This window comes from Opisthocomus hoazin, chromosome 3, assembly GCF_030867145.1.
Source record: "Opisthocomus hoazin isolate bOpiHoa1 chromosome 3, bOpiHoa1.hap1, whole genome shotgun sequence".
NCBI classification, from domain to species: Eukaryota; Metazoa; Chordata; class Aves; order Opisthocomiformes; family Opisthocomidae; genus Opisthocomus; species Opisthocomus hoazin.
Genome location: NC_134416.1, coordinates 9,809,770 through 10,019,814, shown reverse-complemented (window position 1 = coordinate 10,019,814; position 210,045 = coordinate 9,809,770). Strand labels below are relative to the sequence as shown.

Here is a 210,045-nt window from a genome sequence, read left to right as displayed (position 1 = left end):
ATTTCAGTGTTTCATCACGCTTGACATTTTTGTTTCCCCCAACAATTATAGTCTGGATTGAGTAGGTTTTTGCCAGTGCATACAACAAAAGAAATCCTCATTTCCAGCACTAGAGCAATGATTTTGGAGACATCCTAGTTTTAAGGCCATATTGGCCGCAGGGACCTTTCCACTTACTGCTTTTCTGCCCTTCATTGGTGAACTAATTAAAGATATTTTTCCATCTCTTCTCAGGCGCTAAAAATAGAGGTCAATTCAGTTTTCCCTTCTCTGAAGGTTATGCAGTGAGGCTTTTCTTAACTTGAGTTTGACCAGCCATAGATGACAAGTGCCTTTTTTTTTTCTCTGAAGAATGTAGATTGTGCATATTGCTCTGCAGACTATTTTTTTTTTTAATCCACGGACTATTAGATCCCATTGAACTTGCATGTACCGAGATGCCCATCTTGGTTTGACGCACATCTGGAAGTGGTTTAAGTGATGCCAATTGCCAAAAGTCACTTTCTCACTTTGTTTTTAAAGAGACTTTTAAGACTTGGCTGTTCTTCCCAACTTGCAGGGTTTGGAGGTGGTTTTCTGAAGGAAATAAAAGTAGTCTTGGGAGTCAACACTATGATTTGTGCGTTTTTTTCTGTTAGTAATAGCCCTCTGATGCCACTTTAGTTTCCTGTCTGCCTTACTCTGTTATCAGCTATCACCTTTGGTAGCAGAGTAAAGGAGGAAAGTGAATAGCTAAGCTACCTTAATGGGCTTGCTCCTCTCCCAGTTTGCTGTGCAAGGAACCTGAATGACAAGTTTTGCCTAACTTTAGAAAACTGGACTAAATACCACCCAGACCCCCCAGCACGAACGCTCTGGATATGTATTTCAGTGACTTGGAAACATCATTGTGCCTGCGAGCACCAACCCTGCTGCCCCGGGAGAGCCCCTGACGCTGGGCTGTTTCTTGTTGGTCTCCTGTAACCGGCCCACTGCACTGGGGGTCAGGCACCAACCCGCGGCTCTTCAAGCATACTTGAGTCAAAATTGTATTTCATCGTCAGACTTTTCATCTTTCATGGTTCAGCCACCCGAGTGCTAGTGCTGGCTGTTCTCTCTTTAGTCTGATTGCTTTGCTCCTCCATGTGCATTTCCCTACAAATGCTTCGCTAATCCAGAAGTTCGTTTTATTACGGTGTGTGCTTAATCGGGGCAATTAGAGGATTTTTCTCTTTTATGCCTCTGAAGGTTGCCTTTTTGGTCTGTCATCTACGCTGGACCTGTTCTTCCTCTTTTCCTGGTTTGATCTTTCTGCTCACTATTGACTTTCCTCAAGTCCAGTGTAGGTTGCTCAAAAGCCAAATCCAAATACAGTCTCACTCATTTTAAAAAGCCTAGTCAGGCTCAAACAAGCTTTTACTGCTGTTTGAGATCATATTTACCATGTATATCAAATGCTGTAGCATTGCAGTGGTTTACAGCCCAGACAGAAGGATGCTTGAATCGTTGTTAGCACAGTCTTGGTCTGTAGGAGAGTATCAGTAGAGTTGCTTCTAGACTGTCTAGTACCTGTGAATCACAACTAAGAGTGCTGCTGTCACTTTTTCTTGAAATCAGCCTAAGCCCAGCCTCCAAAATATGTGTCTGTTATTATTTAGCTAATTATTCCAGGCCCATTTGTCCAACCACCTTTGCACAAGTGAGGGTGAGTTCTCATAATTCCCAGTGCTAGTAAATGCTAACGGATAATCAGAAGAGGTGGACAAGTAAGAAGTGATACTCTGGAACCAAGGAAATAAAACATAGCAGAAATATGAAGTTGAGGATCTTGCTTGTAATTAGTACCAAAAACCTTGGCTTAGCACGCTGAATGGTTTTACCGATCTTACACCTGGAGGATGAAGCCCAGGAAGCCAGTCTGGGTGCACCGCAGTGCAGGTGAGAGCCAGAGCTCTGGCCAAGGTCATGTCAATATACTCGATTTGCATGTTGATTTAACCAAGTCCCCCCTGCCACCCCCCGTGCCTGCTACTGCTTGCTCTCCTCTCCCGTGACCGGGCTCGGTGGTGCTCCGTAGAGCGAGGAGAAGAACTGGCTGAGGAGAGCCACGAGGGCTGTTCCAGCTGAACGGGCCTCTTGCGGTTTTCTCAGAAGCATCGTATGCGTCACTCGCCCGATTTCGTGGCCAGTCTACCAGCACATAAGTGAACCCATCCACGCGATGGTTGCTATAAAAAGGCAGGTGAAGGCTACGCGGGGTGTGCAGGGCTGCCTCACTGACAAATGGGGATGGACCTCTCCCATCGCAAGATGGGCTCCATCCCAGTTCGCGCTCTTCTTTGCTGCTTTATTAGTGTAACAGCAGCCAATATATTTGGTAAGTACGTTTGTTCTTTTCCTTTGCTTGTGTACGGTGGCGACTGTGCTCCTGGGATCTTCGTACTGCTCTGTGTATTATTGCAACTAAATGTATAACAATGATGAATCTTGCACATTGCAAACGTAGCTTGTTATTGTGTGCTGTGCAGAGTGAGTTTGGGCTCTAGGTTAAATCCTAAACTATGAGGATCTTTAAATGATGAGGGTTATCTCAGTTCAGTACGCCTAAATTTTGGGTAGTAAAAAAATGTTTTCTGGGTGAACAAGACCAGAGAAGGAGCTCTTCTGGATGAGAGCTCAGGGTGAGAAAAGGTGGTGCTGCAGAGATGTGAAGGTCCCAAGATTGTATCTTCTACTTGTGTGTGCCATCATCTAGTTTAGGCTTGATCCTTAACTTAGACACTCTGTAGTCTGAATGGTGTATCCACTTCTTTGACCTGAGTTTGGCACTCCTGTACAACAAGCAATTTGAATCACGCATTAATCTCTAAATTCAGATGTCTTGTTAGAGCCCTCACTAGCACTGTACAAAGGGATCTCCAGACATCCCAGAGCAACCGGCTCAGTGTCACATTTGAGATTAAAACTGAGATTTGCCTACATGTGGATGTCTATAGGTGAGCTAAGATAAAATCCCTTTACAGTCTTGTGAAAATTTTCACATGAGCTTAAGGGGACACAGTAAAAACTCACAGAAACAGAAGAGATTGAGAGATTTTAGATGCACAGAAACCATCCATGGTGAAAGAAGTCTCTGAGCTGCAAATTATCAGAGGCTGAAAAGTATTCAGAATTCTTACTATGTATTTGCACTACTATGTGTGGTCACACTCAGACCGAGTACTGGATTATGTGAACCTTTGGTCTAGATCACTGTAGCTATGTTTTGTTTGCTTGCTGTATTTTTATAGAACTAGTCAATGGAATTAAGAGCATAACATTGATTGGATTTTGAGGATGGAGAAAGTGTCAGATCAACTAATCTGTTCTGTAAAAAAGAACCTACTGAATTTCATCATTCTAAAACACCATCCAAATGTGGTCTTGAATTCGTTAAGAACTGAAGAGTCTACAGTTTTCTTGCTAGGTGGCATCAGTAGTTAATCACTTACCCTTGTGAGAAATTGAAAAGTGCTCTGACATGAATTAGCCTGAGGCTAACTGCGAGATACTGATTCTTTTTAGGTCTTTTATGAGATTACAAACTACATTTCCTTTTGGTGGAATAGTGAGTGACAGCTTCAGTAAAGAATAAATGCTCAGAGACATCAATAGTGGTGTGTGTGGTTATGGCAAAGGGCTGTTTTGTGGTGATAGCCACAACTAACTCCAAGTACGTAGACTACCTCAGCTAGCAGAAAATGATAGCTATACCAGTGCAGAACAGAGCTGAAGCTAATTAAATACAGGCCTGGGAAAGGTGTTCAGGAGCATCTTGGTCATGTGCGTATCCTGCAGCTGTCAGGCCAATGAGTTTGTTCAGCATTTCCCTGTGCTGTCCTGTGCAGAAATACATACAAGGAGCAATGGGGAAACAACCAGGAAGGACCCAGGAACCTGGGGCTTTTACCACGCAGCAGTTGCGCTAACAGGGTTTTGATAAGAACAGGCTTGTGGTGAAATCACCCTTATGTGTTTACCTTCTTGCTGCTTTCAGAGTACCAGACAGATTCCCAACCGTTACGTCCATGTGAACTTCAGAGGAAAAAGGCTTTTTCAGGAGGAGAAACCTACATTCCTCAGTGCTCAGAAGATGGCCAGTTCAGGTAATTTATCGCTGCTATTATTCTGTTGTTACGTGATGTGACCTTTCATCCCTAATGAAAGCTTTAGCTTCAGTTTTGAAGAGCGTCCTTATCGGTGGACTGGAGGTTGAGGGGTGCAGGAGACTGAAGTGACTTTAAGCCGCATTCAGATCCAGCATCTCCTGAATGAATTCCATGTTGCTGGAAATAATCCCTGGGTTAAGAGGTCAATCTATTATTAATAGGCTATTCTTGGCAACATTATTTGCACGTTAAATACCTTTTTCAGGTGGCTGTGTAATGCAACTGCTGTTTTCCTATGCATGCTCGTGTGCGCAGGGTCTGTGATCGATGTGCCAGCTGGCACAGCTGTGCCAGGATGACTTGGAGAAATTATCCACCCTGCTGCAAGTGGCACAGTTGGGTTTACTTCTGAAGGCAGTAAAGGAGCTAAAGGACATGGAGAACAGTGGTTTAGAGAGCACCATGTTGCTTGAACACACAAGAAGTTAAAAAGTTAAAGCTGAGGGGGAGTGCAAATTGTAATGTTCTCTACTATTATCTTACTGTTGTTGCCTGGGGTGGGGGACCTAGACCACACTGGATTTGATTTTTTAAAAAGTCTCAAAATGTACAGTAATTCTCAAATACTGGGCATCAGGATTCTTTCCAACCTGCTTGCTTCCTGAATGACTTCAAGTCACTTATCTGAAATTCCTGAAGACTTCAGAGAATTACTAGAATTAAGAGCTCCCATCAGGTAGACTTAAAGTCACCAGAAACACACCCCTTTCTGATTCCATTATTTGCAGCGTTAAAGTACTTCAACCTGTTTGGCTTCTTTGTCTTGGTTTATGTCCCATACTGACTGAGGATTCTGTCACTAACAAAATCAAATATGTTACTTGTGGTCTCCTTCAGGACAGTTCAGTGCAGTAGGAACGGTCTTTCCTGTTGGTGCGTGGATGAGAATGGCATTGAGGTACCTGGCAGCAAACAGAATGGATATCCCATATCTTGTAAGTCAGAAGTTTTGGGGTTTGTTCAGATTGGATAAAGAACCATTTAAATCTGCATTTGAACTGCTAAAAACAATAGGTTAGCCCTGGACTTTGATGGACTCTAATTTGCTATAATTTGCTGGGCGTTGCTAGTGGAAGTTCTGGAGTTTTTCAGAGCTGATCACAGAAACGTGATATACCTGGATGATCTGTTTTCATGAAGGCCACAGTAATGTAAACTGTGAATGAAAGATCAATTTAATGTATTGGCTTTTGAGTTGGAGGGCTTCAGCCCCATCTGTGGTTTCATGACCTCAAGTCTCAGTTTTCATGACCTCAAGTCCATCGATGTCCTCATGCCACCTGGGTGGCAGAATCAGAACTTGCAGCTCTGAGAGAACTCAGATGTTGCCTTAATAAATGATTCAGTGCCCAGCAAGTACCTTCCTCTAACAGTGCCCCTCTCTGATACTACAGGCTTATCCTTTTGCCAGCTGCAAAAGCAGAGGATCTTGGTCAGTCGCTACATCAACAGCAGCAGCATCTCCTACATCCCTCAGTGCCTGGATTCAGGAGCATTTGATGTGGTGCAGTGTGACATGGAGCTGGGTCAGTGCTGGTGTGTAGATCCAGAAGGAATGGAGATTTATGGCACCAGGCAGAGAGGAAAGCCAACACGGTGTAAGTAATATCCAACAAAACAGTGGGTTTGGTAGAGTGGGAAGGTTTGGTGTGAATGAAAGGTGGTAGATCAGGAGCTTGGACACCACAGACTATACTAATCCTGTAGAAATATAGGTGCTTAACTGAGGCGTTTAAGTCCGTGTTTTGTAGAGTCATAGAGTCATGGAATAGTTTGGGTTGGAAGTGACCTTTAAAGGTCATCTAGTCCAACCTCCCTGCAATGAGCAGGGACATCTTCAGCTAGATCAGGCTGCTCAGAGCCTGGTCCAACCTGACCTTGAGTGTTTCCAGGGAGAGAGCATCTACCACCTCTCTGGGCAAACTTGTTCCAGTGTTTCACCACCCATGTTGAAAATCGTTTCTTCCTTGTATCTAGTCTAAATCTACACTCCCTTACTTTAACGCCATTGCCCCTTGTCCTATTGCAACAGGTCCTGCTAAGAAGTTTGTTCCCATCTTTCTTCTAAGCCCCCTTTGAGAACTGAAACACCGCAATATGGTCTTCTCACAGCCTTCTCTTCTCCAGGCTGAAATCCCCAACTCTCTCAGCCTTTCCTCATAGGAGAAGTTTTCCAGCCCTCTGTTCATTTTTGTGGCCTCCTCTGGACCCACTCCAACAGGTCCATGTCTTTCCTGTGCTGAGGGCTCCAGAGCTGGACGCAGGAGTCCAGGTGGGATCTCACTAGAGTAGAGGGGCAGAATCACCATCATAGAATATCTCAAATAATTGAAAGGGATGTGTGAGGATCGTCGAATCCAACTCCCTGCTCCTCATAAAGACAATATGAGGCACCTAGGTGTCCAAGTTCCATCTAATGAATCTAAACTCCTTCCAAACCATGGGGCAGATATGCAGCTGTTTGTGGGAAGTTAAAACACCAATAAATACTACCTTTGTTGCCCATCAGGTCCAGGGAACTGTGAGATACGAGACCGTCGCATTCTGCACGGGTTTGGGGAGAAGAGCCCACCACAGTGCTCAGCAGATGGAGAGTTTCTGCCTGTCCAGTGCAAATTTGTCAACACTACAGACATGATGTTTTTTGATCTCGTTCATAGTTATAACAGGTAAAAGCACAGACTTCTGAAATAGGAAAGCAAACCTGCATACCTCTTCAAGTCACTGTCTTCATGCTTTTTTGTATCCTTTCCACATGAAGCCCTTCTGTGACCGCACATGATGTTATTTTCTATTATTGAATGGACCAAGTAAAAGATCTTTTTCTTGTGAACTAAATTTTCTCATTTAGAAAAAAATGCTCTTCCATCCATGCAGTCTAATCAGTGTGTCCTCACACAGCAGCGGGTACCACATTGCGATCTGTTTTTGGGAAAGTAGCCAGGGCTATTTTTCAGACAGACACATGACAGCAGATGAGATAAATACACAAGGAACAAAGGAATTCAGATGTGTATATGAGGTAGGAAAGATGATTCCATATGGGAGATGAAAACAGATGGACAAGTGGCAAAGAGCAAGTTCCATGTGATGATGGGAAACTCTCATCCATTTAAGCAGTGCCAGGGTTGCTCACAGAGGTGAACCAAGAAGTGACGAACAGGCGTGCTGACATACGACTGGCTTTGGGTGGTTGGAGAGGGCTGGGGAAAACTTCAAAATTCTGGAGCAAGTCCTTGTTCATGGGAGCAAGAAGTCGTCCTGTGGAGGAGCTGGGAATTAATGCTCAGGTGGAGAAAGAAGGGATGGGCAAGGGCAACCGCAGGGAGAGGGGTTTGTTTTGGTGCAGATGTTCAGACTCTCCAGAGCAACCTTTTGGTCTCCTGTGAAGTGCCGTTATCTTGGCATCTCAGTCAACACATTTCTCCAGTGGAGGGCAGTGGAGTAAATGTGATGTCTCATTCTGACGTGGCTCTGTAGTAGCAAAGGCATTTTATTGTAAATGTCAGTTTTGCTGTTTTGAGGGTTTGCTTTTTTAATATAAGCAAAACTGAAATGCAGGCCCAAATGCACAGTGCAAATTTGTCAGAGCTTTGGGAGAGGTTGTTTTGGCAACAGCAAAATAATCTGGCTGTTTCATTTGTTGGCCTGTGGAGTGTGGAAATTCTAAAAGAGCAATTACAGAGGAGAAATCAATGCTTTAAATTAACTTTTTTTCTTCCATTGGGAGATTTGTCTGCAAAGACCTGCGAGATTGGGCTTTTCTTGTGGCTGTGTCATGTAATTAATCACAGCAAGATCATTTCACTCCCAGCTGTCTACCTTTCCAGTTATGGCACTGACTTAACCCATTACCATCATGTCTGAGTATCTCAGGTCATTAATATATTTATTTTCACATTATTCCTGCCTGAAATGTCATTATCTCATCCCATAAAGAGGAGGCCAGAACATAGAGTTGAAGGCATGAGTTACACAGCAGCGGACAATAGCAGAACAGGGATTTAGACCCATATTTTATGTTCATAAGGAACCAGTGCAACTTTCTTTGGTTCCACAGACTGATTTTTGAAATCTAGACATGTCACACTAACTCCCTTCCCAAATTGTTTGCTTGCACTTTCATAAAGATTCGAGGATAAATCAGTATGTTAAAAAGAAATATGGCAAAATTCAGAAGCTTAGAGCTAAGGCTTTCCCAAGAGGAAGACTTTTGGAAAAAAAGATGAGCCCAAGTTTCCTGCCTCACCCTGGTGACTTGGCTCCGGTTGCTTATTTTATACAGACTGTGCCTGGGTCCTACTTGGATGGACAGCCACACAGAAAGCCATGCAGCAGATTGGCAAAGATCAAAAAAAATCAGAAGTCAAGGCGGATCTTTTAACTTTCTTGCTGTAGTTTTCATGAGGCTGAAGACCTTGTGTCAGTGTCTTTATCCCAGCTCGCTGGAGGTTTTGCCCTATAGTGTTATTTCGTTGGCAGTGGAAAAAATGTGATTTGGTTTTCTCCCTCTGTTTCTGAACAGTCAATGAGAAACGCAGCTACAACTTGATCTGCACATGTGAAACACAGAAGAGGTTACTTGCAAACCTGCTTCTGAAGATCGGTGATGAGTTGTCTTTGCTGCAAGCCAAAGGCAGAGACTCGTAGTTTGAAGAAAAGGTCAATAACCTCACATTTATTTACTTTCCCATATTTTTGAGTGTGAGCATTCTTGCTGAAACACACGGATACACTATAAATTCATGCGTGACTTAAATGTAGTTGTCTTTACTTTAGCTGTTGTTTTGGACTGGGTCTGATAGAGGAGGTACTCTGTTGTCGCTACTCATCTCGAGGGCTGTGATTAAAAAGAGGTGGAGAAAAGAAAAGCAGTGGTAGGAAGTGAGTGTTCCAGGTAAGGTGAAAAAAGTTCTGTCCTCTTGTTTTTGTGGGCCTAATTTATATCCGTTTGTGCTTTATTTAGCTGTATTCTCAGCTTGGAACAAAAATAACCAGAATGACAGGATATGACTACACGTCTGCCCCATATAAAAGTAGTATAATTATGCATGTGACGTCTTAACATTGAGGATGAAAGAAAGCAGCATGCAGATTTTTTCATTGCATCCTGTTTCACTTAGCTAGGTATTGAGGTACTGAGGTGATGAGCACCAAGGACATGAGCAGTACAGAATTCTGCCATTGAATATAACAGCATTGCTCTTCTAAGAAGAGAAAAGATCATATTCCTGACTGGGCAAGGGCCAGTGCATGATAATTTGGGGGAGAAGAAAGCTTTTGAAATGCCCCAAGCCATGTATATCCGTGCGTGCATAGAAGACCACAGAAAGATGGTATTTAGCTGTTTATATCTGAAATTATATTGGTTTAATGCTAACAGAAGTCCCTTTGTGCCCTGAAGTATGACACTTTGATTGCTTTTAGCATGTTAGCATCAGCAGCAGAGTGGGATTTGACGATTCAAAGTGGAGAGAGTCAGTAGGCTTTTAATTTGAAGACATGGGAGAGTGCCACACGGATGTGCAAGCTCTGAGACACGAGCACCGCTGGATAATGCTGGGGCAGCCCTGAGGTTACCAGCCCCTTCCTCTGCCGGGGGTTCCTGCTGCTTCGTGCATTCCTCAGCTTGCGCGCTGGCGTACTGAGGAAGCAGTAACCTCTGCAGCTCTCCTGGAAAGAGGTGGCAGAGCTCTCAGGCAGACTCCTGAAGGTAGCAAAGGCCGCTTACTCCACTCCTCTTACCTGACTGCTGGGGATGTCACTGGCTCTGAGCCGGACAAGCGTTTCACTGAGTTTCTCAGGGGCACTGCAGATCACACACTAGAGCAGCGCTGAGGCTGCAGGATGGTGGCACTGGACTTGAGACTGGTCATAGTCTTGACAGGCTGAGAGAGTTGGGGCTGTTCAGCCTGGAGAAGAGAAGGCTCCGGTGCGACCTTATAGCAGCCTGTCAGTACCTGAAGGGGGTCTACAGGAAGGATGGAGAGGGACTTTTCACAAGGGTGTGTAGTGATAGGACAAGGGGGAATGGCTGCAAACTAAAAGAGGGCAGATTTAGATTAGATATTAGGAAGAAATTCTTCACCATGAGGGTGGTGAAACACTGGCACAGGTTGCCCAGAGAAGCTGTGGCTGCCCCCTCCCTGGCAGTGTTCAAGGCCAGGTTGGATGGAGCTCTGAGCAGCCTGGTCTAGTGGAAGATGTCCCTGCTCATGGCAGGGGGGTTGGAACCAGATGATCTTTAAGGTCCCTTCCAACCTTTGCCATTCTATGATCCTATGATAGTCCCAATTTCACAGAGTTGCTGCAAAGTGCTTTGGCATGTTAACCTTTTTCCCAGTTGATCAGAGCCTAATCTACCATTACTCTCACTGATAAGTGTCATTCCTCAGTAAAAATCTACTTTGTGTAATTCTCTGAATGTCTTGAGCAGAAAATTCCTCTCCCTTGTTGTTAGATTTTTCCCAAATAAGCCACATGCAGCTGGGACACCAGACCTTTATTGTATTTCAGGGTAAGTGTATGTGTCCGTAAAATAATACGAGTGTTTTGGAATTTGGCAAAATTCTTCAGTTGGTCATATTGCCTTAATCTAGAAAAACTTATCTTCTGTTTGCTTGGAGAAACCCTAGAGTGTCTGTCAGTTAAGATCACATTTATTATGTTTTTTTCCAACTCTGAGCCTATTAAGTTTCCTTCCGAAATCATTGCTTTGCTGGAATCTGGCTGTTATCACTCCTGGAGTATCGTACTGGAAACTTGTGTCTCTTTGATCTCCAGAAGTAAGTGTCAGTCTTGTAGTATGTTAAAAACCCTTTCTGCTTAATCTGTTGAGCCATGCTTTCAAAATGAAAAAGATTAGTGAGGTTTTTATCAACTTTTGTGCTTAATTCAGTGCAGAAAGCATACGTAACATGTAGGGAAGAGGAAACAACCTGTATGTTTAGGCACTCTGCCATTCTGTGCAGATTTGTGTAAGGAGCTAATGAACGGATGTTGTAATAACAATAAGCCAACCTCCATCTATTTTACACTCTGACAGGCTCTCAAAGATGAGAATAGAATGGGAAATGAGCGTTAGATGCTGGGTACCTGCTTGGGAAGAGTCAGAAATCTGCCTGAAGGGAGTTCTTATTGTCCTGTGTTTGCTTAAAAAATTGTACTTAAAAAAATGGCATTTAGGAGACTTGTTAGCCTGCTAAAACACTGGTTTGGATCCTGTCAGAGCCCGGTTGCCACAAGGAGACCGAAGGCCTTTGTAATGGCTTTGTGCTGTGCAGACCTCCTCGCCGTCCAGATTCAGGAGGGAAACACAGATGATGCTTTGTTGCTGTCAGCATGCCTCCCTGGCTCTTCACAGGAGGCTGCTTTTCCTTCCAGGCTCCCAGAGGCTTTCCAAACGTTCAGCTCCCTGCGGGAGTCGTTCCCGGAGGTCTCTGGGTACTGTTACTGTGCGGACAGCCTGGGGAGAGAGTTAGCAGACACTGGTAAGTACCCTCCAGCATCTGATCCTTTAACTTGACGGGCTTTAAATTCCCAAGGCAAAGGACCAAATAACAACTATCAGTCATCAGCTTCATCTGGGACTTCAGTTTCATTCTTAAAAGGGGTAAAACCACTGTGACCAGTGTAGTGCCCATAGGAAAGACTGGAGCTCGCTGGTGAAATCCCACCCTTAGTAGAAGCAATTCAGTCAGCAGCAAGTGGAGTTGCTGCCTGGGAACAGATCCTGTCCATTTTGGCATGGTGGAATAGGGCTTCTGAATGTACAGTCTCTGCCCACACTAGAAAGCTGTGTCATATTCGATAAGTCCAATTAGCAAATGCAGGGGAATAGGAAGGGCCTGGAGATGGATCTATTTTCTTCTTGCTTAGGTAGAATCATGGAATGGTTTGGGTTGGAAGGGACCTTTAAAGATCATCTGGTCCAATGCTTCTGCTATGGATGGGGACATCGGATGGTCCTTCCTTTTCTATCATAGCCTCAGGATGCCTTTTAGGCATGTTAATAGTTGATGGGACACTTTGGAAGAAAGAATGTTTTTTTCCAAGAAGGAGGAATAAGGAGGTTGAGGACTACGAGCTCCTCTTCATTAAATATGGTGGTTTTAAAAAAAAAACAAACCACTCAGAAAAATGCAAAGCATGATAGCTTAAAATTTAGATGGTAAATGAGAATTTCAGCATTTAATTCCCATGTGGCTGAGAAGTTCTCCAAAATTTTGTGCACTCAGAGACGCTACTGTACATCTTTTCATTCACTCAAGGTATACAACCAAGATGATTAGGAATTGGTTTTTGGAAACGTCAGTTCCCCAAAGCATCAGTTGTTCTCCTGCAAACAAAAGCACAGGACAGTGCCAGGAACTGGATGATCCTCCTGCTCATTTTGGTAGATGTAAAGGTGTAAAGCTAATGACTGGGCACTCAGCAGTGGGTTGTACGGTGGGGTACCTTAGGGCTATGCGGTGTAAGTTCACATTTGGCCTGTTTAGAGGACTGGTTTTCTTTTTCCTGATAGGCTTCCAATTCTGCTACTCTGGTATAAAGCAAGTGACTTCAATCTTAAAAACAGGCTCTGTGCTAAAATTCTCTCTTTCCCAGGTTTGGAACTGCTGCTTGATGAAGTTTATGATACGGTTTTCTCTGTCGTGGAGCCTCCCCGTGTGTTCTCAGAGACCAGCATGTATCGGATCCTGCAGAGGCGGTTTCTGGGGGTGCAGCTAGCTACCTCTGGCAAGTTCAGATGTGAGTAGCACCCAGGTGATACCCTGTAAATGAAGTGACAGTTTTGGAGCTCATATGTGACAGCTGCCTTTGGGGAGAGTTGTTCTAGGTGTCTCTTGCACTAAAAGCATATAACATCACAGTTTCAGTGCAAGAATCAAGGTCCCTGAATTTAACTGGCTTTTAGCCTCTGGATTGTACTTCTTACCAGCAGGTTGTACCTGTCCTCCGATAAAGACTTTCCCACGCACTTGAAGTTCACTTTAGTTGAAATCCCATGAACGCTCTGATCTCTTGCTCTGAGATTATCCAGATGGATCTGATGATTTATTAGATTAAAAGCCTGAGAAAGTGCTCCCTGATTTATGATGGTACGCTTGGCAATTGGAAGGATCTTACATTGGGCACAAGCACACTCGATCCCCAGGAGGCTACACAAGAGTTTCTAGTGCCTTAGCCAGCAAGGCTGAGCTTCTGGAGCTGCCCTTGGGTCCATTCCCTCCCCGGCTGCAGCAGGCAAATGGGAAGAGAGTTTCTCTGCCTGCGGGCAGTGAACTCTGCGGAACAGGAAGTCAGGTACCTCCTTCTCTCTCCCACACCAAAGCCCAAGAGAATTGCCTTGGCTGGGGGAAGTTTGAACCCCTGGGTGTGATCTTTCATCCTCCTGTCCAAATTCCTCTGACATTGCTGTCTGACTCTCGCTAAGGAGTTGCATCACCAGAGATATTAAGCAGACACTGACGTAAGTCTTCCGGCCACATAGTCACAAGGTTTTTCAGTTTCTGGGACATGCTGATAATTCTGGGGAGTCTGGAAAGCATCTTCCCCCTCCTGCTGCACAGTGCTGTGCAGAAGCTCTGACTGTAGCTAGGGATGCAGCGGCTGCCAGCAAAGATGAAGCTGTAACAGCCACAAGATGGAGATGTGACCACGTTCCTCAGCCGCTGAGGAGGATCGCTTTGGTGACTTACCCAGCTCCGGCACCCCAGCCAGAAGCCATGCACGTTAGGAAAGTTGTCGGACTGCCCTGGTGGACAGGTTGTTCTGATGGGATGCTCGTCCTGAGGGTGGCTGCAAAGCTCTTGAAGGTGTCAAACGCTTAGGCTGTAGGATTGCGGGTTTGTATAAACAAGCAACATTTCTGTTGGGAGGGTAGAGTCTAGTATTGGAGAGATCATAACTCAGAAAATTCATTTTATGGAGTTTTTCTTTGCCGTTCAGGCTGGTTTGACAAGGATAGAGTCTTCAGATCCCTGTGGAGGGAAATGAAAGAAATTGGGTGCTCCCAGACCAAATCTCCACAGGCAGGTGCGGATCCTTTTGCTGCAGCAATGCCTCATTCTCTTCAGAAACATCGCTGTTTGCCTGCAGCTCAGTCTCCCAAGCTGCACAGCTGTCTCTGTTGACCAGCTTTGCATTTGCATTAAGGGCCAGAGCTCCCCTGGCCTCCAGCACGGCTTCCCGAGAGAGATGCCGCTGCTCTGCCTACCCACAACTACGGCTGAAAAATACGTTAAGGTTTTATTTTCTGGGGCTTTTTTTTCAGAAATAAATACCTACAGCAGAAAATGCTGGGGCCAGTTCTTCAGGGGAAAAGAGGATGGAGAATTTACATTCTGGGCTGTTACTTGAAGTTTCACTGAAAACAGTCAGGAAATTAAATTTTTTTTTCTTTTTTTTTTTTTTCTCCCAAGTAGGCAAACAATGGGATCAAACAGAGATGGCTCTGAAACTTTAAGCTTTAGCTCCTTAGTGCATACTGTTTTTCTTCCAGGCCCCTCAAAATGTGAGGTTGAGCGGTATGCAGCCCTGCGTTACCAGCACGCCTACGTGCCGGCTTGCGACACTGATGGGAGCTACACGCCGGTGCAGTGTCAGCAGGGAGGACAGTGCTGGTGCGTGGACACCAAAGGGCGAGAGGTCCAGGGCACAAAGCGACGAGGACAGCCCCCTGCCTGCGGTATGTGTGAGGTTTGGAAAAGGAAAAATGAGCACATCTCTCGGTGTCTTTAGAAAGAAACCCGAAGGACCAGTTCACTCCTCGGTGCTGACAGATTCTCGTGCTGACAAAATGAGGTCCAAAACCCTCTCTGGGGTTAAGAGCCACATTCTAATAAACTGTTAAGTATCATATTCCTTTTATTTTCCTTCATGATCTTTCTTTAACCTTTTAGTTTTGCATATAGGAAGGCTTTTCTTTGCAGCCTTGGTATCTGTCTCTTGACTCCAGGAGCTGGGGTTTAAGTCAGAATATCTTGGGACAATACAGGGAAGCCAGTATTAATAGTTTTTTATTTTACCTTCTTCCTTTGGTGAAATGCTGTGGAATTTCTAAGGCATGTCTCATCCTGAGCATTTTTTCCCCATCTCTCTCATTGCATCTTTGACCATGAAAATTGTCAAATTCCATTAAAAAAGCCCTAAACAATTCGGAAAAGGTTGTATGGGTTTGGGCGTTGAGACATTTCATGAAGAATACACCATCAAATCAGTGCTCCAAATGGAAATGACGGCAGAAATGTCAAAGGGCCAGAGGGGAAGAGGAAAGTTAAAAACCTTCACTCCAAAGTGCACTACCTAAATATTCAGGATTGCGCTGGAGGGCTGGGGGAGCACAAGGTCTTAAAGCAGGAGCCGCTTTGGGGGAAGGCAATTGCTCTGCCTGCGAGACGCAGCCTTACCAGCCAGGTAGGGGAAGGACCTACCCTTGGTGTCACGGCTCCAAGTCGCTCAGAGTGCTCTGGGCACAGACAGGCTTACTGTGAAATGAAATTTTAATGTGCCTCCGAGGCTGATCACCAAGGATTTTGCAAGGGAACCTCCGAGAGGCCTTGCCATATGTTGGGACTGGTTGTTCTCTCTTTCAGTGTGCTATGCTGAGCACTCCTGATGATTTTTTTTTTGGGGGGAGGGGAGGAGGCGGGTTGAATGACTTGGGGCTACTTGCAGCTTTTATTGGCAGGCTCAGGAAATTTAGAGAGGGAAAGATTTCTGCAGAGGTTTTGCAGACTAACTCCTGAGGAGGTATTTCATGAGGATATAGCTGCAGTCTGTGTTTAGACAGCTACACGCCATGTGCGTGTCTCCAGTTTTGCTCCGTTTTATTTCTCTTTAATACCTTTGACTCTCACACTCAGCAGTGCGAATGCTGGAGGAGGCAGAGACGTAGGTGTGGGTCGCGCATCGGGTACTCACGTGACCTGGGGCACCAGGCAGTCCTGATAGAGACATGCTGCTTTTCAGACCTTTACAGTAAATTCACCCCAGCACTGATCTTCTGTTGATTCCTTCTCACTCTGCTTTGATTTGATTCAACAGTGGGTAGGAGGGGAGAAAGTTTAAAGATCGTTATCCTACATTTGTTTCATATTAGCATACTTGTGGGATTGTGGCTTACATTAAGTTATTGGTCCCCAGAGAAATGTTCTTCATCCCTCTTACCAAGACTGAACACTGAAAACAGAAGGGGCCCATCCTACAGAAAATGCCTTTACAAAGGAACCACTGTGAGGGACCCTGAGCCTCTGCCAGGAACTGAGGAGCAGGACAAGGGTGCAAAAGGAGGAGTGAGAAAGCTGCTGGTCACAGAGCCTCAGATTACTTGCTAATCTATTTTAGCAGTGTTTAAGATTTCCAGCTTTTATCCTTACTGTTAATGAGATTTATGACTGCTTTATCATGTTGCCTGAATGTGGAATAAATGAGGGTGGAACGGGGAGCCCAAGGGAAGCCGTGCTGGAGCAGACCAAAGCTGTTCATCCACCATCCTGTCCCCTACAAAGACAGCAGTGGTGCCTAGGGAGAAAGTGTGAGAAACATGGGAAATACACATAGATTCCATATATCCTTCCTGTTGCCTGCTGGGAGTCCCTAGACTGGATGCTGAACCCAGGTCGTTGTGTTCAGCACTCCCCTGTGGAGTCAGCTTCCAGGGGTTTGCCTAATTGTCCTTTAAACTTTTTTCTTTCCTAGCATCTTCTGGCAATAAATTTCATAATGATCGTAATTATGTACTCTCCTTCTGGAGCATTCTAATTTCTGTATTGTGATAAATACTGAGTAATAATTGTCTATTGTGAGTGATGTGGAGAATCCTGGTTTTTAAAAACCTTTATCACATTTTTTTTTTCCAAGCTGAATATTCTTTCCTACTGGAAAAACTGTACTCAAAATGTTTTTGCATCCGTTCTCTATAATTCTGCTACTTTTCAAGGAAAGGTAGCCATGTGCCACATGATTCCAGCACGCATTTCAGAGATCCAGTCAGCGCCATAACCATCCTGTCTGTTTGGTTCTCAGTGTTTTCATATCTACCAAATGTTTTGGTTTTTTGATGTCTTTTGAGCCTCAAGCTGACATTTTCGGAGGTTCTTCTTCAGCACTGTGTTGCATCCTAACCTGGAGCCATTGCTGTCTGTGTATGAACATACAGATGGGGCTGGATACAGATGCACCTGTGATGTAGCTTGGCCCAGGATATGGGTGCCCAGGGCCGCTGTTGGTACCCTCAAGTACCCCGACATTTACTATTTTTGTTGAAATTTTTTATTTTTTTCCTTTTAGAGCTCATTTGTGAATTCTCTATTACTACTAATTTTAACAACTTGTTTTCAAACCTCTTGTAATGAGTGCTTCACTGTTAAACTGAAGATCTAGGTAGGAAGCCTCCATAAATTCCTCATTAGTGGGCATTGTTTAAAATAACTTTCTGTTTTTCTGCAGTCTATTTCTCTTTCTTAGGTTCACGTATTGTGTCTGGATCATTGGGGGTTTTCATTAGAAGCAGGCATCCTACCAGAGAGTTTAAGTATTTGGAAAAGACTTTATTCGTTCTTTCAGCCATAGGAACAGAAATGAGGATTTACGCTGGAAAACAATAAAGCCAGAGAAAGACAACAGAGATAACTCAGACATGGTGAAGAAATGTTTTCTTTCACTTTGTGTCTTGACTGAAGAATTTTATTTGTGGACCATATTCAACAACAGTTCAAATTTCCTTATCAATGTACGTGGTGCGTAGTTGAGGAACTAGAGACAGGTTAAACTACGCTTTTGTGTGATTTCTGCTGAGACTGCTTAAAAGGTAACCATAGAGTTACAGGTTTTGGAGGTTCTAAAATTTGCTTTTTTTTTTTTTTTTTTTAAATCTTTGTCTAGGTGCGGAACAAGTGTGCATCTCTGAGAGGCGACGGGCCTTGTCCAGGATCTTTTATGGCCCTGCTGGGTACTTCAGTCAGCCCAATTTGTTTTCCATGCCAGATATGCAGTCAGAAAAAATATCTGGCTTCTCAAGACCCTGCCCTCCCTCCTTGAAGGAACTGTTTCTGGATTCTGGATTGTCATCCCTAATTGCACAAAGACTGTATGTCAGCCAGATTCCTGGGCTAGAAACCACCCTTAGCGAAGCCATCACAGGGATGTTCCCGTCAAGGGAACTGGCTCAAGTGGCACTGCAATTTACTGCCAATCCAAAGCGTTTCCAAGAAAACCTCTTTGGAGGGAAGTTCTTGAAGAATTTGATCCAGTTTAACTTCACAGGAGCACTTGGCACTAGTGGGAAATATAGCATTGGTCAATTTTTCCCACAGGACGATGTGGCAGAGAGGGATAATGGCCAAGGACTTCTGGAATCAGTTGAGGCATTTTCATTGGAGGTATCAAAGGGGAGCTCCATTTTGAGTAAACCTCTTGTAGACAACTTTGGCCGCACAGTAACTCTACAGGACAATCAGAATATGATGAAATTCCTTTCCTCTGTCCTGGAACTACCAGAGTTCTTTACTTTTCTTCAGCAAGTGATTTCTGTCCCCAGAAGCGTTGCTGAAGATTTAGGCGAAGTGGTGAAACTAGCACTGGGATCTCAAGACTGTGGTGAGGAGCCAAGGGACCTGTTTGTTCCAATGTGCACCAAGGAGGGGAGGTATGAGGAAGTTCAGTGTTATGCAGGAGAGTGCTGGTGTTTGGACACTTCAGGTAAAGAAGTTCCGGGCTCAAGAGTTCAAGGCAAACGTCCAAGGTGTCCCACTGATTGTGAGAAGCAAAGGAGAAATCTGAAAATCTTGAAGCAAAGCCTGCCTGCAGGATCTGATATTTTTATTCCCTCTTGTACCAAGGATGGAGATTTTCTGCCACTCCAGTGTTATGGGACGAATTGCTTCTGTGTTGATTTGAGTGGCAAGACTATTCCAGGAATAAGGGGAAAAGCTGGAAAACCAATGCGATGTAAGTCCTAGGGACTGGGAATTTAAAGATGCTTCCTTCTTGTGTTGAAATTTCATGATTCTTTCTTCATATCTGATTATATCTGGAAAGGGATGGATGATGTATACAAACAATATTGTCCCCTAACAGGAAAGCGAGTCAGCCCTTCAGTTGCAGGGGAATGGTGGGAAATACAGTGTATGTAAGCTTTGATATCCTAAGTCTTAAAGATGGTCCCCTCTTCTTTCAGTGCGTAGGGTAGGCATGCTCAGAACAGAGGAGCCTGAGGTCTTGCCCTGTTAATGCGCACGCCATTGGTATATGTCTCTGTCTAAGCGTGTAGCTAGGATGTATAACATCCGTGACGCCCATGAGACCTGGAGCATCTGTGTAACTGAATGTGACCCATGCCAAGTGAAAAAGCTCTTTCACTTCCAGGGTCAAGCCACCTGGGTACAGTCACTGGCTCATCCTTGTCCTGAGAACTGAAGAGCTTCAGTGCCTTAGACCATGAACCTCTTTTAGTCTTTTAGCTCAAGAATATAGCCTCAACTTGGCAGGGTGTCACAGGAATCCAAACATAGGAGAGAGATTCAAAGGCTAATAGGTTTCTCCTAAAGGTCATGCTGTCAAGCTAGAAAAGGGAGTCCCAAATGACTTGTCAGATGTCAATTTGACATTGCAATTTGCTTATAGACTATGAACTGCATTGCCCTTCTATTAATATAATACAAAGGAAGAATGAAGCACATAGGCTGGGGATTCTTGTCTTTCAAGTTTCTGTGAACTGAAGATGACACATCCACAGGGGGATCGGACCAAGAGAAGAGCCTGCTTCTCATTTTGGAAGGAATAGCAGAGTATCCAGAAGACGATGATGGTACACAGTGAAGGAGCTCCTTTGAACAACAGTTTCCAGAAGTAGTGGGGATTTTATCACAGTGATATGGATTGGTAGGGGATTTATATCTAACAACTCATCTGTAGTGCAATCAAAAGCAAACAGGTTCGTAATTCTCTGGTGCTCAAAAGGAGATGAGCTCCTACATTTTGCTAGGTTTCTAGAGCTGCTTGGTGGCAAAATGAAATTTGGCTCTGGAGATGGAAGAAAAGGCTTCCAAAACAAACTCACTCCAGCATTTTGAAGGGTGGTATTTTTACATTCAACTGCAACATTCAGCAGGGAATAGGAAGAGAGGACAACAGAATCTGAAAATTCTGCTTAGGTCCAAAGGGAAATAAAAACAGCATTATCCTACTATTCAGATGGTTGCTTTTGAAGGGATTGGATGAATAAAAATTAACTGCCAGATTATCAAGTGTACCTGAAAATACCTAGTGGGTGTGAACAGATTGAGGAAGGCATTTAATAGCATCAAGCACCTATCCCGCCCCAGTTAGAATTACAGGCACCTAATGTGCTCAGATGTTTTTAAAAATTCATAGCTATGTGTGTCTTTCAGCACCTACATGCCTTTGGAAATCTTACCCTGGTTCAGCATAGGAGCTTAAGAGCATTGGACCTCTTAATAACAGGCCAGAAATGTTGTTGTTAGTATTGGGATGAGTGACCAAGTTTTAGTAATGGTGTTTATAGTACTAGAGGGGTAGGGAGTATTGTATATCTTCAGTGCATTCATAAGATGTGCTGTGCATGTTTTTCTGTTCCCCAGGCCCAAGTGCTTGCCAAGTAACAGCTGGTCAGGAGTTTCTGAAGGCTGTGAAACTCCTGTTGTCAGATCCAAGTGCTCTGTCTCAGCTCTCCAGCATTTACCTCCCGCAGTGTGATGCTGATGGCGCCTGGAGGCGGGTGCAGTGCAGTGGCCCTCCCGAGCAAGCCTTCGAGTGGTACGAAAGGTGGATTGAAGAGAACAATGAAGGCAAGACCCTACCCATTGCTAACCTACTGAATGTTATAAGTGGATATAAAGAGGCGTCTTCCAAAGGCTTTTCAGCTTTTATTAAAGCTTTGTATGATGCTGGGCATCAGAATATCTTCCCAGCATTCACCACGTATTCCTCCTTTGCTGATCTCCCACCTGAAGTGCTGGAAGGAAATGTGACCTATGCATCTGAGAACAGTTTACTGGATCCATATACATTCTGGCAGCTTCTCAATGGACAGCTGACCTATTACCCAGGATCCTATACTGATTTCAGCATTCCATTAAGCCACTTTGAACTTCGTGAGTGTTGGTGTGTTGATAGCAAAGGAGAAGAGCTGCAAGGAACAAAGGCAGAAGTGAACCAGGTCCCAGCATGTAAGTAACAGAATTTCTGGCACAGAAGTAATAGTATTTCTGATCTTTGCTTTTATGCTACAAGAGGAAAGTCCTTTCAGGTGCTGTGAGGGTAGGAGACAATGACTTGTTGGAAACATCATCAATGCTACCGTAGTTGTTGGCCACCAGATGTGGGGTAACTCATTTTTTGTAAAAAAAGTGATGTCTCAGCATTGGTAAAAAGATGACCTAGAGTTCTGTATCAAGTTAGTGACAGGACGAGGGGTAATGGTTTTAAACTAAAACAGGGTAGGTTTAGGCTGGATATAAGGAAGAAATTCTTTACAATGAGGGTTGTGAAACACTGGAACGGGTTGCCCAGAGAGGTAGTGGAGGCCCCATCCCTGGAAACATTCAAGACCAGGTTGGACAGGGCTCTGAGCAACCTGATCTAGTAGTGGTGTCCCTGCTCGCTGCGGGGGGGTTGGACTAGATGACCTCTAGGGTCATCACCCCTTCCAACCCAAAAACTTTCTATGATTCTATGATTCTAAGTTTGTGTAGATTTTGTTATTTGGACATATAATGCTTTACAGAAAGAACACTTTGAAGCTAGAAACAGTGTGTAAAGAGTTGTATAGAAAATTCACAATTACACAAATGACTTCCAAGGATGTGTTAAAATGAGGCAGGAGGAACTTTCTTTACTGTTTCTTACTACACAGTAAAGAGTAACAGATATCCCCTAGAAGTCGCTAGGAGAAGAGTGAGGACAGCATTGTTGGTAAACCCTCTGTCTAGACGTCTCCACCAAAGCTGTTAGGTCCTCTTTGGGGTTACTTCAGCAGATGACTTCTATTATAAATGTAGTCGCTAAAACCATTTTCTCATCACATGGTAATTTTCCAGCTGGGAGGAAGAGACAATGAATGGCAAACTTCCAAATGGGCAAGGAGTGCTGGAGATGCCAGTCCTGTGGGCAAATGGGGAATAGAGGGGACAAAGCAGAATAACAGAGAATCGTTTTAGCAGATAAGCTTTCACTGAGCTGGTTCGGTGTGTTGAACTGCCGTTACTGAGTCAGCAGATGTACAGCGAGGACAGGTGAAGTGCCAGCTACCACTCTGGGTCTGAGGGATATACCTTCAGTTTCCTTTCTTGCTCTCTTTTCTGATTATCCACTTTTTTTATGACAGTGACCGAGGGACAGTTCTGTAGAGACATAAAACTGCAGTTGTAACCAATGAGGAGGAGGTAACTTAAAATTATCAAGGCTTTGGCCCAAAACTTGGAGAATGTTTGGGTGATTCCTGGTACTCTTGGACTCTTGTGGTTGTTTAGCTAAGTGTTGATGCATCTCCTGTGCTTGCTTCAGTAAGCAACTGAAAACCAAGCAAGCGCAGGAGAAAACAGAAGATGCTAGTAAAAGGCCAGCTAGTTTTCACATGCAAATCTTCATTGAATTTACATGAAAGGCACTAAAATGCCTTCTGGTTCTGCAGGTCCTGGTATATGTGAAGGTGTTAAGCAGGAAGCCATGAAATTTATGGAGGAGGCAGAGCAGCTCATCCTGGCATCAAATAGTTCCCACTTCCCTTTTGGAGAAAGCTTCTTGATGGCAAAGGGAATACAGCTCACAGACAACGACCTCCTACGTTCTGCTCAGCCCTACGAGACAGAGGTGGTGATCTCTGAAAAGCTGTTATCGGGCAGTGACTATGCTCTCCAGCTGGCTGCACGGTCAGGTAGGTGAGAGAGAGAAGTGATCTGAGTTAAATGGATTAATGCTCAGGATCCGTGCAAGAGATATCCCACTCTATGTCAAATTCAACTTTGCCGAAAACCAGATGTGACTCAGCAGGTGTAATTAATCAGTGTAATTGACCTGCCAACTCAAGAGCTGATTTCAGTTGTCTTATATGTATGACACGATGCATATATAAGATCTGGACACTTACCAGCCTTTATGTACTTGCAGCATTTGTTCGTTTGACTGCTGACGCACAACGAACATTCAGATACTTGCAGACATGCATTTAAAATATCTTGGATTTGCCACTAATAGTTGGTTTTAATTTATCTTTCATAGTCTTGCATTTCTACTGGCGGAGTCACTTTACTTCAAAACGCTCTGCTGGGGAAGCAATACAGCTGGGATTTCTCCCTTACATCCCACAGTGTGATGGCCTGGGATACTGGGAGCCAACTCAGTGCTATGAGAGCACAGGTGAGCAATTGCTAACAAGCTACTCTGGGCTGTCTGAATAAAGAAAAGCTAAGCAGAATTCTAATAACAAATGGAAAACCTATATTCTTGTAGCCAAACTGGAGAGAGGTGAAGTGCTCTACAAGATGCGTGGAAAATTGACTGGAGTGAGGGACTCAGGTTTCAGCTCATTGTGGCTCAAAAATCAGTCGACGTTCAGTTGCTCGTTGCTAGTAGCATTTCTCAGGGGTCAGTTCAGAGGCTGGTATTGCTTAATGCCTTCATTAATGACCAGGACAATGAGATAGATTTCCATCTCAGCAAGTTTGTGGATGGTACCAAATTGCTGGGAATAGATGATACACTGCAGGATAGGGCTGCAATGGAAGAGTCTCACCAGCGCTGCTGCATTTCCATAATCACCTCTGCTCTCAAATGTGGTCTACTTATCTCTGGATAGCAGCGTTAACTCTGACTTAGGTTTACTGACCACTTTCTATGGTGCTTCTGAGGATGAAAATCTTCCCAGTACACAACAAAGCATACTGCAGTACAACATCTAAAATAAAGCTGCTTTTCTTCCCTGGCCAGGTCATTGCTGGTGTGTGGATGAGAGAGGACGTTATGTCATGGATTCCTTGGTCTCACGCTCAGCCGAACTTCCCAAATGTCAGTTGTTTTTTGTTCCTAAATATTTGTCTTTACTTGTTCTTACATATTTTAATATTTATTGAAGATTCTAGTATAGTATACATGAAGCAAGGCTTGTTTCTAACCTTTGTAAGAAAAGAAAAATGAATTTTGTTCTTGTTTTGCTAATTCATTTAATTTCACTATGTGTGATTTTGGCTTGCATCATTTGAGAATGGACCCTCTACTGTTGGTGGCCCTGCCTGAGCCAGGGACATCGGAGCAGATGTCCAACCAGATGTCTCCAGAGGTCCCTTCCAACATCAACCATCCCTTGATTCTGTGGTTATCAAACACCAATCGAGAAATCCCTGCCTGAGGCTGTAGCAGAGCCAAATGGAGATGTGCACAGGAGCTACCGCTTTCTCTAGCTTAAGTTTGAGAACTTGATTTTATTTTAACATGCATGTATGTTTTTCCCTCTTACAGGCCAGACATCATGTCAGCAATCTCAAACCAATGCCTTAATTTCCAGCTGGAGACGGAGCGGTTCAAAACTGGATGCTTCTACAGCTGATCTGTTTGTCCCCTACTGCCTTAAGGTGATTTAATGTGACTGAGGGAGGAAGAAACAAAATCTCCCTGGCTTTGCTTACACAGTGCCAAAGGCCTGTACAGTTTCGGTCTCTGCTCCTTGAGCATCCCTTGTGCATTGCTGTTAATCTAAAAGAAAAGGGGAAGACAAAACAAACAGCAGGGGTTGCCCTACATAAGGCAGAATTTAAATAGTTTTGAGATGAAGACCAGGAATAGGAAGCTCTGTCCCCGCCTAAGCTGCCCTCCTACAGGGTTGCTCTGCCTAGTCATTTTGCGGGACTGTGCTTTAAAGACACAAATTAATTCATGGATGTTTGGGGGGCTCTTTCCTCCTGAGGTCTGAGAGAATGTCAGGATGAGAGGGAGCTGGATGCAGATATCCCAAAATAGGGTCTGTGATGCTCTCCAAACATGGCCGTGAGCAGGACAGAGCCCTGAGAATGGCAAGGAACAGACATTTCAAATTGAGATTATACCAGAATTTCATCTCGATGCGCTTTCAGTCTGCATACTGCACCTCTCAGGACCTGGTCTATGTGTTAAATTAGGTAGACTGTATTTTAATATTATGTGTTTCTTTTCAATGTGTTGTATTAATGGACACATGTAAATATAATCAAATATTTTAACCAGCCTTTGGGATATGGATTGTGATGTGTCTGTATTGATATACCTTGCTCTGCAATGATATGTAGTTGATTCTTTTTAGACAGGAGAATACGCCGTGCTGCAGAGATCCGACACAGATATTTGGTGCGTAGATCCTGTGTCAGGAGAAGTATTTCAACGTGGCAGCAAGGATTTGGATGGCAATCCTGAGTGTGAGTAATGCTTTACCCACAGCCTGTGACGCTCGTGGCAATGCCTCATGCTTTGCAGCGTATGTACTTTCCTCTTCAGAATGATGCCCGTGAAACGCAGGGGGTCTTACAGTTTAATTCCTCATACAGATAAGCACATTATCGTTGAAAGGGTGTCTTGAAATAGTTATCCTTTACTTTCATAACACCAGTAATAAACCAGTCTATATAAACTGATGAATAGTCTTCTATGCATTTTTTTACCTCCCATTTCTTACCACCATAGAAAATTCTTTGGGCTCACGGAGGAGTTTTCTAAGGCAATGAATCCTGAACTATACACATCAGTGAGTCCATTTTACATGGGCCATGTGCAGTCAGTGAGTCCATTTTAAGTGTTCCACAACTGCTCCGTGGAATGCAATTTGGTCTATGATACTTTTGTACTGTCTTCGAATAAAGACAGAGAACTGCTGAGGTCTCATAGGACATGGTTGATCCAAAAAGTTGAAGAAGCCCTGCTCGTAGGGATTGGGATGCCCTGTTGGAGCCCCTGCCCTGGTTCTGCTCTTCTGAGCAGTACAGGCAGCCCAAGAGCCTACAGCTCTGCTGTGCTTGTTTGTTCAGTTTTTTTGCTAGTGATTTTCTACTTGCCATCTCCCACAGAAAATTTGGGAGAATATGCTGCTGGCTTCAGGCAAACCTTCTCCCAGAACATCTGTAACAGAGTAGATAATTACTCAGGAGAGGATAGTGAGTTAGATATAGTAGTTTCATCTGATGCAGCAAGTCTGCTTTCTTTTTCTTATATATGGGCTAAAGACAGAAGTCCATGAAGACGTGCAACAAGCCTGATGGGGGATAAATAACTGCGCATTCAGTAAGGAATTAGTTGTGTAATGGTTCATTAAACAGGTTTACAAGCAGATGAACAAAATTAGTAAGAAGCAACTTTCTCTCAAGTTTGAACTGAACCTTTTGCATCTTCTTGTCAGGGGGTGGCTCTGCATGCTCATGTCTTTTTTTTTGTTTGTTTGTTTGTGGGAGACCATTAATACTGCTGTTTTGTGGTTGTTTTTTTTTTCCAGTTTTGAAGTTATTAAACTGTGACGTTTTCACTGATTTAAAATGTAAATAATTTTATTGTTACACTTAAAATTTCTTGCTCAAAAATTCTCAGTAAATATTAATTTTATTTGTTAAAAATTAGAATATCAGCATCTAAATTATAAACTATCAAATTCATATCAAAAAAGACGTTAATACAAAATAAATATCAGTATTTTTTCCACTATTTTATTAATGCAAACCAATATAAACTGCACTTTAATCTCACAAAAAAAGAAGGTGTTTTTTTTTCTAGTGGAATTAAAATTTCGCATTTCTATAATGATATAATGATACGAAACCAGACCGAAAGCACTACTGTTTAGGACAATTCTGCACATTAGTATAGTTATTTTCTGCAGATGATTGTAGAATCATAGAATGATTTGAGTTGGAAGGGACCTTAAAGATCATCCAGTTGCAGCCCCCCCCCGCCATGGGCAGGGACACCTCCCACTAGACCAGGTTGGTTTGTTGTCTTCTGCTCTGTATCTTGAATTTCTCTGTTTAAAGGTCCTAGTTTCTGTAATATGATGAAATCTAAAACTGGTTTACGAGAAGATGGCAAAGGCTACATCCCAGAGTGTGAAGAGGACAATGGGGCTTTCTCACCCGTGCAGTGCAGCCAGGATCGAGAGAGCTGCTGGTGTGTTTTTGACAATGGAGAAGAGGTGCCGGGAACACGAGTAAGCGGAGGAAGACCTGCTTGTGCAAGTGAGTTCCTGCTCAAGGCGCATTGCTTCTGAACAAGTCCAGGTCTGGAACATGACCCGCATCATAAATTTTTCCAGTATTTAATTTTATTAAAGCTTCTTTGTTCATACCTTTACAGAGATTTTTGCTCAAAAGGCTATGGTTATCTCTGTGTTATAGCAGTTTTCAGACCTATCTGGGCATGATATCTGATTTTCTTCAAGTGTTTTGTCAGGATGAAAGGAGAAGGGAATGAATCTTTAACTTTTCTTTATTCATAAAACTGGTTGAATCAAAGCAAATGAGCTATTAAACTTCGCTAAAAAGTCAATCTGAACAGCTTGCTGCAAACTTGAACCTGTTCCAGTCTGAGCTGGCTCTGGGATTAAAAGCCATTCAACTGACTAAAATAAAATTTGAAAAATGTGTGCTTCTGCCATTCCTACTCTTGGCTTGTGACCAGAGTTGTGAAAAGGATGTGCCAAAACACTACATATTCACAGAGTATTTCCTGCAAGACCAGAGCTGCGAAGCACTGGAATTCACTTATGGTTTCCAGTGAGATGTCCAAATGGGCAACATTTGGATAAATTTAATTTGCAATGGTCTTTATACATCTCCCCATCACTGAAGTGAAGCAAAAGAAATCAAACTTTCTACAAGGCTGTGCTCCAAAGTGTAATGATTAGTGGAAACTAGAGATGTAAGAAGAAAACCTTCAACTGGTGCCTGCAGGGCACTACTGTTTCCATAGTTCTTTTGGGTTTTTTTAAATGAGAGCTGTTGGTAGATTTAGGAAAGTGAGACCACATGATGACAACTTGCTTCGGTTTCCTTTTGTGATTCTGCTATATAAAGAATAGCACTTGCTCACCAACCAAATGCCTGATTGTGTCAGCCCAACTAGCTGTAAGGCATTTTAGTCAATTAGATAACTCCTCAGCTGACTTGGAAACCACCACCAACTTCAGTTCATTTTCTATGAACTTCCTTATACCAATAGAGAGCTATGTGGATGGGGTTTTATGAGAAACTGCAAGGAGACCCCAAGTTTGTGTCTTGGCCCATGCAGTGTGATGTTATGTGGAGATGCCCAACTGAGCTCTGAAGAGAAGAGCTCCAGAGCTAGGGCGGCGAAGCAATGGCAGCATAGCAGTTCAGTACAGGTTTCTAGCTCTTCAAAGGAGCAGAAATGATCGGTCTAACAAGTACCGTGCTGCTGCTATCCTGCTTTCAGGTTACAGGCTAGTGTCTCTGTGGGATACAGGGCTGTGTGATATTTAATTTGTTTGGACTAGCTGGAGGAACTGAACATGATACCTGGCACTCAGCAGTACGGATTGACTTTCCCATAGACTCTGAAGGTGAACAGGGATAAGTGGAAGCGTTTCTAGTAGGCCAGAGATAAGACAGAACTAGTTATAAATGTTGTATTATTAAAAGTCCTTAATATCTCCTCCTCTCCATGAAAGCTCATTTTCTAGATTTCCCCATAAATTCCAAGGGAATTTATAGAATATGTTCTAAGGAGGGTGCAGGTATATCCCATGATCTACCTTTAAGATGATTTTAGATTTTGCATGCGCATCTGATGTTTCTCGGGATCCAGATTTTCCTAGAGGTAGTAGTGACTGAATGATTAATGACCTTTCTTTTTTAAAAGGCTGAGCTGAGAGAGAAAACTGCTTTGAAAATATAGTGGAAACCTGGCTTTACTGAAAGCTATTTGTTATTTTCTGCATAGAAATACTACTGAAATAATCTTTAATGATTTTCCTGGATTTTGAAATAGCGATGGAACTTTTTCATGCTAAACAACTTAGTTATTGTGTAAGAATAAAGAAGCAAAAGTTATTTTTCCCCTCAGTCTATCCAGCCTTATGCCTCTAGTCCTTGGAACTACTAATAATTGTTCAGGAAAAAAAAGAGGGGAGTACTATCTCACTATCTTGGAGATCTTGTCTATCAACAAAAGAAGCTGTTGTGGTGGGAAAATATGATAAAATTCTCCTCCAACATCAAAACAGACAGCTGTAAACAGCAAGTAATAACTTCACAGTGCCTAGTGCATGCAATGAGTTTTTCATTAGCTTAATAATTTCCATCAGAGGTAAAATCCAACTTTTGCTAGTTGACATGCACCAGAATGATGATGCTAAGTATTCCAGCAGTCCTTGCACGCATCTCCTGTCCTTATGCCCACTTTCCACAGCTCTGAGTGGAGATAGAGGACAGACAGCCTTCCAGAGAAGGTCCTGGAGACATTATTTCCTTGTGGAAATCTTTAGAAGCACCTATGAAGAAGTGTCAATATTGGACTGGATTCTGATTTACTCCTACAGGTCCAAGAAATCGGGGCAGAAATAGCAGAATGACAAGATGATGCCGGCTTGATGACAATAGTAAATGAGAAGGCATCTGTAGAGGGTTAAATAAACAAATTACTGATTGTCAGCTGAAACCTGAGAACCACACCAGGAAACCATCCATCACTTCTGTTTTGGGGACTGATTATTTTCCTAGTTGGCACACCAACTCTCATTGGAACAGCCAGTAAAACACTGTAGTAGCATACGACTGAGACTGGATTTGACTTGCTGGATTGTGTTAGAGCAATGAAGAGACCACAGACTGAATTTTACATACTTTGTATAAAGAGATGTTAATGTAATTTACACATAATGGTGGATGAAGTTTACATTGGTCAAGATAAGTATTTCTGTCTCATAAAGTAACATCTTTTGGTCCAAAAGTCTAGGGAGGTTTATTAAAAGTCTTTTAAGTAGGAATGCCAGGTTTCCACCTTTGCTGAAAAAGAGACTGGATACAGAGTCAATGAATGAAGAGGAGGAATGTAGTGGCCTCATTTACAGAGTTATTGCAGAAAAGATACTATAAAGGAGGCTTGGAAAAAATGCATCTGGCAATTCAGAGAGACAGATATGAAAGCATTTTATTTTGGCATTGTAATGATCAGGGTTGCAAAATAAATACATACTGTGCACAGTGGATCCCAGATTCATCCTGCAGTGACTGAAGTGGCTGCTAAGCTGAGGAATTAATCTCTGTATCTTCATATCTCTGTCATAAGGGGAGAGAGAGGCTGGTCAGACCTGAACCATCAGCAGTGTTTGCCTTTCTTCAGTGAGTAGGGAGACTGGGACTTACCTGAGCATTGCTGTTTGGAAAATGATCAATATATACCAAGCAAGTGAATTATATGATATGAGAACATCTTTTTCTTTATATTTATTTCTAAGTGAGGAAGTTTTTTTTTTTCTTCCTGTATTTTGTAGCTCTAGAACTCAGAGCTGTTTCATTATTACTAGATATATTCAGTAATTAGGTTGGGATTTGGCTAATATTGAGTGAAGCAATTGGTTTGTACTGATTAGTAGAAATTAATTGTCATTTTAGGTAGCATGCTATAACAGTCCGTTACAGTGAGCTAGCAGGGTTGAAATGACCATACTGATGCAGAGTGAGTCGACAGGGTAAACTTAGTGCTCCAGCTCCAAATCTCTATACTGCTTCTAAGGACCTGCTGGGTCACCAGAAACATCCTGGTGCCATTGAAGACACCATAGTCATGAGCTCCTCAAAGTGGAGCTTTCAAACTTCACTCAAACAGGAATTGAGTGTTGTTTTTGTTTTTTTTCCTGGCCCTGCCTATTTCCACTGGATATCTTTTGTAAAGGTTTGTTCTGCTGATGGGTAGAAACCTCTTTCTCATTTCCTGGTTAAATTTATTCATGACTGTTTTAAACTTATCTGTTCTTAGAAACCATGCACATAGCTTTCTGGACCCAATGCATTACCCATCAAAGTCAATATGTGTCTTGTCATCAACTTGAGGAAACTGAACTGTGCTGACATCAAACCAGATCCAAGCTGAGATGAGTGGGAAGTGCACAGAGTGCAGTCTAGGTTTTCTCTGTTGATACGAGGGTTATGCGGACGCTTTACTTGAAGTGTTTCGTAGTATGCCACTAATAAAACCCCTTTCTCATGTGCCTAAAGGTCCACAGTGTGCTCTGCCATTTGGTGCCTCATCTCTTCTCAACGGAGCTGTATTTTGTGAAAACATTTCTGAGCAAGCTCCAAGTGTTCAGCAGTGCCGGCTGGTGTGTCGCCAGGGCTTCCACAGCGCCTCTTCCAGCGCGGCGTTTCAGTGTGATGTGCAACAGCGGCGATGGGTCTCGGCTGCCCCGCTCCATCAGGCCTGCCAGAGTACGTCTGATCATGGGGTGGGAAGGCTGCAGAGCAGTGTCAATCGATGTGCAAAAATGAGCTTTCGTCACAAAGCTACTGTGTGAATGACAATAATAGGACACAACAGTTCTGTGGGAGCTGCTGCATGAAGGCACAGTAGATTAGCCCCGTCTTCTGCCATTTTCATCTCTGTCTCTTGGCTAGCTCCCATGCCAGAAACAGTCCCACTTTTCTGTAATAATATAGCTATAAATAGTTATTCAATCTATATGCAGATTTTTCTTTGCAAGTTAAAAGATGCTGATCATGAAGTGATTCTGATGGAACCACTTAGTCCTGGAAGAACAGATGCAGACCAGATGTTTGAATTTGGCAGAACTTGACTGTTTATTTGCATATTCAAGTCACTCTTACTTCTGCATCTTTTCGCAGCAGTCTGTTCTTTAGGATTATTGTTGTCTTTGTAATCTGACTTGTGGTTTTTTTCAAACCGTTTTTCTTTCAAGAAAAAAATGGCACTTTAAATCTTGGAAGAATGAGTTGTCTGTTCAGAGCTCATGCAATCAGATATTAATGTTGGCCTTTTCAATTGTTTCAAACAGAGATACATTCTGATCAAAACAGCAGTTTGCAGCAGTGCTGAATGTTGAGAAATGCAGATCTTGATGCCAAGTTTGCAGCTACTCCTCATCTCCAGAGTGGGTTAAACCCATTCCAGAAACCACTGTATTGACAAATTTCCAGTTCTACCCCAGGTCTTCTATTCCAAAAGTAAATGATTTTAAACTTTAAATTTCAGACTGAGACTTTTGTCTGTAATCATGTTTGCTAGGTTTTTGTAGCATGTGAAGAAGTAACTCTCATGGTTGCCTGATGGCAGCTGAACAACAGTTTGTAAGGCCAGAGGGGAGCGTGTGGCAATCTGGCACAAGCTGCAATTTAATGCAAACTAAGGACTTCCCACAGTAATTAGTGTTTGAAATAGAGCATCTGAAGGTAATTGAATAAATTTCACGATAATGGAGAATTAACGGCAACACTTAGTAGTTTGTTCCAATGGATAATTACCCCCACACTTACACATCTTGTTTCCTCTTCCTTACGTGTATGTTTAGAGACTGTGGTTAAGACAGCTCCTAACTACTCTCTGATAAGCTAAACAGATAGAGGACTTTGTGCCTTGCAGGAAGAAGTAAGCTTTTGTGTCCTCTGATCCCTCCCACCATTCTCGTTGGATGCTCTCCAGGCTTTCCCATGCTCACTCGTATTGGGAGCGAGGGACAGAACTGTGCTCCAACGGTGACAGTTGTGCAGGATGCAGTGAGGGTCTGTGGAGGAGGTGAATGAGGGAGAGCTTTGATGCTTCTCCAGGCTGGTGGAATAAGAGCCAGCTCCATTTGCATGTGACATGACAGCACCACGGCTGTGCTGAATCTGAGATAACAAACCTTACATGAAGCCTGGGATCATCGTAACTCCAGTGGAGACGAGAAATTTGCACCTTTTTTATTCTGCCTAAAACCGGGTGAAATAGATTTTAATTTTGTGACTGATGAGCTCATGGGTTTCTCATCGATTTGTGCCACTTTGGTTTGCAATCAAATAATTGAAGGTCCTTGTAGATGTCCATGTCAACACTGTTATTATGCATTCAAATTTATTCTCTGCTAAAACTTGATTCTAGCTAGTTTTGCAAACTAGGTTTCTGAAAGAGCATTTGAATTAGCATTAATTCTTTTGAACATAGAATTCCTTTTTAAATAGAAACTCTGTCATAATCGTGTCTGAGAGAAGCAAAGGTTGACAGATCAATAACTCCTGTCTTCCTCTTTCTTTTCTAAGTATTGGCATAATGTCCACTTTCATCTAGTTCTCTGGAAATTGCTATCTGCCAAGGCTTATAAAAGATCATCCTTAATGATCCAGATTGTTCCTTATCCTTCTATGAGTTAGTGCTCCAATGTAAAATGTTTCTTTATTATTATATAATTATATCACTTGTTTTTTTCTCTAATGCACAACATACATATTTATTAAACATGTCTCTTGCTGCTTATTATTTACTACAGACAGTTCTACTACTTTCATCTATAAATGGGGAGTTGCTATTGAAGAAAGGTAAAAATGCCAAATCAATGTTGTCTTTTCTCAAAGTAACTTTGAAAGTCAGTTTCCACATTAAATAGCGAGGCTGCAAAATGCCCTTTCTACTTATTTTTTAGAGCTCCAATTACTTCAGACAGTCCAAGCTCAAACACACTTTCAACTACTGCTGCCTCCTGAGAAGACCTGTAGTTCTGACTACTCTGGGTTACTCCAGGCATTCCAGATATTTATTTTAGATGAGTTAAAGGCTCGTGGCTTATGTCACCTCCAGGTAATCTAAATTCCTTATTCTCTGTTGTTGGTGGGGTTTTTTGTTTGATGGCTGTTTGTTTTTTGGTTTGTGTTTTGTTTTTTTTTTTAAATAAAAAGAAAAAGGCAGAAACCAAGTAGAACTTTGCCTGTTTGAGAGAGCTGGAAGAGCAGAAAATGCCGTGAAATCTGTCAAGATTGGCAGCAGTCTCGTGTGGATGGCTGGAAAAAATAGGATGTTTAGTCTCATTGACCCCACATTGGCAGAACAGCTTAATTGTAGCCATAGACATCACATATCACATCAACCCAATATTTATTAAATATGTATTTTGAAGGAAGATAATTCTTTGACTATTCTTACAGTGAGTAAACGACCTGCTAAAATTATCTTTTCCTACTTGTGTTTTACAGGCCTTTTTGGAAATGTTGCCTTTGAGCATAGCACAGTGCAGTTGAATAGGGAAAGGCAAGAACTAGATGGTTCTTGGGTTGACTAAATGTGGTTTCATTTAATTTTGAATTCGAGGTAAATGCTTTTGGAACTACCGGCTCGGTTTTTGTCTGTGATGATTCCACTGTCTATGTCGAATGCCTCAGCGTGGACCGCCTGGGGGTGAACGTCACGTGGAGGACTCAGCTGGAAAACATCCCAGCAGCTTCTCTCTCTGACTTACATGATATTGGTAAGTATTTTCCCTCTGATATTTCTGTGAATTAAGCCTGGTTTTCTTTTAATTGTTTTGCTTCCCTGTGTCTGTTCTTAGAGGAACTAACAAGGTAGTATAAAAGCTCATGGAAAGAGTCTTTATAATGCTGGAGTTGTGTCTTTGAGCTTTTGGTGTTGATATATTTACCTTTTCAGACTGTGACTGCACAGTGGAAAGGAGCTATAATTGAATGTTTCTTTCAGATAGGACTGCCTCTCCCAGCTGCTTTTAATGAGATGATTGAAAATTACTTTATTGGGCATGAGCTGAACTGTCCCAGATGTTAATTTCCAGTGGGCAGGCCCTCAGCGGTGGAAAAGATTGTGTTCCTTATTGGGTTGGCCTCAGAGAAACACAATTCACACATTGCCAAAAATATAACTAATGTCTTCCAAGGTTGTTTTTTTTTTCATTTCTTTCTTTTTTCTCCTTTTCTTTTTGTATTTATTATATTACCTTTGACACTAAAGAATGACCCTTACCTCAGAAGTCCTGGAGCCATTATGCAGAGACCATTGACTGGCAGATCTTTGCTGTGGTTTCCAAGCGAGTTAGGGATGGTGTAAGGAACTTCTTTCAAAGCAGTCAGTGTTTCCCTTTAAAATAAAAGATGTAAAAGACTTATCCCAAGTCCAAATGTCCTCTATTGCAGCCTTTCTCCAGTTGTACTGCTTTGCAATGATGTTCTCAGCACAAAATATAAATAACTGCCTGCATGTGTCCTTCCCTCTAACTTTGGGACTTGGAGATGTGTGCAGATTTTGCCTGATCAAAACCAAGTTCAGAAGCCTTCAGGATGCAGACAGTGCTTGTGTGGTTCCTGGCTTTACAGTCTGTTTATGTTTACATCTGTTCAGTTGCTCCAGAGTAGAAGGGAAACATGACTATTCAAGCAGTTTGCAGAAGGTGGATCAAAGTAGAAGTGTGTTTGGTTTTATATTAAACTTTACTTTTGAAAGTGTTTTTCTTCGAGGGCTTTATATTTTTGACCCTCTTCACACTAAAATTTCCCCGTAATATTAAAATTACTTTTCAGGGAACGACTGTATGGTTGCAGAAGAGACAGTAGGAGTCTAGTCTGGGGAGATCAGTCAACTGGGAACCAGGTCTCTGTATCCTCTTGGCACCATCAACTTCCATTACCTTCTAAGGCAGCTTTGGGTATTTCTGTTTGAGGTGTTTTCTTGTGTATTTATACAGAGTGAGCAAATTGGCTCTCTGATTTGAAAATCTACATTGCTAAAATAGCTTTATTCTTCTCCTAGCTTTTTTATAGGTAAATGAGAAGTCTTGCTATTGAAGTAGCTGAGAAAAAAAAATTGCAAAACAGAAGCGCAGCATGCATATGTTCCCAATGAAGAGCTTCAAACTCAAACCACTCATGAATGCCTCATTACTTTTTTTTTCTTGCAGATATTTTCATATATTAAATTTCGAGGCTGTGCAAATCCCTTCCTGAAGGATCTTATGCCACTCGGCTTTGTAGCTTAGGCCTCAGGTCTAAAATAGTGAGGAACCCTTGCAGCAAATTCTCTCTTTTTTGTTCAACGGGCAAAAATACTAAAGATTATAAAAGTGAGCTTTTGGTGGAAGAACATATACTTAACAGTTCCCATCAGTGAGACTGGACAAAATCAATCCCTGCTCTATGCAACTGGTATTTTAAGCTATGTCTTTGTGCTCTGCATTTTCCTTCAAGAAAAAAAAAAAAAAAGAATAAATTTACATTTTTTTCTTTCTCTTTTCTATCACTTTCTCGTTGGCCAATATAAACTTTGGGTACTGGTATGATCCCTCTCACATTCAAATTAGTGTTTCGTTCAACAGGAGCGAACCTAATCAGAATTCTTCCTGCTGCACAACATAGGATGTAACTATTTGCAGGCTATTTCTGTGTGTGAAAAGATATATTGGCCCCCCTAGAAGTCCAGGTCCTTAAAGGTATACCAGGCTCTGGAGAAATGCCTAGTAAGAATTTACAACAAGTCTAGCAAAGTGTGAGATGCGTAGTAGCTTGAATTGTGCAGCGAAGCAGGAGCAAAACCAGGGAAGCACTGTTGTATCTGCCATGCTTTAGAGTATACTGAAGGTCCTGGAAACTCATTTTGGACCAGAAGCTAGGTCCCATGTCAGCAGGACAGTGTGGCCCCAAGCTGACCAGGAAGTGCTGGAAGGGCTGAATCAAGGCAGGTCCTGTAAGACGTTATCAGCGGGTCTGGCTGGCTTGTCTGTCATGTTTGTTCTCTGTTGAGACATTCCAGGACATACCTCTCTAGGGTCCATCTATCCTGGGTGGACTGTTTGGTGGCTAAGGAATTGACTGGAAGGTTGCAGCCAGAGGGTAATGGTCAACGGCTCGATGTCCAGATGGACGCCAGTGATAAGTGGTGTTCCTCAGGGGTCCGTACTGGGGCTGGTGTTGTTTAACATTTTCATCAGTGGCTTAGACAGCGGCATCAAGTGCACCCTCAGCAAGTATGCAGATGACACCAAGCTGAGTGGTGCAGCTGACATACCAGAAGGACAGGATGCCATCAGGAGGGACCTGGACAAGCTCGAGAAATGGGAGTGTGCGAACCTCATGAGGTCCAGCAAGGCCAAGTGCAAGGTCTTGCATCCAGGTCGGGGAAACCCCTGCTATCAATAGAGGCTGGGGCATGAAGGGATTGAGAGCAGCCCTTCCAAGAAGGACTTGGGGGTACAAATGGATGAAAAGCTATACATAAACCACCAGTGTGCGCTTGCAGCCCAGAAGGCCAGCCGTATCCTGGGCTGCATGAAGAGAAGCATGGCCAGCAGGTTGAGGAAGGTGATTCTGGCCCTCTACTCCACTCTGGTGAGACCCCACCTTGAGTACTGCGTCCAGCTCTGGAGGCCCCAGCACAAGAAGGACATGGAGCTGTAGGAGCGGGTCCAGAGGAGGGCCACAAAAATGATCCGGGGGCTGGAGCACCTCTCCTATGAGGAAAGGCTGCAAGAGCTGGGGCTGTGCAGCCTGGAGAAGAGAAGGCTCCAGGGAGATCTTCTAGCAGCCTTTCAATAGCTGAAGGGGGCCTATAGAAAAGATGGGGAAAATATTTTGTGATAGGACAAGGAGTGATGGCTTTAAACTAAGGGAGAGTAGATTTAGGCTAGATATAAGGAAGAAGTTTTTTACGATGAGGATGGTGAAACACTGGAACAGGTTGCCCAGAGAGGTAGTGGAGGCCCAATCCCTGGAAACATTCCAGGCCAGGTTAGACGGCACACTGAGCAACCTAGTCCAGTTGAAGATGACCCTGCTCATTGCAGGGGGGTTGGGCTAGATGACCTCTAAAGGTCCCTTCCAACCCAAAGCATTCTATGATTCTATGATATGCATTTATACATAGTGTGGTCACAGGAGGGTCACATATAGCAGTAGCGTTGAGAACTCTTCAGCACAGGGGAACATTTTAGACTAATGGAAGTTCAACAGACCTCAGTGGATTCTTACTGGTTTGACAGTTTTCTGCTTCCCTACATGTGAATTTCCTCCAGCTGTCATTTCAAGTTTATTTTTAATTCTGCTACAGCTAGTCACTAGACAATTTGGAAGCATATTTGCTTGAATAAAAGGCTAATCTGCTTATTCCTGCTTTCAATTACGAGACTATTTCTGGCAAAACATTTACTAATTGTTGTTGGTTATGTGGTGATCCCCAATTACTTACTTGCAAGTGAAGTGTCATTTTGGCCTGGGGTTGAACAAAACTAAGTGATGTGTTGTAGATTGTAATATGTGTCAGTGCAGCAGAAGGATAGGTTGCTCAGTGCTGGAGGAAGCAGAGCACTGAGATGAGGATGGTGCTGTCAGATGTAATGTAAAGTCTGTTCACTTTAGCCCGTAAGTATAAAAACCTCATGCCCCTCCTCTGCAAAGGGGGGAACAGAGTCTTCATAACAGCAGTCAGCTATGGACCAACACTCAGGAAGAGAGGGCACCTATGCCTTCAGTATTAAAGGTCTAGGATGATCTTTCAGAAAAAACATTGTACGTCTGTGGCCTGTTCAGCACAGGGAGGAGTGCAGCGCTGCGTCGCCAGAGCCCTGTATCTGGCTGTGAAATTCTCTCCTCGCACAACTGTAAAGCCACCCCTGGGCTACAGTGCAAAGTCAGGAAACTCGCCACGCAAGAAGGCAGTGGTACCCTCAGCTATTTGCTTTGAGCACTGAAATTGTCCTTGCACAAGGCATTGAAAGGGAAGCTGTCTCGGCAACTAAGAATATAGGATAAGAGAGGCACTTGCGGTTTCCAGCTTTAAATACCTGCTTCAGCAATTGTGAAGAGCGTGTTGTATAAGTGGATATATCGAATATCAGTAATGTGATGGATAGTATGGAAAGTGATTAATATATCATTACAGACACTGGCCTTCAAAAACAAACCAACAAAATGCTGAAAAAGAAGTAAATGATACCCATTGAAAAAACAGGAATAAATTAAATCTGAATGTCAGATAAACCTGGTTTTCAGCTGCTGAATTTTTGTAACTCAGAAATCAAATTTTATTCTCTGCTTTAGCATTTGAATATATTATTTTTTGTTGTTTTTTTTTTCTGTTACTTTAGCACTCTCTACATATACTGAGATTAGGATTTTGATAGACAGTACAGATTCATGGTTGTGTGCTGTTTGCTCACATGCTTATATTTCTGTATCTGCCCATGGTTTTAACTTAAAGCTCATCAGTCTCTGTGTGGTTATCTGTTCCCATATTGGGAGTGTCTTTCATGCTGTTCTGTTGTATTTTTCCCTCCCTTTAGAAAATGCAATTGTTGGGGAAAATCTCATTGAAGAATTTATAAAAGAGATTAAGGAGGGTGACTTTCTGCTGCACTTGGACTCCAAGCAATTCCTAGCAGATTCTTTCGTTGATTTTCCCCGGGATGAAGAGTTTGACCTGTCTCCAAGTGTGTTGCTAGGATGTAGAAGCGGATTTCGAAGAATTTCATCTCCTCAGAAAGCAGTCCCAAATTCACAAGGGTGTGGTATGTCTCAGTTTAGCTTTACCTTCTTTGGTGTTAGGAATCAGTATAAACCTAAAGTTGGAAAATCATCAGTGATCTTGTGTTTATGGTTAATATATGAAAGGTGTTAAGCACCAGCGTGAAAGATGAATCTGAGGAGAGATGGGAATTAGTGCTTTGCTTACTGTTCAGTACTTGTGTTACAGACAAACTTGAACCAATGATTTGGAAACTGGCATCATGGCACTAACATTGTATAGAAGGTTTTGCAAACATATTGGTGGAGTTTTTAGAGCTGTCTGATATTAGAAGGTCTTTCTGTAATGTACATGATCCTTAATAAGAAGATTTCACAAAGACAATAGAGCCAGAGCTTCAGATGATGATACATTACCCAGAAGAGAAACCTAGACGCAGAAATGGCAAAGGTTCTGAGACTGTGACTTCCTGGGCCAAGTCCAGCCAGCTCAGATGGAAGCTTTCTCGGTGCTGGCCAGCGCCCAGACCTGATTGCACTTCTGCCCCCTTTTCATCTTCTTTCCTTCTGTTTAGTCTGCTTCCCTGGAGCAGGCTGCCTTTTGGCCAACATCCTGCTTAGGGCTGCCAAACTCACCTTTTCGACGGATCCCCGTCGCTGTGCCTGGCACCCTGTGTACCAGACCATGCTGCCAAAAAGCCTTTGCCTGAGCAGCCCCGGTCTTGTTTCTGTCAACCAACATCAGCCCTCCTACAGGGCACCCCTCATCATTCTCGTTGGCGCAGTGAGCCTCAGTGAGTCTGTGTCTGTCTTCTGTCAATTTGGGATGTATTCACTATGTCTAACTTTTCTGAGGGGTACAGAGGAGGGTTGTACCACTTCTAGGTATAAGACCAACAGTAGCAGGTGTTGGATAAGTTATCCAAAATGGGGAATATTTTCAGATGGGAGAACTTCAACACTATGCAGCTGAAGTTAGAGACCATAGGAGCAAATCAAAATACATGAAAACAACTTAGCTCCCTGCTTGGTGTGGTGTTTCTCTTCAAGTTAGGAAAGCTGCTTAATGCCTGGGTAAGGGCTTCAAAGTAATCAAGTGATGAATCGGTTCTGAGCTGCTCCAGTTTCCAGCTCGGACCTTTAAGGGTAAATTGACTGCAGCTTCAGTTCACCTCCATGGTCTGAAACTCTTCAGGTTTTGGTTGTTTAAACATACCATGCAGGCAAAAGATTAATTCCTATTGAGAATCTGGAGTCTGTAACAACTTGCAGTTACTTAACAAGATGTAATGTTGTGCTGATTAAAGGTATCATGGTTTGTTAAGCAGAGTCCATCACTTAGAGTAGAAGAACTTACAAAGAATGGGATCTTTCTACCAAGTATTTCCTGCCAGGGACAAAGGCCTCTAAGCAGCAGTGAGTTAATTTGCCTTGTGCTTTAGTTCATACATATTTGAACGAGCTAGCTGTAGGAAAAAGTCACTCAGTAAAACAGACTTATGATAGAGATGTGGAAAAGAGACAGTTTCCGCTCCAGCTTTTGGCAGAGATTTCATATTCTAGAGATGCCATGGTAGGCATGCTGCTAAACACTGGTTTGTGTAGTAGGACTGCATATTTTCTTCTAAACAGGGGATTTAGGAATTCTGTTTCCTCTTTTATATATATGTATATACACACACATATATATATGTTTATTTTGCATTATGGATATATTGTGGTCATTTATCCTCTCTGGGTCTGTTCCTCTACTAATAACAGTGACTAGTAGTAAGAAGTATCACCTTTGATTACAGAAATAAAAGTTGTGTGAGGGTGACAGGGATTGTTTCTTTATTCTCTCCCCTTTCCTGTTCCACCTTGTTGTTGAAATACAGATTGTCTTTTCAGATCTTGATCTTATTGATTTGCTTGTTTTTATTTCACTGTAAGTGACTTGCCCTTGCTTCAGGAAGCATAGACAGATCTTAGAAGCGGCAGCTTTCTCGTGTTTCCAATAAACTTAATACTTTCATTTGGGGACATTCAGCTTGCATAAACCTGCCTCTGCATCTCATATATTTTCCTTGCAGTCATCTGTTTTCTGAAGTTTGCATCTATTGTAGCTTTGTTTCATGTTTTCCCGTCTGCAAAATGGGTAACATTTGTCATGTGTTAGTTTTTCTTATGTGATGTTTTTTTGTCTCAGTCTTACATGGAGTTACTTTACCACACAGATATTTACGAATATAATTCCTGAAGAGTCTGAGGTAACAGTTTTGTTTTAGCTAGATTTTAAAGGGACAAAAGACACTTTCTTTGCTGAGGTGTGAGCTGAAAAGAAGAGAGTTGGAAACTGTCTGGGAGACAGCTTCATGGACTCAACCCTTTTTCCCCCTTTTATTTCAGGAGAAAGCCTGAAGCCTGCTTGTGAGTTATCTTTGGTTTATTGTATGTTTCTGTGCTGCTTCCTTTTATTATTTAGAATGCTTTGTGCTAGTCTATCAGAGTTGCTCTGAGCAGAGCATAACCCACATCAAATAAAGTGCTAGATTTGTAGCTGAGCTGGCAGCTCAAGACTTCATTTCTAATATTCTAGATCAAGAATCTGATATCCTGAAGTTTTCCAGTGTCCCTGGAGGGAGGTAAAAGCAATGCAAGCATTAGGTAATGATCAGCGGTGGCAGTCTTTGAGCATGCTCAGTGTAGTGGGAGCTGGTCTTAAGTAAAATGAGGCTACTGTGAGGAGCAGTATTCCTGTGCGGAGTTGCTTTGTGATTCCCCAGTGAGCTGCTCTTTAGCCTGAAATTGCTATTCAGCATGTTGTTCCCCTGGTGTACGCAGAAGCCCGAGTGTGGTTAGAAGTGAGGCCAGGTTACAAATCTGATGTGCAGGAGCAAGGGATTCAATTTGGGTGTTTAAATGTAAATTTAATTTTATTATTTTATTTTATTCTTTTTTTCCTATTATATGCATACAAATTTTGGGCCTAGTACTAATGCTTAGCTCTGAGATTTTGGCTCAAGGCTATTCTCTAGTTTCCTACATTGTTAAGAAAATATGAATGTTCAAGCTTGAAAGAAGTACAATATTATGGTTTGTCTGACTTCTAGAATCAAACTTAAACCTCTATGTGATTGTGTGGAGTGTAACCTAGAGGTGAAATGACACGTACCTTCAAGAGTTATAGAGTCTAGAAAATATTCATCTCAGCACCAGAGTTTTTTGCTGTTGTCTGTGCCTTTTTGTTAATCTAATGTGTGAGGCAAAAGGCAATTTTACTTGCTTAAAATGTGGTTGGAGACAGATGTTACTTTCACATCATGACTATAACTACAGAAAAAGTAGGATGATCTGAAAAGCTAGTTTGTTCCTTTTTAAACTTTACTTGCTTAATTAGTCTCCCTCACCCTAAGCATATTTTTCTTCAATTTAGGCGTGGATTACTAATTTCATTTTAATTTCTACTATTGTTCATTTGCAATGAGTATGATCCTTACTGCATGTGTTGGAAAATGTCTTGAAAATGTATCATACACTCTTGTGTATCAAATAATATGTAAGAGACAGGAGAATTCTGTCTGATTCAGGATGTTTTTTGGTCTGTAATTGATTTTAGATATGTGTTATACCTAGAGAAATTGCCTTGATACGTACATGGGAGGAAAATTTCAGTCTCACATTTGTCTCATCCTAGAATTTCCCATTGGACCATTTAGAGAAGATGCAGGAAGATATGGTCATTTTTATACTAGCTGTCATTTTAGTATATTCTAATTTAGGTGCTTCTGTAAGTTAAATTAATTTACATTCCAGTGTGTTGGCCAGAACAGCAATTCAGCATATGGCTTGTAGTGGGGGCGGCCAATTTTCCATTACTGTTTCTCTCTCGTACAAGCTTAAAATGCTGTCAAGGCGTAGGGCAAAAACAGAAATGAAGTTTTTCACATTGTCAAAGTCCCAAAATATACATGTGATAGTGTTTTGAAGGAAATCTACATCTGGAAAGCAACTGTGAAATAAGAAGTAAAGGTATTGTCCTGTAAATGTGTCTGTGACTCTTCTGCTTTAATGTTCATTTGAATGATCTGGAGAGCAAGACAGTTTTTGCATGATCTCCCAGAAGACAAAGAGTTTTCTTTGTAATACGCAACAGGTCAGCTGGAAATATTACTCCTAAATTGTACTGAAAATGATATATATACAGACTAAGAATATCTTTTTGGTTTGTTATTGGGTTGTCATGTGCACAACTAGTGACTTTTAATCCAGCCATTACTGTTTAGTTTGGAAGTGCTGACCAAATATTTCGTTACCAGGAAATCTGAAGGAAAGTGTTACCATATGGTGGGTTTCTGCATGATGTTTCAGGAGTTTCTACTCCTAGGAGTCGCTCTGTTTCTGTCTGTAGTGTTCGTAGAAGTTACTCTGTAGCTTGTGTTCCCTTGTTTTCTTTCACAACCTATCCACAAAGTGCATTATCTTATTACAAATGGATTTGACAAATGGAAATCAGGCCTGGACTTGGCATTTCCAAAGACCTTGACGTGCACTAATTCAAGAACATTTTTAGGGTGATCTGAGGAAAAAAAGGCCATGGTTTATATTCCTGTCATTGATGAGTTTAATGAACATTTAAGGAGTGTTTACCTGTGTTATACCGCTTAGAAATACATGTATCAAGAGCTTGAAGCCTATGGTAAGTCTGCCAGTATGATACATATGTACACCCACACATATGTGGGTGAATGCCTGAGGTGGTTAGATTCCAAAAGAGTAACAAATGTTTTTTCTCTTTGCAGTTGTTTGTCCTCCGGGCAGTCATTTCCAGAACGATGAATGCATTCCCTGTCCTCTTGGCTACTATCAGCATCAGACAGGACGTTCCTCATGTATAAAGTGTCCCGTGGACAAAACTACCGAGTCCTATGGGGCATTCAGCGCAGATCACTGTGAGTTGAACTCATTTCTTCCCTTATCCTTTGTATTCTCTCTTTGAACAAGTCATGGGTTTTTTTTTTTCATCTGTAAGTTTAAAAAAAAAAAAAATAACCTCCCTCTGAGTTTTTTTGGATGGACATAATCTCTTCTGGATACATTCAAATAGATTTTTCCAGGACAGAAAAAACTGTCTGGTGTCTTGACCAAATATGCATGAGAAATGAGTGGTCAGTCTCATCCAGGACGTTGTGGTTCCTTGAGACGTGTTCATTGGCCTCAGGAATGATATCTGGGTATTCAGTATCAGTGGGAAATAGCTTAAGTAGTTCACTCATTGTCACTTTCATGAACACTAAAGTAGTCTTGTCTCTGTGCAGCTCTTTCACTTGCAAATACAAATTCTTCTCACAAAACAATTATCAATATATTCACAAAAGTTGGCGTATTCAGTTTAAATGACTTATTTTTGCACGCAGTTTCATAAAGAAAATCACTTAAGTCCAAATTCCATTTCATCTGCAGCATTAGCTCATGCATACAAAGAAAAATGGGTAGTAAGAGTGGGTTTTTTGGGAGTATCGGTGGGTATAGCGATGCTTTGTTCTGTTTCAACCTGTTTCTTTTCTTAGGTGGGATAAAATAAACAGGTTCATTTTAATGCACCCTGATATCAATTAGCTTTTGCTTAAAGAAGAGGTTAGATTGAGATGTCAGTCTTCATTTCCACCTGTGTTCCTGGTGTAGGTTTTGGACTCCTGTGCTTGAGAGTTTGCTCCTTAGGTTTTCTTTACTGCACTTCTTGTTTTCTTTATTGCAAGTGCCTGCAACTAAACCTGCTCCCTGCCTGGTCTCTGCCTCACCTGAGTCTGAGTGTCAGCTCTTTCCAAAGGGCCATGTTGTACCCATTTAGCTTGCTTCTTCCTCTCTTCTTCTGTCTCTCTCCCTCTCTTTTTCAGCTGTCTCCTTACAAAATCTGAAGAGTTTGCTGAATTAACTGCCAGATAAAAAAAGGAAAATATTGACTTCTAAGCACAGCACAAGAAAATTGGAAGGTTGAAGCCTTCTCTGTGCTGCTTACCCTGTTTTCCTCCCAGCGGTTGTGCCTCTGTGGCAAGGATGACTGCGGCACGAGAAGCGTTTCCTACACTACCTTAGCTCCTGGCTCGGTGCATTGAATTGAAACAATGCTGAGGCTGCCACATTTTGATATGTCAGACTAAACTCTGGTCGTTTCTTTGTACATAAACAAGCCTCGCTTGCTTCAGCAGCATCTCAGAAGGAGGGCATCAAGGTGGTTAACCTGTCAGGCTTAGTCCACTTGGGATTCTCTGCTGCTGCCTTTAATGTTCGTAAATTTTCCAGATTTCTTTCTCTGTGGAGCCCAAACACCTGTTTTCTACAGACTTCTAAATCATTAAAAATATTAAGCAGTTGGGAAAAATGCTGCTAATTAAAATCAAAGCTTTTCATTCTTTGAGAACAGAGTGCAAATATCTTTTCTTTCCCACTGAAAGGGAGAATTTAAAAAAGGTGGAAGTGTAACAAATAACAAATTCATGTGATGACTCTTGTACCTTGGTTCATAACATTTCATGGATCCGTTGCAGTAGGCAGTGAACAAGCCTGTAGGAAAATACAGTTACTCCTCTGCACTTCTCTGCTTTACAGTTTTTGGCATAAATGAGAGCTGATCCATGGCAGAGAATCCTAAATATGTTTGGAATATGAATTGCAGTAAAAACAAAGCAGTGAGACTACCATGTTTCAGAGCATGAAACACAGTGCAAATTATAGATTAATATTCAGTTAATATTTTCCTACCCCATTGACAGGACTGGAGGCAATGGACACAAATTGAAACACAGGAGATTACCTCTGAACATCACAGAATCACAGAATGGTAGGGGTTGGAAGGGACCTCTGGGGATCATCTAGTCCAAACCCACTGCCAAAGCAGGGTCACCTACAGCAGGCTGCACAGGACCTTGTCCAGGCGGGTCTTAAATATTTCCAGAGAGGGAAAATCCAGAACCTCCCTGGGCAGCCTGTTCCAGTGCTCTGTCACCCTGAGAGTGAAGAAGTTCTTCCTCATGTTCAGATGGAACTTCCTATGCTTCAGTTTGTGCCCGTTGCCCCTTGTCCTGTCACTGGGCACCACTGAAAAGAGCTTGGCCCCATCCTCTTGACACCCACCCTTCAGATATTTATTAGGTCCCTTGTCAGCCTTCTCTTCTTCAGGCTAAACAAGCCCAGCTCCCTCAGCCTTTCCTCGTAGGAAAGATGCTCCAGTCCCCTCACCACCCTTGTAGCCCTCCACTGAACTCTCTCCAGTAGCTCCTCATCTTTCTTGAAGTGGGGAGCCCAGAACTGGATGCAGTACTCCAGATGGGACCTCACTAGGACAGAGTAGAGGGGAAGGAGAACCTCCCTCGACCTGCTGGCTACACTCTTCTTCATGCACCCCAGGATCCCGTTAGCCTTCTTGGCAGCCAGGGCACACTGCTGGCTCATGGTTAACCTGTCATCCACCAAGACACCCAGGTCCCTCTCCACAGAGCTGCTCTCCAGCAGGTCAGCCTCAAGCCTGTACTGGTGCATGGAGTTGTTCCTCCCCAGGTGCAGGACCCTGCACTTGCCTTTGTTGAACTTCATCAGGTTGCTCTGCGCCCAACTCTCCAGCCTATCCAGGTCACGCTGAATGGCAGCACAGCCTTTGGGTGTAACCACCACTCCTCCCAGTTTTGTGTCATCAGCAAACTTGCTGAGGGTACATTCTAACTCTTCATCCAGGTCATTGATGAAGAAGTTGAACAAGACTGGGTCAAGTTCTGACCCCTGGGGGACACCACTAGTTACAAGCCTCCAACTAGACTCAGCACCACTGATGATAACCCTCTGAGTTCTGCCATTCAGCCAGTTCTCAATCCACCTCACTGACCACTCATCTAGCCCATACTTCCTGAACTTCCCTAGGAGGATGTTATGGGAGATAGCATCAAAAGTCTTTCTGAAGTCAAGGTAGACCACATCCACTGCTCTCCCTTCATCTACCCAGCCAGTCATGCTATTGTAGAAAGCTATCAGATTGGTCAATCATGATTTCTGCTTGGTGAATCCATGTTGACTACTCCTGATAACCTTTTCTTCCACTTGCTTAATGATGACCTCCAGAATGAGCTACTCCATCACCTTTCCCAGGATGGAGGTGAGGCTGACCGGCCTGTAGTTCCCTGGGCCCTCCTTCTTGCTCTTTTTGAAGACTGGAGTGACATTTGCTTTTCTCCAGTCCCCGGGCACCTCTCCTGTCCCCCAGGACCTTTCAAAGATGATAGAGAGTGGCTCAGCAATGACATCTGCCAGCTCCCTCAGCACTCGTGGGTGCATTCCATCGGGCCCCATGGACTTGTGGGTGTCCAGATTGTTTAAATGATCTCTGACACCATCCTCCTCGACCAAGGGAAAGTATTCCTTTCTCCAGGCTTCCTTTCTCACCTGCAGGGCCTGGGATTCCTGAGGGCCGGTCTTAGCACTAAAGACTGAAGCAATGAAGGCATTCAGTAACTCTGCCTTCTCTGCATCGTCCATCACCAGGACACCCACCTTGTTTAGCAGCCGCCCCACATTTTTTCCCTAGTCTTCCATTTGCTGCTGATGTAGTTGAAGAAGCCCTTCTTGTTGTCCTTGACAACCCTTGCCAGCTTCAATTCCAGGTGGACCTTGGCCTTCCTCGTTGCATCCCTGCAAAACACTTTTTTACTGTGTGGGTGACTGAGCACTGGCGCAGGTTCCCCAGGGACGTTTTGGAGTCTCCAACCTTGGAGATGTTCAAAAGTTGTCTGGATATGGTCCTGGACAACCAGCTGTAGGTGGCGCTGCTTGAGCAGGGGGGTAGGACCAGATGACCTCCAAAGGTCCCTTGCAACCAGAACCACTCTGTGAAACCCAGTGACAGCATTATCAAAGTACCTTTTTTTTGTTTCTTGTTTATTTGTAACAGGTGTCACATACTGTCAAAGCAATGAGCAGCGTCTGCAGTGTGATGAAGATGGCCAGTATAGACCTTCCCAGCAAGACCCTGACACTAAGAAATACTTCTGCATCAGTAGCTTTGGAGCAGCACTGGACTGGACTGAAACAGATGATCTCCTTACAGATTACCAGTGCCTAGGTAAATTTCAGAAGAATATTTTGGATATGTTGTGACCCTGAATAAGTGAAACTTCCCTATGAAAAGACTTACCACTCCACAGCTGGCTTGCCAGCTTATCGAGATTCACTTTCCCATAGTCGTGGCTTCTGACTTAAGCTGCGTTCCTCCTTAACTCTGTGTTTCTTAACTACATTTGGGAAGTCATTTGCTCTAAGGGAAGAGAGAGAAGAAAGTTTCTTGCAGTCTTTGATAGCTGACAGCTTTTTGATGTACACTGATCCTGCTCTCTGCTTGGAAACCCAAAAGAATAACAAGAGGGCTAAGGGGAAAGAAACAGAAATTATTAATTTCCTTGTAAAATTATCACTCATTGGTGTATTCATGTGAAATAGACTGTGTTTGACAATGACCTCACAGCCATGTCGTAACGTCACCCTCTGGGCTCCTACTGTACTGTATCTAAGTTGGTGAGCATACCTTTGCAAGATGGGGGAACTTACGTCTGCTGGAATACAGTTGTGAAATAGCAGTTCTCAAGGATGAATAATTTGAAAAAGTAATTAACCATGATATTTCTAGAAATTATTTAAATGCATTGACGGAATTAGTACTTCAGTGCTCATCTTCTGGGTGTGCCCTTGGAACCGTGGGATTGGGCTTCAGACAAACTGAAGTTAAATAGATGACACAAAGCCAAAAGCCAAAGGTACAAGGTCATCTTTTAAAAGCCCAAAGAAAGAGCAGTACAAAATAAGAACAATACAAAATAAAAGCTTCAGCAAGCTGGGTCTATTACACGTAAGCATAAGTTACTATGCTTCAGAGATGCTACTGAAGCATCACAGAAGTCATTCATCTGTCGCCAAACTGCCTGCAGTAAAGCCTAATTACATTTCTCAGCCCCAAAGCTCTTGCCTTGCCCAGAAATAGTTCTCCAGAAGTTTTTATTACTCATCATATGATTGGTATCGAATTTAATGGAATATTCAGTTTAGAAACTGATGTCATGGTGTGCTCTGAATTAGACAATGTCTTATGACAAGTGTGATCAGTGGAAGGAGTGTGAAATGAAAGCCCTGAGTTGTGAAGAGGTTGCAAAACTGTCTTCAGTCAAAATAGCTATTTTTTGCTCTGACTGTACTCAGAGATGGTAGTTATGAACACGAGGTTTTAGCCTCTGTTGCTCTCAGTCGCGGGGTAATTGGGATGCTTCTCTGGGCAGAGGACTCACGGAAGCTTAATTCTCCTGTTACTTACTTACCTTGAGCCCTGCTGCACAGGCACTTCTGACTTTGTCCAGGACAGAGCAGTTGTAGATACCTGTGCATATTTCTGCGGATCGTGCCAGAAGATTTCACTGCAAATAAATAGCTATAAGTGTTGACAATTTAAGCTTTAAAAAAAAACAACAACAAGAAATACCCAAGAAGTCTGGTTGCTTTTTTTTTTTCAATAATTTCTAGGCTAGTTTAATTTAATTTAATTTTTTTTATAGATCATAGTGCATTTCCAGAAAGTGTTATAGAATGTGAAACTGATTATCTCTATTTTTACTTCTTACCCTGCCCCTCTACTTCCTTTAACTAAATTCAGCAACAAGACAGCAGGGCCTGAAGACTGATCTTGCTTTAACAGGAGGCTGGCAAACGGGCAGGGTCAATAAATAACCCAACTGTTCTTTATTTTTTGGGGCTGCAGTAGGAGGAAGAATTTCCTTTTACGAATGCACGGTAATAACTGCAGTAATCTGTACTTGTTCTTATTGTTCTTCTCTCTCATTATATCTTAAGCCACATTTAACATTTATTACAATAACAGGGATGGGATCTAGAACTTTACACTCTAGTAAAGTGAGATGGAGGAGAGCTTGTGCTATGGACTAAGCCTGTGAAATGGTTGAGTAGTTACATTACTATTGAGAAGAGGGCAATATGTACTAACAAGTGCTTGAAAATGTGACCTGGTAATATTTTTCATTGTACTTTTTTTTTTTTTTTAACAAAGTAGCTTCAGTAACGCAATTTTTTTTCCTTAATATTACAAAAGAAAATTCAAGAATTAAAAAGAGGCAGCTTTTCTATTAAGTTTACAATGTTTTCAGTTTAATGTTTTGTTACACTTTCTGTCTCTTCTCTACTTTCCTCCCATATTATTGCAGAGAAAATGGAGAGGTGGGAAGAAGCCAGAATTAACAAAAAAAAAAAATCAGAAGAAAACAATTTAAAAATGTCATTTTTTACTTTGAATTTTGCTTTACAAATGAGGTCAGAAAGCAATTACAAACAAAGTAAGAACACTGCTGCTTTTCAGTTTTATGAAAATAAGTGAATTCTGTTTTTAACCAGGCATCCCTGCAAGTTGCAGGTGTAGCAGGAATTCAGTTTAGTGCAGTATTAAGCTAATGCTTATATTTTTGTGTTCTGTATTTCTAGGAAGGAAAAATCTTCCACCTCTGTTTACACCATCATTCATCCCTCTCCCCAGCCAAGCCAGAGTGCAAGGATTTTTTTTGTGTTAAGTGTTTGGCTGGCCATCATGTTTTTTCTGGGCAGAAATAACAGTTTTATCAAAAGCATCTGCTGACTCAGGCCTGACAACAGTGGACATTTGCTTCTGATTTAATCCTGTCTGTTTTGCTGTAAGAGTACAAATGATTGTTTTAAGAACTTATCCCTGACTTTTATTTTGTGGTTTATCCAGACTTTCCAGGGTGAGGGGACTGGGATGCTCCTGCTGGATCTCCGCGCCCATGTGTACAAGGGAGGGGAGGTTTGAGCCTCCAGCTTTTCCACACGCAGACATCTCCCATGGGCTGAGAACAGACCAGGGCTCCTGCTTCTTAGCTCTTTTGGGTCTCGGCCAGGCGTTGGCTGCAATGATCCAGAGTTTTGCACTCATCGGGGGCATTTAGAGGACAAGTCTGGTCAACACAAGGGTGATGTTAAGTCTCCTTGTTCTTCCCTTCTCCTTAATATACTGTGCTCCCTGAAATATATTGGTATATCAACTGATGGACATGCTGTACCAAAATACCTTTGTAATACAGCTAGTAGGAACCTGAGCAGGGTAGTGATGGTTCCACCAGACTATAATCTTCAGGGCACAGCCAGGCCCAAACCTTCTGGAACTTAAATCGGATTCCTTTCCCCACTTAGCGACCTTTGGGTTTTGCATCTCTAGACCCCATGAGCTTTTCCCAGTTTGTCACCAGTGCTGCTTGTCACACTTCCTCACGTTCAAGTGCAGTGGGTCAAAATCAGAGAGAGTAGATAAAAGGGTTTGGGAAGAAAAGTGACAGTCTGGTGTTAAAGGTTGAATAAAGGAGTAAAAAAGGAGCATGCAGGACATACTATCTTGGATAGATCCCGGAGCCTGAAGTCAGTGGAGATCAGACTGTTGTGCTCCTGTAAACAAATGACAAGGCTCCTAGATTTCCTTTCTAGCCAAGTTCTGTTGGAGATGGCATTTGTTCCAGTGGCTGTTTTGCAGAAAGTTGGTTCCCCCGCTGACTCAATAGTTGGTTCTGTGCCATGAACAAGTAATGGGAGATGGCCAGTCTGCTGCTGGAAGAGAAGTCTCACTTGAATATAAACTCCCAGCCCGTTCCTGGCTAAATGTTTTTGAAAAGATCTTGTGACACATTTTTTTTTTTTTTACAAAACAGAAATTATATCCTCAGTCCATCTGTCTCCTGTGTTATCTGTGGAGTTATGGTACATCATTTAATGAGCAAACCTCTTTCCCTACAGAATTCTTGAATTTTTATTTCTGCCTAAAGTCTGTCTCTCTGCAGCATAGGAACTAATAATAGTACCTGGTTCGTTGTTTTGTTTGTTTGTTTTAGTGCTCAGAAAATTTGAGAGAGTTCCTGCCTCCAGACTGATTTATGGATCAGAAGAAGCTCAGATTCTGGAGTCTCAGTCATTTGGGGGAGACCTGGAAAGTCCATCTTTTCAGTGCATTTCAGGTGAGGAAAATTCTCAGACAATCTGTAAAGACAACACTTACCCATCACAGAAAATTATGTGATGAGCTTATAGTTAAGTTCCTAGATGAACTGCAAGATATTTACAACTTTCAATGACCTTGTTTCAGGGAAGAGATTGGTCTTTCTTCCAGAAAGAAGTCTTCTGACTTTGCATACCACTTCAGACAAGTCATCAGACTTTAAAGCCAGTTGGTATACTTTGCCATATGGATGGGAGCTGAGATTCAGACCAGGGAATTCAGACTTTTCAGATGTGCAGACAAAAGAAGGATTAGGTGTTCAGGACATGTGAAAATCAAGTTTTCACCTCTGCCCAAATTACCTGACTGGCACGTAAAAGAGGAATAATCATCCTTGCTTAGGTCAGAAGGATATTGTAAGGAGTGCAGAGATATTCCTGTGCTGATCCTTACAGTGTATATGCTATAATTACATCTGGATACCTCATGTTTGCTGGTTTATATTGATTCAAAGTCATCTAAAACCAAGGGGGATTACTGCACTGCTTGCAGGGTGCTTTGAATCAGTGCCTTGCCTTGTGTCTCCTAATGCCTGGATTTGTGAAGGGAGGTAGTGTGGGCTACGTTCAAAATGAAAACACCCTGGCAGCAGTAACACAGCTGGCCTGTTTTTAGAGTAGACATCACCGAAGTCTGACAAAGTCAGTGGCTTTGTCTGACATAACCTGGTCTAGCTGGAACAGTCATCTTATGCTAAGAGGTGAATCCATGAAGCCTTATGCGTGTCACTGGAATTGTGATTTTCCTGCACCACTAGCTGTACACTGCAAGGTTTGTTGCACCTTTCTCTGAAACTGGAGACTCTCAGAATAAAGCGTTGAGCCAAAAGGACCATGGGAATGAGGTTAGGGAAGAGAAGATGCCCCTTTGACAAGCAATCTGATTCAGTGTGCGTAGCCTGTGTTCTCCCTAGAAGTTACATCCACTGTCAAATGGCAGCGCTACTGCAAAATATTACTGCTGAGGTGCTCACTGAAAATTAAGGGTTAACCCTTCACTCTGCTTCCCAACAAAGTCAGACAGCTTAGCTTACATTGATGATGATGTTTTGTTCTAAGCTGATTGATTGATTTTATACTAAAGACATTTGGAAACTTTGAACCACTTTGCCAGCACATCACATCTGCATGATACAGTAACTCCATGGCAAACAGGCTGTGACAAATATTGGAGTGATAGGAAGGAGGGAAATATCAAATTTTTTCAGTCATACCATCTGCCTCTGCAGCAATCACCTGGCCAGTGCAAAGGAGCAAACACCTATCCCCCTCCAGATTTAGGAATGGCTGAAGATGCTTCTGCCCTTGCACACGCAGCACTAACTTGCTCTCACAGCTCTGCCCCAGAACAGGAGGTGAAGTTTTGCCTCAGGCAAAGTTATGCAGCAGACATTAAATATTTGGGTGGGTGGTTAGACCTAATTCAACTGTTTTTATCATCAGGTGGTGAATGTCCAAACACCTTTTTGCATTACTTTAAGTTAATTTAAATACCTATCCCCCTACTAAAATAGTGGAATACTAAAGTTCATCTAGCTAATGAAATTCATGTGTTTTCAGTCTGACAGAGATATGAAAAACTAGGTAAATAGCAGTAAACAGTGGAATTTCTAGCAGAAATTTTGCACGTGAAATGCTAGGAAACCTAAGGTTTCTTTTTTGTTTTTCAGGCTGTGAGAGCGAAGAAGCATGCGGTTTTGCCACTGTAACTCCTGTTGGTGCTGAAATGGTGTGTGAATTGTACAGTGCTGCTGAGGTCAACTTCAACTGCACCACCTCTGGTTTGGTAAAAATGATCATGTTTAAATATATGTGTTTATCATAATACTGTAACTTCAATGTAAGTAGAAGGCTTCAGAGAAGAAAGGCAGGCTGTTGCCTGACTCCTTGAACATTGCTCTTCACTATGGCAGTAAAAAATTCATGCAGGTTGCTAAAAAAGCTACACACAAGTGTTCCCAGAACTGACTTCAGAATACCTCAGTCTTTGGATGAAATATTACACAGCGCTTTTGTTCTTAAAACACACTGAGCTCCCACAGACTGGGTATCGGGTTAGCCTGAAAGGGGAATTCAGCTGGATAGTCCAAACTGGAAGTATCCACGTGGGTCATCACGTCACCTGAAACAGCTGTCATTTCTCAGTCCCTTCCTCTGGTCCAGGGTTTGAATCATGTACTCTTTAGCAGTGTAACAGCTCCCTATTCCCTACTTTTAAACATAGAAAAGTGGCACTGAGGAGTCGAGATCTCAGTTTGATGGAATAAAATAATAACTGCACGGAGCTGTGGCGATTATAAATCGTGCGTGCTAATTTCTCCACGTGACTTTCTGAATAAGGAAAATGTGTTTTAGGAGATGAAATCAGTTAGGTTGTATTTATTGTGCATGCCTGTTTTCTGTCTCAGGTGCAAGGTGTTTTGGGGAACCCGGCAGCCACTGGCATTGGTCGTCTCACCTGCCTGCTTCATGTCAGGAATCCAGAGGCAGATTCAGTGATGGTCTATTTGAAGACAGGTACCAGAAGCAAATCACTCATGTTAGACTGCTGGGCCCAGACTTGTACTTCTATGTAGGATCATGACTAAATGCAGGGGAGCATCTTTGTTCAAGAAGGTGTAATACATTTTGGAGCTGATAGCCAAGGAACCTCAGCAAATCATCCCTTCATGTCTTGTTCCCTAGAAATTAGGAATATATCTCTTGTAAGCCGTTGTGATGGCTGATAGTCTCACAAAAGCTCAAATTTTATCTAATATGTTATTCTGTATTCTATTCTGTTCTGTTATATTGTGATTTCTCTTTATTAAACAGTTTGTTGTTTGACTATGTAAGGCATTATTAATAACCATCTTGTACATAACTTCACAGTTTATGTTAATTTTGACTGTAAATTGTCCTACCAATATACCAGCTGAGGAATACCCTGCTCTCCAGTGAATCCTAAAGTAGTTCAACTGATCTAATGAATGTATAAGACACATGTTTTTGGCCAAAGTGTGATTGATACCCCTGCACGTCCCATCCAATGTGTGTCCAACTTTAAGCCTCATGCCAAATTTGAAACAAGGCAACCAGATGTAGAACGCTGCAGGGTTTGAGTCAAAACTCTCTGCTGTCACTTCTTTCTTTTTACTTCTATCCAAACGTTTGAGTCACCATTTAATAATAATAATAAAAGAGCTTAGTCTCACCTGAATAAAGACCCCTGAGGTTGTTGCAAAGTACTCTTGTTGATACCAGATCTACTCTGGATTGCTGTTGATATTGCTGATTAGATCCAGGATTATGTGAGTCATGTCCTCTTACATATGTGTGTAGTCAGCAGAAGCCTTAGTTGCAGATGCAGTTACGCTGGCCAAATTACACATTTTACTTTTTTAACGAGAAATTTGTTTCATTTATACCTGGTAGTTATTAATGTAGCAGAATGTTACCAACCATACTGTGTACTTCGATTTAGCAGCCTTTAGCTGGTACACCGGGCTGTTTCCTACCCTGGCAGTACATTCTGACCAACTGCCTAGGTGTAATTGCACCAAACCCTCTGGCGATCTCATCTTGCATTTGAACCTGAAAGTCCGGTAAAAGACTTTTAAATCTGAGTTTTTATCATGAAAGTTTCAACCACCTCCAGTCTGCAGGCAATCCAAAAGCATCCCATCTCTTTCTGAGCTCTTTTGAACATTTCTTTCCTGTTCTGTCTACCTAGGACAAGAATTTAACTCATCTGGACTCAAGACCTTTGAAAGGACCAGTTTTCAGAATGTGCTTTCTGGCGTGTATCACTCCATGGTGCTCTCTGCAGCCAGCGCATCTCTGACTGACGCTCAGCTCTTCTGTCGGCAGACTTGCAGCAGGGACTCTTGCTGTGACGGCTTCATCTTGAGTCAGATTGCTCTTGATGGAGGTATTGTCTAACTGCAAAATAAAAAAAATCTGCAGTAGAATACCAACATTGACTGGGTAGAACCCATTTTTGGACAGAGTACACCTGCCTCTACATCATATCAGGGTTTCAGCAGCCTACCTCTACACCACTGACATTTTTGGGTGTAGGTAGAATTTGAGTAATGCCCAAGACTTGGCCTGGAGAAATAGAGACCTGAGATGGAAAGCTGATCTTGGAGACAAACAGTCATTTGGAAAGGATAATTCTTTTGACTTGCTTTAGACATCTGTATCCGATGGGATAAATCATTCTGAAACAGCCTCTCTCCTTGCATAATGCAGCTCGGTTGCCAGAAGTTGGTGCCTTTCAGCTGATGGGGGAATTAAGACCATGCCTCTAGAGTGCTTGTAGTGCGAGCGTAAAGCAACTCCCTTTCTGGAGGAGGGAGAGAGGATGCTAAACAGGGCATTATGTTATGTTATTGCATGCAGGAATGGTATAATCTCCTAAATCAGAGTGTCTAGCTAGGAGAACAGGTGGGATTGGGATGGACGGAGTCTGGCAGAGGTGGGACCTAGGCAGAGCCCAGATTTCTGCCAACAAATTTAAGCACTTTATGTCAGTGCCTGCTTTTTGCAGTTTTCACGCTCACATGGGATCAACTTTCCCACTGGAGGTGCATTTCCTGTGGGAAATGTGAAGTTTTAACTGAAAATATCTCAAGTTTTTACAGACAGGGTCTTAGAAATCCAGGTATGTGCAACTGGCTGCTACGTGGCAAGCACTTCTCCAGTTTTGAGTGGAAATGGATCCTGGATTTGAGAAAACTTTCTCTGTGGGAGTTCTTAAGCAGATGTTTCCAGGAAATTATTTTCTGTTTTGGCATCTCCAGTGTTTTTACATCAAAGTATTCTAGGTGACCTTGTAAAGTCCATTTCTCTGAATGTTTACCATCAAATTTTTTTATTCTCCATACTTGTGAGTGTAGAAGCAGCTGTGGAGAAGATTAATGTTGTAAAGTCCTCTGTTTATTTTAGGTGGCCTATTTGGATCAATAATAGCAGCAAATATATTATTTTGACTAGCATTTTGTTTAAAAAAAAAAAAGAAAAAAGAAAACTAGCACATTCAATTTCTCATGTACACGGTCCATAAAAAAAAAAATAAAATCAATCAGAGTGGTCATTATAAGACCATAGAAATGCCTGAGCCATGACAACAAGTACAAAGCAAAAGCTGAGTATTGTGTAGGTGTTGTGGCAAGAGACTGACACCAGAAAACCTGGTCTTAAGTGTGCTGGTTCCCCAGCTCACAGCATGATGGTAGGGGAGACTCAGGCCTGGGCTGACTAAAATCAGGCACCAATCCAGGAAACCATCCCAGTAAAAATATAAGTGCTTTCTTGGTTCAGAGCCTCAGATTGTGAGATTGCCAAAGGATTGAATATGTCTCCATGATGCTATAAAGTGCTGAGAACACGGTTGGGTATTATCAGATAATAGTAATATTTTATTAGGTGGTAATAACATGTGCTTGAAATCTCTGAAAAGCAGGCTACAAATGTTTGTTTTAGGTATGAATAGCTGACCTTAGTACTCCACTTTGGACGTATGGCTCTGATTTTTTTTTTTTTTTTTTTGTTTAGCCCTAGTAAAGTGTATCTATCCCAGTGACACAGGTTCAAGCGGCATTTAGAGAAAGTACTGGGATGCTTCGGTGAAAAGCCCTGTGTAGGTGTATAGCAGCTCTCTCTTTGCCTGAACCTAGGTACCATTTTGTGTGGTTTGATGAGCTACCCAGACGTGCTGATCTGCAATGCAAATGACTGGAGTCCAACACCAACCTCTGTCATAGATGGGATATGTAAAGGTGTGAGCTATGATGAGAAAGAGACGTTTTCCTTCACCCTGGGAGAACAAGTGTTCGGTGGAAGTATGTCAACGAATTATCTCAATTTACATTACTTTTTTCTAATTATTCTATAGAATCTGCCTTTTCACCAGCCTGATGTGGTACTTCAGTGCTTTTTCTCAAGTAAATCCATTTCTGTACAATCAAAAGAGAATAAGAACTCCCTAACTGGATGCATTGTTAAATAGACGGACATCTCACACTTTACTTTGTGAACATTAATTAAAGTCAAGAATATGCTGGTTTTAGTATGTTACCCTGTAATACTTCTAATATTTAATTTGGGCAGATTCAAGCCAATAATCTGAAATAAAGGTAAATTCTGAAGCAAATGCAAAAAGATATATGCCCAGAGCTGCACAGATAAAATAGTGATGAAAAATAAAGTAAATCCTTGACACCCTGGATCCAGACTGGCACCAGGACACCAGGGTTCTTTTTCCTTAGGGTCTTCTCTTGTAAATAAGTTGATGCATAGTCTAGTGATGTGTTTTTAAGGCATTTCAATATATTGAGCATTTCAAAACTACCTGTTTAATTTGAGCAGCTATACTAACAAAATTTTTTCTTTATTAGCTTCTGAGTTGGCAGAAGAGGCAGAAAGAAATTTTACTACCTTTCAGCAAGTTTATTTGTGGAGAGGTGAGTTATGCCACAGAAGTTGTTATAAAAGCTTGGGATGAACTGTAGGCAGTGACTGATGTTTGTTCTACAACAGAAGTGTCATTCTCACTTTATTTTGTACCGTCCAAATTGAGACACTGCTCAGAAGTCTTTTCTGGCAGGGGAGGATGTAATTTAGAGTAATTCTACTACTGTCAGTTTCGTGAAATTTGGGTAAATTCTTGTCTCTTAGAATATGCTTTATAACTTTTAACACCTGGTATCATGGAGACACTTGGCTTTGTCCCATCAGTGTCCAGATACCATAATAATTTGTCACAGGTTATTTTTATTAGCATGATAACCATGTATGTGTTGTTTTTGCAATTTTACTTTCTGAATGCCTCAACTTACTGAGCAGGACCTGCACAAACGATTTGTGATACGGCTTTGAACAGGACACAGCGTCCAGAGCACTGATGCTGAATGCATAGTGACAGTGGATAGGACATGTGCTTTTGTCCTCAAAACAGCACGTTTTGGTTGGGTTTTTTCCTATAGAGTTATACGTAGATGGTCTTAGTCCTTTGTGATTCATCAGTTGGTGGAACTACCTCAGGAGTTTCCTGAATGCTGAACTTTATAATGTTTGCTAAATTTAGGGAACTAAATGATGACCCTGTCTTGTGGATGAACGGTAAATGGAATTTCTGTACTCTTTCATTCCAGGCTCTGATATGATCACCCGGACTAAAACCTCTGCATGCGATGCTACTGCTTTGAAGGCAGAGAATGATCTAACGTTATCAGGTATTATAGTACGGGTGGACAGAGGGGGCAGCAGAAGGGGGTGCAGATTTTAACCAGAAAGTATCATACATTGCCATATATATATTGTAATGACGTAGGTACTGTGAAGTCCACAGGAGTTCTTTTAGGTAGAGAATACGATACAGGTTTTGAGAGAGGTGTTAAAAATGTGAGATTCCTGGAAGGCCCTCCTGTCTTTCTTTTTTTTTACATTCCCAGGCCAGGCTGGAAATGATAGTGTTAAAATGTTCTGTGAAAACTTGTTCTTTCATATTTACTGAACTGTAAAGACCTCAGAAATATTATGTGGCTGAGATAAAATTTTGCTTAAATCCAGGAATCAAATCCTTAGCCTGGGTGCCTGGGCATATTTGCTGTTACTGACAACATGACTGTAAATATGAAGCTCAGAGGAACTCAGGATGAAACTACAGTCACAAGTGTTTCTTCCATGTGTGATCAAAGTGAGGGACCTCTGAAGTTCTCTAGCTCCTTTGTTATTCCAGGGTCTGCTCTTCAGACTAACTCATTTATATGTCCACAATAATTTGTATTAAATTACTAGATTTCCTTTGGGCCTTCAGCACTATAATCCTAAGAGAAAGAGAGCAGTGGAGCCTGTTAAGAGCACTTTGGTTCATCTCTAATGAACTGTAATCTTTGATGAGGAGCCTTGATGAATACCTGAGCATGTGTTTTCATAGGTGTCAGATCCTAACACAAACGGAGTTGCTGCTTTTGTTTATCTAATATGAGTGGAAGGTAAACTAAAATGCCCATTTTTCTAGTGGCACTCCTATATAATTAGTCATATCAAAGTCTAGACTTAAAAATAAGAAAAAAACCTACATTTAATACATGGGTGAAATTCTCTTGTATTTACCTGCCAAGGTGTGAGTGCAGCCCTCAGGGTTCTCTATTTACCTTGCTGCAGCTGATGATATCATTAAAACCTCAAGTTATGCAAGGAATGCAGCTTCTTCCTCCATCCCTTAGTCTTAGCCATGACACAAACTGTTTTAAGAGAAATGGAAGGTTGAAGTTAGGACGTGAGATATAATGAGACTTATGAGTCACCTTTTTAAAAAAGTTATGGGTACATCTGTGAAAATGTCTGCAGAGCTTTTATTACTTGATGATCATCCTTAAAGAACATGGTAACATATTTTTTCTATTTTCTGATAGAAAATTCAAAGCTATTGTGCACTCCCAGCATATTAGTAGGTCCTTCAGCATTTCATCTGCAATCATTAGCATGTCTTTACTTTCCTGTTTTCATTTTTGTCTGGCTGTTTCAGTGCATATAAAAATTAAGTAACAGAATCTCTCACAATGTTGGGGATGAGACCTGCTGATGGCATTTGATAAATAAAATGGTGTTTGGGAAGAAATTTGTAAGAGATCAGTGAAGAGTATCCACTTCTTTCAATATTTTACTTGGACCCTTATTTAAAGGCATTAATTTGGAAACAGCTTGAAAAAGCTGTGATTGGTTCAGAGCGAGCTCAGGAGATATAAAGTGTTGTATACATGTCTAAAGATCACAGGCAGGTGGCAGATAGGAATTATTTAATGTGGTCTGTGGGAGCAACTAAAAGAAATAAGGTTAAGTGACTGAAATAAATATTAAGCTGTTGAATTTTAACACTGAGAGGTGTAAAAGCATCCTAAGAGTATACAAGGAAGTTGCTGTACTTTGGAGTAAGCAAACTAGATTTGTCAGGGTATTATGAACATCCTCTGAGGGATCATACTGCACTGTTAGGCAGATGTGTTGCGTGACAGAGTAGAGAGAAACTGCTTATTTCTAGGAGCTGTGATTTTCATCTGGGTTTTGGGTGGTTGAAATAGTCTGGCAATGCAGTGTTGTGCAGTACGGCTCAGCGAGGAGGCATTGCCTACACAGGCATCAAGAACGGTGGATGGACAGTTCTGTTATTACAAGGAGTCTTTGGTGTGTGCTAGCCCTACAAAACAGTTGCAGCTGTTTTACTGTGAGAGGCAGAATTTTATATATAAATAAACTGATTTTATTCCAGCTCATAATTAAGTTTTTGTGTGTTTGAGCAGTTTGTTTGTTTGTTCGAATGTCAGATTCCACGAAGGATCTTTTCTACCTAATGGACAACAGCCGGATACAAAGTGACCAGGACTATTCTCTCCCATACCAGCAGTACTGGATCTTTAGGCAAAAGTACTCAGCAGAGGAAGCTGTGCTTTGGTGTCTCACACGTAAGACATCTAGGAGACTGTTATTCTGTAGGGAATAACAATTATTCTGTATCTTTTAATAGGTATTATAATAATGATTAGTAAAACCTGTGGACTTAGAGATTTTTCAGGGTAAAAACAAAAAAATTTCTTTGAAGTTGCTAATGGGGCCACCAGTTTCTTCCTTACAATCTTTGTCTACTGTGGCAGAAAGGGTACCCATCATTCTCCATCAGGGCATCCCTGTTATGGGCAAGAGAAGTAGAAGATACAGCTTAGGCAATACTCTGCTGTTATTGAAATGTAACCCTCCAAATACATAGATGACGTAGTGGCCAAAGGAGAAAGTAAAATTCAGATATTTAGGGTTAATGATAAAGTATATTTTGATGTGATAAATAGAGAAGAGTTTCTAGCTCGGACTACCAGGAAGGCAGAAGCAAGAGTACTGAACAGTGCACAACATCACTGTCAGAAACTGGTTGAGCTATGCCTGTTTAAAATTGACATTAAGCATTGACATATATATTTACTGAAGCCATTCTCACAGTAATTATAAGAAATGCATTTGACAGCTTTGTTTTCTCAATGTATATTGTTACCCTGGGGCAAGTTTTGGTGCAAATCGCCACAAGCAAATGCCTGAAGGGTTGATTCTGGAAAAGCTATTTATATTTTTGTGTAACACATGAACACTTCAGAAATATTTTTTGCAAAAACTTTCTAAGACATTGTAGAAAATACTTGATTTTATTGTCCTTTTTATTTTTTAAAGTAAGAGACCTACAACTAATGCAGAGTTATTTTATACACATTTTGTTTGTGAAGTTTGCTAAAAAGCAAGAGAGAGATCTTTATGAATCACAGTGTTAGAGTGACGCCAGTACACTAGGCTAATGCTTGTCACAGCTGGGGAACATATCTTTCCAATTAGCTGTGGTGTAGCTCCTTTTCTGTGCTCTCCAGGTAAACCTGCTCTTCTGTCTCCCTAGAAACAGAATCTGTCCCTGTTTCCCTTGAACCATAATAGCATAATCTCGACGTTGTCACTTTGAGCTGTTTGCTGATGGGAGCTTTAAGTGTGCTGAAGTCATAAAGAGGAATAGAGAGAGGAAGAAGCCCTTGTGTGTATGTAACTGTGGGTGGTTTTGCTTCCCAGGTTGTGCACAAGAAGATGAGTTTTGTCGAATGGCAGATCTTCAAAACGCCACAGACATATACTTTGTGTGCACCCTCTATCCAGAGGCACAGATTTGTGATGGCAGCATCAATCAAATACCGGAAAACTGTCGAACCGTGCTACCCCGACAAACACAGACATTGTATCATAAAATAGGCAAGTTTTGGGATTTGGATGTATAATGTGTGCTCTAACCCTGATAATGCAAGCTAGTGTTTTGGCCCTTGATTCTGAGATAAAATGTCTGAGTGTATGAATGAATCCTGGGATGTGATGGGGCAAGAGGTTAGGCTGTTCTGAATATGTTTTTTCATTTTTAGTTCAGAATCGAAAGATGTTAACCAGGATTTCCACTCTCCACCTCAGTTATTCCCAATTCAGAGAGGCCAGGGGTAGCTCAGATAACTTGTATATGAGGTCTTAGATCTTTTTATAATGTGAGTGAAGTGGGAATGTCATTGGGACGTTGTCGATCTCATTTTCAACATAAAAATTTTTATGGTAGTTAAGCAATGCAAAAATCGAAAGTCGTTGATTGTAATTTTTTTTTTTTTTAACAAATCCAGAGTTATAGACATGTGGATTTTAACCTCTGCTCTTTGAATGCTTGGGAAGTCCAATGATATTCTTATAGGGCTCGTGTGGATGCTGGACAAACGAGCCTGTCATCACTGTACAGGAACCTATGCTTTTCCTGTGAAAAATGTAGTGGTCCACTGAACTAAACTATTAATTTGTGTCTTTTGGGGGAGCTGGAAGTGCAGCACAAGTTGACTAATACATGAGTACGCTGGAGTCTTCCAGTCTGGAGTTGTTCTCCGGTTTTTGGACCTTGAGGAAGAAGTAATGTCAGTACAGGTCTCAGAAACAGAAGCCCTGTGTTGGAAGTGTTTCCCCAGTGATGTACTTTACTAAGTTTTTAGAGCTTTGCTGTTGGATTTCTCTTCATTTTCAGGCTTAACCATCAAAAGTTTACAGTGATGGTGTAAAAATTACCTTTTGATGGATCAAGACCGTAGTAGCACAGAAACATAAACTTTACCCTTTCTGTGTGATTACTTGTTCGGTGTATGTAAATTGCAATGTTAAGCTGATTTTTCCAATTATATTTTTCTTTTTGCTTCCAGTCACTCTAAAAAGCTCTGTGAAGAGCTTCTACACACGTGTACCATTCAAGAAAGTAACTGGGATCTCAGTGAGGAATAAGACTGACATGAGCCAAAAAGCTGTTTCAGATGGGTAGGGCATAACTATTCCTTTTCTTTTTTTTACTGCAAGTATAATCATGCCTGGAATACCAAGGCCCTGTTATGCACATGAAGGGGGTCAGATGTGTTGATCCAAAAAAAGCATTATTTGAGAATACTTAACAAGGGAAAAAAAGCATAAGATTTAAAGGAAAAGTATAATTGTGTTGATAATAATATATATAAATAGTAATTATATATATGTGAATTATTACTGATACTGCTATTAAATTGCTGGTTGGCCAGTTAAATCTCTTGGCAATAATACACCAAATTAGTGTAAGCTGATATTTTTAGGGCAGATATCAAAATTCTAATCAAAATTATTAGATGTAGTTTGGTAGATGTACACTGGTAGAACATAATTTCATCTACAAATGGAAAATGTATGGAAGTGTCTATACAGTATGAAGAACAATGAGATGTTCTTATCACAAAAGGCATCTCTGCAGGTTCTCAGTGTCTATCCCCTGTGCAGTATCTGCTCTTTCCTTCTCCATGGCGGAGACAGATTACTACTGGCAATAAAAGTAATGATGTTTTTCCTTTCCTAGCTTTTTTGAGTGTGAGCGTCGGTGTGATGCTGACCCCTGTTGCATGGGATTTAGCTTTTTTAATGACTCCCAACTACCAGGTATTTTTACACTATTTTTGTTTTTAAAACCATTTCAATCTTCCTTCATTATTACAAATGTTACCATTCTTTTGCTGTGAAGGGCACTTCAAAAGCCCTTGCAGAGCTTATGTGACTCTGTTTAGCACCTTTTTGAGTAATCATAGCCATTTCTAGGAGTGTAGCCCAATGACATGCTTCATATCTCAGAAATTATTGAGAAAACTTCATGAGAATGAGTCATTAAGAGGGTCCAGTCACAACAGCATGAAATTAAAAACTGATAAAACTCCAGGGAACTGTTACTTCTCATTTGTCAACCTCTCTTCCAAAATGCGGGTTGACTTCTTTTTGTGATTTTTTTTTTGGTTTTTGTTTGTTTGTTTCATGTTTTAAAGCCTAAGGGACTTAGATGCCTAAATATTACTGAAATTAAATGCACGTTAAGCGCTCAATGTCAGTGGATACTTCGGGGCAGCTTAGCCTTTTGGCTTTCTTGGATGTCTGAACTTCTCTGCTCCAAAATTTTAGTCTTCTGCTTGAGAAGATTGGTTGGGAGTAGAGGTTGCCTATCTTCTCCTCTTTAGCATTTTAGCTACATAAGACATCTTAAGTAGCATTTTCTGTTAGTCAGAGGAAATCAGATCTTTAAAAGTATGCATGACTTGAAAGCCATTAGAGTTAAACAGAGATATTTTACTCACCTGACGTGGCTAAGTTAAAGGGTGTTGTCACCCTGTGTTCCCTCTATAGCCAGCAGATGTAGAGATGCAACTTAGGGTCATTAAGAGCTTTGGTTGACTGAATCCTGTTCTGGAGAAACTTCTCTTTCTCTCCACTGGCTCTAAAGGAAGTGCTCTGTCTAAAAGAAAGTCTTTAGCAGGTGTTTAAAATTGAATGCCATCCAGGTCAATGAAATAATTTTTAATATTTTATTGCAAATTCAGATTTAGGCCACTAAAATGGCCAGCCTTGTTTTCAGAAGTGTCATCTGCTAATCAACTCTCCCTGAGGTCATTAGGATGTGCTGGTTTTATAATTCATTTGAGAATTTGGAATTCTTCATAAATATATAGTTTTAATTCCCTGTTTTTGTTGAGCAGACATAATTTTCACTCAGTCAAAAATTAGTAGCTTGGAAAATGAATCCAATGTAGTTTAGATTGGAATTAACTGCGCAAATCAAAAATAGTTGACAGTTTTCATACCTCCATGTGACTATGTGAAATCTGAAGTCTTAACTGAATATGTCTTTAACTTTCTTTAAACAGTTCTAAAATAAATTAAGGATTTTAAAGCATGGAACATGCAAAACTGACAGCTCTTATTTTATCTGATTTATATTTATTATCTGTGGCATTTCAGACATCCTGTCCTGGCATTCACATAGTCAAGAGAACTTTCAGTAGTGATTTTTACATGAGCTAGGAAAAATCTTCAATGAAATTGCTAGCTGTGTTTTAAACCCTCTGTCTTTTTCAGGTACAAAATTATTCAAGTCTTTGAAAGGCAGGATTTTTATCTTGATGCAAGTAGGGTCTGTGTTTCAATGTACATGCAGATTTTTAATTTCCAGGATTGCATTAACCAGAAAGGGCTGCTTGCTCAAAGAAGAGGTCCTGAGCTTTGCTCAGTGGAAATAGTCCTGGTGACCTTAATGGTATATAATGGTTATAATCCACGTTCCTTCACATTGAATTCATTGTGATTTTTCAACACTGTTTTCAATAAAAGTGTTGACTTGTCCCATTTTAGGTATTTCCCTCCTTTGATTTCTAAGCCAGTGAAGTTCCTTTTAACACTCAGTGGAACTGCTTTCCTCAAAGTACTATCTAGAAGAGGAAAGTTTTCCTCATTGTTTCTATAGCCATGTATTTCCCTGGCAGGTGGAAAGATTTTGTGCCTGACTCTGAACAGCCTAGGAATCCAGACATGTGCTGAGGAAGCAAGAAGTTCTTGGCAAGTTTCAAATTGTAGTTCACCAGACACTGAAGTCAGAATCCACCCGTTTGGCTGGTATGAAAAGCCTGGTAAGTGATGCAGGGCACGTGGCTTTTCTGACTGGTTTCTGCACATTGAAGCTTATTATTCAGCTTCAGTGTGTAGAAGCTTCAGCTTTCAGATGGAGGACCCATTTGCAAGGATTACAAATAGACAAGGCAGACAAGTATGTGCAAGGGAAAGAAAGGTGCAATTCAATCTCCATTTTAATAGAAAATGAATAGAAATACCTCAAAAAGAGATAATTTAATTTCTTAGATTTTATGGGAGACTGGTGGCCAATGTTGGAATCCAAATGTGTTTTGTCCCACTGCACAGTTGTGGTCAGGACATCATTGTTTGTTTCTCACTGCTTGGATTATGGTTTAACAGTGTGCGTTGTTGCATAACTTCAAAAGGTTTGGTTTTGTTATGGAATTTAAAATTCACTTTTGGCTGTTTTGATAAAGAAAGGGCCAAGACCAAATTCCAAGGTAGCACTGTGTTCTTCAAGCACTAAGAAGCCATCATGTGTTTAAACAGAAGTTCCGAGAGGTTAGGTTGTTCCCTCCAGAGAAATCAAAACCAGATCTAGTCAAAGTGAATTTTCTTCTCCATTGCAAAACAAAAGACTTCGTTACATTTCAGTGGATTTGGCATTTGTCACATTCCTCAAGAGTGGCTCTAGTTCTACTTTGTTAAGCTTTGATTTAATGTAACTGAAAAAATAATGCCAATAAACACCTGTCTGACTGCATCCCCCTGGCTGGGAGGATAGCCTGTTATTGAGTTTAAATGAGCACGACCTTGTTGAACTCCACTGAAAGCAGTGAGGTCCCAAGTCTGGCAATGTTGACAGAATAAGGGGAAAAAAGTTGAATAAGGAGTAATTTTTCCTGCTTTTAAACTCCCTCAGATCTTACAGAGTAGAGAAGGACTGTTACTGGAGTGGAAAGGGGTGGCATGAACTGTAGATATAGGGAGGGACTTCTCACAAAGTGTGTAGTGATAGGACAAAGGGAAACAGCTCTAAACTAAAAGAGGGCAAATTTAGATTAGATATTAGGAAGAAATTCTTTGCTCTGAAGATGGTGAGGCAATGGAACAGGTTGCCCAGAGAAGCTGTGGCTGCCCCCTCCCTGGCAGTGTTCAAAGCCAGGCTGGATGGAGCTCTGAGCAACCTGGTCTAGTGGAAGGTGTCCCTGGTCATGGCAGGGGCTTGGAACCACATGATCTTTAAGGTCCCTTCCAACCCTTACCATTCTGTGATTCTATGATATATACTGTTCAGTGCATGTGATATAAATCAAGTATCCTGGCAATACACTGCATTTTACAGTGTTGGTAAACTTAAAGAAAACCCTCATTCACACCAGAGTGTCTGAAATACAAACTTGATCCTGAGCTTTTCCAAGTCCCATGCTGGCACTGTGTCCACTAGACCATTCATTTCCTCCCCCACTGGGGTAACCCTTGTTAAAGATGAGGCACAACATGGGGTTGAGGAGGCACCACGGAAGCTTGTAGGGTTTCCCAGATCCTCAGTGTGGGCTTGGAGAGAGATAAACTGGGGGTGAGATGACAGTGTCATTTCCTTATGTAGTTCGGAAGCTTCAGATATGTTTCCACCATAACACACAGCAAGGCGCAGATGTTTATGCAAATGGAGATATTTGCAGACAAAAATTTGTATCAGTTGTGCTGGTGTGTTGGGGGTCTGGCAACCAGGAAGAGGAACAAGAAAGCTCTGAGGCTAAAAGGGAAAATGAGTGAAATCTGACGGAGGAATTTACCGTCGGCAGTGGGATGTAAGCACAAAGCAGGGTCTTTGGTTTTAGTCCACAGTCTTGCTGTAGCAAGGTACTTGTGTCTCCGCGTGTTAGAATACGTTGATGTGTGAGCTGTTTGCCCGCATGGCTCCACCCATTAGCAATTTGACTTTGTATGTGTAGTCTTGGTTGCAGCTCAAGTCAATGAGGAACATACAGTAGCATTTTAAAGAGAGCTCTGGATAACCCCAATTATTCACTCCTGTCAAGGTGAATGGTAAAACTTCTGAGTTTTTAGAAATATCTATTGATTACATGCATGAGCAGTACAAAGTGGAAAAAGCAAACAGAAAATGTCATCCATCTTCAGCTTCTGTAGTGATGGTAATTTATTTTGCCTTAGAAGAGAATTTATAACCGATTAGATTAGCTGAAGTGTTTGACAAAATATGAATGCACAGGGGAAACTTCTTGTTTATTGTTTAAAATGACAAAAAGTTTAACAGAAATATTAGCAAATTAGAAGTTTCATGTGTGGAAAATATGAATGATTATTTTAATTTTAATTTTGAAAGTTTCCTGCTGAAACTGATTTTTTCCTAATTCTTGTTCTAAGAAATTCCAGTTTGCTAATCAGGAAGCCAAGAAAATCTCGTGTCTCTTGTGATGTAGAAAATCAAATACAGAGAGGGGCGTGGAAAAAATCACAGAACTACTGAAAGGAGTTGTTCATAACTAACTGCACTTTGAAAAGAGTTTGTGGGACTGTTTATAAATACAGAAATTCAGGGTTTCATGTATGAGCTCAAAAGGGTTAGATAATGAAGCAGCGTCGCATCCTTACTCTTGGTGTTTGTGGTGAGAAGTTGCAACACTTATTTCTCAGAAGTAATACTGAAAATATGGAGGTGTTGATTATATTTTAACCTTCAAGTGTAACTGTTTTAAAATGTTTTGGTTTTTTCTGCTTTTAGCTGACTTGAAGAACACTGTGCCTAACCTGTGTCCACCTCTTAGTTTACCTCTCAGCCCAGAAAGTGGTAAGTGTATTCATGTATTAAGCGAAAAAAAAAAGAAACATCCTCTGTTTTGTGTGTATTGCTAAAAGATCACACTATAATGAAATGGTTGTGTTCCTTGTGAGTTTAGTCATTCAGGTGTTTATTCGTTTTTATTAAGTATGTATCATTTAAACGGAACAATTGTTATCATCCACAATGCTGGCCTAATATCTCTCAAACTCACTTTCACAAGACGTCACTGACGCAAAATACTTGGCAGGATAGATGATGAAATTTATTGCTGATAATTGTGGATGTCACATCACGTTCGATGGATATAACTTCATATTTTAGTGCAGTGACCAATGAAGGAAAGCTCTGGCAAAGGTAGCCTCATGAAAAGCTGTTTGTTAATTTACTGCTCACTGTTGTGGGGTTTCTAGCACCTTGCTTGTAGCATCTGGTGCCTGCCAGGATGGCAAGGGATGTCAGATTAGACAAATCACCAGCAGTTTCTGCCAGTACTGCTGAATGCAAGGAATGACAGTGAGTTTTCAAATAGATACAAGCGATTGCAACAGAGATGCAAAATGAAATTCAGCAAACCTAGTTTTCCCCAGAAAACAGGATGATGAAAGGGAGAAATCCTCCAGAAATTAATGGATATTTATGTTGCTTTGTAATGGGTGGTACAGAAGAATGATAAACTGTACTGCCTTTAGTCCTTGTTAGTGGTTTCTTGCAAGGGTGGGAATACAATCTCAAAGATTATTCAGAACCGGATAACAAGAAATGTAGTATCTGAGGTGTGTGTTGGCCCCACTTCTGAAGAGATGTTGTGACTTGCTATGGCACCTTCTTTGTATCAGGAAATTTTTTGAGCCTTGCAGTAGGTTAATCTTATGGTACTCATGTTATTTTAAAAGTGGGTGCATCCTCTTAATAAATGAAACTTAACTGCTGTCTTTCAGGGTTTTGTGTTTATTGCCCCCTAAAAATATATGCAAGTTGTCAACAGCTACAGGCTTCCCTGATGTGTCCTTTCCAGAAATACACAGCATATCTGCTAAATGCTGCGTGTAACGGAAAGGAAGCAGGTTGACTAGTCATTAGATAACTCAATTTAACCCTCAGGTTAGACTGAAATTGAGAAGTCTTGTCCGTCTCTGCCCTTGATTATCAGTTTGACCTCAGCAAATTTGTTAATCTGTTTGTGTCTGTCTTTTCTTAAACCACATGCAGCTGGGCTTGCAGAAGATGGTTAATATTCAGTAAGGAGTTCAGAATTTATTACTAACCATTTCATCGTCATACGTATGAGTAGTAGTCATGATCACGTTCAGACAAATTGTATTACTAGTAGAATCTGTGCTTTTATGATGGTCGTTTTAATGTAATAGAAGGAAAACACCTAACTTTAAAGGTAAGCAGAAAAAATTTTTGTGCGAAATGCTGGAAGGAGCTAGTGGGGTCACATGTAGACCGGGCAATTCAACTCCTTTGCAAAGTTTTTTTCCCATGGCATGAAGAAAACTCCTTTACTAAAGCTTTCTTCCTCCCAGTGTGCAGCTTTGTGGTAATTTTGTCATTTTCCTTTTATATTTTCTTGCTTTCTTAAATCTAGGAAAATAGTAACCTAAGCAGCACTATAAGGAAATTAGGCCTTTCTATCTGTCTTTTGGTTTTTACTCTAAAGACTGCCCAAAACTCAGCCACGGCAAGTGAGGTGCTCACCTTACCCTCAGTGACAATCTTGATCTGTCACACCTATTTCCAGGTCATCTTTCCAAATGCAGAGCAACTACGTATGTCTCTGGTTTGCCAAGGTCTGGTTAACCATCTGGGTGAGCAGAGCCTCCCATGAAAGGGCAGGATTCTGCACTGGAGTTGTTGTCCTGAGTACAGCAGTCAGGAGAAGTCACTGAATTACAAAGAGCACAACTCATCTGGACATCAAATTAGTACTAGCGTCCTGTATTCTTTGGGTCTTTCACTCCAGCGTGTGTAGCAATGCATTCAAAATGCAACTGGGCACAATCTGTCCTTCTTATATTCTGCCTAATTTTGATACTAAAAGTACCAGCCTGGTTATTTAGGTCAGGTTGTTATCTCTGTCACGTTGTCAGAGCTTCTGGAAAAATTTCAAAAACGTTGTTTCCAAATTCTTTATGATTGTATTTTTTATATTAATATAAGCTATGGAAAATTAATGGATTTAGATTCGGGCATCATAGAAAAGCTAGCAGTGACTGAATTTGCTACATTGTGGCATTGCTTGTACGTGGGAAAAAAAAGTAATACTGTGACTCCTGTGTGGTAACCAGACGATGAGTGTGAGAAAATGTCACTATTTAAAGGGCACTGTTGCGTGTGTATATATGGGTGTGTGTGCATGTAAGCACATATATATTAAAAAAAAAATATAAAACTTTCCATCGGAAGATCAGAAAGATTGACTTGAATACTTTGCCAGAAGGCTCTGTGAAACAGTAAAGTTAACGTCATGTCCAGTCTCGAGTCTGAGTTTACTGAAGCACAATTAAGGCCTAAATTTTAATAGACAGTTAATGAATATGACTGTCTCCTTTTCTAGGTAGCCAGTTAGCAATGCTCAGAACAGAGTGCCCAGCACTTCACTTCCCTTCCTTTGCAGTTAGGGTGCTGACTCCCTTCCAAGTCCGCGGTGTTTCCAGTCCCAACACGTTGTGAAGAAACCCAGATCAGCAAACCTATTTTCAGCCTTGTGGGAAGTAGGTGCTTTTCTTGTTCTACTCCTCTTTCTTCTTGATAGAGAGGGTAAAGACACATAGGACCATAGAACAATGGAAAAAGCCTCCAAAGGAAGGGTTTCACAAGTACGTGGACAGCAAAAGAAAGAGTAGGGAAGATGTGGGTCTGCTGCTGAATGGGGCAGGATACTTGGTGGTAATGGATATGGAACAGGCTGAGGTTCTTAGTGCTTTCTTCACCTCAGTCTTTACTGGTAAGTCCAGCTGTCAGACCCTTGAGACCAGGGGGAAAGACTGCAGCAAGGAAGACTTATCCTCAGTGGAGGAGGATGAGGTTAGGGAGCAAGCTGGACATACAAATCCATGGGGCCTGATGGGATGCACCCACAAGTGCAGAGGGAGCTGGTTAATGTCATTCTGAGGCCACTCTCAATTACCTTTGAAAGGCCATGGTGATGGTGGATTTTCTTGAGTCTGGAAGGAAAGAAAATGTCACCTCCGTCTTCAAGAAGGAAGATCCAGGGATCTATAGGCTAGTCAGCTTCATCTTGATCCTTGGAAAGGTAATAGAGCAACTGATTCTGGAAATCGTTTCCAGACATGTTAAGAGCAAGAAGGTGACTGGGAGTAATCAGCATGGATTTATGAAGAGGAAAAACATGCCTTACCAAGCAGATAGTCTTCTACAAACAGGTGACTAAGTGGATGAGGGGAGAGCCGTGGATGTTGTTTATTTTGACTTTAGAAAGGCTGCTGGTGCTGTTTCACATAACATCCTCACAGAAACAGTTGAAGGAAGGTCTAGATAAATCAACAGTGAGGTGGACTAAATGCTGGCTGAACTGCTGGGCACGGGCTTGCAATCCAACTGGGTGCCAGTCACTGGTGTACTCCCAGGACTGATACTGGAAATAATACTCTTTAACATCTCGAGTAGCAACCTGGGTGATGCAACAGAGTGCACTTACAGCGAGTTTGCAGATGACAGAAGGTTGGGAGGAGTGGTTGACAGGCCAGATGGGTGTGCTGCCATTCAGTGGGACCTCAACAGGCTGGAGAAATGGGCAGACTTACATCTTGGATCAAGCTGTCTTCCATCAAGTTGTTTTTTAGTTCTGCCTGAAAACTGGCTAGGACCTTCATCTAGCAATAGCATGGAGAGGCTGTTTTAACATTTAGCCTTCTGAGAAATGTCTTCTCTCTTGTGCTCACACATACTTCAGCTTTTCTTGTTCAAACTAATAAAACTATTGGCTCCTTTACTGTCTTTCCTTCGGTGGTCTGGAGAGCAAGATTTGCAAGCTGAGGGAACATCTTACATTAGCTAGTTTATGTAGTTGTAAGAAGGTGCATTTTGAGGAATCTGGGACATCCCACAGGAGCCCAGGTTGTTAAATACCAGCTTCTCGATCTTTACACTTATAGAAGGATGTCACTTCAGATTTGAGCATCTCTGAAGAATCAGTGGAATTCTTCTGCCATGGAGATGTCAAAGTGCTATTCTTTAATTAAAAAAATAACACAAAACCACAACACAAACAAACCTGTCAAGATTCTCCATTTTCTCCCTGAGTAAGCTGGAGAACACTCTTTAAAAAATTTTATTTTGTATCCCTGTGATTCCTCCTGACATCCTGAGCCTCCTGTTTGCTTTCTCCAGGTTACTCTCCCTACAAGCAGCACTGCTAGGCATTTCTAACACTCATTATATGTCCCCTTAATCTGAAAAAAAGGGGAATTAAGTGCTCCACTGCTGTCTGGCAGAATAGAGGTGAGCTGCACACTGTCCTCGGTGACTTTTACCTGAATTCTTGTTGCTTTGCTGTTGCTTCAACATCTTTTGTCTAATTTGTATTCTTGCATTACCCTTTCTGATACAAGGTTAAACTCTCCAAATCCTTTTCATCACTAATCTGTAGTCCATTTACCTGAATGGGTGGGTTTCGTCATTAACTAAATGAATACTTTTGTTTGTACTTCTATCACATGGAGCAGAGCACACTCCTAGTCTGTTTTGATTTCCACATAGTTTCTGTTATCTGAGAAATAATGCTTGAAAATAAATAACCTAAACAGATCTGGAAAGTCCGACTTGTTAGATTTGGAGCATTTTTTTCCCCTGAAGAAGTTAGTATGCTGTGATGACACTAAATTATGGAACCATCTGTGGCGAGTTTCAGGTATGATCTGTGACCTTTAACGATGGGAGGACAGCTGTTATTTAAAGCATGTTCATGCTGAAAATGCTAATATGGCATGCAGCAGTCTGGGTTTACTTACACTAGTATTTAAATGACAACTCCACTGAGCTATATGAATAGGGAGGAATGTTATGTAAAAGAGAACATAGTCATGTCTCGTAATTAGGTTTGAGATGGAACTTTCTGCAGCCAGCTGTAAGATACAGGCAGATAAGTTTTTTAAATGAGAAATTATGTATTGATACTTTACGGTTGTAAAATACTGTTATTCAAATGGTTTATGCACAGGGGTTTGAGCTGTGGAGGTTTTAATGTCTTTCCAGTTAAGACTGAAAGAAGTAAAACAATCTATGAAGTGTATTACCTGGCTTTTTAGAAGGAATACTTGTGCTGAAAGCAAACTGGAGAACCTGCAAATATTCCTGTGCATGTGGAAGGGAGGAGTGACACTGGTGTTTAACTTCTGCTTTTGTACTTTTTTATGCAACTTATGAATTCTATACAGTAATTATCCAAACTTTAATGAGCATTTGTGTCTTCAGGTTTCCTAGTTTTAAATAGGATAGGGCTATCTGTCTTAGATTTGTCAGCTGCTAGTAGACAATGGTCCTTAAATGGTGATCTCTGCATGGGACTGCAGATTGTATACAGATCATGTGGGCTCCATTCCCACTCCATCCGTACCAAGTAATTCATTGAGAAACCACCGAGGCGTATGGATGTAATGATCTGTTAGACCCTTCCTGGTTCTGCCTCCTGTGATCCTCTAGTGATTTATAGGCATTCCCTCAATGAAGGACTGAGCAGTGGCTATGGGATTTTCCAACGTGAGAATAAATTTCCCATCGGGCTATCTCAGCACATGGTGTGTTTCCATTCTCAACAGACATGCCAATGGTAGTACAGGTGCTGGTGTAGCTGACACAGAGGATTAATAGTATCATTTGCCTTCCTGCTTTCCCACAGTGCTGAGGACACGCCAGAGAGATCTTTGGTGTGAAACAAAGATAGCCTTTTTTTATCCATCCTTGGGAAATGATCTGCCATGCCCCCATACAGCATATTGGACCTCTGGTGTAGAATTACTCTATCTTTGGTCTTAAATCCAGTTTTTATTCTGTTTGTAAACACGAGGATTTTAGTCTTTTGAAAACAGCTTATTTTAAACCTGGATAAATATCTGGTACAATTTTTTATATCCTGCTACTGTGCCATTTACTATAATTGGCACTACTGGAGGAGGCAGAAAGTTTGCATTTAACACCAGCACAGCAAGATTGCTCACTGCTAAAGGCCATAAATAACAATTTGTTAGTTTGTGACCTGTTTGTCTGAGGTGTGATTATAGCCATTATGCACCTGTTTTAAGAAAATGACTCATTTTGAATTATTCAGATCTCAGTCAACAGACAAAAATGAGAAACAGCTATATTTTCAAAAGACTATATTCTTCGCAGGTCCACTCAGAGTTGATTTGCTGGTTTTGGAGATTGTTGGTGTACAGACACATTAGCAGTCTTCGCTGGGAAAAAAACTCTGAGTGCTAGGAGTATTAAGCACCGAGTTCAGTCTGTGATGAGTCAGGGCTATAAAATATGGTTCACAAATTTCAGAATTAAGAGCAGAATTTGTCTTTCAAACATGAATTAGGCATACTGGACCCTGATTTAGGCATCTCCTTAACCTCATGTTAACCTCATCTGATTTGTGTACCTCTTCAGTTTTCTCACAAATTTAAATTGTTGTTTTATTGCACTTCTGGATCTCTGTTTCCATATATCAAATGTCAAATTTTCCATCAAACTCAGAATTGACCCCTCTTTGCTTCCACTGAAGTCAGTGATGAAACTTTTGTTGACTTTATGAAAAGGATTTTATAATGCCATTGCCTATAAAAGTGGGAGGCTGAACTTTGTGCCCCCAGGAAATCTAATCCAGTCTTGTGATCCTACGACTTAAGCTGGAACAGAGAAATGCCAGTGTGAGTCCTTTTGCAAATCCAGTCTTAAACCTTGCCTACCCAAACAAGAACATCTGGAAGAGAGAGACTCTCTATATGGGACATCTATAATTTCGCAATAAAAGTTACAGGGCTGGCTGGATTCAGAGTGCTGTAATTATCCAATCAAAGCATTTGCCAAAATGTGGTTTGGTAGGTCAGAGCCTAACCTATATATAAACCAGGAATGTCTTCCAGCCCATCAGGTGCACTATGAAATTTCAGTAAAGCAGTTCCAGTTTGTAGCTGTGTGCCTTGTGAGTGCAGTTTCTAGACGGGGTATGTTTAGATCAGCCGTGGAAAGTTCTGTTTTGCCCACATAATCAAGTGGGTGTGCATGGCTGCAGGCATTGCTGGATCCGCTGCCAGGAGAAGAGAAGAAGGAAACAACTGATAGCCAAAATCTCATTCTTTCTCAGCTAACTGCTGGCTGGCAATGTTCACAGTGGTGCCATAGGCAGCTCTCAGTTAAAAGGTTTTGCTCTGCCACTAAAATAAACATTAGAGTTTTCACATTTATGTGCATCTGGGGTCAGCTAGGCAGAAGATTGGAAAGGGAGAACATTGCAAGTCTCAATACATGAATCTGATCTGTAATTATGAATGTGTCATCCAGGACTGAGAATGACAAGAAAGAAAAAATAAAAAGACCCACAAACCAACCCAAAAAAACCCCTTGTGGATAGTGGGAGGTTGCAAGGGTCACTTCTGTGAGATTTGGGGCAAAGAATAAGCAAAATAAAATGTGTTTTAGGTATATATGTATGATCTGTGGATGTTTGCATCTTGAATAGTTACTCTCCTGTGCCTAGAATGGACTGCGAAGTGCCCGTTGTGTTTATGTGTATTTAAAATGGATGCTATTAACTTCACTCTGTCCCACATAAAGGGATAAAATAAAAATCTTTTAATATAGAAGTAGGAAGCTAAGCTTGAGATTAAATAAAGAACACATTACATGTACCCAATAATGGCAGTGTGCATTCACAAGCTTAATTTGAGTACCTTCAAAAGATTTTAATTACGGTAAGCTAGTAAACCTCAGGCAAAGAGGTACAGGAGGCCAAATTCAAGTGTCAGGGGTGTAAATCCAAGGAATTTCTTTTGCTTTTGTGGAAGTGTTTTGAATTTATTTCCTAAGAGAGTAAAATTTAGCTTAGTAAGAATGCTTCTGAATGTTTGACCTGTGGGCAAATGGAGGCATATGAGGATTGTGAGACTTGCCCTAGGTCACTTGATAGTCAGGGAAGCTATGGGAAAAGAGTCAGTCTGGTGAAATTATTTTCCAAAACCACTGATGCACCCAGACTTGTTGACTTACAATGGAATCCAGACAAGTCTCTTTTTTGAAAGAACCGCAGCTAGTAATTTGAAGCTTTGTGTCTGAACCTGGAGAGACTACTTGTTCCAGTAGCAGGACCTCAGTTGTTAGTACTATAGACAGTGCAAGATGGCAACATTACTCTTCTGTAAAAACATAGTTTAAGTCGTATTGATAACAAAAAATCTTTCTTGTTCATGTTTTCAGAAAAAAAAATTAAGAAGTAATTGAAAGCACAAACCAACAAGATACAATCTGGAAAAGTAAGACTTGGAGAGAATGCAGTGGTTAATTCCTCATCACTTACAGCGTTGCTTTCTATTTTTAAGTATCTTTCTAAATAAATGCCACAAACTGTCACCCTAGATGTAGAAGCTGAAATTTTCTAACACAGGTCATATTAGATGGCTTTAAAATAGAGAAACTATTGATAATATGAAAAGTAATAATTTCCATATGACTAAAATCACTGGTTCCTGTAAAACAATTGAATAGTCAGGGCTTAAGGGGAAGAAAAAAGTTAAGTGCAATAGGTCTGTTGCACAAGTCGAGCTGTGACTGCAAGGTCATTGCTCCCTTACTAGTTCAGATTCCCTCTGAATGTAGCGCTGATGATGACTTCACTACTCCATGATGTCAAGTGGTCTTTAACATATGACACAAAATTTACCTTTATTTCTACTTATCTGGAGACTTTCAACCTCCATTTCTTGGAAAACTTACCCCCAAATATATCAGGAATAGAATCATCTTGAAGTGGTTGAAAAGGACCCATGGAACCCAGTGCTGCTTTCTTGCCTTGGGTTCACGGGCGTGACTAAGGCTGGGCCTCTTTGGGAACATATACGGACTACAGTAGGTAAGTTCATCGCTCCGTCAGACGATTTCTTCAGCAAGGGTGAGAGCAAAGGAGCTAGCACTAAGCTAACAGCCTCGACAATGATGGTAACACATCAGATTTCTGCAGTTTTTCCTCTGGGACATAATGGTCATAGCTTTTGCATCTGTGTGGTAAACGAACTCCAGCAACAGGGCAAGATCTGCTCACCAGGAATAGCAAGGCAACAGCTGACTCAGCTCTGTCCTTACCCTACAATTACATGGAGAGTGTAATGCCAACCTCCTGTTTAGGATTCGGTGCCCAGAGCAGTGCCCTTTTGCTTTTAAGACATATTTAACTGTTGAAAAGAATTAAAATAATTAAAGGCACATTCTTTCCCAAGCCTTCTTTTTTGATTTCTGTGTCCAAAATTGACAGCCTGCAGATATTTTTATCTGTTTATATATGAGAAAAGAATGTTTGTGGCATGTTTTTAAATCCACTGTAAGACAGAAGAATAATTCTTGCTGAATTCTAGAGTCAGTGGGTGTATGTGTATATATGTGCTCAGAAATGTACATGCGTGTGTGCATGTATGTGTGTGGCTATACAAATTTGTATATAATACACAGGTGTATATATACATATGTACAGATTTGTGTATAAGTGTGTATATACATATGAAATAGAATTAAATCTTAATTATGTAGCAGTTACATAACATTAGAACAGTTCATAGAATTTCATTGAATTCTATCTACGAAATCATATTAAAATGACCAAAATAATCCTTGTAACCTTTAAAAAAAAAGTCTGTTCTTTAGTGAAAATTGCATGTGCTTCTGTGGGAGTTATCAGAAGGTTATCAGGAGTAGTCAGCATGGATTCACCAAGGGGAAATCATGCCTGACCAATCTGATAGCTTTCTACGATGACATGACTGGCTGGGTAGACGAAGGGAGAGCTGTGGATGTTATCTACCTTGACTTCAGCAAGGCTTTCGACACAGTCTCCCATGATATCCTCCTGGGGAAGCTGAGGAAGTGTGGGCTGGATGAGTGGTCGGTGAAGTGGATAGAGAACTGGCTGAATGGCAGAACTCAGAGGGTTGTCATCAGCAGCGCTGAGTCTAGTTGGAGGCTGGTGACAAGTGGTGTCCCTCAGGGGTCAGTACTGGGCCCAGTCTTGTTTAACTTCTTCATCAACGACCTGGATGAAGAGTTAGAATGTACCCTCAGCAAGTTTGCTGACGACACCAAACTGGGAGGTGTGGTAGATACACCAGAAGGCTGTGCTGCCATTCAGCGTGACCTGGATAGGCTGGAGAGCTGGGCAGAGAGGAACCTGATGAGGTTCAACAAGGGCAAGTGCAGGGTCCTGCACTTGGGGAGGAACAACCCCATGCACCAGTACAGGCTTGGGGTGGACCTGCTGGAGAGCAGCTCTGCGGAGAGGGACCTGGGTGTCCTGGTGGACGACAGGTTAACTATGAGCCAGCAGTGTGCCCTGGCTGCCAAGAAGGCCAATGGGATCCTGGGGTGCATCAAGAAGAGTGTGGCCAGCAGGACAAGGGAGGTTCTCCTTCCCCTCTACACTACCCTGGTGAGGCCTCATCTGGAGTACTGTGTCCAGTTCTGGGCTCCCCAGTTCAAGAAGGATGAGGAGCTACTGGAGAGAGTCCAGCGGAGGGCTACAAGGATGGTGAGGGGACTGGAGCATCTCCACTACGAGGAGAGGTTGAGGGAACTGGGCTTGTTCAGCCTGAAGAAGAGAAGGCTGCGAGGGGACCTTATAAATGCCTACAAATATCTGAAGGGTGGGTGTCAGGAGGATGGGGCCAAGCTCTTTTCAGTGGTGCCCAGTGACAGGACAAGGGGCAATGGGCACAAACTGAAGCGCAGGAAGTTCCGTCTGAACATGAGGAGGAACTTCTTCTCTCTGAGGGTGACGGAGCACTGGAACAGGCTGCCCAGGGAGGTTGTGGAGTCTCCTTCTCTGGAGATATTCAAGACCCGCCTGGACAAGATCCTGTGCAGCCTACTGTAAGTGACCCTGCTTCGGCAGGGGGGTTGGACTAGATGACCCACAGAGGTCCCTTCCAACCCCTACTATTCTGTGATTCTGTGATTCTGAGTTTGGTCAATTGCTTGTAAGAGAAATGAAGACTAAATATAACATTTGTGAAAACTGTTGTCTCATTTTCACTTAGTCTCTAAGGTCGGGACTTGGTCTCTGTATGTATCATAGAATGGTTTGGGTTGGAAGGAATTTTATAGATCAGGTAGTTCCAACCCCCCTGCCATGAGCAGGGACACCTTCCACCAGACCAGGTTGCTCAAAACCCCACCCAACCTGGCCTTGGATGTAGATGTGTGCAGGCAACAGAAACATCTCCATTTCAGCTACTTGCGTGAGGGTCTCCGTACACACAACATGGACATCTGGCTCATGTAATTAGTGGATTCCTGAGAGTGATTTGTCTCATTCTAAAGCAGACATCTAAACCAGGATGGAGATACTGTATAGTAAAACTGTTTGTTCCTCCTGATAGTACAGGGAGCCTAGTGTAATTAACTCAGATGCAGATGTCTATCTTCCAGGTGACTGAGGTGAAGCCTACCTTAGGGAACCAGCTTCTGTTTTAGTTACAGAAGTGGATGTCTGCTGACGGTTCCGGGAGTGCTCAGTCACATGCAGGAATCCCCACTTGCTTTCCAAGGTGTTAGTGGCTGCGTGTCCTCAGGAACTTGTGTGCAAGCATTATGACCCATGACCTTTAATGTAATTAGGCCTGTTCAGAAACCTTTTAGTTCAATCAGTTTGATTTACTTGCAAACCTGATTGGAACTGCTCCAGATTTATCTCTTTATTAACTGAATACCTGTGTAACCCTAGTTGTACATGACTTCTGAAAGTGGGACTGGACCATCTAGTCAATCAGAGGCCTCTGAATGTTCTATTTCATTTATTCCCCGTTGATGCAAAGGAAGATGAAAGTCTTTCACTGGGGAAATCTCCAATGCTTTTACCTCTATTATTTTTCCCTGAATTTTTTACTGATTCCTCTAGTTATATTATTTTTTATGATTCATTTTACAGAGTATTCGGATGTATGGCAACGCTTAAATGTGTCCTCTGTTCTCATGGATTCATCCATATTAAACTTCGAAGTTGTGCACGTTAGTAGAGATATATCCAATGACTTCTCCACTGCCAGAGACTTTTGTCTGTTTGGTAAGAAATGATTATTCATAGCTTTACAGAAACTACTGGCTTGTGAGCCTGAAAAAACAAAAGCAGGTTTCCCCCCCATCCCCAGACATACACTGATTTTGCATATTTTTAAAGACTACCCCAGTGTTTCTGAATTTAGGAGAAGGCACCTGAAATAGTTTATCTAATGAAAGACATAACAGACATAAAATGCCATACAGTGATTGCATGCTTTTGACACCTCTTGGGTGCAGAGTTCTCTTGGATCTCCAGGCATTGTACAACTTGGAGAATATTGTAGTGGATAATTAGAGGGATGATGTAATTATTTTCTAAAGAACAGTGAAGGGAAGCTCATTGAATGAGATGGTAGAGCCACCTACCATCATCTAACATAATGTGCAGGTGTGGTGTGTGAGGGCAGGTTAACTGAGAGCTGGGATGAAGCAGGGGTTGGGCTGTAGTAACGATAAAAGGAACTCTTTAATCAGTAGCCTGACTAGACAGCAAAGAGTCATTTAACTTCAGGACTGGCAAATCCTTAATGCTGCAGAGTGGTAGAAATCAGGAAAAGTTCCCACCTGCTGCAGAAGATGGTCCTTGGAATGATCCCAATTTTTGCAGTAGATGGTCCTCACCTTATGAGGGCGAGCAGTGTAACGTACTGGGTTTTGCTTTTCGTGTTACTGTTTGAAGGAGCCTTTCTGAAGCAAAAGTTGCTATCTGCCTCTGAGTACAAACTGGGATGAGTGAGAAGGGTCGCTTTTCTTACTCTGAAACCTTTCCCTGGGGCTCCCTGGAGACTGTTTGAATTCAGCTGAGGTCCTCAGTACTTTATTAGAAGACGTTTTCTTCTCCTAAAATCTATGATACCAGGTTTCTTTTGCTGTATTGCTCCATTTTAAAGCCTATATAACCTTTTGTCCTTTGGCTGTTTTGGAGAATGTTCTGGAATTCTGGGGACATTTATGCCCCTTTCTTCTGCTTTAAAGCTACTTTATATCCTTGTTGCTTGACCTGTTGTAAAACCTTTCTTTTAAGCATCTTGTAACAATGTCGTACAAAATACTTTGAGAATACATTTTTACCTGCTCTTTTTCTTCATGTTTCACCTCACAGCTTGTTCAAAGAACCAGTCATGTATGGTGGTTACATTGGAAATCCAGCCTTCGGCAACAAGATGCCTTTTCTACCCCGATACACAGATATGTACACATGGCCTACAAGGGCACAGCTGCCGGGTTTTACTCAGAGAGCCAGCTACGTATGTCTATAGAAGACAAGGTAAGAACAGGTTAAGGTGGCGGAGGAACGAACGCAACTGTGGTGGCCTGTGCGCAATTCTTGTGGATGGAAGAGTGAGGAAATCCTCACCAGACGTAAAGCAATATGCATGTCTTCTAGAAAACTGTCCATTGTTGTTTCAGCGGAATTACAGCCAAGCGGGATGGAACAATGTTCCCAAATACTTTTTATAAAAATGCATGAAATCATAGTGTTACCATCTAGTGTTGAAGCAGATATAATCAAGGAATTCTAATCTATGAAAGTTGTTTTGGGAAGTGCAGAATGGTAAAACCAAACAAAAACCCAGTGATAAAGTCCAGCACCTTCCTTTTCATCTACAAAAGATATTCCTATATGTTCTTCCCTTTAAACTCTAAGAATGATGCAAGGAGTGTTGAAAACCCACTGTCTGTTGAAAATCTTAAGGACCATCTCTGGAGAAAAGAAGCAAACAAAATGAAACAAATAAAAACCCCTAAACCAAAATGAACTAATATTTTAAAGAAGTGAAACTGATTTAAGGAAGAAATAGAAGTTGTGTAGACAGGTAAAAATTCTATTGTTTGGCTATATACTTATTTGTAACTGTAAGTTTTGTTGTTTTTTTCCCTTGACTTTAAAAGAGACTGCTTTCTTTTCATGTATTACTGATTATTTCTTTTATTAGAAGTAATTAGAAACCAGGTAACAATAAGGGGAAAGGGAATGAATATTTCCTTTTCTCTTAACTGAAATTTCTGTGAAGAATTAACAAATTAATGAGAAGGTCTTGGGTTCAAAATCAATGAGAGAAAAAGGGGTTTGCTATTGTCAAGAGCAGCAAAATCAAAGACTGAGACATAAAAGCCAGACTTGTGTGTTTGTATATTTATGTACGGTTTTGGTTTTAGTCATGTGACTTAGAATTTCATTCCTACCTATCAAATACATTGTTTTAGGAGAGAAATAGTATGAGGTATCACTTAGCTCTGTTTTAAACTAAGTCATAGTTGGAAAACTTCTTCTCTGTGTAGATAGCCAATGATGCAGAGAATCCTTAGATAAAAAAGAAAAAAACTTTGGATCAAACTATAACCCTCTAATATTTAATAATTTTCTGCAAGCAAAAAATAAATTCATATAGCAATTATGTTTGATCTAAAATGTAGATACTGGCATAAGTTCTGTGGAAGAATATAGCAATATCCACAATAGAGTGTAAGGCAAGAGATGGTGATGAAGGCCCTCTGGCACCCTACGCTCTTGCGTTCCCTTCTCTGGCATGTAGAAGGCACACATGTGCCTGGCAAAGTTAACACTTGCACTGGTAACGCCCACTTCAAGAACAGCAGCCCCTATACAGGACTGTAGGGGATTTGGACACGAGTTGTGCTTGTTGACTTCTGTTGAAGCTCTTCTGTCTCGCATGGCCTAACAGGTGCTGGAAAGGGGACTGAAGTGCAAGTCTTTCCTCGTGAGAGCCCAAAGCAATGCGCTGTGTGATTATCGTTCCTCTCTCTGACTTGCTATAAACTTTTAAATGTTTAATATTGTGCTTTTTACAGTTGGGGGAGAGGAGGGAGTCTGAAAATCTCTTTTCCTTTTTGTAGAAATGTTCAGATTTATATTCTAATATGATGTTTGATATGGAAGAAGTGTTTGAGTGAGGGTTCGGAAAGTTAAATGTCCGTATCCAGTAGCTAATGTCAAGCATAACATGAAGTATTTTATAGGGAGACAGTAACAGAAATTTATTTATGTTTCATATAAAGAAGTGAATTAGACACTTAACAGTTTCAAATGAAGGTAAATGGGATTAATTTTCATTTCTGAATTGGTATGGACCTGAAAAAGCAAATTATTTTTCCTTTGTTCCCCCTCCCCACAACAGATTTATTTCAGCCCGTTTCTGAATCGGGTTTAACTCCATCTGTGTACACCCCATCCCATGGAGAACTGATTGGTACATCCCAGGTGATCCACATTGGCTCGGAGTGGAGAAATATCAGCCAGTTTCTGGGGATCCCGTATGCTGCGCCTCCCCTTGCAGAGAGACGCTTCAGTCCTCCGGAGCCGTTTGCTTGGGTGGCAACCTGGAATGCTACTGCAGCTCGGTAAGAAACCCCTTTGATCATCTGCAGAAGTGCTTGTTCCATCCAGGGATATGAAAGCAGCTGGAGTGAGGACCACCATATGCATGTCCTTTCTTGCAAAAGAGCCTATAGGATACAGATAAATACAAGTTTGTGACTTTGTTTAGCAAAAAGAATAATTTCTCCATTTATATGTTAATACATGTAAGCACCTCAAGAAAAAAGGCAGATTTGAGTACATTGCTTGAATCTATGCATAACTCTCTGCTGTCAATCTATTTTCACTCTGAGTATTTATACAGGTATTTATAATACTTATACAAATACATTTTGCTCCTGCTGCACCATAAAATTGTAGGGTATTTAAACAAACCGTGGTGCTTTAATGCTGATATAACCAGAAGCTGTGGGCCTCATATAGAAATTCTCTGCCTAGTAGTGTCCAGGAGATCAGGCTGAAGGACCCAGATAGGCTTCTCTGTCCAAAAATGTGAAAAGGCAAATACTTGCTAAATGACTTGGACAAAAGTACAGCAGTTATAAACATTTTAGGTAATTCCTTAAGAGGAAACAAACCCTAGGAACTGTATTAGCAGATCATAGAATCATAGAATGCTTTGGGTTGGAAGGGACCTTTAGAGGTCATCTAGCCCAACCCCTCTGCAGTGAGCAGGGACATCTTCAGCTCGATCAGGCTGCTCAGAGCCTTGAATATTTCCAGGTATGAGGCCTCCACTTCCTCTCTGGGCAACCCATTCCAGTGTTTCACCACCCTCATTGTAAAAAATTTCTTCCACCTATCCAGTCCCAATCTACCCTCCCTTGGTTTAAAACCATTACTCCTTGTGCTGTCACAATAGGCCTTTCTAAAAAGATAGACTAAATTTCTCTTAAGTCCCAGTGTCTAATGATTCCCATTGGCTGGCCCTGGCTCTCCAGGGCTATACAGACATCACCGTCGGTGAATTTTAATTGGAGGCACTCTGTGGACATAGCCTTTGTGTGCATGTGTGTGTTTCACTCAGTCTTACAATGCAAGTCTTAATTTTTTTGCATTGGGGAACCAAAATGACAAACTGTGAATGCGTATTTCTTTACCAAAAAAAAGAGGGTTTGGGTGACACTGCTTAGTGTATCTGTGCTGTGCAACACTTCAGGACAGTGGATTTCTTCTAAAAAAAAAAAATCAAAGCAAATAGAAATGCAACAACAAGAAGAAACAAGATATGAAAGTGGAGTGGTTTTTAATAGGGTCTTTCTCACAGTACGTCCACATAATAGAAAGTAAAGTCCAGAGCACATGACACCCATGTGAGTGAGCCATACTGCACACATACAGAGGAAACTGATAACAAGAGAGCTGGTACCCGATCACTTCCTATCAATAAAAAGCAGACTGTTTCCTGGCACACGTAAGGAGCTGCAAGGAAAAAAATAATGATAGAAACAAGAAACAGGAGACTGAAGATGTGGAACATTCAAAAGGAGAGAGTCTGTTGGAAGGACTCAGTGAACTTTCTGTAGAGGGACTTGCAGAAATCAGGGCTGAGAGCTGAGGTTGAGTGACTTGAGAACTTTCAAGGCAGCTACTATGGAGCTGACGTCTACTGAGATTGTCTGTTGTCCTTCCAGCCACAGCTGTGACGAATTGAGTGAAAAGACGTGCAGCATTGTCTTAGGAAGTTGAAAGAGCATCTGGTCTTTGGTGGTCTCGTCCTTCAGATTGCACCTGAGTTGTGGAGGTGTTAACAGCATAACCACAGTAGCTACTCAGCCTCGTGTACGTTGGAGGGATGTGGTGAAATAGTGGCTTTTTGTTTCCTCGGGTGCACAGTGACGTTAGGTTAGCACACATCCTATCAGCTCTTTGTGTCTGCAGCCACAGCATGGTGTCTGCTAGGACTTTGGTAAGACCCATCTGCCTCTGTGGTCTCTCTTTGAAGACCTGGTGTTGTAATAAGCAACTTGGCTGAGATTTTCAGAGCAATTTAGGGACTTCAGTTAATCTGCTCCTTTGTGCTGAATTCTCAGTAATTCCTTAGGCCAATGAAGAACTTGGTAATTATTTTTTATTATTCATTTAAGGTTAAAAAATGAATTATTTGAGCTTAGCACCATGGAGGTGCACTTGGAGAATCAGAGAGATCTCAGTCTCTGTGTATATAAAAAGTATTGGCAACTATTATTTTTAGTACTCTATACTGATGTTGTGCAATATTTGTACATAAAAAATTCATGTTAGCACAGTGCCATTGCTGGCAGAACACAAATACTTGTTTATCAGCCTAGACCTGATAAAAGACTCAAGGAAAAAATCCCTAACCAAAATAGCCCAAAAAACCTCCTCCAGCTGTTGGTTTCCAGATGCTGGAGGAGCTGTGGACTTGCCTCAGCAGGTGGCAGCCTTTTCCTGGAGTCAGTGCCAGCAGGAGGAGATCCTGGGAGCTGGAGGTGCTGGAAATCTTGATGAGTTCGTAGGAAAAAAAAAAAGGGGTGAAGAAAAAAATAAAAAAATAGCCATGAGCACAGAAGATGATTCCTGCTGCCCCACTGAAGACTGCACGATTAATAGCATTAGACCTGTTGTTCTGGCTGGGTTCCTACCTGGGAATTTGTATTTTTTCTGCCTAAAATGGCTTTAGCAGTTTTAGTTGGAGATGATGTCCTTCTCTACACCAGCGTTGAGAGCTATTGAGTCATATCACCACCCTAGGATCCTTCCTTATGGAAAGATTTTGTAGAATTGCATCAAAGCTGATCCTTTTACCTGTGGTTTTCTATGAATCTCTTCATACCTTCAGTGTAAAATTTTACAAGGGCATTAAAAATGATAATATAGAAATATTTCTCTGAGATATTACCGTCTTTTCCAGAACCTCTTTTGGCTTCTTCCCTAATAAATTGTGATGCTTTTCCATAACTCATTACGTGATATAAATACGGCTGTGAAGTAGAAGGAACTGGATTCAAAATATTTGAACTGCAAAAATCATCCACTTGCTTCTTGTTGTGGAGAGAGCTTCAGCATATGAATCTTATTCAGAAGATGGCCAAAAAAATTATTTTCTGCATGTGGCTGGTTGGCTGAATTCCTATTGAAAGGTTATTTTCAACGTTGCTGGGCACTGTTAATGGTCTGCTGTGACACTTAGAGCAAACAGATTTTAAAAATGTGTTAAACATTTAAACTTAACATATTTTCTCACAGACTGTTAGAAATTAAAATTAGTGTAAATAAATGAAGACCACAGACCAGTAGGAATTAAAATAAATAACTGGAATTTCAGCAAAATTTTGGATTACATAAGTGTGCAGGTAAGTGTGCAAGGGGACACCTGTGCCTGAGACTTCTAGCCCTGCTCCCCTTACCTCTGGTGCTGGTTTTGTGCAGTTTATGTAAAGCATGAGTTTTCTGAAGGCTTGTTTTCAAGCTCTAATCTTTTTAAAATGAGGCTGGTTTTCTGAGGGAAGGGTGCTAGACATGAAAATACAATGTGGTTTTTGCATTTGTATATGTATGTACAGACCCAAGTATATGTTGCTAAGGTATAGGTGGGCATAATTTTAAATGTGATTGAGATCTACAGATCTGAAGATCTTGTAAACTTGATGCATCAAAATATAAGGAAATAGCAACATTGGAAGAAAGAGTGCAAGCCTTTTTATTGTAATTTTCTCAATGTGTGTCTCTAGGGCAGCTTGTTGGCAGCCAGGAGATGGAGAGGCCCCATCATACTCTGTCAGTGAAGACTGCCTGTATCTGAACATCTTTGTTCCTGCCACCACTGTAAGCAGGAGATGAGTTGAATTTTTTTTTGTAACTGAGCACTCTCTCTTTTCAAAGTACTTTTAATTTGCATGAATTATGATTTTTCATGTGGTGTTCACAAAGCCTTGAAGGTTAAATTAGGAACTCTGTTGTTTTTACTGGTGCAAGAGTATTCCTTATAGGCTTTCAGTGAGCTATGTTTGGGTAACTAGGAGAGTAGCAAATTAAAAAGCTAGAAATAAGAGAGAGACGAAGAGGTAAACAAATCATGAGAGGAAGGTGACAGCAAAGGAGGAGAAATTAAGAACAGAAATGGCAATGTCCCTGAAATGAGACCATTTGTCCAGGAGACGAGAACGCAATACAACACATTACATTGACACTTATCCCCAGTCGAGCAGCAGCAGATGGGTTTTATTCTCCCCCATCTTTACAGTTCCCCTGTTGATATCCGTGGGAAATCTGCTGAGGAATGCAGGTAGCAAGCAATGATAGATTTGTGCCCAGCCTGCAGAGCATAGAAATAGATGTTGTGAAGATGACTGGGCCAATGGTACAATCTGAGAAACTGTCATTTGAAAGCTCTTGAATTTCTCATTCTAAATAGATATAAAATAAAGCTTCAAGTTAAAGCCAAGCTTAGGTGATTGGGCAAGCCCGTGGGGGGCCTGGGGATAAATATGCTGAATAACGCATGAATCCCACTGAAGAGTAGGCCCAGAGCACAAGAACAGAGTTTTTCCTTCCACTGTGCTGGTAATTTTCAGAAAGTGATGGTGGTTATGATAGAAATTTATGAGCCTGTCATACTGCGTGTCTGGAAAGAGCTGGTCTAGCTATCTGACAGCAACACACAGAGTCCCTTGTAGGTCCTTTTAATCACCAGAAAGACCAGCAGTCTGTTTTCTCTTTGCAGCACCAGGCTGTCATTTTGCCTTGAGTGCAGTCGTTGCTTATTGAAAACATCAGGTCACAGTCCCAGGCAGTTTGCCATCTCCACCTAAGTGCTGATTTCAAGACAGCTTATTCGCAAGCATTGTATTTGCTGCCCTCTGGCAGATAAACTGTCTTGTCTTTTCTTTGTAGTGGTACTGAGAACTCAATCCGTCGTGTCTTTTGTAGAGGTGCAAGGTAGAAGTAGGTCTGGTCAAGTCAATCATTTTCACAAGCATAGGTCTAGCCCAAGAGAGAACCAAAACTTCTGGTTTTGCAGAAGTAGCTGGGAGCAGAAGGCATGGCATTTTCCTGTTTCTTTTTGTGGCGAGCTCTGTTTTTTACTCACATACGGAGAGCTATAGTTACATATTTTCAGATGATGGAAAGTTAAATTAGCTAGTAAACACAGAATATAAACCCTCCTGGAGAGCAGTGCATGCAGAGGTCATTCGGGAGCATTTTGAGCCTGAACAAGAGCATGGTGCAGGAGCTCCTGCCTGCCACCGAAGGACTCTTTAAGTGTCAAGCAGTGAAGAAGGTGAATGATGTCACCTCAGTTTGCTTCCATAGCTACATGTACCACATAACCCTCCAAATAAAACTGGCACTTCTGAGAGACTTTTTTCCACCTATAACTATCACTACCTGTCACACTGGCAAAGCAAAGCTGTGCTTCGGCTTCATTTGCAAAGGGTTCAAATGTAAGATCAAGAGTTGAAACTCTCTACTAAATAAGAATAGCAAGTGTATCCTCTATCCTCTTCCACCCCTCCATGTGTTATTTCCATCCTTATCACATCATCCTTGTGCCACTCAGTTCTTTAGAGAGCAGTACTATACAGTACTAAAAGCACTTGAGGTTGCCTGGCTTGGTAGAGTTTAAGTCTATCCCTGCCACGTAGCTCATGAAGTGTTTTACAGAAGGATAGAGAAGATGGTTCTGAATGTTATAAAGCCTTTCAGACTTCCAGCTGACTTGTAGCTTCCTGGTGGATGCTGAACTTTGCCCCTTGAGGGTTTGCACATGGGACCTAAGTGCCTGCAGGCATGAGACCAAGGTGGAGCTGCTGGGCTGCCCAGAGCACAACCCTCTGCTAGCTAAGCCAGGGAGCCATCTGACCATGTCTCAGCTGGAAGGCTTTGTGTAGATTTTATGCGTCACAGTGTGACTGTTTGCATTTTGTTGCTAAATATGGAGCAAACCCCTGCACTGAGCAGTAGCCACGTGGCAGCTGTGGCCTGTCTGTGGGGAACGTGATGGCCCTTCTCTGCCCAGTGTTGCCGCACGTGTACCCTGCTGCAGCCTGGTGACGACACTGGCGGTGCTGCTTCTCAGCCTGGTACCAAGTGCTGGTGGGTGAAGAGACTGGCTCCAGCAGGCTTTAGCTAAGGTCTTGCATTTCTTCTGCCTCACAGATTTAATTGCAGAGGTTGGCTGAATTTGGCTGAGAACAAGGCTTGAGAGAAATTCACTTTTATCCAAAATAAATTATCCAGCAGCTAATGTACAGTAAAAAATTAATTTGCTGCCAAATATATACAAATACACACAGGTAGGCGGCATGAAATATCTCGTATTATGAGGCATAGTTCAATTACAGCATAAAAATAATTGTGCTATGCTGTTAAAATGGCTAACAAGAAATGGCAAGGCAGTTATGTTTAACAGCCCTCATCTAAAATGCCCAAATCCGTGAGCTCCGAGACTGAAATCTCTTGGGATTAAACCCCAAATTATTTTTCATGATAGTTTACCTCTACCTAGGAGAGGGATCTGTCGTTGTAAGGTGCAGACTAGAAATGGGAATGCTACCTCCAGGAACTTGGCCCTAGGCACAGCCCTGGTGCTAAATCTTCCCCCGAGTTGCTTGCAAAACAAGCAGGTTTTGTTTTGCCATTTTTAGCTTTCATCTCCCATCTTTGCCTTCCGTAGGCTTTTCATCACTAGAGTATTGGGTAAAGTAGCTCGGCACAGTGTAATACACAGCTTAGAGGGCAGCTGGACGTCACGGTGCTGTGCAGCCTGTGGACACGTGGGAAAGGCCTAGTTTGAACCTCAGGCTTAGCGCTGCTGAGTTGAGGGGATGGAGCAGGCTCAGCATCATCTTTAATACCCTTTTAGCTGACATGGCTCAAAGTGGTTGCATTTTAGAATGAACTTCCGTGTGAAAACAGATTATTTAATTTTTTTTTTATTACCCCCCCCCTCTCTCTGTGCTGCGTGCGGTGCAGAAATGGGAACCAGGGACAAGGCACTGTGAATTAGGACTCAACTGTGAATTAGGCAATTTCTATTCAGGAGCAGAAGTTCCTGAGAGCGAGCAGCATGCTTCAATGCTTGCAGATTCTGGGGTTTTCTTGGTAACGTTGTGTTCGCGAGAAGCCTCTGAAGTGATTCTCCAGATAGATAAGTGAGGAGTGCACATAACCATGGCAAATTAAGGACAGCTGAGGGGATTTTGCCTCCTATCCTGTAATTTTGGAGGAAGCTGCAACAATTGCTTCTCTGCTGCTTCTCCTCTACTGCCAGTCGCATTTTTGCTGGAGACATCCTTTGCCAGAGCAGATGGAACTGCTGTGTTTAGTTCAGCTCCATCCAGAAAATAACAGCAGCAGAGCCCAATGCCCTCTAGCTGCAGGGAAAAACAAACCTGAGATGCACTTTGATGCTGCTGCAGGGGCCACCAGCTCTTCTTCAAAAAACACTAGCAACTGCCAAAGCAGAAAGCGGGATGGGTGGGTGTGCGTTGACCCACTGCTGAGCAGAGGGGAGAGGAGCCTCCTTCAGCACAGTACCAAAGTGGGTGATAGGGGATGAAAGTGCTGAGTGGAAAATTGAGGCTATGCTTTGAAAAAATCTTTTTGGCATTGCAGCAGGTTATTCTGCTATTTGCGACGGGAAGAAAAAAAGAAGAAAAAACTAAACAAAACCCCTCCATGTGTTTCACTGGTATTTCTTCCAAGTGTTAGCTTGATCTACTGGTGATTGCTGAGGTCTCCTGGGCCAGTTCTGCTTTTGCGCTGCTCTTGCAGCAGCAGCCTGGCTGCAACCCTGCTCTGCATGCAGAGAGGGTCCACACAGATGTGGTGCTGCTTTGGGAAAAAGCCTTAGTTTCAGAGCAAAATCGTGTGGCTCTGCAAGGAGTGCTAACATGGGCAGCAGCCCATCACAGCTCCTTCCCATCCCAGGAGTCCTGCTGGGCTCTTTTGGGGCAGCCTCCTTCTGTGCTTCATGAGAAGTAAGTCTCTCCCATGCAGAGACAAAGTCCTCTCTGCAGAACACCCCTATATATCCTGCTGTATATCTAGCAGGGGAACACCTCCATGGAGATTAAACGAGCAAGGAGGAGCTCTTGTCAAGTGAGTTTTTTGAGATTAGGCAGTGTTTAAGTGCTCGAGACTGGAGAACAGGAAACAGCCCTGCACAGATATGAAGTTAGTCCTGCTCAAAATGAAGCAACCCAAAAGGGTTTTTTTTCCGCCTTCTTTTTCCTACTTGTTTGAACTTTTCCTGCATGTTTGTGTAAAGCAGTCATGTTACAGCAAAGAGGAGCCCACAACATGCTCAGTCGCCAAGTCAGCAGGATGGATCTGCCTTGAGCTAGCCTGGTAGGGTTGTTAGCTGGTGGAACACGGTGCCATTAAATCTTCTTTGTACTGAACATAGTGTGCTCTTTAATGATATATAGGGCATTGTGGACAATTTAGCCCTAGAATTTCAGACAGATGGCCAGATATCCTCTCATTATGGTCACTGTTAAAGAGCTATGAAAGGCTTAGATAATCTTAGTGGGGAGGATGCTTGTGTTCTCATCAGTGACCTACAAAAGCAGTTGTCTACAGGAATACTAACCTGGTTATTGTCACTGCAGGTCAAAAACATGTCAGTGTTGCTGTTCTTCCACAATGGAAGGAGTTATAACGCTGAAGCGGGAAAGACAACCATAGATGGATCATACCTAGCTGCCATCAGCAACATCATTGTCGTGACAGCAAACTACCGGGTCGGTGTTTTTGGTTTCCTTAGTACTGGTAAGTCATTTCTAGAACAAACACAGCTACGGGATAAATTGCTTTCTGTAACACTTCTGTTTCTAATTAAAAGAAAAAAAAGTTATTTTTACATTTGTGAAGCCTGTATCTTTCACTTTTTTGGGGGGAAAAATGACCATGATGGGGACTTCATCTGAAGTGAAAGGGGAGAGACTGGAGGCAAAAGAAGAACAAACAAAACCCAAGCATCTATATCAAAGCAGATCAAACTGTGGATATTGGGTTTTGCAGACACACACGACGATAGGTTAGGCATTAAAACTACTCAGTGGCCTGTCATTGTGAATACGGTTTTCAGTGTCTCCAACTTCCAGCTGTTCCATCCATGAAATTTTGCTAATGCTCGATTGTGCCCGCGTCAGAGTGGGGAAAAGGCAGAGAGGGATAACTGCGGGTTATTATTAGGTTTTATTAGATTTGCCTGTTTAAGTGAGTAGAGAACACTTTTCTTTCTACCATCCATCAATTCTGACTGGGGCAGGGGAACGTAAGGTAGAGATCCATTGAAAGAAAATGCAACAACTGCAAGTGGAGTTCTGACTCCATTGGTTCGGTGGCGATCCTTGGTCTTGCTAGTGGACGTTTTAGTACATTTATAACTTTTAGGAGGTTATATTTGCCATGTTTGCAAATACCAGATCTACTTACTTTGCCTCATTGATTCTTTTGAGCATTTACTGTGATGCTGTGTGGATTTTGCCTTGTTTGGGGTTATAGCTGCAGCTATTGGTTGTTGTTTCCCTTCTTCATTTTACTGTTTTGTTCAAAGCTCACTCCCAGCAAAGCCTGTTTTTCAGTCAGTAACTAGAGAGCTGGCACTACAAACTCCTTACTCATTTAGATATGAAGCTGGTGATAGGTATATCTGAGGAAAGAATCACGGTTGTCATCACTGCAAGCCAGATGTTTATGAAAGTGATACCGTGGCTTCATTTTCGCTAGAGCCAAATGTGGTGTGGATACATGCTGTGCAAGCTTCCATTACGCAGCACTGCCCACGCATCACCCACTAACCTCCTTCAGCCCTGTGAATCTCACCTAGGTTTCTTCCTAAGTGGAAAATGATAACTGGGCTGAATATTAAATAGAGTAGTGTTATGGGATGGCCGTAATTTAGGGATCAGGAAAATTCTCCAGCTTCTTTTTCATAGAGATCTGCATGCGTGTCCCAAAAAGTCAGTGCATGAGCATAATGTAATACATTTGCATTCCTGCAGACCTTCAGATGGGGGTGCTCCATTCCAGATGGGGAGTTTTCAGGGACCTGCTGCTTCTCTGTACTGCGAAGCTGTGGCCAGGAAATATTGCAGTCTTTTCTGGCCTCTTCCCCTGAGGGAAATCCATGGTGTACATTTGGGAAAATCCCATCACTCCAGAGGGCACTGGAGCAAGTAGGAAAAGCTCTTTGCAAGAGTCAATGGAGCAAGCTAAGTACCACATTCATGGGAAGCCCTAAAAATTCCTGCAGTGCCGCACTCCTGTCTCCCCTTTAGTCTATGTGGGGGTGATGAGCTGTGGTGTGTCAGTGCCAGGCTCCCTGTCAGCATGTGTTTTCAGTCATACCCATCCTGGTGAGCAATGCTCCCACTGCAGGGTCTGTTCTTTGGTCCACCACAGGGTGGTGGAGTACCTCTGACTCCTTCTGTACATGACCTGTTGCCACTGGGGTTTTTTAGCGAAGATTATCAAGCTGGGTCAAATACTGTAAGGGTTTTTCTCAACACTCAGATGATATTCCAAGAATGTTTCCATTTTTACTGAAGACTTGGACAAACCCTGGTCCTTTGGAAGTTTTGCCATCAGTTTCAAAGGGGACAGGAGCTCACCCTTAGGACAGTGGGGACATTAGCAGCAGGACTGTTAGAGGGCCCTGAAGTTACAAACAGAAGTTATGATCTTGTAAGCAATATCAGTTTCATTGTCCAACTAAGCGAAGTACTGAATCCTCTCACGTTGACTTGTTATAAATTTCAAAACTAGAAATGAAGATGTTAAATGGAGATTTTTGTGGAGGACGGGTAGCGAAAACAACAGATTTCCTTTTTTCTGTTCATTTTTTTTCTTAGTTCTGCAGTTGTTTTGGTCTCTCAATGACAGGGATTTTGCAAGCAGTCAGAGTTCTTATTTTTCTAAGTATACAGGATGTTTAGTTTAGTTTGCTGTCACCCATTGATGTTGCAAAAAGTGATGCACATTCTTACTAGTGCCTTCACCTCTCACTTTGCATCCAGAAAAGTTAAGGTGAATTGCCAGTGATATGGGTGGCAAGAGTATGGAGAAGACAGTCATGTTTTTAAGCCTGAGTCTATGAAGAGTCTATGAAGTCATATAAAACAGGATGGTTTGCATGCTTAAATTTAGCGCTATTGTTCTTATCCAGTTTAGTAATAACAGAAATTCATATGCTTGTCACTGCTTCCTTCTGGACACCATTTTCTTTTCATCCTCCTTTGGTTCCCACGAATGTGAACTTTTCTTGCAAAAAGGCCGCTTACAAGATTTATATCCAGGCCTGTCCCTCAAGCAGTGGAAAAGATTCCCAGCAGACACATTTCTTTTGGTCTATGGTGAATGTCCGTGCATGCATCTGTTCCCCAGTGTGGTACGTTTCACAACCTGGCTGTAGTTTTTGCCAGGGCAGAAGCAACTGGTTATATTTCCCTCCTCGGTCTTGTTGTTTAGTGTACTGGTAGCAAGGCACATTGTGTGGCTAAAACACTTACCCAGATTTCAGTTCCTCTGGGGAGGCCTCATGAGGCATGCAGCAAGCCCTTGAAATAAGGGTTCCCTTGTAACAGCATAGAGTGGGTTTATTGCTGAATTCAGAACCCTGGGAATTGGTCATGTTTGTGCAGAACAAACTAAAAAAACCCTAAAAACTAAAACAGGGAAAGTTTTGATGGTTTGGTGTGTTGTTTTTTTTTCCTCCATTGCTTCGCTGATGTGGCTTGGCCTGAACCTCTGAAATGATGGCCGTAGGTGGAAGGTTGTAGTTTCTGGGGGCGTTTAGTTCTTGGCTGTCCTACTGAAAGGGCACTTACAGTGATGGCTATTGTGATCCGGGTATCTGTAACACGTGCAAGGCTGTCAGTAATCTGGTCTCCTCTGTATTCTGTGGCGCTGCTTACATTGGTCTCTATATCTCAGTAATTCATTATGGTAGGCATGTGGATATCTGCTACAGGATGGATACTTTCCATTGCTCCTTGCCCGAGACAGGGCTACCTATCCACAAAGTGGCAGCTTTTTATTCCACTGTCTATTCCTTTTAATTCTCTAGTTTCTGAGTCTACTCCTTAAAACTGTATGATTTGGTCTTGGCAATGGAAGAAACAAATAGTTTTAGTTGTGTTTCTATTCCTAGCTTTTCTGTCTTTTATTTTTTTTCCCTCAAGTTTTGAATGTGGAGGATTTAAAATCATTAAGAATGAATGGCTCATTGTGAATTAAAAAGAAGCAGACAGTGAGTAATCATTTTCTGTTCCTTTCTTAGGGACTGTGTAGAAATTACTTATTTCTGCTTTTGTAGATATAAAACTAAGCTTACCTAGGCATTTGCATGATTAGATGCTTTCAGCATTATTTTCCTATTAATCAAAATATCAGGTTACCAGTGGTTGGTTTTGAAAAGAAAGTAGTCTTTTCAGTGGTGATAGCTAAGCTTTGGAGTAGGTGATTAATTATTTTTCTTCTGTTTTCATGGAAACAAAAAAATGAATACATATAATCCATATCTCTATCAGTTAGACGTATGTCAAAGGTATATCTCAAAGAATATATACTGAGATATTACAAATTGTAAAACAATACCTGTATGTGTGTAAAGAAATGCAAGATAATGTGACTTGTAAATGTTTGGTCAGACAGGTAAGTGTAAAAAGGATGTAGAAAGCAGAAAGATGCAATTAGGTGTACTCCAGGGAAACAGGATTGTTTCAATTGAATTTGGCAAACACGCTGATTTTTTTGTTTGTTTTTAATTTGTTTTAAGATCAAGCTACTTATTTAGAAAAAGAACCTCATGGCCTCAATTTAAGGATACTTGAGCCTGAATTCATGTCTCCTGCCATGAGATGTCCAAATCAAGCTTAGAAATTGCAGTGTTATTTTTGTATAATCAAGACAGACAGTTAGGCACCTCCAGGGATGCAGCTGGAAGAACCGCTAATTATGTTAACTTTCTATGTACAGTCGTTTCTAGTATTTTTATTAACTTGCTGTGGTCTTGTAGTGAAATACACTAACACTATGTTATGCGGCTTGGTTTAAAAGCTCCTGCAGAGTGGTGGCTAGAGAAAGAGATGATCAGATGTTTTTGAAAGTGCTGCAAATTGAACAGAATAATGTTTCATTGCTCTTAGTTGCGTCTTAGTCCAAGTATGGGTGCAGAATGGCCTCAAGTTGCATCAGGAGAGGTTTAGATTGGATGTCAGGAAAAATTTCTTTAATGAAAGAGTGTCAGGCATTGGAACAGGATGCCCAGTGAGATGGTTGAGTCACTATCCCTGGAGGTGTTCAAAAAACAAGTAGATGTGGCACTTCGGGACGTGGTTTAGTAGGCATGGTGGTGTTGGGTTGATGGTTGGACTTATCTTAAAGGTCTTTTCCAGCCTGTGATTCTATGATTCTATGAATATTTTTTTTTCAGACAGAGACCACAAAGTCCTTTACTCTGGCTTGCATCACTCTTGAATATGAAAGTGAAAATTTTAGTTGTTGGGGTAGGGAAGTCTTACAAAATAACTGGTTATTTCAGGGGCTTAATGAATAAGCACACATGGTGACCGTAGCACTGAATACTAGCTCTCGTAAATTCTTGGAGTAGTCAAAACTGAAATGGAGTCTGTTAATATAGTGATGGCATTGGAAGAGATCGCTTCAGGCTTTTAAGATCCGGTGTCGATTTTGTCAAGGGTCAGCTGCAAGAGCTGCTGAAAATGTAACATTTAATCAAAACTTCAAATGTTTATAGTTTTATTTCTTTTCACACCTATTTATTTTCACAATAGGCTCTCCTGAGGTGAGTGGAAACGCTGGCCTTTTGGATCAATTGGCTGCTTTGAAGTGGGTGCAGCAGAACATCGCTAGCTTTGGAGGAGATCCAAGCCAGGTTTCTTTAGGAGCTGACCGCGGTGGGGCAGATGTTATCAGCATTCACCTGCTCACAGAGGCAGTGGATATGGACCTCTTCAGGAGGATGCTGTTGATGGTAAGTCCCATTCCTGCCACTTCGGCTTCTTTGTGAAACGATGTTTTACAGATGTGAGAATGTTGCAGTGTGTGGTGGGTGCTGGTTTTGTCTCATCCGTACCTTGGCAGCACTAATAGGGCTGTTATTGCTGTAGTTATTTTTCATCTCACCTGTGACTGCTGTCTCCAGGAGCTCAGTGCTTCACAAGGATGTACTAGAGATGCACTTTAGTGATTGATTTAGTCATAGTAAGAATCTGGTTTTCGTCACTGTGGTTTTTTGTCTGTTATATAAATAAGTCTTTTTTCATAACATAGGTACAACAGGTTAGTTTCCATTCCATAAATATGGTTGTTGATCAGCAGTTTTTAGACTGTAAAACTGATGAGCCAAACATCCGCATGTTTAAATTATCCAATCTTTTTATCTGATCTCATGATAGATTTCATTTAAAAGAAAAAGCAAGTTTCAGAGACAGAGTAAAAATCCGTTTACCCACGGGCTTGTTTGCTGTCAGCTTGGACCATTTTCGCAGTCGCTCCAAGTGATCTGTGTTTTTACAGCCCTTTCTGTGTTGAATCTCGGGACTTTGAGATCAGCTTTGTCAATGTCGATACTACCATTCATCTTCCCAGTCTCAGATGACAGTAGTGTACTCTGAAACATGGCTTTATCTTCAGTGGAGGTTTACATGTCGAGCAAAAAAGATACTTGGACAAAATGATCTCTTTGCTAGCAGAATCGACTTGGAACAGTGAGCAGAGGAACAGAATTCTTGGTCTAGGAAACTTATCACCCAGTTAAATAAAATCGTGCCTTGAAAATAATGACTTCTCTATTGACTACTTGATTTTTCTTCAGGAAACATTGCTCCAGGAAACACAACTTGCCTTTTGCATCCCCACATCTCAATAAGATTATTTTAATTGCATCACTCTAGTGGGGAAGGCAAAGGAAGCTGTTGAAAATTGCTGTTCAGTAGTTGGGGCTTTTGTGTAATTCTCATATAATTCCTCACACAGTTCCTAGATTTGTACTCAGCTTTTGGCATAGCAGTTAATTTTCTAGTAGACCCAGAGTCCTTTTCTCTCAGGCTACAGTTTCATCCTCCTCTTTCTCTGAAGTCAAAAACCCTTTACTGACATGGCTCGGGATGGGGCCCTGTAAAAGCTGTAACAGGATACAGTGCGATTTACCAGTTGAGCAATTGCTGAAAGCGAAATGCAAGGACCTCTTTGCTTTTCATTATTTCTAGAGTGTAGTTCCACATTACATCTTTTCTTTTATAAATTAAAATTTGAACTCCTTCTTTCTCTAACAACAGGACACTGAATAATGGAAAACAGTGGCAAGTGCAACGAGCAGGCAGGTGAATCAATTTTTCCCACTAATCTAGTGTTTCTAACAACAGTTTTCTTCCTGGGACTGTGCAGACCACTGTCTTGGCAAAAGCAGAATCTCCACTTACTTCAAAGTAACATCAAGTATTTATCCTTACAGTGTCAATGTGGATTTAGTTTTCTTGTGAAATACACCGATAAAATAAAAAGCAAGCAGTAACAGCAGTGGCTTAAATATATAATTTATCCTTTTTTGTTTTTTTTCTCATAATGCAGAATGCAACCATTGGTTTAATCAGATTTCTCACCTAGACCTCCTGCAAGGGGATGAGTCTTGTTTTTGTTCCAAGACACCAAAATGATTGTGTACTTTTAATTTTACTGTAAAAAAAGGAAGTGCACACAGACTAAGATTCACAAAAATGAGACTATACACCAGATATAGTTTTCCCGAGGGAAAATCCCATGAAGCAATACAGCTTTTCTGCAAAAGTTAGCTGTGCGCTCCTTGATTAGGTCTTTGTCATGCATAAAAAAAATGGTACTGTTTCTTAGCATGCAGAGAGGTGTGACGGGCGAAGCTTTCTGTACAAGATGTGCATCTGAAATAGAGAAATGCTTTTGAGTTTCCTGTGTTTGCCCTATAATAGATGTTTTTTGGAACGGATCTGAAAGAAGATTGTACAAAATCAATGAAGAGCTGTCATGGGGACTTTTTATAACTTATTTCATCTTTCCGTAATATGATTTGAAAAAAATAGTCTCAGTGATTATGGTCTCATTTTAAATCATTGAAGAGCATGAACATGGCATATGACTTCATCTTTTGATTAACTGATTTATTTACCACCGCAATTTTGATGTAAATGAGTGGATCAATGATATGGATTTCCTCCATCTCTTGCAGGAGACTGTGAAGGGCAGATATGTTAGGTGTCCCCTCCTCCAGGTGTTCCCTGGCAGGAGTCAGAAGGAGAGGTCCCAGGCTTCCCCCACCCATGACAAGGGAAGATAACAGTTCCTTCCTGGCCATGGAAGCAGGTCAGCCAATGGTAGAAAGAGCAGATACATTGCTCCACCGAAAACTACTGCAATCAGGTGTAGGGCTGTCTGATATGGACCCGAAATACCCCTAATCCTATGATTATCTACCATTCATATCCCCTAGCCCAGACAAAAGAAGGCTCAGGGGGATCTTATCAACGTATATAAATACCTGAAGGGAGGGTGCAAAGATGACGGAGCCAGGCTCTCTTCAGTGGTGCCCAGTGACAGGACCACAGACAGTGGGCACAAGCTGAACACAGGAGGTTCCCTCTGAACATCAGGAAACGCTTTTTTCCTGTGAGGGTGACTGAGCGCTGGCACAAGTTGCCCAGGGAAGTTGTGGAATCTCCACCCCTGGAGATATTCAAAAGCTGTCTGGACATGGTCCTGGACAAGCAGCTCTAGGTGGCCCTGCTTGAGCAGGGGGCTTGGACCAGGTGTCCTCCAGAGGTCCCTTCCAATCTGAAACAGTCTGTGATTGTGTGAACGTGCTGTCATGAGAACCTGTCATCATGAGAACATGTCTTATTCCCTTCCTACACAGCATATTGCAAGTGCTGCCCAGTTACATGGGCTCTTGGAGTCTTTTGTCGCATTCTGTCAAAGATATATTCTGGCAGTGTCATTACAAGACCGGGTGTTTGTATTAGTTGCACGCTAGGTTTTCTATTTTGTAAAAGCAATATAAAGTAGTTATTGGATATTATTTTAATGAATAAATATAAGTCATGACTTAGAAATCTGTAATGCTCCCCATATACATTTCACTGGATAAAATGCAGTCACCATAATGTATTAATGAGCAGTAACAGTAATGAGTTTATACAAATGTCTAGAGTTTCTTGAGTTCATTTTGCTTTGTGGTATTCAGTGTTTACCAGCCAAATTACATTCATCCTTTAAGTTCTGAAATATGTTTAAATAGGCTGTGAACTATTTTGATCTCTGAATCTCTCTTGCTAGTGCAAATGATCTGTTATAAGATCTACAGAACACAGAGATATGCGCTAAGAGGTTTTTACAGAGAAAACATATATATGTTTTATATATATATATCTATCTATAAAACCCCAGTTCCACATCTCTCCAAATCTTTATTACTCAAATCTGTGCAAAAAATTATGACAGAATATTAGATTGAAATGGTCTTAGCTCAAGAACGTAGATTGCAGTATTTTACACCCCCAGATATGAATGACTACTGGATTCAGAAAGCAACCACAAGTCAGATTCAAAGGACCATGCTAGCTGCTCATTTATAACTTAGCAAAGGGTACATATGCATAGAATAATTCCCTAATTCATGAAATTTCAGATAACCCAGTTACAAATCTCTAAGCAATTTGATGAAATGTGTCATTACTGTTTGACATAACTCTGTTCAGACAAGAAATTCAGAAAACTCTTTAACATCCACTGTTGCTGATTTGCTCTTTTAGTTTTATTATATATAGAAAGCTGATGTTTATATAAATATTACACATAAATATAGGGATGCCTTCACAAGATGAGGTTAAAATCTGGTCCTCTACACGTAAAAGGTCACACCTTTGCAAGCCTACTTTCGCAGATAAGCATGATGATGCCAGATTTTACTTTTCACTTTAAAACCCCTCTTTCTTTGTTGTATATCTGGTAGACTTTTAGCAGCTGAGTTATACTTTTAGATATGCCTGTACTCCCAGCTCAGGGCTAAGCAAGAACTGCTTTTCCCTGTGAGTCAAGCCTGTTCTTAATTATGTGACCTCTTTGTGATACTGCAGGCCATTACCAGTAGTTGAATTGCATGCCACATGGAAAGTCAGTGATTGTAATTTTTTCCCTAAAAGGTGAAAATGACAGAAGTATGGAGTCAATATAATAGATGTTTCTTGGATGCCAGGTGTTAGATACTTTCTTGGGGTTTTTGATGACTTTCTGACCTTCTGTCAATGACAATGGGTGAGTCTATATGGAGAAGATAAAAAGGCTTCTTTTCTCCGTGTAGGTAGATTCTTTAAAGATGTTTTTCAGCCTTATGAGCAATGCCAGAGCAAGACTTAAATTAAGTTCTTGAGCTGTAGTTACTCCTTCCCTATGCAATCACCTTTGTACAATGGTGGGCATCACCCATGCTGAGGAGTCATCTGCCCCCCTTGGCTCTTGACTGAGAGTCTGTCTCGGTTCATCCTGCTTGTGAGCAGATTCTAATTTCAAGTGTACAGGGCACATTCCCAGCATGTACCATGGCTGAGATAGCACCCTTGAGAAGGTCTCTGGTTAACATTCAGAAGAAGTAATGCAGAAGCAGTGCCAGCATTTGATCATCAGCTGTTGTGCTTGTATCTCTCAGCTGTCAAAGGACTGCAGGACCACAGAATGCTCTGGGTTTCTCTTCTAACCCCTCAGTTTTTTTCCCCCATGGTTGTCTTACGTTTAATCTTCATAGTATGTAGGTGGCAAGTGAAGGGTACTCTTATGTTTGCTCCCTGTATATATAAGAGATTGGGCTTTCTTCTTTCTGGTTCTTGCAAAAGAAGCGTTGTCATCCCCTGTTAAGGAGAGGTAGGAGGCGATACTTTCCCTCAGGCCATAGCTGAGACAAGAATCATCCATTGCTGCCAGGGTGGTTTCAGTATCTTCAGTCGCCTCCAGCCTTCAAAAGAACAAAATTATGTTACCGTTTCAGCGACTTGAACTGAGCATATTAGTATAATTTTAAAAGTTGTTAAACCAAATAATGTTAATTTTGTTGTATAAAAAATTTCCTGTGTCATAAATCACCAAACATTTCTGTCACTTAGAGATTTTCCAAAACAATCAGTACAACAGTAGTATCTAAATATTTTTTGGCATCTGAAAAGGAAATAACATCCATATGCTTTCTCTCTTTCTTCTTCATCTGTAGGAAAAATGGCCTTGATGATAGTGCACAAAATTTTCGTGCATTTGTAAGCAAATGAATATGCTTTGTGAAAGAAGGGTAGTGGAGGAAAATTTACACTTCAAAAATTAGAGGTCCTTGTGTTTCTGAAGGTGGTTGTTTCACCAGCTTCTGAAACCTGACCTACTTTCTCTAGTTGCAGTCATGATATTAGAAATCTCATGAACCTCGAGCTGGGCTGTGTGTTGAGAGAGACACAGCAGGAAGGATTTATGCTGGTATAATGCCTTCACTGCACTTGTGCTGCTTTGTGCATGGCCACCGTGTCAACAAGGGGGAGGCATTTCTGACTATCGAGGCTCACCTGTAAGCCATTGCACATGCATGTGCCACTGGTGGTGGATCTGACTAGGCTTTATGGCCTGGCTCTTACTCCTGCCCCCTTGGTGGAGAGGGCTTATGAGTCCCAAAGGGACTGCATGTGTGGCCACACTCTTAGCTGCATAGGAGAAATGGTCGAATGTTAACTCGACTTTCTTTCAAAGTTAGACCAAGATTATCAGTTAGAGAGCTGGACATCCAGTTTTCATGGGTTAACTTGCTGTCAGCAGCTTTGAAGATTTTCTAATCTTTAAAACTCATCTCAGGAGAAGAAAATGACTGTCTCTTCTCTGTTGTAAGTATGATTACATACAAGGCTGGAAAAAACCCTTGTTGTTTCTGGCAGCTTGTGTTGTAGTGGTACCTGTGAAAACTTCTCCAGTTGAAGTTTTTATTGCGCATCACCACAGGAGGAACTTGATTCATCACGCTGTTGTTGTTAGTGCACTGGGTAAGACAAGGTGTTGTAAGGACACAGCAGAGACCATCAGCAACTTCTGAACAGAGAAATGAATACACAGACAGTTAATCTTTGCTCACTGTTATCTCCACTGTTTTCCTTCCCTGACGAATGCTCAAAGAAACAGTTTCGGACATGGTAGTAGTAATCAGTAAATAGTGGGTTCTCAGCAAAGACACTGTAACACAGGCTTAACTTTTTCCTTTTCTCATATATTTGCCTTGTGCTTTATCATGGTATGTATTTCCCACAGTACAAGTGAGGAACTGAGACACAGAAAAACAAAGTGTCTTGCCCAAAGTTTCAAAGGAAGTTTGTGACAGAGCAGGGACTTAAACCCAGGTTTCGTGAATCCTCGGTGAGTTCTGCCTTTGCCTTCCATTGTCTCAGCCATGCAAACAGAGTGTAAAATAGATGCAAGATACAGCCACTCAAACGGGATTGTATGTGCCCCCATTCTTCTGTGAAGTATGGCTATGGAATGAATCAAGGTTCACATGTTACTTTTGTCTATGTTTCATCTGTCTCCTCCTCCTTGCTCCACGAGGAACATTGCATGTGTTCTTCTGCTCAAGTAGAGAACATAGTAGCTGAACGCTAGTGTTTTCAGCGTGAGGTTCTGTATCATATCTTAGTGGGGGAAGGAGAGCTAAATCTCGCTATATCTCCTCTTACACCTATAAATCAAGTAAAAATATTAATTGTTGTAAGTTTTGGGTCTCCCCTACCTCGAATTTTAGACTTCGATTGTTTCCCTATTTCTAAATGGGGAAAGGTGTCAGCTAACTACAATGTAAAAACAAAAAACAAAAGTCTCCAAATTCTCACTCCTCTGTTTATACCATTGGACTTGAAAGTTTCGTTTGCATGTTTTGAATGTGAATGTAGCTTTTCTCCCCAGTTTATCAGAGTACTCTTTGGCCAACACACTTTTTCTTTTACATATGAAATATGCAAATACGGTAACTTTACACTTTTGAAATAATATAGTACCCATTGCTAGTTAAAGCACAGAACCTATTGTTCTCTCGCAGCTTTTATGCAATAAACTTATTGCAATCTTCCTTCCTTATTTTAAAATGTTCTCATTTTAATGCATGGTAACTGCAGGCACTTAGTTGTGTCGTTTGTCAAGTTGTCTCTCTGACACAGGTTAAATTGCCACAAGTCTGGAAAACTACCATTGAAACAGGTGTTATCCAGTGGACTGATACCAGTAAAAATGACAGCTGAATCTAGATTTGAGCTAACAGCTTGAGCCGCCTGAGATAACTTCTGCTGATAAAATCCACCCATACTCTTCTAAAGTAATAGGGAATAAACTAATAACATTTCTGAGAATTTTCTGCTGTGGGTAAGGTTGTGTGATGTAGTGATTCCCAAGAGAAAGGTGATTACAGAACCTGGTCTTGCATGTTCTGATGCTATCTGTCTGTCTGTATGGTAAATAAATAAATGTCAGACATGTCCATGCTGGTAAAAGTGAGCTGGGAGTTGAACCCTGGTCCTGGGACTGAGAAACACGACTTGTATCTGTACAGCCTAACCTTTTTTGTACACCCAAACTTAGACTTTAGCTGTGCTTTGAGAGGGGCTGGGCATCCCTGACCTGCACTAACCTCCAAACTGTATTGGAAAGTTGTCTAGGGAAGTGCTAGACGCCAGAGTTTGGGCCAAGTAGTGTTAGGGACAGCTCTATTGACATGGTTATACAGTATCACACACCACTGCAGGCAGACCCTATCTGTCTTTATTTAGCTGAGTTCTTGGGTTGATTTCAGTTGTACTGTTAAGGGTAGCATAATTTGTATTTAGGATCAAAAATAAAGTAAATGATATAAACCAAAAGTTTTTCTGTTACTTGTTCCGTGACAGATGTTGCAAGTCTCCAATATAGGCAAAACTTCTTGTTCTGGACCTTTGATAGACAGTTTTACAGCTGCCAGTGGAAAATGTGTTTATTCTGCAGTTCTTTTTACCTGAGTAGTGATTCACAAGGTCTTCAAGGCACTGAAAGGTTTGCCGTGGAGAGATGTAATACCAGTTGTTTGGAAGGCGGAAGATCCTGTAATGTTTCACTTGCCTGTGCCGCACCGACAAAGAATATAACCCTGGAGAAAGAGGAGAACTAATTACACCAAAGCAGGGCCCTAATTCTGGATGGGCAGCAGTGACTGTAGCCAGAGTATCTGTAAGATGTGGTACCACGATCCAAAAGTTCCCAGAAAGATCTGAAACAACATGAGTGGCCATCCTAATTTCTACTTACGTAGTGTACTTTATACACGTACTGAAGTAAAACAAAGGGAATAAAGGGCCCAACATCAGGGCCTGAGATTTTGGTTGAATTTAAATTTTTGGTGTGTTTTTCCTGTATTTTTGCTGGTATGGGATTTTTTGAAATCGTGTAAAGGACATAGAGCTTTACGAAGTTGTTTCTTTTCCTCTAAAGGGGGGGACCAGACTCATTGAGGTATGCTGATTTAGTCAGCTCCCAATAATGCAGTAGCTGATACCGAAATAATGCACTCCTGGCAGGAGATGACAACTTTGATTTCCCTGCTTCTTTGTTTAAAACTATTGTGCGGGGCTTAGTTGGTAAGGACTGATTGCAGATCCTAAATTGTTCTGAATTTACTATGGGTATTATGAAACTAATTGCCTTGTGGTATGCAAGAGGCCAGAGTATATGATTTATTATTCACTTCTAACTGTCTATCATGATATTAGGATGTGTTCTGGTGCTTCAGAACAAGGGAAGGTATCACATTGCACAATGGGACATGTATTCCCATTGAAGAGAATAAAAGTATAAAGTGTGTACAGTACAATTCCCACGTAGTAACAGAATTGCTATGAAAGAAAATAGATTTGAAGACATATAATTTTTAAAAAATAAATAAAGGAACCACCAGTTTATATAGCAAATACACTTCTCAGCCACCCCCGCTGCTTGATGTGTATTTTACAGCTTCTTCAGGCAATCGTTTGGGGACCAAGGCAAAGCTGTGACTTTTCTTCCATTTGAAAAGTCCCACTGCCTAATAAGCTTTGCATGAGACCAAAGTAAATAGTAGTGTTTAAACAACTGTGTCTTGTTTGTGCTGGTGCCTGTGGAACTTTCCATGGCCATCGCTAGCCCTATTTCCGGCACCGCACATAACGTAGGTGACTGGTGAAGACTGGCATGTTGCACTGAGTGCCTTTGCCTTCCCAGTACATACATTTTCTGGTTTCGGATTGATCCATATGAAGCAGGACAGAAAGTGATTTAAAGAGCTGTAAAACTGTTAATGCCTGAGATCAATGGGGAAAAAAAAAATCATGTTTTCTCACCTTTCCTAGTCTCACTCTCTCTGATCATGAAGGAGCCGACCTTGGTGTTGGGTAGCTGTAGAAGTTCTTCTGCTTTTTCTCTTCCCAGCCCTTCAAATAACCAGCTGTGAAGCAGGAAAAAACAAATTCTGAAATTTGGACACCAGTGAAACAGGCAGCAGCATGTGGCCGAGCAAGTGCAGCATTAGCCAGGAAAAGTGACTGCAAAGCAGCACTGTGGCTTTCTGTAGTTACTCTCTCAACTGTGTCCAGGCATATTTCCCCAGTTTGTGGAGAAAATCTTGCTCTCTTTGAGTTCCAGTAACTTTTGTGAGACTAAGAGAAGAGTGCAGAAGGTTTGGACTTACTAGGGAAAACAAAACTTTTCAAGCTGCCTTGATCTGAATGGTTGGGGACATATCCATGTGGTATATTGATGGCATATCTGGGGCATTACTTAAATCCCTCCTTCATTTGAACCACTTTTGTTAACTCCAAATTACATTTTATTGTATAATAAATAAAACCAAAAGAAAATACAAGTATTCTGTTTATACTAGGGAACAGTCCAGCTATTTAAGTCAATTTGCTTTGTGGAGAAGGGGAACTGGAATTAGTCCTGCTGATGTTCACCATAGCTTGGTGCGCTGCTGTATTTTGCCACAGTTGCTGCCTAACCATGTGACTGAGCTTGCTTGGCTGGTGTAGGAGTTACTGGCATTTTATTTTAAAGTTGTTCTTCTGGGTTTGATCCAGTCTGCCATCAGCAAAATAGTCTTGGGGAAGCTTCAGACAGTAGCTTCCATTACGGTAGCTGTGCTCTGTCTTTGGGAAAGCATCTCTATTTCAGGAGGATTTAAAAGCATACTGAACTTTAAGCATTTGCATAAATTGCAGTGAAGCTCACAGTTCATATGCTTAACACCAAACAGGTGTTAAAACTTTTGTCAGAAAAGTTTTAAGTGTGTGCTTTAATGCTTTTTCCTGACGGGTGTCTAGGGCAACAAGAAACCTCTGAACCTTCCTTAGCTCTTCCAGTGTGGGAGTTTACATTCTTGAATGACTTATTAGTCTTTCTATTTGTTCTTTGTGGTCTGTTTTTCATGAGCAACTTTAGCTTAAATTTTACTCTTTGTAAATATTAAAAAATCTTTCTAAGTAGGGTCTCTTTCTCAATGTCTTAAAATTAGAGATCAGTTCATGCAACAGAAGTATTTAAAATATCTTACATGACATTTTTTAGCCTTTTCAACATGTAAAACTAGGATTTCCCTTTTATTTTATAATCTAAACTTGGATGTGGATTTGATGTTGTCAGATTTCAAAGGAAGTACTTTAGACTGTCAATAAATAAAATTTCTGTCTGTCTAGTCACTATTGGCATTGACACTGAATAACTAATCAGGGCAGTATGTGTAGAAATGTAGTGTTGGAAGGCTATAGGAAATACATTTACTTACCCGTGGTAAACCTTGGCTACATATTTTCCTGGAATGTAGTTTTCTCGACCTGTTGTAAGGGAATGGACTCTCCACCAGCCTCCTTCACTGTGTGAAAGGAAGAGAAGGGATATTTTCAGATGTAGTTTCAGAGCTTGTCCTCACTTTAGAAATTAGTTAAGACATGCAAATTAGCCTGTAACCTTCTGTCTGTGTTCCTGAATGTATGTATTCAGAAAGGGACTCAAGTTTGTTTCATTTAGAATAGTTCCATTTCTAAACCTACATCAGGATTAAATTTGGACACAGAAATAAGCTACATTCGTTCCATTTAAATTATGTAAGTAATAGAATATTTTACTGTAGTTAAAAGAAGAAAGGGTAAATACTCAGTGGTTAAACCATGCTGTGCTCTGCCTTCCCACAGCTAGACTTGTGCTGGTATCCAGGATATTCAGTTTATGGCTGAGTACACTGTGTCTGGACAGCCCTGTGGTTAGTCCCATAACATCAGAGCAGAGATTCTCAGCAAATGGACCTTGTCTGCCTGGGAGCAGGTTTCCAGTCTAACAGAGCCTAGTTTGCTCTTTTTGCTTTCTTCAATGAGTTGCTGACCAGACTCCAATAAAAAACATGTCATAGCTGAAACTAGGTGACTAGGCATATATTTCTTCGTTGATGTATCTTAGATTCTTGCTGTGATACTGAATGCTGGCTTTGGCTTTTGAATCCCTTAGGAAGGGCAGGGTAACAAGAATTGTTGTAGGGATGCGGAGATTTAGTGATTAGTACAAGGATGGTGATGATTGATGGGTTCTCTCCACCGTTTCCTCTAAGAGTTTGAATCCAAATAATAGTGTGTCTTGTGTTTGAATGCTGTTTTTGTGGTCGTTCATGTAAATGCTCCCAAATAATGCCTGGACTGAAAACCAGAGTCTCAGGAGAATGTCAAAACAGCGGAGCTGAAAACTCTGAGTTTAAACTGTGGTCCGGAATGTACATTCTGAGGGAAAAAAGGAAGTGTCTACTGCTCAGAGCTGGAAAATTCAGGACCCCACAAGTTTTGTTTGTGGATTTCCAGCTGACATTAAATTATCTGTGAGAAGTTTAGGTTATTTGGGGTTTTTTCCCCACAACTCTCCCAGACAGAAACAAGAATTGCAGTAACAAAAAAACCTGAGAGACTCGGCATCTCCCTCCCTCCCAGCTGTAATGTTACTAACCCTGGACAATCCCTGTGATGATAAAAAGTCCCAAAGCAGCATATCTGTCCTGGGGCAGGAGCCACAGAAATTATGTAGATTGGGGGGAGCATTGGAGGGCATCTGGTTTGACTACTGCCAGCTAAATGCAGTTGTTCATTTGGTAAAGAAAGGTGCCTGACAAGTGTGGAGAGTGAGAAACTGTGCCACTGGTGCTTATCTAATCCTGCCAACCCAGAGAAGTCACAAATATCTGTGAGGAGTTGTATTTTCTATGGGGGTTCCAGATATTCTGTTCCTGGCAGGATTCGTGGGGCAGATTGCCGCTGCGCATAATTGCTTTGCTAGAAGGAAAAGCTGTCATTGTAAAGGCAGTATGCGCTGCCTGCTCATGATGGCTTCGTCATAGTGGCTCCTTGTCACTCATGCTCTGGTCATGCCTGCCATGCTGCTCTTCACTTCCACTGCATTTTGCTTCTTTGGATGGCTTGAGAAAAAGATTACACCTACAGCTTATGTGCAGCAAGAGTCTGTAGGCAAACAGTTCCTATCAAGACCAGCAGATACCCCAGCAGGGCAGAACAGGTCCTTCATTAGGCCACTGTGCATAGAGCGTTTCAGTGTCTGGTCTGCTGTGAGCAAGCCGACTCAAAACAGGAAGAGGATGGTTCCCATCAAGGCTTGCTTTGGCTCCTATTTGCTGTTAGGAGACGCTATTGATCACTGCACAACAGACAAATATGATAAAAACAGCTGCTGCAGAAGCCTAATTCTTTTAGAGTTGATCATCCAGTAGATCATACTATGCAGCACAAGGATGCATATGATGCCACATATATAATTCCCATCGGTACAAGCATATGTAGTTACATGGTGTTGTCAGGGCTCGTAGCTGATAAAAGCTGGAAGTGAGGCTTTAAGATGGAATTTCCAGGCTAAAACAATTGTTGTACCATGTCGTGTATGTTATGCAAACTGCAGCAAGGTTTAAACAGCTAGAAGTTACCAGAGAAGAATTCCCCCGGTTTGGGGAAGATCTCCATCAGCAGAAAATTCATCTAGTGGTATTGCCTGAGCCTTGTGACCTCCAGGTTCAGTGAGGCAGGGAAAGCACGTTGTCAGCAGAAGATAACTGCGGCCATTCTGGGTCAGACCAAAGGTACACGTAGCCCCATATCTTGTTTCTGACAAAGGCCATTGTAGGTCACAGTGGCCTGAAGAAGAGTCTGAGAATTCATCAATCATCTGTGATACTTCTCTTTAGTACTTCTGTCTTCCAGCCATTTGATGTTCTGACTTCCTGAGGCAGAGAATTTTTTTTTTATGAATATAGAAATGCTCAGAGGATTTCTCTCCTGTGAATGCATCGGGTCTCCTCTTGAATCCATCTGCTCCACCAGCTGCAAAAATGAAAGCTTTCATTTTTGTTTAAGTAATTAGTGCAAACAGTGGTTGTGGGGCAGAGTAACTTCTAGGAGGTCACTGTGTGCTGATACAAGTTATGTGTAAAAGAATATCAGGGCTGCTAGCTTCCTTTTTCAAGAAGTGTGCTCTCTCTTGTGTGTGGCAATATTTGCACTATGCTCAAGGTCAGTCTGAACTAGATCTCTTAAGCCTATTTCCTTCTGGGGCTCATAAAATTTTGAATGGAACTGGCTGAGAAATCTTTTACTTTTTTTTTCTTCACTAGGAAAATTCAGAATCTAAAAAAATTGAGAAGGCAAAACCCACTATTTTTGGTATTATTTTTATTAGAGATGCCTTAAATCTAGGGGGAAATTCTAAGATGTAGTCATAAAGCAGTTGTTAGATAAAAAGGATGAGAGAGAAAATGAGATACACATTTGACCTATGAGATTCAATACATTTTTTCTCTTACTCTGTTTTCCGCTAACATGGGGGGGCATATTTTCTCAAAATCACTTTTCAAAGCTGAATTCTGGTTTGAGTCCTACTTTAGAACACGGTCTGAGTCCAGCTTCAGAAACCATGTCAGAGGAATCCAAGGATCAAAGAGCAATCTGAAATCCCAAATCCTTTAACTACAGGGAAATCTACACCATGGCTAAGCATCCTTCCTTGCAAATTCTGAGCTCAGTTCATTTGCCTGAACTGCATCCATTTTGAGTCGCGTACATAAAACAGAGCTTTGCATCGATGGTAACAAAAGCTAATTTTAAAAAAATAGATCAACTTACTCAGATAGCACACGTAGTTTTTCCCCTACATGAAATATAGGTTGGCTGATGTCTGCTGAAGGATAGTCATAGAGGACAGCAAGGAAATCGCTCTCCTGACCTGTTAAAGAAGAAAGAAAATGTCACTTAAAAACAGTATAGAGTTCTGAAACAGAAATGGATTTTTCGTTATGTATGTTGTATTTTACATAGTAGGTCAAATGGGAAAAAATCTCACTCTGAAATGTCACTTGGTAAACATAAAGACCTAAAGGTGAGCCTACAACTTTATAAAAGGATGTGAAGAAATGAAAAAGTCATTTGGTTAATGGTAAGCAACCAAATTTAGACCACTTTTTCTAGTAATTACCATATTTAAAGCACATAGTGAGTTTGAAACTAACAAAATAATTATTTTTTAGTATTAGGAAGTAACCTAGTCTGATTAATGCCACTGTCTCTAAATGCCTCCGGCTGCAATTTTGAGCCAAGTTGATGCATTACTTTGAAGGAAAGGAAGATGCATGTTGAATTGTTCCACCATTTAACATCACTGATACCTTTCAAAGGTATGAAATCAGTTTAGATCAAGAGCAATGAGAGTGTAGCCATTATTGCCCATTTCCCATCACTTTTTAAAAATGACTTGGTGAACAGACAGAGTGCTTTGTTCTCTCTCCTTGTGTGGAAACTGTGCTGGAGGTAGCACATGATGCTTTTATCTTCAATTAAAGAAGAGAGGCAACACAGGTGTTTACAATTAAATCATTGTACAACTGCAATTTGCAGAACCAAGGTCAGTAAAGAGACAAGACCACCTTTTACATCACATGGGATGACTCTGGGCCTTGCAGCACTGTGTAGAACATATGCTGAGGCTCCTGGGTTTCTGAAGGATGGAGGAGGCACTTTGCACAAGACTGGGACTATCAAACATTCAGGAGCTCCGCAGCCAGCAGGAATCTGTGGTGCCCAGTAAATGCTGACAGGTGGGAGATCAGAAATGTGTCATGCTCGGTGTTCTGAGCTCTTTGGCAGAAGCCCTGGCAAGAAGGATAGTGCAATACACTGCCTGCGTTTGTCCTAGCAGTAGGTCCCTTCCCTCTGCACGTCGCAGTACCCTCCACTGGCACATGGGGAGACAAAGCTTTCCCTCTGCCTCCAGCAGGATCAGAGTCCCGTTTCTTAGTAAATCCATCTAGCAGTATGTTTGCAGAGGTGGTTTGATCTCCATACTTGCCCACTCTGTGCAGCTCAACATGTGCAAAAATGGGAGTGAATTCAAGGGAGGAGAGAATGAAATCACCCAGAGAGATAGACACACTTCTGTATCTTGTTAGGTTTTCTTGTTTAATATACATTCCTTGTCAACCTGCCTTTAAGGAAGACATTTTTTTAGGGAAACCTACAAACAGCATGCTGAATGAATGCTGTCCTGGTTTTGGTTAGAAGAGAACCAATTCTCTGTTAGTGAATTTTTCCTTTCAGCTATGTTCTTCTAAGTGACAATGCTGAGATTGGCTCTGTGTTTTCAGCCTCTGTGTCCCAGGGCCTGACAAGTAACTCACAGCAGTAACGATGATAAGCTGAAGGAAACATGCAAGCCTGCAGCAAAGAAATATTTTCAACAGAAGAGGTTTTACACTTGTTACCCTTACAGCAGTGATGACGAGAAAGTAAGTGTTAAGGAAAAGATTCCACACCTGTGGTTTGAGGGAAATAAAAAGCAGTGTTCTCTCAGTTGATTCTGAGTAGCTGTTTGTGGTTATGTTACAGGGACTTGTGTTATGCAAAGTAGTGGGTCATTTTACCTTGGTATTCAAACTGACTGTAAACATTTTTAGTCTTGCTAGCCTTTGCCCATTGAAGTAGTCCCATGATATAGTTAGTGAGCACCCTTATAGATGCGTAGATGTGTAGAGTCTGGAATAGACATTGGTTAGTTTGATGGTGTGTTTAGTATTAGTATTGCCATGGTTTTCTTGGTTGATTAGTGCCACAGAATTAAACAGGAGTAGTCCAGCACCTTTGTATGAACAAGTCAACTGCCCTGATTAGTCTACTGTAACTTATTATACAATTAGTTCAACTATTCTGATGAAATTCTGTGCTAAGCGTGTCTTTGATTGCTTCCCTGTTCTGCACTAAAATTTAAGAGAGACCTTTTCTGTCTAAAAAACTGCTTAGTACCTGAGGCTAACAAGACCTAAGTATCGGTGCTGAGTCTTTTGCAACAAAGCAAAATCTTTACCCAGGACAACGAGAAATATATGCCAGGAGGTACGTTGTAAGAACTGCAGGATGAGGATAAAATTCAGTCACCTAGTTTCTCATTGCAGATTGTTAGACAGCAGTTCTACACAGAATGGCATACTTTCTTTTTAGCTTAATGACAATGCCTTTAGCAGTGCTTTTTTTAAACTTATGCCGTTTATTTATAAATGTTTCTTTCATACTGAAAGTGTGGAAAACAAGTGCTTTTCTGGTCTCCTTCCTTGCGTACTGGTGGTTTGCATTTCGTTATGCACTGCAGGGTACGTGACTTTTTCTCTACTTTAGTGAGATCTATGTTACTTTGCTTACACTTTCATCTTTATATTCGTTTTTGTTTCAATTTTGCACATTAATTTCTAGTTCTGAAAAAGGAAGAAATTAATCATAATGTTGGCTGCCACATCCATGCAAAAGTTACCTCTTAAACGACATGTACTTATATTAGAGTGAAAGTAAAGGGGTTTAGTATGACCCAAACCCTTTCAACCCTCCTACTCCACAAACAAGATCTCATTTTAATTGGTATTTAAATCAAACCTCACTGGGTTTTTTGGTCGTGTAAGATGCTCCACCGCACTCCACAGCATTTCACAGAACCCATACTAACTCCTTTCAAACACAAAAGCCTCGAACCAGGGACTAAACAAATTACACTGTTTCTCCACACCTAAATTTCACAGTGATCTAATAGACTGGATCTAATGAGCTCCCCACACTTTAAAGTTGTAAAAGAAAAAAGAAGATTTGCCTGAATTTTTCTGAGACCACCTCTCCTCCACAGTTTGAGTGTAGGTTACATCTGAAATGGAACAACTCAAAAGTTAGAGTGGAAAGATCGAAGCACAGTCATTTCCACTGAAACAGGTGTTAATTCTGGTTTTGGTTTTTTTTTTCGTAGGAGTAGGAAATGAACATGAAATATGTGCTAGTTTTAGATGTCTGCATCCCTGGATAGCTTACAAAGTGTGAGACTGAATATTGCATGCTTCAAATTATTCATTGTGAATGGACTATGAAGCACTGTTACAGAGAAGGGAGAGCATAGGCAGAGCATCCAGATCCAGCTCATCGCCCTCAGAAAGCGCTGTGCTGTGCACCAGTGTGGTCCCTGTCTGGAGCGGGAATGAGCTGGTCAGAGCTCGGCTCCCTACATCATCCCAACTTTACCGTCCAGCAGAAATACTGTGATTTATGGCGTGGTGTAGACCAGAGAGGGTAAAGGGCAGCACTCGTGTGTGTCTGGGAGGCTGTCTGTGCAGCAACCATAAGGTGTGGCTGCAGAGTCACACTGGCGTACCCAAATTAGGTCTAAACCAACCAGCTAGTGAACTGAGAGTTATGCAGGTGCAGCTCAGTAAGGATTAACCCTTGATTCAGGGTCCCAAGGGAGGAAAGAGGAGGGGGTGGGCACACAACCCACGCCGACCCCTTGCTGCTGTAGCTACTTTGTTATCAGTACTTAGATTATGCCAGGGATGCCCATAGAGTGTGCTTAAATGGAGCACAGTCATACATGGAGTCCAAATGCCTCCCTGGGAAAGGCAGCTAATGCACTGTTCCTTTTCTCAGGACCAAGACTGATGCACTGGAGGTGAGGAAGGCACAAGGTTTTGCTCCCAATGCAGCTCTCAGGCAGCACAAGGGGCTTATAGGGGTCTGATAAACACATTCATATTGCAGATCAAGTCTGCAGACTCCAAATATCAGTTTTCTTCCCCCTTCTTGTTGGATATCCTGAGAGGCTAGGGTAGGCTGAGAGAGTTGGGGATGTTCAGCTTGAAGAAGAGAAGGCTCTGGGAAGACCTCAGAGCAGCCTTCCAGTACCTGAATGGGCCTACAAGAAATCTGGAGAGGTACTTTTTACAAGGGCATGGAGTGATAGGACAAGGCGTAATGTCTTCAAACTGAAAGAGGATAAATCTAGATTAGATAGAAGGAGGAAATTATTTGTTGTGAGGGTGGTGAGGCACTGGACCATGTTTCCCAAAGAAGCTGTGGCTGCCCCCTCCCTGGCAGTGTTCAAGGCCAGGTTGGATGGGGCTTTGATCAACCTGGTCTGGTGGGTTGGAACCAGATGATTAGGGTCCCTTCCAACTCAAACCATTCTGTGATTGTTATATTCTTGTCTTTCTGTCTGTCTGTCTTTCCCTCCTGTTTCAGTCCTTCATTTGCTTTAGTCTTACAGAAATGAGCCAGTGTAAAACTTGCTTTTCCCAATAGCTGTTTGGACTGTTTTAAGTTTGTGGACTGGACACTCCACCTCACTTAAATCAAAGGTGGCTGTTCTTGGCCAAGAGGAGATCTTCCATGCTTGTTGATGCAATTGGGAGTTTGATCTGCTGAGGATGACAAAAAGATACAAACTCGTTGGATTAACCCAATATATGCTTTTAGTACCGAGTTCCTTTTCAATAGTCTGTCTTCACTGGATTTGGATGACGGTACTAATGCTTGTATTCCTGACTTTAATTATTAACATTTAAGCTATTATTAATGATGTTGGTCTGATTGAGACTAAGAGTTAGATCCAAAGAGCTATGGTGGCTTTTAAAGCTGCATTTGGATGCTGGAACATAGCTGTTCTGTGCAATATTAGCTGTGTGAGTGTCTGAGACATCCCTGTGGCCTTGTCAGATGCCACTGCAGCTATGGGAGACTTGTTCCCTCCCAGGGTGGCAGCTAAAAGTCAAGCAGGATTTGACAAAGCACCTCTCTAGATGTGTTAGACAAATAGGAAAGTGAAAGCAGATTGAGCCCTGAATTCCTAAATGGGTAACTTCTCCATGCCGTAGCTGTGCTATCAATGTTTGCTGAGTTATCTTTTAGGGGTATGTTCTATATACATCACTGGAAGGGATGAAGTTGGCTTTAACCTTGGTAAACCTTGGCTTTTAGCATGCGCAGGAACAATACAAACTTGGTCATAGCCATGGCAGTGACCCTTCACTCCCCTGCTCATCAGCGAAGTCCTGCTTATCAGCGAGGTCCTGCTCTGAGTACGTGCATGTCTTTGTTTTGATGCTTACTGTGCTCGTGACAGCAGTTGTTGGGAAGATCCGTGTAAGGCACTCTTCTTCACAGACAAAAAAATTGTCAGTTCACGTTACAGGCCTCTGAGTAGCCATTAACGGTATTTGGCCTCTACTTCATTAAGACCTAGGGCTACACAACTGCCTGTTCAATCAGTTCTTGGCCATGCTAAAAGCAAGGCTGGGTTTCCTTTCAGCACTAATGAAATCAGACTGATTCCCTATCCATGGAATTATAAGCAGCACAGCTGGACCATTTTTCGTGGAAAACCCACAAATTTTGATTAATGCCTTCCCCCTCTAAAACAAACAAACAAACAAATAAACCCAAAACAAAAAAAAACTGTTTTCTCTTCCTCACCTTTGGGGACTGATTTGTTGCAGCTCTTGTACCAGCTGTCTGCCACATTGCGGCATGAGAGCTGAGGCTGTACTGACTCTCCACCCACTCGCTTGCAGTCTGGGAGTCGCAGGTCACTGAATCCCTCTTGCTTTCCCCCTTAGATGCATGACCTCTACCAGCCTACAATGGAGGGGCTTTGAAACCTGATTTTTTTCACATGTGGATGCATGGGGAAGATGTGTTATATCGACCTTTGGCAGTTTGGCCTGTGAAATGTGTATTTCTGTATAATCTTTATTGATAAACCTGGGGACAAGTTGGCTGCATGCTACTTTTAATGCAACTGTCTAACAGTGGGCTTCAGGTTCAGTGCAAGCATAACATCATTAAGGTTTTTAACCTTAAATGCAGCAAAACCAAATTTCACAAACAAATTTGTATAAAACAGCACATGCAAGTATGTCAAAATACAGTATTTCTGGTTTCTGAAGTAGTGCTTCAGTGCTTTCTGAATAGAAAGGAACATATTTCAAGGAGCACCAGCAAATACCAGTTTTAGCATTTGGGTTTTTCAATTAAAGCATTTCTTGGAAAATGAGCTAGAATGTACCTAAAAATAAGCACTGTCTACAGGATGCCCTCCTTCTCTCATAGCAGTCACGCATTTGCTTGCTTTTACTACATCAGGCAGATGAAGGAAGACACATGGATGAATGTACCATATATTTTGAACATCTTTTTCTCTTGAAAGAAATTAAATGCCTACTTACCCATTTGGCTCGGCAAATTTGTTTCGTTGGAGGCTCTTGGCGTTTTCACAGTATTTCCCATTGTGCTCTCTAATTCCGTCAAAGCTCTTCAGAACTAAACCAAAGGAGACATTGAAATTGAACATCAGAATAACACCTGCTGTGCCAACAGAAGAGAAGTGACCTGGTTTGGGTGTCTCCAATATTATACAGTTTTGCTTTTGAGCACTCTTGTGTCAAATTCATGTGAGTGTTTTACAAACTTGCTAAACTCTCACCACTTTCATGCTTTTATCAGGGGAATAGCAGAAAACCACAGCTAGGGAAGTTGCTTAGAAGAACGCAGTGCAGTAAAAGTTTCCATTACCAGTACCTCAGCACAATAGGAAGTCACAGCAAAGCCATGCCCGTGCAGTCATTTCATATACAAAATGTTCTGTTCAGCATTTGGAGTTCTGAAGCTACAAAGAAATTAATTAGATTGACGTATCTGGTTTTCTACGCGGTGTGTATATTATGCTGCTCCATTGCTGAATGCTGAGAACGTTGTTCGGTGGGTTTTTTCTGATGCAATTGTGCTCTCAGCAAATGTGGCAATGTTGTTTTTCCTCTTTCTTCTTTCTTTTTTCTTTTTTTGAAGTAACACCCTGCCTCAACATATTTGATCTCGAAACACTCCTGCACGAAGCCAATGGTGCAAAATCTTCAGATACTTCTCTTAAAAAGTCTTTGAGTATGTACAAGAAACAGTATCAGACAATCGTGGAGCTAAATATTGTGAGATGGGGAGTTCCTTCTTGTGGCTTTACTGCACCCATTTTAATTCTCCTTGATAAAGGGCAGAGAGAAAAACCCTTTGGATGTGGAAGGTGTCTCATGCTATGGTACATTTTCAGAGGCAGAGCATGATAAGGTACATCTGTTTGAAATCATACATTAAAGCAAAATAACCCAACACCACTAGCTGATAGCTAATTATTTTTTAAAAATATTTTTCTGTCCATTGTCCCGTAAAAATGAACATAGGAGCTGTAGCAGCATCACGTGGGTGTTTACTAAACTCAGGCGCAATCTGAGTCTTTCAGTCTCTTCTACTTTAAATATTTGAAAGGTGATGACTGCCTTTGGTACGCTGCTCTTTACTTACAACAGGCTAGAGCCTGATGGTGTTAGCTGGTGAGGGGTCTAACTTGAGAAGCAGTACTGGTGAAATCAGAAAGACTATTACTAATTGTCTTTTGGAATAAGAATGACAGAATTGAGTATATTGTTTCATACCGTAATTTTTTAATAGCTTACAAGGAGTTTAGGGAGACGCCCTACAGAAAAAAATACCATTCAAAAGAAAGACAATTTGTCTCTTATCCAATGCAAGTAGACCAGTGCTAAAACACAGTTTGACTTGACCTCATCTGATCTTCAAGCTTCTTAGTGCTCGTTCCCAAAGGCTTTTTGCTAGAAGTCTCTGTTTCATTGGCCAAATGGCACATTACCCCTTCGCTGTCAGCATGCAGGAACTAGCTTGTGGCACATCTGTAGGATGCAGCTGTGCCAGTGTCTTTCTGACAAGTGTCTGAAATCTGCTTTCACAAGAACAAAAAACTGTTTCATCGCCTGATATAAGAAGTCTAGAAGCTGAATAAAAGAGTAACCTTAAATTTAAGTAAACTATTTGGGTGTCCAGATTTGAATAAAAAGGTTGCTCTTGAAACAAACACACAACCATTCTCCATTTAAATGCACCGAAGCTTCCAAAACTGAAATCAGAATTCATTTTGGCAGGCACTGTCTACTTGCAAGATTATAATTTCCTGAACTGAAGATGAATATTGTTTCAGAAGACCCAGCTTTAATTTCTTCAGCATTTTTGTCAGTTCTGTCCCATCAAGAATAAGAGGTATACGCATAGGAATAGTGCAGCCAGTACTTTGGCTACAAATATTATAGATGTTCCTGGCTCAGCTTCAAATTAGCCAGCGAAATTTCCTGGGCATGCCAACAGAGAGCTCAACAGGGCTCAAAAACTCAGCCAGAGAAGTGGGAAAAATACCTGGACAGATAACCTCTGCTCAGCTCTGTGCTGTAGTAGCTGCATTTTTGCAGTACTTCAGAAGGATAGTTCAAATCTGGCGAAGTGTATAGTAAGGTGCAGTTAACAAGAATTTTGTGCAATTCTAGATAGGTGCCAAGCATGCCAGCATAAATATCTTATGCCCATCTATAATTTTAACACACGCAATTGTTATTTAGATAAGAATAGTACTTGAAATTTTGTGTCAAAAATGTATGGAAAATAAAAATAAGAGAGTCTTACCTCTATGTACCCCTTTATTTGAGGGCCAGGAGAGCAAGTCATCCTGCTAGCGATCAGACTTGTGACAGAGTGCTTTCAAGGGCGTTTTTCCTGCTCTTAAGATGCAGTAGATAGAATTTTCAGGTGTGCTTGAGTCACTTTGGAAAGTGATATGTAGCATTTGTACATGATGGAAAGACTTCTGAAAACTTTACCTCACACTTACAAACCTTCTAAAATCATGGCATGTTTGAGCAAGGCACCTTTGTTTTCCTAGATGGTATTTAGGGATCTAAACTCTAAACATTGCTTTAAAAATACGTGACGTGGTTTTGAAGGTTTGCTTGTACATAGTTTGTAATTAAACCACTTGCTGTCTAGACCAGGGGGATTAACTGCCGGACAATTGGCATGCGCTTATTTCGTATTTTTGCAGAGCACATCCAAAATTGTCCTGGCTCACTTCTGCCATACAAATCACCACTTGATATGACCTTGTTCTTCATGAAGCACCTCTGAAGTCAACAGGATAGAGCGTGCAACTCAGTGCTGCTACTTTAGAGGCGTAAGAATCCGACTTACGGAAAATACAAATGTTATAAAGTACTTACGGTAACAGTGAAGAGCAATGGCTGTTTTGACTTTGATGTCACTAGTGTGACAGTTTGCTGTGTCTCATTACATCTTCCATGCTGTTTTACTGTCACTAATTACCACTGGTGGCAGCATAAAGTCTTGAAAAGGACAGAGAGTTCAAGATGTTCTCCAGACTCATGACAGAAGTGTTCAATAAAAACAAGCAAATGAAAAGCTGTGGCCACTGCTGTTGATTCACTTATCCAAAGTGATTAAAAGGAAAATGACATCTCAGACTAGGCTTTCTCACCAAGGACACTTGCCATTATGCATTTGGGCAGAGGAAAGGTGCCTGTAGTCCACTCAAAGGTGGTGGAATGAATGCCATGAGGTATGGCTCAACTCTCAGACATTCGAAAATGTGATGGAAGTAGAAGAAATCAGAAATTTTAATTGAAATAGAGGGGGAAGAAGATTGTTTCTAGCTACTCGCTGGCAATGGCATATCACTGTTTTTAGAATAACAGCATATGAATTAGTAACCTGAGTATTTCTAAAACAACAGCGCACATGACACTCAAGTGAGTGATAGAACTGAATGGCTTAAGTAGCTTGTGCTTGCATCGAGTATTAACAGCACAATACAAATGCATTGTATCGCTATATGATAAACTGTATGGTGGTTTTCTGAAATTTTTAGATACTTGGCAGAAATAGACTTACAGGAAACAGTGGAGCATCTTGTGGCTGAGCTGATTTTTTTATCATTTAAGTCAATAGCGGAACAATAACAGTTTTATAGATCTTCTTTTGAAATGGCGAATCTGCCCTGGGCACTGCATCTCACTTCAACTTGATGACAGAGTTTGGGATATGAGTAGAGGCAGCATCCCTCTCTCATAGAAGCAGATAATTATGCCAGATCCAAAGAAAATGATTCACTGAGCGTGATTTGGGAAGAGTTAATGAGAGGTGATAGACTCTAAGCTCAACTTGTCTTATCAACCCAAAGCCCTGCATGGAGGAGTGCAGCTGCTGTTCAGCTCGGAGGAACCGCTGTGCTGCTGGGCTGCAAACCAAACTCTACCTGCTGCTTTCCCTGCTCGCAGGCCACCTCCTCAGGCTTGTGTGGAAATTTGATTTTAACCATGAAGATCACATTTGCAGTGTTCCGAGCTTTGGCCATTCCTCCCCTCCTCTTTCTACTTGTGCGTGTGCTGTTGAAGGAAGGCCAGTCACTGCAGCCATAGCTGTGTGCAAACACACAACTGATGAGGTTTAGTGATCTTTACCACTTTATTTTTGCTGCCAAAAGGAAGGTGAAGAAACATCTACAGCCCTAGTCCTGCTTTGTGTCCTAATTATCAGTGGCAGAGCTCTCAGCAAATACGAACTCTTGACCTTGAGACTGGAATCTCAATGACCTACATTGTGGGTCCTGAGAACCTGTGGTACAGTTTACACCTTCCGTGCCTGTGTGCAGCACATGTAGCAGTGTTTTCCTCTCAAAGAATCTGTTCTCTGAGAAAATGTGCTTCAGGAACAGTTAAATAGCACAGAACATAGGAAAATCCATTGATTTGTAAGAACTTTTTCAAAGTTATATTTAAAATGATTTCAAATTAGTAAATACGAAGAAACTCAAGTAATAAGAGAAATAAAATGGCAAAATAAGCACCTCAGTAAAGCCTCTCTGCAAGAAATACTGCATACTAGTGAAATTAGGACATTCATCATTCTTGAGATGCTCTACCCTGTTTTACTTTTGTTACCTGATATTCACATTTTTACTGCCAAGTTCTTAAAATTTTATTCTCAAGAAGGTTCACAGGTAATGTCTGAATCCCATTTAGCTTGAAAATGAAAGCACCAGCATCCTGTTATTTTTCATGTGGGGAAAAAAAGCAGCTTAGATTTCAGAAGCTGGATATGTTTTTGTGAAATTCCCTTGGTTTGTCATTAATCAAATTGAGCATCCTTTCAGCTTTTAGGCACTTGTACCTTTGCACTTAGAAAGAACAATGTAATGCTGTAGTCAAGGTAGCTCACAGACACATGCAACTATGAAACAACACAGAAATACCACACTATGCAAACTTCTAAAGCTTTGAATAAAAAGCCCACTAATCTGTCTGTGACATTTCTCATATTTTGGGTTATACCGAGCTGCAGTTTGCTTCAGCATAAGGTCCTACGCATCTGTCTTACTGTGAGCTTTAAGTAGAAATACTCCTTGCTCCTTCTATCTTTAGTACAGCTCCTTATGAAAAGGCAAGCTTTTCTGTTTCTACCTTTGGTGGTTCTTGAAATCCATGGTCTGAATACTGTCATTGTTAATGAAATAGAGCTCCCTTTTATATAAATAAAATTGAAACATTTGGTCCCTTATGCAGAGAATCTAAAATGTATCAGAGTAATGATTACCTTTAAATGCTAGGCATGATATTCCAGGTTGCAGTATTTCTCAAAAAAGCCGTAGTCATAACTCTGCTCTCGTGCTGCCAGCAAGGTTTAGCTGATCAAGTCGAGGAGCAGCCGGTCGAATGAGTGTGTTGTGAAGTTCACGCTGTCATGTAGAGCAGCATTTGCCAAACAGGCCACATACTTCCTCTCTGAGAAATAAGGAAGGCTCAAAGTGTTTGCAACAGATGAGGTTCCTGTTGCAAGCCACTACTCAAGACACTTTTTATCTATGGGCTGAGGAAAACAGGGAGGTTTGCAACATATTGCATCAGGGCTGGTTTGAGCAGATATAAAAAATGAGCAGAATAGCTTGGTTTACATTACTTCTACGGAAAGGGTTTTTCTTTCTCCTTTTTTTATTTTCTTCCAAATTCATTTATCCAGTGATGTTCAGTCCCCAACTGTTTTGTTTTATGTAGTTCCACTAGTTTTTTCAGACAGAAGGGAAGAAGCACAAAACCTTTTCTTCCACTCTTATTGAGCCTCAGTGGGAATGCAAGATTTTCTTTATTCTTTACCCCAAAACACCTTTGTCTGTAAATAACTGAAACTCGATATCAGCAATGAAAGGACGTGGAGTGAAAGCCGGCCTGTGAAGCACATTTTCACATCAGTTCTACAAAATGCAAAAGCAGGAGCCCCAGGACTTCTCTCATCTCAGTGTCTGAGATAGGGAAAACAAGATACTAGCCTGTTAAATAACCTAACTAAAGTCACTCAGCAATATAGTACTACAGAGATGAATATACGAGTCAAAAGATTTTATTACCATTTGCTCTTTGCTTTTATGCTTTTATGATCAAGATGTCATCTGAAAAGCTCATATACCAAATTTTGTATAGTAAAATTGAAAAAAAACCAATCTCCCCCCAACCTAACAAAACAAAGCAAAGCAAAAAAAAAAACCCACTCACCAGAAAACCCAGCAAACCCAAGCAGAGTTCCTACATCACACCAGAGTAGCTCTGAGTAGTTGTTCATTGTAATGCCCATCTGTTTGATGAAAACTGAAAGTTGACCAGTTGGGAGCTGCTGTGTGAGTGTTATTGGAACCAGAAGACACTGATCAAATTCCCAAATCTGTGCTAAAATTTGGAGCTATGGTAATTTCAGGAGAATATCGTTTCTCTTTGATGGGCTGTGCTAGCAGTCCTCACTTTGAAGGGGCAGGAGAGCATTAGGGAGCTTGATAAGCAAATCAGTCTACAACACAGAGATGTGACAGTGTTACAGCCAGGACTCTGGGGAACTGGTTTTACTATAATGCCCCACCATTATCCCCACCAGTTATATTTCAATTGTTTCGGCCCTTATTGCTTTCTTCCTATAACAGAGATGTGGCATGCTGCTTCCTTCATGGCATTCACTGAATGGATGTAGAATGTCTCTGGCATTACTAAAAGATGACGGGTTGGAGGATGTCTGCACCACACGTGGGAGCAGGCAGGGGCAGAGCTCTGCCTTTTCCTGATCCTTCTCACCATTATGTGCCTTAGGCTGGCTCAGACACTCTTTGTGCCTTTGCACGAAGTCAGGTTATGTCCCAAGATGCTCTCACGAATGGGGCAGGTCTCACACTGAGCAGGAAAGATTCGTCACACTAAATAAGAGGTTGGACGTGCTTTATAGAGCATGGTCCACTGGAAACACGATAAATCTCAGCCATGGTTTGTACCATGCTTGTAGAGGAACAGATGAGTTTGCAGTGGAAGGAGATAAATAAAATTCTCCATTTCCATGTGATTTCTGCCTGTGTCTGCTGGCTGTTTACTCTTATACAGTGAAGAGAGCCAGTTTAGCCTTTCAGTAAGTTCAGCTGATAACTTGTTTTAAATGATAAGATAATTGATAAGGTAATGTTTACATCTAAATGGAAGAAAGTTTTGATATGAATTAAGTGGCGCTTTATATGTCATCTTAAAGGCATTCATATCCTGTTATTCAAGTCACTAACCTGACACAGGCACTCCGTGAGTCGCTAGAGGGAGGAACATTGCCCTTGCAGGACTGCCTCTGATAACAGCAAAAAGGGATTTGCCAAGAGTCACGTATAAAGAAAGAAATCTTCCTGCTTCAAAACATTATTTAATAGAATAGAGAGGACCATCCCCTTTCCCTCATTTTATCTGGAAATCACTGTTCTAGTGGATGGTTATGGAGAGAAGAACGTCTGTATCTCACTCTGCCTTTCCATTGCCGGATGACCTGCCAATTCCCTGTTCCACTTTGTGTGCTAGTGTTTGCCACGTGTCTGCCACCTAGCTCCCTAGCAGTGACAGAGAATCCCTGACTTGGTCCCAAAGATTTCCTACTCCTTCAGATTCTTGAAGACAGACTTTGTCTAAAAGCCTGGGAAAATGCCATTAATGTCTTCACATAGAGCCCTGAAACCTTGGTGTGTTGTAAGCACTTGCCACTAAGCAAAACTAGATGTGTATGGAAAAGCAATGCAGGATACTGAAAAACAACCCTGCAAGAAAAACAAAGGGCTCCAAATTGAAAACAACTTCTGAAAATACTTCAAATCCAGCCTTTTAGAGAATAATCTGTTAAGCTAATTGGAAAGAAGAGTTAGTGGTCACTTAGTTGCAGATTGCTTATTTTTGCAGGGAGGAAAAACAGGATATAAACAGTCTCTTTGATCTGACACTAACTGAAACTAAAGCTATCCTCAGACAGAAGTAAGGTGCAGCTTTCTGTCAGTGGACCAATTATCTTCAGGCAGAAACTGCAAAGCAGAAGACTGTGGTATCCATTTCTCTGTCTCTGAGCTGAGCTTGAATGCTTCATGCAGGATCGGGCTTTAGTCAAGCACAAGCCATGTTTTAAGTGATAGGAAGCACTTGAGCTCAGCAGCTGGGAAATGGAAGAGCCTTGGCTATCCCGGAGGTCAAAACAGATGGTCTTACAGATACTTCTGGCTGGGAACTGTATGCATCTGAGCCTGGAGAGTGCCTATCTTTAACAAATAAAATATTGCTGTACAGCTAGCTCTTCTGGGAAAGTGGAATTACAAGGACATTTCATTGGTTTGAGTGTTTTCACTATAAATTTTTTTATCTCGGTTTTTGGGTGGCGTTGCTTTTATTGCTGTTTGTATTTCTATAGCATGCTTCTGGGCAGACAGAAAGCCTGCTTCGAAAGGAGTCTGCAACCTTACAGCCACCAGAAAAACTTCATTAATTTGAAGGGAGTGCATGTGTTGAAGAGATAAACGTGGCTCAAGCAGGGTTTTCAGTTTCAAGTCAGGTTGGCAAAACAAGAGGTCATGATATGAGGAGAGGAAGAAGGGTTTGGGTTTACACACTGCGTGATAAGAACTAGTTGCAGTGAAGTTTCTAATGGTTAGATCTGTTGTGAATCAGTTTTGCAAAACTTTACAGAAGCATTTCCAGAGTAAATGAGGAATTAAAAGACATTCAGCACTGCAGCTTATATTACAATTGTATTTTCCAGGAGAGGTACAGCTTACAGTGATAATTCATATATTCTTTTTTTATTATCTCATCAGAATAGCGACAACAGTTTCTATTTAACTAAAAGCTCCTGAACTGTGAGACATCTGAAGCAGAAAGTTAGCTAGACGAGAATGGTTAGATGTGCCCAACAAGTGGAGGGAGAATTGGGATGGACGGTGATAGCACCAGTGCTGGTCTGTGAGCTATGGTCTCCTAAGAGAGAACTCAGATGATCATGGCCTGACATCAAAGCAAGAATTCACCTTCACGTAATACCGATTTGCATTCATCAGCTTCTCACCATTGTGAGCTGCAACATTTCCTAATATCTGAATTTCTACAGTCTAGCTTAACCTTTAAGTTTGAAAAGAGAAGTGCTTGTAAAGCTGCTGGTCCATGAACTAAATAGTACTGAAGGCTTTGCCTTCCATTTTTGATGCCATCACTTGTTACAGTAGGTACTATTGCCCAACGTTGTAATTTTCCCACTATTCCTATGAATTTAGGAGGACAGTGTAATATTGCTGTTGTGGATTGTGCAACACATCTGCAACTGCTTCTGCTCCGCTGTTCAGTACTGAATGTTTTCATCCTGATTGCAGTCAACAATGTCATCAGAACTTCTTCTGATGACAGCGGGTCAATCCGTAAGGACAGCTGACACAAGAACTGCGTATGGCTTCAGTTCCTGGTCAAGCCCTTCTAAGTGATGATGAGATAGGAAATACCCCGTGATGGCAAGATGGCTAATATTCACAATTTTATTGTACATTTCATATTGTTTAGAGGTTTGGTTTCAAAAAACTACTCTGCAGGATTATCTGAAGATCTCAGCTGTTAGTTTTAAAAGTGAATTATTTAGCTCTTCTGTTTATAGGTACAGGAGAAATCCTGGAGAATTACAAAAGAGAGGACTAACAAAAAGAACACAGTGTCTGTTATTTTTGAGCTGATCTCATGATTTTTGGTTTCCTGATTCATGATTCTGTCACGTTGATGGTAATATGGCTGTCATGTAATGGAAATGAACAGTCCCTCCACTATTTCTGCTTCTACCTAAATAGCACTATTTTTTAGAGCACACAACTCCTTCATTACTGAGTGCTGGGACTAATCACACAAATAAGTTGTAGTTCTATAGGGAAGGAGGGGAATGCTGAGTGTAGCTATGTTATCCTCTGTGTCCTGAGCCTGCCTCTAATGTGGCTACAGTGTTTAGGGAAGATTTCTTTTTCATGTGAAAACTTCAGGCTCAAAAAGAAATTTAATTCTGGGCGGTCTCCAGCTTCTGCTCTCACTTATTTGTTCCTGAGGTTTTTTGGTGAGAGTGAGGAAACAATGAGCCTAAATTGTGATGTGAATTTGAAAAACAGAGAACTGGTACAGTTTTGCTTGCCTAACTTCTGTGGCAAGAGGAGCCTGTTTGCAGAGCCTGGAACATATTCCAGATGCGCTAGGGGAGGTAACATAATCGTACAGCTTCCAAATACTGCTTGGATGATGTCCCAAGTTCCTCTATCACCCACTTCCAGTCCCAATAAAAATTAAACATGAAAAACGGTAGTAAATACCATGTCTTTCAAACCCTGAATGCAAGACATGCTTCCTGAATGCGGATGTTGTCAAAAAAAGCACACTGGGGAAGTGACCATTACCATGGAAAACAGAAGGAAAAAACAGAGCAAAGAAGAGCGTGTAGATGTGTTCTAACCGCTCGCACAAAGCAGAGAAAATATCCACAGCTAGAGTAAGGCTGCAGACAAGAACTCTCTTCACCTTTCAAATATATTTGCAGAAGTTTTGGGTTTTTCTTTTACTCATTGAGCTCAGACTGTATCTAGTGATATCCCATACACGTCCAGTGCTATGACATGAAGATTAGTCTGTCCAGCCTTTTAGCTGTCCTGCTGCAGAGAGGACTTGTGGGACACTTCAATCCTTTTGCAGTCGTTGAATGACCTAGTACTTGACCCAAGGGCAGTCTTTCAGTTTGTAGAGATCTCAGAGACAGGGGAACTTTGCACAGGTTTTAAAAATCAAGCACATGCTAGGATGTTTTGCTTGGTCCCAGTGAATTTTTGCATTCTATATGTCATCTGATCTCAGTACTGTCTTTCCCTACCAAACTTACCCTTTTAATAAGGCAACTTCAGAATTTTCACAGAAACTGCCACTTTCAAAAAATTATGAAACTTTCAGAATTTGGAAAACTGAAGCCCTTCATTTTTTTATGGTTTTGTTTTGTTTTGTTTTAAATGAATGCCATTTAGAGGTACTGCGTACTTGATAAGATGAGCACATTCAGATCTGACATTGAAGAATATGTTTGCCAGATCAGTGGATAAATATTGTGCAATCTTAGATCTAATTTCTTGCTATACCAAGGAGGCACATAATTCCTTGCTCCAAATGAAAAGCAAGGAAGCTACTCTTCTTAGGAAAGCTGGCATGCTGTGTTATCCCTTTTCTAGTCTCACTTATCTTTGTTCTGGTGAACATGCTCTTCTGAAGGCTAGGCAAAAAAGTGTTGTTCTCATTCTGCATCCTGGGGACACACACAGAGATGCTCTCATCAAGGATATTTTTCTTTCTCTCTCATGACCAGCTGAGTCAGTGCACCTAGTCAGCAGCCGGCAGATATCATGCCTTACAAACGCAAAATAGGCCACCGCAAATCCCACATGAGGATAAAGCCCATTGCTCACTTGAGTTCTCATCTAAATCGAGGGCAGAAGCGAGGAATAAGACCAAGCAGTGTTTATTTCTCCTTCTTTAGTTCTTCTGCCCTCTTAAAACCAGAGATGGCTCTTCTAGTGCCCCAGGATTGGCAATCTTAGCTTTTTCCTTTGCTCGTCTGCAACCATCTGCATCTCAGTCATTAAGCTAGTAACAGTGCTTACTTTCCAGATCCCTTGAAAAGTAAGAGAAACCTTTCAGGAAGGTAGTAGCACTAGAAATTCTACATACAGTGAACTAAAAAGACTGTTGCTATGTCCAAATAATAATGTCATTCTAATTATTTTTGAAAGCAATTCCTCCAGTTGAGAGCAATGGTATCCTATTGATATCAATTGATCTGCTTGCTTGAAATACAAAAAATGTCCTGGGTGCTGGCCAGGGCTGCACAGAGTTCTTTGGGCTCAAAGGATTGAGACAATTTCACATTAAGGATTTGCTATTTGTTTTCTGTTTATTTTTAACTTCCTCCTGTTTTAAGCTTTTTCAGACTTGTAGTTATGCTTTGAGCAAATTCATTAAGAAGTAAGTTAATCAGTTGAATAGATCGGGGTCTTTCATATCATGCATCTAGGGCTTGTTATTTTTTTAGAAGAAGGAAGCTAATCTTAGCAGTTATTATAGTAAACTGATGTGAATGTTTGGAAATTAGTCATTTGAACCATGTCAGAGCAATTCCAGCCTTTATGTTCTAGGTCAGATCTTATCAGATTTGTGTTAATTTATCTGCATTTTCAATAAGTAGTTTTCGTGGTTACTCAATAATGTTGTACCATCTTTTCTTGGTGTGAAACTTTTTCAATCTGGCACAGCTGTAGGAAAGAAACAAAGAGTCTGGAATAGAGACTGGACTGTAGCCTGCGCTCTGATTTTGATGTGCTCTGGCTCTGACTGAGCTTCTACAGCTTAGTTTAGCCTTTTGTTCCTACTACCTCTGCTCATAGCTCTTCTAAAATCTCATTGCTCCTTGGGTTAGCTATCTTAGTGTTTCTAGCCTAAATTTATTTACACTCAATGTGAATAGTTAATGCCCATTTGGCCTTGTACCAGCGTTGTCCTAAGGTATAAATAGCATTCTTCATGGATTCATTTATAAAGATCATGCCTGCTCTCAGTCCCTGTTTATCACAGTTAAGGAAGTAAAACTCTATTTAGTCTCGTCTTGTAAGAAGGGCTCTCCATTCCCTGGTGTGCCTCATAGCACCTTCTTTGTATCCGCTTCTGTCTGAATGTTACGTCTCCCAGCAAAGTTTTCACAAAGATGTGTGACTCGACTGTAGACATACTATGAACACTTTTCAGAGGTCTTCCAAAATAACCATAGCAGAGCTGGGAACCACCAAACCTATCCTTCTCCCCTTTGCTTTGATCATTCAAACTTACTGCTTATGATTTGAATACCAGTGTTTTACATTCTTCAAGTGGTCAGATTTTGCTTCTTATCTTTTTTACCTAAACCAGAGGACCAGGTGTTTTAACAGCATGTGTTGACTGATATTGTCTTTCTTTTCCAGGGAGGTTCAGCTTTTTCTCCAGCATCCATTATTACTAAGAGGAGAGCACAAACCCAAGCAGCAGTCCTGGCTGAAGATGTGGGATGCCTTTCATCCACCAGTGAGGAAGTTGTAGCCTGCCTCCGCCAGTTGCCTGCTCGTGTCCTCAATGATGCACAGACTAAGGTACACCATGGCAAAATACATGCAATTGGCAAGGAATCAAAAACTTGCCACTGACATGAAGCTGTGATGAACCTTAAAAAATAAATTGGGCTGAATCCTTGTGAAAGAGAAACTGGACTAGCTTTGGTGGAGTGATGCTGATATCCATGACACCCACCTCTTCCCTGTGAATACTCACAGCTTGATTCTCCTTTAGACTAAATTCTTTTTACACTACTTTGACCACATCTTCCAAAATTAATCTAAATATAGTTTTTACCTGCTTACAGTCTGCTCTCATCTGCCCCTGGGTGTTACTCTAGAGGAGAATCAAGTGTCTGTAGCTTCAGTGACTGCATTTCTGCAGAAAAGGAAGTGGGGAGGGATATCAGTGCTTGGTCTCTTAAGTGGGAGACTTGTGAGAGCTGCAGTATAAATGATTCTAGAGATGGATCCTTTACCCACAGATTAAAATACTCACTAGCAATACCTTTTCTGACCAGGAACAGCATAAAGCCAATCGCTAATTTAAAACAGTATTTTTACAACTATAAGTCCATCAGTTCTCTTGGCCTATTCAGCTAGTCTCACCTACTGACTGTCAGCAAAAGCATTGCTACTTGCCAGTGATGAGTTTGCACTTACATTAGCTGATCACTTGTTCACCTGAAAGCTATTAGCTCAGTTTTCTGAAACATAAGTAAAATGGAAATGACCAGGGTAATCTAATTTAACTGGACTATTATTGCTTTTTTGCTGATATAGCTCCTAGCTATAAGTGGCCCATTCCAGTACTGGGGTCCAGTGATGGATGGAATTTACCTTCGGGAACCTTTAGCTAAAGCCCTGCAACGCCCTCAAATTCGGAAAGTAGATCTGCTCATTGGAAGTGCTCAGCAAGATGGATTGATCAGCAGGGCTAAGGCAATTAAGGTAGGAAGAGACTCGCTGTTAATGAACTGCTGGTATTAATGTTATTATAGTGATGATAATAGTCATATGCAGCAAAGACAGTATGATTTTTGATTTCTACAATTTGTTAATTATACTCCATGCAAATATGCAAAGGCATTGTCCATCTCCAGCCGGTCCTGTTTAGGCTGATTAACAGCATTATTATGTTTGTTGATTAACATTACTGGAGGAGATATGAAAAGTTAAGAGATCAGCAATGATTTAGCATGTATTAATATGCAGCAGTATGTTTTACTGTCTCTAAAATTCTGTTTGTATCACAAGCTCAGCTGTATCTCACAAAGAAGAAAGCAAACTCATAACTTGCCTATGAGGCTCTTCATAGTGCAGCAGGCATAAGTCAGTCTTTTCCATGCCAATAGTTTTTTTTTTTGCGGCACCCTTTTTTCTCTGTTGCCTTTAAAAAGCACGTATTCCTGTAAAGATTCTGAATACGGACTAGCTGTGACTAAGAATAGCACTGGCCTGATGTGTGGGCTAAGGTTTCAGGGCATAAACTAGTGAAATGAAGAAGAATTGCATCCGTACTGTACTTTTTGGACATAAAATTCCGTGAAAGCATGAAGGTCTACCCAGAGGGATTTTGTGTCTTGTGAACCCTCTGGCACTGTCTGTTGCTCAGGAAGCATATCAACCTCTTCCAGTTCATTTGTCCTTCTTACGATGAGAACAAGAGCACTTCCCTGTTTAACAATGCCAAATTAAATTAAATGTTCCAGTGTGCTCACATATATGATAAGAAATCAACAGGAGAATGTAACATGGCAGGGCTTATTTTGAGGGTTATCTAAGAAAACTGCAGGTCTGTTGCTATCTTTCTGTAACTGTGTGGATTTAATTTCTTAGGAGGCAGTGAAAGGTTCATCCCAGCTTCTCTTTGCTGGTAACCAATAGCACATAGACCAATTTAATTCACAGTTAATGACAAAATTACCTCTTTGAAAGAAGGATTTTTGACCTACCTGGATAAAGTTCATAGCACTTGATTAGTGTCCACTGGGTATTTCTTGCTTGTATCTGTCTCTTTTGGAATCAATGAAAAGAGGAAGTCAGGCATAGGAAATGGACTGTGGTGCTGGAGGTCTGCAGATGATTGTCCAGACACTGTGAGAGGTGAATAAACTTCAGTAACCTCATTAAAAGTCATATGATGAAGACTAGGAAGTGAAATTCTTTCCTTTACCACTATTTCCACATGTGACAGTTGTCTGCAAAATCAAAATGAAATTCCGCGATGTGTTAGAAATCATACAACAAATCATGGTGTTAGTGAAAGCCACAGGTGCTAAAAGCTGGTGCTGTCAGGTTGAAATGAAAAGGAAAAATGTTTGTAACTGAGAGCTCAGCAGTAAAATGTTGGCCTTCCAAAAAGAAAATCTGGAATATCTCTTTATTTAAAGGCTTGCAGAAAATAAGATTGGAAGGGGACTCAAGAAGCTGGTGCAACTCAACCCTAAGAAATGGTCGTATCAACTTCAACCTGAGACCTGTTTTAAAAATCACTCACTGTTGGAGATCTTCTGATCTCCTTTGGCAAAGATTTAACTATCCTTACTTAGAAGGGGAGTTAACTTCTTTACTAGCTATTATAATAGTACCTACCTTACTTGGTGCTACTGCTGTAAGTCAGATTCCATCTCTGTTTCAGAAAATTCATGATGTTCATGGGAGGTGGTTATATTTTGTTTTCTCCCTTTTCACTTCCTTAAGCTGTTTTCACGTTCTCAGTAGGAACTGATCATTTAACGCACATTTTCCTCAGTTTCTCTTTTCCTGTGACTTCAGGTTTTTAGGGCTTGAGGGAATATAACCGTTTTGACCAGTCTGTATTCCTGTCTGCAGATTGTTTGCTTAAAGACCTGCTACAGGGTTAAAGTTTCCTGATTTCTTCCTCGTCCACACAGTTAGTGTATTAATTTCTGGGAAACTGTAACGCTTCCTCCGTCATTGAGCTATTTAAGAACGTGCATTTTCCAGGTCCTTGAGCATTTCAACGTCATAGCCATGACCATGCATGGTTGCAGTCAAAGTCAGATGATAAAGGCCACAGACATATTTAGTCTACAGTGGCAGAAACTGTTGCGGGTGGTGGTTGTGACTGAGAAGTCTGTGCCCTGTTTCCTCCGTCATAATGTCATAAGGGATCTTAGATCTGTGGTAACTGTCCTCTCCCCACAATAGACCTAGAAGAAGGATTTGAGACAACGCACACTGTATCCCACTCTTATACTTTATCCTTTTTAAGGTTTTAAGATCTGACTTGCATCTTTCTGGGAAAACCCAAAGCTTGTTTTACTGATCTATCAAGGAAGGTGAGAGGGTTTAGGTGGTGGCTAGAGCACTGAGCTCAAATTGGGCAACAAAGGCATAGTTCCTAGTTTGCCTCTGACTGCAACGGTTATTTAATCTGTTCTGCAAAGAGGGGACCAAACCTCCCTCGGGTGATAATCCATCTGTGGATGTGCTCCAGCTCTGTAGAGAGAACAACTGTGCATGTATTTAGGTAGATAAATGGCACAGCTAAAAGGTCCTGTGGCAACTGTAAGGAATTGTCCTTTATTTCCATCTCCTTTAGAATGACAGATTTCAGTGTAGTAAGATGCAAAGAGTGGGGGACAGAAAAATTTAACCCCTGCTGACCTGTTGCACCAGTTCCTGGGAATAGCTGTGCTGGCAAATTCAGGCAAGGGCTTGCTCTGTTAGTCCTGGTCTTGCTCTGTTAATACTGAGCCTGTAAATGGTGAAGAGACACTTTTAGCCATTTGGATGCAAGCAAGCTTGAGACGTCATGCAAATCTTATTACCTTGAACTGAAGCTGCATGCAAGTTTTATAACCTCCTAGCAGTCAAGTCTTAGGAGCGAGGGTAAAACCTCTAGAGAGCAACCAGACCTGAAAGTGGTAAACTGGGTGACACTATGTTGTTCTGTGGGGGCTTACTGGCATTGGACTGTGCTGGGTGTATCTGTAATCCCACTGCAACATTGTGCTTATGCCCATTAAGACCTTTACTCTTAAAACTGAAATAGAAAGACAGAAGGCACCACTTGTGTGCTAGCAAAACATTAAAAGTTTCAATGTTCGATTTATTCATAATTAAAGGCTGAGGTCTCTCAGTGCTGCTTGCAGCAGAGAGTACGCTGAACATTCGTGCTTAATGTCTTGCCCATGGAAGTGACCATTTTATGGCATTCACTTGAGTGCTTATTCATGTGAACTGAGACAGATTTGCCACTTCCTGGACCACTTTGTACTCATCCCCAGTGCAGCCATCAGATGGTTGAAACTAAGTGAGAAACAAAGCCAAGTTTGTTAAGGGACTGGCAAGTGGTACCATAATGCACTATTACGTGACATATGGAGCAGTTAAGCCTGAACCCGTTAGCTGCAATTCCCATGGCAGACCTCAGAGATATTAGCTTTGACCAGTCATGGATTAGGGCAGCTGAGCAGAAATCTCTAAAAATGTTGATTTCAATTCCCAACTGGGCAAAATTTTATCCCTGTCCTGTATGGGATGCTCAGTGGAAGGATCTAATGGTTCCTACTGGCATTAAATATACGGAGTCACTCATCTGCTCTATATCCGTGTTTGTCTGTATATGCATATAAACCAGCGTGACCCTGTTTATATACTCCATATGTTCTGTGCCTACTATGTGATCACCACATTGCAAGGATTGTTAACTTTCTATTTAGTTGGAAGACTAAGGTTGTAGTTCATGTGTTTTCTCTGTTTTTCTTTCTCTCCTTAGTACAAATCTATCTGACTACAGAAACAAGAACCAGGACATAGGGGAGTGGATAGGTAGAAATATAGTTTATTTACCTCATGTAAGCAACCAGATCTGTGCAGACCAGAACTTCCATCCTGCACTATATTACAGTTAATAATTTCTTATCAAATTTTTTATGGATAAAAGTATTCAGCAACATACAACAGATGGCAGATATTTGTGTGTTAATTGTAATGACCAGGGGAGCAGTGTCCTGATAAATGCCATCAGTGAGAATGGGCTGATATCAGTTCTTTACTTCATTTTGCAATTAGCTGAAATCCTTGAAAGACTCTGCTGAATGGCTGGCAGTTCTTTCACCATCTTTTGTGACAACGTTTTATCAAATGCCATTTAAGGCAGAAGGTCTGTGCGTACTCTGTAAGTGTTACCACTATTCCAGTTTGTCAGAAAAGTACATTTTGCCCCTTGGAAAATGTGAACGTTTGGTCCATCTACTGCTAGAATTTCTTTTTAAATGAAGTACTGGACCAGATTCATTCGTATGCTCCAGGAGCTATGTTGCAGCAACAAGAACAGCGAGCACGATTTAACTAATTATTTAGGCAATGTTTATAACAGCTTTGCATCACCAGAACAGCAGAAGGCGGTGCACCTGCTGTCTTTAATTATTTTCTTACTTACTTTCTAACAAATGTTGAAAACCCCACTACAACTCTGAGGTCAGTTGCTAATACCTCTTTAAAGGTTAGCAGTATGTAAATTATTTTACATAATGTGCAGCTGTTTCTATTAATCTGGTAGCAGCTGTTGTATCTACTGCTACTTGAAAATTGTTCCTTGGTCGTATATTTTCTAATGGGAAACATTTGTTGGACATGGAAAATTGGTCAAATTGAATCAATTTCTGAAAAGGTGAAATGCTTTTCCTTTGTAATGTTTCATGCATTTTAATTTTAAGGTTTTGCTTAGTTTTGTCCTATCATGTTAAAATCAGATGTTTAAATTTTAGTATATTGTAGCCAAAGTGGCACTTAAGACATCATGTTTCAGGCTGTGCTATTTTAGTGCTGATTGGGATGAAAAATCTCAAAATGTCTTACAAATGCCAGTTGTGTTTCTCACCCATCTCTGCATGACGAGTTCTTTCTCATCTGACTTAACACATCTGAAGAACCCCACTCTATTATCAATGATTGGTGAGAAAGGTCACCACATTTTTTGGGGCATTTTGAAGATCACAGAAACTAGTACATACGCACAGTAGAAACTTAAGACCAACCGCACTGAGTCAGATCAAAGGCCTGTTTAGCACAGAAAATGTTTTCAGCAGAGGTGGAGAGTGGATGTTTGTAATAATAGGGTAAGCAAATCTGGTACTTCTGCTAAACCCTCTCCAAACCTCTAGCACTTTGCAGGTCAGGGACTTTCTATCTTGAATTGTTCTTCCCGTGTTTAATAACCATCAACTGCTTATTTTTATTTACATTCAAAAGCTTGTTAATGAAACTTCATCTTCACCAGTTTTGGCATGCGCAAAACCAAGTGGCAAGGAGTTCCTCGGTTTAACTATGCATTGTATGTATGATCATCCATCTCCTTCTCTGTGTTTTTCAACCATAATAATAATTTGATGCTTGGTAGTTGATGAGGCAGTGGAGGATCAGTTCCTAGGGTACATAATCAATATGCTAAACGTTTTGTCTCTTTCTTTTTTTCTCTGTTTTAAGTATCAAGGACAGCTGTAGAATAAGGTAAAAATGCCATTTAGAAAACAAAAAAAAATGAAAACATTGCATGAAAGTTGCTTTGTACAGAATGTTCTACACATAAGAACTTGGCCGCTGCACTGACACAGAAAAACGTCTATTCTTATTGACACCGGTGCTGTTTAACATCTTTGTTGGTGACATGAACAGTGGGATTGAGTGCACCCTCGGCAAGTTTGCAAGTGACACCAAGCTGTGTGGTGGAGCCAACACACTGGAGGGAAGGGATGCCATCCAGAGGGACCTTGACAGATTTGAGAGGTGGGCCTGTGTGAACCTCATGAAGTTCAACAAGGCCAAGCACAAGGTCCTGCACATGGGTCAGGGCAATTGCAAGCAGAAATACAGGCTGGGTGGAGAATGGACTGAGAGCAGCTGGGCAGAAAAAAACTTGGAGGTGCTGGTTGACGAGAAGCTCAACATGATAAGGCCATGTGTGTTTGCAGCCCAGAAGGCCAACCGTATCCTGGGCTGCATCAAAAGAAGCATGGCCAGCAAGTCAAGGGAGGTGATTCTGCCCCTCTACTCTGCCCTGGTGAGTCCCCACCTGGAGTCCTGCATCCAGCTCTGGAGCCCTCAGCACAGGAAAGATATGGACCTGTTGGAATGGGTCCAGAGGAGGCCCACAAAAATGATCAGATGGCTGGAACACCTCTCCTGTGAGAAAAGGCTGAGAGAGTTGGGGTTGTTCAGCCTGGAGAAGAGAAGGCTTCGGGGAGACTTTAGAGCAGCCTTTCAGTACCTGAAGGGAGCCTATAGGAAAGCTGGAGAGGGACTTTTTACAAGGGCATGGAGTGGCAGGACAAGGGGTAATAGCTTTAAACTGAAAGAGGGAACAGGCCGGAATAGGTTGCCCAGGGCTGCCCAGGGAGGCTGTGGAGTCTCCTTCTCTGGAGATATTCAAGACCCACCTGGACGCGGTCCTGTGCAGCCTGCTGTAGGCGACCCTGCTTCGGCAGGAGGGTTGGACTAGATTACCCACAGAGGTCCCTTCCAACCCCTACCATTCTGTGATTCTGTGAGGGTAGATTTAGGTTAGACATAAGAAAGAAATTCCTTACTGTGAGGCGGGTGATGCACTGGACCAGGTTGCTCAGAGAAGTTGTGGCTGCCCTCTCCCTGGAAGTGTTCAAGGCCGGGCTGGATGGAGCTATGAGCAACCTGGTCTAGTGGAAAGTGTCCCTGCCCCTGGAAAAGAGGTTGGAACTAGGTCACCTCTGAAGTTCCCTTCCAACCCAAGCCATTCTATGATTCTGTGATTCTTATCCATAACTGCTAGCCAAATCAACCAGCCCCAGTCAACAAATGAGAGATTCCTACTTAGGCAAAAGCAATGCTCCTACTGGTTAGTAGGGAGCTGAACTGATGTGTGCCGAAGCCAATGGGAAGATTGCTTTAGAATTCAATAAGGCTATGGTCAAGTCTTCAGCAATAATTTCTGTTTCTTGCAAAAAAATGTACGTGTCCTTGCTGTATTTAAACTGAGTGATATTGCGGACAAGTGTGCTACGCAGTTTCATATGTGGCACTTGTGCACATGAAGCGACCTGTCATGTGTGAGTTGAAGATCTTTTTTGAAGTACAGCTGTATTACTAAAACTGGCACTGTGTGACACTTTTCACATTGCATGGGCCAAAATCTATCAAAAGAAGAATTTTTTACAAATACAAGGAAAATAGTCAAGATATTTTGGACCTTTGGATAATTGTGAGTATTTTGAAATCCCTTGTAAAGTTGCTTAATCAAAATGCACAAAGCACTTAAATATGTGCATAAAAATGCAAATCAGTAAGGACAGGCCTCAGACTCAGCAGATGGAGACATATTTTCCATCTTTTGTTTCTTTGAATCTGTTGAAAAGTAATTATTGCCTCTGTACTTTCTGTATAGGATTGTGGAAAGACTTCCTAGCAGTGTGATGAAAACCATCTGTGGGCCATCAAAATAATATATTCAGTAAAGCATCTATGGTAACTGGGCTGGGCAGGCACCAGCCTATTTTGCATCAGACTGACTGCCCAAAATAATATAGGTGGTTTATTAGATCTTTCTGTCTGTAATTCTTATACCAAGCTTCAGCCAGCGTACATGTGCAAGGTGCCCTCTTTAGAAGGGTCTTCATACACAGGAAAGTTCAGGTTGCAGTTTTTTTCAGGAAGTTGCTGTGTTTCTGAACTTGAAATAAATTCTTTCAAAAAAAATAAAAGTGAAAAGTCTGAACTGATAAATCAAAAAAGTTCCCCAAAGAAAGATGCATTGAAAACTGCCAGCAGTCTTTACTTTCGGTAAAAATAAGATTGGGTACACAGTTTGGCATAGAAGATGGTCCCTCTGCTATCAGTAGTTCTGCAGTGACATGAGAACTCTGCTCTGGGGAAAATGCCTTTATGTCAGCAAAGGTTTCAGGCCACAGATCTCAGGAAAAGGGTATTTCACAGTAGGTCTCTCTGAAAGACCCTAGGGGTTACGAAGTTTGAAGATCATGGCTGCTACTTGCATTGGGATTTAGAGGAGGGGGATTTCTCTTCCAGGGCTAAGAAAGATATTATTCCAGAAGGGACCTAAATACAGGCCTTATGGCAGCCACATTTTTTTGTGGGTGTTTCTAGAAGAGGCAGAGTGATATAGCCATGAAATGGCTATATGACATGTTCGCTTTCTGGAATTTCCAAAGGAAAGGAGCTATAGCTCCCTCTCTCCCCTCTAGTTTTTCTTCATGGAGCTCATCAGAAGGGCAGCACTGGGCACACCTACAGTGGAGAACTATCCATGTGGACTACTTCTGTGAGAGCCAGTGGGGTTTCTGTAGTATTAGAGTTACATCTGTACAGTATGGTAACTATGAATTAGACTTAATAGATCCCTATTCAGTCCTATAGTATGTTCTGAGGAAGCCAATACTGCTGGCTGGTAACAGTCTTTGGAAAGCAAAAGTAGGACTGTTCTCTACGTTTTCCCCTGGGAATCAGAGAACACAGCAGAGAGGACTCGTTCCAGCAGAGGGAGATCTGAGCCTGTATTGTTCTACTAAAAATGTGTCTTTTGTTTTTGTTTGTAAATTCCATGTATGCATTTTGTTCTCAGAAATTTGAAGAAAGTCAAGGAAGAGCTAACAGCAAAACAGCCTTTTATCAGGCTCTGCAAAATTCGCTAGGAGGAGAAGACTCCAACTCAGTCGTTGAAGATGCAGCTACGTGGTATTACTCACTTGAACACTCAACCGATGATTATTCATCGTTTTCCAGGGCTTTGGAAAATGCCACCCGGTAAGAAATTCATCCTATTACAACTGTATTATCGGGGTTAAACAAGGTTTGGTTTGCTTATCTCAAGTGTGCATTTACATTCTGAAAAACTTGAGAAATTCTTATGAAGATGATCAGAAAATGGGCAATATGATTTAATTTTCCAATGTCATTAGTAAATAGAAATTGAGCTGACTTTTAAGCCCTGTGAAACATTTAAATTGTCTTTCCTGAACTGTATACTGGATTCAGACTACTAATGCTTCTTTATGTACTCTTTCATGTCAAAGATGTCTTCGTTGTTTGCATTATTCTGCATCAACTGTTCCTTGAGTCCTCTCATCCCTGTGAAAGTAGAAAAGCTAATAGACTGGCTTTTATTCAAAACCAGTCACCTAATTATACAGTTAGATACTTTTCCTAGTTTTTGGAAAGCTGGAGAGTGGTCAAGTTTGAAAACTTTTATTTCAACAATTACATTAACTTTAGTATTATGAAACCTGGAAAATATATGTCTTCACAATGTCAGGCTTTCTACAGGTGAGTATCCTGTGTAAAACGGTGAAGCATTTGTGAATGTTCAGAAAAGTGGCTTCCAACCCTGTTCTGCGCATTGCTGATCCCCATTTTACCTATGGCAGAAGAATCCCTTTAAGCTTATTCATGTATTTCCTTGACCCTTGTGTAATCATTTATTCCCATGTACAGTGATTGTATGTCACCCAATCCGCATTTTTCTCCCTTTGTGAATGGTTTCCCATGGTGAGATAAAGCAGAATCAGGCAGCAGGATGCTCCTGTAGGAAGTCTTGTGGAGGTGAAAGGAGAATACACAATATCTGACTCTTACCTTGTTTGATCCATCAGGACACACCCTAGATTCGCAGTGCCTCCCAGCCTGTTCTGAAGGAAATAGTGATGAAATGTCAGCAGGCATGTGAGCAACTTATCTCCAGTATATACAGTCTCATACTTCACATCGAAACATTTAAGGCAGGGACCATTGAGAAGTGGAAGATGAGCAGTGGGCCATGTTCACACCACTTAATATATATGCACAGCTTCGACACTTAATAGAGTATGGCATCAGGGTCCAGCAGTTCTTGGTAACAGTCAGTTGGAAAAGCTCATTGCCCTTTTGAACTAGGATGCCACAGCAGTCATGACCACCTGCATTAGGCCATAGACACTGGTGGATATCTTTAGCTTGGGTCCCATGGTGGCTTGGTCAGCAGAGAAGCCTAGATTTTTCTTTTTCCCCCATGGGCAGCCAGTTAGCCAGTTACAGATCTAGAGCTGTGGGAGAGTGGGCCCGTTTTTCTGCAAGGAGGCAAACTGAGGGGTTGTCTCCTTGCCTCCTTTTTCCCACCTCTGTGCAAACTCAGGGACTGAATGTTAAGTGGAACAGATTTTCAGAAAATTAATCAAAAATACTCTTTCCCTATTCTTGTCTCTTATTCATAAGCAGATTTATTATGAAAACCCTTCACATTTCTAAGGTGATGCATTTTATCAGCTGGTTGTTTGAGTCCTAGTGTGTCCCTCCAAGCTGTTTCACCTCTGTTCTGAACTAAGACTTCATAGCTATGAGCTGCTGGTATCTGCTTTCTCAGTGTTACAGCTTTCTGTCCCACTGTTAGCCTCTCCATGAGACCTTAGAGACAAGATTTTCCTTTTAGTCGTCCATCAGAGTTGAAGGGTATTGCTCTAGGGGAGCCTCAGGGAGCAGGAGATGAACAGGAGCCAAGATTCATTTCGAAACATCTGATCCAAGACAGCAGTGACCAAATCTGTTTGGGGATCGTTTCTGGGTGGTCCAGGTGTGCTCGTGCATTGAGGTCACAGAGTAAACAAGACAGAAGGCTGTGGGTTGAGCTTTGTGCCATTTATTGAGTCTCGCACTGTGCGAGGTTTGCCCTGCCTTGTAGCCTGTCCCAGGGACAGGCCACCCATCACTGTGGCATCGGGGGCCACTGCATGCAGCACATGTGGAAACGCTGTGGTTCATGGGCATTAAAGTCAGAACTCATCTTCAGTCTCTTTCCATCACCACCATTACCCACACGGCTATAACTCTTTAGTCAGATCAGTAAGATTTTAAACCATAATAAACCAAGTAAGGACTTAAATTTTAAACCCTTCTTCCCATTCAGAGGTACCTCCATAAGGAGCTGTTATAACACTGGACTGTCACATTTGATCATCCACGTTCTACCCAGGGCTCAGTGTGGTGCAGGCACCAACATTTGCAAAGCTACAATGGCTAGCACACAGCTTGCTTGCAGCAGGAATGCGACGCGCAAATAACTCCTCTGGGTCCCAGCCTGCGAGCGCCCCACGGCAGCCTTATGGGCATGGGGGTTACCGGCTTGTTTACGACAGGAGGCAAATGACTTGGCTAAGGAAAGAAGTGAATGGTTGAAAGAGTCACCACAAGCAAGCAGAAGGATGAGTAGTGAAACCAGACTATCTGATGATAATCCTTTGCTTTAAACACTTTGGAAATTATTCCAGCTACAGGAGAAAGGGAGGGAGACAGCAGTTACAGAATGACAGTCATCTACATCAGTATCTCATACGTGGCGGAGCAAAGAGGGGTTTGGTTCTGGTTTTTTGGTGGTTGGTTGTTTGGTTATTTTCTGGTTGTTTTTTTTTTTTTTTCAAAAAATTAACCTACTACCAGCGTAAATGTGTAACTCAAGAAATGTTCTATGTCAGGAAGTTACAGATAATTGCTACAGTTTTAACAGGACTATAATGTGTGAGAAAGCAACATAAGTGGTTGTTATAAACGATATAAATTGTGGATATTTTTTGGTTTTAAAATATTTCCACTTTTAGACTTGTTTAGCTGCAATTCTCTGGTATTTTTCCCAGGTATAAAATAAGTTTCATTTTCTTTTTCTTTCTGTTTTTTTTTTTTTTTGGTTTTTTTTTCCTAACTCTGGTATTCCACGCATGCAAGAAACAGCCATTTCACTTCTGTGGTTACTATTTTTTAATTTTTTTTTATTTCCCCAGAGTAGCTGACTTTTTTCCCCCTAGCACTGAGAATCAGTTTTAAGTGAAGTGTATCTCAAAGCATTTCTCAAGCGCTAATGCTCTCCATAGACTCCCTAGTTTTCAAAGACCATCTGGTCTTCTAAAACCCCATGCTGATAGGCGTGTGAAGAACAGTAATTTTTGTTTCATATGGGTGTTGTCAACCATAACTGTCAAAGAGTATTGTGGTCAGTCAGCCCATAGCTTGTGGTCTCACAGATGGGCTTAAAATAAACTCTGCTGAACCAAGATAGCTACCCAAACAGTGCCTTTCATAATCATACCAGTTAAATATAGCAACATGTTTTTATGCTTCTCTGACACTGTTCTTTCTTGCCATCATTCTTTTTTTATCTACCAAGTTTGAAGGAGCAGCTACTGTTTCAGATTCATTAGACTGAGAAATGAAACCTCCCACTTCCGCAGCAGATACGTTTGTGTGTGCTCGTGTAGTTATGGATATATAAACACCCAAAGAGTGTGCTGAGTCTTTGTGCACATGTAGAATGAGAAGTGGTGATATATGTATATATAATATCACCTTGAGGAATCATAACGAGGTGTCTTGCTGTATGGTGTCGTGTTTTCTGCCTACTCACCTTGAACTGCTTGTGATCCTTCCAGCTACTGCTCACCCCGCCTTCCAGCCCCACTTCTTGGGGAAATAGAAGCTAGGAATGTTTGGATACATTTGCTTCACTCGTACCTTTGCATTGCAATACCTGGTGATAAACTGACCATTTAACTGTCTCGTTGCATTCTTCTTGTTTAGCCTTTCTCTCCCAGACATACTGCACCAGCTATTCCATACCAATGAGCCCTGCCAGAGGCCCTGCAGGAGATCTCCAAAAGTGGTTTCTTACCTCTTCCAGCTCTGGAAGCTCTATCCAGAGAAATCACACAGATCTAAATGCGGAAACAATATTATTGATCCTTAACCCAGGAAATATAGAAGTCCTTTTACTAGATGTCATCGCAACCTTGTGGTGCCAGAAGAAAGAGCTTTATACTATTACAAGCATGAGCCCACATAAACTAGGCTAAAATGGGACTGGATTTTTGGCCAGGATACTTCTTATGTGTCAGATCTGATTTATTTAATATCATTAGCATAAACCAGCAATTTTAGTGAATTCTAAGCTGTACTGGGCTTAGAAATGTGGTTTCTCTCCATGCACTTGGAGGCAGAGATATGAACTGTTTTGAAAGATTTAAAGAAGGCTATCAATATAGAGAGAGATCTGTTGATTGTGGTGTTTTCTCTTTCCTTTTTTTTGTTATGTGACTATGTCTGTTCCCTGCTTCTTCTTTTTGGTCAGTGACCAGTTTATCACGTGTCCCATCATTAATATGGCCAGTCACTGGGCTGCTGCCTCCAGAGGAAATGTCTTCATGTACTACGTACCTGAGAGCTCCGCACAGAGCAGGTAAGGGAATGTATTTTATTATGTTTCTTGGATTTAGAATTTGTAAAACCTGAGCAGTCTGTTTGGGCACCCTGTGGAGTAAATGGTTAGGGGTAGGTACCTCAAATAAATAGTTTGGATTAGCAAAGGAGGGTTTGGGCTTTAATAGATTATTTCTCTCTGTTGACTGTTTCTGAATTTAGGCACTTCAAGCTAGATGTCTAAATTAAGGTTCCCTTTTCCAAATTACCTACCTTTTCCAGTTCCAGATAGCGTTTTAGGTTTTTGCTCTATATCTAATAAATCTCACACAAAGAATGAGAATGTGGTGTAAGTCATCGAGAGCCCACAGCTCTCAAGGTAAATGGGGTAAAATTTTCTAAGGACTCAACATTAATTTAACAGTGCCCCCTTTTGAAGTCAATGCAGTTGTACCACAGTTATACTGACTGGCCTTCAGTGTGGACAATGTCTGAGATTTATTCCTTCTTGCTCCAGCACTGTGACTTGTGATGAGCCGACAGACTGTTTCATGGGAAGATAAGTATTTCTGAATACAAGCATTTGCAGACTCAGGGTCTATGTCATCCTTCATGTCAGAAGCTTGCCTGAAAAATTTTCAGCAGGAGAAGCTGTATCATATTTTAGACCGAAAGTTCTAAATTCCTGTGGGAGATGCAAATGCCTTGTTCCCCTGGACATAGAACAAGCTGGTAGTCAGAAGCTATTAGGGCAACCTTCCCTGGTTTTATTTTAGACTCAGCCACTCCCAGAAGTCAGGATGAGACACTGAGGTTTGCAGACGATGGTCAGCACTTTGGGCTGCTGTATGACATACCATGGTAGCTCCTGGTCGCTTGCTCTCAAAGGCTGAGTGATGAGAAACAGCAGTGAGTAGCCCCTCCTGTCCCCTAGATCCACACATCAGGGCAGCAAAGCAGACAGGGGTGCTTATCTTTTAGCTGTTTCCTTTGGAGGGAGCAGTGCTTGTCCCTTGCTGCCTGTACTGCCCCACACCTCTCTCCAAGAATGAGTTTTGAGACCCTTTCCTTTTTCTCAGGCTTTCTCTGAAAGGGCTCGGGGCAGGGACAACAAGTTCCTACTGGCACCATTTGATACCTGAGAACTACACGGGTATTTTTCCTTTCCTGATAGTGTAGTGAAAAAGCATTTGAAAGAAACCAGCCAAGATCTGGGTTACAGATGAAGGCCATTATGCTGCGGTAACACAGGCTCACTTTCTTTTTAGACGAGAAGAAGTTAATCCTCGGGGAGCTGTTATGCTGGCAGCTCCAGCGGGAATGTTCGCAGTGCTCCGTTTGGCTACCGATAGGCTCCGATAAGTGACTTTTGCAAGGCTCCAAACAGGGCTGAGCTATGGTATGCCAAAAATCCAGCCACACAGAAAGAAAAGATGTGTTCTCAAACTAGCTAGCAAGTTTTCTCTCGCTCTGGAGAATGATAGTGAGCCAGTCATCTACTATAAGATCTTATTTGAAAGTAGATGAAATAGTACTTATACAACGTAAGGTCACTGGCTTTGAGGCAGTGATTTTGATTTGATGAGAATTTCCTGTTCTGTCTAGCCCTATGTAAGATTTCTCTTGTGCTCGTGTTACTTAGCTGTCCTCACATTCACCAGTGCATTAGTAGTTTATACAGCACTTAGCTACACGTTTTAATAATATCTATGTCGTCAGTGGTCTTCTAAGCTAATGACTTTACATTTTAGTGCAAAACTTACTATTTCACTTTTTCACAACCCTCTTTAAAACCAAACAAAAGTAGTATGCTGTCTGAAACTTGTGCGAACGTGAGGCAGAGGCTCAAATGCCTTAGGCTAAGCCACTTGGAATGAGAAATGGGCCCAAACTGGTATGCTGCATTTACGTTCTTACTCCTTTCACCTTTATTTATACTGAAATACCATTCAAATCAATGTTGTTTAGGTTGCAAAGGCAAGCACTTTTAGAAATTGCAGAATTCAGCTTGTAAGTGTACTGAAAGATCTCATCTGACACTACGTGACTGTTTGTGAAGTGGTGCCCTCGTTTTCCCAAGGGACCCCACGCTAGGTCCTTTGCTGGGTATACCACGAGTTTTTTGTTTAGACATTGTTGCCTTTCATTCCTAAATGAATCCTTCCTTATTCTCCATCCCAGTTTTGCCAAGTGACCTCTCTCCTTCACCCTCCCTACAGCGTTCCCCCTCCATATAGTACACATGCACTGCAGGCTGTCCAGCAGCCTCACTGCACGCCAGTGAAGCAATGCTGTCGGGGGTAGGAGCTTCGCATGGGAGAGTGGCCTTAACTGCTAAAAACTGTGAGAAACCATCAGTGATCTGAAACTAACAAACTGCAGTGTTTGGGAATATTATTGGCGATTTGCCCTGCCAGATTAACACCAATGTTGTACATGAAACAGCCTTCAAGTAGAACATAGGAACTAATCTTGGGGAAAGATCTGGCAGCTACGTCACCAACTCCCAAGGGACTTCCCTAACCACTGGAGTAAGGAGTCTTGCCAGTTCTCAAGTTCTTCTTTGATAACTGTGACTCTGCTTAGTGGGAGCAGAGGCAGATACTCTGCTGAGTAACCTACAGCTTAGGCTGGAAGTTAGGATATGTGGGTTTGAACTTGCTCAGCAGAAGTGAGAACTGAATCTGGGACCCTGCAAACACTCTGGCTATGAAATTCCTGAATAGAAAAACCCTGTTACAGCCATTTATTTGTCTTAGTGAATGCAGTAACCAACAGTATGTTTTGCATAGGCTAGGCATGTACAGGATATTCTGTCAGTGCACATACTGAATCAGATACCCCTCAGTGCAATGTAGCTGAAGGAATACCTCACTAGATATTCCCGATCACTCACAGACATTTGACAGGAAAATGATTTCTCAGCACGTTTGATATTGAATCACATCTGTTTGCTGGGATACAGACCTTCATTTGTAAAAATGGAAACTTCTATAATGTTATGTCCATAGGGTAACATAAGAGATGAAGTAATGATTTTTTTGGTCTTTGGTGTCTGAATTCTTCCTGAGATGTCAGACAGGATACAGACATTTCCCTCTTTGTGTGTGTTATCTGTATCATAAAGATGATGATGATGATGATAATATAATTATAGATTATCTAAAATAACTACTAATAGCTACCTTACAGGGGTATTGGAAAGAGTACGTTAAAATAATATTGTGTTCAGATAATTCCAACAACGGAAGACTATTTACTCTTCGGCAAAATATTCTGGCTGGGGAAATGGCCATTCAGTAATTAAGATAAGGCACAGTGTTGCAGCGCATTCTCTAATTTCTACTCTGCCACCTCTCTCCTACTTCATGTGTGTGTCCCAAGATGTGTAACAGAACAGTGAGTTAAAATGCAGAAATGAAAAAGTACTGGTATTTCCTCTTGTTTCACGTGGAGCAGTCCCTTAATAACTCACAGCAAGATAAACAAGAGGGACAGAGATGTCAGCCAGTAAAGACAGACCCAACCGCAATGATGCGAAGTAGTCAAAAAGTTATTAAACAGTGAGAAATTTTTACCAGTACAAGTCAATTAATGAAAGTTTGTCTCACAACTGGATGTTTCCAGAATATACACACACACACACACATTCAGGCATGCAGAGATGCAGGGGTAGGATTTAAAAAGCCACATTACACTGATGTCTATGACATGTGGAAAATCACATAAACCCACAAACTGACAGTTTTCATATACATGAATGGATCTTGCAGAGAGCAAAGTAATATCTCCTCCCACGTGGTAGCATTCTCCCCAAGTTGGCGTAAACCCATGTCTGCTTTAGTCTTCAGCTCCTATTTGAATAAGGAGCAGGATGCATAGCCAACTCCCGCATTAATGATCTGTGGTAAAAATATGTACATAACCCAGATGCCATTTTCTCACTCTCTTTTTGAGAACACTTAGGCCTTGGAGTAAACATTTATTCTAAACAATGCAGGAGGAATGTGACTGCTCAGCATTGCCTAGGATTAGTGGGGAGGGCTGAGGTATAGCTTTAGTTACAGTAAAGAAATACATGATAGGAGAAGTATGTTTTCACAAGGACAATGTTATTAACTGTACAAAGATTTACTACTTTAACTCTTCAAGAGGTTTCTGGGTGATTTTTGTATATTGTATGAAGTAGCACTGTTTGCCATGCCAGCATAGTTTCCAAGTCACACTGTGGTGCCAAATGTGCTGTCTTAAAGATGGTGGGTAAAAATCAGTGCTCTGCTCACTGAGGAGGTCAGATCATGACGTGCAGCAGAATGGGAAAGCATTATTGTCATTGAAGTCTAAACTGAGACTTAATGAGGCTCTATCTTATAGTTGTTAACATTACCATAATAATTGTCAAAAAAGCTTTTGCTAACGGTAGTGCACTGGACAGATTTATCCAAGATTAATCAGCTGCTGTCTGTTTTGAGTCATTTTAGTTGGGGCTGTCTTTACCTCCTGGTTATGGACTCTTGTGTACATTGGTGTGAGTTGTTAAAAGACTGCTCCATGCCAATGCTCACATAGTTGGCTGGATTTCGGTGACACGTTTTATAATTCCTGTAACTGAAGGAGACAACTCCTGACTGATAAAAAAAATAAATAAAAGTTTGTGTATAAACCCGTTCAACTATGCAAATTATTTCTGTTTTCTATTTATTATATATGCTGTGCTAGTTCTGTTTCTAATATCCCTTAAAGGAGATTTTTTCACTCTTTCGATTTTGTAATAATCATACCCCTGTCCTTTTATCTGTCCACCACTTCTTGTCCTCTTGATGCTTTCCTCCTGACTGTAGCTGTTAGTCCATGAGTACAAACGCTCCATAGGTTGGGAGGCCACAGTGTGAACTGGGTACTGTAGAGGCAGACAGAAAGTTATGTCTCTGGGCTTTGAAGAAACTCATCTAAACACAGAGAGCAGGTAAGGCACCGCAGCGGTGGAAATAAGAACGATAAGATGCACCTTGCCTTCATAGCTGGGTAAGCAACACAATCACCTTAGGTAGCTACATATTATTCTACAACGACAGTTTGTAATTTTTCTCTGTAAAGCTGTACTCTCATCTCCTAAAAGTTGTTTTTCTCTTCTTGTTGGAACTGCCTCTTATCCCTCTGGCCTTATCTATAGTGTTATGCCAGCAGCAGCTATGAAAACACTCTCCCACTGATTCAATCACATCATGCCATTATCAAGTCTTTAGACAGTTTCTATGTTGCTAAAGGCTTGAGATCTAGAAAATTTGTTTTTTCTTCTGATTAGAGTGGTTTAGGGGCCTTTACCATTCAGTAGCTTTTTCAGATTTTGGAAATTAGCCATAAATATGCAAAGGGAAAGTAGCAAGCTCAGAAAAAACAGAAATCATTTTCAAATTAACCAAAATTCAGCTAAAAGACTCAGAAAAGTGCAAAGCAATTTTTTGAACTGTATGTGCTGCACTTGGACAGGCTGTTCCCACAAAATGTAATCTTGAACATAAGCACAACGTTCTAGACAGAGGTCTAGTGAGACATTCCTTGGTTCTCTGGGGTCTGTGGATGGACACATCTTTTTAAGGAAATTCATCTGTTCCTTCAGCTCAAGAGTAGGCATACTGAACAAACGTAAGAATTTATGTCCACCAAAGATGCACTCAAGTGCCAACATGCCTATTGCTAGGCTTTTAATATAGTAATTTCCTGACAAAATTCTGTATTCTGTGTTATTTAGGAGTTCTGACTAGATGATAGAAGTGCTTTCTTCCTGCATGAAGATCTATGATTTTTTTTTTTTTTCAATTAATGTGAGCTTTCAGGTTCTTGAATTTATTATCTGCTACTTCGGTTTTATTTTCTTCAATTGGTACAGCTATAATGCAAAGTAGAACATTGCGTGTATTGGGAGTAACCCAAGTGGAAAAGACACAGCAAACTCCAGGATACTTCTGCAAGTCACATATATCAATCGGGCTTCTTTGGTACAAAGGTGAATAAACTTGGCAGTTTAATCCCTTTAGGAGTTAAACTTTTTCCACATGTCCTGATTTTCCTGAAAAGAAGAAAGAAAAAAAGAAAAATGTTCATCTGTTTTTCACATGCTTTCCTACATTTGTTTGGCAGGACTGTGTAATGTGAGGAGGCAGAGTGAGCCAAATGCATCCCTAGAACTGCAGAGGTCATGCCAGGCCTTACATTGGCCCATGAAATTTCTATAAAAATCCAACTATCCTTTGATTATGTTTTTTATCCCTGAAATCATGTACCATTTCCTTTTCTAAGAGGTGTGGTTATATGTATATATTGTAAATTGTTTTTGGATATCATTGAAATGAACATTTCAGTGCAGGCAAAGTACAGTGTTGGTAGGCTGCTCCTCTCACATGACATCAATGAGATCGTGCCTGTTAACAGCTTAGGGTACTTGATCCCACTCTGCAAATCTGCTGGTATTAATAAGAAGAGAAGGTAGACATGTGCACACAACCACATTTAGTACTTCCAATACTTCTTACAAAAATTAATTTTAAGTTCATTTATTGAAAATAAACATAGAACAGGACCACAAGATCATGCAGGCAGTGGCTTTTTATGTAAAAATCATATCCTCTTCTCCAAGCATATAGTTGTTATGAAATCCTATCCCAACTCAGATCAGCAGGAGATTTCTCACCAGCTCTGTGAGTCTGGGTTTCATCTATGCTGTTCAGTCCAATCAGCATGTAAATGACCTGTTCTCACCAAAGCCAAGTGGCAGGGGAGAGGTGTTCTATTTAACTAGTTCCTAGTGATAGGCCTATCCTTGCCAATGCAATACTGAACAGGGTCTTGAATATGAGGCTAGGAACTCAAAACAATGATCACATCTCTAACACTCACCCTTTGACAGAATTGTTAGAATAAGCAGTTATGCTCAGAAAAGTTTACATTTAAAACATTAATGGCTTTCTTGTCACACAAATCTGTTGCAGATCACCAATATCTTCTAAGTTTAGTGACTAGTATGAGCTTGAGTACCCTATTTCTTCTACATTTCTCAGACAATCTTTGTAGCTGAAACAAAATGAACATATCTATTTAATCTCCTGAAGGAGCTGGGTTGGAATGCGCTAGCTGAACTGAGATGTTTGTGCAGGCATTGAAGAAGGAAGGAGTTGCCCGGCAGATCATTTACGACTAATGATGCTACTGTCCCCAACGTGGTGGGGCTGGGAACTTAAGCCTCAGAAGTTAACTGTTTAGATTTTTGCTAGGCCTGTTTTACCGGGCTATGTAGCCTGGCTTCATACCACATAGGGTAACAGGAATTTTGGCCAACATCTCTAGCCAAAGCTGGGAGAGACTGAAGATCACTTGAGAGTCAGGGTTTTTCAGGCTGGGGCTTGAAAATATGGCAACTAGACTATGTTTATTCCAAACTTTTCATTCATTAAAAAAAACAACCAAAAATCTAGAATGCCTAAACAATATCCCTTGTGAAAAAGAGGGTGTTTGTGTCCTAAAATGGGCAGTAGGTTGAGTATATAAAATTGTATACAAGGGAGTATGAAGAAAGTAGGCTAAAATTGTTTGTATGAGTGAAGACAGAATAAATTTTGGGGTGAAAATATCAGTCAAATTCCTCCCATATACTATTTGAGATGTGGTGTGAGGTTCTTCAGTAGGTCTAAATTTCCATTTGTGTGATTCTCCTGTCTAGTTATTAGTAAAAAAAAAAAAATTAATACACAAAAAGAAATGGAAACTTATGGCCACATGTGAGTTTCTTGTTCTGAACCATATATATTAGAAAAGTATTCTGTTAATAGTATCTGTGCTCTGTGAGGACTAAAATATCTATCATTATTAGTCAATACAGCTAAAAAAATTGATAAATAAATATGCCTTTGGTGTGTTCACCAATGACAAACCAATTCTTCTACAAATTGCTTTTTTATCCTGAGCAGTTTACTGGTAACTCTGGCTGAACTCTAGCTAGAGTTATGTTTATCTTGTTATTTTAAAACTTAAACGATTGGATAGCAGTGGGAAGTTTGGCATTTTGGTATGGTATAGGATGTCAATTGAATTTTGAGTTAATTTACATTGGCTTCTATCTATATGTGGAGTTTTAAAAAAGAACCAAAAACTGCATTAAGCCAAATAAGAATAAAAGTTGTGACTCAAAAGCTTTGAGATTAGTTGAAATTGTTACATTAGGAGAGTAAGGACTATTTTCACATTAAAGAGAAAAAAAAAAAAAAAAGAGAAGTGTTAGGCCATAGTCGGTCATTAATCATCAAAATGAGTTTCCAGTATGAAATAATTAGCCAAATCTAGAACAAGGACAAAGTTCAAAATGAGATATATGTCTTAATTTACAATGGATCACAGTGTGAGGTCTCTGCAGCCCCAGCTCTAAGTTGTGCATTCGGTCCTGATGTAGAATGGTGCATGGTGGTCTGACAGATCATATTCTTCTGCTCTGACTGCCATGCTCATGGCTAGCCATTAGTGACCATTCCATTTTGCAAACAAAATTTTTGAGGATTTCTGGGTTGGGTGTTTTTTGTTGTTGTTGTTTGGGATTTGATGGGGTTGTTTTACTGTTCCAAAAACTTGTGATTAAAATATTCACTTCAGCTGTTGGAAGTCTGGATTTACATCTATGCTCTGTTTGATTTGGAACAAGAATTTGAACCAAATCAACTGTAACGTGGGTATTTTTGTTCTAAATTCTGACCTTCTCATCTCTTACTCTACCCTGTTGAAGCTGTTCTTTGTATGCAGAAGTAGCCACAGTTCTATAGAGAGAGCAGTGTGGTGTCTGATGGCTAAGAAATCCCTTTCTTACTTGGAAACATTTAAATGGAAACTCCATCTCAGGCTTAAGGAAAATTTTCTGAGGACCAATACCTTCCCAATTAATAGGGTTGGCACTGTATAACGAAAATTCCCAGCAAGTGATATTTCAGGGTCTGCTGTTAAATTGTTGGCTATGAATGTCACAAAGTTTCTGATTTTACTACCTGTTTTTCTGTAAACTGTATAACTGAACTCCAATAGTGCCTCCTTCTGAAGGGAAATAATAATTCTCCAAGGGGAGCTCACTTCGGTGGGAACAAAGTGGTAGGGTCTGGCTCCTAGCTTCCCCATGGCTCAATTTACCAGTCTGTCATACTGCCACATAAGAGCTGTGAATCTGTTTCTAAAATGCTGACATCTTAAAAAGAAAAGCCATACACAGAAGATCTGAAGCAATATCTTTGCATGAAGTACTACTCCTGTGAAGCCACCAAAGCCAAGGTTTCATCCTTACACGTAACTACATTCTCCACTGTTATTAAAATAACATATCTGTTCCTTGCTAAGAGACTTCTGTAGAAGAAGTTAGTTGCTATTAGTTTGTATTCCTTAAAAACACTTAAAAAAATGCCTTTTGCCATTGTCTCTACAGGCCTCCCTTTTATCCACCAGTTGCTGGGCTCTGCGTTTCCCCATTCAGAGTTGACACAGTTGAGCTACCTTTATGGCACCCTGGGGTTTCAGGAGCGCAGTTTGGAGCAGCTCAGGAAGTAAAAACCTCCCTGCAGAGCTAGCAGTGTGCAGCAGCAAAGCTATACAGGCTTATCTGTCCCTCCTCTCTTTCTTTCACTCAGCTTTTCTTCCAGTGAAACAAGTATCACTACCTGGTGCTACCTTGAGTATACTCAGAGCTCCTACAAGACTCAAAAATCCTTGTATGGGTGGTTCTGGCCATTTTGCACTCCCTTCTGGCGTTAATGGATGGTGATGAGAGCTTGAGGGGGGAGACAGAAATGTTCCCCTGATATATTCCTTCTAGATGCCTTCTATATGTTTCACAGTTTTCTCTACTGCTGTTCTATGTGTGTATATATATATATATATATATGCCTCTTTCCCCTCTTAGTCTTATGTTTTCTTTCTCATCTTCTTACACTGATACTCACTGGCCAGGGTGTGGAAGCCTTAACGAGAAATATTGAAAGCAGCTGATGAAATTACAGAGTTTTGTACCACTTTATGTCTCTGTATCAAACCCATTACAGTTGTAAAAATAATTTCAATCTTAGTAAGTTCCCTGTTTAGGAGTTTGCTGAATTTTAGTCTGGGCTGTGACCTTAACAGATGCCACCTCTAGAAACATGAGGGCTGAGAACTCAGTCTCATTTGAGGGGAAATCCTCAGTCCCAGCTCACTTGTTTTAGATTTAGAGCAAAGTTTACCTCCACTGTGCCTTCTCTGAATGGGTACATTTGCCCCTTCATTGCATCTTACCAAATTTCATGTTGTCTATTCTATTCAAAAGTGACTCTTTATTCAGAAGAAAATAGCTCCTTTAAGTATGTAGTACTTTTGCTGCAATACTGACACTAAACATTGCTGTAATATACTGAGCCAAGCAAATTATTTTTAAAGCAAAATTATTAAACTATGATCTTGCTTAATCCTTCTATAAACATTTGGGGAAGAAAAATATGCTTTAATCTTGTTTCAGTTCTACATTTTTCTGGTGAATATTCTGTGAATAATTCACTTTCCAGATGCAAAGTATTACTGAGGTATTATGATAAGACTAAGGAAAATACAACCAAAGACGTATTCCATTTAAACGGCTGTGTGTTTGTTTTTCAAAATAGAGGCTATGGTGCCACCACTCATAAAATGTAAAGGAGTCGTCTTGATTTCAGTCCACTTGCCCATAATGGTTTGAACTACAAGCCTTGTTCCATCCGAGACAGTATCAGGGTCATATCAATGCTACTGCATTTCATGTCCAAAGAAATAGTAGTTCCAGTTGTGCCACCTTTTGACAACAACCTCTGCAGCTAGTGCAGATGAAATCTTGCTCAGAAGATCTGGAGTTTGTTTGTCCTAGCCTCACAGACATCTGTTCCTTCTCCCAGGTCCCTGATGCTGCCTGCCTTCATGCAGCATTTAACCAAGTCAATAAGACCTTTCTCTAAATGTGGGATACAGAAAATGCAATTGGACTCCATACCAGAAATGTCTCCTTCTGAGCTGTGGTTCAAAGCTATGTGTTGGACGTTGTTTAGTTATAATTTTGTTAGCAAAAGTTGCCCACTTTTTCTCCAGGACTTGAATAAGTTGAGTTGTCTAATTTTGCTATTTAGAAAATCATATGGAAAATTTTCCATTAAGTCCTACAAGTGTTGTCTTGCCTGGCCAGTCTTGTCTCTGAATTGTTGAAATATTCCTTATTATATGTGTTATTACATGGAAGTAAACAATGTTTTTTCTTTCTTAAATCTGATCTAAGTGGTTATCTGATGGTGTTTTGACTTGACTACCATATAAAACTTGGAGAAAACAGATGCATGAACCAAAACTGCCTAGCCAGCAGATAAATTAGATTAAAACTATGTCTAAGTGAAATCTTCATAAACATCTCCTGTTACATTATTCCTTATCCAAAGATTTGTGGCAGAATGCTGGCCCCAAGGAAGTCAAAGGAAAAGACTCCAATTGCTGTTAAGATGGGCCAGGATTTTATTCCAAATCTATGAAATAAACCATAATTAACCTTCCGTCATGGCTGCCAGGTTCCATGTCACCACTTGCTTCCACTTTCTGAATTTAATTTTAGGGAAAATCTGTACAAAACTGAAGAGGCATTTAAGGAATAACCAAATGGCTTGTTTCCTCTATCAGTTTCTCTTATATGCCCAGTAATTTAGAAAATATGCCCTGCTGTCTTTCATAATTTCCTCTTGTAACAAATGTTAAAGACCTACATTAACTTCGTGGCAAATTCTCCTTGTTATTGCTTGCTCTTCTTTTATGCTCTGATTTGAAGAAGCCCCACAGCTCACCACACTAATTAATGGTCATTTTGTTTTTAAAACTTTCCTTTATTCTCTGAATTAAATTAGCTCCTTTTCTCCCCCAAATAAATAAATGATTGTTTTAATTATTTTTGTGTAAATATTTTTTTTAGTTCAGGTCAGGATCTCTTGCTGGATGTTCAGTATGCGTTTGGACTGCCATTCTACACGAAGTATGAAGAACAATTTACCCTGGAAGAAAAGAGCCTGTCCTTGAAAATTATGCAGTATATCTCCAATTTTGTAAACTCTGGGTAAGTGGGTGACATTTAAGAATTGCTATTATTGGGGAGAGGGTGAGGAGTAGAGGGAATGTAGTCCAGATACTGCCCTCACTCAAGTATCCTCCATTTCCTCTAGCAATTTGTAATCCTACAGAGGGGGCTGTGGTCAACACTAATGGAAAGTCATAGCCAAGTTTTCAAGCAGATACCAAAGATGTGTAGTATGACACTTAGCTGGAAGTAATAGGAGTTTTATCTCTGTGGAGCAGCTGCAAATTCTACTTAAATATATGGGGGGCTACAAAGGCCTTGGTGTTGTTTCCAGAGCTCAGTTCTATCACCTCAGTTCTGAAGGGTCTTGGCTGAGTCCCCTTATTCCCAGAAGAAAGGGAAAAGGACATGAAGACACAGTGGATCCTTTACCAACTACCCTGCGAATAACCCTCAGCTTTACTGTGCTGTGGCCATACTTGAGAATGAGGACTATCTCTGGAAAGCTAGTGTGGGATCTGTGACTTTAAATGCTTTTTAGAGTACCTTGGGTTGCTTTCGGACCGAGGTCTGTTGAAGGTGTTCATGAGCCTGTGTCTATACAGGTTCTGTGTACCTGTTCCCTAATAAGTGAACCAGATTAGCAAGTTACTGTCAGGTGAGACACCGTGAATGATTCACCAGTCTGGACTGAATTTGAACTCTACTGGCCAGAGGGACTGGATTCACATTTCCTTGAATCAGCTGATTTCCTTCTCCATTTTACTATTCATGTCATTGTTTTCTAATGAGCTTTTCTCCCGTTTCCTTAGAAATCCAAACTACCCTCATAGTTTCTCAAGAAGAATGTCAGGGGTGATGCCCCTCTGGCCTATGTATCTGCCAAATGATGACGGTGATAACTACAAGGAGTTCACTGTTTCCTTGCCAACTCTTAAAGGATTGAAAAAAGCAGACTGTTCCTTTTGGTCTGATTATATCAGGAGACTGAAAACATCCACAGGTGAGAAAAATGTTTTCTTTCATTAAATAAAACCTAAATTCTCTGCTTAATGTTTCTCTCTGTCTTTAGTCCTATTACTACTATAGTTATGTCAGTGCAGAAAAATGCTTATCATAAATGAAACATCTTGCACTGTCCAGGGTATGTGGTTGAGACTGTCCTGATGTAATACCAAGCAAATCTATTTTAGAGCAGACAGTATGTAATAAAGTTTCATTGTCCTGGAGTTAGAGCTAGAGAAATCTTCCTGCAGTGATTATAGGAGATGTGTTGAAGCTATATCTTCTCATAGTTTGCCCTGTATTTGCAGTGATAATACAGATTTTGACTAAACTGAAGGCGGCCTGTTTTGTCTACTGGAAGCACCTAACAAGACAATGTTAAGATTCATATGACATAGGTGGAACACAGTAACTTCTGTGCACTGTAAGGTTGCAGCTGAGGCTTTAGATGCATTTCAGTGTGGATCCTGCATGCTTTGACTTCACAATAGATAGTTTCTTTGGTTTTTTTTATAGCTGTGCCAGTTATGTCCCTTGATTTTTCCTTTGTCTCCATAAATTTCCATCCAGTTGTAAGTTTCCTTCAATTCTTTCTTACTGCTTAGAACAGGAAGACCAACTGCTGATATTTCAGTCTGCTGTTCTGCCCTGAACACTCAATTTAGTCTAGTACATAAACTCTCCTTCATGTCTGTGTATGTTGTAAATAACATACATTTATGAGCAAGTTGAGACCATTTTAATTATTCTTGGAGGCATGCAAGCTTAAAAGTGTTTTTTATGGCCTAAGGACTCACCTTCACAGTGAGCACAGTCTAGGCCCTTTCTGCTTAGGAGGGCAGTTGCATTTCTGGGAAAAAAATGTACTCTCCAAGGCACAGAGCTACCTAGGTGCCTAGGTGCCTATGCCTGACAGAACACTTCAAATGGACTGAGGCTGATGTGTGAGTAACACAAAACTATAATGTCTCAGAATCATCAAGCTGCTGGTTCTGGTTCAAACACAAAGCATCACTGCTTTTGTTCAAGAGAAAGCCTGAATCATTACTCATGGTCTTTCTTCAAAAGTGGACTCAAGATTTTGCTGCAGGCTTTTTCATCAGTTTCTTGGTATCCCGCAGTGTCTTTCAAGTTCAGAGGGAATATTTTGATCTCTGACAGCTTTCTGCTGGTCATGATATTCCTAATTTGCCAAGCTTGATTCTGATATTTAAACAGTCCTGGGTATAACTTCTAGTTCTTTTGGGATGTAATCTTGCAGGATGATGGCTGTGTAAAGCCAGACTGAGTTGAAGTCACAGCTCTGGCAGGACGACTGTTGACTGAGCACCACGGACAGAGGCTACTCCCAGCAGTTACAGAAAATCCTGGAAAAAAGTGGGAAAATATCTGTCGGGGCAGATTGTTTTTGAGATGGAGAAGGTTTAAAACTATCCAAACTGGCATAAGAACACAACAACATTCATGTATGGGTCAGTCCAATGGTCTGCCTAGCTCAATATCCTGGCCTCGTCAGCGGCCAAAACCAAATACTTGAATGTTAAACATAAAAATTAAGAGAGGAAGAGAAAAACACACTGAAATTGTTCACAAAGATGAGTCAAAGTTTTGAAAACAAGCCACACAGTGTGAGATTTATGGAGTATAGATTGTCAAGGAGAAGGTTTAAAAAGTACATGTCAACATGTTATTCTGCAAGAAAAAGTGAGTACACCCTGCCTGCTCCTCAAGCCAGTATTTGCTTGGCCTCACCACCATGGTAATGCAGCTACACAGTTCACTTCTACTAAATTCCATCTCATAGCAACATTGGCTTGTCACCTGACTTAGATAGTCGTCTTTAGTCTTATCTCACCCTGGAATACTGAAACTTCTCATATGACTTCTACTTAAATAGGCATCACATTAAACTCATTTCTACTCCAGGCCTCAGCATGGGTTGGTAGCTTACAGTGACTTCTGCTGTGGGTGTCTTGATAACAATCTGAGTCCACATCTTGGTGAAAAAAGATTCATAATGGTCACCAGTTCAGGTTGAAGGACTGTAGGAACTTGAGAGGCTGATGGCTGAACACCCTCCATTTCTATTTGAGTGGACGTTGTACCAAGATTCATACCCAAGCAGTATCAGTCCGTCAGAAGAATTTCATCACTTGCATTGCTCCCAAGAATCACATTCTCCAGGAGTGGACAAGTGAGACTGTAGAATATATTCACTCAAGAGAACATAAATCTCTTTTTTTTTTATTTTTTTAAGTCGCTAAGCATCATGTTGCTGCTTGGTTACTGTGCCTCCTTGTGTCAGAGGTAGCTTGCTGTACCTCTCTTCAGAGCTGAAGCACTGCACCACTGTTGTTACCTGATTGCTCCACACTCTGTTCCTGGAGTGCTGCTGGGCTGTTGCATGGGATCCTGGCATGATGTTAGATGCTAGATTTGACAGAGCAATGCTGCAAACCATTTATGGATGATGTACCTTGCACTCCATCCTGAGAGGGAACTATTTGTCAGTCAGCTACTGTGAGATCTGAACTAACACATACTTAGTCGAAAAAAGAGCAGTTTCCTGCCTTTCAGTAATTATAAATCTTCATTATAGTGTTTTTGAATTGTATGATACACTGGTCATTCTGACCGCTGAGTTTTAGTTGTTGTGGGTTGCAGTTTGTGGCCTCCTGCCAAGTAGATGGAGTTTACAAGGGTGGCAGCAAGAGGCTTTGTTAATGAAACCATCCAGTTTTCACGTCCAAGCACAAAGCTGTAGAGGGTCTATTCTGATGCAATCTCAATGAACTTTAATGAATCCTGTTTTGCTCAATTCATCTCTTCCTTCAAGTCAATATCTTTCCAGCTTCATATATCATCTGTGTACTATAAGCAAAGAAAAGATCAACATATTTCAGTAAAATGGAAAAGAATTGGACAAACCTGTGATCACAAAATCTAACTGCAATGGGCTTTTCAAAATTTCTTATTGATCCTTTGTTTACTGCCATGTGAAATGCCTTGACTTAGAAATGTTAAATTAGGGATAACTAAAGGCTCAACACTGAACATCTTAGACCCAGGTCTCAGTCCAACAGAAAACTGAGTTACTCCTAAACTCATAAATTGCAGTGTCTAGAATAAAGCCTCTCATATTTAGAATCTCTTGTACAGCTGAAGTTACGTGTCTGTTAGGTTATTCACTGCTGAATATAGAAGCTGTAGTATATACATCTAGCTAAACTGTTACCTGTAAGTTTTTTTCATTTAGTAAAAATATTGTCCAAGTTGAAGTAAGTGTTTCATTTTGTGATCAGACTGCAATATTTAATGACAGAATGTATCATTTGTCCCTGGCATATAAGTGAAATGTATGTTGTCATAATTGAAGATAATTTAACAACAGTCCTTTCATAAATGCAGTGATCCTTCATGGTATTTACTGGCAGTGCCTTTCTAAATTACGGAGCAAACTTTCAATCTGATTCATTGCAGATCTATAAATCTTTGAAGCTTTGTTTGAAACCAGTTGGTAAAGTTGGCATTGTGGGGGCCGATTTACCTGGGGAATTATGAAAGTGATGGTGCTTGAAAAGGTTTGGATTTAGTAAATGGAGTTCCTATAGCTGCCTTTCAAAGACGTGCTTTATATTCTGAATCGTGATGGTTTCCATGGGAAACATCAAAATGAGAAACAAGAAGAGTGGCTATTGTGGAAAAAAGCTGTGGATGGCTTTTTCCAGGGAATGTGTTAACAACTTGATATTCAGTTAAAAACAGGAGCTTCAGAATGTTTATGCATATTCAGACAGTATGTCTGAATGCTAAAATTCCCTTTGCATAGTGTGGTGGACTGCAATGCATAACAGTGAGTCTCTTTATTAGGGGCCTCTCACTGCATCTCAGACAGGTAGACTTGGATCCAGTCTACATCTCTTACTCATCTAACTGGCATCTAAACAGAACCAGTCCTCCAAAAATAAGTGCCTCTGTAAGCAATGTTGCAACTGGGAAGAAGGAGATACCTTTAGTGTCTTCAAAGTGAAACCTTGTCTGCCTAACTCATGTGCCTAAATTTATACATTTAGGCATACTTCACACATCCAGGTTAGCCAGACTGGACTCCACCTGTAGAATATTCAATAGCTAGCAAAGCTGAAGCCTGCTCCATTAGCTCTGAGACAGTGTGTGTCCAAATAAAGCAACAGTGTTCATAGTTCAGACTTGAATAGAGACCGAATCAGGAATGTTGTGGTTAGCATTCATCTTTTACCCCTTCTATTCACACCTTCTTGTTGGAAATCTCCACTGGAAGATAGATTCCTTTAGTATGAGGGACATCTGTGCAATGAGAGAAATCTGGGTAAGATGTATTAAATAAACGCCATCAGTACAATTTATGGCATGGGTTGGTGTTGTTGAGGCACCTGCAATTCTGAAACAAGGTGGAGGACTAAAATCACAGAAGGTAAAGAATAAAAAAGAAGAGGTCTTTCAAAGATGGGTTCTTGAGGATTTATGTATACCAGACAGACAAAAAAATAATGCTCCCCACACTTCCTGCTTGGTAGGTAAGTATCAGAAGATAATACAAATAAAACCCCAAGTCTTGCACAGGTGGAGTGCAAACTATTATGCATTCCAGTGGCAGTTATTTAAAGCACACCGGAAGCATGATAATTAATTACCATTAGATGATCTGTCATTACCCTAAAGCATTTTGCAAATGGACTGCAAACTGAGAAAAATAGCTTCCTGAATATTTATACCTGCATGAAAAGGCTCGTGAGTGTCATTGATAAATTGTATACCTTCTAGCTTGCTGCATTGAAGATATGACATTTATTTTAATCTCAATTATTTTGTCTTTTTAGGAAGTGCAAGTAATGAAGAACCGTCTGCAGAAAACAGCCCTAATGCAGCTCCCAGTGAAGGACTTACCACCCAGAATGGCCAGCCGCTGGGAGACAAGGTGGCTTACAGCAGATAGAAACTCACAGTGCTATTGGATGGGTTTGTCACACAATTGTACATCCATACAACTGTGTCACACCAGATGAACAAGCTTCTTCCTTTAGTTAACTTGCTGAACAAGTAAAGTAGACCTTTCAAGAAAGTAGTTTTTCAAGAAAATCATTGAATATGGAATGAAGTTAGCCCTAGAACTATTATTTTAGGCCAAAAGAAACTGTAATTTGAAAAATGAAATGTCAATAAAAACTGCAAAACCCAAACAAAAGTACTTGGACTTTATTTTTTGCAGGCACCCAAATGCCCACACATTGTAGTACCAGCAGCCAGAGATGAATGTACACTGAAACTCCGAGAAGTCCCTCAGCTGACGAGGCTTAAATTTGCCACATGTCATATCTGTCCTGTTCTTTTTTGTTACTGATCCTATCACAACCAGCTGATAGGAGTGGGAGCCTAGTTTGGCATTCTGGAGAAAATCAAAAACCTTCAAAATGGGGAAGGCTTGGATCAAGGAAGAAGAATGTAAGAAGGCAATCAAGAGTGCACATTCAGTGTGTTCCCATGAAGTGAGGCACATGCACATGCTATATTCAGCTGATGATCACCTGTGAAAATATGTAAAAGACTATATGGGTAAAGCACAACTCACAACAGAGATAATACAAAGTATATGTTAATTAAAGGTTAGACTACGCAGTCCCTGGAACATTCACCTTTTGTAAGGAGAAGGTGAGATACTGAATAGAAGTGTAAGGAAAAGTCTGTCATAGGGTATCTCTAGTGGCTCTAAAGGTAGTTTGGGTTAGGCTATTAATTCGTTGCTGGGATCACTCGGCAACAGTTCATCCTCGACTGGTGGTATATCACACACATGTCCGTGATACTTGAGAAGAAAAAATAAAATCAAAGCTACCCTGAAACTGACAGAAAAATTTCCATTGATTTCAGCAGGATCCAAATTTCTTGTGCAGTGTTGAAATGATTTAATAAAATAACTCTTAAGGTTTCTTTTGCTTCTTGGGACCTTTGTCAGTGTGTGAGCAGTTGCTGCTGGCTGCCATATATCCAGGTTTCCAAAGACTTTACCAAGCCAGAAGAAAAACTGCATAACACTCATCATTTTTATACTCACATCCTGTTCAATAAACAAGAAAAAGAACAGAAGAATTGAGAAGCTTGTTCACTGATTAAATAAAAAAACATAAAGACAGAGCAGTCGAACTGTGTTTTCCACCATTGAATTTTGGAGGTCAGACTTTGTACTGTTCAGGGCACTGGTTGAGAGGGTGCCCTGGGAGAGAGTCCTGAATGGGCAAAGGGGTTCAGGAAGGCTGGACATTCTTCAAGGAGGGAGTCTTAAAGGCACAGGAGCAGGCTGTCCCCGTGTGCCGCAAGGCAAACTGGCGGGGAAGACAACCATCCTGCCTGAACAGGGAGCTCTTGCTGGGACTCAGGAAAAAAAAGAAGGTCTACCACTTATGGAAGAAAGGGCAGGCAACTCAAGAGGAGTACAGGGGTCTCATTAGGTCATACAGAGAGGAAATTAGAAAGGCAAAAGCCCAGTTAGAACTCAGGCTGGCCACTGTTGTAAGGGACAACAAAAATATTTTTACAAATGCATCAACAACAAAAAGAGGGCCAAGGAGAATCTCCATCCCTTACTGGATGTGCGGGGGGAGTATTGCCACCAAGAATGAGGAAAAGGCTTAAGTGCTTAATGCCTTCTTTGCCTCAGTATTTAAGTCAGGCTGGTTGTTTCCAGGGTAGTCAGCCCCCAGTGCTGGAAGATAGGGATGAAGAGCAGAATAAACCTCCCATAATCCAGGAGGAAGCAGTTAACAACCTGCTATGCCACCTGGACACTTACAAGTCTTTGGGGCCTGATGGTATCCACACAAGAGTGCTGAGGGAACTGGTGGAGGAGCTGGCCAAGCGACTCTCCATCATCTCTCAGCAGCCCTGGCTAACAGGGGAGGTCCCAGATGACTGGAGGATCACCAGTGTAACATCCATCTACAAGAAGGGCTGGAAGGAGGATCCAGGGAACTACAGGCTTGTCAGCCCGACCTCGGTGCAGGGCAAGGTTATGGAGTGATTCATCCTGAGTACACTCACCAGGCATGTGAAGGACAACCAGGGGATCAGGCCCAGCCAGCATGGGTTCATGAGAAGCAGGCCCTGCTTGACCAACCTGATCTCCTTCTATGACCAGGTGACCTGCCTAGTGGATGAGCAAAAGGCTGTGGATGTTATGTACCTGGACTTTAGTAAGGCCTTTGACACTGTTCCCCGCAGCATCCTCCTGGAGAAACTAGCTGCCCATGGTTTGGATGGGTGTACTCTTTGTTGGATAAAGAACTGGCTGAATGGCCAAGTGCAGAGAGTGGTGGTGAAAGGAGTTAAATCCAGCTGGCGACCGGTCACAAATGGTGTTTCCCAGGGCTCAGTTTTGGGTCTGGTCTTTTTTAACACCTTTATCAATGATCTGGATGAAGGCATTGAGTGCTCTTTCAGTAAGTTTGCAGATGACACCAAGCTGGGCGGGACTGTCGATCTGCTTGAGGGTAGGAAGGCTCTGCAGAGGTATCTGGACAGGCTGGATCGATGGGCTGAGGCCAACTGTATAAGTTTCAACAAAGCCAAATGTCGGGTCCTGCGCTTCGGTCACAATAACCCCATGCAACGCTACAGGCTTGGAGAGGAGTGGGTGGAAAGCTGCTTGGAGGAAAAGGAGCTTGGGGTGCTGGTTGACAGTCAGCTGAACATGAACCAGCAGTGTGCCCAGGTGGCCAAGAAGACCAACGTCATCCTGGCTTGTATCAGGAATAGTGTGGCCAGCAGCAGCAGGGAGGTGATCGTGCCCCTGTGCTCGGCACTGGTGAGGCCACACCTTGAATACTGTGTTCAGTTTTGGGCCCCTCACTACAAGAAGGACATTGAGGTGCTGGAGTGTGTCCAGAGAAGGGCAACGAGGCTGGTCAGGGGTCTAGAGAACAAGTCTTATGAGGATCGGCTGAGGGAACTGGGTTTGTTCAGTCTGGAGAAGAGGAGGCGGAAGGAAGACCTTATTGCTCTCTACAGCTACCTGAAAGGAGGTTGTAGTGAGGCAGGTGTTGGTCTCTTGACCCAAGTAACTAGCGATAGAACGAGAAGCAATGGCCTCAGGTTGCATCAAGGGAGGTTTATATTGGATGCCAGGAAAAATTTCTTTCCTGAAGGAGTGGTCAGGCATTGGAACAGGCTGCCCAGGGAAGTGGTTGAGTCACCATCCCTGGAGGCATTCAAAAAACATGTAGATGTTGCACTTTGGGATATGATTTAGTAGGCATGGTGGTGTTGGGTTGATGGTTGGACTTGATGATCTTAGAGGTCTTTTCCAACCTGAATGATTTTATGATTATCTTTACCTATAGTAGCTAACTAGTAATGAAAAAAAAGATAATATTTAAGAACGTTTTAAAAAGCCCAGATCTTAATCATAAAGCTCAACAAAGGATTCTTTCTTTGTGGCAGTTGTGATTCCTTGGCCAAGACCGCATTTACTTTTTCCTCATTTGAGATTGCTCCTGGAAATCGATGGGTAATAGATTCTATTTAAAACTGAAGGCAGCCTGCCAAAACCTCTTATTTTAATAACAGCTATGATTTTACATGTGTCCACATATAGAGACAGTCATGCGCATATTTCCAGCCCTGGGAAGACCTAAAGCTGAGCTACAGTATTTCATATTCATTTAATAGTGACCTGGGTTAAAGAAATATGGATTTCTCTATCTCTGTCACCTAATTTGCAGCATCCTGGTCCTCCTTAACTTGGCCCAAATAGTCCTGTCAACCTTTATTCTTTTTTATATATATTTTTTTATATATATACACATGTATATATAAAAATTTTCAGCAAAAGTGAAAAGTTCTTCTTCATTAAACAAATGTATTATAAATCATCAGTATTTTAGGTTACTTTGCTGTCTATATTAGTCCTCCTATCTTTCATTCCCGACACTGAAGCATCTTCTCCCACCCAACGTTCTTTGTTTCTGCAGTGTCGTCTTCCAAAAAGTCAAATTCTCTGGAACACCAGCCAAATCCCTATGAAATACTGATGTTAACTGTGCTATTATTTGTGGAGAATGGGCTTTGTATAGCTATATGCCAGGCTGTATTGTTACATAGATTCAAATAATCATTTTGGGGAAAAATGAGCCATGAGACTAACAGTTGTGATGAATCGATCCAATATCCCATTGCTCCTGTTAAAGAGACATTAAAAGGCTCTTGTACAAACATTAGAATGATTATATAATGCCTAAATCATTTAAATCCTACTATACTATAAACATGCCTTTAATTATTATTTTGTGTAGATGAATATTTACAAAGAGAAATGCCAATGAATAATTTTTTTCCCTGCTGTGTACACAAACTTGAGTAGTGTCATTCGAAACAGCCCAGCTTCTCCAAAAGTAGTTAATCTCAATTGGCTTCTAAAGTGTCAAATCATAAGAAAACCCAAGCACCTCCATGAAATTCAATAACTCCAACAGGAAAAGCTCATCAAGATTTCTCTCATAATATTGTGAACATACTGTCTTCTGAATCACAATATCCTAAAGCATAAAATATAACATGCAAAATCAAATATCTTTGAGCACTGATTATTGTACACAGCAACCCCTGTATTTATCTGCTGCACGTGGAGCTGGTAAACAGAGGACAGAATTAAAAGGCTTCAGTATTGATTCATGTTAGTGAAAGACAAAAGTAAAATCTTTCCCCACTCACTATTCAGCTCCAGCCTGAGCCCAGATATGCCTCTGGAATTTGAGAAAAGGTTTTAATTTTCAGCTAGGAGCTCAGCACCTTAGCCTTGTAGCCTCCCAATTACAGTCTTGTCCATCCTGTAGGCTTGGTATGTAGGTAGATATGACCGGGCTTTTAGGTAACCCTTGCTGAGGTATTCAGTTCAACTGTCAGTTTGGTAGAAGACCCTTTTTAAGTATAGAATTTTTGTAAAATGTCTTTATTTCAGTAGTGGCTGACTGCCACAAACCCACCCTGTTGTACTGGATGCAGCTCTGTCTCTCTTTCCTAGAAGCTCTCACGCTCTTTTCTGTAGCCCACTATTTGTTTCCTCCTTTAAAAAAGCAGTACTCTTTCCCAGTTTTCTGTACCTTCTTCCCTTCCTGTTCATTCTCCGTACCCCTTTCAACTCACTTCTGCCAAGGTGCATTTTGATGCAGACAATGCAGTCTCACGATCCCATGTGTTCATCTAACCCCATATTTCACCCATCTTCAACCCTGGATCCTTAAACTCAAATATCTTTGACATCCATAGTGACTTTTGCAGCAGTACAAGTGATCCATTCTTTGGTTGTAATATTGGTCACCTTCCTGACTTTACTACTTTTCCTCACGGGGAACCACACCAATAGAAATAGTCCAGTCAAATCCAATAAGGACATTTAATTAGAAAAGTCTATGTGTTGGCTAACTGACAGAGAGGTCAGGAGACTTTAGCCTTAGCGACACTAAGAGGCCAAGTCTGCTCCCACATATAATTATTAGTAAGAAAAATACATTCTCAGACTATTTAGGTCATTGTGTTTCAAGCTGAAATGCCAGAGACTTCAGTGATCCGGTAGTGAAACAATGCACACAAGCACGCTGAGTAGAGTTATGCTTTCCTCCCCCTCCTGGAAGTAGCCCTAATTTATTAAAAGTGAAGCATGCTTCGAAACCTCTTTATGAACACATACACAGACAAACCAAGTTAATGCCTGTTAAGTTATTTAATCTGAACTTTTTGAAAGACAAGCCATCAGAACCTTTTTGCATATGGAGCTGAGTTCTGTCCTGTTTTAAGGCTTGAATATCCAACCTACAGCATTTTATGTGATTCTTTTGCTCGGGAGATATTAGGCAACAGAAAAAAATGTAGAGTATTAGAAAGATTTTACCATGCAGAGCTGGAAAGAAAACAACTGACTAAATGGCAGTGCTGGAACCTTAATTTTTTTCAGAAGTACTTGACACATACAGATGGAACATCACGCTTGTTTTCCTGCTATTGCAGGGACCCACATCATATAATTCTCTCAGCTAAATTTAACAACTCAGTCTTTCACCATAACAGCATCACAGCCAATGCACTGTATTACATCAAAGGCTCATATTCTTTCTAACTTACTCCAGCTACAGAATACAGCAGTGGCTTATGTAGTAGTAGTTATAGATTTATGGACCGTTGCTCCTCCCTATAAGAAGCTAAAAAAAGAAACATGATCACAAAGCCAAAGATCCTCCACATGGTTCTCATTTGGTCTTTGAAACAGACACCCGCCTAGCAGGGATATTATATGTTTCAGGTGGCCAGAGAATTTGGTTAAAAGGAAGTGTGATAGTGCTTTCAACTTTTTCTGTTATTTCCATGATGTTGATCTGGGACAAAGCTGAGAGGTCAGCAGTTCCTACCCCTGCAGACGTGAATCCTCTAGCTTGGCCTTTGGTCATGACGATGTTAGCTCTCTCTCCTAGTATTCCAGTTGCCCAAGAAAAACCCTTTGATTCCAGCAGTGACAAAAATTCAGCAAACTTCGACTGAGAGCTGATGTGTCGTCAAGGAGGATTAAGATAGTTTTGCATCAGAGTTCCTGCCTAATTTGCTCAGTCTTTTGGAGGCTGGCTGTATGATTGGATGTGGAAAATGCCACGTTTCACAGTACAGATTTTGAGTCATTACAAAAGCTGTTATTTTGTTGTTTTAAGGAGACCTCCTTTTCCTTACTGTTGTTATTCCTCATGTATTCTGCTATCACGATATGGGAAGCAATGTCTCAGTGGTTTTCTTGGCTACTTCCTATGCAATCAGTCTATAGAGAGGCTAGTAAGCAAAAGTCAGCGAAACTGACAGTATCTTGTAGACCACTGTATCAAAGTCAGAAGGGACTGCATATTTTTAAACATTACAGCTGGTTTCCAAAGCTGACTAAGGAATTCTGTAAGTCAGATCCCACTAACCTATAGGGAATTCAGATGCCCGGTTCCCATTATGTCTTTGGAAACCCCACCTAACATCTGTGCAATGGTCAGTGCTCATTTAGGAGTCTTGGCCCTTCCACAATGAGCAGATGTCCATTGCAATTGGCAGCAGTTCATTGACCTGTGAAGGGAGAATTTAGCTTTTTGCTTAGCTTCCCTGGTGAAGACTGAGATTTTTAGCAAGATAGACCACAAAAAGTTTGCCTATTTTTTTTTTTCTTATGAATAGGTGGCTGGTTTTCAGGGGCGGCTAGCACTTTTCATGACTGTTTTTAACATATATGTAGTCTCATACACAGAAGTAATGCATACCTATATAGGGAGCCACATGTCCCTGTTCTGCAGCCACAATACAAAAGAAGTCAGTGGAGTCACAATCGATTTACAACAGCATTTTATACGTATGACTGAAGGCAGTGATCTGGTCTGCATCCGTCAGGCAGTTTAAGTGAGATGAGAGCGCAAGCTGAAGAGCAAAGAGGCTTGCTGTTTGTCCTCAGTTCAGCTCCCACAGAGAATGTGTAAAGTAGAATTGCCTTTCCACAGCAAAGCAAATGGAGCCCTCTTGGGCTGAAAGACTAAAACACAAACCTGGTCAAAAAATCAGTCCAAAGACAAAAAAAATAGAAAATAAAGTTTTGTAAGGAACTCTACAATTGTGGTCACCCTGTAGGAGTCAGATGAACTAGGTCTTTTTTTTGTTGTTTTTTTTTATTTTTGAGGGACTGGGGGAAGAGAAGAAAAATAAAACCAACAAAACATCAACATCAGGAAGGCTATGGTTTTGATTTTAAACCTCTCATAAAAAGAATTACATTATACAGTCATAATTGCTCAAATATGTAATTTTAAATGATAGAAGGATGAATTTTCGGAGAAAAATCTTTTATTTAAAAGATTTTTGCTAGGTGCCTTAAGAACAGGATAGCTAGGTGAGGCAGGGATTTATTCTGGCTCTGAAGAGCTCGCCCAGTACTTGTGTCATAAAACACAGTGAATACAAGTTCGAATTAATGGCTGGTCTTTGGAGTGGCAAGTCAAATGTGAACAGCTGGATGCCGACTGCCTTACTCTGTACCTACCACAACTAAAACAGCTCAAGTATGAAAGACTGGTAGGCCCTGCCTCAAGTAAGAGTTTTAGCTTGCGCCTAGCACAGCCCTTTATTATCATGACTTTGACAACAATTTTTCCCAAGGGCAAACACTGAGTTTAAGAAACTTGAAATGAAGCAGATTGGATTCTGTTATCATGAAAGCATTTCAGTGATGTATTAGATCAAGATACAATTCTGCAGCATCATGATCTACTGAAACCTGCACGCAGATATTGCTGTATTTGGCAGCGCAGAGCAGAGGTGCAGAGGACCTCAAGCAGCCAGGTGGAGATGAGAGATGCTAGTTGAGTAGGAAGCTGACAACTCACTGGTCAGAGGGATGTGACCTCATACATGCAGTTCCGATGGAGATTTGAAGTACTTAGGATTTGATTAGATCATGTGGGATGCTGGTAGCTGGGATATTTAGCTCTGAAGTAAAGCCCAAGTTTGGGTGAAAGATAGGGAAAGTATCTAACCAACTAAATGACCCCACCTGCTGTATTGCATTCAGCTCTAGAGCCCTCAGTACAGGAAAGACATGGACTTGTTGGAGAGAGTCCAGAGGAGGGCCACAAAGATGATCAGAGGGCTGGAATACCTCTCCTATGAGGAAAGACTGAGAGAGCTAGGACTGCTCAGCCTGGAGAGGAGATGGCTCTGGGGAAGACTTTATAGCAGCCTTCCAGTACCCAAAGGGGGCCTACAAGAAGGCTGAAGAGGGACTTTTTACAAGGGCATGGAGTGATAGGACAAGGGGTAATGGCTTTAAACTGAAAGATTTAGATTAGACATAAGAAAGAAATTCTTTATTATGAGGGTTATGAGGCACTGGATCAGGTTGCTCAGAGAAGCTGTGGATGCCCCCTCTGTGGCAGTGTTAAAGGCCAGGTTGGATGGGGCTTTGAGCAACCTGGTCTAGTGGAAGGTGCCCCTACCTGTAGCAGGGGGGTTGGAACTAGGTGACCTCTGAAGTTCCCTTCCAACCCAAACCATTCTGTGATTCTGTGATTCTGTGATTCTATGATTGGTTTATCAAAGGAATAGGCCAAAGCAGCATCATTAGGTCCAGCATCTCAGCCCAGCCTAAAGTGCAGAAAAAATCCAGATGGGTGTTTTTCATTCAAAATTCTAACTTGTTGCAGGGATAAGGTGCATGGCAGTTACACAAGTCAGATCCTATCACACAGGACGTAGATCAGCCTGGAGTGGTGACCAGCAGCACTTAGTTCAGGAGTAGTAGAGATGTTTCCAGCAATACTTACTGCAGGGGAAGAATGGACCTTACCCGTCTCTCACTCACCAGCAAGAGATTCTGTGGGGGATAAATCATCCAGAAAGGAGGCAATCACTTCCCAAAATGTGCTGAAGAGAGCCCTATGCCATCTCCCTGTTTGGTCCAACATCACAAAGTTATTTAGGGACTTAAATTAGCACCTTAGGAGCTAAGCATATTACTACATATGTAGTCCTATCCTTAATCCTTGTAGGTAAATACTACAGAAGATGTGGGCATGAAATTAGACTTTCAAGACTAGCCAGGTTTGTGGCTGATACCATGGTTTCTCTGATTCTAACACTGCTTTTTTCACAGTTTTGTTATGGCCTCCTGGGCTGTCAGGACTTGCACTGTGAGATGAAGGCTGAACCCCTTGGACATCACAACATAAGAGATGCGTGCTCGCCTGTGGGTATCCTCGGAGACGAGCACTCTCAAGAGACAGGCTCCCATGGAGCCAGTTAAAAGAGCAGCCAGACAAATTGCTTCTGGCCCAGCTGACACAGTCAAACATGCCATCACAAGGCTGACTGCTTTCAAAGGCAGCAGAGGGCTGACAGGCCGGGAGAGAAGTCAAACTCTGACAGATGTGTTTGCTTCAGATCGCTTGCATGGCAGTTTGTACTCTTTTCATGCCTGGTAATAAATGCCTGAATGAGGGCTGAAGCTCTTAAATTTGGCAGTGATCTTTCTATCAGAAGCCGTAGGCCTGCCTTTCAGCTGAAGTCAGAAATGCCAGCAGAACCAGGGACTGCAAGCTGCACAGATTTACACCAGTTGCCCTCACAGCGGTGACTGTGTTTATGAGGGAACAAATTATTCCTTTGCCAAGATGCCACAAATGCTCTGAAAGGAGCACTTTCTCTGTGAAGCCATTTTTCACAAAAATCCTCATGACCCTCCGCCCTGGAATCCAGTTCCATATTTACAACCTTTTTGGAATATTTTAGTGTGCTAAAAATAGACCTCTTGGACTATGCTTAGCTCTCAGCGAGGCCATTGTGTCACAGACTGGAGCTCAGTGAAGCCTCGTGGAAGACCAGAAAGCTGAACTTTGGGGGTGATGCCCAGGGATCAGGTGCTTGGGATAAGCTCAGAAAATATAACCTACTACGTTTATCCATCCACCTTTTCTTTTGGGTGAAATTTGCCTTCCCTGTCCCTATTCTCATTGCTCTTCTGTGCATGCAGTTCCCCATGTCTGACCGGTGTGGTCACCTCCTTTGGTTACTCCTCCGCTCCTGTCACCCTCACTACCTGCCAAGTTTCGTAGTCCTCCTTGGCTGATGGTCATCACTTCAAATTCAGCTAACACTGTGCTTACAGAACATGACATCATGTGTAAGCATTACACACATGGTGTGTCCCACCAGAGGTTGTGCAATATGATGCTCAAGAGCAGCTACTACTTATAATGGCCAGCAGCAGACCTTGAAGGAAAGTGAGTGCTCTGTATCTCCAGAACTTATGTCTCTATAGGAAGTCTCTCTACTTTTCACAAACAAACAAAACACCATCATCTTTTTTATTCTAGCTTACAATATGAGGCATTTACTTCTTTTTGCTACTTGCAAAGAGGGGAGTTTTTATTATTCACATTTTTTGGCCAAGTAAGTACAATAAAGACTGGTATAACTAGTCTGAGCGACAGATGATAAGAACTTCTTCCAGGTTTTCCCTAGGTTCTTGAGTTTCAGCTTGCCAGTGGTGTTATGCTTACAGTTCTGCAGTGTACCAGTTCAAATGCAAGCCTGGCTGGGAGAGTTGTAAACCCCTAAACGTGCCTACCTGGGCTTCGTTCATCATTTGCTTGACTCCTCTTTTTCTGTCACCTCAGGAAGTCCACAGGAGAGGGGTGGAGTGGAAAGCCAGGTAGATTTTAATGTATAGCAATGCAAGAAATTACTCTAAGGAAAAGATGGATTAGAGGAGCCCACGTTCCCACCCTGCTCTTGATGCTGTTGTAGGTCAGGTCTATGCTAAAAAAGGTTTGTGAGGACAATTGAATTGGGGCAGTTGGTCCAGCAAGACTTTTCTAGACAAATCACCTTGTGCTAGTGAAGAAGAACTCCTATTTCTCATGAGACTCCATAAAAGGACGTTTTCTTCTATAATGGTGCTTTTGACAATACAGAAATGTTTCAAGAAATCCACACTCCCCAACTGATAATGGTTTCGTCACAGCCCCTGAGTCAACAGAAAATGTTGTCCTGGAAGAGTCCTGCTCTATATCTGCAGCCCTTCCTTGGCCTGCTGAGTCTTAGCTTTCCAGCACACAGTCTCTTGCCTTCCCCCACTTCCTCCTCCCTTCTGCAGCTGCTTTTTCTGTTCTCTTTAACCCCTAGTTATTTATCACCACTCTATCCCATTTCTTCACACTCTCTGTATTCATTTCACGCAACTCTTCTCCCTCACCTTCAAGCTGAGCCTCTAATGAAAAGCCAACAGCTGGAGTGCATTGCAAAGTCCTAGCAAGGTACCCCTTTTCTCTCCGGGTGACTTGTATTTAGCAAGGAATCCAGTCCCTGCTCATTTTGGCTTCCGTGCTGTGATGCTGTCCTTAACTGCAGCAAACCCCCACAGAAATTTGTTACCCACTGTGATTTGCAATTGCACTGTTACTTGTCATTGTGCTGGTGCTGCGAGGAACTTGGAGATATTCCATTTCCATTTTTCATGAAATTTACTTCACAGTTTATGATGACTTTGAATAGAAAAATAAAATAAAAAAAGGAAAAAAACCAAATTAACATAGTATTTATATTGTTAAAGGGTGATTGGGGAGTCAGTTTAGTGCTAATTAAAAGAATGGAGCTCTGCAGAAAGTGCCTGATTCACAACCCCAGAGAGTAACATTTAAGAGCAGTAGATAAAATCTAATGGTAATAGCATAGGGGAGAAAATAAAAAAATTAAAACTGTACTGCCTTGGTGCCTGAGACTCAACATGGTGAATTCCCACTCAGCATTTTCACTCATCCACCACAGTAAATAGGTCTGTGAACGAAAGTCGGCTAAGGTAAAAAAACCTGCATCACAGCTAACATCAAAAGAAAAGCCTTTTTTTGCCTAATACATTGGAGACGTTTTTCGAGAACAATTCATTCAAGTGAAATTCTGACCACTTGTACTGCAGCCAGATCAGCAAAGCTTCTTGCAAATGGCCAAGAAAGTGTCTGGCCCTGGAAGCAGGCTTAAATTCTGTTTTGAGTACATCGAAAGAAAACAGAGGGTCAACAGAGCTGATGTCTCCTCCCACTGAAAGGCACAGCAAAGATCTCTGACTTCAAGTCAAAGGCTTCGCTGATGAGAGGAATGGCAAAATGAACGTGTTGGCACTGCAAGGCCACAGAGCCTTAGTCTCAGCCTCCAAGAGAGGGGATGATGCAGGGCTGAGCCTGGCCCACAGCTAGTTCAGGAATAACAGAAACCCCATCAGCCTGTGGGCTGCAGTGCAGACAAACAGGGCAAGAGGTAAAAGCATCAAATATCGGATCACGATATTTAATAACTAACTTGGGTATTCACTTCTTGCAAGAGGAAGGACCAGAGATCCACAGGGGCAATGAGAGGGGAACAGGTGTCCACGTGCAGCGAATGAGTGGGGTTCTTGTCCAGCATCAGCTGGCAGTGCTGGGGGAGGAGGAGGAGGAGCAGGGCTAGGGTCAAGTAGGGTGCTCAGCTGAACACAGCCCAGTGGGATGGAGGGTCTCTCTGTCCGTGCAAGTCTTCCTCTGAGGAAGTGCATCACACAGCCAAGCCAGAGACTCAATGCAACTGAAATATTGCTACGATTACGCAGGGAGATATAAGCAATTTTCTCTTTGCCAAGTCTCCCTTCAAGTGTGGTGTGCAGCTGGAGTGCATGTTTCCTGGCACTCGTGAGTATCTTTTAAACAAAAGCCCAAGGCGGAGCATCTTCAGCAAATCCTGGGCAGGAACAGTGTGCTAATGTCTGTTAGGAAAAAGTACATTTTATATATACACACATGCATACAGTATCTTCTCACCCTACTAAGATACAGTGCAAATTGATTCCCATGACTGTGAGGTCTTTAGACTGCTTTTAGATGCACGGCTACGAGCTCAGAAGCATTCCATGGGTTTTCTCTTGTGCGTCGTTGTCTGTGCATCTTTCACAGAATCACAGAATCACAGAATAGTAGGGGTTGGAAGGGACCTCTGTGGGTCATCTAGTCCAACCCCCCTGCCGAAGCAGGGTCACTTACAGTAGGCTGCACAGGATCTTGTCCAGGCGGGTCTTGAATATCTCCAGAGAAGGAGACTCCACAACCTCCCTGGGCAGCCTGTTCCAGTGCTCCGTCACCCTCAGAGGGAAGAAGTTCCTCCTCATGTTCAGACGGAACTTCCTGTGCCTCAGTTTGTGCCCATTGCCCCTTGTCCTGTCACTGGGCACCACTGAAAAGAGCTTGGCCCCATCCTCCTGACACCCACCCTTCAGATATTTGTAGGCATTTATAAGGTCCCCTCGCAGCCTTCTCTTCTTCAGGCTGAACAAGCCCAGTTCCCTCAGCCTCTCCTCGTAGTGAAGATGCTCCAGTCCCCTCACCATCCTTGTAGCCCTCCGCTGGACTCTCTCCAGTAGCTCTTCATCCTTCTTGAACTGGGGAGCCCAGAACTGGACACAGTACTCTAGATGAGGCCTCACCAGGGCAGTGTAGAGGGGAAGGAGAACCTCACAATGAGAGAGTATCAAATTTACTCTTACATATTTGCTTTGCCCCCGTGCCTGCAGCCTTCACTGGGCACTGTTTCTTTGGCCATAATCTGAACTAGCAGAGCTGGTGGCAAGTGGGGGATGTTATTTTTTATTACAGCTCTGGGGCAATCCCTGAACACAGACAGCAGATATGATGAGTACAGAAATAACTTGCAGATGCTGAGAGCTGAAACAACAGCTCTTATCTTAAATTCCCAAAGCACAGAATACAACTTGTAGCTAAAGGGAAACTTTAAAAGTACTCAGCAGCAGCAAGTTTCTTTGTCATTCTTCTAGGCAGCTCCACTCTGCTTGCTTATGGCTACAGAAACTGTAGATGACTTTGGGATCCATGGATCCACAGTACAATCCCAGTAAAGGACCTGGGAAGCTCTGTACTGGGATGAGTTGGTAAGGGCTGTGGAGCCAGGCATCCCTCCACAGACACCTGCCAAGTTTTCCCCACCACTTTTCAGGGTCTTCTTGTGAACCACTTCATGAACTGAAGTGTCCTCTGCAGAAGCAGCATTAAGTAACATAAAAATAATCTACGGAGTCCTGACTAAAGCCTGTGAGAGATGATGTTGTTGGCAGTCTCAGAAAAGCATGTATCATCCCAGTTATTAATGGCCAAAATTGTCAGGAGAGTTTAAAACTTTCCAGATTGTCGTCCAGTAGCTGGTGAGTCAGACACAGCCTTCACATGAAGAGCTGAAGTTTTCTTTCGATTTTCTTCTGTGCTGAAGTAATCCAAACATTCAAAGCCTAAGGCGGCCATTTGGGGGTCCTTTGGGATTAAAGGTTGTTTCTCAATGAAGAAAATATAGTGCTGATAGAACCAACTGCTGCACATAAGGCAGAAAAGAGAAAAAAAAGGAAGGATATGGTAATGTATTATTCCTTCTTGCATAAAACCTGGGCTGTTTGAGATTTTGTTGTGGAGGGTCCAATCACACTTCCACCATGAAGGATGAGGCAGAAATTTTCAGTCTTCAGACCACTGATTTGAAATAGAAGAGTATTTTCTCTACTTGGTTCCAAAGAACAGCATACACGGTAGAAAATGCAAGTTTTATTTTTTTCCTTAAGTGACTGTTAAAAAAACTGCTGCAAGGAGTCCCTGAATAATTTGTTTTTGCAGGCTGCTCAAGGGTCCTAATTTTTCATCATCCTGCAAGAAATCACAGACGATCTGGGACCAGGACTCTGAATGTCTGGATGACTTCAACTTTTTCTAATCTTCATCTACAGAGTCTTTTGAAATGTTTCATTCTGACAAAAATATTTCTGTTGCCTCTTCATCTGTTCTCTGAGACTGTTTATCATCCCTCAGAACTAGTCATTCTGAAAGGGAGAATGTGAAGTGATGGTGACAATCCAGGGCCAGGAAGAACAGGAGAAATTTCCTGTCTTGCACAGAAGATGCATCAGGGTAGAGGTCTCCTACTGTCACTGAGTGAGGTGGGACAAGGGGAGATCCAGCACCCTCAGCACCACTTTACACTGTCACAGGTGAAGGACCAGCAGGATCTGGTCCCAGTCCCCTAGGAAACACCTAGGAGAGGAGGATGTGTGGGGAGAGAAGGAAAGATCCTTTCCTTAACTTGCAGATACTAAAGTCTGAAAAGTTTAATGGTTGTGTGACATTTCACAGAATCACAGAATCACAGAATGGTAGGGGTTGGAAGGGACCTCTGTGGGTCATCCCGCCGAAGCAGGGTCACCTACGTTAGGCTGTAGAGGACCTCGTCCAGGTGGGTCTTGAATATCTCCAGAGAAGGAGACTCCACAACCTCCCTGGGCAGCCTGTTCCAGGGCTCCGTCACCCTCAGAGGGAAGAAATTCTTCCTCATGTTCAGACGGAACTTCTTGTGCTTCAGTTTGTGCCCACTGCCCCTCGTCCGGTCACTGGGCACCACTGAAAAGAGCTTGGCCCCATCCTCCTGACACCTACCCTTCAGATATTTGTAAGCATTTATTAGGTCCCCTCTCAGCCTTCTCTTCTTCAGGCTGAACAAGCCCAGCTCCCTCAGCCTCTCCTCATAGGACAGATGTTCCAGTCCCCTCACCATCCTCGTAGCCCTCCGCTGGACTCTCTCCAGTAGCTCTTCATCTTTCTTGAACTGGGGAGCCCAGAACTGGACAGAGTACTCCAGGTGGGGCCTTACTAGGGCAGTGTAGAGGGGAAGGAGAACCACCCTCGACCTGCTGGCCACACTCCTCTTAATGCATCCCAGAATGCCATTGGCCTTCTTGACAGCCAGGGCACACTACTGGCTCATGGTTAACCTGTCGTCCACTAGGACACCCACGTCCCTCTCCGCAGAGCTGCTCTCCAGTATGTCCGCCCCAAGCCGGTACTGATGCATGGGGTTGTTCCTCCCCATGTGCAGGACCCTGCATTTGCCTTTGTACTCCAGATGAGGACTCACTAGGGCAGTGTAGAGGGGAAGGAGAACCTCCCTCGACTTTTAGGAACTTGACACTCATCTCTACATCAATGGTGTGAAAACAAAAAAAAAAGTGCTGGCCAAATGTTTTTTTTCTGAGCTCAGATCTAGGGAAGACATTACAGATGTTGCTGGACCTCTGCTCCAGCGGGCTCTCTCCAGGGCTTCTGGGGAGCCCTGCTCCGGGCCGGCAGCCCCTCCTGCCCTCCTCCTCCTCCTCCTCTGGCCAGCGCCTGGGTGCAGACACCCCATATACACACTCAGGGCTAGAGACTGGTCCCAGCTTTATTTAATTCACTCCTACAGGTGTAGCTGCTGTAGATAATGGAAAGACATGAGTAACTCCAGAAAACGGCTCAATTTTCTAACATTTACTAATAACATCTCTCTTTTTTCCTCATAAATTGCCAGATGTTGAGAGTAGGTTTTCCTGGAGCCTTTTGAAGGGAGCGACCACCCGCAGGTGCTGGTGGAGGATGTGACTCCGGCTGGACACGTTCGTCTGCATGCGAGGCAGAGCAGTCTTGGGCGTGACCTAATGGCTTCTCCCAGGGCTGATGCACCTCATGGAAGAGATGCTTCATGGCTTAGAAGTCTGCTGACTGATTGTCATCTGTTAGGGGATGCCTGTGAGAGCATAGCCAGAGGAATCCCACACTGAGATCTTAAAATGCCAGTGTGAGCAGGGGACTTCGCAGTTCAGAGTGGCTCTCTCCTGGGGTGAACTATGAAAGTGAAATGCTAACAGTCCCATCTGCTGTAAGGGTACCCACATGTCAGTCAACATGTTAGCTGTCTCCACTTTGCTCTGCCTTCACCCATCCTGAAAACAGAGTTTTGAATACATTTTGAATAAAAGTTTGCAGTGACAAGTGTATTAGGCTTTGGTTTTTCCCTCTTTGTATCTTTTTTTTAATATGAAGCGTTATTTTTCCTTTGAGCTGTGTTCACAGCTGTGTCTAAGTGTCCATGCCTGAGACAGAGAAGGAGCTAAGGAAGGGACAAAGGACTGAAGAAAACACAGCTGAAAGACACATTTCTAACCCTGGCTTTCCCTTGAAGATTAGTTTTCATTTCACAACCATCTTTCAGTTTTGGGGCCTTTTCTTCATAATTCTCTTTCTTGGGATTCTTAATTGCCTGACTATGCTAGAGCTCATCAATAACAGCCAGTTCTGAATGCATGAAATGTCAAGGAGGTCTTGTTTTGTTCAGTGAAACATGCATCTCTGACTGTTTTTTGCTGTAGTATCTTTGGCAGAAGACCCAGTTCCACATGGTTTTCACCAGCACAGTAGCCTGTCCCACTCTCTGAGCAGCCTCTCTGACCTCTCTGAGCCTGAAGACATTCCTTGCCACAAGCATCCCAAACTCTCTCTCCTCATCAAATGCGCGCACACCAGGATTCCTGGCTTGAGGCATTTGGCTCAATCACAGCTGGTAAGCTTTCTTGGAAATTCAACTACAGTTTCATAATTCCAAGGCATGTGTTCATTTTTTATTTCATGTTGAGATGAGAAAACATGGGTTTCTGGTCTGCTGTAATGGAAATTCCACCATGCTTGTGGCTGTATGATCCTTTTGTTCCCTAACCCAGAAAAAGCAGGTACTGGATACTTTGTGGGCTTCTCATGCGATAAACAGAGGTTATTCTTGATTATGTTCAGTGCCTACATCAATAAAAAATTTATCATCTTTACCAAAGGTAAATCTGGATTTTTGCAAGAAGCCATTTCGTTTCTAAGTGTTATTAATGCCAGTGTGACTAACATAACCTGGAAACCTGGAAGCTGAACATTCCCTTTACTCCAATTTTTTACACAGCCGTATTCAGAGAAACTATTACTGAAACAGAGATCCACTTCTGGATGTTTCCCCTTGTCATCTCATCACTAGTGTTGATTACTGTACTCAGTTACCTGTAGTAACAGACGAGACATCAGTAATCCCATCCTGGCTGAAATTTTTTTCAAAATCTTGTTCCACAGTCAGACGTATTTAATGCAGTGCTTTGACAAATAATGGTCAGACTTTGTCGGCATTCAGAGTTTTGGAACTGAATAATAATTAGCTTTTAGAGGCTGAAGACAAAATTATCAGACCCTCCTACTAAAAGCTGAAGACTTTTAGGGCAGACCCTCATTTTAATTTAGCACATTCATTTGTTGTTTCTGGCTGGAATCAAATAATCAATAATGCATGATCCTACAGAAGTTGTAAGCATTTTAGATGTGTCTAGGAGGCTCAACAACACATTTGAAATTGGATGCTTTCGAAAACCATCCTTAATGAAAAGCTTACTGTCCTTCACACTCAAAGTCTAATCATGCAGCCTTGGCTACTGTGCCTTGCACCAGGCTTAGAAGGAAAACTAAATGGGGTTTGTGAAAGGCTGCAGTGGATGAATTGACCTGTGTAAAAACGCTCCTTTATAAAAGTCTTTCCATATCCCAAGATCCTTCTGAACAATTCCAGTGACAATTTCACTGCTGCACTGGTATTTTTTCTGGGGGAAGACTGCTGAGGATAGTTTTCCTTGTTTTCCCCATTTTCTTGGTTTACATGTCTTACCACGTTATAGTGGTACCATTGATATCTGAAAGGTTTGTCTGTGTTCGAGAAATCAATGAGGGACAATACCAATGGAGGGATTCATCTTACTAAATTCAGACAGCATAATCTCACATCTGACATAAGTCAGCCTTATCTCCTGGTATTTTAGGCCTGACAGTTACCAAGGATCCAAGAAGGTTCAGCTAATTTTGTTACTGCTGAAATATCCCCAGGAAATTAAACTTTTAAGACATTTGACGGATTCTCTAAATTATTATTCATACTTTTTCTTTATTTCAGAGCCTAGAGTTTTATGCAAGCTCTATTTACAAGTTATGAATGCAAAGTCTATAGCTATGTCTACATATTTCACCTGTTCTTCATATTGTTACAAGGCTGCGGGGGAGTGGCTCATGCAAAAAAAAAAAGAGGTATAGAGAGAGCTTACAAGTTCTCCATCTTGCAGAAAGAAGGGCACCTGGGACCCAGCTCTTCAAAGGTCTTTATTATTGCTGAAGGATCAAATCAGTGTCTTGATGAAAAATAAGAAACAAGTGTCTACAAGAGCCAGAGTTCGAACTTGGATTCCCTTCAAATTCGTGTCTTCATTATAAAACAATCTTATTCTCCAAGCTATGCTTAGACAAATATACTTTCACAAGGCCTGTTTGCCATCTTTACTTTTGTGCGTTTCCACCCACCCTGTTCACATTACAGATTTTGTTTAGAATCTCTTTGTTCAGCCAGCAGTTTTTCACCTCTTTCAATGTACACATGGAGGATCTGCTTTTGCGGTGATATCATGAGTGCTGAGACCCACCTGCCTGGAGGTTGTTACTGGAGCCAGACTAAGGGCTGTCTTCAAGCTATGTCTGCAAACACAGGTCAAAGTTCACGTTCATTTTTCTTGACTATAATTAACAGAGCAGATTTAGACAGGAAACTTCTCCCTCTAGACCCAGTTTCAAGGCAATTAGGGTTGCACTCTTTCACCATGGTGCTTCTGTGCTATATGCTGTCTGCCCCACAGTAACAATAACAAGGGAAGTACCCATTACTGTGCATTATTGCGGCTTGGCTTTGTGTGACAAAAGAAATCATATGTTCTAATTATACCTTAACATCAGACTAGGGGGAGCTTGTGGTGAAGATAGAGCTGAAGATCCTCAGCAGATTTTTAGTGTGTTTTGATTTTCCAAAGATACTGGCATCTATATGTACTGCAAGTGGGGATTACTTGCACAGGGTAGAAAATCAATACGCAATCTTAGAGATGTTTCCATCTTGGGTACACTGCCCTTCCAATACTGTTTCGTAGAATTTTGCCTTTTTTAAGATGACCATGTGTGTTATAAGAACTGATTCTCGACTTCAGCAAGGCTTTCAGTACTGTCTCCCATAACATCCTCCTAGGGAAGCTCAGGAAGTGTGGGCTGGATGAGTGGTCAGTGAGGTGGATTGAGAAATGGCAGAATGGCCAAACTCAGAGGGCTGTCATCAGCAGCACTGAGTCTAGTTGGAGGCTGGTAAGAAGTGGTGTCCCCCAGGGGTCAGTACTGGGCCCAGTCTTGTTTAACTTCTTCATCAATGACCTGGATGAAGAGTTAGAGTGTACCCTCAGCAAGTTTGCTGATGACACCAAACTGGGAGGAGTGGTGGATACACCCAAAGGCTGTGCTGCCATTCCGTGTGACCTGGATAGACTGGAAAGTTGGGCAGAGAGGAACCTGAGGAAGTTCAACAAGGGCAAGTGCAGGGTCCTGCACCTGGGGAGGAACAACCTCATGCACCAATACAGGCTTAGGGTGGACCTGCTGGAGAGCAGCTCTGCAGAGAGGGACCTGGATGTCTTGGTGGATGACAGGTTAACCATGAGCCAGCAGTGTGCCCTGGCTGCCAAGAAGTCCAATGGGATCCTAGGATGCATTAAGAAGAGTGTGGCCAGCAGGTCGAGGGTGGTTCTCCTTCCCCTCTACACTGCCCTAGTAAGGCCCCACCTGGAGTACTCTGTCCAGTTCTGGGCTCCCCAGTTCAAGAAAGATGAAGAGCTACTGGAGAGAGTCCAGCGGAGGGCTACGAGGATGGTGAGGGGACTGGAATATGTCTCCTACGAGGAGAGGCTGAGGGAGCTGGGCTTGTTCAGCCTGAAGAAGAGAAGGCTGTGAGGGCACCTAATAAATGCTTATAAATACCTGAAGGGTGGGTGTCAGGAGGATGGGGCCAAGCTCTTTTCAGTGGTGCCCAGTGACAGGACAAGGGGCAATGGGCACAAACTGAAGCACAGATAGTTCCATCTGAACGTGAGGAAGAGCTTGTTCACTCTGAGGGTGACGGAGCCCTGGAACAGGCTGCCCAGAGAGGTTGTGGAGTCTCCTTCTCTGGAGATATTCAAGACCCACCTGAACAAGGTCCTGTGCAGCCTGCTGTAGGTGACACTGCTTCAGCAGGGGAGTTGGACTAGATGACCCACTGAGGTCCCTTCCAATCCCGAACATTCTGTGATTTTATAAGTGAAATATTTTAGCCCCATTATCAGATCCCAGAGGGATGCAACATCCAAAGTTCAAGAGCAGGACATCGATGGGATGACAGAATTCATCCTTGCACTTGTTTATACCCCACTTCAGTGTTTTTTTGAAGAACTCTTTCATGTATTGTTTCTACTCTGGCCTTTTGCAAGATTGGTATTTTCATTAAAGGATCCATGATATTTGTCTTTCTTCAAAAGGCAGCTTTTGAGGTCACGTGATTTTGCAAGGATTTGCCTGTTATTTTTGAATAAAAGTACATTTCTAACCCTCATGATTTGGTTGAAAAGGCAAATCTATTAGTTATAGATGTGTATGGCAAAGGAAAACAGCCCCAAATTCTGAATGCGGAGCAGTATTAATGTTGGCTTTGTCCTGTGGTTTTTGCATCAGTGGTGAAACTGGGATTGCTGGTGAAGAACTACCAGAAAAAGAATCTTTTTACTGTAATGTGCTTGTCCTCCATGCTGTGCCTGAGATATTGCGTTATTAAAGAACATCATTTGGAGCATGGACAGCAATGCAGATTGGAGTCATATCTGTTTTTATTTTCTGGGTATATATGACATTTAGCTGTGAGTAATTTTATTCCTGGCTCCTGAGCAAATTATTGTGATTAGTAAATATTCAGAAATAAGATTTGTGAGATCCTATCTAGGATTTTATAGGGGAAATTCATATTCAACACGCAGTAAAAAAGAAAAAAAAAACAGAAAAGCTCTTCTAGAACAGTATGTCCATGGCGTTATAATTAGTCACAGATGAGTAACTTGCCCAAATAAATTCAAACCCAAGAACAATAAAACCTCTCCATCCCATTCCTCATAAACAATGACGCAGAACCAAAAATAAAAAGAGGACACAAAAGGTTTGCCTTTAACTGGTCTCATCATGAGAAAAAATGTTAAAATACAAGGCTGATTAGATCCTTTCGTGGTTTCAATCTGTGATGGACTTCTCATCCCATGACTGGGCTTGCAGTTTTGCTATATTTCTGTGTCCTTTATTTTGGAAGACATCAGGTGTTTTAGTCCCAGTAAACCCCCACAGTTTTGTCTCAGAAATGAAAGCTGGCAACACAGGTTCTACTTTTGAACCCCAAGTCTGCATTTCATCTCACGACGAAAGCCTCTCTTAGCCATCATGTAGCAGGGGCTCAGCTGAGTACAAAAACGCTGCCTGCCTTCCCGGCCTGGCTAAACTTTTCCTAATGATCCATAGGTTAATTTTTTATTATATCCTGCCCTAAGGGAAGAGACGATCTAAATCTCAGAACGCAAAATATTTCAGCACCGCAGGCTTTGTTGTGTGCTCATGCTGCTCACGCTGCAGGGAAAGAGGGCATCCTGTGTGAGAAGCAGCTGTTAACTGTTTAAATATGACAACTTACATAAAAGTTACACTCCACACATCAATGTTTAGCCAACACGTCCTCTACTTCACTGTAACAGACATTCCATCATCTCACCAAGCATCCCAACCAGTGCTTTTATTACATTTTTTTTAAGGAAGAAGAGAAGGAAATATTTTGTAATCGTGGAAGGACAGTTAGCTGTGGAAGGGGGACATAAATTATCTGCACCGCTGCAGAATAGTCTCAGTTTTTTGTCTTGTGAGACATCTGTGATACATATATGGAGTGATAATGAACACATTCATTCCTGGCAAACCTACATCTTTTTGTCTTATGTCTTGTAAAAATGTGAGCCTCAACTGCCATGAAATAACACTGGCTAATGAAATAACGTGAGGTCTTAATAAAGTATGACCCTCCGGATTTTTTAGTGTCTGTGCTAACTTGCAGGCATTCATCAGGATTAGGAACAGCAAGCTAGATTCGGACTTGTTTGTACAGCTACAGTTTTAGTGTTAAAATAGGGAAATGGGTTTAACCATACCATGGTCATATTTAAAGTTTAGTTGCTAGCACAAAAGCTGGTCCAGTTTTGACCCATGCCAACCAACACTCCCCTTCAGGTGTTAGAAGCAGCCTGTCGATGGCCTAGGATCAGGCTAGTTTATCAGCCTAAGAAAAGAAATCCGCATTAAAGTTCTGGGCTGTTGACACTCATCATAGTCAGTCTAAGGCATATCTAGGTAACTATATGCTATAAGTTTGTCACTTGCCATAGGCACAGCTTACAAATCCCTTCCAAACTGAAATTAATTTCTAGACTCAGTAGGACTGTGCTAGGCAAAGCCATTCATTGAGGAAGTTGCCAGAGCCAAGATATGACAAACTAGATTATAATAACTTTACTATTTTGTGTTCGCTAAGGGCACAATCTTCTCCTAGCAAAATGTGTTCTCCCTGTACAAAGATGCTCCTGGTTTTGAGAAGCCTCACAGATTTAATAGTTTTTCCTTGAGCAGAGTCTGTGTATGGCTCTGCAGCTTGTCTGAACGTGCTTTGGATTTGAGTGATCTGGATGGAGAAGGGTTAATCTTCTGCCTCTGTCTTAATCATGCTGCAACACACGGGAAAAGAAAAACACTATCCCTGTAATAATAAATACAATTGTCAATAAAAATCAACATAGCACTGAAACAGCTTTACAAAGCCAAACATTGTTCACGTTTAGACTATATTAAACTTGCTGTAAACTTGGGTCATTACTGAAGAACTGTGTGTGAGGTAAAAAGTAATTTACAATATGAGCAGCAGGACCTTAACAGATAAATTGCAGTCTTGGAGCGGACCAGATGAATCGGGCACCGAGAAGGATGGCAACAGTGAAGCTTCAGCTTGTCTTCAACTGATCTGCTGTGCTTTTATGGAACACATCATTCGTCAGAGCAATGCCCAAAGTCAGGCAGGTAGCTGTTGGAATCACTCTGCATGACCATGCTGCACCTCTGCATGATGTCCTAGGACTCCCTCCAGAACAGTGTTACAAGCTGTAGTGAACCTGCATTGGAAGTTCAAGGCAGGCCATACTTTTGCATGAAGGTGGTTAGTTGTATGAGCTGACATGTTTTAGTCTCCAAAAAATACATAAATTTATATAGATATTCTTTAAATACTTTTTTTGACAATATCTTCCACAGGAAGGCATGTTGTTGTTGCAGGACCTGGAGTAGAACCCCATGTGCTGGATGAGTGTTTTGGTTTGGCCTGGATAAATGCCAGGTGCCCACCAAAGCCACTCTATCACTCCCCTCCTCAGCTGGACAGGGGAGAGGAAATATGAAGAAAGGCTTGTGGGACGAGACAAGGACAGGGAGAGATCACTCACCAACTACCATCACAGAAAAAACAGATTGAACTTGGGGAAAAAAGGGAGTTCAATTTATCACCAATCAGAGTAGAGTAGTGAGAAATGAAACCAGATCTTAAAACACCTTACAACCACTCCTCCCTTCTTCCCGGGCCCAACTTCCATCCTGTTTCTCTACCTCCTCCCTCCCCTCCGAGCGGCGCAGGGGGACAGGTAATGGAGGTTATGATCAGTTCATCACACGTCTCTGCCATTCCTTCCTCCTCAGGGGGAGGACTCCTCACACTCTGCCCCTGCTCCAGCATGAGGTCCCTCTCACAGGAGACAGTGCTCCACAAACGTCTCCAATGTGAGTCCTTCCCACGGGCTGCAGCTCTTCACAAACTGCCCCAGTGTGGGTCCTTCCCATGGGGTGCAGTCCTTCAGGAACAGGCTGCTCCAGCATGGGTCCCCCATGGGGTCACAAGCCCTGCCAGCAAACCTGCTCCAGTATGGGCTCCTCTCTCCATGGGTCCACAGGTCCTGGCAGGAGCCTGCTCCAGCGTGGGCTCTCCATGGGGTCACAACCTCCTTCAGGCATCCACCTGCTCTGGTGTGGGGTCCCTTCCATGGGCTACAGGTGGATATCTGCTCCACTGTGGATCTCCATGGACTGCAGGGGGACAGCCTGACTCACCACTGTCTTCATCACGAGCTGCAAGGGAAGACTCTCTCCTCTGGTGTTTCGAGCACCTCCTCCCCCCTCCTTCTTCACTGATCTTGGTTTCTGCAGAGTTGTTTCTCTCACATAGTCTCACTCCTCTCTCTTCACGGTCATTTTCCTGCATTTTTTTTCTTCCCCTTCTTAAATATGTTTTCCCAGATGTGCTACCGCCGTTGCTGATTGGCTTGGCCTTGGGCAGCGGTGGGTCCATCCTACAGCCAGCTAGCACTGATTTTATCAGACATGAGGGAAGCTTCTCGCAGCTTCTCACAGAAGCTATAGCCCCCTCGCTACCAAAACCTTGCCACGCAAACCCATAACAATGCTGGAAAAAATATGACTCTTCAGACAGGGTAGGGTATAAAATATTCCAGACCTCGTTACTGATACGAGCTAGCATCCTATGAAACCAATGCACATGAGCTAATGAAGACCCTATGCTCTGTGTGAGTTTAAGGACCATGTGAATATCATACCCTGCTGCCAAGATTTGTGTTTGGGCACTTGGCCAGCTGAGCTAGTGTGGGTGCAGCATCTCTTGCTACCTAGTGAATCTTTCTTCAGTGCTCCCTATTGCACAAAGGCCAACATTTACCAGTTAAAGATCTGCTGCCTGGAGACATATGCCCAAACGTATTTTATTTAGTTTACTTAATTAACTGAAGATCCACAGGCAGGAAAACAGCTGGCAAAGGTTCCCTCAGCTTTGAAAGAAGAAAGTCACCTGGGTAATCCTCATTAATGTAGGATGAACTTCCTTCTGAAAGTTTCTACTCCCTCTTTTTTTCTTTCTCTGTCTTACTTATCCTTTGACAATATAGGAAGCCCAGACTCAAAACCAGTTGGGCTAAATCCAGACCTAGGTGATTGTCCAAAGTCACCTAGAAACCTTGTGAGATAACCCTTTCTCCTAAGACCTTTATTTGATGCTTTATCTTTTAATATTACGATGATAGAAGTAAAAAAAACAAAGCAGTAGTCTTCAACAATTTTGCTATTAACATTGCCATATTTAGGCTGCTCTTGAATTATTTGAATCTTATTGTAAAAAAACAGATTCTACTGCCAAGATTGCAGTATTTGAGTAACTTTAATCATCACTCAGAAACCCACAGAAATAAAAAGTTCAAGAACTAAGACAAAATCCTTTCCAATCCACCCAGACTGCCTGGGTGTAGAAGCACTCTTCAGTCCCTGAGAGACCCCACTGTAAGCACAGTGTGAGACATATGCTGTGAGAGTTAAGCAATCTGGAGTGAATCAGAGGTAAACTGGAATCCGTAATTAAGCATTTTCATTACTGTCATGGGTTTCAGCCAGGCCTGCAATGTTATTTAAACATAAGGTTTGTGGGTTTGATTCCGTGACATTTTTCCACGGGAAATGATGGTATTCAAGAACAGAGGATGCTTCTTGCAGTGTGTAAAGAAAATGATGTATCTCAAATAGCATTCCCATTACACACTGTGATAATAACAGTCATTTATTTCTGGAGGGTTGCTGGGGATTCCAGGGTTCTTTCACCATTTATGGATATTGGTATGTTCTACAGTACTGGGAGGCTGCTTAGTGAAAAATTAAGTGGGTTATCTGCATGTGTTAAGCATGGATTAAGACATATTGCTTGGATATTTCCACTTAAAAAATGTGTACTCTGAATGTTTTAGGAGGAACAGAAATGTAAAATCTGTTTCTTAAACCTAGAGGACTGAACACAGAGGAGTCATGTGGAGACTTTATAAGCCACATAGCCAAGGTAAAGACACTTCAGGCTGCATTTATATTGTTAAATTTATGTGTTATAGCCATTCAGGGAGTCAGTATAGGCCCACAGCCAAATGGTGTAGAAAGTTTTTATCCACATCATTCAGTGCTGGCACATTCTAGTTGTCACACTATATAGCATTTGGCACTGGTGCCCTGTGCCTCTAAGATATTATTATCCATTTATCTGCATTATTTTTGTTTCATTTGTCCAAAACAGCTTGTTGACCACTCTGTGGACCAGGGGTGTTCTGATGGCATGGACCATCAAAATTCATGACATGCGTTGGAGGACTGTTCGTGTTGGAGGATGCGGTGTGGGGGTTGGAACCACATACACTGTGGTCTCACTCATTCTATTTATTGGGAAGGGCCCTTAAGCTGAACTATTCCCCATGACAGTTTTTGTGTTGGATGAAGTGACAGTTCACTCCAGAAGACTTAGTCAAAGTGAAAGATCAAGGGAGTAGACTTGAAAATATATTTTGGGTGATGTTATCTGACAGTGTGAATATATCACCCAATGTTTGCTAAGGAAGAGTGGAAACAGGCATGTACATCACTCAGAGATTAGGGTCAGCCAATAGATCATGCTGACTTTTGCTGGTGCCATTCATATTTTGCATCCTGCTAGCTGAAACCATCAAAACAAGATAATAAATGTGGAATTAAAAAGTGCCCTCAGCAAAAAAAAAAATAAATATAGACACAGACACAGCACTTTGAGTTGATGACATGTTGTTTGCAACTTTTCAATAGAATTTCTAATAAAACTTATTTTCCAGCATCTTTGGAACAAGACCCATTTAAAAATAATGCCGAAGACAGTCAGGAAATACAGCTATGAGTTTAAGTTTCCTATACAAATGTTCAATCTGTTATTCATTTGAATAACTACAGAAATCACATTTCTAACAGTTTCCTAAAAAGTGTTCCAGGGTAGAAGAGCACAGCTGGTGTCACTCAGCCCTCAAAAGATCAGCCAGTGACTGCTTTACAGAAAAGAGCATGCCCTGCCAGGAGTAATCCCATCATCAGTAAAGGAATCCTCCACAGATATCAGTAGCTTTCAGGGGGCAAATTATGTTCCCCCCCTCTGGTCCCTGTGTCTCCTGCATTGCCTTCACAGCTGGTAGGTCACAACATGCTTAGCAACAGCCATGATGGTGATGCAGCGTAAGAATTGAGCAATACAAATATTTACCTTGACCTTGTCATAACATGGGCAGAGATATAGAGATATTTGTCAGACTTCCTGAATTATTCTAATCTTTTTAAGAAATGCAAGAAGAGCCTTGCTGTCTGTTGGCCTTTGAAATTTCACTGCAAGGAAGTCTCGAGTCTAGAGGTTCACCTTTTTTTTTTGCTGTGTGGAATTTCAGACGCATTCATTAGAGCTGCATTTAGTCATAAAAATCAACATTTTTCCATCACGGGTGATTTTCAAGAAAACTCCATGAGCCTGCTACAATGTTGGAGCATGAATGTGTGGCTACCTATATTCGTGCTCTACATAGCAGGGCCCCTGCCAGTAAAGAGACACCGATGGTGGTTCAGAGATATAAAAGCAGGAGGCAAAAAGCGAAAGACAAGATCTCTCTGTAAACTCACCTGTGCCTACCACATCAGGCTCAGCAGTTCAGCGCTTCTCAACACCTGGCTGGCTGTGGCTGACAGACGCTTCCTGCGAGTGGTTAATATTAGCTCTATGCTCTCTGCTGCGGCGTTCAAGACATGGTTCAAGCTGTGTTGCTGGCACATAGTGAGAAGACTGATGCAATACATTGTGGGATGCTTCGCTTACCACAGAAAAGGAGAAATCCATGGAAGCACTGTATTAAAAAAGCAAGCAAATAAACAGCAATGTATGAAAAGAAAGCTACTTCTTCCCTCAGTAAATACAGCTGAATCCATGGGAAACAACATATTAAAGAAAGCAGCAAATAAACAAGAGGAAATATGCAGAAGAAAACTATTTCATTGCATAGCAACTCTTCAAAGAGTCAGGAACACCAGATTTATGATTGCATCTGCAACCTCCGTGGAACTCTTCTTGGGCATAGACATTTACTATAAAATTTATTTATTGTTATCTGTTCATATTCAAAGCACAAGTAAAGAGAAAAGGTTGACCGTGGTCACAAAGCCAGGCAGTGACAGAGGTCAGCCAACGCGTTAATTCTCCTGATAATTGAACTGATGCCCTGCATACTGCTGTGATGCCCTCAGGTAGATGCTTTAACAAAATCACCAATAGATTACTCACACTGAATTTTTTTTTTTTTTTGATGCTCACGACTATCTTGTCTGTATGCTGGGACCTTACTGCTGGAGTTTCAAACTCTTTTTAACACTTGTTTAGCATTGCCTGTAGTGCAGTTTGGTTTGCCTATAAGCTTGTGTCTTGCAACCAAAAAATGCACTAAAATGCTCTAAGAGAAAGAAAAGTAAAAGACATCAGGAAGAACAATTGGCCTTTACTTATGAATAATGTGTCAGATCATCAGAAAACTAAAAAACCCACACCAGTTTGAGTTAAAAGTGCAATTGGAAGTAAAGGCAATGAGTGGAAACAATTTAAAAATAAGAAAGTGTAACAGATGAGAAGGTTGAAAATATGTTTTTTGATTTGTCTCTAATTAGGTGGTTAATAATGGAAACTGAAGACATCAGACTTTATCCAGAGCTGAACAAGCCAAAGACAGGAAGAGAGGATTTTTTTCTAAGTCTATCAGGAACAAATTAAATGCTGCTAACAATAAAGGTAGCACGCTTCTAGTCTGTATTTGGGAGCAAGCAGGATGATACATTAAGATCACATGAGGATGATAAATTACTTGCTGAGTCTTTAGTGGTTCAGAGAACATGAAACAACTCTTTTTGAAATGAACAGGACTGGATAGCTTTGACTCAGACATCTTAAAGTGAAGCTGATGTGGTCTCTGGTTCCCTGAGGTTTGCTTTTAATCTCACAATACCGGGGAAATTACAGATGCCTGCAAAAATGTTAATTCTCTGCCAATATTTGCTGAGGACAAACAAGACAATGCAAAGATAAGCTGCAGGCCAACCCACCGTTTGTATAAAAAACGGATATTTTCATAAATCAACAGTGAGGTTAAAGGCTGGGACTACAATTAATGACTGTTAATGACATGTTAATATGAAAATAGCTCTTATCTAACAAACCTGATATTTTGCATACATCAGTAAATGGAAACATTACAGAGACTGCATAGCTTGAACATACTGTAGTCGTTTTAGGCTTTTAGTACCACCTGATATTCTAAATAAAATAAAATAAAATATGCCCTGTACAACACTGAAGAATGTTTTTAATGAATTAAAGAACCACTTAATTGACAAGTATCCATTTTTTTTTTCAGTGAGCAGATTTGATCAAGCAATAGATCTTCTAGTGGATTTCACAGATATTGGTCCAAAACCTTCCAAGTTTTTATCAGCAACTTTGGGGTTGAATCTAGCATTCCCCAATGGGATAAAGATTGGCAGACTAATAAATTATCTTGTGACTAAGCAGTAATATAAAGATGATGAAAAGTTTTGTAAATTGGGCCCATCCAAAGTAAATGCAACTGAATAAAGGTGACACCTGCATCCTAGGAGCACAGATCAAAGCAGACCTAAAGATGATATTGGATGCACAGGTGAATTTTAACCTTCAGAATGATGCTGGGGAAAATGACATCACAGATGTGGTCATCAGACATACACAGAGGAGGAGAGTGAGTAAGAGAAATGATGAGATTTTTACGGGGGTTTGTAGCTGTGGTGTTGTATGGCATCTTAACCTGATAGCCATGTTTTCAAAGGGATGTTAAAAAATTGTACAGGAAGCAGAGAAAAGCCATAGAAAAAAACTAAAGGGCTGCAAGAAAATATCTCACAATGAAAGATTTGGCTTCTGTAAGTTACTAGATAAGAAGTATGAGGTGCCTCTTGAAGGCGTGACGAAACTACAAAGTAAGAACAGTTGCACAGGTAAGAGTGACTAGCAGTTAAAATGAGACAAGCTTAAGGCAGACGTAAGGTTTACCAGCGTCTTCACAGGGAGGCTGGTAAGATCACCAGAACAAATCAGCAAGAAGAGTGGAGGCAGCTCAGTCTCCTGCTGTTTCCAGCCATGGTTGGATGCTTTTCAAGATACTCCTTTAGCATGATCTGATTGTAGGCGACTGGGTGATATTCTGTGACTTGAGATTCACAGGAAACAAGAAAGGTGGTCTTAAATTCTATAAGAATGGCCCTGCTTTGAGCTGCTGGTAGTGCACAAGGTATATCTGTAAGTTACTTTAGAGAGATTTAAATAATTACATTACATTAATATAGAATCATAGAACAGAAACATAGAATAGTTTGGAATGGAAGAGACATTTAAAGGTCATCCAGTCCAACCCCCTGCAATGAGCAGGGACATCTTCAACTTGATCAGGTTTCTTAGAGCATCCAACCTGACCTTGAATATTTCCAGGAAGGGGGCATCTACCACCTCTCTGGGCAACCTGTGCCAGTGTTTAACCACTCTCGTTGCAAAAAATGTCTTCATCACAGCTAGTCTGAATCTACCCTTTTTCAGTTTAAGGCCATTACTCCTTGTCCTATCGCAACAGGCCCTGCTAAAAAGTCTGTCCACAACTTTGTTATAAGCCTCCTTGATGTACTGAAAGGCTGCAAGAAGGTGTCCCTGCAGCCTTCTCTTCTCCAGGCTGAACAACCCCAACTCTCTCAGTCTTTCCTCATGGGAGAGGTGGTCCAGCCCTCAGATCATTTTTGTGGCCCTGCTCTGGACTCTTTTCAACATGTCCATGTCTTTCCTGTGCTGAGGTCTCCAGAGCTGGATGCAGGACTCCTGGTAGGGTCTCAACAGAGCACAGTGGCAGAATCACCTTCCTTGACCTGTTGGTCAATATGTTTAGGCATATTGCAGTTTTTAATAAAGAATTATGAAGAAGGATATATGAGAGCTTCCCCATTTTTCTCTGTTCTTTTTGACCCCTTTCTCTTCCTTTAATGGTAGCAATCCAGCATGAAAAATATGGCTGTTACCTCAGACCCTCATGTATGCCTCTGACATTGCATATCCATCAGTGATGCATTTTCACCACATAGCAAATTTCCTACTGAAAAAAAACCCAAACCCTTGCAGTTCTGTTGAAGGGCGACTTCTGCAGGTTTCCATAGAAGTCAGTAGGTGGGTCTGACATCACACAGTGCACATCTCTACAAGGTGTCTATCCGTGACCAAACAAACTCAGGCTTCCTTTATGGTCAGTGAAGAACCAATTAGCATCCATCGGGCTGAGGGGGTGGCTCATGTCCTGAAGTACACAACTATAGGTGGGTAGATAAACCGAAACATAAACTCCACTGACTCAAATGGCTGTGATGGCAGCCCAGACAGCCAGCTCAGGTTTACCTCCTACAATGGCAAATATGACGAACTCCACCTTTTTAGGTCCTATAGATCATCCCTTAATGTTATTTTGAGGGTTTCATGTGAGTGGCATATAGGGCCAAAATGAATACATTGCTTTGGCCTATGTTGCAGTTACTTTAATTTCATATGGTAAAGCAAACTAAATGTCTCTGCTTTTTTAGGATACAGCCAAGCAAATTACTTCGACACATGCATAAATGGCATGTGCAGGACTTCACATAGAAACTTTGGCCAGACTGGGGAAAGATGGGGTTTTAGTTCTGTTATCATACATCTGTCTTAGGTGAAAAGTTATTTTAAAAATTAAACCTTCTATCTTGATAGAGCTCTACCTGTCAATGGTTTCTTTCACCTTTCTTCTCTCATCTGAACATGTAGTTAAGCAACAGTTCCCAGAATTCTTGCCAACTGCACATGACAGTGTGATGATGTAATATAATTTCCCTTCCATGGTCCACATGTGCTAAGGCAGAGACTATGCAGATATGCCATAGTTATGGGATAATGACAGTATTTCCTAAAACAGAGCCATTTTTTACTGCTTGTGCTGGGCTTCATGTTATTACTGCATCCTTCAAACAGTATTTCCCTAACCTCATGATTAGTAGGGTGAATGTAAGGAAGCGCTGCAAGGAATTACTCAAGGTCAGAGTAATTTATACCAAAACTCCATCACATTTCATTCTGTTTATAAAGAGAGAATATGGCAGTCACATCAACTAGGGTTGATTTTAGATCAATACATGCAACATGTCGGGGATATTCAGCTCTGCTACATGTGCTCAGCCCTACTGGAGGGGCAGCTGTCAATGGGGCATCGTTCTCTCATAGCAGTGTAGCTGGAGGAAGGCTTTACCTGGTTCCCAAGTGTGGGGTCACAATATGTAGGATAGTAAGCCCAAAGTTTTGTGAGTCCTTGTACAAGTCCCAGCTATTACCAGGAGAAAGGAGTTCTGCTACTATTTCCAGTGCTGATTCCTGTCAGCCACTCTAGAGTAGGTAAGAAAATTGTACAGCAGACAGAAAGAATAGACTGAGGATTCGCTGTGCAAATCTCTTCTGAGATCTTGGTCATTCTGCATGTGCAGGTACAAATCAGTCTCCAGAAATATACTGTGTAAACACCTTCAATTTTAAAAAAGGCATAAGCACACCTTTTCAATTGTAACCTATCTCTAACCTTGAGCCCACCTCAGTGTCATCTCCTAAAATCCCTTTGAGCATTATGGCTGTGATTTTCAGGGTTATGCCTTTTGTGCAACAGAAACTGGTCTGTAAATGCCAGATTCCCTAGGGCAGTGCAACTCTTTTACGTTGCTATGGGGAAGCAGAGAAATTAACTGCTTTAGCTAGTTTTATAGCTGATTTGTGTCTCTGTGGCAGTACAAAGGGGTTTGATGAATTCTCTCTTGCAAAGCCTAGAGCATGCTAATGGTAGGTGTAAAAATATATATTCTCACCTGGGAGAAGACAGCAGAAACAGTCATGCCCAGAAACCTTTCAGAGACCCAGAACACACTGAGGGACACTAGGCTTAGCATTAGCTGGGGACACAGGGATATATATTTTATGGAGTTTTCCAAATAATTTACCAAAAGTCTCACTTCCAGCTAAGAATTACTACAGAAATGCTGCTGGATGTGCAAGAACTAACATGTGTGGGGTTTAAAGGATTAGTTGTGGAAAAACTATATCATCAGGAGCTAGATTTGGGACTTATATGCCCTATACAGCTCCTTGTTCCATGCTGTAATATATAAAAACGATTTCACATCATCTAGCCAGCCTGCAGCCCAAGATCATGGGAAGTTCATGTATATGAAACATCTGTTTTATCATTCATGACAATAACTCAAACAGCAGATAATTTACTCTAGCACTTTCTTCACCATGCTTCTCCACAGGCAAGTACAGTGGAAACAGCTATCCCTCAATAACTACTTGCATGTCACAGGAATGCTTACAGGGGAGATCGCAAAAGAAATGTAAGCTTTGGGCTTGCTGGTGAGGACGTTCTGCCATTTTCATTTTTTCTAGAGAAAAATTTTTAAGAAAAGCTGGGAGGAGATTCATGCATATTACTATGTGTCCGAGACCATTTGATACCCTATTCCTCTTCAGAATTCCCATGCCCCAATTTTCAAAGAGAGCGTGTAATCAAGAGACATTGATAACTGAATACAGAGGGCTGGTACCTCTTGTCGTTTGATGGGACAACTCTTTCCTAGGCATCTGCTTCTCCAACCCAGAGCAACACTGAGGTTACTCTTCACTTTGCTCACAGAAGCAATGATCCTACAATATTTCTTTTTAGTAACATCATCTTAGTGAAAATGAGTTGATAAGGGATCTCAGTTCTCACCAGCCTCCAGATTGGAGATAAAATGCAGCCTGTGCTGGTAACGGCTGGCAATTGCGTGCATCAGACAGATGGTCTACAAAGACATGCAAGAAGTGGAAACTAGGTCAATTTACTAAAGATGCATATAAAAGAATTGCTGGAGCATGTAGGGACAAAACCATAAAGGCCAAAGCGCAAAAGGAAGTACAACTAGCAAGGGACATGAAAGGTAACAAAGAGCCTTCTATTAATATTTCAGGAGAGAGAAGAAGATGAAGGAGGAAGCTGGTCCTACCCTTAGTGAGAAGGGAAAGCTAATAATGCCTGGAGGGCTGAAGTAGTTAATGTCTTTCACATTTCAGCCTTCTCTAAAACTGCTATGAGCCAATGACTAATACACTAACATCAATGAGTGGGAAGGAGTAATTTGGTCTGCAATAATCAAAAGGCAGTCTAAAGAAGTTCTCTGAAAAGACAATTTTTTATGTTTAAATCAGAGAACTGGCTAGCCACTATCTTGAAGGGTATGTGAGACCTAAGAGAGAGAAGAGGGAAGAGACGAGTCTATCGATGTGGAGGAAAAGGAAGAGCTAGGGAATTATCAACCAATCGGCACACTTTCAACACTTAGAAAAAAGTTGAAACAACTAGTGCAACAGATAATTTCTGAACACTTTGAAGATCAAAAGGAGCTTCGCAGCACCAAGCATATGTTGTTTAAAAACAAGTTATGATTAAAAGAACACCAGATTTGTGACAGATCATAGAATCATAGATCTCGAGGATACAGGAGACAGAGTACATCTCAAGAAGGTGATGAAGTTGCTGTGGTGTGATTTGATCTTCACTGTAGTAAGACTTTTGACACTATCTATCTCACATGAAATTTGCTGAAGTGAGATGGAAAACTAGCCCAGGTTAAATCCTCTGGTGTGGATGGCTATCTGGTAGGAGAGTTATCCTCAATGGGGATTATCCATGCTGCTCTCTTGCCTGGAGGAATAGCTGGGGTGGAGCTCTGGGATGTAGCCTGTGGTCTTTCAAAATCTTCCTGTCTTGGGCAGCAGCACATAGGAGCTATATCTGCTGATGATACAAGTGAAGGTTTGAAAAGAGAAGATCCCACAGAGATCCTCTGAAATAGTTCATAAAGGAGTTCAGGACAACAGTAGGCCTGAGGTTAGCTCAGGGTCCTCAGCTGTATCAACAACACTGATACTTGTTTTTTTTTCTCCAAGGATGAAGGAACAGGACTGACATGCATTTGCCATAGGAAAACTAACACAGAGGAAATAACAGAGAGGGAGAGAAGTAAAGCCCTGCAGGTTACTGGTTCTGCCAGGGCATATCTGAGAGTGGTTACTGCTGCTGTTGAGATTTTGCCACTATTGTCAACCATTTTATCCCAGCAGATGTAACTGGTGCTGCAGACATCCTCCCTCTTCTGCTGCAGTAGTGACCAGACTTGCTCTCCCAGATGCTAACAACAGGGTTGTGGCCGTTCAGGTGACTGCCTGCTCTAGCTTGGCAGTCATTCACCTCAGCTGGAGCAACAGGTGTGGTGGGAATAGGTGGCTTCCTGCAGAAGTAATCTAGGGATTACAGGTCATGAAGAAGTACTCTAGGAAGTGTAAACAGGAGGTCTCTGTCTAGTCCCAGTGCTAGTCCTGGTTTTGGGTACCTCAGAGATTACAGGGAGAGTAAGAAATTATGATGTCTGAGCAAAGAGTGGGATAACTGGGGAAGGAGAGAAGGCTGAAATGGAGATGTATGTATTGTCTTTAAACTGGTTAAATGCTTCAATGAAGAGGAAAGAAATAATTCCTCAGGTGTGAACAAGGAAGAGTGGACTTACACTGCAAAAAGGGAAATTTAAGGTAGGCATTAGGGCTTAACTCTCTGAGGACAGTGAAGACCTGGAACAGGTTGCTGCAGAGTGGGTAGAGGGAAGTAGTCATGCTCTCTTAAGACAAGGTTAGATAAACATATGTCAGGAAGAGCTTATTTAATGGAGTTCTTGCCTTGGGGCAGGGGATACATCAGAGGACCTATTGAGTCTCTTCTAACCCTCTGACCGTGCCTCAGATGCATTCCTTTGCCTCCCTCTCCCATCCATTTTCCTTCTTCAGCTCCTGAGTCAGAATCACAGAATCACAGAATCGCAGAATCACAGAATGTTAGGGGTTGGAAGCGACCTCTGTGGGTCATCTAGTCCAACCCCCCTGCCGAAGCAGGGTCACTTACAGTAGGCCGCACAGGACCCCGTCCAGGCGGGTCTTGAATATCTCCAGAGAAGGAGACTCCACAGCCTCCCTGGGCAGCCTGTTCCAGTGCTCTGTCACCCTCAGAAGGAAGAAGTTCTTCCTCATGTTCAGATGGAACTTTCTGTGCTTCAGTTTGTGCCCATTGTCTCTTGTCCTGTCGCTGGGCACTACGGAAAAGAGCTTAGCCCCATCCTCCTGACACCCACCCTTCAGATATTTATAAGCATTTATAAGGTCCCCTCTCAGCCTTCTCTTCTTCAGGATGAACAAGACCAGCTCCCTCAGCCTCTCCTCATAGCACAGATGCTCCAGTCCCCTCACCATCCTCGTAGCCCTCCGCTGGACTCTCTCCAGTAGCTCCTCATCTTTCTTGAAGTGGGGAGCCCAGCACTGGACAGAGTACTCCAGATGAGGCCTCACCAGGGCAGTGTAGAGGGGAAGGACAACCTCCCTCGACCTGCTGGCCACACTCTTCTTGATGCACCCCAGGATCCCATTAGCTTTCTCGGCAGCCAGGGCACACTGCTGGCTCATGGTTAACCTGTCGTCCAGCAGCACTCCCAGGTACCTCTCCGCAGAGCTGCTCTCCCGCAGGTCCGCCCCAAGCCTGTACTGATGCATGGGGTTGTTCCTCCCCAGATGCAGGACCCTGCATTTGCCTTTGCTGAGTCTGCTCACTGGAGGCTTAGTGCTTTGGCCTTGCTCTCAGTCCAGGCCCTTCCCTGCTCCAAAAAACAATAAGCCTGATGTCCTGAGGCGAGAAAGAGGTTGTGATGGCTTCCACCCAAGGAGGTCCCTTGCCAAACGCTGCACTCTCTCTCTGGTACCCTGAGGGATGCAGGCCATCTCCATCACCTGGGCAGACACTTTCCCCAGGCACATTTGAATGACTCTGAAGCAGCACATAGTGAATAGACAAAACCAACAGGCTTTTAACACATGAAAGCTCTCCTAAACTGGTCACCTTACTTGTAGTCTCAGCAGCCACCTTAAGGCCTCAAATGAGTCAGAGATTTTTCTTCCTAAATTGCCTCTGGGAAGTGACACAAGAAGAGAACAGTCCCCACTGTGCAAAGAGAAGGGTGGCTTTCCTGTGAAATCCCTCACCTCCACGGCCTGCAACAACTTCCAGTAAATGAAAGTAAAGGAAGCTATCTACCCCCCAAGGGCATTTTGATTTCTCAGTCATGGGGGTGAGCTGTGCATTTTTCTGTCTCCGTGCTGAATCCTGCTCTGTGAGGTGCTGGGAGTGCAGCCAACTGGTCCTTGAAGGGCTGACACCAGGAACCAGAGACATCATGCCAGAGAAATGCATTTGAGACTGAAAAAGCAAACAGATAAGACTGCAAAAGGCAGCAAAAAGGGCCTGCCAAATTAAGCTAGAACTTAGTGGTGAAAAGTGACCACTTTTGCTTGGAATTCCAGTTTCCTACTTTAGAACTGAGCACTTGCATTTTTTTCTGAGAGGTGTTTCTGTGGGGTGCCCCAAAGGACAATCTGAGATGTGAGGGTCATGTTTTGATGGACGAAATGGAGGTCAGGGAGCCAGAGTGAGTGGGAGTAACGGAAACCAGCCTGCACGGAGCTGCAGGACCCTATGGGATCAGGGGGAGTAGCTTCACTACAGCTAAAATAGTTCCCACTGTATTGCAGCCTGAACGCACTGTTCAGGGATGGAAACTGTTACGATAGACCCTAAACAACAGTCCTGAGCTCTGCAAATGCAAAGACTTCACCTTGTGACTCTGTAGAAAGGAACAGTTAAATTAAAAGAGCTGTTGGAGCAGGAACAGAATGAGTAAGATCCTTCAGTTCATTGGAACTAGCCCCAAAGTCCTCAACCTGTGGTTGCTGAAGTCACATTGGTCCTTTAGGGACTTTAAGTCAACAATCTTCTCCCTTGTCATGTAAGGAGTTAGGGCAGAAAATTACTTTGTGGAGCATGGTGAAGAGTTTTCATTTTTGGCATCTAATGGTGTTACTAATGTCGAATTGAGTTCCAACTTACGAATAATAGGTGCAAAAATCTCAGTGAAATTGGATGCTTTTCAGGGCTGATGGATGTACAGGTTGCATTTTAACTTCTTTTTATTTAAAGAAAAAACATGCTGGCCACAATTTTTGTTAATTGTGGGTATGCAGGAGTTACCCTCTGTATATTTTTCTGATGCTTGAAACCAGGAATAACCAAGGCAGCCTCAGTGCTGTGGATCCCATGCTCTCCTTTTCTTTTCCTTCCATCTTCTCCTTTTCTTTCCCCACTCCTGTGCTGTGCCTGTCTCAAAACATGTCCTCCTTGTCCAAATTCCCTTTGGGCGTCTTGTCCTGGCTGCTGAACATGTACAGCCCAGAAGTTCCTCAGGGATTCAACAATTTTAGGTGTCATTAAAGGGAGATGAACAAAAGCCATGTTAAAAGGAAAGAAGTACTGACGGAACCCATGAAACCGTTTTATTACCTGATGAAAAAGAAAAGCATTTGCTGCATCAAGGTAGACATCAACTGCACCAAACTTTCGCCTGAGCATGTGGGCTCAGGGTATTGTTCCAACCTGTTCTCCTTTTCCCTCAGGTTGGATACAAATCTGTGTCATCCAATCTACTCCAAAATGCTGACGGAAGGAAGAGGAAGGAAAAATAATCTCAGAAGGAAACAGTGACTATTCTGTGTGGTGCCCTCAGTCCGGGACAGGGTGGAAAATTTTATCACACTAGGCAGGGATGCAGCAAGGCGGACACAGTGAGCTTGGGGCAGTGACCTGCTCTGTCATTCCAGGTGTGATACATCACTTCCCATGCCGCGTTCCTTTTCTTTGCCTGGGGACTGTGTCTTCTACGTTGTCAAACAACAGTGCTCCAAATGAAATCAGGAAACAAAATCATAATGCTCCCATTTTTTAAAAACTGCTAACAAATGCTAGGAGGCATTGCAGTGAACACCCTCCAGGGCATGGAAAATTAGTTTATTATCTTCACTAGAATCTTTTAAAAATGCTTCAGATCCAATTATCAAAGGTAATAAAAACACGTATATCCTGAATTCTGTCCATAGCTGAGATCTCCTTCTGCTGAGGTCTCTAAAACAGCCCATATGAGACCCTCAATTTATTCACATTCTTGAACCACTCCATATCCACTGGAAGGTGACTGTGTCTTTACACTTGGAAAGAGTCCAGGGAACAATCTGAGACAGACTTAATATTTTACTTCCTAAGGTGGTGGTGTGAAAACGGATACCTTTGTTTTCACCCTTTTGGCTTTTAGAACTGCAACTAAATTAAGAAACATATTGGCACGGACTGAGAGGAGAGGAAGCTTAAAGTGCTGCTTGCAAGAAATAAAAAAATAAAAAGATGAGAACGTGAGAGCATGTGGACTATGTGTGCCTAAAGTAGCAGTATTTTTGTAAGCACTACATCAATAAAGGCTCTTTCCCCACAGATTTGTGTTTGGTGGCTGACTGCAAACTCCAGCTGAAGCTGTTTTCCTGCAGTCAGCTGTCTGAGAGGTCTCAGCTCTGTGGCTTCTCTGGCGTCTAATAGTGCGTGAATAAACTCCACTTTTCCCAAAGGTGTGATACTCCTCTGGCCTCTCTTTTCTTCCTCGGTGCCTCCTTTCACAAAACGCTCAGGAATGTGATCATTGGTGAGGTATCCCTCTTTCTGTCAAATTTGGCTTGATTTTGTCCAAGAAGCTCAAAAATTACTGCAAAGAGATGCAGACAGACAGACAGACATGAACAAGAAGCGATTGCGTAAGCTCCATTTCCCCAGGAAACACAGACTGAAAGCAGCTCTATTGAAAGAGAAACATTTACTAACCAAATACCAAAGGAAACTTTGAATAAAAAGTTACCAGAGTTAGAATGCAGAATTTAGATACTTGGGCCATAGAGGAAAAGCTGGTTCTCAAATATTTCATGTTTCAAACAGGTTGGATTTTTCAGGGATCTATTCACAACTTTTCTAAACATCTCATGAGGTTTTTTTCTGATTTTCTTTAGTGTGAAAAAAATACATATAATTTGTCTGCATTTATTAACAAAATATTTTAAAAACAACACATCGGCTAGAAGGGTAGACCTAGACCTACTTTCCAACAGAAAACCAAGCCTATCTGAGACAGAAGATGGCTATGTTTTATAGCCTTCACTCTTTTACACAACGCAATTTCACAGGCTTGGGATTTTTTTTTGGACCAAAGATATGTGCAATCTAAACCAATGTTGGAAATTCACGGACATATTTACGGTGCTGGGAAGCCTCAGTGCATGATTGAAAAGATCAAATCTGATGCCAGTCTTACCTAGACCCGACTGGGAGCAATGACACTGGCTACAGTGAATTTCCAGCAGAACAGAGCAGATCTCTCTCCTCTTATAGCCAGCTCCATCCCAGAGACTGGAGAATATTGCTGCACTAGTAGAAGGAAAAAAAGTCTGGATGAACGAATGGTTGTGTAATTCTGTGTTCACTGATCTAGCAAATAGAAATACCAAGGTGTGCCCATTATCCGCAGTGGGTGAAGACATTTTTTGGAGCATGTCATAAAATTACTTGTCAAGGACACCATTATACGAAGCAGGCCAACCTACGCAGTGAGCACTGTGCTGCTTCAGGAAGATATGCTATGTGTGTTGGGATTCTTCATCCTTCTGTATTAGTCAACATATTTTCCTCTCTTTTCACGTGCATCAAGAAAAACATCTGCGGGAGGCAAACCCACAGGTTAATTTCTCCCCTGCACTTCCTGCATTTGTTCAAATAGTTGAACTAATATTTATGAATAATGCATTGCACCCATGAATGCCACAAATCAATGCAACTCTAAGGACTTCATCTTTATACCAGCTGAGGCTCAGCCTCAATATGTGTTCTTAATCCAGCTTCTTTTATTGGTTAGCAAATATTATGTAAATCTTTATTTCCAGAAGTCTACTTTACTGCAGCAAGGATTTGTCAGAGCTTGTTCATATTTCTGGCAGGTTCCTGATTCTCTGTGGCCTGTTCCTTTTTTTTTTTAGTTATTCTCAGAGCTTGGCATCTTGTTTTTGTGGTGGTTTGTTGTTTTTTGCTCTTTATTTTTTTTCTTTTTTATTCTAAGTTCTGTTTGAAAGCCGTAATTAAAAAAATGATGGTTTTTGCGAGCAGTTACTGAGACAGACAATTGCTCAGGAATAATACTGGATACCCCAGAGTACTGTTGCAGCTGTCACAAAAGCCTGGTACTGTTTCAAAACCATCAGAGTATCTTTTTCACCCACACAACGGCTACAAATAAGTCCAACAGAAAATTATTAGAATTTAAAAGTAAATAAAAACAATGGTCAGATCATAGTGTTTGAGAGTAATCAAGAAATCGCAGTATCTGAAGTTACTGGCATCAATAACTGAAAATCTAGTATAACACATATTTATAGATTGATATAAAGTTCTACAATTTTTTTAAGTGGGAACTTACAGAAACTAGTATTTCAGTGGTTTGTTTTTTGCTACTGTCATTCAAACCCTCATGTTTTCTCTCATAGTGGAACAGCTCAGTCACTGTCAACCAGATTAATACTGCTGAAATCAAGTGTCACACAGATTGACACCAGCTGAAGACTTGTCCTGATAAATCCAAGGGATTTATGGGGGATGAAACCTCAGTTGTGTCTCCCTAAAGGCAGTAGTCTCACTTGAATATAAATGGATTTGGCTGCATGAACAAATTAAATATTGAAGGTTCCATTTTTCAGATTTAGCCACGGCTTCACCTGTATCAGTGGATCTGACTTATACCAGCTCTTTGGAGAAGTAATCATTCAGTCCTGGAGTGCTGACAGTTTGACTGGTTTACCTGAACTAACTGGGTTTTTTTTTACCTTTTGGGTGCGTTATCAGCCTTTGAAGGATGACTGAACAGGGAGTCCATGCCACACAGCACTGTTCAGCCTAGAGAAGAGAAGGCTCCGGGGTGACCTTATAGCAGCCTTCCAGTACCTGAAGGGGGCCTACAGGAAGAATGGAGAGGGACTTTTCACAAGGGTGTGTAGTGATAGGACAAGGGGGGATGGTTGTAAACTAAAAGAGGGCAGATTTAGATTAGATATTAGGAAGAAATTCTTCACCTTGAGGGTGATGAAACACTGGCCCAGGTTGCCCAGAGAAGCTGTGGCTGCCCCCTCCCTGGAACTGGTGAAGGCCAGGTTGGATGGAGCTCTGAGCAACCTGGTCTAGTGGAGGATGTCCCTGCTCATGGCAGAGGGGTTGGAACCAGATGATCTTTAAGGTCCCTTCCAACCCTTACCATTCTGTGATTCTACTATTCTATGTATTTACTTAGTAATGGAAACCTGGGCTGAGCAGTATTTCAAGGTACCTCACTTCACCTGGCATTTTTTAAGGGACTGAGGGAATCCAGTGGTGGATTTACTACATTAGCTCATTGCTGGTACCTTCTACATCATGGTACCAGGGATACAAGGCTGAACAGGAGCAAAGGAGCGAAGGAGCTTTTGGCTCTCTATCTATATTGCGATTCCAGTCCGTCTTCGTTGGAAAGACTGTTTAGACAGCAAAAGCGTGAGTCCTACTGCTATATTGCAGCTTCTTGCACTCTGTGGTGTGAGGTCTCATCTACAAAGCCAAATAACTCTGTGGAAATGAGATATTCACCTGTGCTGAAGTGGGGCTGGCTGAGTGCTCAGATGCTTGATGTTATCAAGAGTCGGCTAAACCAGATGTTTTCATATTCTTCTTTCTAAAGCCTCTTTGGTGTTTCAAAGGGTCAGGCTGATGTAACTCTCCTTCCCACCACCTAAATAGTAGTAACAGCAACAATAAGAGACAGTGCAGTTTGACTCCCCCACCTCCCTTCCCGTTCCAGCATGTGCCTCCTGAAGGGGGTGAGGTTCCCAGCCTTGCTGCTGATTGCAGGCCCAGCGGGGCCTCTTCTATTCAGCAGGCAACTCCTACATGGAAGGGAGGTCTCCTCCATCATTCCAGCATGGAGAAAAACAGAAAAAAGGGAACGCTGGTAGAAAACTAACACGGCTACTTGTTCGGCTTGTTTAAACGCCACAATCATGACTCAGCCTTTACCTTTTATGACTCAGGAAATTCCAAGGTGCTCTTTTTTCCCTTGGACTTG

The 210,045-nt window shown here is 41.6% G+C and overlaps 2 protein-coding genes across 3 annotated transcripts; one reads left to right on the top strand and one right to left on the bottom strand.

Moving 5' to 3' along the window:
• The first annotated feature begins 2,268 nt into the window (after window positions 1–2,268).
• On the top strand, window positions 2,269–165,898 carry TG (thyroglobulin). The gene is made up of 48 exons (XM_075415217.1): window positions 2,269–2,356; window positions 4,016–4,124; window positions 5,025–5,122; window positions 5,582–5,785; window positions 6,697–6,856; window positions 11,571–11,677; window positions 12,795–12,938; window positions 14,692–14,877; window positions 18,075–19,139; window positions 20,792–21,379; window positions 22,843–23,085; window positions 23,430–23,567; window positions 24,138–24,215; window positions 24,666–24,778; window positions 25,483–25,594; window positions 27,194–27,394; window positions 31,394–31,603; window positions 33,808–33,962; window positions 34,470–34,626; window positions 39,436–39,660; window positions 44,398–44,547; window positions 48,534–48,704; window positions 52,531–52,653; window positions 54,364–54,479; window positions 55,102–55,210; window positions 56,406–56,603; window positions 58,354–58,518; window positions 59,074–59,139; window positions 59,830–59,910; window positions 62,005–62,142; window positions 63,281–63,457; window positions 64,429–64,540; window positions 65,103–65,182; window positions 67,048–67,191; window positions 69,885–69,950; window positions 82,081–82,215; window positions 83,314–83,478; window positions 85,352–85,574; window positions 89,247–89,340; window positions 94,131–94,290; window positions 99,321–99,520; window positions 133,162–133,326; window positions 134,071–134,238; window positions 142,871–143,052; window positions 147,392–147,499; window positions 159,437–159,577; window positions 160,351–160,541; window positions 165,403–165,898. The coding sequence occupies exons 1-48, from the start codon at window positions 2,269–2,271 to the stop codon at window positions 165,516–165,518; spliced, it is 8,325 nt and encodes a 2,774-aa protein (XP_075271332.1). The 3' UTR covers window positions 165,519–165,898.
• SLA (Src like adaptor) lies at window positions 102,595–125,566 on the bottom strand. 2 transcript variants are annotated; one of them, XM_009941666.2, is made up of 8 exons: window positions 125,415–125,566; window positions 120,143–120,236; window positions 113,748–113,847; window positions 110,369–110,455; window positions 108,930–109,033; window positions 107,573–107,704; window positions 105,498–105,630; window positions 102,595–104,524 (listed from the first exon to the last, which is right to left on the bottom strand). In XM_009941666.2, the coding sequence occupies exons 2-8, from the start codon at window positions 120,201–120,203 to the stop codon at window positions 104,305–104,307; spliced, it is 837 nt and encodes a 278-aa protein (XP_009939968.2). In that variant the 5' UTR covers window positions 120,204–120,236; window positions 125,415–125,566; the 3' UTR covers window positions 102,595–104,304. The 2 variants fall into 2 exon arrangements, with proteins under 2 accessions (XP_009939968.2, XP_075271634.1); XM_075415519.1 differs by lacking the exons at window positions 120,143–120,236; window positions 125,415–125,566 and adding an exon at window positions 112,556–112,949 and having other exon boundaries at window positions 113,748–113,816.
• Window positions 165,899–210,045: the final 44,147 nt, after the last annotated feature.

Bases quoted from the DNA above. Each gene is read 5' to 3' on its own strand.
- TG (XM_075415217.1), top strand. From the start codon at position 2,269: ATGGACCTCTCCCATCGCAAGATGGGCTCCATCCCAGTTCGCGCTCTT. The intron at 33,963-34,469 runs GTAATCTAAATT...TTTGAATTCGAG, and splicing joins GTGGCTTATGTCACCTCCAG to GTAAATGCTTTTGGAACTAC. The intron at 133,327-134,070 runs GTACACCATGGC...TTGCTGATATAG, and splicing joins TCAATGATGCACAGACTAAG to CTCCTAGCTATAAGTGGCCC.
- SLA (XM_075415519.1), bottom strand. From the start codon at position 112,794: ATGATTGATGAATTCTCAGACTCTTCTTCAGGCCACTGTGACCTACAA. The intron at 110,456-112,555 runs GTAACTTCTAGC...CCTTTCACACAG, and splicing joins ACCGGGGGAATTCTTCTCTG to TGAAGGAGGCTGGTGGAGAG. The intron at 104,525-105,497 runs GTACCACTACAA...GTTCTTTTGAAG, and splicing joins AACTGGAGAAGTTTTCACAG to GCTGGAGGCGACTGAAGATA.